At 40.1% G+C, this 288,358-nt stretch overlaps 10 protein-coding genes and 1 long non-coding RNA gene across 13 annotated transcripts in view; 6 read left to right on the top strand and 5 right to left on the bottom strand.

Moving 5' to 3' along the window:
* The window catches only part of LOC135479042 (1-deoxyxylulose-5-phosphate synthase YajO-like), a 14,079-nt gene extending 2,954 nt beyond the window's left edge, over window positions 1-11,125 (top strand). The window contains exons 3-8 of the mRNA XM_064758753.1: window positions 181-334; window positions 945-1,118; window positions 2,102-2,199; window positions 2,874-3,037; window positions 6,841-6,980; window positions 10,947-11,125. Of these exons, the coding sequence (XP_064614823.1) occupies window positions 181-334; window positions 945-1,118; window positions 2,102-2,199; window positions 2,874-3,037; window positions 6,841-6,980; window positions 10,947-11,045 (829 nt within the window). The 3' untranslated portion in view covers window positions 11,046-11,125. The remainder of the gene's footprint in view (window positions 1-180; window positions 335-944; window positions 1,119-2,101; window positions 2,200-2,873; window positions 3,038-6,840; window positions 6,981-10,946) is intronic.
* A 13,175-nt stretch (window positions 11,126-24,300) lies between these two features.
* On the top strand, window positions 24,301-35,813 carry LOC135479044 (COP9 signalosome complex subunit 6-like). Its single transcript, XM_064758756.1, has 10 exons — window positions 24,301-24,517; window positions 27,430-27,561; window positions 27,846-27,934; window positions 28,382-28,447; window positions 30,736-30,783; window positions 31,624-31,738; window positions 32,181-32,273; window positions 33,188-33,288; window positions 34,265-34,334; window positions 34,891-35,813. The coding sequence occupies exons 1-9, from the start codon at window positions 24,361-24,363 to the stop codon at window positions 34,319-34,321; spliced, it is 858 nt and encodes a 285-aa protein (XP_064614826.1). The 5' UTR covers window positions 24,301-24,360; the 3' UTR covers window positions 34,322-34,334; window positions 34,891-35,813.
* Window positions 35,814-37,144: 1,331 nt separating this feature from the next.
* LOC135479043 (calponin homology domain-containing protein DDB_G0272472-like) lies at window positions 37,145-46,577 on the bottom strand. The gene is made up of 6 exons (XM_064758755.1): window positions 46,411-46,577; window positions 43,442-43,623; window positions 42,493-42,738; window positions 40,813-40,940; window positions 39,392-39,461; window positions 37,145-38,731 (listed from the first exon to the last, which is right to left on the bottom strand). Exons 1-6 carry the CDS (start codon window positions 46,517-46,519, stop codon window positions 38,549-38,551), a joined length of 918 nt encoding a protein of 305 aa, XP_064614825.1. The 5' UTR covers window positions 46,520-46,577; the 3' UTR covers window positions 37,145-38,548.
* A 13,639-nt stretch (window positions 46,578-60,216) lies between these two features.
* Window positions 60,217-63,505, top strand: LOC135479045 (uncharacterized). Its single transcript, XR_010445814.1, has 3 exons — window positions 60,217-60,325; window positions 61,096-61,239; window positions 63,199-63,505. It is a non-coding gene; the product is annotated as an uncharacterized LOC135479045 (long non-coding RNA).
* An 11,066-nt stretch (window positions 63,506-74,571) lies between these two features.
* LOC135479857 (N-acetylated-alpha-linked acidic dipeptidase 2-like) lies at window positions 74,572-111,130 on the top strand. The gene is made up of 9 exons (XM_064759762.1): window positions 74,572-74,951; window positions 93,620-93,941; window positions 96,342-96,464; window positions 104,374-104,488; window positions 107,142-107,291; window positions 107,990-108,085; window positions 109,723-109,934; window positions 110,453-110,584; window positions 110,927-111,130. Exons 1-9 carry the CDS (start codon window positions 74,572-74,574, stop codon window positions 111,128-111,130), a joined length of 1,734 nt encoding a protein of 577 aa, XP_064615832.1.
* A 3,081-nt stretch (window positions 111,131-114,211) lies between these two features.
* Window positions 114,212-120,152, top strand: LOC135479442 (uncharacterized). The gene is made up of 3 exons (XM_064759269.1): window positions 114,212-114,440; window positions 116,089-116,254; window positions 116,953-120,152. Exons 1-3 carry the CDS (start codon window positions 114,305-114,307, stop codon window positions 117,119-117,121), a joined length of 471 nt encoding a protein of 156 aa, XP_064615339.1. The 5' UTR covers window positions 114,212-114,304; the 3' UTR covers window positions 117,122-120,152.
* Window positions 120,153-129,436: 9,284 nt separating this feature from the next.
* LOC135479607 (ATP-binding cassette sub-family C member 4-like) lies at window positions 129,437-148,037 on the bottom strand. The gene is given in 14 exon segments (XM_064759495.1): window positions 129,437-130,464; window positions 131,812-131,917; window positions 133,718-133,890; window positions 135,634-135,723; window positions 136,758-136,913; window positions 138,414-138,611; window positions 139,091-139,191; window positions 139,772-139,988; window positions 139,990-140,003; window positions 140,929-141,079; window positions 141,408-141,487; window positions 141,781-142,055; window positions 142,741-142,916; window positions 147,790-148,037. Coding segments are annotated over 14 exon segments (2,427 nt in total). The 5' UTR covers window positions 147,997-148,037; the 3' UTR covers window positions 129,437-129,981.
* Window positions 148,038-149,402: 1,365 nt separating this feature from the next.
* On the bottom strand, window positions 149,403-152,591 carry LOC135479608 (ATP-binding cassette sub-family C member 4-like). The gene is made up of 4 exons (XM_064759496.1): window positions 152,523-152,591; window positions 151,212-151,403; window positions 150,765-150,946; window positions 149,403-149,534 (listed from the first exon to the last, which is right to left on the bottom strand). Exons 2-4 carry the CDS (start codon window positions 151,389-151,391, stop codon window positions 149,423-149,425), a joined length of 474 nt encoding a protein of 157 aa, XP_064615566.1. The 5' UTR covers window positions 151,392-151,403; window positions 152,523-152,591; the 3' UTR covers window positions 149,403-149,422.
* An 8-nt stretch (window positions 152,592-152,599) lies between these two features.
* LOC135479856 (ATP-binding cassette sub-family C member 4-like) lies at window positions 152,600-223,238 on the bottom strand (the record flags this gene model as incomplete). Its single annotated transcript, XM_064759760.1, has 11 exons — window positions 223,129-223,238; window positions 220,782-220,881; window positions 217,280-217,390; window positions 214,539-214,656; window positions 211,932-212,147; window positions 208,927-209,016; window positions 208,016-208,179; window positions 206,260-206,385; window positions 194,797-195,049; window positions 158,385-158,501; window positions 152,600-152,626 (listed from the first exon to the last, which is right to left on the bottom strand). Coding segments are annotated over exons 2-11 (1,296 nt in total), but the record flags the coding sequence as incomplete, so codon positions are not given.
* Window positions 223,239-239,450: 16,212 nt separating this feature from the next.
* Window positions 239,451-244,851, top strand: LOC135479538 (TM2 domain-containing protein 3-like). Its single transcript, XM_064759415.1, has 5 exons — window positions 239,451-239,617; window positions 240,223-240,467; window positions 241,213-241,375; window positions 243,251-243,326; window positions 244,486-244,851. Exons 1-5 carry the CDS (start codon window positions 239,518-239,520, stop codon window positions 244,658-244,660), a joined length of 759 nt encoding a protein of 252 aa, XP_064615485.1. The 5' UTR covers window positions 239,451-239,517; the 3' UTR covers window positions 244,661-244,851.
* Window positions 244,852-250,678: 5,827 nt separating this feature from the next.
* On the bottom strand, window positions 250,679-284,199 carry LOC135479448 (uncharacterized). 3 transcript variants are annotated; one of them, XR_010445853.1, is made up of 6 exons: window positions 284,025-284,199; window positions 263,952-264,167; window positions 260,591-260,696; window positions 258,152-258,304; window positions 253,478-255,272; window positions 250,679-253,410 (listed from the first exon to the last, which is right to left on the bottom strand). XR_010445853.1 is itself a non-coding variant. In XM_064759275.1 (5 exons), exons 1-5 carry the CDS (start codon window positions 284,098-284,100, stop codon window positions 255,023-255,025), a joined length of 801 nt encoding a protein of 266 aa, XP_064615345.1. In that variant the 5' UTR covers window positions 284,101-284,199; the 3' UTR covers window positions 250,679-255,022. The 3 variants fall into 3 exon arrangements, 2 of the variants coding, with proteins under 2 accessions (XP_064615345.1, XP_064615346.1); XM_064759275.1 differs by having other exon boundaries at window positions 250,679-255,272; XM_064759276.1 differs by lacking the exon at window positions 263,952-264,167 and having other exon boundaries at window positions 250,679-255,272.
* Window positions 284,200-288,358: the final 4,159 nt, after the last annotated feature.

Raw genomic sequence — 288,358 nt, 5'->3', positions numbered from 1 at the left:
AGTTTTTCTAGTTTGAATTTCATGACATTCATGACGAAACAAATCCTTGTAAAATCTAACGTACACGTAAGCCTCTGTGTATACAAAAACATCTTATGTTGGTACTGTTTGTTTGGTTTTGTGTGTGTTTAGTTGTTTTGATATATATAGTTTTTGAATGTTCTATTTTATTTTCTTCAGGAACGAAAGGGAGCGTTTTATCGTCGCTACAAAGGTGCGTTTTGGCTGGAACCGGACAGAACCGAACGGTACCGGACTGAGCCGAAAACGAATCATGAGCTGTATAGACAACAGCTTGAGGAGGTTAAAGACGGACTACGTGGATTTATATCAGGTATACATTGATGTTTACCAGTGTAATCGATTTCATTCTTCCTGAACCATGGAGCCACAAACGACGAGTCTTGGTGGCCGCAACCATGGCTTAGGTCCGTGAAATCTTATACTTTGCTGAAGACCACTTGCATGTTTTCCGCCATTATGGCTTCTGCGTCGCCATCTAAAATCTTGACTACAAGAAGACGTACAGCATGGAGAGTAACCCAGAGCAGCGACGACAGCAAGATAGTTGCCAAATAGTCACACCGCACCACTAAAGTACAGCCCCTCGTCAATTTACCTCCGTTAGGTTTTTATTCTGTAGGTGTTCATTTAAATGGTTAGTGACAAATACCCGCCCTTCCTCCACCATGGCTTATGCAGAATCGGGTTAAAATATACAGTCGTGTCAATTGTAATATGTTCGATCTTACTTGTGTAGAATTAGTAACTTTGCTAATAGATGGGCATTTGGTTTGTCTGTAACACGCCGTTTACGTTTATTCATAAAACTGTCCACTTTACTATATTAAGTGGAATGAAATAAATAAATACGTTGAAGGGAATATTTGTTTTCTACGCATAGCTGTGTTTTGTTTGTGTGTGTATATTACATATTTTCACAGATACATTGCTGGGACGAAGCCGTGCCTATTAAAGAAACCCTCGGGGCCCTCAACGATCTCGTGCGATGCGGGAAAGTGCGGTATGTCGGAGGGAGTAACTTGACTGGCTGGCAGCTTCAAAAGATTACAGATTTGTGTGAAAAAATGGGATTTTCTCAGTTTATTAGTCTGCAGGTACACATTAGTGTTACAACTTTGGAGTATTTAAAGTGCAAACAAAAGAAAAAAATTTACATTTAGAAACGAGAGCCAAATAAAACAAATTGCCATTTTTAAGTGTGGTGAACGTTATCGTTCCAAAGTGATATGTATTCATCAATACTATATAAAGTTGCGAAATAAATTTTCTAAAGCTTTAACGAGACGCTTAATATTTATACCAAGACGAGAAACACACGCACACGCCAAGTTCAGAGAGTTACGTGACATGTGGTCTTGTAAGTTTTACCCAATCTTGGGATAACTTAATGTACAACGCTCAATGCCAGATGACCTGTACATTGACGAACCTTTCTTGCCTCGAGTAGTAAGGACTCAAGTTCTGGAGATTCATAAATGTTCATTTGGACAATGTGGACATAAAGTACTACTCTCATATCACAAGAGACCGGTGATCAGTCTGGCTTGGACACGACTCGTCATTGTGTAGGAAAAGGTCCTTCATTCTGAAGGAACAGAAAACAGGGTCTATTCTTTTTTCCGTATTAGGGGCCTCCATGGCCGAGTTGGTTAGCACACCATAGCAGCGTAATATCCCAGGAGCCTCTCACCAATGCGGTCGCTGTGAGTTCAAATCCAACTCACGTTGACTTCCTCTCCGGCCTGACGTGGAAAGGCCTGCCAGTAAAGCTGGGGATGGTCGTAGATTTACCCCGGGCTCTGCCCGGTTTCCTCTCATTACAAATTTATCCGTATTACTTTTGTTGGGGTTGGGTGTCGGGGGGTGGGGTGTTGCTACATTAGTGTGGCCATGTCTGCGGTAGCCCTCTCCTTCCACACAAATTTTACTGTTTCTTCATTTGAAGGACGTAAATTGGACACGACAAATAATATAATGACATCATTGAAATACTCTCACTGAAACTTAAAACTTTGCGTAATAAAATTTATTTGAGAAATATAATAGCATGAGGTTTATACAATTGTACTGTTAACAGCAACAGTACAACTTGCTCACCCGGGAGAACGAGTTTGAAGTTGTGGACGTCTGTAAGAACGAAGGAATTGGGATCATACCTTGGAGTCCACTCAAAGGGTAAGGTTTTAGAGTTTTCTGTTACCTCCTACAGTCCCACTTGGCTAACTTTCTACTTTCTAAACTTATCATGGGTCCAAATCTTTTATTCATTTATTTTTGTGATTGGTGTTTTACGCAGTACTCAAGAATATTTCATTTATACGATGGCGGCCAGCATTATGGTGGGAGGAAACCGGGCAGAGCCGGGGGGAAACCCACGACCATCCGCAGGTTGCTGGAAGACTGTGTATTGTATCTCTGTCAGAACACCAGAGTATTGTTGTATCTCTTATGGCCTTTACTCTAAAAGTATCTTTGTCACTGTTATTTTCATAACAACTGTATTTGGATTTGGATTAAAAAAGATATCGATTAACGCAAATCCAATCGAGCTTTTGTTGTTATTTTAGAATAAACTAAGTAGTTAGCTTTCGCAAAATATTATCCTCGTATATGTGCTCCTTTCAAAACTGTTAATAAAGTTCATACAATGTATAAAGCCGGTCGCATTGCAGATTTTGCAAATATTAAAATTATTTTACCCTATAAATAGTACAGTTACAGTAATAATCTGAGCTATTCTTGGTAATATGTACAGAAAGCTTTATTTGATTAATCCATATGGATAAAGTCGCCAAAGGTTTCCAGCGTATATAGTCTCTTTAACCTTGGGTTTTTTCACCATTTCACAGAGGACTACTTACCGGCAAATACAAACGCCACGCTAAGGTGCCCGAAAAAACTCGCATGGGGTACAATCAACAGGTGAAAATTGCACCAGAGTACCAGAAAGTCATGGAATCTGACCGTTACTGGAACCTGGTTAAAGTGTTAGATGATATCTCCAAAGAAACAGGTGACTGAAACACGCCAGTCCTCCCCTATTTCTTGTGTAATAAAAATTGATACGGGATAATGTACTTTACATGCGAGTAATGTGAGAGAGCAGACATGAACGAGTATTATGTAATACGGCAGGGTGTATGTATATGTATGCCAGTAATGTGGGAGAGCAGACATGAACGAGTATTATGTAATACGGCATGGTGTATGTATATGTGTGCCAGTAATGTGGGAGAGCAGACATGAACGAGTATTATGTAATGCCGCATGGTGTTTGTATGCGTATGCCAGTAATGTGGGAGAGCAGGCATGAACGAGTATTATGTAATACCGGATGGTGTATGTATATGTATGCCAGTAATGTGGGAGAGCAGGCATGAACGAGTATTATGTAATACCGGATGGTGTATGTATATGTATGCCAGTAATGTGGGAGAGCAGGCATGAACGAGTATTATGTAATACCGGATGGTGTATGTATATGTATGCCAGTAATGTGGGAGAGCAGGCATGAACGAGTATTATGTAATGCCACATGGTGTATGTATATGTGTGCCAGTAAGGTGGGAGACCAGACATGAACGAGTATTATGTAATACGGTATGGTGTATGTATATGTATGCCAGTAATGTGGGAGAGCAGACATGAACGAGTATTATGTAATGCCGCATGATGTATGTATGTGTATGCCAGTACTGTAGGAGAGCAGACATAAACGAGTATTATGTAATGCCGGATGATGTATGTATATGTATGCCAGTAATGTGGGAGAGCAGACATGAACGAGTATTATGTAATGCCGCATGATGTATGTATGTGTATGCCAGTAATATGGGAGAGCAGACATGAACGAGTATTATGTAATGCTGCATGGTGTATGTATATGTATGTCAGTAATGTGAGAGAGCAGACATGAACGAGTATTATGTAATACCGCATGGTGTATGTATATGTATGCCAGTAATGTGGGAGAGCAGACATGAACGAGTATTATGTAATGCCGGATGATGTATGTATATGTATGCCAGTAATGTGGGAGAGCAGACATGAACGAGTATTATGTAATGCCGCATGATGTATGTATGTGTATGCCAGTAATATGGGAGAGCAGACATGAACGAGTATTATGTAATGCTGCATGGTGTATGTATATGTATGTCAGTAATGTGGGAGAGCAGGCATGAACGAGTATTATGTAATACCGCATGGTGTATGTATATGTATGTCAGTAATGTGAGAGAGCAGACATAAACGAGTATTATGTAATGCCGCATGGTGTGTGTATATGTATGCAAGTAATGTGGGAGAGCAGACATGAACAAGTATTATGTAATTCCGCATGGTGTATGTATATGTATGCCAGTAATGTGGGAGAGCAGACATGAACGAGTATTATGTAATGCCACATGGTGTATGTATATGTATGCCAGTACTGTGGGAGAGCAGACATGAACGAGTATTATGTAATACGGCATGGTGTATGTATATGTATGCCAGTAATGTGGGAGAGCAGACATGAACGAGTATTATGTAATGCCGGATGATGTGTGTATATGTATGCCAGTAATGTGGGAGAGCAGACATGAACGAGTATTATGTAATGCCGCATGATGTATGTATATGTATGCCAGTAATGTGGGAGAGCAGACATGAACGAGTATTATGTAATGCCGGATGACATATGTATATGTATGCCAGTAATGAGGGAGAGCAGACATGAACGAGTATTATGTAATGCCGGATGACATATGTATATGTATGCCAGTAATGTGGGAGAGCACACATGAACGAGTATTATGTAATGCCGCGTGACATATGTATATGTATGCCAGTACTGTGGGAGAGCAGACATGAACGAATATTATGTAATGCCGGATGGTGTATGTATATGTATGCCAGTAATGAGGGAGAGCAGACATGAACGAGTATTATGTAATGCCGCATGACATATGTATATGTATGCCAGTAATGTGGGAGAGCAGACATGAACGAGTATTATGTAATGCCGCGTGACATATGTATATGTATGCCAGTACTGTGGGAGAGCAGACATGAACGAGTATTATGTAATGCCGGATGGTGTGTGTATATGTATGCCAGTAATGTGGGAGACCAGACATGAACGAGTATTATGTAATACGGCATGGTATATGTATATGTATGCCAGTAATGAGGGAGAGCAGACATGAACGAGTATTATGTAATGCCGCATGACATATGTATATGTATGCCAGTACTGTGGGAGAGCAGACATGAACGAGTATTATGTAATGCCGGATTGTGTATGTATATGTATGCCAGTAATATGGGAGAGCAGACATGAACGAGTATTATGTAATACCGGATGATGTATGTATATGTATGCCAGTAATGTGGGAGAGCAGACATGAACGAGTATTATGTAATACCGGATGGTGTATGTATATGTATGCCAGTAATGTGGGAGAGCAGACATGAGCGAGTATTATATAATGCCGGATGATGTATGTATATGTATGCCAGTACTGTGGGAGAGCAGACATGAACGAGTATTATGTAATGCCGGATGATGTGTGTATATGTATGCCAGTAATGTTGGAGACCAGACATGAACGAGTATTATGTAATGCCGGATGGTGTATGTATATGTATGCCAGTAATGTTGGAGACCAGACATGAACGAGTATTATGTAATGCCGGATGGTGTATGTATATGTATGCCAGTAATGTGGGAGAGCAGACATGAACGAGTACGTAACTAAGTAATGTGGGATGGTGGACATGAACTAGTATTCTGCAATGCCACTTACATGTATATACACATGTAAGTGAGTATAATGTGGAATATCATACATTTACAAGTAATTTGTCACGCGGAATGACATACTTGTACGAGTGATTTGTAATATGGGATGGTGATCCAGGAGCCTCCCACCAATGGTCGCGTTGAGTTCAAGTCCAGCTTCATGATGGCTTCCTTTCTGGCCGTACGTGGGAATGTCTGCCAACAATCTGCGGATGGTCGCGGGTTTTCCCTTGGGCTCTGCCCGGTTTCCTTTCTCCATAATGCCAGTCGCCGTCGTGTGAGTGAAATATTCTTGAATACGGCGTAAAACACCAATCAAATAAATAATACTGGATGGCGTGCGAGAACAAGGAGTCACTGGGTACGTGTACATATACTGTTTCTTCTTGTGGTAGGGCGAGTCCATGCGACCAAAGTGCTGCCGCCACTGAAACATCACGCCAAAGACACCAGGCATGACACCCCACCCAGTCACATTATGTTGACATCAGACCAACAAGTCGTGTTTTCTTGCTCTAATCTCTCAGTGCTGAGCGGCAAACGAGGCAGAGCAAGTGCCATTTTTAAAGCGGACGCTCTAACCCTTTCTGCTCCGAAACGGTCCGTGTATTAGCATTGAGTAGTATAGGAGAACACGCATGTACTATTAGTGCGTAATTTGTGAGTAACGTAGCGATGCCTGTGAGCCGTGGGTGGAATGAGTAATCTGAGATAAACTGTGAGTATTGAGTATTAGGAGAGTTGTGGATATTATAAACAGCGAGTATTAATCATTGACTTTTGAGTACAGCCTAACGTGGGATAAATTGTGAGTATCGAGCATTATGGTATTACAGGTGAGTTGAATAACCCCAGAACAGTGGATATTGTGCTCTGACTTGAGTACAGAGCAATGTGGGATAAACTGTGAGTATCGAGTATTATAATATCATATACATGTGAGTTGTGAGTATCATGAAATTCACCCAAAACTGAGTATTGTGCACTGACTTTTGACTACATACTTTGATCTTCGCCGCTCTTCATCCCAGGTAAAACTGTAGCCCAGGTCTCATTACGCTGGCTGCTTCAAAAGGAATGTGTCCCGTCTGTCATCATCGGGGCGACCAAGATCTCCCAGGTGGAGGATAACATTGGGGCTTCCACAGGCTGGAGCCTCACCGCCGATCAGGTAAGTCCTACATCTGCCAAATGGCATCCTTAACATTTACGATTTACTACAGTATCTCAGTATCTGAAAAGAGATAACTATAGAAGCCCATCGCATAAATTCGCCATCGCTGTGTCTGCATTTCATAAAAATCCTATTTACACGCAACAGTTTCACAAGAATACTACGTGATCGAAAGAAAACACATACGTGTGCACCCTGAGGCATGCACGTCCGTCTGGTACGGCAGGTGCGCGACGCCATGAGGTAATATCACGTGTACATACTGAGGCATGCACGTCCATCTGGTACGACAGGTGCGCGAAGCCAAGCGGGAATATCACGTGTACACCCTGAGGGAGTGCGCCAGACTTACGCATTATGTGAACAAAGGATGAGGAAGTTATCTGGCATGGTAAGGCGCGGAAACGGCCCCAGTGCAAGAAACTGTGCACATCAACAAGCGAAACTGACTATAGCTGTGAGTGACAGTTGCTGACACACTCGTAAGACTACTTCTTTTATTAGTTCTGTTGTACCCTTCTTTTCCAGTTAAATGGCAAGCATGTGACTTATAAAGCTCCAGCAGCGTAATGACCCAGGAGTCTCTCACCAATGCGGTCGCTGTGAGTTCAAGTCCAGCTCATGCTCTCTTCCTCTCCGGCCGTACGTGGGAAGGTCTGCCAGCGGATGGTCGTGGGTTTCCCCCGGGCTGTGCCCGGTTTCCACCCACCATAATTCTGACCGCCGTCGTATAAGTGAAATATTCTTGAGTACGGCGTAAAACACCAATCAAATAAATAAATAAATATAAAGCCCCAAACATACACTTAAGCGATGTATATGTCATAAAATCGAAAAATTGTAGCCCGCTTCAATCACATTGAAATATCTTCTTTTTTTGGCATTATTCACTGTAGAGTTGTGAAAGTCACTGCACCAACGAATTAAATAAATATATAATATACGTAGCCTTCAGCCTTATACTTCCGCTACGCATAACTTGTTGATGTTAATGATACCCAGTGGACCACATGTGCTCTCAACCGGGATTCTTGTACAATTTCTCTATAGTTGCCAAATGTAACGCAGTACCATAGTTTAGCCATTCTACTCCCTGATAACAATCGTTTAATGCAAGGCGGCCTGTATCTTTACTCGCACAAAATTATGTTTCCAAATAAAAATAAAGAGGCACAAATATTCAAACACTTCCCCGAGGTGTAACATGTTCTCAACAGCCACTTCGTCAGTCCACTGTACAATGGAGGATGCATGTAAGACTACTGCAGAAATACGGATTTTAAACTTGCCAAAATATGGCAAACTGATCACTTTATAAAGTTTATTCGTTAACCAAAACGAAACTTTGACAGCTGGTAGAAATACACATATGAAAGTTTCAGTAAAGATATTTATCTGGTTAACGTTGATCTTCACACTTTAAAAACACAGAACCTCGTTTGAACGCAAACTTGGAGGTTTTGATAGAAGGTATGTGTTTGGCGGGTTATTACTAAGCAACCTTCTCTTTCATGACCATATAGCTTTTGTGGGAGCTTCGACCAAGATTTATACTTCTGATTTGGAAATTTACAGAATTGTGCCGGGATTTTGAAATTTGCACTTCCTTATCGTGCCTTCCTGGAGCCAATTCTCCGCCTTACCGTACCAGGTCCTTTGACATGTACGCCACGAAGCAATTAAGCGCAACAAACGGATACGGTACAGGCACACAGAGGACCAGGCAGACACCGTAGACACTATATCACGTGTACGCGCTGAGGATAGAACGCCAGGCACACAGCGTATACACTATATCACGTGTACGCGCTGAGGCTATCACGCCAGACAGACACCGTGGACACTATATCACGTGTACACGCTGAGGCTAACACGCCAGGCGGACACCGTAGACTTTATATCACGTATACGCGCTGAGGCCGGCACGCCAGGCAGACACCGCAGACACTATATCACGTGTACGCGCTGAGGATAGTTCGCCAGGCAGGCACCGTAGACACTATATCACCGGAACTAACATATAGCCGGACTAAGACCGTATAGGTTCACAAACCAAGAGGGCATATCACTTCTATAGGTCCTGAAACAAACACACCAGACTGGCACAACATAGTTGTACAAACGATGAGGAGATATTACATGCACGCACAAAGACAAGCAGGCCAGCCTGACATTATAGACGCACAAACGAGTAGGAGATATCACGCGCACGCGCTGAGGCAAGTACGAATGAATAACATAGTAGGGCAATATTTACAGCAGGGTCGACAACAGGGTCGATTAAACGAAATGTAATTTCTGATTGTAAGTTACAACTATCGTAACTTATAGCCCCTTTTGTCGATTGTAAGCTTAGGCTACAATCGAGACTGTAGTGATTTACAGTCAACTTCTCTTTACGATCCCTTTATGCGAGCGGCCCCTGGGATCAGTCCCGGGTCGGGGCATATCAAGGAGTTAAAAAGAAAATAACTTGTTTCCGCATGCCCCTACTGGCGCTCTTCGCAGAAACACGACTGGTTGGCCCGGTGTCAGTATAGTGTGACTGGGTGGTTTGTCAATTTCTGGTGTCTTCGGCATGATACATGTACATCAGTGGCCGCAACACTTTGACGTCATGAATTCACCTTGACACATGAATACATATTATCTGTGCACACACACCGGATGATCCCACGTCCTCAAACAACTGGAGACTCATTAAGTACGACACCAAAAAAAAAAAAAAAAATAACGCGTAGCTCCGTGGTAAAGTTTGCCTCTCCAAACTGCAGGTACTTGCCGGTTCAATCATAGGAATTTCCACAATCGCCCACTTTCGTTGTACATGTTGGTTTGGGTGACAAAAAACGGTTGATTGTGGTTTGGGCAATAGTAAATGGTAGACTGTACGTGGTGGTTTGGGTGACAGTAAACGGTTGACTGCCCATGGTGGTGAGGGCGACAATAACTGGTTGACTGTGCAAGGTGTATTTTGTGACAATAAACGGTTGGGTGACAGTAAACGGTTGATTAAGGTTTGGGTAATAGTAAATGGTTGACTGTATATGGTGGTTTGGGTGACAGTAAACGGTTGACTGCCCATGGTGGTGCGGGCGACAATAACTGGTTGACTCTGCAAGGTGTTTTTTGTGAAAATAAACGGTTGGGTGACAGTAAACGGTTGATTAAGGTTTGGGTAATAGTAAATGGTTGACTGTATATGGTGGATTGAGTGACAGTAAACGCTTGACTGCCCATGGTGGTGGGGGCGACAATAACTGGTTGACTGTGCAAGGTGTTTTTTGTGACAATAAACGGTTGGGTGACAGTAAACGGTTGATTAAGGTTTGGGTAATAGTAAATGGTTGACTGTATATGGTGGTTTGGGTGACAGTAAACGGTTGACTGCCCATGGTGGTGTGGGCGACAATAACTGGCTGACTGTGCAAGGTGTTTTTTGTGAAAATAAATGGTTGATTGCGCATAGTGGTTTGGGTGACAGTAAACGGTTGATTGTGGTTTGGGTAACAGTAAATGGTTGACTGTATATGGTGGTTTGAGTGACTGGAAATGATTGACTGCGCATGGTGGTGTGTCCGACAATAACCGTATGACTGTGCAAGGTGGTTTTTGTGACAATAAACGGTTGACTGCGCATAGTGGTTTGGGTGACAGTAAATGATCGACTGCGCATGGTGGTTTGAGTGACAATAAATGTTTGACTGTATATGGTGGATGGGGTGACAATAAATGCTTGACAGTGCATGGAACCGTTTACTTAAACCTGGCTTCTTCCACTCATAAAATTTACTGACCGCCATCTTGAAAAGTTTTAGTGAGGCGTACAAATAACAATGAAATAGATAAATAAATAATAAATAAAATTCCTTTCTGTTTGAAATTTCTTACTGTAATAAAATTCATTTGCTGAGTTACATGTACATATACAAATTTGATCAAATTTACTTACTTGATTTGCAGATGAAGCAGCTTGACGAAGCCTCCAAACCAGACCTGCCTTATCCTTACAACTTTTTGAAGAACATGAATGCAGACCGTTGCAACAAATCTAAAATTTAAACCAAATTGTAATAATTTTCCTCTCCATTTCTTCAGAATCTTGTTCAGTTTATCATTGAAGTACGGTAGGCCCCTGACAGATCTGGATGTATATGTGTTCACCTTTGTATATGTAAGTTTTGTTAGTGGCATTTAATACTAAATTCTAAAACTAACCTTTGTGATTAAAAAAAAAATCAATAAACATATTGTCTTCTCTTTTATTTTAAACATACCAATTATAGGGCGCTTAGGTACTTTACGCATGTGTTTGCCTGCATGCAGCTATGCGTCGGGCGGTACAGATGCCAAGCAAGGTGTGATCGTTTCCTTTAGGGTCGGTTTCCTCCACGTGGTTTATCCAGTACATTAACCCCAGGATCGTCATAGACGTGAAACATACTTGAATTTGATGTAAAACGGCAATGTTAGAGGCAAATAAACGTCATTCGTGTGTAATATCATAATTTATTTAATTATTAATTTGAATGGAGTTTTACGCAAAATTAAAGAATGTTTCATTTATACGACATCAATATGATTTAAGAAAACCGACCATCCGCAGGTAGCTATAGCTGGCAGTCCCTCCCACATGCGACCGGGGAGTAAACCAACAGGAGTTGAACTTGCATTTACATCGATGGCATCGGTGGGAGACTCCTAACTACAAAACGTAACGGCAAAGGCAGACATGAAATAAACAACAAACTATACAAACTGGGCCTGAATACACCGGATTCAAGTTACTTCAATACGACAACAGAGTGACGTCCCAACGCAAAGCGATGTTTTCACTTTTTGGCACAACAGGGCTACTTGCCTATTAATCTGGTCCCCTAGCATGTTCTATGTACCTTGATTGTGAAGTGATCAGCACCATCTGACGCCATGGACAGGGAACTAGCCAACTTGCCTATCCTTTAACAGTGCAGTGATCGTGTTCAGATCAAAGTACCTGCAGAGCAGTAGTATTTTTTGCAATATTGGGAGCCAAATCCCATCGAAGAATATATTTCATGACATAATGTTTTCAAACTTTCACTTGGAATACTGACTAACCTGTGCACGTAGCTCAGCTATGTGGGTACAGCATATCAAAATATGATTATAGGTTGACCACCATGGGATTGAGGTCATGGTGTCTAGTCAACAAGGTTTTGGGTTAGGGGGTTGGGTTTGTCAGTGATCAGAATCTCTACCACTTTTTTTTTACTCCATCAAAATTCATGCGTGTTTCAAATGAGTCCAAGAACTGGTTAAATTGCGCATGTATGCTAATGGCCCAGCGAGGAAATTACAACTTCAAATTTTAAGGTCTTAGATGTTATCCGACCCAGGATTGACCCTGGATTACTGCCCCCGAAGAAAACGCTCTACCAGCTTAGGTATTCCGGTTATAACGGCTTCAATAAACAGTAGCTGACTGAACAAAATGCTCGTGACTTGGGGGGAAGAGAAGCCATTTTTGCTCTCGTTCCTTGGTCCATATTCCCTGATATAATAAGATCTCCAAGCGAAATTTTTCCATCCAAAATCCGAAGGAGAGATCACGCGATTCGTTACTCCCACACATATCCTCTATGCATAAAGGACCTGGTAAGGTAAGCCCTGAACCGGCCCCAGAGAGTTACAATAAGAAAGTAAGAATTTCAAAATCCCAGCACAACACCGGAAATTTCAAAACCAAATGTAATAACCCGCCAAAAATGCACATTCGGTCAAAAACGCCAATTTTTCGTTCAATCGAGACACTGTGTTTTTAATTTACAGTAAGAAGATTAACGTTAAGCAGAAAAATATCTTCACTGAAACTTTCATGTGTGCATTTCTACGTGCTGTCAAAGTGTCGTATTGGTTAACCTTTGCCTTCATATGTAAAACATAAAATTTAGACGGTTAATAGTTTTGTCATGTTTTGGTATGTTTAAAATCTGGTTTTCTTCCATAGGTAAGCAGGCATTCCTCCTAGCGCAGTGAACTGACGATGTCACTGTGGAGAACAGGTCGTACCTCGAGGAAGAGTTCGAAGCTTTGTATTTTTTCTCTGAAACCATATTTTTGTGTGAGTAAAGATATAGGCCCTCTTGCGGTGAATAAGTGTTATCATGAATTAGAATGGATAATTGTTAAGCTATGGTAATGTGTGGAACTACAGCGAAATCATACGGAATCCTGGTTGAGAGCGCATGTGGTCCGCTAGCTGCCATTACCATTAACATGTTATGTGTACTGGAAGTATAAGGTTAAAAGTTACATTTGTTATATATTTATTTAACTGATTGGTGCATAATTGCGTGCTCAAGAGTTTTGCAGAAAGTTACATTTGTGGTGCAGTGATTTCCCCCACTCTGCAGTGTCTAATGCACAAAAAAAAAATAGTATTGTTTTTTGATTGTTTTTTTTTTTACCGCGTACTCAAGAATATTTCACTTATACGACGGCAGCATTATGGTGGGAGGAAAACGGGCGCAGAGCAAAAGGGAAACCCACGGCCATCCGGGGGTTGCTGGCAGAACTTCCAATGTATACGGACGGAGAGGAAGTCAGCATAAGCTTGAACTTACCGCATTGGTGAGTGTCTCCTGGATCATTTTGTCGCGCTGGCAGCCTAACAACCTCGGCCAGGGAGGACCACTGGAAACCTTTTAAATACATGGATACTACAGTCCTGGAAAAAAGTTTGGAATATTGGTGAATTTCACACCATCTCCACGAAGAGCGTGGTTCGTTGCGTTCAGGTCAATAATCTGTCGATTGGTTTTACTTGGACTAGTCTCTATGATGCATTATCAATAGTTTCCTCAAACCAAAACATTTCTAAATGTTATAGGAGACGAGTTTTTCACGATATTCTGAAAGCGCCCCAAACAAGTGCAGAAATTCAGTGAAACCTATGTATTTTATTACGAGCTGTAACTTTTATTCGATTGGAAATATGTCTACAATACTTGGTAAGTTAAATATGTAAAACACTAACAATACAGAAAATTAATTTAGTACTTGGTGTGCCCACCCCTCGCATTGTACAATGCGCGCACACGTCTTGGCATACTGGCAACTAAGGAAGTCAAAGTTTCTTCCGGTATATCTCTCCAGCAAGTGAGCACAGCACGAGTTAGTTCAGCCACGTTCGTTGGGGCTTCATCCAGGTTATTCAACCCACGGGAAACTTCCGCCCACAAGTTCTCAATTGGGTTCATATCCGGTGAAATGGCTGGCCACTGCATGTGCTCAACACCCTGCTGTTCCAGAAAATTCCGTATCAGTTCGGTCCGGTGCGGCGTGGCGTTGTCGTCCTGATACACAAAGTTTGCCCTGAATTGTTGCCGAGCAAATGGGAGCATTATCGTTTCCAGAATCCGTTGATATTGGTGCTGGTTCATGTGTCCATCCAAGACGTGCAGGTCGCATTTACCAGTGCTATGAAAAGCACCCCAGACGGTGACCCCACCGCCCCGGCCTTGGACTCTGGGCATGATGCAATCTTCGTTCAGAGCCTCGTGAGCCTGACGACGCACCATCACACGGCCATCTTCCCGGTAGACGACAAAACGAGACTCATCACTGAATATCACGTGTCGCCAGTGTCCCACCTGCCAGTTCAGGTGTTCCCGCGCCCAGGATAAGCGTGCCTGGTGGTGTCGACGCTGTAGCAAAGGCTTCCTCTTAGGCCTACTTACCAAATACCCAGCAGTCAACAGTCTGGATCGCACTAAGCGGCTTGACACAGGAGTATTGGTAAATCTCATCCAGTCAGCGCGTATCTGGTTGGAACTCTTCGTACGGCCATTGCGGCAAAATCTCACCAGATACCGGTCCTCTCTCTCGGTGGTCTTTCGTGGCCGACCAGACCTCGGTCTAGGCGTCGGCACACCCGTCTGTCGGTGTCGCTTAAAGATTTTGGAGACGGCTCCCTGAGTGACACCAAGAGCTGCTGCAATGTCCTTCTGTTTTGCTCCAGCCAGGCTCATACCAACGATATGGTTGCAGACTGCAGCACTCAGTTTACGTCTCATGATCACAGCAGTATTGTTGGAAACACTCTGGAGCACTGGCATGCCTTAACCGAGCTTTTATAAGAGTTACAAGGTTAAATTATAATCATGTCTGCGTACATGACTTTTTCACTGAGAAATGGATGGTCATGCTTTGTCCCAACTGTAATTTTGCTCAGGTGACACAAGCAATAATGGTGTGTATGAGCTGAAAGGGGACATAATCCACTACATTTTCCACCCAAACAAGAATGTGTGCATTCAATGTAAGGCGCACAAAAGTATGTTTCTGGTAAATGCTATCATCAGTGAAAACAATATTCCAAACTTTTTTCCAGGATTGTATAATATGCCCATATAGGAGGAAGTAATGTTGCGGGGAACATAGCTTAAGTTTCGACGTAGCCGTGTTCTCATGGCATCAGAACACAAAAATGAGGTTCATTTGTATTTACTCCTGCAAAATTAATCCCTGTAAATATAAACAATAAGAATAATAGTGAGTCTTTGAGTATTATTTCAGCACGATATAATGCGTAAAGTAGATTAAAAATGATTGTCCATTATTAGAAGTACATATATGTGTGAAGCATTTAGCACATAAAGTGATCTACCGTACTTGTATTTGCACATCGGGGGATCGCATTGGTAAGAGTGTACTGGGTCAATGCGCCGCGATGGCACGCACGGCAACGGAGGCACAGCGCCCCACTCCACCCCATCCCACCTCCATAACAAATTTAAACGTTTATGCCTAAACCGTACAGTATCAGACAAACATATACATGTTGCTGCATCCAGCGTCTGGGACACACGTTTCTGTGTCGTGATACTGTCACGTGGTGTGGATTGGGTGGTCTTACAATCGTGCAGGGCAGCTAGTCTCCCTCCGATGTGGCATAAAGGTCTGCATGTCACATACAGTTTGGCACACATAGGCCCACATGTAGTGAACGCGGGGAATTTCTTCAGCAATTGCTGGAGGTCTGTGACCAATACGTTAGGTGTTCGAATCCAATTCTCGCTGTTTCGACTGATATGGCTTTAAGTGAAGAGGCTATAGTTCAAGATTACTCGAACATTAGATTTGGCCAAATCTTGTTTGGTTTGGACCATTCGTGGCTGAACAAAATTTTGGCCAACCTAATGTCAGTGCAATCTCGAACTTGTACTAACGAATGTCGGCGGTTTACTCTGGGCACAACTGATTTCCCCTATCCATAAATCTGACAGTCGTCACATTAAAGTGAAAAATCTCACAGCGCCATGTCAATGAAATAAATGATACATAAAATGCTTTCACATAAGAATAAGTCGAGTTTCTAGCCTATTAGAGCTCTTCAGATTTTGCTTCTGAACACGGAAATTTGAGCATAATAAGAAAGATTTTTACTCAATATTTTACCATTTTACTTATGTAAACTGGCGGCCGAAAGAAATTTTACAAAGAGTTCAAATCAATTTATTTTGCCAAAGCAAAAAACAGGATGACTGAAGATTAATATATTGAAAAGATCAATGACTTTAGATATTGAAAGTCTTGAGTAAGAACGCACAAAGCAGCCATCTAATCATTTTGCAAGTGGACAAACAGAGCAGGAGTAGAAAAATAGCCATTCCATCTTGGTTAACAATGGGAAGAGTATACAAAAAGTTGATTATTTTTAAAATCAGTCAATACCAAAACCAATCCATATCGCCTGTGGCCAACCCGTACTTCAATGCATGCAAAAACTCTCCGACTCATAAAGAAAGTCTGTCGTTTGATGAGATGACGTGGGATTCGTTGCCATTCATCTTGGAAAGCGAACGTCAGTTCTTGTCGGTTGGCTGCAAGGTATGGCCGTTGTCTTATTCGATGACCCATGATATTCCAAAGGTGTTCCATGGGGGACATATCTGGGGTACATGCAGGCCACGGCAAGACGCTGACGTCGTTGACGTCCAGGAAGTTCTGCACAACTCGAGCTGTATGAGGTCTGGCGTTGTCATGCTGGTACAGGACACCACGTGGCTGCTGTTGAAGGAATGACAGGGCAACAGGACGTTGAATTTCATCCACGTAACACTGAGTTGTTAGGTTCCCGTAGATGACCAGTGGTGTCCGTTCCTCTCCACAAATCCCACCCCATACCATCACGCTGCCGCCAACAAACGGTACCACCTCCTGGACGCATGATGCAGCCGTTCGTTCGCCTCTTCGACGGTAAGCTCACTGTCTGCCATCGGCTCGGAACAGGCAGAAGCGGCTTTCATCCGTGAAAACAACACGATGCCAGTCACGTCGCTGCCCATTAACGGCGCACAATTCGAGCTCATCGCAACCTCTTGGGACGATGTTCGGCTATCAACAACTGCCCTCAGAATGGTCAATAGGCCCTAATTCCGTGAGCTATGAGTCTCCTGGACACGGTCCGCCGACTCAACCGGTGACATAAGACATTGATTGACGATGACGTCACTGTCAGGAAGCTGTTCCTCAGGTGTAAGGTGCCCAGGTACCGGACTTCTCTGGGCGTAGTTACCCTAGCCCTGCCTGTTCTTGGCCCTGTCTGTCTGTAACGTTGCATCAAGTTTGCCACAGTGACACGAGAACAGCCGAAGGTCCTTTCAATGCGGGCATGGGTTGCTCCCATGGATACCATACCCAGGGCACTCTAGGTTGTTCTGGGGGTCAATCGAGGCATGACTTTGGTGGTTTTTTTAGTCAGTGTGCAAGTCCAGCACACTGTGTGTAACGTTTTTATACACTTATTACAGTTGCGGCCATCCAAGGGTCACGTGATTTTTCAACTTTCTGCGTTGTCTCAAAAGAAATTCGTGTGGGCGTATATGACGCTTGTCGCATATGGGAATATGCTTGGTACAATGCTTTCCTATAACCGTATGACTGTGCAAGGTGGTTTTTGTGACAATAAACGGTTGACTGCGCATAGTGGTTTGGGTGACAGTAAATGATCGACTGCGCATGGTGGTTTGAGTGACAATAAATGTTTGACTGTATATGGTGGATGGGGTGACAATAAATGCTTGACAGTGCATGGAACCGTTTACTTAAACCTGGCTTCTTCCACTCATAAAATTTACTGACCGCCATCTTGAAAAGTTTTAGTGAGGCGTACAAATAACAATGAAATAGATAAATAAATAATAAATAAAATTCCTTTCTGTTTGAAATTTCTTACTGTAATAAAATTCATTTGCTGAGTTACATGTACATATACAAATTTGATCAAATTTACTTACTTGATTTGCAGATGAAGCAGCTTGACGAAGCCTCCAAACCAGACCTGCCTTATCCTTACAACTTTTTGAAGAACATGAATGCAGACCGTTGCAACAAATCTAAAATTTAAACCAAATTGTAATAATTTTCCTCTCCATTTCTTCAGAATCTTGTTCAGTTTATCATTGAAGTACGGTAGGCCCCTGACAGATCTGGATGTATATGTGTTCACCTTTGTATATGTAAGTTTTGTTAGTGGCATTTAATACTAAATTCTAAAACTAACCTTTGTGATTAAAAAAAAAAATCAATAAACATATTGTCTTCTCTTTTATTTTAAACATACCAATTATAGGGCGCTTAGGTACTTTACGCATGTGTTTGCCTGCATGCAGCTATGCGTCGGGCGGTACAGATGCCAAGCAAGGTGTGATCGTTTCCTTTAGGGTCGGTTTCCTCCACGTGGTTTATCCAGTACATTAACCCCAGGATCGTCATAGACGTGAAACATACTTGAATTTGATGTAAAACGGCAATGTTAGAGGCAAATAAACGTCATTCGTGTGTAATATCATAATTTATTTAATTATTAATTTGAATGGAGTTTTACGCAAAATTAAAGAATGTTTCATTTATACGACATCAATATGATTTAAGAAAACCGACCATCCACAGGTAGCTATAGCTGGCAGTCCCTCCCACGTGCGACCGGGGAGTAAACCAACAGGAGTTGAACTTGCATTTACATCGATGGCATCGGTGGGAGACTCCTGACTACAAAACGTAACGGCAAAGGCAGACATGAAATAAACAACAAACTATACAAACTGGGCCTGAATACACCGGATTCAAGTTACTTCAATACGACAACAGAGTGACGTCCCAACGCAAAGCGATGTTTTCACTTTTTGGCACAACAGGGCTACTTGCCTATTAATCTGGTCCCCTAGCATGTTCTATGTACCTTGATTGTGAAGTGATCAGCACCATCTGACGCCATGGACAGGGAACTAGCCAACTTGCCTATCCTTTAACAGTGCAGTGATCGTGTTCAGATCAAAGTACCTGTAGAGCAGTAGTATTTTTTGCAATATTGGGAGCCAAATCCCATCGAAGAATATATTTCATGACATAATGTTTTCAAACTTTCACTTGGAATACTGACTAACCTGTGCACATAACTCAGCTATGTGGGTACAGCATATCAAAATATGATTATAGGTTGACCACCATTTTTTTTTTTGAATTACGGCTGATGGGATTGAGGTCATGGTGTCTAGTCAACAAGGTTTTGGGTTAGGGGGTTGGGTTTGTCAGTGATCAGAATCTCTACCACTTTTTTTTTACTCCATCAAAATTCATGCGTGTTTCAAATGAGTCCAAGAACTGGTTAAATTGCGCATGTATGCTAATGGCCCAGCGAGGAAATTACAACTTCAAATTTTAAGGTCTTAGATGTTATCCGACCCAGGATTGACCCTGGATTACTGCCCCCGTAGAAAACGCTCTACCAGCTTAGGTATTCCGGTTATAACGGCTTCAATAAACAGTAGCTGACTGAACAAAATGCTCGTGACTTGGGGGGAAGAGAAGCCATTTTTGCTCTCGTTCCTTGGTCCATATTCCCTGATATAATAAGATCTCCAAGCGAAATTTTTCCATCCAAAATCCGAAGGAGAGATCACGCGATTCGTTACTCCCACACATATCCTCTATGCATAAAGGACCTGGTAAGGTAAGCCGGGAACGGGCCCCAGAGAGTTACAATAAGAAAGTGAGAATTTCAAAATCCCGGCACAACTCTGGAAATTTCAAAATCAGATGTAATAACCCGCCGAAAATGCACACTCGGTCAAAAACGCCAATTTTTCGTTCAATCGAGACACTGTGTTTTTAATTTATAGTAAGAAGATTAACGTTAAGCAGAAAAATATCTTCACTGAAACTTTCATGTGTGCATTTCTACGTGCTGTCAAAGTGTCGTATTGGTTAACCTTTGCCTTCATATGTAAAACATAAAATTTAGATGGTTAATAGGTTTGTCATGTTTTGGTATGTTTAAAATCCGTATGTCTTCCATAAGTAAGCAGGCATTCCTCCTAGCGCAGTGAACTGACGATGTCACTGTGGAGAACAGGTTGTACCTCGAGGAAGAGTTCGAAGCTTTGTATTTTTTCTCTGAAACCATATTTTTGTGTGAGTAAAGATATAGGCCCTCTTGCGGTGAATAAGTGTTATCATAAATTAGAATGGATAATTGTTAAGCTATGGTAATGTGTGGAACTACAGCGAAATCATACGGAATCCTGGTTGAGAGCGCATGTGGTCCGCTAGCTGCCATTACCATTAACATGTTATGTGTACTGGAAGTATAAGGTTAAAAGTTACATTTGTTATATATTTATTTAACTGATTGGTGCATAATTGCGTGCTCAAGAGTTTTGCAGAGAGTTACATTTGTGGTGCAGTGATTTCCCCCACTCTGCAGTGTCTAATGCACACAAAAAAAATGGTATTGTTTTTTGATTGTTTTTTTTTTACCGCGTACTCAAGAATATTTCACTTATACGACGGCAGCAAAGGGGAAACCCACGGCCATCCGGGGGTTGCTGGCAGAACTTCCAATGTATACGGATGGAGAGGAAGCCAGCATAAGCTTGAACTTACCGCATTGGTGAGTGTCTCCTGGATCATTTTGTCGCTCTGGCAGCCTAACAACCTCGGTCAGGGAGGACCACTGCAAAAATTTTAAATGCATGGATACTATAATATGCCCATATAGGAGGAAGTAATGTTGCGGGGAACATAGCTTAAGTTTCGACGTAGCCGTGTTCTCATGGCGTCAAAACACAAAAATGAGGTTCATTTGTATTTACTCCTGCAAAATTAATCCCTGTAAATATAAACAATAAGAATAATAGTGAGTCTTTGAATATTATTTCAGCACGATATAATGCGTAAAGTAGATTAAAAATGATTGTCCATTATTAGAAGTACATATATGTGTGAAGCATTTAGCACATAAAGTGATCTACCGTACTTGTACTTGCACATCGGGCGATCGCATTGGTAAGAGTGTACTGGGTCAATGCGCCGCGATGGCACGCACGGCAACGGATGCACAGCGCCCCACCCCACCCCATCCCGCCTCCATAACAAATTTAAACGTTCATGGCGAAACCGTACAGTATCAGACAAACATACACATGTAGCTGCATCCAGCGTCTGGGATGTTTCTGTGTCGTGATACTGTCACGTGGTGTGGATTGGGTGGTCTTACAATCGTGCAGGGCAGCTAGTCTCCCTCCGATGTGGCATAAAGGTCTGCATGTCACATACAGTTTGGCACACATAGACCCACATGTAGTGAACGAGGGGAATTTCTTCAGTAATTGCTGAAGGTCTGTGACCAATACCTTAGGTGTTCGAATCCAATTCTCGCTGTTTCGACTGATATGGCTTTAAGTGAAGAGGCTATAGTTCAAGATTACTCGAACATTAGATTTGGCCAAATCTTGTTTGGTTTGGACCATTCGTGGCTGAACAAAATTTTGCCCAACCTAATGTCAGTGCAATCTCGGACTTGTACTAACGAATGTCGGCGGTTTACTCTGGACACAACTGGTTTCCCCTATCCATAAATCTGACAGTTGTCACATTAAAGTGAAAAATCTCACAGCACCATGTCAATGAAATAAATGATACATGAAATGCTTTCACATAAGAATACGTCGAGTTTCAAGGCTATTCAGATTTTGCTTCTGAACACGGAAATTTGAGCATAATAAGAAAGAGATTTTTACTCAATATTTTACCATTTTACTTATGTAAACTGACCGCCGAAAGAAACTTTACAAAGAGTCCAAATCAATTCATTTTGCCAAAACAAAAAACAGGATGACTGAAGATTAATATATTGAAAAGACCAATGACTTTAGATATTGAAAGTCTTGAGTAAGAAGAGACAAAGTAGCCCTCAAATCATTTTGCAAGTGGACAAACAGAGCAGGGGTAGAAAATAGCCATTCCATCTTGGTTAACAATGGGCAGAGTATACAAAAAGTTGATTATTTTTAAAATCAATCAATGCCAAAACCAATCAATATCGCGTGTGGCCAACCCGTGCTTTAATGCATGCAAAAACTCTCCGACGCATAAAGTCTGTCGTCTGATGAGATGACGTGGGATTCGTTGCCATTCATCTTGGAAAGCGAACGTCAGTTCTTGTCGGTTGGCTGCTCGATGACCCATGATATTACATAGGTTTTCCATGGGGGACATATCTGGGGTTCGTGCAGGCCACGGCAAGACGCTGACGTCGTTGACGTCCAGGAAGCTCTGCACAACTCGAGCTGTATGAGGTCTGGCGTTGTCATGCTGGTACAGGACACCACGTGGCTGCTGTTGAATGGCAGGGCAACAGGACGTAGAATTTCATCCACGTAACACAGAATTGTTAGGTTCCCGTAAATTACCAGTGGTGTCCGTTCCTCTCCACAAATCCCACCCAATACCATCACGCTGCCGCCAACAAACGGTACCACCTCCTGGACGCATGATGCAGCCGTTCGTTCGCCTCTTCGACGGTAAACTCACTGTCTGCCATCGGCTCGGAACAGGCAGAAGCGGCTTTCATCCGTGAAAACAACACGATGCCAGTCACGTCGCTGCCAATTAACGGCGCACAATTCGAGCCCATCGCAACCTCTTGGGACGATGTTCGGCTATCAACAACAGCCCTCTGAATGGTCAATAGGCCCTAATTCCGTGAGCTATGAGTCTCCTGAACACGGTCCGCCGACTCAACCGGTGACAAAAGGCATTGATTGACGATGACGTCACTGTCAGGAAGCTGTTCCTCAGGTGTAAGGTGCCCAGGTACCGGACTTCTCTGGGCGTAGTTACCCTAGGCCTGCCTGTTCTTGGCCATGTCTGTCTGTAACGTTGCATCAAGTTTGTCACAGTGACACGAGAACAGCCGAAGGTCCTTTCAGTGCGGGCATGGGTTGCTCCCATGGATACCATACCCAGGGCACTCTAGGTTGTTCTGGAGTCAATCGAGGCATAACTTTGGTGGTTTTTTTAGTCAGTGTGCAAGTCCAGCACACTGTGTGTAACGTTTTTATACACTTATTACATGTGCAGTGTGGCCATCCATGGGTCACGTGATTTTTCAACTTTCTGCGTTGTCTCAAAAGAAATTCGTGTGGGCGTATACGACGCTTGTCGCATATGGGAATATGCTTGGTACAATGCTTTCCTACAATAATTTGGTATTAATTTGATGAAAAGGCTGGTTAAATTTAACTCACGTTTTTAAGTTTCTTTTGGCCGTCAGTTTACATGTGCGCCTATTACGTAAAATTTATCATTGGATCTACTGGATTCTAACCTACCGAGCACTACAGATATAACTCAGCTAAACTGAGTTCCCTTTAACAAAAGCGATTAAATCTAATTACAGCCCAAAACGTAGATGTACACTTGGCTATCTGGAGGCCGGATGGTGCGGATACCAACACTCCATCCATGTCTGTGAATATTACATGCGATACCTGACTTTTAGATGGGAGAGATGTCTAAAAATATAGGTAGCCTATCGTAATGACGGGCCTATGTGGGTAATGGCTATTTGTAAAAATGTACATATCTAATGTAATCTAATGCATACATGTATGTACCAATATTTAAATTCTAGTTTACTGGTTACACGCCTAATTAAATACCAGATGGGACCAATATAACAGAGTATTATAATCTGTTATATTAGTCACAGATACCGGTGGGAAGGCCTTCATGTAGGCCTAAAAATTTTCAATATTTTGTATTCTCATCTCTAGAAGACAAAAAAATTATTTTCGTACTTCTCACCAGAGTCAGCTATTACAGGGCCACGCAAGAAAGCGTTTCATCGATAACGTTATTGATTTGGTCGCTGACAGGCGACACATTATTGATATTAGTTCCGGGAAAATTTTACAAATCCCACCCCTTGTGAGCCTCATCGACCAAAAAGCTGCATCACATAGTACTCTTTACGCCTCCCACACGAGAGAGCGGTTAGGGTCAACATTGTCAAAATTGTTAGGAAGATTTAGTTTATCAAGAAAACAAAATGACCTCGAATATGGAGGTTGATGGCACCTCTTCGGCGGTGATGGCCTCTACAGGAACTTCGGGAAGTGTGGCGGTGTCCCTCCACCCCCTGGTTATCATGAACATATCAGAGCATTCCACGAGGGTTCGAGCGCAAGAAGGGAAACCCATGCAAGGTAACAACAACAACATTGGTTCAAAATCAGGTTGAACTGTTGTATACTGGTAACGGAAAGATACATTTAGGTCTTTTAAGTGGCGGCTGTTATCCGGAATTTTTAAGCTGATGTTGCTCACGTGGTAGAACGACGTCAGTTCATTGAAGAACAAGCTTTTCACAATGAACATCTTAGGAGGGGCTAGCCCGAAAGACTCCATACTCCTTTTCTGATACTGGCCTGGCGTTGTTGGAGTCTCAACGCTTACAGTGTTAAGTTCATAATCAACGAAGGTCCAGGTCGATTTCTTTTGTTATCGAACAAGTGTCGCACGAATAAAAGACACCAGCCTAGAGACCTGCTTTTCACATGTTATAGCCATGAAGGCGCCATGTTGAGCAGCTATGTGCATGTCCTGCTTCATAGTGGAGCAGAGGAGTGTACACTGTGGAAGCCTTCATGGCTATAATACGTCTATTCTAAATCTAGTAGGGACATATGATGGCGGTGCAGTGGGTGCGGAAAGCAGGTCTTTAGGTTGGTTTCTTTTATTTGTGCGAGACTTATTCGATAACAAATCGGCATGGACCTTCGTTGAGTATGAAATTAACACTGAAAGCGTCGAGACTCCAATGATGCTAGACCAGTATAAGAAAAGGAGTGGGAGTCTTTCACGGCTACGAAGGGGCGGGAGTGGTAAACACTAGAGTCATATTTATGTGTTGATTTCTATGTGCATTCTAACATCATTTTTTCAAACCCTCACATGATTTTACTGATTTTTCGTTTGTTAAAATGGAATTTTCAGTTTGCATACAAAGAAAACATCATAAATAAGATGTTTTATCATTCTAGTTTCTGTGAACTGTCTGCCCTGGATTATTCATGGTTCATACATTTTTGAAAGGATTGACTTTGCTTGTTGAGAAATGCTCTGGATTCCAACATCCATTAGACAGCATGTCGGGTCCGTAGCAGGTTGCTTATATCACAACACAACTTGAGTTGATGTGCTAGAATGTGGTTTTTAAACGTCTTTAAGACAGATGAACATGGTAAGGGTTGAGTACACATGTGGGTGTGTCACATGCTTTTGTCACGTGGATTACATCTGAAAAGGGTCTCCTCCATATTCGGCGGACCTAGAAAGTTACACATAAACATGACCCTAGTCTTCATCTGCCGAAGGGGCTCATTGACTAACAAAAGTATAATGCCAGTCTTTACAACTGCTCACTCATTTAAGCCTAAATGAATTTATTTATTTATTTGATTGGTGTTTTACGCCGTACTCAAGAATATTTCACTTATACGACGGCGGCCAGCATTATGGTGGGTGGAAACCGGGCACAGCCCGGGGGAAACCCACGACCATCCGCAGGTTGCTGGCAGACCTTCCCACATACGGCCAGAGAGGAAGCCAGCATGAGCTGGACTTGAACTCACAGTGACCGCATTGGTGAGAGACTGAGCCACGGAAGCCCCGCCTAAATGAACATAAACATGATTGTTACAGACACATACAATCTTTCTGTGTGTTTATCACCTCAGAGACTTACAAATACATGTTGTAGTTCGGGATAGTTGAGGTCTATTTCCCGCAAATTCTGATAGTCACCTGTCTCAATGTTTAATCATTGAACTGAAAAATCTAGTCGGTATATGCCGCAAAGCACTCTGCGAAACAAAGTGAGCCTTTAGATCAACTCTGAAATGGCTGCACAGGTTGATTTCTTGTATGGATTGAGGAGAAAAGGATCTTTTTCATCACTCATACATGTTTAAATCCATTTCATACTAGTTATATGCAGAAAATCTGGTCAAGTGTAGATTTTTCTTCTCTTCAAAATTGTGGTGTGGAGTCACTACACATCGGATGTGTCTAAAATCTGAATTGTATCTGAGGCCACGGACAGAAAAAAGGCAAAACAACATCTGTGCAGATGACCGCCGCAAACCTTGACTGAAACTTCTGGAGTTGATTTTTCTCGCTTAACTGATAGGGCAAATTATTCTTTTTATTTTACTTCCATGACGATTGATAAATTTTCATTTAAGACTGGTTGCATTGTCTCATCTTGCTAGGTTGATTTCCTTATCTTTTTGGATGTGGTTCCATAATTTTAGTACAACTGACTAACCATGAGTGCACGGTGTTGTTTTGATGAGGGAGACGGAAATATTTCTGTGGATTTCAGTATTTCGACTAGAGAATGTATTTGTACTTGCATGAGTGGAAATAAAGGTCCAATTCTCTTCAATCCATACCAGTCATTGGCATGTCCTGCTGTTTTAAACTGGATTTAAAGGCCCACTTCGTTCCGCAAAGCAATCTGCAGAATGGACCGACTGGATGTTTTCAGTTTAATGGTTTAGTGTTGAGGCCGGTAAATATATGAGAAATTTGTGAAAATAGACTTCAACTTTTAATTTGATTTAATTGAAGTCCGGGGTTGCTCTGACATTAGATGTGACAATTTCTTTTCAACCAAGGATGGCCAACATCAGAGGGCGCTCTGTAAAAATCTGATGCAGTTACCGTGGCACTCTCTTCTCTGAGACAAAAATTACCCATCAAATACATCTCCACAGCCGTAAGTGGTTAGACACTCATGTTCCTTACCTTTTTGACGGTCGATTTATCATAAGTACAACATTGAGGGGTTATTTCTTAGGCCGTGTGGGCCGGAGATTCTTTAGTATTGCTCAAACCGTCCCACTGTACTTGCAGCCTCAACTTGTTTGACAAGGGCAGGTAACTGCATCAGGAATGCACTGTGATGTTTGTTTGTGGCTATCCCCAGGCAAAATAATTTTTACTTAACCTATTAAATGCCAGAGCAGTCCTGGACTGCTTTGTTTACTGTGACCCACAAACATTTGATCAGAGGCTGAATGGCTTGGGTTTCCTAACTCATCTTTTGTTTCAGTGATAGGAGCCTTGATAGGAAAACAAAAAGGCAGAAACATTGAGGTGATGAATTCCTTTGAGCTGCTGTTTGACAAAGTGGAGGAAGACATTATCATCAATATGGAATTTTATCAGAGCAAAGAAGAGCAGTGTAAGTTTAAGAGATAGAAGGCACTGTCCCTTCTGGCCAACACAGGTCAAGGTACATTGGTCTGTATGCTAGCCATTATTTAAGGGCTGTTAAATTTTATTTTATTATTCTTGCAATGGTGTGGATCATTTTACATATTGTTCGTGTGGGGTTAAGTTGTTCATAATTGTTCATCATTTATTACATTGCTATATTGCTAGGACCCACAAGATGGCAGTAATAAAATGAATAAATAAGATTTAGGTCATTTTCTTGTGTGCATGTTTTTGTAAATTTTATTGCAGTTAAACAGGTGTTTAGTGAAATGGATTTCCTGGGCTGGTACACAACAGGTGATGCTCCGTCAGAATCTGACATCAAAGTTCACAAACAGGTAATGTAAAGACTTGCCCTAATTCTTCAACGGTTTCAACCACCTGTGCGATTAATATTTTGAAACAAGCTGAGACAACTATGAGGTGTGGAGAAATAATTTTAATGACACAAACAAAGTATTTTTAGCATCATTTTCATGCTAATTATATGCGAAAATTTCAGTGAAAAAGTGGTTTAGTAGTTGAACGAGTTGAAGATTTACTGTTAGTTTGCTTCCTTGACTAGAGTTATCCCCCTTTTTTAAATATATGTTGGTTATCATGTTATTCCTTATTATTGCTTTTAGCACCTACAGTTGCCTGAGAATGCTGTCAAACATATCCTAGTATTCTTACAGAGGTATTTTTGAAGTTTCAAAATCTTTTTCCAACATGTGTTCACCAAAAGCACAGAAACAGATCAGATTTGATACTTGAACATTACCTTTTACATGTTTTGTTTTCAGATTTGCCAAATCAATGAAAGCCCAATAGTTCTAAAACTGAACTCTCAAGCAAAACATGCAGAAACGGTAAGATGTTGGGGATTCACATTGTCATAATGGTTTAGTACTGAGCTATTTCTGCTGCAGAAACACATAATGTAATCTGTTTACCCGTAATTAATTTGTGGACAAAAAAAAAAATAATAAAGAATGTGTTTAAGCTGTTCATGTTTCGTATGAAGTCTATTTATATCAAAGTGTTCTTTAAATGAAAGACCTTAGATCAGAGAAATAACCACTTAGCTTTTCAAAATTTTAAGCGTACTTTCAGAACCTTCATGTATAAATTAACAAAGTTCAGTATCAAACATACTGAATTTATTCAGAGATGATTTCATATATATTACCTTGTTGAAAATGTGTTTTTAGTGAAGAATGCCACTTTCTGTGGAAAATTTTGTGTGATTGCATATTAGTATTAGTAAGCGATTAAATTAAGGTTCAAATTTTTTAATGAATAATATGAGGTATGTTCTGTTTTTGTATCCATGTTGTCATATTACATTTATACGAGATTAGGATCACCTACAGGGCAATTTCCATACCCGTTTGGGTGAACAAATTAAAATTTGCCAGAAAAAAAAACACCAAAATAACTAGCCAAACAACAAAAGCCCAAATTAAGATGGCCAAACAAATATTGTAATGCTTAGAATCAAAGAAATTTGATTCTGCTGATTTTGTTGTTGCGAGTGTGATTATGAAAATTTTCTATATTGTGTTACCTTATTTTTTGGTCACATTTCATTCCAAAGTGTGCTCAAATTAAAATCTTGTACGTAGTAACGGTATGATGTAACCTGGTTATCTCTTTTGTCACCAGCTTCCCGTATCCTTGTATGTAGTAATTGTGTGATGTAACCTGGTTATCTCTTTTGTCACCAGCTTCCCATATCCTTGTATGTAGTAACCGTATGATGTAACCTGGTTATCTCTTTTGTCACCAGCTTCCCGTATCCTTGTATGTAGTAACCATATGATGTAATGTGGTTATCTCTTTTGTCACCAGCTTCCCGTATCCTTGTATGTAGTAACCATATGATGTAACCTGGTTATCTCTTTTGTCACCAGCTTCCCGTATCCTTGTATGTAGTAACCATATGATGTAACCTGGTTATCTCTTTTGTCACCAGCTTCCCGTATCCTTGTGTGTAGTAACCTGTATGATGTAATGTGGTTATCTCTTTTGTCACCAGCTTCCCGTATCCTTGTATGTAGTAACCATATGATGTAACCTGGTTATCTCTTTTGTCACCAGCTTCCCATATCCTTGTATGTAGTAACCGTATGATGTAATGTGGTTATCTCTTTTGTCACCAGCTTCCCGTATCCTTGTGTGTAGTAACCTGTATGATGTAACCTGGTTATCCCTTTTGTCACCAGCTTCCCATACCCTTGTATGTAGTAACCGTATGATGTAATGTGGTTATCTCTTTTGTCACCAGCTTCCCGTATCCTTGTATGTAGTAACCATATGATGTAATGTGGTTATCTCTTTTGTCACCAGCTTCCCGTATCCTTGTATGTAGTAACCATATGATGTAACCTGGTTATCTCTTTTGTCACCAGCTTCCCGTATCCTTGTATGTAGTAACCATATGATGTAATGTGGTTATCTCTTTTGTCACCAGCTTCCCGTATCCTTGTGTGTAGTAACCGTATGATGTAACCTGGTTATCTCTTTTGTCACCAGCTTCCCGTATCCTTGTATGTTGTAACCATATGATGTAACCTGGTTATCTCTTTTGTCACCAGCTTCCCATGTCCTTGTATGTAGTAACCGTATGATGTAACCTGGTTATCTCTTTTGTCACCAGCTTCCCATATCCTTGTGTGTAGTAACCGTATGATGTAACCTGGTTATCTCTTTTGTCACCAGCTTCCCATATCCTTGTATGTAGTAACCATATGATGTAACCTGGTTATCTCTTTTGTCACCAGCTTCCCGTATCCTTGTGTGTAGTAACCGTATGATGTAACCTGGTTATCTCTTTTGTCACCAGCTTCCCGTATCCTTGTGTGTAGTAACCTGTATGATGTAATGTGGTTATCTCTTTTGTCACCAGCTTCCCGTATCCTTGTATGTAGTAACCATATGATGTAACCTGGTTATCTCTTTTGTCACCAGCTTCCCATATCCTTGTATGTAGTAACCATATGATGTAATGTGGTTATCTCTTTTGTCACCAGCTTCCCGTATCCTTGTATGTAGTAACCGTATGATGTAACCTGGTTATCTCTTTTGTCACCAGCTTCTCGTATCCTTGTATGTAGTAACCTGTATGATGTAACCTGGTTATCTCTTTTGTTACCAGCTTCCCGTATCCTTGTATGAAACTGTGATAGACCTGGTGAATGGTGAGGTAAGTTGCAGATGTTAATCATACTGTATTTGTACTCATTTTGTATTTGATTGAAAATTTTGCTGTTTTTGACGAAAATTCAATTTTACAAGTTTACATGTACGTAAATTTATGACTAGTGGAGAAAAATCAGCCAAATCAAGCATTTAGCACAGCCTCTAAATTTCATGACTGTTCACTAGCTTATACATCTAATTGTAATTTACCTCAGTATAAAACTTTTGTGATTTCTGCTTTGGCACTGATATATAAACTTTATGTTTTTACTGTGTTTTCCTTTATTGACATAGTTTGTTTGTCTTACATTTGTATACAGATTATTGAGATTATATCTTTGATTGTGGTACTTGGTTATCTCTGTGTTTAAGGTCACCATGTGTTATTTTCCTTCATCAACAAGTTTACTGTATGTACTCAGTCTCATTCTCTCACCTCTGTTTTACAAGCCACCATGTTGTTTACCTCATCTTCTTTTTGTACATCATCTCACCAATGCAGTCACTGTGAGTTCAAGTCCAGCTCAGGCTGGCTTCCTCTCCGGCCCTCCGTGGGAAGGTCTGCCGGTAACTTACGGATGGTTGTGGGTTTTCACCAAGCTCTGCCCGGTTTCCTCTCACCATAATGCTGGTTGCCGTAGTATAAGTGAAATATTCATGAGCACGGCGTACAACTCTAATCAAATAAATAAATAAGTAAATAAATTTTGCACATCATATATTTATGTATTCAGTCTCATTCTCTCACCTCTGTTTTACAGGCCACCATGTTGTTTACCTTATCTCCTTTGTGTACATCATATATTGACGTACTCAGTCTCATTCTCTCACCTCTGTTTTACAGGCCACCATGTTGTTTGTAGAATTGCAGTACACACTGGCCACAGAAGAGGTAGAGAGGATAGGGATAGATCATGTAGCACGAGTGTCCACGTCAGACACTGGGGAAAGTTCGGCTGGTATGTTGATGCTTCTTAATTTAAGAATCAGTGTCTGATCCACTCAGCTGTTGAACTACTTGTATAATAGTGCTAAATGCATTCTTAATCATATAACAGTTAGCAAAGTCTGAAACATTTTCTGCACCTCACAATCAATTTATTGTCTTAAGTTTTAGTTGTTCCAGCAATAAAGAATACATGCATGTACAACCCATATACAAGACATGTTATTGTACACTGGGTCGGATTTGTCTTTAAAATAGCTCTTAGGATAATCCAAAAGAGCATATTAAATTATCATTAGCTGAAAATTCTAGTTGGAAATACGAACACGACTGTAAGTTATATACTGTTGAAGTTTAACAGGCTTGTATGTAGCTCACTGTGTCCATGTTGTCCATGTTCTAATTTGATAATTTCATTGAAGATAACAAAAACTGGTCTGTTTGAATTGCTGCAGTGGCCCAGCACCTACAGGCTCAGCATAGCTCAGTGAAGATGTTACACAGTCGTGTGAAGTTAATCCTGGAGTACATCAAAGCTGTGGAAGCAGGTATGCTCTCTCTCACACCTCAGGTGTTCAATATGCTATCTCTCACACCTCAAGTGTTCAATATTTGTTCTCTCACACCTCAAGTGTTCAGTATACGAGTCAAGTGTTCAGTACATGCTCTCTCACACCTCAAGTGTTCAATTTACACTCTCACATCTCAGGTGTTCAATATACGCTGTCTCACACCTCAAGTGTTCAAGATATGCTCTCTCACACCTCAAGTGTTCAGTATTCGCTCTCTCACGCCTCATTTGTTCAGTACACGCTCTCTCATACCTCAAGTGTTCAATATTTGTTCCCTCACACCTCAAGTGTTCAATATTTGTTCTCTCACACCTCAAGTGTTCAGTACACACTGTCTCACACCTCAAGTGTTCAAGATATGCTCTCTCACACCTCAAGTGTTCAGTACATGCTCTCTCACACCTCAGGTGTTCAGTACACGCTCTCTCACACCTCAAGTGTTCAATATACGCTCTCTCACACCTCAAGTGTTCAGTATTCGCTCTCTCACACCTCAAGTGTTCAGTACACGCTCTCTCACACCTCAAGTGTTCAATATACGCTCTCTCACACCTCAAGTGTTCAGTACACGCTCTCTCACACCTCAAGTGTTCAGTACACGCTCTCTCACACCTCAGGTGTTCAGTACACGCTCTCTCACACCTCAAGTGTTCAATATACACTCTCTCACACCTCAAGTGTTCAATATACGCTTTGTCACACCTCTAGTGTTCAGTACACGATCTCTCACACCTCAAGTGTTCAATATACACTCTCTCACACCTCAAGTGTTCAATATACGCTTTGTCACACCTCGCTTTTAGCCCAAATAATTACCGTTTACATGATATCAGCTTTGTATTTGCACGTAGTACTGTAATGGTAATATTTTCCTCTTCGACCTTATATAGGAGAGTTGCCAAAAAATCCTGACATTTTACGAGAAGCTTACAGTTTGTGCTACAGACTACCTGTCCTCAACACAAATAAGTTTAAAGAGGACTTTTACAATGTAAGTATGCTACATTATAAATCAGCTAAAAGCAAAAGTTTATGAATTCCTGCTGACAGATTTGAATGACAAAATATTTATTGATTTATGTTTTTTTATTTGGTTTTTGCTTAATAACGTCATACTCACGTGGCAAAATTGGATTGTGATGAAGACTGAAATCTACTTGGTGGAAGGTGTTTCCAAAGTAAAACTGTTTTACTGTACACCTTAAAGAGGAACAATCATTCTGTTGACAAATACTCTGTATTCTGTGTATGCTCCTGAAACTTTTACCAAACATTTTTTATATGCACATGTATGACACATGTGCTGTCAGTGTAGTCACAATCAACTGTACATGTAACCTTTCAGTTTGGAATGGATTTGAGGTCAGAGCAATGGTTTAGTTATGAATATGTTGCAATATTGAGTTTGTTAACATTTGAGGACTCATGAGGGCTCAGAATTACTGTGTTTCACGTTAAGCTTGGTGTGTAAAAATGCACTTTCAGAAACACATAAAGGCCTTACAGTGATACTTTCAATGACACCACTTCATTTTCCTAATAAGAAATTAATCAAACTTCACAAGAAGAAATGTTATGTGGCCTTGTGATGTAGATGAATCAATCAAAATCAGGGAAGTTGTGTCACTTTCAAAATGCTAAACTTCAGGGAAAATAAAGTCTATTCGAAAAAAGAAAAAAAAAGTATAAATTTGAATCCTGTGAATCTTGTTTACATTATACCCTTTGGCCAACACTGCTTTCTATGTATGTATGTATGTATGTACGTTTGGATTTAATGTCATACTTTGTCATAACTCAACCCGGATTTGAACCCAGGTCTCCGACGTCTTGATGGACAATCTAACCATTGGGCCGCCAAAGCGGTCAATACTGCTTGGAGTGCTTTTTAAAATCTTAAATGATTATCAAGACTGTATATTTCTCTGGCACATTCCCATGATGACTTGTATTTTTTATCTTCACAGCAATGTAACGATGTCTGTCTCATGGCTTACTTGGGTACCCCTAACAAAGGGATGTAATTCAATCAACCAGGTATCTGCAATGCATTTTTATGTATATACGAATGACGGATGTCATCATAAGGAATTTGAACTTGGGGGACTAAGGACAAGTTTTTCTTCAAATATATGTATATATATTTGATAAGATATTTTCTTATCTACTCTCCAGTTTAGTCCAGCATTCTGCAGTCCTCCATAAACTTGGGTTATTAATATATCAATTTGTGGAAATGCACGATTTTCTGGTCTTCTCTCACCTGAAATGGCAACAAGGACAGTGGTAAGCTGCTCGCCAGCTATATTCTCAATGTCAGGCCTGGTTTGGTAGAGTTGTTTGGCGACAGATTGACTCTTATTCATTGACAGTTTCAGTCATCCTTTTGAAACAAGCTTTGTACCTTGAAAGGTTTGCCAGCAACCTTCGCAAGGTTGTGGATTTCCACCGGGCTCTGTGCGGTTTCCTCCCATTATAATGCTGGGCGCCCTCCTATAAGTGAAATACTCTTGAGTACAGCATAAAATACCAATCACATAAATAAATAAATTTTAAAGCAATCTAAAATATGCTTTTTTATTTTACATTGCAGTTTGTAAACAAATTCAACGTTTTGTACGGGCGGGAAGGAATGGGCCGGCGAATGCGAGGCCTATTCTTCTGAAAAATAAACAATATGATTGGCTGGATTCTATCCCTTCTCTAAGACAGGCTGTATAATTGGCTGGCTTCTCTGACATGTCTGAGGAAGAGATTGACAGGAGCGGTTTGTACTGTTACAATCAGTAAAGCTGAAGAAATATCTGTAATAGATATTAACGCAAACCACCCGGATTATTTGCTGTCTGAAGAAGGTTATCACACGGAATTATTATTTTCAGAATGCCACTTATTTCTTGGTGTTCTCGTTTTGGGATATACCAGCTGTCTTGGCAAGGACATTGATGTGTTATTGAAGGTGTATATAGTATATTTAGCTTAAACTTTAAACAACATGACCAGAACCCAGGGATGTCGGCGAGAAACAATTCATAATCTATTTTATATAAAAAAAAAAAGGATACAACGCCCCAATCAGCCAGTGTCACAGTAATAGCGCAATCTTGTGGTGCTGTCTTGTGTGGTCCTGCGCGAAGTTCGCTGAAGTCCGCTTGCACTTGATGGTTTCTAGAAATACACGAGATCACGGATTCGCATTTGGAACGCAACTAAATCCATGTGGTGCTTAACCGTTCACTAAGCGGGCCATGGCTGCGTGAACACGGGCTCAGCCAATTCCAACTCTTTTCGGCATGCTGAGCTACTTGAAACTATAAAACGACACATTAAACTCGCAGGAATTTTAAAGTTAAGGTTGCTATAATACTGGTAAACACGTGCTAGAGTGACGTCAATGCATAGAAGAACCAGCTTTTCACAGTGGACATCTAAACCGTGGCTAAATGACTAACAAAAGGATCATCCTAGTCTTTATAACTGCCCCTATTTTAATCACTCAGACTATGATTACTCCGGAGAAATCTTTGCAAAATTCTTTTACTATGCTGGTAATTCCATGAAAACCGTTTGTTGTTGTTGTCAAAGAAACATGAAAAGTGCTTGAACATGAAATTATTTGCTTGACTTCACTTAATTGCAGATTTATGAACATACACCTTGTTAAGATATGCGAAGTTTCAGTTCACTGAAATAGTCAACCATGAACTTTAGAATGTCTTTGGTTAGATGGTTTGACTATACAATGCTGGATGGGTTTAATGCCTCGTCCTCGAGTTACGACAGCAAAGTGACGCCCTTTTGTGGCGTAACATCGCTACTGTACGGAAATTTAACATGCGTTGGGTCTGTCAGCAACTTGCGGATGGTCGTGAGTTTCCCCCGGGCTGTGCCCGGTTCCCTCCTTCCATAAGGCTGGCCGCCGTCGTATAAGTGAAATACTCTTGAGTACGGCGTATAACACCAATCAAATAAATAAATAAATAAATAAATAAGCATGCGTTGGTATATACAACAATGGTGATTATCTTAAAACAATTATATTAGTCATCTAAAAGTCAGTGCTGCTGGGTGTGGCAAAGTGTAAACGTGTCAAAATTCTTGCGGCAGGTTTACTTAGTCATAAACTGACTCGTTCTAAGATAGAGAGGCAACCCTATTGTGCCGTTAAACGCTAGGGTTATGGCACAACGGACCTTACTATACATGTATTATCCAAATGTCTCGGAAGCCGTGTCGTTTATCAAGTTTTATCAAGTCATTTGCTCCTGTGTTGCTTTTCAATAGACGTAAAGGCCCCAAAGGAAAGAACAAGCTCTGTTTTGGAAGTGCGTGACTTCCTCAGTAAATGCTCAAGTTAGTAGGGCACGGGTGGTTGTCGATTGATTAGGGTGCTAGCCAAGTGCAATGACTCAGAAGTCTCTCACCGGTGCTTCTATGTGAGTTCAAGTCCCGCTCACGTTGACTTCCTCAATCTCCGTTGGTACGTGAGACGGTCGGCCCCCGGTTTCCTCCCACCATAATGCTAATCGCCATCATATGGGTGAAATATTCTTGAGTACCACTTGAAACACAAATGAAATAAATGTGGTCTGAAGTTTGATGCAGACAACTTGTTTCTCTACCAAAATGGCGTAAGTCAAATATGGGACAGTTCGCCAGTAACCGCTGAAAAGTCGGTGGTTTATCCTAAAGGGCTCACCGGTTTCCTCCGCCTGTTATAAACTAGCTGCCACCGTACATAACGAGTTTTTCTTCAACAGTAATCAAATACAGGTAAATAAATAAATCACTGGTATAGTACCGTAAAACTCGTTCGATAGGCTCGACAAGCGGAAACATTTCGGCAAGTTTCTAATAAGGATTTTTTTTATCGTACATAATGGCATGAGATGTTTGTGTTTCGAGTAGTGGAAACCTATTCCGGAATTCCAAAAGAAAAGAGATCATAACTACATTATAAAATGTGTTGTAAAATCATCTATTTTATTACACTACTCCGGAAGTTCCGGGCGCGGGCCTACATATATATCCCTTTGCCAAGCTCTGCTATCGTCTAGTGGAATGTTCAGTTGTCCTTTAGTCGCGAAACGGAATTACTACCTCCTTGAATTATAGGATATTAATATGTTCATGCATAGCACCACTGATTTTGTTGACTATTTAAACCACCAAGAATGAAGAACATTTACAGTCGTTTACACTGAGACCCGTTCATCCGATTGGTAAACCACAACAGCGGTGGCCAGGACTGTGGAGCGTCTGTTTTGTCTGGTTGTAGCCGAAAATCCGGTCAGACTTTTACCCTATCATATACAATGCCTGAGGGTATGTGGGATATTGCAGGTACTGATTGACCTGGACTTAGTATACGGTGACTGGAAACGACGTCATGTCAGGTGTCTTCAGCGTGGCATTTCAGTGAGACAGCATCGTATATGTGTCAACAATAGGACTGGCCAGTTTCTCTGGGACATCGACATGATTTGACGGAAGTAGCGCTGAAAGTGCTGAAACAAGCCAATCAATGGCGAACGCAGTTATGAGTAGTCAAAAATTTACGGGTGTTTATGAGGAACCCTGTTGGGGCCTCCGTGGCTCAGTTGATGACCTAGGTGTCTCTCACCGATGCGGTCGCTCTGAGTTCAAGTCCAGCTCATGCTGGCTTTCTCTCCGGTCGTACGTGGGAAGCCCTCCAGCAACCTGCGGATGGTCGTGGGTTTCATCCGGGCTCTGCCCGGTTTCCACCCACCATAATGCTGGCCGTCGTCGTATAAGTGAAATATTCTTTAGTACGACTTAAAACACCAATCAAATAAATAAATAAAGAACCCTCTCTTGCGCAATTGCAACTCGGGTCCAAGCTCACATGAACATGTATGAGTTGGCCTAATAGATAACCAGTTTGCCCACAAACTGTCATTGCAAAGGAAAAAACAAACCATATAGTCAGATTTGACCGCAACCATATTATACCACAATGTGTGGTCTATTTGCAGCCTACCTTTGAATGAGATAGATGTCACATTTTACCGTTTGAGATGTGATACCGAAGACACCTATAATGACGTAAGTGTCCATTCCAATCTGACCGGTGTTATTCTGTTCTGAGACAAGCATGCTATCAGTCGTGTAATGGCTGCAGTACACCCCGCTAACAACAGTAACTGTACAGCTGTTGGTGGTACTAGCTTTGTACCGGAAGCACCATTCATTTAGGCCTATGGCCAACTACAGTCTGTGTAAAAACTGAGTCAATCAGCACTATCACTGAACACGTCCGTGTCGAGTAACTTAGCAATGTCCTCATCGGGAATGTAGCGAAGTATCTCCTTGTTCGCCAGCTGAAGCCCACGACGACGCAAATTCATCAGGTAGTCCGAGTGAAACTTTCCGTCCGTGTAGTCCATGAACCGCTTATAATCGTCTTGTAGTTCCTGTAGCAGAAACGTGTATTATAATGACGTTGGGTTTGGTTTGGTTTGGCCAATCGTAACAATGAATTGGCCCATACGCGACCACGTGACAAGAGACACAATCATCTCTGATACGAATATTGTACAGAGTCGTGAAAGGCATATGTAATTAATGCCAGGCTGGTTTAAAGGCACAGCCGACTCGGTGAGAGCTGGATTCGAACACGCGACTTTACTGACCCATGCGCATGAAAGTGGCAACCAGTGATGACCCTACGCGGTGGAACTTGCACTAGATGATTAATGTACACTAAAAATACAATCTGTTAAATTTAACAGAAAGTCTTTTGTCTGAGTGACGCATTCTGCTATTGCAGCAGACTATTCTGTTAATTTTAACACATATATTTTATTAATTCACCATAAAGATTATATTAGACTAACATCATATTATGTTGAATATGACAAGATATTGTGTTATCTAGCATCGTAAGTATCTAGCATCACTTTCTGTTAAAATTAACAGATTAATTTTTTTGAGTATGTATATAAGGCTGTGCAATTGTGTGTTCATCTAGTAACAAAATCCCACATATCATGAACATTATATAGGACGTCAAATGTAAGGTATGCGGTGCAGTCAACATCACAATGGAGCAGTAGATGGACATTTTGACAAACCTTAAAGTCTCGTTCAATTCGTCTGCAGTGGTTGAAGGCATCCATGTATCTTTCTTGGAGTATTTTGTACCTGGAAGCAGATACAAGACATATGAATTTATGACCAGTCTATTCCATGATCCCGTCAGCAAAATGGTTGAACATACAGTTATAGTCCCAACATGTGGCATATTATGGCGCGTATTCACAATCACAGTGCTCTGCCCTTGATTACTCCAACAATGCAGTCAGCCACAATTTTAGAAACAAAAAACAGACGAGCTTCTTTACGGATCCGTAAAGTCATGCCTAAAACTTCAAAACTAACGTATAAATTTGTTTAAAGGTTTTTTTTTCTCAAAACGACCTTTCGGCTTCCGTTTTGTAGAAGGTGGACTTACCCAAGCTTAGAAAGACAATGCATCCAAAATGGTAACCTGTAAATTTATGCTTACAACGCCTGGATGTGTTTATACCAGCTCGACTTTTGTTTATCTTGGAAAAGAATTTGACGAACAACATCTAAAATCACCCTACTATATACTGTTTATACATCTATGAACCCTTTAAACAGGTGCTGATGCTGGTATTTCAACTCAAATAGTGAACTATATACTTCGTCATAATGTCAAGTGATGAAGTGGTGATAGGCCGGAAACCGACCGTACAGGTATCCATTTTGTCTTCGGTATCTCTGTGCGACATGACGCCAGTTTCCACTGCGTGATCTCTGTGCGACATGACGCCAGTTTCCACTGCGTGATCTTTGTTCGACATGACCCCAGTTTCCACTGCGTGATCTTTGTTCGACATGACGCCAGTTTCCACTGCGTGATCTCTGTGCGACATGACGCCAGTTTCCACTGCGTGATCTCTGTGCGACATGACGCCAGTTTCCACTGCGTGATCTTTGTTCGACATGACCCCAGTTTCCACTGCGTGATCTTTGTTCGACATGACGCCAGTTTCCACTGCGTGATCTCTGTGCGACATGACGCCAGTTTCCACTGCGTGATCTCTGTGCGACATGACGCCAGTTTCCACTGCGTGATCTCTGTGCGACATGACCCCAGTTTCCACTGCGTGATCTCTGTGCGACATGACCCCAGTTTCCACTGTGTGATCACTGTGCGACATGACCCCAGTTTCCACTGCGTGATCTCTGTTCGACATGACGCCAGTTTCCACTGCGTGATCTCTGTACGACATGACGCCAGTTTCCACTGCGTGATCTCTGTGCGACATGCCGCCAGTTTCCACTGCGTGATCTCTGTGTGACATGACGCCAGTTTCCACTGCGTGATCTCTGTTCGACATGACGCCAGTTTCTACTGCGTGATCTCTGTGCAACAGCACTCCAGTCGCCACTGCGTGATTTCTGCGTGACAAGACGCCAGTTTCCACTGCGTGCCTGTTGTCAAATGAACATGAAGACCACTCACGTGTCGTTTAGACGGTTGACTTCTTTTTGGTGCCTAGAATTAATGATTTCCAGCTCTTTAAACTTCGCCTGTTCACACATCCACTTCATCCTGTCCACAGCGTCTTTTTCACGCTGGAGAGCCCTTTCCTTTAACAAACAGAAAAGGAGTATGACGACATAGTATTTATTATGTATACATCAGTGAAATTCAAGTATTTCCTTCACTGATAAAAATGATATCTTCACTAATTTGATATCACTTTTGTTATTACATTGTGCTATTACTGCAAAAAGGTTTTGTGAGCGCGGACGTCAACGGAATTGTTGCGCGTATGAAGAGAATCAGAAATGCGACGAAGATAGCACATTGCTTATTTTTTTCACGGATGCAACAGATAAACTAATACGCGTTTATATAAATGTAGAGAAAATGTCAGGATATAAATAATAAACAGAACATTGTACAGTGAAGGTTATACCAAAAATATTGTTCTCGTGAAAGGTAGAAATGATAACCCATCGCATCTCGTGGGTTATCATTTCCACCTGTCACTCAAACAATATCTATGGTATGCAACCTTCACTGTGCAATATCTTCTATTCATTCAACGACCTTCGAGCAATTTTATTGACGTCAAACGTTCCTTTCACAGCTCATCATGATGACGTCACACATCAAAGACAGTAGCTCGAAATTCGAGATCCTGCTTCGCACTAGCGCCAACTCACGGAATTAATATATATGTCGTCTTCCACTAAACAGCATTACACCACAGAATTTAATCATACTTAACGCCATCGAATGAGTGAAATATTATTTAATGAGTTCAGCGAAAAACTACTAAAAATTTTGAAAGAGAGAAAAAAAGAGTCAGGGCGTCTACTGTTTTCACCATGTCACCTTTACGGCTCTGCAGAAAACCAATCGACAACAGGCGACACGATATCGGTGCATTATTTTATATTATGAACGGAAACATCTCTTTATCTCTACAGGGAACGATGATAGTCACATTCATAACATAAAAACGTTAGCATGCTTAGCGAATCTGCTGTGTTCCATTATCTTCTATATGTACCGCACGTGTAGCGCGCCAATCAATGTATCGAAAAATGGCGCAGACTGGTTACTTTGATTCCGCCCATGATATCTTAACGTGAAGACTTTTTCTATACCAGTGCATATACTTTGTAAGTGAAGCCTGTGATTGGCTGAAAAACTCCATCTGTCGTCAAATAAACAATGAATATTAACTAGAATTCTTGGGTTTAAACGGGGTCTGGTTAGTGTGCAGTCCAGTTGCAGGATTGGATTATAAGGTACAGCCGCACAAAAGTGGCTCAACTGATCTAACGACGCATTGACATGCCGAGCAATATTGAGGCTTTAACACGAGTGGTATTAAAGGGTACGTTCAACAAATCTGTGACTATCGATTGCAAAACATTAAGTTTTAAACGATGCCAATGTTACATTTTATGACCTTCATTTTTTATTGTAAAAAAAAAAACAAGACATGATTTGACCAGTATTTTATGAACTAAGTATTGTGCTTCACAATAAAGATGCTCTAGACGGGTATACATACCCAAATATAAGAAAATCGGTGACAATTTTCACCACCCCAGAAATGCTCCAATAGGGCTCTGTCCGCTTCGCGTCCAGACCCCCAAAAATGAACCAATCAGAACCGCTTACCTTCTCCTCTGCGACCGCAGCAGCCACAGCCAATCGCTGGTCCTCTGCGAACTCCTCGAACATCTGGTCCTTTAGAGCTTTAGTCGCAGCCATGACAGCCAACCGCTTGGCCTCCTCGCATTCTTGAAACTGTCTTTTTAACGCCAAATCCTTCTCCAGCGCGTATTTCTTCGTTAATTCTCTCACTCTTTCTTCTTCAGCCCGATCTCTCTGTTCCGCCACTCGCTTATTCCGCTTTTCGTAATACTGCATCATTAGTACATAACATTACAGTTCAGTTTTTAATTACTAGTATTAAATTTACATAGAACGTTAGACCAACATAATTCCGCACAGGAATAGTCTTAGGAACTGATATTCATTCAAATATATTCATACTTTGAAGTCCAATCCGTTATTCTTTAGTCGATATTCAACGATCTGTACGCCAATTCAGTGTATGAATAATTTACTTTCAAGCTGAAATTACCAAGTACGTCACAACATACTCAAAAAATTAATCTGTTAGATTTAACACAAAGTCTGATGTCTGAGTGATGATAGAATGTATTCTGTCAATATTCTGTCATTCTATGTATTCTGTAATCACGTTAGCCTAATAGAATGGTTATGTTGAAGTAATGGAATATGTGTTATATTTAACAGAATAATCTGCCGCAATAACAGAATACATTCTAGCCTCACTCAGATAACAGGCTTTCTGTTAAATTTAACAAATTAATATTTTGAATATATAGCTCTGATCATGTTCGGTCGGTCATGTTTCCAGCTTAGTTTTCACATTAACTTTATTTCTGAAAGCCAAGCAGGGAAGAATGAATCAGTTCTCAGATCTGGTCACAAGAAAATGTCTGTGGCTCTTCACGTCTGTTTCTATTCAGGCTCCGAAATAGCTACAGTTAAATTATCTGTTGTTTCTTGTCATCGACATCGTATCTGCAGAGCTTACCTCTTTCTGCGTCTGTAAGGCCAGCTTCTTATCTAGTTCTAAGTCCTCTCGCAGTTTCCGCAAAGCTACTTGCAGTTCCTTGGCCGCTTTTTTCTTGGCAGTTTCCACAGCTAGATCGATCTCTTTCTGGTTGTCATAGGTCACGTGACTTGTCTGACTCCTCAGAACGCCTTCGCCAATGTCTGGGTTAAACAAAAATGATTACATGTATTTTTCACACCTTAAAATGAAAGACAGCACATGACTAATGTTTATGTCCACTGAAGGACTACCATTCAAAGTATCTTAAACCGGCGTTAAATGTTTTTTTTTTTTTAGATTTTTTTAACCGAGTAAAAGTTTAGTGAAGCTTTCTAACGTCGAAAGTATTTCCTGTATAACAGTCTAAGGAGTAGCCCATGGCAGGTTGAAGTTGTAGAGCTCGGCGATGAAGGGTCAAGTGACAAATAGCTTTGTCGGAGAATAGACATACTGAAAGGATATTTGTTCCACTGCTTCAACTGCCCACATAGTTGGCCTGCTATGTCATTTATACTGTGTACGAGCAGCTTGCAGATGCACGGCCGAGGTATTCCTGGTTTAGGTCTTAGCCTCTGGAGGGGTCGTGAAGATACTTGTAATTCTGACCCCTATAAAATGTTCACAAAATTACAATAGGATTGTTGTACAACTGGATTTATGCTCAATTTTGACACAAATGTAAATGTATCTAAGCACCACTGAGGCTGTTCTAGGCGTCCGCCTGTCGCTGGATTTTATGCTTCAGTTTTGTAGTGGTGGCTTCTAAGATGAGAGACCGGCCCGGATAGCACAGTTGGTAGAGCGTTCGCTTCAGGACCGGTAGATCCAGGATCAATCCTTGATCGAGCCATACCTAAGACTTTAAAAGAGGAAGTTTTAACTTCCTTGGCGTGCAGCATGAAGGGGTTAGTGCAACGACTATCAGTATAATGGCTCGGACGGGGCGCCTTACTTGCCTTCGGTAAGTCGTCACAGTGAAGCAGCACTAAATAAAAGAGCGGTGGAAATCCGTCCTGCAACAAGGAGGCACATTACACGTACATGCACCCTAAGGATTCCTTCGTCGTCATATGACTGAAAAATTGTTCAGTACGACGTTAAACTCCAAGCACTCACTCACTCTAAGATGAGAGCAGTGCTGACCTTAAAATACAGAAAGCACCTCGGCTTAAACACGGCGTTTCAATAATTTTACTGTATTTAAAAAATAATAACAATAAAAAACCAACGACAAGGAAAAGGACAAAATTTAAATTCAATTCAGCTCTAATAAATTCAGAGAAAAAAAAATATCCCAAGGTTTAATAATTTTAAGCATTTTCTGGTGAGATACCATCTTCTAATTCCCATGAACCTTCGGCATCCCTAATGAATTTTTCACTGACTCTATTTGTTATTTAGCAATTGCATGCTGACTAAACGCTAACATGAATGACAAAAAATGTATTTGTATAATTTGAACAGCGTGACTAAGTAGGCCTAACCTCTAATGCGGAGATGAATTCTGTTTGGGCCAAGGCGGTATGCTTTTGTCTGAGATAATTTGTGATACCGTCGTTCAACGCTACAAAGCTTGTAAATCAACTGATTTTACGTCTGCGGTGGTCCCTAAATGATATAGACCTGTCATAAAACACTGTGTGAAATGGCTCTTCGGCTACATGTAACTAAATCGTTGTAAACGATCTCAAAATGATGTCTGATACAATAGTTCTGTGTTACCATATGCTACTTCATAGAGTGAATGGGCAAATGCTACATAGCAGCTTAATCCGCGCAATCTGATAGCAACGTGTTTGATTGGATAAAATTCTCAAGATGGCTACTTCGATTCACACCAGCCACTGGCGCAGTAATATGATTTTGTTCTACATGTTATTCATTAAAATAATAAAGTATGATACTCTTTAGAAAACTTGACCATCCTGCTTTCGCTTCTCATATGTTTTAGCCAGGTGCTGTCTCGTCCTTTTATGCGGAAATTATACAGGCCTACATCCATCTGGTAACCTCTAGCCAATATATCTTTTGCGTGTGCTACACGTGTCCGAAGGATTGAGCTGAAAAGTGTAGCATCCAGATATCCGTCTATCCATCCACACATTGCCTGCATCTTTTTTTACATCATTCTGCCTAAGGGATGTTGCTTTATGAGGTGTGTGTTTTGATACTATTTTAGCGCTTACATGTACTGCTAGAATAAACGCTAATTTGGGTAAATTGACAAAAGGCCCGATCTAACCAGTTATGTACGTGTGGCAATTCGCCAACTACCACTCTGTCGTAGCTGCTCTGGTTTTACTCTCCATGAAGTAGGCCTACACTGTATACAAGGGCTATATTACACAAATAAATATTTATAGCACTACGGTACATATATATAATGTACGTAGAAAAATGCACATGAAAAGCGACCCTTGTAATTTACTACACCTGGAGTGACGTAATGGTGTGTGTATTTATTCACTTGACTTCCGGTAGAAGAACTTTAGGCCTGTCTTCGTAGGCCTAATATATATTTCAAGTGTAATAGGCCTATTTTTTGGTGGGTGGGTGGGTGGGGGGGGGGGTGTTTTTTGCTTTTCTTTTTCTTTTCTTTTCCGTTAAAGGCTTTCCACTTTGACATCACTTCCTGCCTCGTCATCGTGACCAATTAAAGAGAACCAGACGTTGTTCAAGATTTCTGTGCAAAAATTGCGAGTGGTTGTAGTGATGTAAAGTGAAAGTAGAGAGCGACGCATACGCTGTAAGGAGTATATGAGTACATCATGAACGCTTTCCAAAGGAAAAGCAGCTAGGCTAACTTCAGCAAAAAACACATCTCAGTTTCCGCTAAAAATCGACACATCGCCTGTCGCGCTATAAAGGTCCGTAACCCGTGAGAGCAAACTACATTTCCACTGCAACTAGCCGGTCACTGCCAGTGCCAGTCACGCTCGATTACTTACCAATGATGTGGCCGTGCGTCACACGCTGAGTTGTTAGGGTAGTTTTGTCCAACAAACGTTCGATGATGTCGAGTGATGAGTATTGTTTCCGTTCAGTGTGTCGATCCATTGTTCTGCTGATTTACCGCACAAATTTAAGGCACAGCTCTTCAATAGACTTACTTCCATGGACGACGAACATTTGCCGGAAGTTTATTGGTTGCTTGGCTACATGCGCGCCGCTACTTGCGGAGCGCCACAAACTGCACTATAAATAATCTCTGCCACACATCAAGCTTTAAATTTTAATATATCGACTGTGCGACTCTAGTATTTATAAGACCGGCTTATAACTGTAAAGATGGAATGCGCGTAATACAATAATAATTATTTATGTAGTCTTTATTGTTCATTTAAGCAAAGTAAATGTGTAAAATTTGAAATTTTAGAATGAGGCGTTCAGCCTTTATTTAAATGTAGGCCTAGTAGGAAAAAAAAAAAAAAAAACAGCTGTATATCAAGGAGCAGAGTTCATTTGAATGGAAAATCACAGTTTTAGCAATCTTTCTGTTTTCTGTCTAAAATTCCACCACAGGTATCGTTTTGGCAATACAATGCCTGTCATTATACCCTGTCATCATAGTAGAGTAGGCTTACAAAATATAGTACTATATAGGGCCTACTTTTTGTACCTGTAGTTAGGACCCATAACATGTACTTACGATTGACTTCTTGCGACTTGGTATTATCCATGCCTGTTGTCATCAGGTTCGAAGTTGCTGTCAGAGCATACATGTGTTGTTGCGTGTGTATATAGTTTTGGACCCTGCAGTTCAATAAACCTACACGTACATTGTCCTCACAAGGAAGCAGAATACTTTGTATTTGAATCTCATTTCATTCTGGAGATTTCCACATCTGCGTCGTTGGCATGGCCATGTATAGCTATAAGCAATCAAATAAATTATCATTTATTAATGATGTCGCCTGGATACCACTCTAAAATCCCAGCTGTGAAGCACAATGAGTGTTTGTAGGCTCGGAACGTACAGACCTTAAAGCCCGAATGGTATATTCTAGGTGACTTGTCTATTTGCATGACTTGTGATTTCCACACGTTTGTATTATGTCGTACCCAACCCCCAGAATAATTGTTATTGTAGGAAATTGTCTAATAAATCTAAAAACATATGATCTAAAAACATAGGAAGAACTGACATTAGAGTTTAAAGGAGTAGAATACTTCAATATCAAACAAATACCATTGAAAAGAGTATGCATTTCCTCGCAAGTCCATGCCATAAAAAATATTCTAATATGTACCTCAAGCTGATAAATTATAAATAAAGTCAGCGCCAAAATCCACTGTGGGCGACTCCATTTTGTCTAAGAACTAGTCCTGAAGTCTTCTGTGTTCAGAAGAGAATTCCCAGAAGGTACCGAACAGTACAGTTCGTTTTCCGACTGACGATCGGGAAACCGGAATGTTGGACGTAGGTTCCGAGTAGGTACACGAACAAGCCGGCAGTTTTAAGGACTCTCACTGGCTGAGAGGCAACCTTCCTCCAGCATAAATTACAGGGTGTTAAAGATGGAGGACGCGATGGACCCAGCGATTTATGCCAGCTTTGCCGTTTTCAGGCTTTACGTGTATGGCGAGGAAAAATCGCAAAATTATACAGCAGGCACCACTAGGTAGAAAAAAAAATGTGCTCCTTTCAGCCCATAGTATCATTTTTGAAAGTTTTCTTCTCCTTTAAGGTACTCCAATAACCTATAGGGTACCTGGATGCTATCATAAATATAAGACAGTACAATGATCTAAAGAAATAACAGACTCATAGAAAACAGTGATTAGGGATACATTTATAGATGAACATTTTATTACAATAAAATTAACAAACAATAGTTCACACGAGTAGAATAAACGGATCGCCAAAAGTTAAATTATCCTTGAGTGCTTCCATCATCTTCCAGGTACCAGATAATCACGGTAAGCTTCTATAGTCTTCCAACTCCTAATATAGTGAAAAGGAAGCAATGCATAATAAACTAGATATGAAACTAATATCACCATAGTCGCATCTATATAACTGATTTCCAAGGCCATAAATAGGCATCTGTCAGTACATGAGCTTGAGGCATTTACTACTAGAACAGAGACGAAATGCACCGAAATTGGTGGAATGTTCAGTCCATGTTACATAAACAACACATCTCTTCATTATCATCTCGTCATCAACTGTTGAGTTCTCTGCGAACACTGACATGAAGCCAGGTGTTACTTTAATAAGTCGTCAACAGCCAGATTCTCTTCCAAACAGCAAATTTGGTGTTTGAACAAATCTGAAAGTGATCTGACTGATGCCTGTATGAGCATATGGGCAGGTTATCACTGGCTTTCAATCTATCAATAAGAAACATAAAAATAAAGATTGCTAGAAGGCTGTACTGTCCACTACAACAAGTGAGCCCATAAAGTATTAACTATAAAAGATGTTTAAAAGTTAATATGTAATTTATTTCTAAATTTAAATGTGACACACACTTTTACATGCAACTAACCTGCTTTGTCTGTTTCTTTTGGCTTGTGGCACAATGACATTCCATGATTTTTTACCAACAATCCATGAAAGAAAAGCCATCAAAGTCAACACAGCTACCCGTCACATCTCGTCCATCTTGCCAACATAAATACTGCTTTTTGAGATCTGTTGAGAAATTAAATCATTTGTTTATTTATTTATATATCTGTTTATTCATTTATTTATCTGTTGTTTGTGTTTCATGGCCATACCAAGAACTGTTTACTTGCATGATGTACAGAGTGCCAGTGGCGCGGGTGCAGTATCAGGACTACCCACATCTGACATTTTTTTCCAAGTTGAAGAGTAGGCCTACTAACACAATGTCTGAGAGGTCAAGACTATTGCAAAATTCCTGACTTCCCAAGGCATCCTTTCAAACTGAGTGGATGTTCCTACATTAATAGAGCTAATTTACTACTCTCTCTAGATCAGTGAGATGGACTCCAAACATTAAGATAAGAAGATCAAAGTGCTATGGCCTGTTAATTACGTAACTGTGTACTGATACCAAGTCTGTGCCAGGTCTTGACCAGCAGTCTTTTTAATGTCCTGTACACAGATGGTTAAGACTGGTGTTAAGTATAAGAAACCTAAGATGGTTCTCTAATCCACCAAATGGGTCTTCCTGCAAACTCCCTCACACATACATGCATGTACATCCACCTTCTAGGTACACTTTACATTACACTGCAGAGTGCAAAATAATAAACAAAAGAAATCACTTGTTTTATTAATAAAATATACAGTGACCTAAAATGCACATCCTAATGCTGAATGCTATGCAGTACCGTATATCGAAAGAAACTCAAGATTGGGTGAGGCCATGGGGTAATAAATGGTGCCATCCACTCTAGCTGTATTAAATACTCCAGGATTCCGCAGATAATGCATATGTGCAAATACAGTCCTTAAAATCATTATGCAAAATAAATAAGGTGTATTTATTTTAAGGCTAAACAATGATGGTGGTTCACGTCTTTGTTCTCCATCATTAAATGTAGCCTGATCATTGCTTCACATGCATTAAGTTTTTTAAATTAAGTCTTAAATTAAGTTAATTAAAACACTATATTTAACCCAGGTCATGTGAAGATTGCAATTGCAAGGTCATGTTATTCGTTATAAAAACTTAATAACCTGTTAATAAATCATTACATCTGACAAAAACATCTAACAATTAGCAAAATATTATTCCCTCATACAAAAGTCTACGAGTAACTGTATAATAGCTGTATAAACAAAACAACTGAATTAAATGATAAAATGCATGTTTTATTATACATAGAAGCGACTTAATCAACAGCGAATTTACCTTGTCATCAGGGCTCCACTGGCCTACATGTGGAACAACAAAATAAATTGCCCTTTTTATTACTAAGTAAGTATAAACCGCACTGAATGTAAGTTAGCTTAAAAAACAAAAATAACTACAACTTACCTCCGTTTCCGAAATATGTGTCCACTTTATACAGGATTAACTTCAGTGTGATAGATTGCTCGTGGTCTGACATGGCATTATCAACCCGTCAGTGTGCTGACGATAGGCATGATAACTGTCACAGTCCAAATCTGATCACTGACGTTGCTGTCAGTGGCTGAGATACTTTGCTCCATCTGTCTAAATTCTTCTTTTCCCGCCATGAACAAAACCAGTGACGTTGCTTGTACGGCGTACTCGTTAATATTCATAACTATTGCTTAAGCCGCGCCTACCTGGAGAAAGGGTTGAAATCTTACCGCTCACTGCCGTTACAGTTGGGGTGAAAAAGTGGGACGTGTACGTTGTACAAAATGTGTGCTTAGTCATGGCTCTAAACATTGACTCAGAACTGGGTGCCCGTATACGTACAATGTCAATAATGCACACCGTACTCGTTGGCTTGCGCACATGTCTATGACACACTTCTCGTACAACCCCATGCACTAGGGCATGGATACATTAGAAACTATATGACCTACTTTCGACCGCCTCTTTAGAAATAGCCCGATGTTAACACACATGTATACCGCTACAAACTCTCTTCTTACGAACGATTCACTTATTAGTCGGTTATACATGTATTTTATTTATTTATGTATGTATTTTATTTGATTAGTATTTTACGCCGTTCACAAGATATTTCATCTGTACAGCGGCGGCCATTCAGCGTTATGGTGGCAGGAAACCGGACAGCGTCCCTATTTGTTACAGAAATAACGGAATCTTGCAATTCCATGCCGTGGAAAAAATTAAATAACTGAAAGAATAAGTATATATATATGTATGTCTGTAGGTTTATTGTTTATTGTCAACTACTATTTGATTTGTTGTTTGTTTTTAAGCGCCAATAGCCACAAAAAATATCAAATATGAACTTGGTATGATACCCAGTTCAAACTCATTTAAAACCTTCCAAAGGCCTAAATGCGTAAATGAAAATATGGAAGTAAAGAGCGCATGTGAATCAGTTTGGGTCAGCCAGCTATGGATTTGCTGGAGTGTTCGTTGCATCTTAAAGTTGGACGGGACATTCAATTTTTCATATTATACGCTAAGCTTATTAAGATCCTGAAGACTTGAGCTTATCCAAGTATATATATATATAATCAGTCGTTACCTTCCAGGGCACCGTCAGATGACAGAATTCCCATACCAGCAAACATGGTGCCAAAGTCACAGGACGTCGATCGGGGCTGGGCATGCCTTGTGACCGCAGGTAGGCTGATTCGTGGTGTACATTCTCTTCTGTAGCCAGTGTGACTCTGTATCCTTAGTGGGAAGCGGGTTGTACATATACCTCATTGAACAAGGTTCGCGAATACGAACCACGAGGCATGTGCTGGGTGCGGGTTCGGTCCCGGATTTGGCCGACAGGGAATTTGTAGATTCCTCGCCCTTATCGTAAAGACTTGGTAACTGCCACTGTATACAGGGAAAATTCTTTAAAGTTGTGTTAGTTTATTTATTCATTTATTTGATTGGTTCTTGGGCCATATTCGAGAATATTTCACTTATACGCACGGCTTCCAGCATTATGGAAACCCTCGACCATCAGCAGGTTGTAGCCATACCTTCCCAATCATATTGGTGAGAGGCTCATGAATCATTCTGCTATGTCAGAAGGCTAACCCGTCGGCTAAGGAGGCCAAATTGCGGTCTTAAGCAACACTCAAATGTACAATTGAATCAAATCAAATCGCCATGGGCATAATGCATAGCACATGAGTGATAACAATTTCATATATAACAGCAGGCGTAAAGTTCTCACACATTACGGTAGAGATATTGTATGGGATTCAATCAGGACGTTTACAAATACGCTGTGTCTTCAATCTGCGGAATGATAAAGCTGTCGTGTTTTTAGTGTCACCGCGGGGAGAAGACACAAATCACACACTATATATATATATATATATATATATATATATATATATATATATATATATATATATATATATATATATATATATATATATAATGTAAAAAATATGTAAAATAACATTGAGGTAAGTAAACATAGCATTTGCCTCAAATCGATATTCAATCAAGGATGTCGCCTTACGGGTATTTCTACCAGCGATTTTAGATTTGAAACCTTTGAATGTTTTTGAAGTCATTTGCCAAGGGATGGATTATAAGCGTAAATGAGAGATTCGTATTCCTTTAGTGACACTATTAAAGCGCAATAACATTTTATAATTCTATGCATGTCGTCAAAGGTCATAGTCTTACAAGTCTTGACTTCTGGTATATAAAATTGTTTAACAGTTATCTTCTTTGACTGGCTTACTTCTGTAAATTATACTCTGCAGGGATTATACTCACAGGCCTATATTTACATAGGGCCGCTAAGTATCGCTGGAGGCAGTTTGATAAATACTGTCTGAATGACGCTCATAACGTATGCGCGCTTCACGGTCAACCGCATGTCTTTGTTGTTATTGTGCAGTTCTACTGCTTCGATCTGCTTTTCACCATGGCTGTGTGTCACTCCATAATTTTGCTTGCAGGTAGGAATATGTCAGATTTCTGTTTAGTTTTCTCAAAAAGCAGTTTGCATAATCTGAATCATATAGGCTTAAAACTACATGGTCTAGGCTTACTACAGTGTCAGACCATTTGGCTGAATTCAGATACGTGTATACATAGGGGGCCTTTGTAAGGTCTACTGTGCATGTATCTAGGGCATGAGCGAAAGAGCAAGTCATATGTTAGCTGAAAGACAAAGCTATAGATCCCTCCAAACATGTTCTGTATTTCTGCAAACCATTTCGCATGTTTGCAACGTGTTTATTCAATCATATTCTGAGGCTATTATTCCGTGTAGGCCAATAAAATTATACTTTTTGTGAAGCCCTGACTTTGGCCAGCCCAACCAATGTAATTTTTTCTCCCAAATCAACTTAAATGTGTGTTTACATTCCGATGAAAGTTGCTCTTTCATATGCGTTGAGGAATTATGGTGCGTCGGCCTGTATTACATATGGAGGTACAGCTCTGTATAAGCGAGTTTTGTCGTGCACATTCGTAATGATAGGGTTCGACATCATTGGACGAGAATCGATTTAGCCTGTCTAAATCATACCTTGTATACGTATCGCCGTGGAGTGTGTATCGCGTTATAGAAAGCTTTCAGCTTAACGCCTTTTAATGTCCTACAACGCAGATGCCAAGGTGAAATAATGTTCACCTATTATATAAATGTACAGAATTCAGGTCTATTTGCACTATTACATGGTCGTGGGATTCCCCAGGGCTCTGCCTGGTTTCTTCTCATCGTAATGCTGGCCGTTGTCGTATAAGTGAAATATTCTTGAGTACGGCATATCACTGTAGCATGACGAGCATGTAGAATCTCATCGTATACGTGAAATATTCTTGAGTAGGCCTGCAACGTGAAACACCAATCAAATAAATAAATAAATAAATGTGGAGTTCTGTATAATACATGAATATCTTTGATAAAAGAATGAAATCAATATTAATTCCTCTTTAGGCCTAATTAAGCTTTATAACCCTTCCACAGCGGAATTCTTTTGAATATTTTATATGAAATATATTAGCGTTAATTTACTGTATCGAATACGTTGAAATAGATCATCTTACGACAGTATCTAGCAGTCCCAGCGTTGGACAGGAAATTTGTACCTTCTCTGACTTTGCTGTCCGTAGACGACACCTCGTTTGCGAGGACTACTTGTCTTTTGCCAGTATGGTGCGTATATAACTGTACATCACACGCATAGCAGAAATGATGCCGAAGCAACTTGCCGAAGGTCAGTGGTTCCCGCAGAGCACCCCATTTTCCTCCACCCATAAAACTTACCGCCATCGCTTATTCAAAAATTCTTTAGTATGCCATTAAACAAAAATAAAAAATTAAACTACATTATCTGTGAGTTGGACATCCCCACCGCAGTATGTCATCAAACACAAAGCCAGCATATCTGTCAACCCGTTTCTGTTAAGTTCAGTTTTGACAGGAGTAATAAGGTCAGCCAAGGCATTATGACAGCAACTTGAGACAAGAAGCGCCCTGACCGTACTCATTTTGTGACCTCTAGGTCAGATCGAGCAAGGTATCGCTATTTACTCGTGCAGTTTTGGTGGCCATATCTTCATTCCGTAAAGCCGTGCGTTTTGGGTTGATTAAAACCTCCAATACATTGAACCTACACGCCTGCACCTAGATAAAAATAACTTGTAGGCAACAAATTCATCAGTTCTTTATTTTAGCATGATGTACCCTCAAAAAGTAAATGTGTACCGTTTTGTACCCATATATGACTGTAGATAGCGATTTATACAAAATGTGTATCACCACAACACAATTTGTTATACATTAAAGGTGTACATGTACAAAGATGAAGAATGCAAGATACACATTAATGTTCCAGTGCAAAATTGCTACAGTTACTGTGTCTTTGGAACACATTTTGTGAATTTGTGTACACAATTGCTTGTGCAGAGTAGAACGGGAGAAATGTACGATATTAATTGACAAAATATAGAGCGTCAATTCCATGAGATGTATATACGCGATGCGAAACTGGCCAATCATCATGGTAACTAGATTACCATCATCTACCCTGTGTCCACTGTGCAGATATAAATATATTTGTCCACTATATTGGGTTCACATAAAGTCTTGCTTCGTTTTTATACTTTTTTATTCCGACGTTTTCGGGGTTAAGACTTTAGATGTAGCCTAAGTATTTGACACTGACTGGTGTCAGAGTGACGCAGACACGCTGTGTGCCTTAGGCTGTGCGAAGTCCACTAACAGTGAAAGCAAAAAGCTAACCGAAATCTGAGAACATGACATTCGTATTATTTACTTTACCTGCATATACATGTAAGTGAACTTCAGCTGACTCTTACGTGATTTATGGACGGAAGCTTAGTAGAACGGATTCGTAAATTGCTAGTATGTCAAATCTGCATAGCATAAATTAAGCTGTACTTCATAGTAATGTACTTTATTAGACATGAAAAGACATCTGTCATAGTGCATAGGAGGGGACCTACCTGTTCACTCGCCATATCGCTGTGCAAAGGTGATCAAAGTCTACACGCCTATTCCACCTATACTTACCCATTCCCGATAAGAGACACGAGGGCCCGTGGCCAATTGTCTGTCGAGTGTTTCATGTAAGATCGATATCTTGCCCAATGAAAGCATTTAACCTAAAAGCAAAAAATTCGTAGGTAATTCGTATTCTTAACCATACCCATCTGGTTTGACGATTTAAATCCCCATATACTGATAAGGGATTGGCATAATTTTGTGAAAGCCATTACATAACCGATATGTAAAACTACAGCATGTAGGTCTACACAAATATTCTAAAGTAATAAAGTATGGTGTTCCGTATAGAAGGGAAAAGACTTGCCGTGCTTAAAAATTAAAATTTAAACTGTGTCCTTTCGCACCAGTTGGTTTTGCAGACAAACGGTGTGAAGTAACAGAGAGGGTATACATGTTATATTATTTGAGTTTCATACTCTTATGTAGCAAACATCAGGAACACATTCAACAAAGAGATTTTTTACAATTACTAAAGACGCCGTGAAACCTCTGTATGAGATACAAAGCTTAAAACCTCCATATATTAGTTGACCTTCAAATTTTGATATATCTGCCTCAGCATCATGCTTGTTGAGGGTTTCCAATTTTGACTCACGTCGTCTAAAAATAAGCCTTTAAATCGCAATTCAAATTTTGACTCATGTCATCCAAAAAATAAGCCTTTAAATAGCAATTCAGATTTTGACTATAGACCAAACTGCATGCTATGTGAAAGCGATTTTTGACCTAAATAAAAGTTGTAAAATCTAGTAGAGTGACGAATTTACGGTTTAGTGAGATCAGATTGTGACTATTCCCCATTTCAAAATATTTGGGTTCCCAATTTTACATCCAAGGATCCAAAAACAAGCGTTAATGTGAAGTGTAGAATTTTCGCCGAAGTAAAAACTGGTGTTGTGAAATCGACTGGAGGTAGTGTCAGAATCGCGATCTACGTGCGTTTTGTTGTTGTTGTTGTATAGACACACGCTATCTCTTTTCTTGCTGGTTTTGTTTTCATACAATTTTGTATATTCAAACCATTAGTGTTTCTGAATAATTATGACGTCACCCAAGGTATTTGTTCTTGGTGTTGAAGCCAGGCTTATGGGGTTTAACATTATGGATTAGAAAAAGTATTTTAACTGCATTTTCCTTGCGATAATATAGACGTACAACAAAAATATCAGTGTGTAGAGCTTGTGTTTTAACGTGTCACTAAATAAGCGCATTTTTGTAGGGAGTATGACGGATTTTACAGACATCTGAATATAGGCGACTGGCTAGAAATAGACTGTAACAGTTCATATCATAACACATAGGCCTAATAGCTGATGCAAGTCATGATTAAACAACCTAGTCACGTTTTGCAAATGCCGTTAAATTTTAGCCGTAAGTAAAAGCCGTTACGACATGCAATTTTGCGATGATGTTCACAAACACCACACATTAGCGACTGAACAATAATATTGCCAAACAAAGTATCCGGTTAAAATGTATTTTTGATAAGAATACAGCAGCAGGCGTGTGATGCATGGGCAACCTTAACCCCTGTAGGCCTACACAAGCCACCTTTTGAAGGATGTCTACATGCTATACGAGTGAAGCCGGAAGCAGCGTTTGGCTGTTCTGTATGAACTGCTGTATTACTCCCAGCTGTAGGCGTGAACGATTGATGTCCATTTATTATAAGTCCTAACATAGAGTTTGTTCAATGTCTTCAGATGAATTCACCTGTGTTTTTATCACACGCTTTACTCATTGCCATGCGTTGGTTCGTAGAGTTTTAGCGGAAACGTATAGCACTAGAAACCGCTCTGTCTATTGGCTTCTGTGTGGCTCGATCAAAATTTGGCATCCATTGTTGGACCATATACACGATCCATTCGGATTATAATCCTTTCCTTATTTTATGTGTTATTTATATCATTGTTGTTTATCCATATTTTAATATTGACTGTAGTATACCCATCAATAATAGTGTCAATACGACGATCCAGATTATGGGTGGATGGAGGAAACTAGAATACGCCGATTAAACCACCGTAATTAGCCAGCTGCCTTACAAACCTGCTGAACTTTAGCCGGATAGACCTGGATTCGAACTCACACTTAAACCACCTGAGCCAGCGCCGAGTGCACTAGGACAAATTAAATGAACGATTGAGGTTCCATGTACAAGCTTTCGTCATATTTCTGATCGCCATTAAAGGGCTGCAACAAAGACTCTTCGTTCTCATCAGTTAGACATGTGCCAGTGTATTGCCCGTCTGTGATGTCATCATTATTTGCGTATGAAATGACCCTGGCTTTAAAGTCGAAAGTACACATTTGTAAACCGGATATGTGACACTTCCTCTGATCTGGGGCTGTTTCCACGTTGTGTAACAGTATCTCTGATGTTTGACATCTCCCATACTGTTTCACACTCCCAGTGATCTGTGGCTGTTTCCACGTTGTGTAACAGTTTCTCTGATGTATGACATCTCGCATGCTGTTTCACACTCCCACTCATCTGTGGCTGTTTCCATTTTGTGTAACAGTATCTCTGATGTATGACATCTCCCATACTGTTTCACACTCCCTCTGATCTGTGGCAGTTTCCATGTTGTGTAACAGTTTCTCTGATGTTTGACATCTCCCATACTGTTTCACACTCCCAGTGATCTGTGGCTGTTTCCATTTTGTGTAACAGTATCTCTGATGTTTGACATCTCCCATACTGTTTCACACTCCCAGTGATCTGTGGCTGTTTCCGTGTTATGTAACAGTTTCTCTGGTGTTTGACATTTCCCATGCTGTTTCACACTCCCAGTGATCTGTGGCTGTTTCCATTTTGTGTAACAGTATCTCTGATGTTTGACATCTCCCATACTGTTTCACACTCCCAGTGATCTGTGGCTGTTTCCGTGTTATGTAACAGTTTCTCTTGATGTTTGACATCTCCCATACTGTTTCACACTCCCAGTGATCTGGGGCTGTTTCCACGTTGTGTAACAGTATTTCTGATGTTTGACATCTCCCATACTGTTTCACACTCCCAGTGATCTGTGGCTGTTTCCGTGTTATGTAACAGTTTCTCTGGTGTTTGACATTTCCCATACTGTTTCACACTCCCAGTGATCTGTGGCTGTTTCCGTGTTATGTAACAGTTTCTCTGATGTATGACATCTCCCATACTGTTTCACACTCCCTCTCATCTGTGACTGTTTGCACGTTGTGTAACAGTATCTCTGATGTTTAACATCTCACATACTGTTTCACACTCCCAGTGATCTGTGGCTGTTTCCGTGTTATGTAACAGTTTCTCTGATGTTTGACATCTCCCATACTGTTTCACACTCCCAGTGATCTGTGGCTGTTTCCGTGTTATGTAACAGTTTCTCTGGTGTTTGACATTTCCCATGCTGTTTCACACTCCCAGTGATCTGTGGCTGTTTCCACGTTGTGTAACAGTTTCTCTGGTGTTTGACATCTCCCATACTGTTTCACACTCCCAGTGATCTGTGGCTGTTTCCGTGTTATGTAACAGTTTCTCTGGTGTTTGACATTTCCCATACTGTTTCACATTTTCTCTGATCTGTGACAGTTTCTCTACTGTGTAACAGTTTCTCTTATATGTGAGAGTTATATGGAATAACAGGAGATATTGTTCAGTGGAATAACGGCAGAATATTTTCATTAAATAACTACAGATTTTGTCCCATGGAATAACGGCAGATATTGTTCTGTGGAATTACGGCAAATGGTGTTCGTTGAATAACTACAGATTTTGTCCCATGGAATAACAGCAGATATTGTTCCGTGGATTAACGACAGATGGTGTTCGATAAATAACCACAGATTTTGTCCCGTGGAATAACGGCAGATGGTGTTCGTTGAATATCCATAGATTTGGTCTAATGGAATAACGGCAGATATTGTTCTGTGGATTAACAGCAAATGGTGTTCAATAAATAACCACAGATTTTTTCCCGTGGAATAACAGCAGATATTGTTCTGTGGAATAGGCGAAAATAGTGTTCCTTTGGAAAACCACAGAGGTTGGTCCGTTGAAAAACCGCAGATATTGTTCTGTTGAATAGCCGAAGATAGTGTAACCGCAGAGGTTGGTCCGTGGAATAACCACAGAGGTTGCTGCGTGGAATAAGCAAAGATTGCACATGTCTTATATTTATAAAGAGATTCAGTGTACATGTAGACCCGGTGTTGAACACATAAAAGTGTACATGTAGACCCGGTATTGAACACATAAAAGTGTACATGTAAATCTGGTATTTACCCCCATAGGTGTACCTGTAGATCCGGTATTTACCCAAAAGGTGTACATATAGATCCGGTATATACCCAAAGGGCATACATGTAGATCCAGTAATTACTACCACAGGTGTACATGTAGATCTGGTATTTACCCCACAGGTGTACATCTAGATTTAGTATTTAACCTACAATTGTAAATCTGTCGTCATGGGAAGGTCGTCATGGGAAGGTCTTCCAGCAACCTGCGGATGGTCGTGGTTTTCTCCCGAGCTCTACCCGGTTTCCACCCGCCATAATGCTTGCCGCCGTCGTATAAGTGAAATATTCTTTAGTACGGCGTAAACATCAACCAAATAAATAAATAAATAAATAACATGCTTCTGTCTTGTTTTTCAGCCACCACCTTCTCTTTCTTCATTTTGGGCGGTTACCTGAAGGGCTTCGGGATATTCTTCTCTGCCTTCCTGCAGGAGTTCGAAGCTTCCGCCTCGATCATATCCCTGGTGCTGGGTGTGCGATCAGTTGTCTATGCTTTCGTGGGTACGTTTTTAGGTATCATTAACTCGCCCAGGTGTCTTATGTTTTGCCGGCGCTTATTTGTCTGTTTCACTGATTCTTTTTGTCTGTCAGATATGTGAAAAGTTCTATTTTTATGCACAGGTTGGGCTTGGGCTAAGGGCCAATCAGTAAAATTGATCTGATCTGAAAACTTTAAGTGATTTTTCAGAATTGACGCAGAGAACAGACATTCAGACTGTAGTCAATTGGTGAGGGAGTTTGTACTTTTAGCTGTGAGGAGGTTTGCGCACACGGATTGCCTTTAAGTCTTTCTGTTATAATTTTACGATGTGTGCAAAAAATTTTGATTGATGTGACGGTGGACAGGATTTAAAGAATGAAGAAACCAGAAAGAGCCCGATGGAAACTGTGAAAAGGGATGTCCGCCAAAACTCCATTATGTTATTATGTATTATTATTCATAGAAAAATGCTTTGTGTCAAACTTCTTGATCCTTTCTTCTATATGCTTTATCCATTGTGCGGAAACGTATGTGATCTTGTGCTATCAGCATTGTCCATTATGCCTTGTGACTCGTGTTTGCCGGTAAATTCAGAATTGCTTCCGTCTTCGTGCTTGTGTGACCGACTGGCAGAGATGGACTGGCGTCATTTGTAAAGAATCCATTGCGTAATATCTATTATTCCTTGTTTAAGCCCCTCTTGCCATCAGCCTGTGTGACCGACTGACAGAAATGGAATGGCGCCATTGTAAAGAGGCCATTGCGTAATGTCTATTATTTCTTGTTTAAGCCCCTCTTGCCACCAGCCTGTGTGACCGACTGACAGAGAGGGTTGTCATTATCTTCGGAGGAATAATGCACTTTATTTCTGGAGTGTTGTCTTCTCAAGCCAGGAGTACAGAGGTTCTCATTTTTGTTAACGGTGCAATAGGGGGTAAGTTCTGGTAAGTAGAGGGTAAGTTTGGGGTATTAAAGGGTAAGTTCTGATCAGTAGAACATTAGAGGATAAGTTCTGGTCGGTAGAAGGTAAGTTCTGGCCAGCACAGGATAAGTTCTGGTCTGTAGAACATTAGAGGGATAAGTTCTGGTCTGTAGAGGGTAAGTTCTGGCCAGTACAGGATAAGTTCTGGTCTGTAGAACATTAGAGGATAAGTTCTGGTCTGTAGAGGGTAAGTTCTGGCCAGTACAGGATAAGTTCTGATCAGTAGAACATTAGAGGATAAGTTCTGGTCGGTAGAAGGTAAATTCTGGCCAGTACAGGATAAGTTCTGGTCTGTAGAAGGTAAGTTCTGGCCAGTACAGGATAAGTTCTGGTCTGTAGAACATTAGAGGATAAGTTCTGGTCTGTAGAAGGTAAGTTCTGGCCAGTACAGGATAAGTTCTGGTCTGTAGAACATTAGAGGATAAGTTCTGGTCTGTAGAGGGTAAGTTCTGGCCAGTACAGGATAAGTTCTGGTCAGTAGAACATTAGAGGATAAGTTCTGGTCTGTAGAAGGTAAGTTCTGGCCAGTACAGGATAAGTTCTGGTCTGTAGAACATTAGAGGATAAGTTCTGGTCTGTAGACGGTAAGTTCTGGCCAGTACAGGATAAGTTGTGTCTGTAGAACATTAGAGGATAAGTTCTGGTCTGTAGAGGGTAAGTTCTGGCCAGTACAGGATAAGTTCTGGTCAGTAGAACATTAGAGGATAATTTCTGGTCGGTAGAAGGTAAGTTCTGACCAGTACAGGATAAGTTCTGGTCTGTAGAACATTAGAGGATAAGTTCTGGTCTGTAGAACATTTGAGGATAAGTTCTGGTCTGTAGAGGGTAAGTTCTGGCCAGTACAGGATAAGTTCTGGGCAGTAGAGGGTACGTTCTGGACATTAGGGCGTACGGTGTGGAAATTAGGGTGTACGTTCTGGACAGCCGGGGGTACTTTTTTGGTCATTACGGGATAACTTCTTTACATCACGGAGTAAGTTCTGGACATTAGGAGGTATGTTCTGGGCATTAGGATGCAAGTTATGGACATTACGGGGCAACTCCTGTGTGCTTGGGAGTACTCTTGGACACTTGGCCGTACATTCTGGGCAATGAGGGCACAGTACAGTTAGACCCTAACCTTAAATCCATGTCCCAAATCTGGCTGAACTGATCGGCGTATGATCGGCGTATTGTCCGACCATCATCAGTGGCAACTTTCTAAATGCATACAAACAAAAGATATCACTTGCTCTGTTGATAACCTTGAGGGATTTGCTTCAGTGAACAATGTTGAGGAAACTGGTACAGACAAGAGAGGAACACATCTGTTGTGTGGGGATGTCAGAACCAATGAAAAAAATGAATTGTACTGAGATAACAAATAACACTTATATTCTGCGTCTCGATGCCAGAACTAGTGAAAAAATGTATATACTTGTACTGAAGAGATAACACATTGAGGGTGGGGGGGGGGGGGGGGATTGGGGGGTGGGGGTGGGGGGTGGGGGGGTTGGGGGGGCGTGGTCTAATCAAACATTAGAGCCGACTTTTTCAAACCATGGATAAATCGACATGTTAAATAGTGTTGTGTGGTTGTTGTTTGCAGTAGCAAACAGTTTAACTATGAAGGCCTATATTTCATGTATTTGAGGACAATCCTTTAGTTCAATATTTAGAAGATATTTTAAACAGGTCAAAATATTGAGTACACATTTCGAATTTGAAATGATTAGTGTTTATTTTACCTGATTTTAAAAGCGTCTGTCCCTATTGGCTAAGAGTTTAAGTGTTATTCTCACATCCAAAGACAACTGCTGCAGGTTCTAGCATATCCTTGACACAATATGGCTGAAATACGACCGATGTTGTATAAACGCCTGATGTTTCATTGATTCTACTGATTGCGTCATTTCATGCTATTTCTTACAGGACTGGCAGTAGCTTGTACGTTTGGCCCCCATTCAAGTGACCATTGGTAAATATTTTAACAAGAGAAAGTCCTTGGCAATGTCCATCGTTTTCTGCGGGGCAACGCTCGGACAGATTGTGATGTCTCCCGTTATTGTACTGATGTTAGACGCGTTTGGTTTACGAGGGACGTTGATGTTGTATGCAGCCCTTCTCTTGCACCTCTGCGTGACGGGAGCGCTGGCGAGACCAGTCAAAATGTCGACGTTGTCATCGAACCACGCCGTGCCAAACGACCTTGCTACTGATCCAGAGGACAAATCGAAAGCGGTGGAATATATCTCAAAGTCCGTAGAGATGCAGGACATGCTTAAAAAGGACATAGAATCTGAAAAGACAACAACAAATTCACAAGAAATCCACAGCTAAAACACTTATGAACGAAGACGTGGACAAGACTCGCGAACTACAAAAAACGGAAGTAGCAACTTCCGATCAGAAACGAACTGTCCGAGATTACTGTCGGACAATTTTTGCCACATTTCTAGACATCTCTTTGTGCAAGTCGCCAGGGTTTGTGGTTTACGTTGTGTCGGCCATTTTGACGTTTGTGCCGTTTATCAACGTTATGATATATCTTTTCCCGCACGCACGACAGAGGGGCTTATCTCCTGAATCGGCCGCCTTGCTGTTGACCATAATTGGCGCCTGTGAAATCGTCGGCCGATTCTCCATGGGAGTCCTGGCGGATATCAAGAAACTGGGGCCCAAGAAACTCTACGTCATATTAACCCTGCTTACAGGCATTCTGAGCATAGGCTTCAGTTTTTGTAGGACGTTTACCTCCATGGCAATCATGTGTGGGTTTCTGGGACTGCTCGGGAGTGCTCCAATTGTCCTAACTATGTCTATTACAGTGGAAATAGTTACCGTGTCTAGGATTGCCAAAGGTCTGGGATTCATCGCATTCTTCCAAGGAATATTCAACACAATATCACCTCCTGTTTTAGGTATGTATTCATAGTTTGAGAAGCTGGTCAGTCACTTGCCAAATGCCGGTGGTTTGTGCCAGCTACTACTTTTTCCTCGGCATTTTAAACCGGTCGGCAACTTATGGAGTATGGCGTGGAAACGATTAATCAATCAAACATTTAATGAATCATACACAGGCAAAAGATTTATTCATTTATCTATTTATTTGATTGATGTTTTACGCGGCACTGAAGAATATTTCACTTATACGACGGCGGCCAGCATTATGCTGGGAGGACACGGGGTAGGGCCCAGGGGAAACCCACGACCATCCGCAGGTTGTTGGCACACCTTCCCACCTATGGCCGGAGAGGAAAGTCAGCATGAGCCAGACTTGAACTCACAGCGATCGCATTAGTGAGAGACTCCTGAGTCATTACGCTGCGCTATCGCGCTAAAGGGTTGGGTACAGACGAAAGAGAGGGAGAGAGAGAGTCTGCTAACACCAAAATGGAATACATATGTCAGATGAAAAATAACGAAAACGTTGGATTCTGCGGTGGGCTTTTCTGACCATACTGTGGCCAGTGAAGCTAGGTTTCTGACCTTAATGTCAACTCAGCACCAGTCTTCTGTATTTAAAACACATGTGTACGAATTCACCTATCAATGCATTCGCGGAATGGACCATAATTCGAACTATGTAGCGGGTTGGCATAACAAAATGATCCGTACTTTGAAGCTGCATTGCTCCATTATCCTGTGTTCAAACCCTTTCAAACTTTAGGCATTCAAATGGCATGATTTTGTTAATATATCAACCATTTTCCAAGCTCATAGCTTGAGTAGTCTGTACACATAGTTAAAATGAAAACATAGCCTCAAAAACGCACGTTCCGGTGACCCACATTTCATCACCTGTCATGTGTCATGAGTATGACACGCGTAAAATCAAGTGTCGTCTGGAAAACTTGTCTGGCTCTAGTGTCAGAGAAACCCTTCTGCCACATAGGCACAAGTTTTGCTCAATCAAGATGGTTTTCTCTGCGGCGGACAAGGAATTGATATCCTTTTCAAGTAAAACAAGGTAGAACATCATTTTGAAATGTCCGGAACATGCGTTTTGACTCTATTTTGATGAAAAGGATGAAATTGAAACTTGGTCTGTATACTAAGGACATAATGGCTTTTGAGTGTGTAAATTTTCAGAAGCGTAAGAGGGTTTCGGAGATATTGAGTGTCAAAGTACGGCCCATTTTTTATGCACCCCCCCCACCCCCCTCCTGACGTCGCGTTTCGCACAAGGCGATGTGCATTGCCGGATAATAATAGCGCGGTATATCAAAATTAATATTATAACATAAATAAACAAGCACTGTGCACATGTATAACGCGGTCAGTTATAGCTGTCTCCCTCCGCGGTTTGCTAATTAGCGTGCTAGCGAGGCGCACTGACTCAGGAGCCTCTCACCAATGCAATGGCTGTGAGTTCAAGTCCAGCTTCATGCTGGCTTCCTCTCCGGTCGTGTGTGAAAAGGTACGGCAGCATTGTATTTCCATAGGGCTCTGCCAGGTTTCCACCCAACATAATAATCTTGAGTGCGACGTCAAACTCCGATCAAATAAATAAATAAATCGTTTATAGCTTATGCCCAAAGTACTAACTTTTTAAACCTTTCTCCACTGTTTCCAGGCTTGTTAAAGGACGTAACGGGGACCTACGACTCTGTTTTTTACATCAACGGCAGTCTGATGATTGTGGGATCTTTGGTGATGGCGTTATATCCACTGTTACGCAAATGTTGTAGAAAGGATGTAGAAGAATCTAAAGCGATAGAAGCGGAGATGAAGTGACAGTTCAGCCCTGAATAACCTAGTTTATCTATAGGCCGATATGGAAGCAATTTACACCCAGTCACACCACCTTAACAAACATAATCGGCCAGAATTGAAGGAAATGCAACAGGATGTGGATGTGAGGGTTTAAACGTGACGTTTAGATATATAGGTGTGTAGGTGCAAGTGTCCAACGCTGTCGCTCTATTAAACTTTCCTGACTATACATGATTACGGACATAAATCTGAGACAAAATGTGGATGTGACGGCTTAAGCGTGACGTGCGGATTTGGGTGTATAGGTGCAAGTATCCAGTGCTGTCGCGGTGGAAATGTCCTCACTGCATGTTTATGGCAAGAATCTAAGACAAAACATAAGACGGTTGATGTCACGGTTTAAATGTGACTGCATGGATTTAAATGTACAGATGTAACCACCCAGTGATATCGCGCGGTTAAACTGACCTCACTGCATAATTCATAAATGATGTGGATGTCACGGTATAAGTGTGACTGGATTTTGAAATGACGTTATATATAGATTAAGGTTTAAATATGTAAATGAATGTGTTAGCGTGCGACAATGTTGTGAAGATAAATTATTATGCTTTGAAACATGTGCGAGAGGCTGATGCAGTCACGCAGTCAGGATTGATACCGTGTATAAACATGTGCAAATCCTGGCGTTGTGACAGTGAGCAAAAATGTGACATTCTGTACAAAGTCGTGGCAGTTATGGCACGGGAAATACGATATTCTGTAACGATGCAGAAAATAGTAGTGTTTTCACAGTGTAAAGATTACATTTTTTAAAGATACCTAAGAAACTATAGTGTTTTCACAGTGTAAATTTTGTGTTCTGTGAAGACGCACAAGGTAGCTGTATTGTCATTATATAAACATGCCATTTTGTGCAAGCTGCGCAAGTCACTTGTATTGGTACTCTGTAAACGTGGCGTGTTCTAAAGATGTTCATGTGCAAGTTACTCTGGTGATGATGTCGTGAACATGAAGGTCTCTGAGGATGCGGAAGATTTTTCTAGTTTTGTATTGGCGTAAACTTTGATATGGAACAAACACCCTCCGTTAAAATGTGGAAAGTACTAATTTTGTCATGCAGTGAGTAAACACTCCCCCGTAACAATCCATGCGGGAGATAAGTCACACCATTAGAGACACAGACATTAGAAAACACTAAAATTAAGTACATATGTATATTTGATGAAAAAACATTCAACGCTGTCTCGGAAAATAGTTCGGTTTATTTTATTATTATTTTTTTAGAATTGTTCCAGCAGAGGGTATCAGTGACGTCACAGCCATATTTTTTTCCTTAAAATAGTTCAATTCAAGGTCCATTTGGGAAATGCATTCATAAGTCTCTATGTATAGGCGTTTTGAATTCTGAAATCAGTCAGTGTGTGTTAAGTGGTGAAAAGCCTGACGTGAAATCGCATTTTACTTGGTTCAAAAAATTTAAAAAAAAATCAATCGAACTATATTTATGTACAGTGTTTAATGGTCTCTCATTTGACATATGCTCCACGCTAGTGTTTTCTTCACCTTCAATGTTGCGCTCCGTAAACATCTGTCTTGTCATGTGGTATTCTGTAGAGATATGCTTTATGTTAAATTTGCCTCATAGTACAACTCGGCATTTGTAAAGATATGGTAAGTGACTAGTAACGACACGGCGTCAACACGCAATTCAGTTACAACGTGTAGGCACTAGTGAAATCGAACCATGATGTTTGGTAAAGATGTACCCAAGATTTTTATCACACAATTAATGTAAATTTTGCAAATTTCAAACATTTATCTGTCTATACCGACAACATATGCAAAGATACATAATAATAATAGTAATGATCGATAATTTGTATCGATTTACAAGCACACGTGTTCAGCAAATCAGGAAAACCTTCCACGCCGTTGCTAAAAAGTATATTTAAATATGTACTCAGGTAAATACATATTCAAATGAAAAGAGGTTTATGTTTAGAAATTGGTACAACATTCAGTTCTAGTAATAGGTAAACATAGATAATAATGTTATATTGACCATCAATGATTTATTTTTTATAGCCTACCGTTTATTTTTTTCAATCTTTTAAATATTTTTATCCATTATCCAGATTTTTATCCAGACCAAAGGTAAAATGGTGTGGTAATGTACCAGCCATTATATTTTGTAAAGAGTTACAACATACCAGTGTTGTCAACTCGCTAAGCACAATATTTTGTAAAGATTCACAAGATAGGAGTGTCGTTATGCCCAGAATAAGGTGGTGTTTAAAAATGCACGAGAGAAAAGTGATGTAATATAATAAACAAGATGGCGCGTATAGATGTACATGAGGATACATCGTCAAAATTGGAGTGTTGGTGGGACACAGCGAACGTCAGACGTGTTCTTTAAATGGATGTATATAATAGCGTTAGTGTGTTTAAATTGAAATGTTGTACCGTTATATAAACTTATTAATGTTATATCAGTCCAACATTTCGGCAATGGTATAATATGGAAAGCAAAAATTAACACTTTACAAAATGCATAGAAAATGTTGTAATCTATCAATTTATCTTACTCGTCAAATTAACATTGTTCCGCGTTATAAATGTAAAACAAATTGTAATGTAACATAATGTAAACAATCATTACGGTACATAAAATGTTAAAAACTTTTTAATCACATTTACAGTATTTAACATACTATAGATATATGTTGACAGTTTAACATCTGCGTTTAAATTAAGAGAGTACTCATAAAATATGGATAATTTTATATTAAAAAGAAAAAAAAATGTTGGCATTATTGTTCACGTTTTTGTATGGTTGTACAAGAGGTGTATTTTTGTTAGGAGTATACTAACAGGATATTATGCTGAATATTACAGAGTATTATGTTATAACAATAGAATGCATTCTACTGTCAATCAGGCAGCACACTTTTTTAAATTTAATAGATTCATTTTTCTAGTGTACCTCTATTTTTGTTGGACGTGACAGTCGGTGTTGTTATATAGAAAGCGTGTAATGTTCACAAATACGAAAGACAGAAGTGGTTTTAATCAATACGAAGTCAGCACTGCCTCATTACATGGCATTCTGTAAATTTATATTTATACTGAAAACGTCAGTTTGTACAAAGATGCACGAGAAAATAGCTTTGTGTGGTAGGACTAGTAAAAAAAGTGCGTTTTGTACAGGTGCTAGTGTTACTATGGTGCTGGTGTTATCACATGGCTGTAAGCATAAGACAAAGATGCAGCAGATGAAGTCTACTACGGTACTGTCACATGTAAAAACCACGCTGTGTTAAATAATATGCATTCGATTTTGAATATATTGCTCAGTAAACATTGCTCTCTGTACAGGTGTGGACGATTTTAGCATTGTCACGCCATATAAACATGGTGTTCTATGAAAAAATATATATATTAAAGGTTCTGGTGTCGTCGGAGAGTAAACATGACGTTTTGTAGACATGCGAAAATATCTGTGGTTCTGTTATAATTTATTTTTTCATTTGATTAGTGGTTTAGGCTAAATATTTCCCTTGTTCGACTGCAGACAGCATTATGATGGGAGGAAACCAGGCAGAGCTCGGGGAAACCCCATGAACGTTCGCAAGTTGCTGGAAGTTGCCTATATATGACGGAAGAGGAAACCAGCACAAACTTTCATTGGTGAGAGGCCCCTGGGTCAATTGGTGCACCGGGGCAGTTGTATTAGACCTATGCGTCAAACTTTATATGTTTTGTACGTATGGTGTAACATGGTAAGCTTGACGTTATGTAAAGATCGCCATGTTATGGTGTTACATGGTAAGCATGACGTTATGTAAAGATCGCCATGTTATGGTGTTACATGGTAAGCATGACGTTATGTAAAGATCGCCATGTTATGGTGTCACATGGTAACCATGACGTTATGTAAAGATCGCCATGTTATGGTGTTACATGGTGTCATATGACGTTATGTAATGATCCCCGTGCTTTGGTGTCACATGGTAAGCATGACGTTATGTAAAGATCCCCATGTTGTGGTGTCACATGACGTTATGTAATGATCCCCGTGGTTTGGTGTCACATGGTAAGCATGACGTTATGTAAAGATCCCCATGTTATGGTGTCACATGACGTTATGTAATGATCCCCGTGCGTTGGTGTCACATGGTTAGCATGACGTTATGTAAAGATCCTCATGTTGTGGTGCCACATGGTGTCACATGACGTTATGTAAAGATTCCCTTGTTGTGGTGTCACATAGTAAGCATGGCGTTATGTAAAGATCCCCATGTTGTTGTGCCACGTCAGGTATAGTCAGTAGCATTCTGTACATGCCGAGATGCGAACGATGGTTTTGTCCTGCCAGATGGTGTTTCCAAACATTTGAAATCTTGGTAAACGGCCATTATAACACAACTTCTGCGAATTTGTGAAAGAGCACGGCGTGACACGTTGAGGTGTTTTCACGAGATAATCCGGCGTCGTTTAACTGCTCTATACGCATGACCGGTAGTTTAGGGTTGCTTTGAGGGTAACTTCAGGCCTATCTGTATTTCTCATAACCCTCACATTACGAACGTGATGACCTTGGGCCTGTTGTACATTTGTCTCCACAATTCAGGGTATTATTCTAACTGTTCGAGTAAATGCTTAAATAAAAATAAATTTTAAATAATGCCTTACCATACAGATCCGCAAGAATACAAAGGCACTATAAAAACGAATGAAAAATAGCCTTACATCAAAATCACGACAGCGGTGATAAAAGGATATCAAATAAGGCCACTTGAAACTTATCGAATTGTCTTGTCCCGTCAATGGGAAGTCACTCTGAATGCAAACACTGTGCTTACACACGCTCGAGTTGCGTCCCTTGTATATTACTGACGATTACCACAACACCGGTAATTACTGGTACCGGTGATTGTTTTCTTTGTTTCTATACACTAATCACAATTCGTGCAATACATGATATCCCTAAATATTAAATAAAGACAACCTCATAGGGAAAAAAGAATGTGCAACCAATGGAAAATACGATGGAAACATTACATCCAGTCGTCAAATACTGAGATCTAAGCTGTTATTAATTTATATCAGTGTATCGACACATTCCAATGCGACGATCCGACATGCTTAAAGAGTTATTGGCTTTGTTTTTAAAATCATGGCTGAGACTGCGCACAACACATTTTTCGTCTTGGTCAACTGTTGAACGATAGCGTGGTGGTTGTAAAACACTTGTTAAAAACTCAAAAAGTGCAGTATAGCCATTAAATGAAAAAATAAAATGCCGAATACGGGTTACCGTACATACAATATTTCTATATATACACATGTACATGTATGTTCTGTATATTGGAAGCTACGGGAAATCATGGTAATTATTCAAAAGCAAGCGGCATGCTGTGACGGAGAGCGACACTAGTTACACGTGCCTATATACAATGTGATCGACTTCAGTCCAAACCATGCTCTTCACATGGCCACATTTGGAGTAGTTTTCAAGTTGTAGTATAACTTCCATAAATGACATGTTATTTTATCTCTTGTAGCCAAGGCAGTATGGCTTAAGCGTTAGCAATTATAGGAAATTCTAAAATACAGTGTAGAATATTCGCGGCGCAGCAATTGTAAAAAAAAAAACACTTATTTAAACGCCCAATGTCCAGCACGCCACTTGCTTTCGAATCAGTATGACGTCACCTGAGGCAATGAGTTCTTGGTGTCGAAAAAATACCATTGAAGATTAGCACTAAGAAGTAGAATTCAACTGCATTTTGGGGGCAATAATATGCTTTTGAAATATGAATGTTTTATAGGTAATCTTTGGATAAGTGGGCGTATGGTTTTTTGGTAGTAGCAATGATTACAAGGCCATGACCATGATCATATCTTGTCGGGTTCGGAAGAGGACGAATTGTTAAGCTTGTTCTACACGTGCATGTACTTCGCTCCAGAAAACAACCAATCTTCCATCAGACTTCTGTGTGATACGTGAATAAACCCCCTAGTGGCGCATGGTTTGGGATTATCGTGAACGGATTACAGCTACGTGACATCGCACTTTAAACACTGCTCGCCAGATTAATCCCATCTGTATCACACCGCATTTCCACCTACCCAGACCCCCCTCCCCCCTCCTCCCCCGACACACACACCAACCAGCTCAATTCATAGACTCCCCCTTGTTCTTTGATCAGTTGATACATGCCCCGCATGGGCTTTTATAGAAGTTAGGGACCACCACCTTAACACCATCCTATACAGACGGATTACGTTGTGGCGTTAATATCGCGTTAAACTGACAGCTGTGTAATAGACATGGTTTTATCATTCCACTCTTAGGTTTATGTATTTGTTTCCTTACATCACGATGATAGAGTCTTATTTATTCTCTACTTTATTTATTGATTGTTATACGCCGTAATCGGCTGTTAAAAGAATATTTCACTTGTATGACAGCGGGCAACATTATGATGCGAAGAAATCGGGCAGAGTCGGGGTTAAACTTACGATCATCCGAAAGTTTCCTGTAGACCTTACCAGTTATAGTGTCGGAAAGGAAGTCAGCACGAGCTGGACTTGAACTCACATATAGCAACCGCTTTGGGACTTTGCGCTGCAGTTGCACGCAGAGGCCTATAGATGTAGTCTGCATACAGTATGTTTCTTCACCTATGTACGGTAACCAGTGTTATAATGTATATAACACAAACAAAGGAGTTTGATCTGTATTTAAAAGATAATGACGTTTAATTTCCTGTCTAGGACATATTAACACCCTCAAACACCGTGTACTGTAGACCTACTTGTATGTACATACACTGGTTTATCACACATCTACGCTGTTTAATTTGTTTGCAAGACAAGTGTTGATTTCGTCTATAGCTTGTATGTCTGACAACTGATATGTGTACATTTGCTTACACATTATACATGTTAATCAAGTCATGGCTGTTTTTGTGTAAGTCTATGTTTTTTTGGGGGGGGGGGGGTGTTTTGTTATGTTGTTGTTGTTTGTTTGTTTGTTTGGGTTTTTTTAAGGAAATTTACATCTACACCACCACCACGGCGTCACTGAAGTATGCCACAGCTGTGAAAAAGACATTTCTTGTCGACAATGGAGAACCTGTGTTTAATTTCACCCTGAATGACCAGGCGTTACGTAACCTGTCCGTATAACCCTCTTACAGCCATACCAGGCGTGTATATTTCCTGCATCAGGAGTACACAGTTAACCATATAGCTGAGAACAATCTTTTATTCGCGTTGTACATGCAGGTTCAAGTCCAAAGTCCATGAAGGATTCTCAAAGAAGTTTTACATACCTGTATGTGGATACAATCACAAGTGTTTCACTATGCACTGTACGGTGTACAATTGTACCAGAAAATTGCTCTCTTCCGTCTGAAAAGGAGATTGTTTTTTTTTAATGACATCATAGGGAATACAGAACAGCAAGAAATACTCAAAAATGTAAAAAATGTAAAAAATAAAAAAATAAAAAAACTTTAAAAATCCGAAATTTCCTTAACCCCAGTATATATGATAGGGCCTACAGCTATTTACGACACAAAAATGCCATATGGTCATGAGTCGATGTCTAGGCCTACCTGGCGAAAGGTTGTGGACGCACTCTGGTTCGAGTCCTTGGAGATCAAATATGAAAATCACACAATGCATGCCATCCTTCCCTTTTTATTTTCTTGTTTCTTTTTAATGCATGAAATATGTGAAATGGTTGATATTAACATGTACAAATACCGTAGATTTACATATGTACACGGATTGTACTGGCTGGCTACTCTATATGCATGCGCTCATTCGGCACATTGCATTTCAATGTTGTCATTGTATCAAAAGCAGGCCAAACAGTGTAAGACTATATAGGTTCCTACACGCATTCACATGTATACGTGTAGTTAAAACACAAATATATTTGGGAGGAAAGTTTGGAGATATGTATGTATAAAAAAAAGCATTAAATTTTACTGACGGTCTGATTTATTGCAGGCCTTGTCTATGAAGAATGAAAGGACGTTGTTAGTCTACACATATGCATGTTTATCAGTTGTCAGAGTTCCGTCGTTGTTAATTTGAAGCTTAATTATATAATATTTATAGTATGGCGTTAAAACTGATCAAATAAATAAAGTCTTATAGTTGGGCCTATAAAATAGCAATATATCGCACCATACGCAAATAGGTCTGCCCATATTGTTTAAGCCGTTCTGGTGTTCTAGTCATACGGGTGGTAGCCACAAATGCATGCAACACTTAAATCATTGAAATTAAGTTGAAATTGATCTGACACTGAAGTTGCCGCCGCCGAGGGCTTTACTGAGAAAACAGGTTGGGTGGGGCGGACTGGTGGTCGACCCCTTTTAGCGCCCATGAAGCTTTTTTGTGTGTTGGTTAATCAAGGTTCGACCCCATGCAGACAAAGAGACGTTCCGCGGGTCGCAGACAGACAGTCAGGGGAAAGCGGTGAATTACTATAGCTTGCCCTATATAGGCCCATAGCAGGCCGAGTCGCGGGCCCGCGTGGAGTGTAGTAGGACAGTTGACAACATGGCTTCCGCACGACGACATCGTGTGGGCTTTCACAACTTGAAACCACTGAGTTTAACAGAGAATTCAGACAGTAGCAGCGGAACTTACTATATCCAACCCACCCCGGAGAAAAAGTCGAAACGATGTCCAAATCTGTGCACGATGTTTTGGATATTTCTTGTGTTTTGCGTGATCTTTGTGTTGGGTGGTTTCGTGGGGTATTACCTTCGGGAAGCCACCAGCGAGGAGCACGGTGACTCGGCGTCGGACGGTCCCCGGCAAACGGACCACTTCGCCGGGCGGAAAAATCCGCTGTGGTTAGACCGTGAGACGACGTTGACGGTACACGAAAACACCATGTACGGCATCACTGGAGAAAGTATAGCAAAGAATTTAAGGTGGGTATTAAAATCCGTAAATTGTGTTAAGTTGTTTTCTTTCTAATTATAATGAGTGTTTTTTTATTTTGTTTTTTTTTTTTTTTTTTTTGTAAATGTAATACATGTACCGTAGGTCAACATGTATTTCACATGAGCCTTCCTGATTTCTAGATGTAATGTTACCTGTGTACTTCAACTCTCCGACAGGACTCTAGGTCCACTGTGTTGTCACAACGTGAGTAAATTAAATTCCGTGGCATGGCAAAAGTGAGTTCAGTTGGCAATGTCATACATATACTAGCAATACACAAACTTTGTTTTGTTCACACGACCCTGTTTTTCTCTGCTTAACCAGTTCACTTCATGTAAAAGACTAAAGCATAGAGAGTTAAACCTAGGACAGATATATCTCTTATATTATTAGTGCCAGGTAAAATCAAAGCGGACAGTGTGATGGTTGGCAAATATTCAAGGTGAAACCTTGCCTCCTATCAGTTCACCTCTGTTATGGTGTTATTCTAACTGCTGAATATGTAAATGTTTAAATAGTCGCAAGCACCTTAAATTGCTGCTAGCACCATGCCTTAGTCGAGTAGAATTAAGTTTAAAAAAAAATAATATTGTAGTGATGTTAATTGCAACATATGTAACATGTGAGTGGTCTGGAATTACATGCCCTCAAAACCCTGTGTTGCACGTCATCACATTTAATATGCAAACACATTACAACAATACAAACCCTCAAGAGCTATAATTACTTGTACACATGCACGTGTATCAACAAGTGTATAGTAGGCCTGGGTAACAGGTCCTCTCTGCACATTTTGCTTCGTTTCTGTTTTGCTATCCAAATTTAGCCGGTCAGATATAGATGTACATGTATATACCCGCTACATGCACACCAGTGAGAGTTTAGACGTGTTCGGTCTGACGTAACTATGTAGGTCATAACCTCCTGGAATATGCATCCTATGAAAACCTGAACACTTCAGTTTTGGAACAGTGAAGGATTAATTTTGATCGAGGTCTCGAGCATCTAGCTGTTCTTTAGGTTTTAGTCATTTGCAGAATTTGTGAGGTTTCCATGAATCATTAATAATATTGATTTGAGATCAGAGAAAAGAATGATACATCACACATTGTAACAGAAATAAGAGTTTGTTTTCGCACTTTAATAAACTTTGGCTGTTGGGTGGAGTGAGGAATGGCCGTGTGGTTACGACGCTTGTCTTTGAATGGCTGGGATGCACATGAGGTGTGAGTTCAAATCTGGCGTTGGACGGGATATTTGTGGATCCCCTCGTTCTTACAGTTCTTGTTCGACAACACTCATGCAGCTGTTTAGTTGTCTTCTATCAATATGCTAATAATTTAATTCATGTCTGTAGGTATAAAAGATAACTATAACTTGCCAAAGGTCAGTGGTTTATTCCAGGAACTCGGGTTTCCTATACCAATAAGCTGGCACGGCGCCGTTGTACTGCAGCATAGGTGAAAAAGTCTTCAGTATATCGTTAAACAACAATTGGATAAATAAATAACTACCTCTTCTGGTTGCATTACAGTTAATCAATCTTTTTGATCTCAAATCTTTAGTATTATTCAGTTTCAAAAACTGTTACCACAAATAAGGAATAGACTGGTTATTCCACAGAGTGGATGTGCCGACATGTAGTGAAAGAGTACACCGGAAATAAAGGTTATGAAAATCCATGCATGACAGGTGAGAAAGTTCATCAGTCACTTGCCTAAGATTGGTGTTTTTTTCCAGGCACTAGTCCAGATTCCCCCCACCTATAAAACAGACCAGCAGCGTATAATGGAAACTTTCTTTGACTTTATGTATATTGTATAGGCTCCATGCATGTATGTTATTTGTGTAAATAATACATTCATTTAAGCTTTTGTCTAACTTATGATATGCGTAACCCATCTGAGATGTTGAAGTCATGAATTATATTGCGCTAAGTGTGATAGTTAGGCGTGTCAGATCTGCATTATGATACACCTGATGTTATGATCTCAGAGGCATGCAAATCAGCCTGTATTTTCATGGATTGTAAATCAGCACACATCACGTGTATATATTGCAAACAGTTATTTACGTGCAGGGCAGTACAGAAATCAAAGTAAAGCTATCGCTTCAGCCTGTTAAGTCATTATCACTTAGAATATTGGGAGTGGGCCCTGGCCATGTGGGTTAAGACACTAGCACCCTCAGTCAGTAAATTTACTAGGACACACGAGGTACTGGTTCAACTCCAGCCTTCGACAGAGAATTTGTAGATTCCCCTGCAGTCACTCTTTGCGGGGCATTGCATGGTAACTATATTATCTTACACTGATATGGTTTGTTTTTCTGTTTTTCTCGCCACCCCCCACCATAAAAACTGCCTGCAATTGTATAAGTGACAACTTCTTTGAATATCACGTTAAACGAACAAGTATATAAATGAAGTTATCTTAAATCATATTCTGTAGCATTGGTATCAGTATGTTTATTTCTTAATTTGAGGTATAGAATCTAGTATATGTAAATGTATATGGACATTTCACATACAGTACCGCTGCATATTATAATGTTAACAGTAAGACATTTGGGGTGGGATGCAGGAAATTCTTTTTATGTGACACGAGTATCAGCAAACTTTACATCACAAAAAAGGTTGCTTCTAAAAAACTTGAAAAAAAAAAAAGTAGCCCAGAAACAGAAATTAACACTGCGGTAGAAATGCACCCTGTTGAGCCTTACTGAAGGATATAAAAAAAATCTAGGTGTGTATATCACCTTCTCCGCAATCACTTGATAGTTAAAGTATCCGTCATGTCTGGGGGCACCTTGTGGAAAACAACTTGACCCCAGCACCTTTTGTTAGCGGGTTTATTCCTGAAGAAGGTCTAAGGCTGTTACTGTCGTTTGCTTGCTGGCGGACGTTTACTGTTACCGTGACAACTCGTTTGACACGCCTTTGGGCTAAGATGTTTTGTATGATAAGACTGTATACCTGTTTAGTACAGACAGCTTGTTCAGTGCCTCTGAGGCTGTGCGAGGTAAATATCGGAATGTCTGGAACTCTTCACTGTCAAAACTGGCCGTAAATCTTTTCCTCCTCGTCTCCCTTTGCAGCTGTGGTTTGCAAAGTTACACACAATGCCTTGTTCGACATGACAGCTCGAATTACTGGTGTTTCACTCGCATACCTGAACTACCGGTTACCTTTTTTTCTTATCCACCTCCAGTGATAATGACGCTCGATGGTGAAAACGCAAGTTAAAGTTTGGACAAGATAAGAGTTAAATGGCTTCACTGGAATAGTCAGCAGCTTACTAAATTACACGCATATAGATGAGGCAAGATCTACATAGGATAGGCCTATCTTACATGCATTTATGTTCAAATCCGTCATGAGAGATATATCTCCAGTGATTTAAAAAAGTCTTCATGCAGACCCAAGCATTTTTTCCTAGGCCCATACATTTAGCATTTTATACGTTTCTATAAAAGCTCTTGTTGCAAATGTACAGATGTCATTTTTCACCAATGTAGTGCCATATTTTCCCAAGGGAGTGCCATATTTTCCCAAGGTTAATGCCATATTCTTCAATCAGGTGTCATATTATTTTTAGTGTCCTGTTTTTGCAATTTTTTTTTTTTTTTTTTTTTTTTACATTTTTGCACTGCAGTGTCATAATATGGTTTTGGAATGGTGTAGATGTCATATTCTCGTAATGCAGTGTATATAATATTGGCGAAATGCAGTATCAATTTCTTGCATTGTAGTCATGGTAGCGTTTGCAATAGTTAGACATGCCTGACCTGGGACATTTTGCGCAAAGCAAGTAGCGTAATAAAGTGGACGGTTTCCATGGCAGCATATGTTTTTACTAAGTGTTGCCATGTTATATACAATCAACTACATGAGGCTTGGCTTTGTGCTAGCCTCAGACCCGGAGTAAAGGGGATAAAGTGAAGTGGCGATCAGATAGGCGTCAAATCTGGTGTCTTCTGAATGGCATTCCAGTGAGGCAGCATTATATATTAGCACCGGGACTGGCCTGTAAGACAAGGAGACTTCTTGTATTACAACTAAAGTAATGTTGAATGCACTCATTAACTTGCAATGAGCAAACAAGCAAAAAAACCATGATTTAATGAAGTTTGGCCTGCTATATAGCGGCAGTAATTAATGACATAAATCATTATGTGTAAAACTTGTTTTAAACACGTAGGCACGACAGGCTGAAAGTGACTAAACACCTTTGGTGTTTTAATTTTAGAAAGGAAATGAAAACTGTCATCATCTTAGTAAAAAGCTTGTCTCATAAAATTGTTATTCTTTTATACTGGGTGGCAATTTTAATGTGCTGACTGGAAATTAAAAATGGAATTAAAAACATTAAAAATGGCTCATTATCTGCACTTTCATTTTGGCTGTATTGTGTCAGCATGCATGCAGCTAACATTTGCCTGAGAGTGCACATAATACAAAGCCACATGTGCATGTACATTGTAAGTAAATATTTGAATACAGGGACTAAATGCTCGTAAAAAGTAAAATAAAATCACAAAACCTTTATCATATAGATGTAGATGTAGGAGTTCACAAGAATTAAATATACTGTACAAATTCACCAGAAATTTTTTGTTTGACAGCTTATTTACACATTTTGCCACAGTTGGAAAAAGTTCCATTGATCTTTATATAGATAGCCATGGGTGTTTTGATCATCAAGGTTTGCTTGGAAGGTAGGATGGTGTTCTACGGAAAGTGGGAGTTTCAGTACCAAAACCTATAGTCTATGGCCTTAAGTTATTTGTTGTTGTTTTTTTAATGCAAGTTTTTAAAAAAAAAAAAAAAAACGAATCAGTAGATATATTTATTTTCCAAGAACAGAAGCAATAGATACTGTACATGTCCATAAATCTTTTTAAAGTTTTTAATTCTGAAAGTTTCAACAGGTTAATGTGTTAATATGTTCTGGCCAAAAAAAAAAACAATGATGAAATGTGTACAAGATTATTACCATGTGCACCTGCATGTTAATTACTACAGAATGAGCTTTGCATTTTAATTAGATCATACATGAGGATGACTAAACGCAGGACAACCCCAAATCTGAAAATAGTTCAGCCCAGACAAGCTGCTGCATGCTTTAACACATGTGCCAAAGGTCAAAGGTTTTCCCATTTTACTTCAAATAGGGTGGAGGGAAGACAAACTATGTATTGCATCAAGTTGCTTCATACACAGTCTAATTACCACTCAGTCTATAGTTCAGATCTGTTTTCCTCTGGGGCATGATTTAAATTTTTTCTTCAACGTACTGATGATATAATATTCGTGGTTTGTAAGGGAATTAAAATGTCTAAGAATATAAAACTATGGTTGTTTTTGTTATCTGATTAAAGCATTCAACCCTTCAGACACGCACGAACTCTAAATTGTTGGTCAACATGCTACATGTACATATGTGTATACGCATTATTAAATTCCTTAGGTCTACAATCATCCTAATAAACATGACAAGCAGGTAAATTGCTGATTGGGTATTGCTATACAGCACTATGTACGACTTAGATTGAGAGAAAAAGACATCAAGATGACAGGTTTATTAAGTGCCAAAACTTAACATGTACACATGCTTTAAGACAAGGTATATGCTGTGTTTGTTTGTTTCCTAAGTTGTTTAAATTCCCAGCAATTATTATTTTTAAAGTGAGAAATTATTGCCAACATATCTGATGGACAAGAAAAGGCAATAATTTGAGCTACGTGGTCTTGGCCAATACAGAAAATTTAATTTCATTAGTAAATATAATTTTCTTTGTCAAGAATCTGTGGTAAAGCCTGTTTTATAAGAAATAAATTGAAGGTGAGGTTAAGACACTGATATTTCTACCTGTAGACGTGGGCGTACCTGTACATGCAGGCATACCTGTACATGTAGGCTTACCTGCTCGTGTAGGTGGACCTGTACATTCAGGCATACCTGTACATGCAGGCATACCTGTACATGTGGGCTTACATGTGCGTGTGGGCTCAGCTGTGGGTGTAGGCTCACCTGTGGGTGTAGGCTCACCTGTACGTGTGGGCTCACCTGTCCGTGTGGGCTTACCGGTACATGTAGGCTTACCTGTACGTGTGGGCTCACCTGTACATGTGGGCTCACCTGTGTGTGTGTGCTCACCTGTGTGTGTGTGCTCGCCTGTGCGTTCGGGCTTACCTGTACGTGCGGGCTTACCTATGCGTGTGGGCTTACCTGTACGTGTGGGGCTCACCTGTGCGTGTGGGCTTACCTGTACGTGTGGGCTCACCTGTGCGTGTGGGCTCACCTGTACGTGTGGGCTCACCTCTACGTGTGGGCTCACCTCTCCGTGTGGGCTCACCTGTGCGTGTGGGCTCACCTGTGCGTGCGGGCTCACCTGTGCGTGCGGGCTCACCTGTACGTGCGGGCTCACCTCTGCGTGTGGGCTCACCTCTGCGTGTGGGCTCACCTGTACGTGTGGGCTCACCTCTACGTGTGGGCTCACCTGTGCGTGTGGGCTTACCTGCACGTGCGGGCTTACCTGCACGTGCGGGCTTACCTGTACGTTTAGGCTTACCTGTACATAAGCCTAAACAGGCTTACCTGTACGTGTGGGCAAACCTACATGCTTTCTTAGAGTGTAGTATGAAAATTAAAACATCATATTTTTGTTCAGTTTAAATACAGCTTTATTAGTTTGGATGCCCAAAAGTTTAGGAGCCCAAACATTTTCGGGGACCACCTTGGATCTATGGACCTGTACATGTATAGGCCTGAAGCTCTGAGCTCTGAGCTCTTTAAAATGTAGCGGGTGCACACATGCAGAGAATCAGTAGGCCTGAAGCTCTGAACTCTTTAAAATGTAGCATGTGCACACATGCTGAGAATCAGTTGACCTGAAGCTCTGAACTCTTTAAAATGTAGCGGGTGCACACATGCAGAGAATCGGTAGGCCTGAAGCTCTGAACTCTTTAAAATGTAGCGGGTGCACACATGCAGAGAATCAGTAGGCCTGAAGCTCTGAACTCTTTAAAATGTAGCGTGTGCACACATGCTGAGAATCAGTTGACCTGAAGCTCTGAACTCTTTAAAATGTAGCGTATGCACACATGCAGAGAATCGGTAGACGTGAAGCTCTGAACTCTTTAAAATGTAGCGTGTGCACACATGCTGAGAATCAGTAGGCCTGAAGCTCTGAACTCTTTAAAATGTAGCGTATGCACACATGCAGAGAATCGGTAGGCCTGAAGCTCTGAACTCTTTAAAATGTAGCGTGTACACACATGCAGAAAATCAGTAGGCCTGAAGCTCTGAACTCTTTAAAATGTAGCGTATGCACACATGCTGAGAATCAGTAGGCCTGAAGCTCTGAACTCTTTAAAATATAGCGTGTGCACACATGCAGAGAATCAGTAGTGCTGATTTACAGTTGTCTCTCTAAATGATTCATGTACAATCTCCTGGTAAAAATGAAGGGTGTGTGTTTGTGAACGTGGCTAATGGGCACCACCAGATAGGAGATATTTACTTAGCCAGATCTGGTTGTAAATTTGTGAAAGTATGACATTTTTATGACATTCTCAGGCAGTAACATGGTGTTTTATTGAGTGTCATACTGTACAGGTGTGTTTTTGCCTTTCTTGAAATATACTGATAAAGTTAAATTGGTCAGAAAGGATCCAGTCCACAATTTTCTTTGACGTCATATAGCTAGTGTGCATTTGTGTGAAATGGACCACAACTGTAATTTAATGCAGTCAGGAGAGCAACTTGTAGTTGTAAATTATGTGTAAAAGCTTTATAAATGAAACTGTTTTTATAGCAGACAAGGTGTGGGTTCTATCCCAGCCCCTGATGGGGAATTTGTAAATTCTTGCTTTCACTGTTTGTGATGATAATTTATCATCGGCTTATTAAAGGGCTAATTAATCTTATATTCTTTGAACTTTGCTTGTAATAAACTTACCACATAGGTCATTTGTTCACCTTTCCTGGACTCTGGTGGGTTCCCACCAACCATGGCCACCATTTCATAAGTGAAAAAAATTTTACACAATTTTCATAAACAATAATTAAACAAAATTTCATGTAGATCTAAACAGATTATGTAACAGAGAGCTGAATGAAAACTTACTTATTATTATGTATTATATACGTGTTGATGCACGCTTGTATTTGTTTACACAATAATTTTGCACAAATATATGGTGTGATGTATAAATTTACTTATATTTCTCTCTTTCAACCTTTTTTTTTTGTTGTCAAAATATAAAAAATCAAAAAATATTTTTTTTTCAAAGAATCTCCACTAGTATACCTTTTAGTGATACTGTATATTTAGAAAAAAAAACTTTATTTTGAAGTATGAAAGGTTTTTTTGTCCTTATTGTCTGTCAAGCTGCCTGTTTCCTTCAGAAAGCTCAACTCCAAAATCTGTAAGCTTGGAGTGGAAGATAAAGCTGAGTAATCAGAGGTTTAACTCCAATTGTTACAAGAACATTCCAGCAAGATTTCCCAGCATGCTTGGGAGGTTTCTTAGCATGTATTGTGTCATCTAGAATTAGTTGGCATTTGCAGCCTACGGCACAGGAATTTAGAGGCAAATCACTGTAGGACGAGCTGGTACCAGTGAAGTCCCTCCGGGGCAAAGCTTTCGGATGTCCTGCTAATTCAGGTTGCGTCTCTCTGTGAAATCTCGCAGCTCAAAAACGGCTACATTGGGTGTCTTAAGAAAATGTCACATGATGTTGAGGGGTTGAAAAGATGCTTAAGAACACGGTAGACATGATGTAGGTGTGTGTAGAGTAGTTTGATATTAAACTGTAAAAGCCTGTCAATGCCATTGGTGTATTTTGATTTGATCGTATGAATGAGATAAAATGTATTTCAGTATTGCTATGAGCTTTGTCCAACACATGGCAGACATAATCTCAAAAAATGCTGATGAGTAAAGGTCACTGTTTTACTCCAGGGTGCTCTGGTTATACCTCCATCCACAAAACCAGACAGCTGCCATCATTTGTTAAAATGAAAAGCTCTTGTATGACTATGATGTTATTAAAATACAATCAGATTTATACATTTATAACAGATTGTGCTGATTGTGCATCGGCTGGTCTGTTCACACCCATTTCACTGGGTGATGATATTTGGTCGTAGCTTGTTGAATTAAAAACCTATTGCAGGCCTGTAATATGAGTTTGTGCAGTTTGCGTGCTGTTTTGGGCTCTCCTTGCCCGCATAATGCATCTTTGGCCCCAACTGTTGCAAGCACAGGCAAACGGAGCATGCCTGACCTTCATGCTCCAGAGCGGGTACAAACAGTTCTAATTGACACAGCAAAGAAGCTGACTGTCCAGGGATTGACAGTGCTTCCCAGAATCTTCCAGCCAATGTTTGTTTTCTCCTTGTTCAACAAGAGATCACACAAGAATTGTTCTCCTGTGAAAAAATACCTCGTACATTCTTCTACAGAAACTGAAGTTAGTGCAGCTTAATTCAGACGTGCACCACAATAAATGTACAACAGCTTGTACAATTTTCAGAATTTTAAACTACAGCGGTACAAATGAATAACACATGTAAGACATTTGACTTAGATAATCTCCATTCATTTACAAAATTAACAAATAAACCCTAGTTATCTGGGCCCAGTTTTACAAAGTGGCGCGTGACATTTTGGATGAATGCCAGGAATCTTAATTCAGTGACTGCATGTGGATGAAGGCCAGGAATCTTAATTCAGTGAGTGTGTGTGGATGAATGCCAGGAATCGTGATTCAGTGAGTGTGTGTGGATGAAGGCCAGGAATCGTAATTCAGTGACTGCATGTGGATGAATCCCAGGAATCTTAATTCAGTGACTGTGTGTGGATGAATGCCAGGAATCTTAATTCAGTGACTGTGTGTGGATGAAGGCCAGGAATCTTAATTCAGTGCCTGCGTGTGGATGAAGGCCAGGAATCTTAATTCAGTGTCTGTGTAGATGAAAGCCAGGAATCTTAATTGAGTGTCTGCATGTGGATGAAGGCCAGGAATCTTAATTCAGTGACTGTGTGTAGATGAAAGCCAGGAATCTTAATTCAGTGCCTGCGTGTGGATGAAGGCCAGGAATCTTAGTTCAGTGACTGCATGTGGATGAATGCCAGGAATCTTAATTCAGTGACTGTGTGTTGATGAAGGCCAGGAATCATAATTCAGGGACTGTGTGTGGATGAATGCCAGGAATAATAATTCAGTGACTGCATGTGGATGAATGCCAGGAATCTTAATTCAGTGACTGTGTGTGGATGAATGCCAGGAATCTTAATTCATTGACTGTGTGTGGATGAATGCCAGGAATCTTAATTCAGTGACTGTGTGTGGATGAATGCCAGGAATCATAATTCAGTGTCTGCATGTGGATGAAGGCCAGGAATCTTAATTCAGTGACTGCATGTGGATGAATGCCAGGAATCTTAATTCAGTGACTGTGTGTAGATGAATGCCAGGAATCATAATTCAGTGACTGTGTGTGGATGAATGCCAGGAATCATAATTCAGTGACTGTGTGTGGATGAAGGCCAGGAATCATAATTCAGTGACTGTGTGTAGATGAAAGCCAGGAATCTTAATTCAGTGTCTGCATGTGGATGAATGCCAGGAATCGTAATTCATTGACTGTGTGTGGATGAATGCCAGGAATCTTAATTCAGTGTCTGCGTGTGGATGAAAGCCAGGAATCTTAATTCAGTGACTGTGTGTGGATGAAGGCCAGGAATCTTAATTCAGTGACTGTGTGTGGATGAAGGCCAGGAATCGTAATTCAGTGCCTGCATGTGGATGAATGCCAGGAATCTTAATTCAGTGACTGTGTGTGGATGAAGGCCAGCAATCTTAATTCAGTGACTGCATGTGGATGAATGTCAGCAATCTTAATTCAGTGACTGGGTGTGGATGAAGGCCAGGAATCGTAATTCAGTGACTGTGTGTGGATGAATGCAAGGAATCGTAATTCAGTGACTGCGTGTGGATGAATGCCAGGAATCTTAATTCAGTGTCTGCGTGTGGATGAAAGCCAGGAATCTTAATTCAGTGACTGTGTGTGGATGAAGGCCAGGAATCTTAATTCAGTGACTGTGTGTGGATGAAGGCCAGGAATCTTAATTCAGTGACTGTGTGTGGATGAATGCCAGGAATCATAATTCAGTGACTGCATGTGGATGAATGCCAGGAATCTTAATTCAGTGACTGTGTGTGGATGAAGGCCAGGAATCTTAATTCAGTGTCTGTGTGTGGATGAATCGCAGGAATCGTAATTCAGCGACTGTATGTGGATGAAGGCCAGGAATCATAATTCAGTGACTGCGTGTGGATGATGGCCAGGAATCGTGATTCAGTGAAGGTGTGTGGATGAGGGCCAGGAATCGTAATTCATTGACTATGTGTGGATGAAGGCCAGCAATCTTAATTCAGTGACTGTGTGTGGATGAATGCCAGGAATCCTAATTCAGTGACTGCATGTGGATGAAGGCCAGGAATCTTAATTCAGTGACTGTGTGTGGATGAAGGCCAGGAATCTTAATTCATGGACTTCATGTGGATGAATGCCAGGAATCTTAATTCAGTGACTGCGTGTGGATGAAGGCCAGGAATCGTAATTCAGTGCCTGTGTGTGGATGAATGCCAGGAATCTTAATTCAGTGACTGCGTGTGGATGAAGGCCAGGAATCGTAATTCAGTGACTGTGTGTGGATGAATGCCAGGAATCTTAATTCAGTGAGTGTGTGTGGATGAAGGCCAGGAATTATACTGTATGTGGATGAAGGCCAGGAATCTTAATTTAGTGACTGTGTGTGGATGAAGGCCAGGAATCTTAATTCAGTGACTGCATGTGGATGAATGCCAGTAATTGTAATTCAGTGACTGTGTGTGGATGAAGGCCAGGAATCATAATTCAGTGACTGTGTGTGGATGAAAGCCAGGAATCATAATTCAGTGACTGTGTGTGGATGAATGCCAGGAATCTTAATTCATTGACTGCATGTGGATGAATACCAGGAATCGTAATTCAGCGACTGTATGTGGATGAAGGCCAGGAATCATAATTCAGCGACTGTATGTGGATGAAGGCCAGGAATCATAATTCAGTGACTGCATGTGGATGAAGATCAGTAATTGTAATTCAGCGACTGTGTGTGGATGAAGGCCAGGAATCGTAATTCAGTGACTGTGTGTGGATGAATGCCAGGAATCGTAATTCAGTGACTGTGTGTGGATGAATGCCAGGAATCTTAATTCAGTGACTGTATGTGGATGAAGGCCAGGAATCATAATTCAGTGACTGTGTGTGGATGAATGCCAGGAATCTTAATTCATTGACTGCATGTGGATGAATACCAGGAATCGTAATTCAGTGACTGTGTGTGGATGAATGCCAGGAATCGTAATTCAGTGACTGTGTGTGGATGAAGGCCAAGAATCTTAATTCAGTGACTGTATGTGGGTGAAGGCCAGGAATCTTAATTCAGTGACTGCATGTGGATGAAGGCCAGGAATCTTAATTCAGTGACTGTGTGTGGATGAATGCCAAGAATCTTAATCCAGTGACTGCATGTGGATCAATCCCAGGAATCGTAATTCAGTGACTGTGTGTGGATGAATGCCAGGAATCATAATTCAGTGACTGTGTGTGGATGAAGGCCAGGAATCTTAATTTAGTGACTGTGTGTAGATGAATGCCAGGAATCATAATTCAGTGACTGTGTGTGGATGAATGCCAGGAATCTTAATTCAGTGACTGTGTGTGGATGAATGCCAGGAATCTTAATTCAGTGACTGCATGTGGATGAATGCCAGGAATCATAATTCAGTGACTGTGTGTGGATGAATGCCAGGAATCTTAATTCAGTGACTGTATGTGGGTGAAGGCCAGGAATCGTAATTCAGTGACTGCATGTGGATGAATCCCAGGAATCTTAATTCAGTGACTGTGTGTGGATGAAGGCCAGGAATCTTAATTCAGTGACTGTGTGTGGATGAAGGCCAGGAATCTTAATCCAGTGACTGCATGTGGATGAATGCCAGGAATCTTAATTCAGTGACTGTGTGTGGATGAAGGCCGGGAATCTTAATTCAGTGTCTGTGTGTGGATGAATGCCAGGAATCGTAATTCAGCGACTGTATGTGGATGAAGGCCAGGAATCATAATTCAGTGACTGCATGTGGATGAAGATCAGTAATTGTAATTCAGCGACTGTGTGTGGATGAAGGCCAGGAATCATAATTCAGTGACTGTGTGTGGATGAATGCCAGGAATCGTAATTCAGTGACTGTGTGTGGATGAATGCCAGGAATCGTAATTCAGTGACTGTGTGTGGATGAAGGCCAGGAATCTTAATTCAGTGACTGTATGTGGATGAAGGCCAGGAATCATAATTCAGTGACTGTGTGTGGATGAATGCCAGGAATCTTAATTCATTGACTGCATGTGGATGAATGCCAGGAATCGTAATTCAGTGACTGTGTGTGGATGAATGCCAGGAATCGTAATTCAGTGACTGTGTGTGGATGAAGGCCAAGAATCTTAATTCAGTGACTGTATGTGGGTGAAGGCCAGGAATCTTAATTCAGTGACTGCATGTGGATGAAGGCCAGGAATCTTAATTCAGTGACTGTGTGTGGATGAATGCCAAGAATCTTAATCCAGTGACTGCATGTGGATGAATGCCAGGAATCGTAATTCAGTGACTGTGTGTGGATAAATGCCAGGAATCATAATTCAGTGACTGTGTGTGGATGAAGGCCAGGAATCTTAATTTAGTGACTGTGTGTAGATGAATGCCAGGAATCATAATTCAGTGACTGTGTGTGGATGAATGCCAGGAATCGTAATTCAGTGACTGTATGTGGATGAATGCCAGGAATCTTAATTCAGTGACTGCATGTGGATGAATGCCAGGAATCATAATTCAGTGACTGTGTGTGGATGAATGCCAGGAATCGTAATTCAGTGACTGTATGTGGGTGAAGGCCAGGAATCGTAATTCAGTGACTGCATGTGGATGAATCCCAGGAATCTTAATTCAGTGACTGTGTGTGGATGAAGGCCAGGAATCTTAATTCAGTGACTGTGTGTGGATGAAGGCCAGGAATCTTAATCCAGTGACTGCATGTGGATGAATGCCAGGAATCTTAATTCAGTGACTGTGTGTGGATGAAGGCCGGGAATCTTAATTCAGTGTCTGTGTGTGGATGAATGCCAGGAATCGTAATTCAGCGACTGTATGTGGATGAAGGCCAGGAATCATAATTCAGTGACTGCGTGTGGATGATGGCCAGGAATCGTGATTCAGTGACTGTGTGTGGATGAGGGCCAGGAATCGTAATTCATTGACTGTGTGTGGATGAAGGCCAGCGATCTTAATTCAGTGACTGTGTGTGGATGAATGCCAGGAATCCTAATTCAGTGACTGCATGTGGATGAAGGCCAGGAATCTTAATTCAGTGACTGTGTGTGGATGAAGGCCAGGAATCTTAATTCATGGACTTCATGTGGATGAATGCCAGGAATCTTAATTCAGTGACTGCGTGTGGATGAAGGCCAGGAATCGTAATTCAGTGCCTGTGTGTGGATGAATGCCAGGAATCTTAATTCAGTGACTGCGTGTGGATGAAGGCCAGGAATCGTAATTCAGTGACTGTGTGTGGATGAATGCCAGGAATCTTAATTCAGTGAGTGTGTGTGGATGAAGGCCAGGAATTATACTGTATGTGGATGAAGGCCAGGAATCTTAATTTAGTGACTGTGTGTGGATGAAGGCCAGGAATCTTAATTCAGTGACTGCATGTGGATGAATGCCAGTAATTGTAATTCAGTGACTGTGTGTGGATGAAGGCCAGGAATCATAATTCAGTGACTGTGTGTGGATGAAAGCCAGGAATCATAATTCAGTGACTGTGTGTGGATGAATGCCAGGAATCTTAATTCATTGACTGCATGTGGATGAATACCAGGAATCGTAATTCAGCGACTGTATGTGGATGAAGGCCAGGAATCATAATTCAGCGACTGTATGTGGATGAAGGCCAGGAATCATAATTCAGTGACTGCATGTGGATGAAGATCAGTAATTGTAATTCAGCGACTGTGTGTGGATGAAGGCCAGGAATCGTAATTCAGTGACTGTGTGTGGATGAATGCCAGGAATCGTAATTCAGTGACTGTGTGTGGATGAATGCCAGGAATCTTAATTCAGTGACTGTATGTGGATGAAGGCCAGGAATCATAATTCAGTGACTGTGTGTGGATGAATGCCAGGAATCTTAATTCATTGACTGCATGTGGATGAATACCAGGAATCGTAATTCAGTGACTGTGTGTGGATGAATGCCAGGAATCGTAATTCAGTGACTGTGTGTGGATGAAGGCCAAGAATCTTAATTCAGTGACTGTATGTGGGTGAAGGCCAGGAATCTTAATTCAGTGACTGCATGTGGATGAAGGCCAGGAATCTTAATTCAGTGACTGTGTGTGGATGAATGCCAAGAATCTTAATCCAGTGACTGCATGTGGATCAATCCCAGGAATCGTAATTCAGTGACTGTGTGTGGATGAATGCCAGGAATCATAATTCAGTGACTGTGTGTGGATGAAGGCCAGGAATCTTAATTTAGTGACTGTGTGTAGATGAATGCCAGGAATCATAATTCAGTGACTGTGTGTGGATGAATGCCAGGAATCTTAATTCAGTGACTGTGTGTGGATGAATGCCAGGAATCTTAATTCAGTGACTGCATGTGGATGAATGCCAGGAATCATAATTCAGTGACTGTGTGTGGATGAATGCCAGGAATCTTAATTCAGTGACTGTATGTGGGTGAAGGCCAGGAATCGTAATTCAGTGACTGCATGTGGATGAATCCCAGGAATCTTAATTCAGTGACTGTGTGTGGATGAAGGCCAGGAATCTTAATTCAGTGACTGTGTGTGGATGAAGGCCAGGAATCTTAATCCAGTGACTGCATGTGGATGAATGCCAGGAATCTTAATTCAGTGACTGTGTGTGGATGAAGGCCGGGAATCTTAATTCAGTGTCTGTGTGTGGATGAATGCCAGGAATCGTAATTCAGCGACTGTATGTGGATGAAGGCCAGGAATCATAATTCAGTGACTGCATGTGGATGAAGATCAGTAATTGTAATTCAGCGACTGTGTGTGGATGAAGGCCAGGAATCATAATTCAGTGACTGTGTGTGGATGAATGCCAGGAATCGTAATTCAGTGACTGTGTGTGGATGAATGCCAGGAATCGTAATTCAGTGACTGTGTGTGGATGAAGGCCAGGAATCTTAATTCAGTGACTGTATGTGGATGAAGGCCAGGAATCATAATTCAGTGACTGTGTGTGGATGAATGCCAGGAATCTTAATTCATTGACTGCATGTGGATGAATGCCAGGAATCGTAATTCAGTGACTGTGTGTGGATGAATGCCAGGAATCGTAATTCAGTGACTGTGTGTGGATGAAGGCCAAGAATCTTAATTCAGTGACTGTATGTGGGTGAAGGCCAGGAATCTTAATTCAGTGACTGCATGTGGATGAAGGCCAGGAATCTTAATTCAGTGACTGTGTGTGGATGAATGCCAAGAATCTTAATCCAGTGACTGCATGTGGATGAATGCCAGGAATCGTAATTCAGTGACTGTGTGTGGATGAATGCCAGGAATCATAATTCAGTGACTGTGTGTGGATGAAGGCCAGGAATCTTAATTTAGTGACTGTGTGTAGATGAATGCCAGGAATCATAATTCAGTGACTGTGTGTGGATGAATGCCAGGAATCTTAATTCAGTGACTGTATGTGGATGAATGCCAGGAATCTTAATTCAGTGACTGCATGTGGATGAATGCCAGGAATCATAATTCAGTGACTGTGTGTGGATGAATGCCAGGAATCGTAATTCAGTGACTGTATGTGGGTGAAGGCCAGGAATCGTAATTCAGTGACTGCATGTGGATGAATCCCAGGAATCTTAATTCAGTGACTGTGTGTGGATGAAGGCCAGGAATCTTAATTCAGTGACTGTGTGTGGATGAAGGCCAGGAATCTTAATCCAGTGACTGCATGTGGATGAATGCCAGGAATCTTAATTCAGTGACTGTGTGTGGATGAAGGCCGGGAATCTTAATTCAGTGTCTGTGTGTGGATGAATGCCAGGAATCGTAATTCAGCGACTGTATGTGGATGAAGGCCAGGAATCATAATTCAGTGACTGCGTGTGGATGATGGCCAGGAATCGTGATTCAGTGACTGTGTGTGGATGAGGGCCAGGAATCGTAATTCATTGACTGTGTGTGGATGAAGGCCAGCAATCTTAATTCAGTGACTGTGTGTGGATGAATGCCAGGAATCATAATTCAGTGACTGCATGTGGATGAAGGCCAGCAATCTTAATTCAGTGACTGTGTGTGGATGAATGCCAGGAATCATAATTCAGTGACTGTGTGTGGATGAAGGCCAGGAATCTTAATTCAGTGACTGCGTGTGGATGATTGCCAGGAATCTTAATTCAGTGCCTGTGTGTGGATGAATGCCAGGAATCTTAATTCAGTGACTGCGTGTGGATGAAGGCCAGGAATCGTAATTCAGTGACTGTGTGTGGATGAATGCCAGGAATCTTAATTCAGTGACTGTGTGTGGATGAAGGCCAGGAATTATACTGTATGTGGATGAAGGCCAGGAATCTTAATTTAGTGACTGTGTGTGGATGAAGGCCAGGAATCTTAATTCAGTGACTGTGTGTGGATGAAGGCCAGGAATCTTAATTCAGTGACTGTGTGTGGATGAAAGCCAGGAATCTTAATTCAGTGACAGTGTGTGGATGAAAGCCAGGAATCATAATTCAGTGACTGTGTGTAGATGAAAGCCAGGAATCTTAATTCAGTGAATGAATGCCAGGAATCGTAATTCAGTGACTGTGTGTGGATGAAGGCCAGGAATCGTAATTCAGTGACTGTGTGCGGATGAAGGCCAGCAATCTTAATTCAGTGACTGTATGTGGGTGAAGGCCAGCAATCTTAATTCAGTGACTGTGTGTGGGTGAAGGCCAGCAATCTTAATTCAGTGACTGTATGTGGGTGAAGGCCAGCAATCTTAATTCAGTGACTGTATGTGGGTGAAGGCCAGCAATCTTAATTCAGTGACTGTATGTGGGTGAAGGCCAGCAATCTTAATTCAGTGACTGTATGTGGGTGAAGGCCAGCAATCTTAATTCAGTGACTGTGTGTGGATGAAGGCCAGCAATCTTAATTCAGTGACTGTGTGTGGATGAAGGCCAGGAATCATAATTCAGTGACTGTGACTGAAACTACATGTACAGTAAACCATGTTAAGGAACAACAGTTAGCTTGTGTAGGCTTCAGTAACTGCAATTTTTTATTTTACAATAGATTGACAACAATTTACCTCGCACAATCTTCAGGGACTGAAGCTAGTGAGCACAGGTCAGAACACTCTAACTCCTTGCCAATTTGTGCAAATCCAGGGTATTAGAATGGCTGTCTGGTGTCAGACCCAGTAAAATTAAATACGTCTTAACCTGACACCTCATCATAATTCAGATGTTCATGTATTTTCCAGTCAATTCAGATTTCTCATTTCTCTTGTTTCTATGTTTCAGACATTTGCCAGGTTATGCGAATACAATGTCAGGAGGTGAATGGGATAAACTCTCGGCTTTAAAGGTGAAGGTCATGTTAGAGAAGTTGCGCTTCGACCATGTCGAGCTTCACCAACACCAGGTGGCACTGTCGTTTCCGGACCCCAAAAACCCGAACAAGATCCAGAGGTTGAATTCGCAAGGAGAAATCATGGAGGAGATTTCCCTGGTTCAGAAGAGAGCCACTCCTCAGAGTGGAGGGGAAAATGTCACTGATAAAATATGGGAACATGATCTTTACCCTGATCCTTATGTGGCATTTTCTGGAACAGGCTCTGTCAAAGTGAGTTCTTACAGAATTAATTGATTAATTAATAGTTTTATTAAATTTATTTGTTTGAATATTATTTAATGCAATATTGAAGAATTTTTCAGTAGTTAATCGTCTGGTTTTCTTAGAGCGGTGGTCCCCCACCATGACAGCACAGCCATCGGCAGTGTTTTATCATCAGTGTATAGAAAGGGAGCGTGTGAGAACCAGGCATCTGATATCTCGTGATCAGTTTTATGGGTGGGGGAAACTGGGTGTGCCGGGGGAAAACTACCACACAATCTTGATAAGTTACTGACAAACATCTGAGCTCAAGATGAGTGCTGTGAACTGTTTATTGTCACCTGCGATGCTCAGCAAACAAGAAAAGCCAAGGAATCTGCCCGAGGCCATGATTAAAACTGCAGTGCATCAGTCTTGAGGACCCTTACCAATGATCCATGTCCCTCTCTCCATTACGCAAAAAATGTAAATTACTTGTGACTGTTAATGGTGCAATCTGGCTCCTTTTGGTTCGGTTGAGGAAATGACAATATTTGTGAGGTACTGGGTGAACATAATTGTGATGTCCCCAGGATTTGCCAGCTAGGTTTTCTCCTTCTGAAACACATTCATAGACTAATCTATTCATCGAAACAGACATATAGTATACCAGCCGTCAACCAGTAAGGACGTAACAGGTCAATACTCGTAAGGTCAATTCCCAAAAACAAAATATAACACAAACCTCCAAAGAACTAAGAAAGTATTTAAGGCACGAAAATAGGACGAAATCATGCTAAGTGAAGCAGTCAGTAGTTTTCAGTGATGTTGGAAAGATGCAAGGTATGTCCGAGGCGTCTAAGTGAAATCAGTATTCAAACCATGTACATGTAAATATCAGTTGTCAGTGACAAAATATGTATCTCAGTTGTGCTTTGACTGCAACTGTTCATGTATCTAACATGACTATCTAATTCAACACGATGAGTAAATGGCTCCTAGCCCCGGGTGAAGAGGAATTAGACAGTTATGAAGCAGAGAGCCAGAGATTCTGGACACTCTCTCCATATTTACTTACTTTTTCTATTTTCTTCTAATTTATTAAAACAACTCTCAGTAAAGTGCACATGTAAATTAAGCAGTAAAGTACACTTACATATGCAAGTTTAACTTTATCATATGCTGCTATATTCTGATTGCATGTGCATATAGTAATTTAGTTTACTTTATTAATTGTTTATGTATAATATTTTGGCATCATCCCTGGGTGCTATATACCTTAAATTCGATGAAGTACAACTTTTGATGCCATTTGACAACAAAATGTACTAGAGTTTTGTAGAGTGTTATGTCATGTTGAGGTAGGGCCATGTGTGAACCACAGAAATTATGCAATAACCTGTCAGATCCCGTAATATGCAAAAACATGCACCATGACTGGGGTCAAATTTATTGAAGATTTAGGGTAACATTAGCCTATCCAGGACGTACCTGTGCATCTGTGTGTTTAAAACTCAAAATTCAGGTAGCGAATTTAATGCTTGACTGCATCTGCTTCCAAGTTTTCCTTTTTGTGATAATTTAGCACTGTATCACTGGAGTCAAACAAGGTGTGCTGTTACCTCATGCATTAAAACAGAGGAAGTGTGCATATTTTCACGCTGTGTTGTTTCGCTAATTGCCTTGTTAACCCGAGCCCTAGCGCCCATTAATGGTGCTGTATTTCAGTACAATGGCGTGTTGTGATGTTGATTGTTCTGCCGGCTTCTTTATCCACTCTAACCTTTAACTCACATTGGCATAGATCAAAGCTGAGGTAGAGGACTTCAAAGTTATAGCTTTCATCACTGGGGATTCCCACATTTACTCTTCCCACCTAGCACTAGGTTACGTGTAGAGTATATTTTTCACTGTATTAACATTACGATATCAAAACGTAGATTAGAGTGGCAAAACATTATTTATTTCTATAGTCTAGACAAGAAAATAAATATTTTACATTAATACCTGAGAGTTTTATATGTAATAATGCATTTACATTGGTACATATGATGTGACCGACAGACCGGAATCGCTTATTTTAAGTGTATTAAGATTTATTATCTGTGGCACTAAATTATTGTTCAAAAGTGTTAATTAAGTTTACTCAAGGAGGAATTTAATGCTCATTTTTAAAGTACAAGGATATAACTACCGTAAATGTAAGTATAGTTGAGTGGTTTTGCTTCTTCATTTATTCTGATAGGCAGAACCAGTACAAGTTATAACCCATTTTATTCATCAGGCGGGCAAACTTTTTTTCAGTATGGTTAACAAAATTTTGAGCATATAGCCAAAAAGTGTTACAGTCATAAAGTTTATCTAAAACATGTGAAAGTTTAAAGAGAAGTCTGATTATAAAAATGGACGTGTGTGTGGGTTGTGTTACAGGGACCTCTGGTGTATGGCCATTATGGCAGGGTTCAGGATATTGCCATGTTACACAGACGTAAGATCAACACCACAAATGCTGTATTCCTCGTTCGGTTGGGAGAAATCCCTGTAGAAGACAAGGTAAGTTGGCTGTGCAGATTAAAATATGTATGTTCTACCTTCATTTCACTGGTAATAATATACATCTTAGAGTCATTATGATGACCAGGATATTGCAAGTTGAATTTTTTTTCTATAAAATATGTGTATTTATTTGTCCGTGGGGGTTTACGCATATTTTGTTAACTTCTGCCCTTCTTATAAATAAGAAGTGGGGCCTGAAGGGGTTAGCACGCCAGCGCAGTGCAATGACCCAGGAACCTCCCACCAATTTGGTCGCTGTAAGTACAAATCCAACTCATGCTGGCTTTCTCTCCATCCGTACATGGGAAAGTCTGGTAGCAACTTGCAGGAGGGTTAAGGGTTTCTTTGGGCTCTGTTCGGTTTCCTTCCACCATAATGCTGACCAGCGTCGTATAAGTGAAACATCCTTACCTATGGCGTAAAACACCAATCAAATAAATAATAAAAATTAATGACATATTCAGTATTAAGGGTACACATTATTCAGCATCAAGGAAACACCATTGATATATTCAGTGTTACATGTATATAAGGACACATTCATCATAAAGGAAATATTCAGCACCATGGATATATTCAATGTTACATGTATATAAGGACACATTCAGCATCAAGGAAATATTCAACACCATGGATATATTCAATGTTACATGTATATAAGGACACATTCATCATCAAGGAAATATTCAGCACCATGGATATATCCAATGTTACATGTATATAAGGACACATTCAGCATCAAGGAAATATTCAGCACCATGGATATATCCAATGTTACATGTATATAAGGACACATTCAGCATTAAGGAAATATTCAACGCCATGGATATATTTAATGTTACATGTATATAAGGACACATTCATCATAAAGGAAGTATTCAATACCATGGATATATCCAATATTACATGTATATAAGGACACATTCATCATCAAGGAAATATTCAGCACCATGGATATATTTAATGTTACATGTATATAAGGACACATCATCAAGGAAATATTCAACACCATGGATATATCCAATGTTACATGTATATAAGGACACATTCAGCATTAAGAAGATGTTAGGCTCTAAGGAAAAACATGCTTTTAACATGTTTAACATCAGAGAAAAAAAATACATTATTTATTTATGTGATTGGTGTTTTATGCCAATTACTGAAGAATATTTCACTTATATGATGGGGAGCAGCACTATATGGTGTGAGGAAACCGGGTCAGAGCACATTAAGGACATATTTTAAAGAAGTTAAGGACATGTAGACATCATCTCTCCACACAAATATCCATGTAAAGCTTGCATGTATGCGTGTTTTCATGATAAGTTACTTACAACAACAACATCTTCCCATACATCAACAGTTTTTAGTATCGAGCCATATATCACTGACCGCCCTATCTCGACAGAAGAATAAATAACGTTGAAAAAGGAAGTAATTGCCTTATTTGCTCTCCGTTATTTTTGCATGTTTGACTAAATTACCACACTTGCCAGTAGGAGCACCCTATACCCTATTTCTTCAACCTTTTCACATATGAAAGAGCAACTTTCACTTCAATTTATGCACATTCTTAATTTGATTTTGGAGACAAAATTACATCGGTTGGGTTGGCTAATTTCAGGGCTTCACTAAGAGTACAATTTTGTCAGCATACACAGAATAATGCCCTCAGAAAATTCTTGAATAAACGTCTTGCAAACTTGTGAAAAGGTGGAAGAATTACAGAAGTTATTATGGCACGTATGATGCAAACCTGAAACGGTGGAGAACTGACTGTGTTGATTTGGCACAGCTAATACATAATGCAATCCTCAGGTCATTAATGCGCAAGTGCAGGCTTTCTGCACCTCACATCTATTTCTCATGAGTATATTGTTATTGCCTGAATGAATATGAGCCAGAAGTGATAATGGATGAAGAAAGACGTTAGAGTGGAAAATCTTAATTGTCTCTTTGTTGCAGGCCATTACTTATAGGTACCAAGTATTTAATGAGCTGCTGAGATTCGAAAGTAAGAGAGTTGATTAAACGTGTCATCATAAAACAGTAGGCTTTTTCATCAAACAAAAAACATTAATTATTTATGTAAGACATTCTGCTGCACAATTCACGCATTCAAGAAAGGGCAGATTTTACTCATAAGAAAAGGCAGGTTCATTTCAGTGTGTTTACCAATCCACACTGTGAACTGTGAAATCAGATTTGATGGCCTGTGAAATTCACATGCGGGGGCCATGACAGGGTTTATGGGTAGTGAAAGGCCGTGTTACATTGATACAAATACCGCCCCCCCCCCAATCCCCTTCCCCCAGCTCTTCCTTTTTTACACCTCCCCCACTCCTCACCTTTAGGCCATCATAGGGCTGGATGGCCTTCAGATTTGTTCTGGTCTACTCTGGTATTTGTCAGTGACAGAACTGCAGGGTGACACGCTACCCCCAGTTTTATTCGTTTCAAAATTCCTAATTCTTTTTTTTTTTGTCTCATAAATTGCATATTCTAATTTTGTTCTGTTTTGTGTATAACAATGAAAAGACAAGGTTACAATTAATCACATTTATATTAAAATAGCTATGGAAACGGTTTGTATTGTTTCACTTTTTACAGGTATATGAGTGCCTTAATAAAATGTGACGATTATTGTGATAAAAATGAAAGACAAAAGAAATACAAAAGATTTTATTACTGGTATTAATTACAACATGTGTATGTGTTGCAGTGTAATTACCTGTACACATGGTGTGCAAGACATCAACATTTTTGGAAGGAGTATTTTTAACCTGTAGTTGTTAAGACTACAAAATTTTTTCTATCATCTTACCCTAAAGCAGGCCTATATAGGCATGTATGTTTTAGGTTTGTCAGTATATGTCAGTTTCATTCTCAAACAAAAACAATGACAGGTGCAAATTCCAATCCTGTAGTTTTCTGTAGAAAAGAAACCCAACAAAATTTTTCCAGCAACACCTGTTCCTAATATAAATGACACAAGTAGCCTAGATGTCATCCGATCTTTGGCATCTTTAATGTCCCATGTGAAATAAACATCGTCAGATCTGGCTCAAAAAGGATCACCTTTTAGCCAGAACAGTAATTGTATACATCAGATCAGCACGTTCTGAAGCCATCAACATGTATATGAGGAGGCTTGTCGCCTAATTGTGGCGAATCCGACCATCCCACCTTTATAATAAGCTAATTAGAATTAAACTGGCTTTGTATACAGAGTAATTTGTTGTTAGCTGTCACAGCACTGGCAAAACCTGACCTTTCATTACAGGAAAACCAGATCTTGATTTGTCTGGGTCGTCAGTATGGTTATCAAGCCCTCCAGCTGATAAGCCTCCTGTTATATATACATATAACACATGTAGAAGGTGACTGTGAACTGTGGGTAATTCGTCAAAGCTGTTTCCTGTCTGGCCCACTGCTTTGTTCTGCAGTCAGATGATATCAGCATGTTTTATATTATGTTACAAGGAAGATTTGGAATCGTATTGCTTTGGTGTATTTTTTATGCTAAAAAAAAACAAAAAAACTCAGACTCGTGCTAATTGCCCACAGGATGTTGTAAACCATACATTTTTATTATCAAATATGTTATTTATACCTGTTATACCAGAGCTCAGTATTTAATGCATTGTGTCTCAATCCGCTACAACATGTGAAACTGTGAGGTGGCGTGATATAATTGAGTTAACCCTTTTATCTCTGACTTGGTACAAGGAAGGAGTTTGGTTAGATATCAGACCAAGGGCAGTGGTTTCCTATTAACACTCCAGTTTCCTCTGCATGGCCAAAAAGCTGTACACTGCAAAGAAACTGAAAAATTACCTCAGCTCTCAGAAAATCAAGAAGACAGTAACTTAGAAAATCTGTTGAAATGTCTTTCGATGTATAAAAGCACAAAATTGTTTTAAAGTCCATATTTATAGCAGAAATAGCCTTGCACTTTCGTCGGTTTACAAGTAAAACATTGGGATTTTTGTTTGTTTTTTCTCTGTGCCAATATGTGAGTGCCAGTACCCAGGTATTTTTGAAATCTAAATGTGTTTACCACTGAACGTAATTCTCTCCTATATGTATATATGTAGGTGCTAAGACAATTGTAAGCATGTACATTAACCGTTAACCCAGATGCTGGGATTACATTGGTCTGATTCTAAAGTTCATAAATACTTCTTCTTTAGCTGATGTCTATCTCTCATTTTTATGAGCTAAGCTCTGCATTGTATAGATATTTTTAATGTATACTGTAGTTGTACACCTGAAATTAATGTTAATAAAGAATTAACAAGGATAAGGGTGACATGTCTAGGGGAAAAATAAGGACATTCATTTGGTAACAACAGTGTGTTAAACATATAAAATAGACAGGTCTGCTAGATGTACTCGTGAAGTATTTAACACTGTTTAACATGAGCAAAATGACACTTAAAAAAAAACTGTGGTAGGTAAGTAAAATGTGCATAACATCTGCAGGACGACCCATTTTTAAGCCCCGAGGGGTATTAAATGACCTGTGTGAAACTACTAGTTGGTGTTTGCCATCTGTCACACGCCTCAGTGATTATCAAATATTTTATCTGGGATCAATGATTAAGCTGGAAGCTCCAGTTTTATATGTGCCCACAAGAATCGAATACATATAGACGCATCAAACTGTAAGAGGATAGGCCAGTCTTACTGCATGGTCAGCTTATGGTGTACTGGAACTTGGGTGCGATGAGGAGGGGGTAAACAGAGGTGGTGTCTGTTGTATGTTGTGTTAGTGAGGGGCATGGGTAGGGTGAGGTAGGGGTAATCAAGTCTAGTGTCTGTTGTATGTTGTGTTAGTGAGGGACAAGGGTGGGGTGAGGTTGGGGTAATCAGATCTAGTGTCTGTTGTATGTTGTGTTAGTGAGGGACTTGGGTAGGGTGAGGTGAGGGTAATCAAATCTGGTGTCTTATACTTGATGTTTTAGTGAGGGACATTTGGTAATCAAATCTAGTATCTGTTGTATGTTATTTTAGTGAGAGACGTGGGTGAGGTGAGGTGGGACAATCAGATCTGGTGTCTGTTGCATGTACTTAAGTTTTAGTTAGGGTCTTGGGTAGGGCGAGGTGGTGGCAGTCAGGTCTGGTGTCTTTTGTATGTTATTTTAGTGAGGGACATGGGTGAGGTGAGGTGGACAATCAGATCTGGTTGTCTGTTACATGTACCTAAGTTTTTAGTGAGGGTCTTGGGTAGGGCGAGGTGGTGGCAGTCAGGTCTGGTGTCTTTTATTTAATGTTTTATTGAGATGGCATTTCAGATATATCAGCATTGAGGCAGTCCTGGAAGTCTCCTTCCTAAGGTCACACCAACTTAATTTCTAAGGCGACACCAACTTTATAATATCTTTTAATGTTGTGCGTGTGTGAGCGCTTGGGGTTTAATGTGGTACTCAACAATTTTTCAATCATATAAGGACGATTTAATGATATGGAAGGGTATGAAAATAAAACTTGGAAATCATCTGAATATGTGGGTTATCTCAGCAATTTTCCATGTTGAAATACAAAAACATGATCGGATAGCCTGGAAAAACCAGAAAATCATAAAATTGAAAGTCATAAATCAGAATCGAACAAAATAAAAGGATGGATTTTCAGTTAGTGTTCGATAGTGTTGGCTTGCCCGTAATACACAAAATAGAATTGGTGTAGTAAAAATAAAAATTAAAAATAAACCCACAAATGGAAAAAGACCAGTTTTTAGTTTGGGGGACACATATGTCTACAACTACATGTATGCATGTATTAGCCAAGCTGTTCTATGACTAATTGTTATCATCTTTGATCACTAGCTTGTTCATGCCACAATTTTCTAATTAACCAGGTACATATAGTGTACCTGTATATATATATATATATATGTGTGTGTGTGTTTAATTTGGCTTTTACTTGCCGATAAATAAGATACCTTGCACATAGACATAGATCTATAGTTTCAGAATGATGTACCGGTAGCAATATTTTAAGAAGTTAAAATTCGAAGCAATCTTGAAAATATTAAAACATGTAAAAAATAATACCTAATTTGTATGTAATTAGAAACGATCAGTGTGTCTCCCATCTCACAGACCCTCATTTCCAATGGAAATTATACTCCCTGCCGCCCCAGCCAACACTGTGTATACCTACAGAAACACCTGTGACCTAATACCTATACATTTCTAAGCTTCAAATCTGGGTTAAGCACGGATAACTTGGCATATTTTTTTCTCTTGGACGATAGATATTGTTATTATATGAACTGAGTGTGTTATAAACATCAGACTAGAGGTGCCTTATCAGCAGCTTGTTAAACTGACGGGGTGAGCGGGTCGTGGCTGTAACTAGATATAATGAGGCTTGACTTTCAGTACACTGGGATCGACACATGGAGTGTGGGCTCAACTCTGTTCTTAGTCAGGAAATTTTTTGATTCAGCGCAGTCAGTTTGTCAGGGTGGGGCCATGGTGAAAAGCAGTAAGTGGAGGGCAGTTCTGCATCTGTGTGCGCAGTCCATTTTTTTGTCCTGAATCACTTAAGATTTTTCACGTAATTTTAAATAAGTTTCTTTGTGCAGATGGAGACAGTGTTGGTGTAGGATACAACATGTTTTGCTGCGAAAATAGAAATTTTATAGACTGAAAAGACTTATGTGTATATATATATATATATATTGATTTATTTGTCAGCATAACACAGCTCTGTAGTTAGTACAAAATGAGTTTCAGACTTGTCATTGTCCTCTTTATGTACACACTGTATACCATGATACTGTTTTTGTCACTAGAATGGAGTTGATCGGCTGTGTAAGGATTTTTTCGTGTGTCGGGAATATATTGAAATATATCAAAAGGAAGTGTCATTTACATTATAAGGTGAGATGAAAGGTATTTGCATCATTAATGACTGTAGACACTCATGTATACATGCATTTTAGTGTCCAGGCTGAGTTATAGGTTCTTGGCATGCATGACACCCTAGACTGTAGAGCTGTGAACCATGCATATACATGTACCGTAAACAACCTATAATTTAACCCATGAATAAGTTGAACATTTTGCCTGATCCTGATAGTTCTGTTGATCTTAAAAAAGTGTTCTGAGGTTTATTTTGGAGGCAGTATGATTGCCTTTGTAAATGGACATTTTGGGGCAGAATTTTGGGGGTATTTTATGGAGAATACATGTATTGAAATGTGACAGCAATGAATTGTTACATGACAACGCAAACCTGTGTGTTACATGACAACACACACCTGTGTGTTACATGACATCACACACCTGTGTGTTACATGACCACACACACCTGTGTGTTACATGACAACACACATCTGTGACAGGTTAGCTGTTATGTGTAGGCCCACTCTGCATGGTACACCTAAGAATTTTTTTTTTAAGACTTGGCGTAGACAGTAAATTAATATGCTCATAGCGACTCCCATGAAGTGTGTCGTTTATTAAGGCCACTTGACTGAGTTTGTTTGTTTCACAACTCTCTGGTTGATTCTGTGTATATGTACACCTGAGGTGTGTTAGAAGAAATGTAAAACCTCATGAGTGTTTGTTTTTAGGGTTTTTTTGTACTGAATTACACATGTATACACAATCATATATTTCCACTCTGAGGTGGGATTTATGCACTATTTTTTGTAGTGTTGGCGGATAGTGATGTGAAACCAAAGTTTATTGACCTATTTTCCATGCATACCTACAAAACTTCATACCTGCAATCAGAACACATATTTCTAAACAGAATTGGTGTAAATTATTTAAATTTAATTTTTAAAAAAAAAAATTAATTTTTTTCATCAGATTTTCTGGATGTAATCAAATCATAATGCTTAAGACAAACAACAAAGAAATTCATGTGTATATTTGATATTTTTCAGATTTCCTATATAAAGGAAGCTGGAGCCAAAGCAGTCCTATTTTACTGGGATCCAGTGGATACTTTTGCCAACTCTACCAAAAGCGGATATTCCCATATTCCTTATGCTTCTATTGGTATGTAGTTATACAGTGTAATTTCAGTAAGATCATAATGGTTGCATCTGAGCATATTTCAGTAAGATCATGATGGTTGTATCTGAGCATATTTCAGTAAGATCATAATGGTTGTATCTGAGTATATTTCAGTAAGATCATGATAGTTGTATCTGAGCATATTTCAGTAAGATCATAATGGTTGTATCTGAGCATATTTCAGTAAGATCATATTAGTTGTATCTGAGCATATTGCAGTAAGATCGTAATGGTTGTATCTGAGCATATTTCAGTAAGATCATAATGGTTGTATCTGAGCATATTTCAGTAAGATCCTAATGGTTGTATCTGAGCATATTTCAGTAAGATCGTAATGATTGTATCTGAGCATATTTCAGTAAGATCCTAATGGTTGTATCTGAGCATATTTCAGTAAGATCGTAATGATTGTATCTGAGCATATTTCAGTAAGATCATAAGGGTTGTATCTGAGCATATTTCAGTAAGATCATAATGGTTGTATCTGAGCATATTTCAGTAAGATCATGATGGTTGTATCTGAGCATATTTCAGTAAGATCGTAATGGTTGTATCTGAGCATATTTCAGTAAGATCATATTAGTTGTATCTGAGCATATTGCAGTAAGATCGTAATGGTTGTATCTGAGCATATTTCAGTAAGATCATAATGGTTGTATCTGAGCATATTTCAGTAAGATCATATTAGTTGTATCTGAGCATATTTCAGTAAGATCATAATGGTTGTATCTGAGCATATTTCAGTAAGATCGTAATGGTTGTATCTGAGCATATTTCAGTAAGATCTTAATGGTTGTATCTGAGCATATTTCAGTAAGATCGTAATGGTTGTATCTGAGCATATTTCAGTAAGATCATGATTGTTGTATCTGAGCATATCTCAGTAAGATCATAATGGTTGTATCTGAGCATGTCTCAATAAGATCATAATGGTTGTATCTGAGCATATTTCAGTAAGATCATGATGGTTGTATCTGAGCATATTTCAGTAAGATCGTAATGGTTGTATCTGAGCATATTTCAGTAAGATCGTAATGGTTGTATCTGAGCATATTTCAGTAAGATCATGATAGTTGTATCTGAGCATATTTCAGTAAGATCGTAATGGTTGTATCTGAGCATATTTCAGTAAGATCGTAATGGTTGTATCTGAGCATATTTCAGTAAGATCATGATAGTTGTATCTGAGCATATTTCAGTAAGATCGTAATGGTTGTATCTGAGCATATTTCAGTAAGATCATGATGGTTGTATCTGAGCATATTTCAGTAAGATCATGATGGTTGTATCTGAGCATATTTCAGTAAGATCGTAATGGTTGTATCTGAGCATATTTCAGTAAGATCCTAATGGTTGTATCTGAGCATATCTCAGTAAGATCATAATGGTTGTATCTGAGCATATTTCAGTAAGATCATGATAGTTGTATCTGAGCATATTTCAGTAAGATCATAATGGTTGTATCTGAGTATATTTCAGTAAGATCGTAATGGTTGTATCTGAGCATATTTCAGTAAGATCATAATGGTTGTATCTGAGCATATTTCAGTAAGATCATAATGGTTGTATGTGAGCATATTTCAGTAAGATCATGATGGTTGTATCTGAGCATATTTCAGTAAGATCATGATTGTTGTATCTGAGCATATTTCAGTAAGATCATAATGGTTGTATCTGAGCATATTTCAGTAAGATCGTAATGGTTGTATCTGAGCATATTTCAGTAAGATCATAATGGTTGTATCTGAGCATATTTCAGTAAGATCGTAATGGTTGTATCTGAGCATATTTCAGTAAGATCATGATTGTTGTATCTGAGCATATCTCAGTAAGATCATAATGGTTGTATCTGAGCATGTCTCAGTAAGATCATAATGGTTGTATCTGAGCATATTTCAGTAAGATCATGATAGTTGTATCTGAGCATATTTCAGTAAGATCGTAATGGTTGTATCTGAGCATATTTCAGTAAGATCGTAATGGTTGTATGTGATCATATTACATGTACGTCCATGTCAGGAGAATTGTAAAGCTGTAAGTCCCTGTCAACACTCGCACTTCAGAATGAATGATGTAAATTCATTTTGATCGGTTTATTGCCTGGTTTCCACCATTGAGTTTGTTTTCATTGGCCACTTGAGAACAATATCTGAGCATATATAACTTGTTCCTTTGACAGTCAGTAGTAAGAGCTCTCTGATGACTCATGTGTGATGTATTCATAAATTTTGGATTATTCCTTTACAAGGCTGTCTTGTGGCTAGACACTAACTGTAAACGCCTCAGCTAGGATTATCCCTTTACAAGGCTGTCTGGTGGCTAGACACTAATTATAAACATGCCTCAGCATGAAGTTACTTGTACAAGTTTGCTGCACAAATGGCTTTATTAAGGAAGTGCTCATGTAACATTTTGTGTGAGAAAACATTATGAATTTAAAAAATGCTACTTTTTCATTTTTAATGTGAGATGGTTTTTTGTGCCTGACATCTAGCATGTTGGTATCATCCCTTTCTTTAAATGTTCTCAACTTGTCCATGAAAATCGCATATTTGTGTGTTTCCATGATTTAAATTCATCATCCCCAAACTCTGATCTATTGTCATGAAATTCATTTTAAATTTAATTCTAACAGACTCACAAATCTTTAATGAAGAAGAACATATACTAGCACAGACAGTTTCCATGGAAACAGCAGAAGTGTTGCTAAGGGACCAAGTTGGGAGTCAGGTGCCATCTTCTTGGAGTGGAGGGCTGAATGTCACTTATCGTCTTGGCAACAAAGGTGAACTAAATTTTCATATAAATCCTCAATTTCAGCCTTATTCTTAACTATGAGTTTTAAAAAAGTTTTTTCAGAATTGTTTAATGAGAAAAATTAAAGAAGCAAACCTGAGTTTCCTCCAGATCTGATGTGAGCTGTAAAACATATTTATGAAAAGTTTCTTTCAACATGATGTCCTGTGACAGGTATTCGTCATGTCCTATGTTCAGTTTTCTCATCATTTCCCTTACAAGTGTTCTCTCAATGTCTCCCTGGGTTTTCTAGGTGTACACTTCAGTTTGTCCATGACCAGTCTGGTTTTCCTTCAAGTTCAGCCTATTTTCGTTTAGTTTTAGTCTAATTTATTTAGTTAAAAGCTAACATTTTGAACGAACAGACTGTTTTTTTTTTCTCAGTTTCAGTGAGCTTTCCTCTATGTTTCATATGGTTTTGCTTCTCAACTTTTACTGTTTAGCCTGGTTTATTGCAGTTCCATTGTGATTTTCATAAAGCTACCAGTCCAGTGACTTGGATAGTTTCATCCTCGCTTTGCCTTGCCAAATCTGGTTTCCTTCTCATTCCTGCAATTCCATTTTCTCCCTTTTCAGTTCGCTTTCTTTTAGATGAAGTTGTTTTTTTTTATTGTGGAAATTTAGAAGCATGTTTAATTCAACATTTCTTCATCCATCCATAACATTTTATTGTCCTTCTGGTTTCAGTGGGCAAACCGTTTGTGCAACTGACAGTCACTAATAAGATTGAGAAGAAGTTTATATACAATGTGGTGGCAACAATACATGGCTCTATTGAACCAGGTTAGTGTAAATCCGCACTTCTGTACACAAGATGCTGGCAACATATTCATGGTTGTACTGAACCAGGTTAGTGTAAAACCACGATTCTGTACGCAAGATGGTGGCAACAGTACATGGCTCTACTGAATCAGGTCAGTGTAAATCCGCACTTCTGTACACAAGATGGTGGCAACATTTCATGGCTCTATTGAACCAGGTTAGTGTAAAACCACATTTCTGTACACAAGATGGTGGCAACAATTCATGGCTCTATTGAACCAGGTTAAAGTAAAACCACACTTCTGTACACAAGATGGTGGTAACAATTCATGGCTCTACTGAACCAGGTCAGTGTAAAACCACACTTCTGTACACAAGATGGTGGCAACAGTACATGGCTGTGCTGAACCAGGTCAGTGTAAAACCACAGTTCTGTACACAATATGGTGGTAACAATTCATGGCTCTATTGAACCAGGTTAATGTAAAACCACACTTCTGTACACAAGATGGTGGTAACAATTCATGGCTCTACTGAACCAGGTCAGTGTAAAACCACACTTCTGTACACAAGATGGTGGCAACAATTCATGGCTCTATTGAACCAGGTTAAAGTAAAACCACATTTCTGTACACAAGATGGTGGCAACAATTCATGGCTCTACTGAACCAGGTCAGTGTAAAACCACACTTCTGTACACAAGATGGTGGCAACAATTCATGGCTCTATTGAACCAGGTTAAAGTAAAACCACATTTCTGTACACAAGATGGTGGCAACAATTCATGGCTCTATTGAACCAGGTTAGTGTAAAACCACATTTCTGTACACAAGATGGTGGCAACAATTCATGGCTCTACTGAACCAGGTTAAAGTACCACGCTTCTGTACACAAGATGGTGGTAACAATTCATGGCTCTACTGAACCAGGTCAGTGTAAAATTACACTTCTGTACACAAGATGGTGGCAACAGTACATGGCTCTATTGAACCAAGTCAGTGTAAAACCACATTCCTATACACAATATGGTGGCAATAGTTCATGGCTTTACTGAATCAGGTTAGTATAAAACCACACTTCTGTACACAAGATGGTGGCAAGATGGTGGCAACAGCAACAATTCATGGCTCTACTGAACCAGTCTAGTGTAAAAGCACACTTCTAGACGCAATATGGTGGCAACAGCACATGGCTCCAGTGAACCATGTTAGTGTAAAACCACACTTCTGTACACAAAATGCAACAATACATGGCTCTACTGCACAAAGTAAAACTGCATGCATGCCTGGTATAATTTGTCATATTGACTTGGTAGTTCAATTCATTATAAAAAATCTAAATGTATAAATAGATTTTTGTCAAAGGGTTTGAAGTAGAGGTTGTCCTATAATTATTTGATTACTTGATGATTTTAAAAGTTGTTATGCCAAATAACATCGTGATTTATTGATGTATGCTTTAGTGTATCATAAATCATGGTATCTGACATTCAAATATTTATGCCTCTCTGGTCATACATGGGAGGTTGTGGGTTTTTCCCCAGCCTCTGTCCCACTACTTCTCACCATAATACTTGCCATTTTGTATAAGTGAAATATTCTTCACTAAGGTGTAAAAGAGAAAATAAAACAGAAATAATTCAGTATTTCTACTCTCAGATCGATATGTCTACATCGGAGCGCCGAGGACATCTTTTCCTGACGTTGCCATGGAAACCAAACTGAGCACGGCCATGTTAATCTCGACAGGCCAAGCACTTCACGATAGCCTGTCTCTCACATCTGTACACTGGGTGCCCAGACGAACAATAAAACTCTGTTCATGGGGAGGCGCAGAATTTTCAGACCTGGGCATGAAGCTGTATTTACAGGTAAACAAATTTGTACAAATGGACAACAACAAATGAAATTCAGAGTTATCAGGTGATGAAACAAATCTTCCAGGTCCCCTTGGCTACATGCATTGCTTGGTACATATAACTACATAAGCTTTGGGCTGTGAGTTTGCTTTCTGTGTTAGAAGTAGTTACCAGGAATTTGCATAAAGCAACTTTTCATTTATAAATGTGGCATATTTAGTCATATCAGCTCTGTGACCGATGTGTGCCAATGTTACTCCAGACCTACTCAAGGCAGGTATGTGCATGTAAGGGGGAGTAACTCTCACTTGTTTTCATGAAAAGCAATCTCCCCTTGTTTTGTACCAAAGTTTATCCATTCGTCAGTGCTTTCCTAACAACGTGATCACGGGGTCCTTCAATAAAAGAAAAGTATTACTCTAACAAGACCAGTCAGATTTCCTGGTACAAGGGGATCAATTCAGTAAAATGTTTGCAAAAGTCAACTACAGTTGACAGGACATGTTTTTGTTTTTTTTTTCTGTCAACAGAAACGAAAGAATGTGTTGTTATCCAAAGCTGTGGTGTATCTAGACTTGGGTCAGCCGGTCCGTGGAAACCAGACCCTCAACGTCACGGCAGCTCCCTCTCAGCAGGCGCTGATTTACGCAGCAGCAACAAGGGTGAGGTGGAAATATGCCGTATACTTACAAATATGCTCAGTTTTTCATCTGTTATGGTTAATCTTGAAAGCAAAGTTATCCTGAATGTGCAAAAATTATATCTTTAAATTATGTTAAATTGAAGTAATTATTTAATACTTAATTAGCTACTGAATATTTAGTGAAATTAATTATGTAATAAAATTTATACTTATTTATTTTGATGAATCTTATGTTCAGCCATTTGGTTGAAATTGGAATGACAACCTTCTGTCACAATCATCCAAAACTCGAGGAAATAAACCAGTGATATAATAGTTTTTTTAATCATACGTGTATGGTTTTTTTGTCTTTCCCACCCAGGTACCAGATGCTGTTAAGAACCAGCTGACCCTATATAGGGTGTGGTCTGAGTGGGAGAAGCTATCAACAGGCATGCCCACCCCATCTCTGTCCTACTACCCCACAGAGGACAGAACCTACCCAATGTTTGATACCCTGGGGGTGTCCAGCATTAGCTACCAGTATGCCCCTACCCACAACTTCCATTTTGTAAGTAAGAGTTGAACAGGTCCGGAGATAATTATTAGTGGGATGGAAAATCAGAAAAATGCTCACTGCCCTCTAGTAATATATATATTTGAGAATTTGAACCAGTTTGCACCATTATGACAAATTCTAACACATCTGCCAAATGCGTACTTCACATCGGGCCATTTATGCAGTGAATTTTTGAACGCGACCCAACACTGTTGTCGAAGAGTAACGTCCTAGCGTTCAGCAGGGTTGGCCCAACCACAGGGAGGAGAGGTTAGTACTGCATACTGTTTATGAGTAGGAAAACAAACTGTATGACGTCATCAATATGAAACCAGTCAAGCTGTATGTAGGTCAACATGTTCAACTGGAGGGTGTATTACTTATCTTCTCTGACAGATCTATGTACACTAAGCATCTACGGAGTATAAACAATGAAAAGCAACAGCAAAATTCTACGTAAACATGTTAAATTATTTATTTTAATATTCCAACAAAATTTTGACTAGTCAAAAACATCCAGTCTAACATGTTATGTGGCAGATAAGTCTTTTCCAGCGCCCACCTGAAAACCCTACATCTTTTTCTGATGTTTGTATGGCACAATGTCGCGCGAATATCTGGTGACAGGGGCAAGTAAGTGTCAGAAAAAACTAAGAGTGCATAGCTGGTAACATCCTGTGTAAGGTACCAGCCTATGTGTAGACAGTTTACCCAGTGCATTCACTACTGCTGACTGCCGTAACTTCTTGCGTAGCGCTTGTCACCTTGCTAGCCAAATGTCACGTTTATGATTGCCATCTGCCAATCTCTTCTTAGTTTTATTTTCGCATTTCAACACTCCCGACTGCAATCTTCGTGCCCAAACTTACTTTAGGAATGTCTGATACACACCCAACAACCAGCGTGCGGTTTTTTCATTGGTTGTCGACATATAGAGTCCCTGCAGTTCTGTAAAGTGAACTCTTCCATGGAGAGAAGAGTAATCAAAATAAAGGGGTTAATAGGTATCAGTTTGAAAATCAAGAGAGTAAAAACTGAAAATTGGTGTAAAATACTTGTGAACGGGTGATGTGTTAGAATAGAAATAATTGAACTACAGTATAAAAATATGTGTCCATTGTTTTAGGATTCAGCCTGCAGTCTTGTCCTAAAACACTGGACACTTCTTTTTTTTACTGCAGTTATCACAGTGTGTACACAGTGAATGAAGCCATTATTTCTTAAACAGTATGACGTTTATCTGTACAGTACGTCATCTACATGTACATATGGTATATCTTCTGTGAGAGAGTCTTGCTCAAGCTCTGTGGTTCTTGTTTCATCCACCCACATAGTTGTCATCATACATGTCATCGTACGTCATCATACATGCCATCCTACATGCCATCCAACATGCCATCCTGTATGCCATCATGCATGCCATCGTACATGCCATCGTACATGTCATCGCACATGTCATCGCACATGCCATCCTACATGCCATCATACATGTCATCGTACATGCCATCATACATTCCATCATACATGCCATCGTACCTGCCATCATACATGCCATCGTACATGCCATCCTACATGCCATCATACATGTCATCGTACATGCCATCATACATTCCATCATACATGCCATCGTACCTGCCATCATACATGCCATCGTACATGTCATCGTACATGCCATCATACATGCCATCGTACATGCCATCGTACATGTCATCATACATGCCATCGTACATGCCATCATACATGCCATCATACATGCCATCGTACATGTCATCGTACATGCCATCATACATGTCATCATACATGCCATCATACATGTCATCATACATGCCATCATACATGTCATCATACATGCCATCGTACATGCCATCATGCATGTCATCATGCATGTCATACATGCCATCGTACATGCCATCATACATGCCATCGTACATGTCATCGTACATGCCATCATACATGCCATCGTACATGTCATCATACATGCCATCGTACATGTATATAGAAGTGTGTGCACGTGAAAACTTATTGAGCATGACTTTCAGCAATAGACATGTCCTTGCCGTAGCTAATAATGAAAGTGTCCGATTAACAGTTAGGCCTCCAACCGATGAAACAATATCAAAAAGGGAAATAATTATTCCAAAAGACCAGTTTTGTTGATAAAATTAGCATCGCAATCTCTTAAAATTATGTATATATTTGTAACATCCATGTACTGATGATGTGGGAAGGACATACCTGTGTAATACCTGATGCACCTAATCCAGTGCGTAATCCACAGTGCATTAGGGTAAAATATACTGAATAGGTCAGTGTTGACTGGTACTACACAAAATATCATGCAGGAGAAAAGTATATCTGCGGTATTTTAGTTACACTTTTACTGTAGCAAGAAGCCAGAGAGGAAGCCAGCATAAGCTGGACTTGAACTCACAGCGACCGCGTTGGTGAGATGTTCATGGGTCATTACGCTGCGATTGCGCGCTAACCCACTGAGCCACAGAGGCCGTCTTGGTTGTAAGGCCCCTAGCCTCGATGATTGGCTGATGTAGATTTAGATACATAGTTACAAAGCGTATCACTATAGACCTTGCTATACTATGATTATAATTTGTACTACATAACTTTTAACATAACTAAATGTGCCAGTGGCTACAGTGGTTGCAGATTCGAACACTGATCACAAAAAGGCTGAACTGCTGCCTGGGTGGCGTAAAGATATGATCAGTCCAGGGGTCAATTCCACGAAATCATGTCTGATCAAAATTTGAAATTCAATCTTACGGCTTATTTTGGGGCATTGGACATTGAAATGTTGTCCCCCCTCATCTATGTTATCTAAAGACTATGGTATCAAAAACTGTGCATCATTTTTAAGATTTTAATTGAAGTTGAAAACCGCTTTGTGGAATCAGGTATGACAGATGCATCTACGGTTAAGTCAGAATGTATGGTCAGATTGACCTAGTAAAGGCTGATTGCATACTCCAACTGCTTTTGTTTGGGCCACAATAAAGGGCAAGCCTGCATCTTTGTGTACATTGTAGCGTGCAATTTTATTTCATATTTTCACATAATTTGAGAAATTATGGCAACGCATTTCAGACACATCTGGGAGGTGAAGAGGTCACGACATTGGAATCACAAGACACACAGCACCATTACAGATTTCATGTGAGCATCGCCAGGGTTTCCGTGGTAACCATGCTGACATTGGCTGACTCCAATTTCTTCTCGCAGTTCAACATGTCCGATTACGGAACATACATCTTTAACAGGGTAAAATCGTTGGTGGATGTTCACTTGGAAAATAAAGATGTTGAAATCTCAAAACTTATAGGTAAGTATCCCGATGTCTTGTTTTAAGAAAATTTATTTAAACAAATTACAGAGAGTAAGTTTTGAACTCTCAATATTTCGTTGCCGGTTAATTCCCCATGGTGAGTTAATCTTGACAAAGTGAAGGCCATGCGGCTTTAAGATTGACCAGCATACAGATAACGACAAGCAGAACTTCATTTGGGTTCCATAAACCCAACAGTAGAGGTCCGTAGTTCTGTCCCATACACAAGGGCTTAGGACCCGACCCAACAGTAGAGTTCTGTAGTTCTGTCCCATACACAAGGGCTTAGGACCCGACCCAACAGTAGAGTTCTGTAGTTCTGTCCCATACACAAGGGCTTAGGACCCGTCCCAACAGTAGAGTTCTGTAGTTCTTTCCCATACACAAGGGCTTAGGACCCGCCCAACAGTAGAGTTCTGTAGTTCTTTCCCATACACAAGGGCTTAGGACCCGCCCAACAGTAGAGTTCGGTAGTTCTTTCCCATACACAAGGGCTTAGGACCCGCCCAACAGTAGAGTTCTGTAGTTCTTTCCCATACACAAGGACTTAGGACCCGCCCAACAGTAGAGTTCTGTAGTTATTTCCCATACACAAGGGCCTAGGACCCGCCCAACAGTAGAGTTCTGTAGTTCTTTCCCATACACAAGGGCTTAGGATCTGTCCCAACAGTAGAGTTCTGTAGTTATTTCCCATACACAAGGGCTTAGGACCCGCCCAACAGTAGAGTTCTGTAGTTCTGTCCCATACACAAGGGCTTAGGACCCGACCCAACAGTAGAGTTCTGTAGTTCTGTCCCATACACAAGGGCTTAGGACCCGTCCCAACAGTAGAGTTCTGTAGTTCTTTCCCATACACAAGGGCTTAGGACCCGCCCAACAGTAGAGTTCTGTAGTTCTTTCCCATACACAAGGGCTTAGGACCCGCCCAACAGTAGAGTTCGGTAGTTCTTTCCCATACACAAGGGCTTAGGACCCGCCCAACAGTAGAGTTCTGTAGTTCTTTCCCATACACAAGGGCTTAGGACCCGCCCAACAGTAGAGTTATGTAGTTCTTTCCCATACACAAGGGCTTAGGATCTGTCCCAACAGTAGAGTTCTGTAGTTATTTCCCATACACAAGGGCTTAGGACCCGCCCAACAGTAGAGTTCTGTAGTTCTGTCCCATACACAAGGGCTTAGGACCCACCCAACAGTAGAGTTCTGTAGTTCTTTCCCATACACAAGGGCTTAGGACCTGTCCCAACAGTAGAGTTCTGTAGTTATTTCCCATACACAAGGGCTTAGGACCCGACCCAACAGTAGAGTTCCGTAGTTATTTCCCATACACAAGGGCTTAGGACCCACCCAACAGTAGAGTTCTGTTGTTCTTTCCCATACACAGGGGCTTAGGACCTGTCCCAACAGTAGAGTTCTGTAGTTATTTCCCATACACAAGGGCTTAGGATCTGACCCAACAGTAGAATTGAGACGAGTGTTAAGCTGCTGTGTATGAGAAATAACTACAGAACTCTGCTTTTTACCGGCAAAGTCTGAAAATTTAAGATTAAGATACGATTTCAGCTGTTCTGTCCACAGAATGTGTAGGAAGAAGTTAAATATCAATTTAAGTAAGTAAGTAAGATTTTGTCCATCTGTCTTCTTTCAGACTCCTTACAGCAAGTAGCGCTTCGCTTTTTGATGTCCTCCCAAACTTACGAGATGTTTACACCGGCAAACATACTGAACGAAGATGACCTCATGGTTCGGAGATTGAACGACCACTTCCTGTTGTTAGACAGAAGTTTACTGATATCACTAACACAGAACAACAGGTAACTCCCTTATCTGAAGCAGATGTTTAAATAGTACCATTAAATAAAGTAGTGTGGACTGTTTGCATGACCGCACTTCAAAAGTATCTCATACTTGCTTTGTAATTGTTCTCAGGGATGCATAGTGTGCTTTACTGGTCTACAGGGATTTGAATTCAGATTTCCGAATGGGAAATCTAGCACTTTACATCTGAGCTAATGGGAAATTTCATTGCATGACCACTTGAAAACTGCTTATGTTACATCACTCCCTGCTTACATGTACCTATATCGTCCTCTCTCCCAAAATACACCTGTGGGCACAGGCCCTACTAAACAGTCCTAAAATTTACATTGCTGGTCTCATTGAGATTTGAACTCGCAACTCCACATCTCCACATCTGAGTCCAGCACTGTATGATCTCAGATAATTGAAGGGGACCTTCCCATGTCTATACTACTCGCAGATCTTTATTGGGGACAATTTCCCAGTGCTTATGCTAAAACTAGCTATAATACCAGCTAGAACTTCCCTTTGGTTCAGTTGGTAGACTTCTTGTAGGATATTGGCTGTGGAGATCAGAGCTGAAATCACAGTGTGACCCAAAGACTACAAGTTCAATTCAATCATTAAACATTTATAATCACTCAGAATCTATTAGATTTGCTATTAGAATTGTTTACAAAAATTGAAAATAAATATTTTTTCTTGTTTCCAGAAAGAGGCATATTTTAAGTGGTTCCAGTACACAGGATGCATTCTCTACTATTGGGCAGCACATTGAAATATCCAGAATAACAGGAGAGTGGAATCAAACAATCTCAGCTGTGGAAAATTTAACACAAATGTTGACTGAGGCAACCTTGACCTTGAGAGTAGGAGAATGAAGAAGGTCAAAGTGACCAAAGGTTCTAGTTAAAGGTCCGCGCCAGTGCTGGCCAATCCATAGGCAGAATTTGTGCCATGTGACTTTTGCCAATGTAAATCTGATGTCTGACCAGGGCTTGTATCCTGGTAACTACGCACAAGGTTTCAGAGGTCTCCATGGCAACATGTCTGCGAAGCTGCTAACAGGAAGTGCTTCTCTGTGTTTGGTTCAAGTGCAATATGGAAAGTGTGATTCTGGTGATGAATTTGAAGGCAAATTCTGATTTTGATATTGTTGTATCAAAAAACAGTTAGCTATCACAAGATGCTAGAGAGTAGTTTGCCGTAGAAAAGGAACTACTTGTGTGTATTCAGATGAAAGGGAAAACATTAAACAAAAATAAATGAACATAAATTTTGTCCCCAATGTTGTGGGAAGATGTTCTTCTATCAGTTAAGTGATATCAGTGTTTTTCTGAAACTCTTTTCTGAGTACCCTTCTAATCTTAAATCTGAAGTAGCAATTAGTTTCAGTTGGACATTTTGTGAAATCATTGATAGCAGCAAACTATTTTGGAGGAAGAACAATTTTATGCCCAAAACACAGAAATTGATGGATTGGGTTTCTGAGGATGAGATTGTCAACCAATGACCTAGCGGATTGTAGATCCCACTAGACAAGGGGAGTTTAATTTCCATCTGAAGGCCAATTTATTCCTGCCTGCTGTACTTGTTGTACTGAAGATCTGTCACGCTGTGGTATAGTGTCTCAACTTGATGTACTTCACATTTACCAGGACATACAGCTGCGGACTCCACTTCTTGCTCTGCACATCTCCCAGACTGTGGTTCACCCACTCAGTGGAACCACAGAAACTGACTTGTGAAAGGCAGGAAAGAATGTTTTCAGTTAGATTGTGTTTATAATAAGATGTCTTGCTAAAATTACATTTAATTTACTTACTGGTACCTACTTTTCAATTTTGGCCTTACCCAGTTTTACTGAAAACCTTTGACATACTTGGATTTACATTTACTAATGGTTCTGGAATAATGTCCTTGCTGTAAAAGGCTGCCATGTTTGTCCTAGTGGAAACCATTCACATGGGAAACCAGGACCTAATTAAAGGTATGCAGAGAATATTTATATTTTTTGTACTTTTTCTTGTAATTAATTAATTAAATGATATTATCTAGATCCATCCAGGCTGTCATATCCAAAATATGAAATATATCCATAAATTTGATTATTATTTGTCATTCCTGGATATTAGAAATGTAAAAAATTGAAGGATTTTTCCCACTGGTATGCAATAAGCCATGTTAAAATTTTAGAATACAATTTACATGTGATTAGCAATATGGAGTTCAATCAAGAAAGTGCTTACTAAGTATTAGTCAGGCCAAATTCTTGTCACTCCTGAATGAAAATCTGTGCAAAAATAGTTTTTTTTTTTTGTTCTTTTTTTTAAATGTATGATGCAATAATGAAAACATACATTTTCAAGAAGTGCCTTAAAATCTACTTGTTAATATTGCTAATTACAAATAAAGGTGTATATTTTGCAATATATCGGTGTCAGTCATGTTGGTAATAAACTTGGAAATATTTGATAGAAATGCCATTTAGATGATCAGCAGTGTATTGTGCTGAAGAGAGTGGATGGGTGTTTGATGATTGAACTGTTTCATGTGGTGATGCACGAAGTACATGTATTTGCTGTCTTGATATGTTTGATGTGGTTATACATGAAGTATATGCTGTTGATATAGCATTTTTGACTATTCTAGGCTTTTTATAGTCACATTCCTGAAGTGCTGTGGTGTGTTGTGGATATATTTTTTCATTTTGTACCGACATACATGTACATGATTTTTGTCTGAATGCCAGTAAATTGAGCTGGAAAAATGACATTTCTTTGCAGACCATTTTGAACATGTCTTAAAACTGATTTGTACTTGTTGTTCATATTTTCCTGACATAAGTATGTGAATCGATTCTCGGTGTGTATGTAGTCCATATAGACTGAACTTTGTGTAGATCTGAAGGTTGCAAAGGAAACTGAGCATGGACATGGTGGATGGAGATTAAACTGCATAATTTTCCTTAAAAATTCAAGTAAATACAATAATGTAGAAAAGACAAAGAATATTTGGATTTTAACAGAAAAAATGTTTATTTCAAAATGCAAAAATGCTTTTTCAGCTCTCGTACATACTTTTATTTGACTGGATTCTGGAAGTCATATTGATCTTTGAAAGGTATTTTCAGGTTTGTTTGAAAGACTGGATTATATCCTACTAGAAATATATCAGTTTCTGTGCCATAAGATTACTTCATTCCTTGTTTGTGAGTGTTTTTATGTTTTAGTCCTGTAAGATGAAATCTCTATAGTTTATTTTGAGCCACAATGAACGTCATATAGATTAAACCTTTATTCTGATTTTATTTTGGCCGAAAACATGCAGTTTAACCTTTCGGAATGTTGTCTGCTCAGTCCAGAGCTAGTAAAGTGTAAAGTAAAGAATTCCATGTAAATAAGCACGAGTTTCCTTTTGTAGATATTGGTGTGTACATCGTTAATGTTTCCTTCATCGATGTTCTCTGTAAATGTTTCCTTCAGGTACATCTATGTACATTGTAGATGTTTCCTTCAGGTACATGTATGTACGTTGTAAATGTTTCCTTCACCTGTGAACATTGTAAATGTTTCCTTCGGGTACATGTACGTTCATTGTAAATGTTTCCTTCAATTTTGTTCATTGTAAATGTTTCCTTCACCTGTGTACATTGTAAATGTTTCCTTCGGGTACATGTACGTTCATTGTAAATGTTTCCTTCAACTTTGTTCATTGTAAATGTTTCCTTCACCTGTGTTCATTGTAAATGTTGTCTTCAGGTACATGTATGTACATTGTAAATGTTTCCTTCAGGTACGTGTACATTGTAAATGCGTCCCACAAAATGTGTGTACATGTTGATAATATGTATAAAATATTACTGTACTGTATATTGTCAACGAGAGACAAATCGTTAGATTAGAAATTAAGAGGGAGGGGTTGGGTGAGGTTAAGTGGGAGAGGTCGTGTGGGTTTAAATGGGGGTGTGTGTGTGAGGGGGGGGGAGTAATGGAGGGGATGACAATCTCTAACAGTGAGCCTGAGGTCTGTCAGGCAATGTAATTATGGTGGTATTTAAGTGCCACTGTCATGACTAAGAAATCTTATTTCTGCATACATCTTTGTGAATGTATAATACAGAGTGCCTTATTTTATCAGTGAGAGCTAGGCTGGAAAATCGTATCAGGGCTTCTGTGTTCATGTGTCCCTTCGTGTACCTGGATACATATATAGTTTCAAATTACACGTAAACATGTGTGAAGAGTTCAGACACAAAAACAAATAAAATCCATTCATGCCAAGGCATAAGAAAAATAAAAAAGATTCACAGAACTTTTGGGATAAATTTGCATTTGCTTTCCTAACTTTGTGATAGTTAACTTTTTTACACCTGCCTTTGTAGGCCTGCAGTCATAAAAAGAGGATGTAAATACAAAATTTAATTTCATTCAAAATGAAAACTTGATATGTGGATTTGTCCATTCTCTGTGCCTGAACTCATGTATAATATTTGAAAAAAAAATGTATTTCTGTAGATCAACCAATATTGATGAACATAAGTTCTCTATATACCAACAGCTTTATCACCTGCTTTATTACATGTGAATTGACTATGTTAGCTTTCAATATCCTCTCTAATTACCAGAAAACTAGTCGTTATAATGCCAATTCACAACAGACTTTAAGCTGCAATGTGCTTCATCTTCAGTTATATTTGCTCAAAATGCCATTTTCTACAAAAGCAGCAAATTTGATTGCCCAGTTGTCATTATCTGTATGTGTTTCAGTCTGTTCAAACAATGGAATTTGTGAACAGTATAATCTTTTGGTATAAAATCTTCAGCAATGAAGTAAATTTTAAATTCACCATTGACATGTATGTATATGTTGGTGTTCTTTCTTACCAAAAAAAATTGGGGTCCTTGTGGCCTCCCTGGCTAGCATGCCGTTGCGGCTTAATGACCCAGGAGCCTTCTCGTCAATGCAATGCTGGTTTCCTCTCTGGCTATACATGGGAAGGTCTGCCAGCTACCAGCAGATGGTCGTGGGTTTCCAACCATAATGCTGGCCAGTGTCATAGAAGTGAAATATTCTTCAGTACCGCACACATAGCAGCAATCAAATAAATAAATAAATCAGAAAAAATTGAATGTGAAAGCTGTTATGGCCCTGCAGGATGGAAATGATGGTGGTAGAGATTAGATGTAACTTGCAGGAGCTTTCAATTTCTGACAATAATCAGATGCCGACACACGTGGGATCTTTCATACAATTTCACATTCTTTGCTGACAGCTGGCGTACAAATGTCTGTATCAATGCAGAATTCTGAATGCAGGTGAATGTTTTGGCTTTGAAGCCAGGAATTCTGAATAGAGAAAACTGGACAGTATGCACTGGAACCAGGAATTCTAAATACAGAAAGCTGGATGCTATGAACTGAAGCTATGCACTGAAGCCAAGAATTCTGAATACAGAAAACTGGACGTTGTGCACTGAAGCCAGGAATTCTGAAAACAGAAAACTGGGCGTTATGCACTGAAGCTAGGAATTCTGAATAAAGAAAACTGGATGTTATGGACTAAGGCCCAGAATTCTGAATACAGAAAACTGGACGTTATGCACTGAAGCCCGGAATTCTGAATACAGAAAACTGGATGCTATGCACTGAAGCCAGAAATTCTGAATACAGAAAACTGGACGCTATGCACTGAAGCCAGGAATTCTAAATACAGAAAGCTGGACGCTATGCACTGAAGCTATGCACTGAAGCCAGGAATTCTGAATACAGAAAACTTGATGCTATGCACTGAAGCCAGGAATTCTGAATACAGAAAACTGCACGCTATGCACTGAAGCCAGGAATTCTAAATACAGAAAACTGGACAATATGCACTGAAGCCAGGAATTCTGAATACAGAAAACTGGACGCTATGTACTGAAGTTATGAATTCTAAATACAGAAAACTAGACGCTACGCACTGTAGCCAGGAATTCTAAATACAGAAAGCTGGACGCTATGCACTAAAGCTATGAATTCTAAATACAGAAAACTGGATGCTATGCACTGAAGCCAGGAATTCTGAATACAGAAAACTGGATGCTATGTACTGGAGCCAGGAATTCTGAATACAGAATGCTGGGGGCTATGCACTGAAGCTATCCACTGAAGCCAGGAATTCCGAATCCACAATAGTGGACGTTATGCACTGAAGCCAGGAATTCTGAATACAGAAAGCTGGATGCTATGCACTGAAGCTATGAATTCTAAATACAGAAAACTGGACGCTATGCACTGTAGCCAGGAATTCTGAATACAGAAAGCTGAACGCTATGCACTGAAGCTATGCACTGAAGAGAGGAATTCTGAATACAGAAAGCTGGACTCTATGCACTGAAGAGAGGAATTCTGAATACAGAAAGCTGGACGCTATGCACTGAAGCCAGGAATTCTGAATACAGAAAGCTGGACGCTATGCACTGTAACCAGGAATTCTGAATACAGAAAGCTGAACGCCATGCACTGAAGCCAGGAATTCTGAATACAGAAAACTGGACACTATGGACGGAAGCTGTGCACTGATGCCGTGCACTGAAGCCAGAAAACTGGATGTTATGCAGTGAAGCTGTGCACTGAAGCCAGAAAACTGGATGTTATGCACTGAAGCCAGGAATTCTGACTTTTTTCTTTTTACTAAATATCTTTTAGTATGATATCTACAGGTGCACAAGTGGAAAGGATCAACGATCATTTTTTGCTGGCTTAGTTGGTTAGCTCTCGTTGCAGGCCATATTCTTCTGACAAATCGTACCATAGGTTCAAACCCTGCCAATGAAATGAACAAATCCGAATGCAGCAAATTACATATATTCTTGTGGTACTTTATTACTAGAAAAATCAGGTGGACTTGAACCTGTACATCCACATCGTAAACATAACTATCATGTCACCTGTATTAGATACAAGTACAAAAACCTATTTGACACTGCGTAAATACGTACAGGAAGTATGGGACAATCTTCAAACTGCCCGGCCACTACTGCCTTGTGTCAGGGTACTGAAGTTCAATTCTGCCAAGTTCTGGTGATGAACAATGTAAACCTTATATGTATACACGAGCATTAAAATAGGCTTACACCTAGAGACCCACGATTTAATGACTAGTAACAGTCCTTACAGAAACCGCCCGTAAAAATACAATGAAACTGGGACATCAATTCTTAAAACTGTATTGCATTCTGGGATTTGAAGCCAGGTATTCACAGTGGTATTAAAACAGGCGTCTGTACTACAATGGCAGGACAACGTTCTTTACCTGTAGCAACATGTTCGTGTTGAGAGTCAGATTTTGGGATGGAAATGCCATTCAAGACTATAAATACTGGTTTTTTCCACTGAATTATTAAACTCTTTTTTTTTTTCTATATGCTTTTTTTATCGTTTATTGTTTTCTAAATATTTTTGAGAAAGTTAGGGCTGTTATAAGACAAGATTACTGACAACTCAAAACTGACGTGTACATGTATGCCAGACTACTGAGTAAGGATTTGGATTCACTTAAAAATATGAAAAAATAAACGAAACAAAAAGCTGTGGCATTTAAATCCTCCAAAATCAGCTCGACTTGCAACACATTTAATAATATATTTTGTTGGATAAAGAAGTATGACCGTGATGCACGTACAATGTGTGCTCCTGGTATGGCAAGATATTGATAAATCTCGTGTCTGCTGCACCCATACCAGTGTAGAGCTACATGCCATTATCCCATATTAATACTCTCAACCGACTTCAAACTCCATAATCCTTAGCACACAAAAAAACATGGAGTCTTATAAACTCATTGGTCTATATGATATTGGTACTGCATTTTCGAAGAATATTTGAACATAAAAAAATGTTCAACAGTTTACCTGTGAGTCCTATAATTCATCTCTGTTTATTCTATGTTTAGTGTCACATTTACATATATATCTCAGAGACTACTCACAAATAAAACCTCACACCTGGTCCCATGTCTTGGTAAATAGGACTTGTAAATTGTTGATACATGCATGAACATCGACAAAGGCAACTACTGGCACAAGACCATCTAAAGCAAAAAACAAGAGAGAATAAAGGGAGAAAAACTGTCCCCCCCCCCCCCCCCCAAAAGCAACCTGAACATGTGGCAGTCACACCAGATTTGGGAGGATGGGGGGTATATCCTCGGCACAATAACTAGAATCTCCACATTTCTACAAAAGTCATGCTCTTGAACATGTACCTTGAAATAATCGAAGCCTAAATAAATTTAATCACCATGACCATAGGTGAAACCGTTGCAGACTTACAATGATTTTCAGAGGCTATATTTGATACTTTCTGCAAAAAATCAATTAGCGCAGATCCAATTAAATTTGATGTTTATTTTAGCATGGTACAAAAACTTCAGCCTCATCTGTGCACATTACAATGGCGTGAATGATGGCGTTGGATTTGTCCAGACAGGCCCACGTTGGCGTTTGATTAGTCCAAACAGGCCCATGTTGGCGTTTGATTAGTTCAAACAGGCTCACGTTGGCGCTGGATTATTTGACACACTCCTGGCTATACATCCATATACCGTTACCAGTAAAACTTGAAACTGAGAATAAAACTTAATGCCATGTAAATGAGCTATTTTCCAAACCAAAAAAAGAAAGAAAGAAAATATATAGGGAAACCAAAACCCAAAATGAGAAGACATCACCAGTATGTAGCTATGTTTGAACAGGAATAAAATAAGAGGTGAAAAGTGACCGATACACCTGAATGACAAGAACATGATTCTTTATCATAATGATTAATACTTTTTATTTAATTAAAACTTTGGGTCTTGACTTGAGTGGTCTTTCATTATGACAGACTTTATTTTTTAATAAAATAAAAAATATAGTACCATAACAAAAAACTCAGTTTTGCCAAGAATTTCCTTCAGTGAATCAATTTTCCTAATATCTGCCGTTGTCAAAACCAATATACTAGTAATCATCTATATTTTGAAAATGGAACATTCCAAATAACCTTGTATCACCAAGGTCAACAGTACAAATCACTGATGCGTGGAGAGTGTGATCACCATATCAAAACTGAAGACAAAACAGAAAAAAACTATTACTAAATAAACAATCAATACGGAACATAAAACAACACTTAAAGTAAACAACAGGAACTTGCAGAAAATGCTACAAAAACATGAGAAAACAAAACAAATATAAAGGGAAATTCTCTTCTCTATATATATGATACTGCCAAACAAATAAAAAACAACAACGTTATACAGACACATTGGATATAACAACATGTAAGTTTGTAAGTATAAGAGCGCCCTAAACATTCCATTATAATAGAGTGGAAAAAAAAACAAAACCAAAAACAAATTCATCAACAATGTCTTCAAAAAAGGGCACCTGAGAGCAACAGTAAGAAAAAAAAAAACCCAAATTGCAAAATCTGGATTTCAAAATTCAAAACACACATTCCACATAAGTACACATACTTCACAGTGTTTATAAACGTAGTGAGGAAGAGAACATTTCATCTGAACATAATTCACTAATACGGAAGAGAACATTTCATCTGAACATAATCCACTGATACGGAAGAGAACATTTCATCTGAACATAATCCACAACCTAGAGACACTCTAATAAAGCAGATGCAGATTTCCATCATGGGCATGGACATGCAGCCATACCAAAAGATCCAAATGTACACGATTCTCTGTATACATGTCAACAAGATGTCTGTGTATAAAGGATGATCAAGTTAAACATGTATCAAGCAACAACAGATGGTACAAATACTGTGGTACAGAGCACAGTACACATACGGTGAAAACAGTGTATGGTACAGGTTCTCATGTAGCGGACTGATGAACATGGTAGCATTTTGTACACACATGTACAATTCAATTTAACACATACACATATGTATGTACACAAACAGTGTATGGTACAGGTTCTAGTTTAGAAAGCATGATGCAGATTTGGAACCTTGGTACTAGTTCAGCAAGCATGACGTAGACTTGGCACCTTGGCTCTAGTTCATCAAGCATGACGCAGATTTGGAATCTTGGTACTAGTTTAGCAAGCATGATGCAGATTTGGTGCCTTGGTACTAGTTTAGCAAGCATGATGCAGATTTGGAACCTTGGTACTAGTTTAGCAAGCATGATGCAGATTTGGCACCTTGGCACTAGTTCAACAAGCATGATGCGGATTTGGCACCTTGGTACTAGTTCAGCAAGCATGGCACAGATTTGGCACCTTGATCCTAGTTCAGCAAGCATGACAAAGATTTGACACCTTGGCTCTAGTTCATCAAGCATGACGCAGATCTGGAATCTTGGTACTAGTTTAGCAAGCATGATGCAGATTTGGCCCCTTGGCACTAGTTCAGAAAACATCATGCAGATTTGGCACCCTGGTACTAGTTTAGCAAGCATGATGCAGGTTTGGCACCTTGGCATTAGTTCAGCAAGCACGATGCAGATTTGGCACCTTGGCACTAGTTTAGCAAGCATGATGCAGGTTTGGCACCTTTGCACTAGTTCAGAAAACATCATGCAGATTTGGCACCCTGGTACTAGTTTAGCAAGCATGATGCAGATTTGGCACCTTGGCATTAGTTCAGCAAGCACGATGCAGATTTGGCACCTTTGCACTAGTTCAGAAAACATCATGCAGATTTGGCACCCTGGTACTAGTTTAGCAAGCATGATGCAGGTTTGGCACCTTTGCACTAGTTCAGAAAACATCATGCAGATTTGGCACCCTGGTACTAGTTTAGCAAGCATGATGCAGGTTTGGCACCTTTGCACTAGTTCAGCAAGCACGATGCAGATTTGGGGCCTTGGTACTAGTTCAGCAAGCATGATGCAGATTTGGCACCTTGGTACTAGTTCAGCAAACATGATGCAGATTTGGAGCCTTGGCAATAGTTTAGCAAGCATGATGCAGATTTGGCGCCTTGGCAATAGTTCAGCAAGTATGATACAGATTTGGCACCCTGGTACTAGTTTAGCAAGCATGATGCAGATTTGGTGCCTTGGCACCAGTTCCGCAAGAATGATGCAGATTTGGCGCCTTGGCACTAGTTCAGCAAGCATGGTGCAGATTTGGCGCCTTGGCACTAGTTTAGCAAGCATGATGCAGATTTGGCGCCTTGGCTCTAGTTTAGTTTAGCAAGCACGATGCAGATTTGGCGCCTTGGCACTAGTTTAGCAAGCATGATACAGATTTGGCGCCTTAGTACTAGTTTAGTTTAGTAAGCATGATGCAGATTTGGAACCTTGGCACTAGTTCAGCAAGCATGATGCAGATTTGGCACCTTGGTTCAGCAAGCATGATTCAGATTTGGCCCCTTGGCACTAATTCAGCAAGCATAATGCAGATTTGGCACCTTGGCACTAGTTCAGCAAGCATGATGCAGATTTGGCACCTTGGTACTAGTTCAGCCAGCATGATGCAGATTTGGCACTTTGGTCCTAGTTCAGCCAGCATGATGCAGATTTGGCACCTTGGTACTAGTTCAGCCAGCATGATGCAGATTTGGCACCTTGGTCCTAGTTCAGCAAGCATGATGCAGATTTGGCACCTTGGCACTAGTTTAGCAAGCATGATGCAGATTTGGCACCTTGGTACTAATTCAGCAAAGCATGATGCAGATTTGGCACCTTCGCACTAGTTCAGCAAGCATGATGCAGATTTGGCACCTTGGTACGACATGTTTAGCAGAACGGTGCACATTGGGCGGCTCAGTGTAAATGTGTCTGACATGGAGTACATACGAGGGTATGGTGAATACATCCACGTGGCAATCACTACTGTGTTCAAAACTGGTAAATAACCCGGAAACACCTACCCACAGGGTGTAATTACGAAAATGTAAACAATGTTGATTTTTCAACATGAAACCATTGGCAACTATCCCAACTAAACTTTCCTAAACATGTCTGTGTTGGTCCAATTAACATGCTGGTGAAACACTATCATAGTACCGTCTAAATTTTATCATTTCTTTGGCAATTCAACATATTTACAGGTTGAAGGTTTTTCCCTTGGGAAGTGCTTGCATGCACCTACAATGTACATTCACACCTGCACCTGCACCTACATGTATTCTCCTCTAAGGTGAAATGAAGAAAAAAAATGAACACAACGGTGGGAACTGAAATGAGTCTTGTAACAAAATTACCATGGAAAACTGTTCTACAGCCTTTCCACGTTCCTACTTTTACAATTATACATGCAAGTCTAAGTGAAAGAAGGGAAATTTAGAGGGTTGCTCGTGGGGTAAATTTACTGAGACTCCACACGAAACAGGGATCTGCCATGTCTACCTTGAAACCCCATATTTTCTCGAAATATTAAAACATACATTATACTATTCCCACAGCTTTTTAAACACATGTTATATAAGTACAAAAAAACTTAAAATGAAAAAATTAAAATTGATCTTGATTTCAGACTTACATGTACCATATTAAATCATGTATAAAATATTTGACATATAATTTAGTTGAAGACTATTTTATTCATTTCACCTCTCTCTGAGAATTCGACTGATCTTACAAAAAGGCTTTAAAAATATGAGGGCATTATACTTGCAAATTGTAAGTTTCAGCATAAAAGTAAGATTTTATGACATTAATTTTCCTGTAAAAATGCACTTTTCTGGGTGGATTTTAAATTAAAGAAAACACAGCAGTTTCAGATGATTTTTCCACCACTGCTGCATTAGTCTACCATGTACAAAAGCATGGGGTATCACTCCAAATACATCATCACATGGACACAGCAGAAGGTCAATCATTTATTTAATTAGCAGTTTCTCCTGAATCAGTTCAAATCCACTGACTGGCAGTGATCTAAACCTGAAACTGTATGATTAAGATCGTTATAAAATACATCCTACCACATTAAAACCAGATCAATCGGACACCAGAACATTATAAAATTAGCACCAGTTTAACACTTATAGAGGACTACAATTCAAGCTTCTTGTACACGATGTATCAAGCTTTTAAGAGTCCCAACAGCTTATTAATTCAACTAGGAAAGGCTTACTGGACTAAAATGTAAGACGTCACAACACAGATTTTAATACTCCAGCAATTAACATGTACATGTATGAACTACATGTACACTGAAATTTGGAGATGGACAGAGGCACAGAAATGTACAGATACATGTACAGACTGGAGTGTTAACAAAGCTCAGGAGAAAATGGACAGACAAAAGTGAAAGCCAAAGTACACAAAAATGTACTTCTGAGTGGTATGAAATGACAATTGACATGCTACTTAATAAAAAACATTCACACACACAAATGTATATAAATCTAGTCAATATTGACTTCATGTATTTCAACGTTAGACTGTAAAAACAATAGCCATAGGAGAGCCTCGAGTATGAACTCTTTTGTCAGTGAAGGTAAAAACAGCCCTCCTGTATCATGCGACCTCTGAAAAGTGTTATGCAAACTCTACTAACATTAATTTACCAATCGCCTCACCCTGTTCCAGAGGCACATATGACATCTCTTTCCTTCAGACACTCCTCAATTCTCTCCACCATCTGTCTACTCTAAATAACATTTTGTGAAACTTCTTTCTGATGCCTGTCATGGTAAATGTGATCCCGAAATAGTTGCCTAACATTTTTGACAGGTCACATTTTTACCTTTACCTATAAAAGAGTTGGAAGTGGAGACTACTCTATTCCTGGGAATCAGCATTAAATGGTAGCTGTTCCTGTTTCTAACAATTTATCTCTCTCCGAATGATCACCATGTTCCACTTCTTCATCTTTGTCTACTTCAGGTGAGCTGCGGTTGTCATTGGCAACAACTGCTGTGTCTGGAATGGTAAAGCTGTTTTGACTGGTCGAGTCTGGTGTTTCTGCAAGAGCCGATACAGGATAGGCCGGTTTTCTTGGCCTTCTTCCAAGAGTAGTAGATTCTGGACTAGCCATTGGTGCCAAATCTTGGTCATTTAATTTCAATATAACAGGCACTTTTATCCCGTTTTCAGCATTTTTGCTCACTGTTTCCCCTTGTTGTTTTTTAGCTTTCAACTTCTGAGCAGCTAGAGCCATTGCTGTCAGATTATCTGTCTCGGCTCTACCAGTCTGCTCCACCATCTTGTAAAAATGCCCGATCTTGTCTTGTAGTAAAGTATAGGGTTCGTCAAACGCTAAAATACAGCCATCATCCAGCACCTAAATAAAATAAAAGGTAAATGTTTTTATTATGTTACTTTCCTTTAAAAAATCTTACAATCAAGCATGTATTTGATTTGTGTTAAATGATATACTCTAAAAACTTTTCACTCATTGTTGTACTTTAACTTTTTTAAACACATTCTGAAGCCATTATTCTGTTTTAAAGACTTGATAAAGTTATACTTTGCGCCAAGCCCCAAAATTGGTCAAACCAACCAATTTAATTTTGTCTGCAAAATCCAATTAAAAAGCTGCAAAAAAATCACAATGAAAGTTGCTCTTTTATCTGCAAAAAGGTTGACAAAATGCTATATAGAATGACAGTGAGTTTTATGTCTAGTGCAGAATGTCTCCAATAAACCACCGGACTGTGGCATAAAGCTGAGTCACATTCCGAAGTGCTGTTGACTGGCTATTGACTCCAAGGACCCCATTAACAGCGGCCATGCTGAAATACTGGGGACTCACTGTCCAAGGCTGGGATTCTTGAATATGGCTTAAAACACCAATCAAATAAATCAAATAGATCCAAGGCTGGTATGGAACCAGCACCTTCTGTGTGTGTCCCAGCTATTCAAAGACATGCATCTTAACCTGTGGGTCAGGACACTTCTTCCAAGATACAGCTCATTACCTTCATCCCAGGAAACAATATGGCACCCACATAGCAGTATTATATGAGTTACATATACACGACTGCCCTGAACCTCGGATCACTTGGACACAGTGAGCTTAATCTAATTGTCAAGGGCTTGAAAATCTCAGCAGGCCAGGCACCAATTTCACAGACATTTCTGACCGATTCTGATTTCTTCAAAGTTTGAAACACAATCTTACAGATTATATTTTGGTTTTATTAAGTAAAGTTTTGTCCGCCTCATCGTGTTATCTTAAGCCTAAAGTATCCAAATTTCAACATTTATAACCCAAAACTAAGCGTTTTTTAAAGATTTTAAATTTTGACCAGTCAGAAATGGCTCTGTGGAATGAGCCCCAGTCAGGGCCATTGATACTTGAACATATCTGCTTCCCATCAGCTTTGAAGTTTTATGCTGATGGTCATGGGTTTCCCTCTGCCCGGCTCTGCCTAGTTTCCTCACACCGTAATCATGGTTGCCGTCACACAAGTGAAATATTCTTGAATAAGGCGTAAAACACAAATCAAATAAATAAACAAATAAATCATGTTCTAGATTTGCTGTGTTTTTTTTTGTTTTTTTTTGTTTATTTATTTGATTGGTGTTGAATGACATCATCAATAAGTCTTCGCATAGGTCTATGCATGGGGGGTGGGCGGGATGGGGGGAAGCACTTTTAAGTGTTGAGCAGAAAACGGTCAATTACCAGAACTCTGTCTGAATCCATGATGGTGTGGAGGCGGTGAGCAATCGTCAGCACCGTGCATTCGGCAAACTTCTCACGTATCGTCTCCTGGATAAGATCATCCGTTCTGTGGGGGAAAAAGAAAATTCAGAAAAGCGGTCTCATTTATGATTGTACATATGAGACAAAAAGAAATGTAAATGTATAAATATGATACGCTCTATGGTACTGATTAGTAATATTTCACATGCATTGCACAGCGACATCCAAAATAAGACAGGTTTGGCTGATGCCTGTCAGTAAATAGCACATGGTCTGAGTGGCTAAACTTTTTAGTCAGGGCTGATCAGAACTGGACAAAGTACCAGACGCTGTTGAGTGCTTATATGAAAGCGAATCAAGATGTGAAAAAACAGAAGTGCTATGACCATTTTAAGAAGCTTTGGAATGAAGTAAAAACGGGGACAATCAATTCCTTTAAACAGAGACGGAGATAAATAAGAGAAGTAGCTATCACCTCAAACTTCTGGTAGTGCATTTGTATTAAGACAATATAGCTTTTGTCTGGTATTAACAAGCTTAAACATAAGTTCTCCATAAATCTGCCACACATGGGTCTAAACTATGGTTTACTGTTTTAGGCATTGAAATATCCTGTTGTTAGCTCGTTGCCAGGATGTGACAGGTGCCAGTTGGGCTAAAGATAATCTGTCCAACAAAAAAAAAAAAAACAACACACACATACACAATGAACTGTAAATTCTGCCCTGATCAGAATATGGGGACTTTTCGGGGACTTTTCAGGGACTTTACGGCCAACTTAACTGACCATTTAAAGACTGATCATAGTCTTCATGGTCTCTCAACACATTTCTCAACACATTTCTCAACACAAACAGCTGGGCAGCCAGACTTCTCTAAGACAAGGCAGCACTTTGATAATGCTTTAATATTTCTACTGGATACCAAGCCTGGAAAATAATTTTCCATTTTCATCAGGACATACTTGCAAATATTCCAGCTGTTCACATTATTAAACAAGGCATTCAGAGAATACCTGTAGCTGGCCTGAGTGAACAATTTGTAAACTGCATAATGTTCAAGCCATGTGATACATTCAAATATTGACCTCTGAACAAAAAAAACAAAACAAGTAGAATGATTGACACTGTCATACACAGATATTATCCTTAAATTGTATAGTGCTAAGATCTTGCCATCAAATCAACAAGAAAGACCAAAATTATTATACTGTCACAACTGTGACTGTCACAACTGTGACTGTTCATTGTATGCATCAGATTGCTGAGCAGTGACTTCATATGTTTTGGGGTTGTAAATCATTGTGGTGGTAAAGGCACCACGCAGAGTTGGTGCACAACTTTACAACAGACTGAGGTCTTTGATATGCAAATCACAAACAAAATTTGGCAATCCATGTACTATAGGAGGCAAATGCAACCCTGTGAATAGCTGCTCAAAATGTTGAGCTATCAGATGAAGGATTTCCTTGGTCTTTGATTTGCAAATTGCTTCTGATGTACGGCTGTCTGTGTACTATTGGTGGTCACTGCAACCCTATGACTGGCTATCTGTGTACTTTGGGTGGTCACTGCAACCCTATGACTGGCTATCTGTGCACTATGGATGGCCACTCCAACCCTATGACTGGCTATCTGTGTACTTTGGGTGGTCACTGCAACCCTATGACTGGCCAAAAACTTTAACCAAACTGGACACCAACACCACCACTGGCAGCATCTGACCCCCTCTCACAACACAATGTACCTTCTCACAGCTTCCAGGCATGTTGTCATGATTCTTTCATGATGTTGCTGGAATTTTTAATTTCAAGGGGTTTTAAAGGCCCCACATGAGTTCTGCTACTAGCCTCTGTAGCTCCGACCAGCACCTTTCTCGCTCCTACCTTGGGTCAACATTGGCCGTGGCTTCGTCTATCACCAGTATCTTATTCTTCCTCAGAATGGCCCGGGCTAAACAGATCAGCTGTCTCTGTCCCACGCTGAAGTTTATCCCTCCCTCAGACACATTCCACTCCAAACCCCCAGGCAGGTCATCTATCACAGGCTTCAGCTGGACCTGCAGACAAATAGTGTGAGTGAGCAAGATTAAACTTAGTAAGGATTTATATCTTTACTTGCTGCTTATCACCAAACTTCAGACATATACGATGGTAGCCAGTTATCGGTGGAGGAAATTGGAGTGCCTGAAGTAGACCAGCTACTGGCAAACTCTCCCATATGTAACACATGGTATGTTACATTGGCAAAATGATAAATGGTGTGCTGTAAACTTCATCCAAAACCACACAGATTACTGGTGAAAGGTCCCAAGTAAAGAAATAGAGTAACAAGTTCTGACGAGTACCCAGCTCATCAGGGAAACAGACACACAGGCAGACAGACAGGCAGACAGACAGACATGTAGACAGGCAGGCAGACAGACATGTAGACAGGCAGGCAGACAGACATGTAGACAGGCAGGCTGGCAGACAGACATGTAGGCAGACAGGCTGGCAGACAGACATGTAGACAGAACACAGGAAGGCAGATGTAGACAGGGAGGCAGACACACATGTAGACAGACAGTCATGTAGATGGACATGTAGATAGACAGGTAGACAGACAGACATGTAGACAGGAAAGCAGACAGACATGTAGACAGACAAGCATGTAGACGAACATGTAGACAGACAGGCATGTAGGCGGACATATAGACAGACAGACATGTAGACAAGCAGGCAGACAGACGGACATGTAGACAGGCAGGCAGACAGACATGTAGACATGTAGGCAGACAGGCAGAAAGAAAGACATGCAGACAGGCAGGCAGACAGACAGACAGGCAGACACACATGTAGACAAGCAGGCAGACAGACATGTACACAGGCAGGCAAGCAAACATGTAGACCAGGAGGCAGGCAGACATGTAGACAGGCAGGCAGACAGACAGACAGACATGTAGACAGACAGGCAGACAGACATGTAGACAGACAGGCAGACAGGCAGACAGACATGTAGACAGATATAACAGACAGACTGTAATATGTACATATGCTTGTGGATTTATATTGTACTTAACAATTTTTCAGTTATATGCTGACAAGACCAATACATGTACATTTAGATCAAACCATGTATATACAACCCTGTATGTATATGGAGTATTCACATATTGTCTGTTTACTTTTTGGATGTTTGCAAGATGTGTATTCAAGTATATTTATTTACATATACATGATTGGTGTGAGAGGAAACTGGGCAGAGCCTTGGAAAAACCCACAACCATCCACAGGTTGCCAGAAAACCTTCCCATGTACAACTGAAGACGGAGCCAGCATGAGCTGGATTTGAACTCATGGTGAGAGGCTTCTGGGTAACTGTGCTGTGCTGGTTAACCGTCTCGCCCTACCCAAGTATAGTTTGTCATACATCATGGAGAAAGTAGGCATGTCAGCCAGAGGACAATGTTAGTTACTGTCACATGGCTACTCACTCACAAGATACAGAAATGTACAATGTCAGCTGACGCCTCGCCTACGTAGATGTATTAGGGTTACTGACACCATATATATCCACCTCCTGTAACTGAGTAACAGATTTACCATGCAGAAAACCCTGTGAAGCACAGAAGACTGCTGTATAGGTGAATCACTTCAGTGATGTCACAATTCCACAACCTAGAAAAGGGAGATAACCTAGTCAACAGGCACATGACATTGGCTGCAGGATATGGTAATATGCATGTCCCCCATGCGACTCCTGATGCTGTCCTGTCAATAGTGTAGTATTTTGTAGGGCAAGTGTCGGGCAAAGATCTTACCTCTTCCAGTGCACTCCACAGTACCTCGTCACTATGCTGTTCAAACGGATCCAGGTTAACTCGAACAGATCCCGTAAACAAAGTTGGATCCTGTTCATCAATACCACAATGGGTTATATACAGTGATACAGTTTAAGTATTTGAATTTTATTCACTTGTTTATTAATAAGAAGGCTACACCAATTTACGTTTTTATTTTATAGGCTAAATGAACCTTTCTTCAATGTCAGCAGAGTGTATAAAAATAAAAAATCAAACCAACAAACCATCTATTTTATGACAAATGTAGACTATCCCAGTAAATTTTTCTCTAGTAGTCATGTTTACATGATTAGAAAATCTTGAAAAACAGGCAAAAAACAAATCATAAAAATCATACTTTCATTCCAGTTTTAAACAGTATTTACTAGCCTGTAAAACACAGAATAAAACAGGTGTTGCCTAATGCTGTACCCAAGAATTTATGACATATAATGTGCATGAAAAAAATTCATACAAGAAATGTACTCCTTTATGATTACACTGACAAGGCAGCCAGCATATTAAAGGCCATCAAAATTCCAATACACCTATTACATGGTTATTACAACGGTTATAAAACCTGAGCAGAATATTGTCAAAATTCCATTACACCTATTACATTGTTATTACAACGGTTATAAAACCTGAACAGAATATTGTCAAAATTCCATTACGCCTATTACATGGTTATTACAATGGTTATAAAACCTGAACAGAATATTGTCAAAATTCAACACTATTTGGTATGAAGATTTGTGGCAGTGTGTTTGGTTTATCGTCTGCACAGCAAAACCCTGCTATTGTGGCAGTGTGTTTGGTTTATCGTCTGCACAGCAAAACCCTGCTATTGTGGCCGTGTGTTCGGTTTATAGTCTGCACAGCAAAACCCTGCTATTGTGGCAGTGTGTTTGGTTTATCGTCTGCACAGCAAAACTCTGCTATTGTGGCAGTGTGTTTGGTTTATCATCTGCACAGCAAAACCCTGGTATTGTGGCAGTGTGTTTGGTTTATCGTCTGCACTGCAAAACCCTGTTATTGTGGCAGTGTGTTTGGTTTATCGTCTGCACTGCAAAACCCTGTTATTGTGGCAGGAAATAGTTTACCTGTGGAATGATGGAAATCTTGTTGCGTAGATCATGCAGACCTATTTTACTGATGTTAATCCCGTCAATTGTCACCTTTCCTTCGGGCTCTACGAGACGAAACAGTACCGTTAGCAGAGAGCTCTTCCCAGCTCCCGTCCTGCCTACAATCCCCACCTGCAGGTGACAAAAGCAACATAATTGTTTCCTTCATTGCAGCTTAATGATATACTAAAAAATATTTCTTGTGATAGCGACCATGATTTTGGCTGGAGGAATGCACGCAATGCTTAAAGAAAAACAACTGGTTGCAGAAGCTGGATTCAAGCTTACAAACCCGTTGACTTCGCTCCTTGGAGAAGAACCGCATCAACTAAAAGATGGCACTGATGGTGAATGGCATACAATTTTGACCTCAAAACAAAAGAAAACAGGATTCTTAGAAGCACTTAAATGTCATAAAATACTGTTGTAGTGCTCAACCATACAAGTTTTGAGTAGGATATTACATATTCCACACAAACTTTGTTGTATACAGGTGAATAGAACCCACACAATCCAAGAAAATGATTAACTTAGTCATGGACGAAATGTCATTCATCGTACATGTACAGGTAAGTACTATACAAATACTGCAATTCTTCAACCCTCTCACATGTTTGCAACGTGTTTATTCCAGCATATTCTGAAGACATTATTCTTTGTAAACTGATAAAATTATACTTTTTGTAAAACCCTGAAACTGGCCAATCCAACCAATGAAGTTTTTTCTCCAAACCAAAATAAAAACATGCATAAATTGCACTGAAAAGGTTGAGGTTAAATGCAAAAAGGTTGAGGGATTAGGGTACTGCAATTCTTCAACCTTCTCACATGCAAGGTGTTTATTCAAGCATCTTCTGAAGGCATTACTGTGTTGACTGATAAAATTATACTTTTTGAGCCTAAAAAGCCCTAAAATTGGCCAATCCACCCTATGTACTTTTTTCTCTAAAATCAAAGATGTGCACTGATGTGTTTTATATTGTACTCAAGAATATTTCACTTATACAACGCCGGCTAGCATTATTGTGGGAGGAAATTAGGCAAAACCCAGGAGAAACCCACGACCATCTGCTGGTTGCTGGCAGACTTTCTCAGATGTGGTAGAGGGATTAAGGTACATGTATTTCCAACCTCGCTGAGTTCACCGAATCACCTTTGCTCTGGCTAGACTGCCGTTTACATAAGGAAATCTATATGGCACGTGGTTGAGTGTCATAGTCATGTAGGGGCCGGAGCCAGTTACCCAGATGTGTAAACCTGACTACCGTCATAAGAGTGGAGTATTCTTCAATATAACATTAAAAAACCCACAATCAGCACAAAAATCAACTGATAACATTTACAGCATCACACTGCAAATAACTATGGCTATAAAGACTACAAATGTGTTAAAATTATTTCTTTATTTATTTGACTGGTGTTTTACCCCATCCTCATTGATATTTCACTTATACCAGGGCCCAGGGGAAACACATGACCATCCGTAGGTTGCTGCTGACCAAAGGCGGTAGAGCTTAAATCAAGCAAACAGAAGATATTCTAGAAAAAGACAGAACAAATCAACTTGGCCCCCAGTTTTTTTCTTACCAGTTTCAGCTGAACATCAAAGTAGGTAGTTCTTTTATGTCTCACCTTTTCTTTAGCCTGGATGACAAAGTTGATGTTCTTGAGAACAAGCGGGGCATCTGGGCCGTACCTGAGGCCCACCTGCTCTCCCCTGATGACCCCCTCATGGGGCCAGCTGGGGGGTGGTTTATTGTCAGGCGAGGAGTCTAGTGATGCCTCCTGGGGTAGGTTAGAGTATTCCAGAACACGCTCCACGGACACCATCTGAGAGAGGCAGAAAGAGTAATCATTACACAAGTGCTCTGGAAGTACTTCAATTTCTTTGATTGGTGTTTTGCTACGTACTCAAGAATATTTCACTAATAAGATGGCGGCCAACATTATGGTGGGAGGAAACCGGTCAGTGCCCGGGCAAAACCCAGGTTTCATCAAACCATCATGTTATAGTATACATGTATGTACACAGAAAATCAGTCATGTGGTACAGTACGACTTTTTTTTTTACAAAGGAGTTCAAACTCAATGCGCCTCCATAAAACTGTACATATACCTCGGGACATCACTAGTCCAGGAAGTGAAACTGCTCTAGTACTCAGGATGATTCAGGTGGCATATTCCCATCCAGTCTCAACTGGTTTAGCATTAACCTCACAGCAGGAGCATTATCATGTTCATTAGGTACCTGAGAAGCGCTGAGGTGCTTCTCTCATTTAACTGTAATTAAAAAGTAACCACAGTCGTACCTGGTTCTCCACCTCTGCACTCTGCCTGACGGCCCACTGGAACATGCCCATCAGGGTCATGGCATAGGTGACGGACAGCCCCACCAGTCCCGCATCCAGACCTAAGAAGGGGGGAAGAGATTGAGTGAGTGAGTGCTTGGGGTTTAACGTCGTACTTAGCAATTTTTCAGTCATATGACGATGAAGGAACCTTTAGAGTGTATGTAACGTGCCTCCTTGTTGCAGGACGGATTTCCACTGCTGTTTTATCTAGTGCTGCTTCACTGAGATGCCTTACCAGAAGGAAGTAAGTCGCCTCACCCGAGCCATTATACTGATACGGGTCAACCAGTCATTGCATTTTCTCCTTCATGCTGAACGCCAAGCAAGGAAGTTACAATGTACTTTTTAAAAAGTCTTAGGTGTGACTCAACCCTGGATCTACTGCTCCCGATATGGACGCTCTACCAAGTGTGCTAATGGGGCCGGTAGGGGCAGGAGAAGCCAGAACATCAGTAAAGCGATTAGCCACTAAGGAGTTTCATGCCTTGCATGCTATCGTATCAAATTCCTATAAATTCATCTTTTATTTATCTGACTGCAGTTTAAAACAGTACTCAAGAATATTTCGGTTTATTGGGTGGATGTTTTGACATCCCACATCCACACATGTAGTCAGGTGAACTCTGTCAAGTAACTTACTGTCCGCAGCCAGCACGCTGCAGAAGGCCACCGCAGATACAAACGACGCACACAGCCAGTCCAGCCTCACAGCCAGCCAGCGACTACTCGTAATGAAGAGGAACCAAGCCTCCGTGTGCAGATCCTGGTGATCGTCAAACTCCTGGGAGAACTTCTCCTGCACATCAAACGCCCGTATTGTACCCAGACCCAAGAGAGAGGCACTCAGGTGAGAAAAAAACAGGGCTGCGCGCTGTGGAAATGGAAGGAAGGAGAGTACATGTACAGATATGTGAAATTGCAGTTTGTCTGACTGATGATTGTCTGACTGATGACTGTCTGATTGATGAGTGTCTGATTGATGATTGATGATGGTGTGATTGATGACTGTCTGATTGATTGACTGATTGATGATTGTTATTGATGACTGTGATTGACGATTGTCTGATTGATGATTGTGATTGATGATTGTCTGATTGATTGATTGATTAATGACTAATACATGTTAAATGCACTCAGGCTTACAGGCCAACAAAATCTATGTACAAGTAACAGACAAATATAAGACCTAATTTTTTCTTTTTTTTTGGCTCATTATTTATAGATTTTTCACCTGAATGAAAGGAAACGTGAGGACAATGGACCTTTACCCTAGTCGTGCAGAGGTCCGTGAATTACCATCTACAATGTCCTCTGAAAGAGCACACAAATCTGAAGTGCTTCCTTCTCTTCTTGGAAATGTGAGATTCGGCAGTCAAATGTAGATTATATGAACATTAATAAAGACATACCTCCACATCCACCAACTATGATAAACTGTATGAAATTGCCAACGTATTTTGCATAAAAGAAATGTTCATTGACTAACACGGCTTATGTTACTTTTCACTCGTGTCAGAAAATCGGTTGTTTTTCCACAGGGGTGGAATTGACAGACCATTCGCAGACTCCTAAAACTTTATACTCAGACAGGTAGGTCCATAAAGCCAGCTCCGTGTGGACACCCCATAAATGACCATAGATTTCGCCCACAAAAGTGCATTTTTAGAGGCAAGTACATGTCATAAAACATTATTTTTGGTACTGAAACTTACAATTTTCCATTAGCATATCATCCCATGTTTCAAAATTTCATTTCTGGTTGTAGATTCTGATTCACATGATGCTCTTTTACTTACTTGTTCCTTCCAGTCTTTTAATATTTCTCGATGTTTTGATGTAGTAATGTCTGATGGCAACGAAGGCGATGGAGAGCGGGATGATGGGAATGAAGACCCAGGGGTTTACGACACCAGCAACAATAACGATACCCAGAATCAGCAGGAAACACTGTAACAAACAGCAAACACTGTAACAAACAGGAAGCACTGTAACAAACAGGAAACACTGTAACAAACAATGAGATGTCCACCCAGATATTTATTTACTGCTAGTTTTTTGATGGGTTTTTTACACCGTACTCAAGAATATTTCACTTATATGACGGTGGCCAGCATTATGGTGGGAGGAAACCGGACAGAGCCCGGGGGAAATCCACGACCATCCGCAGATTGCTGGAAGACTTCTGAATTTATAGGAAGAAGTGTTAACAAAGACATTTTTACAGGTTTTCTTGAAGTGATAAAAGGGCGCCAGATTTTGAAGAAATCACACAAACCTGGAGAAAGTCAAAAAATGTGATTGGTAGATTGTCATCCATGTGACCTACGTCCTTGGAGAAACGATTCAAGATGCGTCCTGTGAAAAAAAAAACAAGTACAGGAAACATCAGGAACAGCACCGGTTTATTAAATTTACAGAGAAAACAACAGTTGTTGTAAAGATAAAAACAAGTAAACCAAAATTTACTGAAGAATTCAATGTGATGTGTTATAAAGTGGGAGAAATGCCATTTACTTAATTGTAAAAGCCGAATTTAATGACTGACTATTCCTTAAAGTTACACCTGAGTAACCTGTTCAGTTTTCAGGACTGATTTAAAACCTTGAATGAATACAAAAGTCCTCTGAAAAAATCAGGCAAAAACTCACCCACTGGATTGGTGTCAAAAAAGGAAATCTTGGTACGAAGAATGGAGTCAAACATTCTGTTATGGAGAGTCTTGGAGGCAGTAATGGCTATCCTGAAGAAGAGGAGGGCTCGCAGGATGCCGAAGAGGAAAACACTGAAAGTGATGCCCGTGAAGATGTAGACGTTTCGCGGCATGTCCACTAATGGTATCGTAACGTTTGTCACATTGTACCCTTCGTTGACTAATCGCTCGTGCTCCTGTGTAGCAGCATGCCTGGCTTCCTCTTGGTTTGCCCTGCAAAGTAAAAGTGTTATCAGAAATTACAGCAGTTTGATGAAAGCATAAGTCTGACCTTGAACCCAACAAACTACAGTCCACGAGGCAGTACCAACACCCCTTTGTCAAAACCACACCTTAACAACCAAAAAAACCTCATCAGTAGGCCGTAGTCTCGTGGTTTAATGACGTACCAGTTTTTCAATTGCTAGGGCACAAGTGTATTAAGTGTACATGTTCAAACCTTGCCTTGGAATGAAGTTGTATCATAGCAATCCACAGCGGACAGTAGCATTAAGACAAAATGCCATTCTCAGGAATGTAAATGCACCAGTAAACTTCACACTTTTTCCCTCTGGAATCAAACTTTTGATCAAAGGTGCGCATTATACAGTAGACTAGAAGTCGGGTAATTTATTTCCATGATGATTTCCATGATGATTTCCATGATGATGACATACACCAAGCGCATGACTCGTATACACAGGTACAGATGTTCTTCCAGAATATTTATGGTCAAATTGACCCTACAAACTGTCCACGAATGCCAAGTATACTGGTACATGCTTACATGACTTAAGAAGGATGGTGTTATGGCCAGGAAATTCAACATGGCAGAATGTTCTGCAAATTAAATGATCAGGAGAAGACAGAATATTGATTGTCCCAAACCCGCCCTCACTGATGAACATCTGGTACTCACCAGTAGGACAGGAACCAGTCGCTCATGACGAATGCTGTCTGCGCGATGATGTTTATAAGGGCCAGGATGATGAGCATGATGATGTTTGCACCCGCCATGAAGTAATGTTTGTACACCCCCATGCCGATAGTGCCTTCCCGCCTCTCCTCTTCTTCTTGCAGCTGTACTGGATCCGGCTGCAAATTAGTATACATTTATTTATTTATTTACTTAATTAGTGTTTTAAGGTGTACTCTAGAATATTTCACTAACACGATGGCGGCCAGCATTATGGTGGGAGGAAACCCGGCGGAGCCCGGGGGAAAGTCACAACCACACAAAATGCATAGGCTGGCATTACACAGAGGAGAGGCTCCTAGGTATTTGTGGTATGAATGCACACTAACCGATAGGTCACCTATCTATTCACATGTATCCAATATTGATTTTATTTATACATACAATACTGATTGTTGTTTAATGCCACACTTGAAAATTTTACAGTTTCATACGCGTATACAATGGCTGTCAACTTTATCGGATTGGCCGGAGTAAACTGCTGACTTTCGCTCCGTTACCTAACAACAACGCTGACCAGCTAGTCTAACAATCCAGCAGTTCCATTGACAGATGTCATTTTCATGAAAACACAGGTAGCGGTATTCAGTAAAACTGAAATGCCAGAAACACCCAGCAATGCCAGGAACACCTAAAAACGCCAGGGACACCCAACAACGCCAGGAACACCCAATGACACCACGAACACCCAATGACACCACAAACATCCAAACAACGACAGGAACACCTAGAGACGCCATGAACACCAAACGATGCCAGGAACACCCAACAACATCTGGAACACCCAACGACCTCAGGAACACTCAACAACGCCAGGAACCCCAAATTACGCCAGGAACAACCCGATGACGCCAGGAACACCCGATGACGCCAGGAACACCCAATGACACCAGGAACACCCAGCAACGCCAGGAACACCCAATGATGCCAGGAACACCCAATGATGCCAGGAAAACCCAATGACGCCAGGAACACCCAATGACACCAGGAACATCCAAAAACGCCATGAACACCCAGCAACGCCAGGAACACCCAACAATGCCAGAAACACCCAATGATACCAGGAACACCCTATGACAACAGGAACACCCAATGACACCACAAACATCCAACAACGCCAGGAACACCCAGCGACGCCAGGAACACCCAACAATGCCAGAAACACCCAATGATGCCAGGAACACCCAATGACGCCAGGAACGCCCAAAGACACCCGGAACATCCAACAACGCCAGGAACACCCAGCAACACCAGGAACACCCAACAACGCCAGGAACACCCAATGACGCCAGGAACACACAACAACGCCAAGAACACCCAATGACGCCCGAAACACCCAAGGACGTCAGGAGCACTCAATGACACCAGAAACATCCAACAACGCCAGGAACACCCAATGACGCCAGGAACACCCAATGAGGAAAGCAACACCCAACACCAGGAACACCCAACAATGCCAGGAACACCCAATGACGCCAGGAACACCCAATGAGGCCAGGACATCCAATGACACCAGGAACACCCAACGACACCAGGAACACCCAACGACACAAGGAGCACCCAACAACGCAAGGAGCACCCAATGACGCAAGGAACACCCAATGACACCACGAACATCCAATGACACCAGGAACACCAAACCACGCCAGGAGCACCCAATGATGCAAGGAACACCCAATGACACCACGAACATCCAATGACACCAGGAACACCAAACAACGCCAGGAACACCCAATGACGCAAGAACACCCAATGATACCACGAACATCCAATGACACCAGGAACACCAAACAATGCCAGGAACACCCAATGACGCAAGGAACACCCAATGACACCACGAACATCCAATGACACCAGGAACACCAAACAACGCCAGGAACACCCAATGACGCAAGGAACACCCAAATGACACCAGGAACACCCAATGACGCAAGGAACACCAAACAACGCCAGGAACACCCAATGACGCAAGGAACACCCAATGATACCACGAACATCCAATGACACCAGGAACACCAAACAACGCCAGGAACACCCAATGACGCAAGGAACACCCAATGACACCACGAACATCCAATGACACCAGGAACACCAAACAACGCCAGGAACACCCAATGACGCAAGGAACACCCAATGACACCAGGAACACCCAATGACGCAAGGAACACCAAACAACGCCAGGAACACCCAACAACGCCAGGAACACCCAACAACGCCAGGAAAACCCAATGACACCACGAACATCCAATGACACCAGGAACACCCCAATGATGCCAGGAACACCCAATGACGCCAGGAACACCCAGCGACGCCAAGAACACACAATGACGCCAGGAACACCCAATGACGCCAGGAACACCCAACAACACAGACTCCATAAATGTAAGTAGTCCGCATCAGCCAAACTCTGGAAGTGTGTATTTTCAATTTTTCTGATCTTTTAGTGTTGGGTTTCTCTGAGCACATTTTTCTCATAAAACACAAAATAAACTTTGCATCGCCTAATGACACATATGGAAATATATGGTGCAACCCCCATGCTTTTGTACAGTTCAAGGAAATTCCAAGACCATTCACGAGTTGCTCGCAGACTTTCCCAAGTGCAACCATGTGTGAACTAATACTATAATCAGCCATTGTGTACACATACCTCTGGCAGACTTTCCCATGTACAACATGTATGAACTAATACGAGTTCAGCTGTTGTGTACACACACTTCCGGCAGACTTTCCCACGTACAACCATGTACGCGGTAATATTATGTTCAACTGTTGTGTACACATACCTCTGGCAGACTTACCCATGTACGACCATGTATGAACTAATACGATGTTCAGCCACTGTGTACACATACCTCTGGCAGACTTTCCACGTACAACTTTGTATGAGCTAATACTATGTTCAGCCATTGTGTACACATACCTCTAGCAGACTTTCCAACGTACAACTTTGTATGAGCTAATACTATGTTCAGGCGTTGTGTACACATACCTCTGGCATACTTACCCACGTACAACTATGTATGAACTAATATTATGTTCAGCCGTTGTGTACACATACCTCTGGCAGATTTTCCCACGTACAACCATGTATGAACTAATATTATGTTCAGCTGTTGTGTACACATACCTCTGGCAGACTTTCCCACGTACAACCATGTACGAACTAATACTATGTTCAGCCGTTATGTACACATACCTCTGGCAAACTTTCCCACGTACAACCATGTACGAACTAATACTATGTTCAGCCGTTGTGAGCATATACCTCTGGCAGACTTTCTTTTATTTGATTGCAGAAATGTAGACAGACAGGCAGGCAGACAGAGATGTAGACAGGCAGGCAGACAGACAGAGAGACATGTAGACAGACATGTAGACAGGCAGGAAGACAGACATGTAGACAGGCAGGGAGACAGACACGTAGACAGGCGGGAGACAGACATATAGACGGGCAGACAGACAGACAGACATGTAGACAGGCAGGCAGAAAAACAGACATGTAGACAAGAAGGCAGAAAAACAGACATGTAGACAAGAAGGCAGACAGACATTTAGACAGACAGCAGAAAAACAGACATGTAGACAGGCAGGCAGACATGTAGACAAGCAGACATGTAGACAGGCAGGCAGGCACACATGTAGACAGAGAGGCAGACAGACAGACATGTAGACAGGCAGGCAGACAGTCATGTAGACATGCAGGCAGAAAACAGACAGGTAGACAAGCAGGCAGACAGACATGTAGACAGGCAGGCAGGCACACATGTACAACAGACAGGCAGACAGACAGACATGTAGACAGGCAGGCAGACAGTCATGTAGACGGCAGGCAGAAAAACAGACAGGTAGACAAGCAGGCAGACAGACATGTAGACAGGCAGGCAGGCAGACATGTACACAGACACGCAGACAGACAGACATGTAGACAGGCAGGCAGACAGTCATGTAGACAGGCAGGCAGGCAGACATGTAGACGGACAGGCAGAAAAACAGACATGTAGACAGGCAGGCAGACAGACATGCAGACAGACATGCAGGCAGGCAGACATGTAGACCGAGAGGCAGACACACAGACAGACATGTAGACAGTCAGGCAGACAGACATGTAGACAGTCAGGCAGACAGACATGTACACAGGCAGGCAGAAAAACAGACATGTAGACAGTCAGGCAGACAGACATGTAGACAGGCAGGCAGGCAGACATGTAGACAGTCAGGCAGAAATGTAGAGAGGCAGTCAGGCAGACAGACATGTAGACAGGCAGGAAGACAGACATTTAGACAGGCAGGCAGATAGACAGACATGTAGACAGGCAGGAAGACAGACATGTAGACATACAGGCAGACAGACAGACATGTAGACAGGCAGGAAGACAGACATTTAGACAGGCAGGCAGATAGACAGACATGTACACAGGCAGGAAGACAGACTATGTATGAACTAATATTATGTTCAGGCGTTGTGTACACATACCTCTGGCATACTTACCCACGTACAACTATGTATGAACTAATATTATGTTCAGCCGTTATGTACACATACCTCTGGCAGATTTTCCCACGTACAACCATGTATGAACTAATATTATGTTCAGCTGTTGTGTACACATACCCCTGGCAGACTTTCCCACGTACAACCATGTACGAACTAATACTATGTTCAGCCGTTATGTACACATACCTCTGGCAAACTTTCCCACGTACAACCATGTACGAACTAATACTATGTTCAACCGTTGTGAGCATATACCTCTGGCAGACTTTCCCCTGTGTACACATACCTCTGGCAGACTTTCCCACGTACAACCATGTACGACGGTAATATTATGTTCAGCCGTTGTGTACACATACCTCTGGCAGATTTTCCCACGTACAACCATGTATGAACTATTACTATGTTCAGCCGTTATGTAAACATACCTCTGGCAGACTTTCCCACGTACAACCATGTATGAACTAATACTATGTTAAGCCACTGTGTACACATACCTCGTAGTCAAGGTTGACTGACTCCAGCGACACAGTGGAACCCAGCTCGTTCACATGTCGGGAGCTGCGAGATAGAGACCGCATCAGCTCAACCTTCGATGCTGACGTCTTAAGCTCCTCTTCTTCATCCTTTTCCTCGCGTTTGAGGAGGGCCGAGAAATCCACGCCCGAGTCGTACAGTTCATCAAATGTCCCCTTTCCCATCATCTGGCCCTACACAAGTGACATTTGCAAAAACATATCGTTAGTTTTTAATTATTGGTTCACATCAAGCTGGAAGAATGATTTTGAGAGCACAAACCTCGGCCACAGCCAAATGTACACAATCCACACAGCCAGTCTGAACCAAGGGACAATACTCTGTTAGGCAATGTCAAAATTTATTTATATGATTGGTCTTTCACGTAATACTCAAGAATATTTCAATTATGTGACAGTGACCAGCATTACATGGGGGGAAAAGATCATGGGGCAAACCCACGACCATCCGCAGATTGCAGAAAGACCTTCCCACATACAGCCGGGGAAGAAGCCAGCATGAGCTGGATTTAAGCTATCAGCGGGCACTGTTGCAAGGCAAAAGTAATATTCATTTGTGTCTAATGAAGAATCTCTAAAAAAATTCCATATCTCATTAACTGTAAATAAACTAAAGTTTCGATCAAAAAGGTGCATTTTTACCGACCATTAAACGTAACAAATGTTATTTTTGGTGCTGAAACTTACATTTCCCGCAGGATATCATTTTACCTTCCAAACAGACCTGAAAATACCTGTCTACGATTACCAGAACTTTCTGAATTGGCAAAAATACAGAATATTCACTGGCGAAATTTTAGGTCATTTACTATACATGTATCAGTACCACAAACATGTCACGGGATGGTCATTTACTGCAAATGTATCAATACCACCAAAATGTCATGGAATGGTCATTTAATGCTCATGTATCAATATCACCAAAATGTCATGGAATGGTCATTTAATGCTCGTGTATCAATACCACCAAAATGTCATAGAATGGTCATTTACTGTACATGTATCAGTACCACAAAAATGTCATGGAATAGTCATTTACTGTACCACCAAAATGTCACGGAATGTTCATTTACTTTGCATGTATCAATACCACCCAAATGTCACGGAATGGTCATTTACTGTACGTGTATCAATACCACCCAAATGTCATGGAATGGTCATTTACTGTGCATGTATCAGTACCACCAAAATGCCATGGAATGGTCATTTAATGCTCGTGTATCAATACCACCAAAATGTCATGGAATGGTCATTTAATGCTCTTGTATCAATACCACCAAAATGTCATAGAATGGTCATTTACTGTACATGCATCAGTACCACAAACATGTCATGGAATAGTCATTTACTGTACCACCAAAATGTCACAGAATGGTCATTTACTGCGAATGTATCAATACCACTAAAATGTCACGGAATGGTCATTTACTGTGCATGTATCAGTACCACCAAAATGTCACAGAATGGTCATCAGCAACAGTCAGATACTGGAGCTGATGGGTCACCAGAATGCAGGGTTTGTCCCTCACGTAACCCAGTGGTACGCATTTGGCAGATGTATTGTAATTTAATTTCCCCATACAGGTTAACACAACTAAAGACAACCTACCTGTTTGAGGATGAGGATTTCATCAGCGACAGTCAGATACTGGAGCTGATGGGTCACCAGGATGCGGGGTTTGTCCCTCAGGTAACCCATGATAACTCTGTGGCACAGATAAACACATCAATTACTTACAGCACTATTTAGCTGGGTTCAGCAGATCTTAGTACAGCGAATGACATTTTTGTTGGGGATCTTGTTCTCCTTGTCTTTGATCATGGGATGCATTTTTGAGATGTTCATGCCAGCCTGGCAGTGACTGACTGGTCATTCAAGTGATACTGGTCATTTGTTTTTGTTCAAAATTAAACACAATAATCAGACATAAAAGAGTTTAATGGTCCACATGGTTCTGGGATAGCCCTGAGTTCTCATAGTGACAGGATGCCCAAGGAAGTCAGAAATACTAACAAAGTAAAAACAACACCAAGAAATTTCCAGGTAAATGCTGCTGCACTACAGTCAAATCACATTTCACAGGAACAGGCAGCAAAAAGGTTGAATTTTAGGGAAAAGGCCACATACGCAATGTCCACCCAAATGTAAGTGCTTAGAAATTTCTGAGAAATAAATATATGTCCACAGTTATTACCACCCACAATCATGTAATAAAAAGGTTTCAATGCACTGAGATATAACAACAATGAACTACTATATGTAATAAAAAGGTTTCATTGTACTGAGATATAACAACAATGAACTACTATATGGAATAAAAGGTTTCAATGTACTGAGATAACAACAATGAACTACTATATGTAATAAAAAGGTTTCAAGGTACTGAGATATAACAACAATGAACTACTAAATGTAATAAAAAGGTTTCATTGTACTGAGATATAACAACAATGAACTACTATATGTAATAAAAAGGTTTCATTGTACTTGAGATATAACAACAATGAACTAGTGTAAACCATCATCAGGAATCAGGTTTGTAAAAGGTAATTTTAAAAGTGTTAGAAAAATATGTCTGACATACATATAATTGTACATGCCTTCATGTAAATTCAAATCAATGTGTGCACTCCTATTTGAGCTCTACAGGGCAATATGTACATACAAACTACTGATATACATCATAATTTCCATTTGGTATGTTATAATGGGGAACACCTTCCAGACAGTAACAATACCGCACTGAGATATGAACCCTTTATTCTTTCCTTTATTATAATTATGTCACAACTATTGATGTGTATGTGCTCATAACATACCCAGGTAGTACACAAGCACTGCAACGTCACATAAGAAAGGTGATGTGTTTTTAAGTTCAATGTGGACCTGCAATGTAGCTGTCGCAAAGTCTCCTCATTCAAGCTGCTTGACTTACTTTTCAAAAATGTGTCTTCCCACTTCGGCGTCCACAGCGCTCAGCGGGTCATCCAGGAGATAGACGTCAGCATCCATGTAAAGCGCTCGCGCCAAACTGACTCTTGCCCTCTGACCTCCACTAAGACTGATACCCCGATCACCTATAAGCGTCCCATCCCCGTGGGGCATCACCTCCAGGTCCTGTCAGGGTTAGAGGACAGAGGAGTTATGGCATCTATAGGACTGATTACATCATCAGTGAATATTTGATTAAATTAGGCATAATGCGAGTGGCGGAAAACTTAAGTTCCCTGTCCAAAGCAGGGTTTGAACTCACACCTTCAATATGTAGTTCATAGTGATGATTTTTGCAACATACACTACACAGTTATGACAGGGGCTTTTTCTAATTATGGGTTACTCGAAATTTTGAAAGGCCTCGACTTACGCCCATTAACACACTCACCTTTTTCAGGGCACACAGCCTGATGATTCTGTTGTACTTGATAGCATCATACTTTTGCCCGAAGATGACATTTTGTCTAAGACTGGCGGAGAAGACCCAGGGTTGCTGGGCTGCATAAGAGATCTTCCCCCTGACCAGAATTTCTCCCTGTGCTGCGGGCAACTCTCCAAGGATGGACATCAACAATGACGACTAAAAAAGCAATGGTTATCAGTCTGATTTTGACATCAAATTTAAGAATAATAATACAGCTCATGAGTTTGTTTTGTTTTTGCTTTGTTTTTTTTTTTGCTTGTTTTTTTTTTATACTTATTTTTAACATATTATTTTTATTTAAATATAATGATTATCTTATCCAGAAAAGATGGTGGGCTAAAGTATTATTTCACAATCTTTCAAGGAAAACCTGCAGATGGTTGTGGGTTTCCCCTCAGACTGCCCGGTTTCCTCTCATCATAATGCTGGCTGCTGTGAGTGAAATATTCTTCAGTACATCATAAAAACACCAATGAAAAAAAAAAAATAAAAGTAGCAATTATGAGAGGACACAAGTACCGGCTAAATCTACAGACGAACAAATGGCAAACAAATTTCAAATAAAACTGACTCTCTATTTGACTTATGGGTATGAAAATTTGCCTACTTGTGGCCCTGCCAGTATCTCTTACAGGCACACGTACATGAACTTGTAGTTCAGATTTAAAGGCGAAGAAAACATACAAATGACGCCAAAATCAGATGAAAGAGCATCAAAACTTATTTGTGAATATGATCATTAATATTTTTGGGGATTTTTTTTCATAAGAAAAGAGTATTTGAAAAAATTTTTGTATGGTGGGTACTTGGGACAAACTTTTGGTATTTATCGTTGTTGCATAATAATGTTCTACAGAAGGATGTGATGCTTGTCTAATAAATTTATTTGAATGTAGATTTGTTGTTTATATCGAAACGTATGCATTTAACCTAAATTATAATATTTATGAACATATTAAAAATATAAATATGATCCAAATTGAGATTTAATACATTTGTTTGCTGAAAAAAACAAATTCTAGTGCGAATATATTTATTAAACCTGTGTTACATCCTCATTTATGACATTATTAAACACAGAATATAAATATCAAAAGGTTGTCCCAAAATACACACCATATAAAAATGATTTCCATGAGTCTTTTTAACCTTAAGGAAAAATCAGGAAAAATATTAAAGACCACATTTAGGAATAACTTTTCGAACTCTTTCATCTGAACTTTGTCATTTTTATGTTTTCTCCACCTTTAAGAGCCAGATAATAAAAAGCCAAACCTTTCCTGCTCCCACTGGTCCAATAACAGCCAGGAGATTTCCTGGTTTCACATCCACAGACAAGTCCTCCAATGTAAGTCCTCCAATGTGTTCTGCTCAACATTCTGTACAAACAGAAGACAAAAAAGCCTGTGTGAGAACGTGTTTGTTGAGAAACACCACAATTACAGATATCTCAACACTCTGTACAAACAGAAGACAAAACAGCCTGTGTGAGAACGTGCTTGTTGTGAAACACCACAATTACAGATATCCTCAACATTCTGTACAAACAGAAGACAAAACAGCCTGTGTGAGAACGTGTTTGTTGTGAAACACCACAATTACAGATATCTCAATATTTAGAAGACAAAACAGCCTGTGTGAGAACGTGCTTGTTGAGAAACACCACAATTACAGATATCTCAACATTCTGTACAAACAGAAGACACAAACAGCCTGTGTGAGAACGTGTTTGTTGTGAAACACCACAATTACAGATATCTCAACATTCTGTACAAACAGAAGACAAAACAGCCTGTGTGAGAACGTGTTTGTTGAGAAACATCACAATTACAGATATCTCAACATTCTGTACAAACAGAAGACAAAAACAGCCTGTGTGAGAACGTGTTTGTTGAGAAACATCACAATTACAGATATCTCAACATTCTGTACAAACAGAAGACAAAACAGTCTGTGTGAGAACGTGTTTGTTGAGAAACACCACAATTACAGATATCTCAACATTCTGTACAAACAGAGACAAAACAGCCTGTGTGAGAACGTGTTTGTTGAGAAACATCACAATTACAGATATCTCAACATTCTGTACAAACAGAAGACAAAACAGCCTGTGTGAGAACGTGTTTGTTGAGAAACATCACAATTACAGATATCTCAACATTCTGTACAAACAGAAGACAAAACAGTCTGTGTGAGAACGTGTTTGTTGAGAAACACCACAATTACAGATATCTCAACATTCTGTACAAACAGAAGACAAAACAGCCTGTGTGAGAACGTGTTTGTTGAGAAACATCACAATTACAGATATCTCAAACATTCTGTACAAACAGAAGACAAAACAGCCTGTGTGAGAACGTGTTTATTGAGAAACACCACAATTACAGATATCTCAACATTCTGTACAAACAGAAGACAAAACAGCCTGTGTGAGAACGTGTTTGTTGTGAAACACCACAATTACAGATATCTCAACATTCTGTACAAACAGAAGACAAAACAGCCTGTGTGAGAACGTATTCATTGAGAAACACCACAATTACAGATATCTCAACATTCTGTACAAACAGAAGACAAAACAGCCTGTGTGAGAACGTGTTTGTTGTGAAACACCACAATTACAGATATCTCAACATTCTGTACAAACAGAAGACAAAACAGCCTGTGTGAGAACGTGTTTGTTGTGGAAACACCACAATTTACAGATATCTCAACATTCTGTACAAACAGAAGACAATACAGCCTGTGTGAGAACGTGTTTGTTGAGAAACATCACAATTACAGATATCTCAACATTCTGTACAAACAGAAGACAAAACAGCCTGTGTGAGAACGTGTTTGTTGAGAAACATCACAATTACAGATATCTCAACATTCTGTACAAACAGAAGACAAAACAGCCTGTGTGAGAACGTGTTTGTTGAGAAACAATCACAATTACAGATATCTCAACATTCTGTACAAACAGAAGACAAAACAGTCTGTGTGAGAACGTGTTTGTTGAGAAACACCACAATTACAGATATCTCAACATTCTGTACAAACAGAAGACAAAACAGCCTGTGTGAGAACGTGTTTGTTGTGAAACACCACAATTACAGATATCTCAACATTCTGTACAAACAGAAGACAAAACAGCCTGGATGAGAACGTGTTTGTTGTGAAACACCACAATTACAGATATCTCAACATTCTGTACAAACAGAAGACAAAACAGCCTGGATGAGAATGTGTTTGTTGTGAAACACCACAATTACAGATATCTCAACATTCTGTACAAACAGAAGACAAAACAGCCTGTGTGAGAACGTGTTTGTTGTGAAACACCACAATTACAGATATCTCAACATTCTGTACAAACAGAAGACAAAACAGCCTGTGTGAGAACGTGTTTGTTGTGAAACACCACAATTACAGATATCTCAACATTCTGTACAAACAGAAGACAAAACAGCCTGTGTGAGAACGTGTTTGTTGAGAAACACCACAATTACAGATATCTCAACATTCTGTACAAACAGAAGACAAAACAGTCTGTGTGAGAACGTGTTTGTTGAGAAACATCACAATTACAGATATCTCAATATTCTGTACAAACAGAAGACAAAACAGCCTGTGTGAGAACGTGTTTGTTGTGAAACACCACAATTACAGATATCTCAACATTCTGTACAAACAGAAGACAAAACAGCCTGTGTGAGAACGTGTTTGTTGAGAACCACCACAATTACAGATATCTCAACATTCTGTACAAACAGAAGACAAAACAGCCTGGATGAGAATGTGTTTGTTGAGAACCACCACAATTACAGATATCTCAACATTCTGTACAAACAGAAGACAAAACAGCCTGTGTGAGAACGTGTTTGTTGAGAAACATCACAATTACAGATATCTCAACATTCTGTACAAACAGAAGACAAAACAGCCTGGATGAGAATGTGTTTGTTGAGAACCACCACAATTACAGATATCTCAACATTCTGTACAAACAGAAGACAAAACAGCCTGTGTGAGAACGTGTTTGTTGAGAAACATCACAATTACAGATATCTCAACATTCTGTACAAACAGAAGACAAAACAGCCTGTGTGAGAACGTGTTTGTTGTGAAACACCACAATTACAGATATCTCAACATTCTGTACAAACAGAAGACAAAACAGTCTGTGTGAGAACGTGTTTGTTGTGAAACACCACAATTACAGATATCTCAACATTCTGTACAAACAGAAGACAAAACAGCCTGTGTGAGAACGTGTTCATTGAGAAACACCACAATTACAGATATCTCAACATTCTGTACAAACAGAAGACAAAACAGCCTGTGTGAGAACGTGTTTGTTGAGAAACACCACAATTACAGATATCTCAACATTCTGTACAAACAGAAGACAAAACAGTCTGTGTGAGAACGTGTTTGTTGAGAAACATCACAATTACAGATATCTCAATATTCTGTACAAACAGAAGACAAAACAGCCTGTGTGAGAACGTGTTTGTTGTGAAACACCACAATTACAGATATCTCAACATTCTGTACAAACAGAAGACAAAACAGCCTGTGTGAGAACGTGTTTGTTGAGAACCACCACAATTACAGATATCTCAACATTCTGTACAAACAGAAGACAAAACAGCCTGGATGAGAATGTGTTTGTTGAGAACCACCACAATTACAGATATCTCAACATTCTGTACAAACAGAAGACAAAACAGCCTGTGTGAGAACGTGTTTGTTGAGAAACATCACAATTACAGATATCTCAACATTCTGTACAAACAGAAGACAAAACAGCCTGGATGAGAATGTGTTTGTTGAGAACCACCACAATTACAGATATCTCAACATTCTGTACAAACAGAAGACAAAACAGCCTGTGTGAGAACGTGTTTGTTGAGAAACATCACAATTACAGATATCTCAACATTCTGTACAAACAGAAGACAAAACAGCCTGTGTGAGAACGTGTTTGTTGTGAAACACCACAATTACAGATATCTCAACATTCTGTACAAACAGAAGACAAAACAGTCTGTGTGAGAACGTGTTTGTTGTGAAACACCACAATTACAGATATCTCAACATTCTGTACAAACAGAAGACAAAACAGCCTGTGTGAGAACGTGTTCATTGAGAAACACCACAATTACAGATATCTCAACATTCTGTACAAACAGAAGACAAAACAGCCTGTGTGAGAACGTGTTTGTTGAGAAACACCACAATTACAGATATCTCAATATTCTGTACAAACAGAAGACAAAACAGCCTGTGTGAGAACGTGTTTGTTGTGAAACACCACAATTACAGATATCTCAACATTCTGTACAAACAGAAGACAAAACAGCCTGGATGAGAATGTGTTTGTTGTGAAACACCACAATTACAGATATCTCAACATTCTGTACAAACAGAAGACAAAACAGCCTGTGTGAGAACGTGTTTGTTGAGAAACACCACAATTACAGATATCTCAACATTCTGTACAAACAGAAGACAAAACAGCCTGTGTGAGAACGTGTTTGTTGAGAAACACCACAATTACAGATATCTCAACATTCTGTACAAACAGAAGACAAAACAGTCTGTGTGAGAACGTGTTTGTTGAGAAACATCACAATTACAGATATCTCAATATTCTGTACAAACAGAAGACAAAACAGCCTGTGTGAGAACGTGTTTGTTGTGAAACACCACAATTACAGATATCTCAATATTCTGTACAAACAGAAGACAAAACAGCCCGTGTGAGAACGTGTTTGTTGTGAAACACCACAATTACAGATATCTCAACATTCTGTACAATCAGAAGACAAAACAGCCTGTGTGAGAACGTGTTTGTTGAGAACCACCACAATTACAGATATCTCAACATTCTGTACAAACAGAAGACAAAACAGCCTGGATGAGAATGTGTTTGTTGAGAACCACCACAATTACAGATATCTCAACATTCTGTACAAACAGAAGACAAAACAGCCTGTGTGAGAACGTGTTTGTTGAGAAACATCACAATTACAGATATCTCAACATTCTGTACAAACAGAAGACAAAACAGCCTGTGTGAGAACGTGTTTGATGTGAAACACCACAATTACATATATCTCAACATTCTGTACAAACAGAAGACAAAACAGCCTGGATGAGAATGTGTTTGTTGAGAACCACCACAATTACAGATATCTCAACATTCTGTACAAACAGAAGACAAAACAGCCTGTGTGAGAACGTGTTCATTGAGAAACACCACAATTACAGATATCTCAACATTCTGTACAAACAGAAGACAAAACAGCCTGGATGAGAACATGTTTGTTGTGAAACACCACAATTACAGATATCTCAACATTCTGTACAAACAGAAGACAAAACAGCCTGTGTGAGAACGTGCTCATTGAGAAACACCACAATTACAGATATCTCAACATTCTGTACAAACAGAAGACAAAACAGTCTGTGTGAGAACGTGTTTGTTGAGAAACACCACAATTACAGATATCTCAACATTCTGTACAAACAGAAGACAATACAGCCCGTGTGAGAACGTGCCTGTTGTGAAACACCACAATTACAGATATCTCAACATTCTGTACAAACAGAAGACAAAACAGCCTGTGTGAGAACGTGTTTGTTGAGAAACATCACAATTACAGATATCTCAACATTCTGTACAAACAGAAGACAAAACAGTCTGTGTGAGAACGTGTTTGTTGTGAAACACCACAATTACAGATATCTCAATATTCTATATAAACAGAAGACAAAACAGCCTGGATGAGAATGTGCTTGTTCAGAACCACCACAATTACAGAACTAAAAAAAAACAAAGTACTACTTAACTTTCCTAAAAAATGTGTCATGTGACCTGTCAATAAAAACATGTCAAAATGACCAACATTTCTTATCCACTCAGATTATTTTACTGTATTTGTGTCTCTTTGGCCTTCATTTCTCTATTTATAATTAAGGGTTATTCACCTGATCTAGCTATACTCCATAACCATGGAAACCTAACCTACACCAACTCTGTATGGATATGACATGTAGCTTTGTACAGATGTAACTTCACACAAATTTTGTTTCCCATTTGCTGACAATAATGTTGGTTTACAAATGACTAATGGTTACTCGTACCTTGTCCCATTTGGCAGTGAAATTGCTAATGGTGACACCGCACTCGCTAGGTGGGGGGCGATTGGATGATTTCTTCAGCGATGCACTCTCTTCCAGTTCTTCTAGTGACAGGAAGGTCTGCTCCAACATATACAACAAACAATACTACACCTCATCAAATACTACTGTGAAAGTTTTTACGTTACATCATGGAATACAGAAACACTTCAGAACATTGGAAAACTTAAAACAACAGCATGGTAATTTGGAAGAATTTATCACAGAAATACTGGAGATACATGGAGCATTAATTTTAAAATATTTATTATCAGTATCGTACTCAAGAAAGAAATGATGAAATTTCACGATAGCAAAAATATAAATATTTAAATCAATGATAACTTCAATCATTTGCAAATAATATGTTGTGACAAGCCCGATAATAACCAATAATTTGCTCATTTCAGAATGGCAAACACCACTTGTACATGTACAGCCAGTAGTGTGCTATTATTTATAATGCCACACATTATGCAATATAAACAAAGGGTAACTTAAACTTAAAAGAAAAGAAAACATGAAGCGTTACAGTGTGGAAAGACCACTGCATAAGCACCTCCCAAACTATATTTACTTGATTCATTACATGTATTTTTTTATGGTGCCTTTATGGACCACGAGTTGTCAATAACAAAGAAACTAAAAGGCATTTTGAAACACTGGTTTCTATGGCTATCTCCCTGACCATTATTGGGACCAGTGACGTCACATCAAATTGTCGGCAGTTAAATATTAAACACATGCAGAGACATACTGCTCATTTCTAGCCCTTTGCATTCGAAGTACACACGTATGACAAAGAGGTATGAATGAATTATTTCAAGCAACCCACATGGATGTGACCTCAGTGATACCCTATGAGTCCCAACAAAGTGAGTGGATTACCAACACATCAAATCTCATGCTTTAAAAAACATGTCACCCTGTAGAAAAACGTCTAACAACAATATAGTACAAAAAAATCAGTAAAGATACATCTGACACCATTTTTTGATTTTATAAAGAGGAAATTTTGTTTATCATTATTGTAAGTTAATATTAGACAAGTAAACTCGTTAATGTAAACTTGTTAAATTATCAATACAAAAAGCCTGGTTTCACATCCCTGGAATCCAGCATATTCAATGCAGTCAACCCAACTCGAAAAATAAATAAATAAAATTACATGTAGTTTTGGATAAAGATTTATATATTCTTTCTGCTTAAGCTAGTTTTTCAAAAATTTTTTATTTTCATCTTCACTCCATTTAGGACAGGTAAGGAAAGACATGCAGCCAATAAAGTCAGAAAAAGATTGCAAACCTCACAACAAAGTAGATTTACCAACTATTTAACTGTATTACAATGGTTTTTAACTATCTGTGGAAAAGATCAAAATACAATTGTACCTCCCAAATAAAGAAACCTAAAACATTTCCAGTTGTACCCCCTAAAGAAACCTAAACCATGTCCAAGCTATCCTCAACTCAGGAATACATATACCTGCTGTTCTGTAATTCATCAAAAATAAAACCTACCTTGTCATATTAATTCCTTGATGGAGAAGACTTTATTCTCCATAAACTCACAATCCCTTCACTCAAAAGTCTAAATATTTCGTAGCTCACAATCCCTCAAATCAGAAGTCTAAATATTCCATAACTCACTATCCCTCAAATCAGAAGTCTAAACATTCCATAACTCACAATCCCTCAAATCAGAAGTCTAAATATTCCATAACTCACAATCCCTCAAATCAGAAGTCTAAATATTCCATAGCTCACAATCCCTCAACTCAGAAGTCTAAATATTCCATAGCTCACAATCCCTCAACTCAGAAGTCTAAATATTCCATAACTCACAATCCCTCAAATCAGAAGTCTAAATATTCCATAGCTCACAATCCCTCAAATCAGAAGTCTAAATATTCCATAACTCACAATCCCTCAAATCAGAAGTCTAAATATTCCATAACTCACAATCCCTCAAATCAGAAGTCTAAATATTCCATAGCTCACAATCCCTCAAATCAGAAGTCTAAATATTCCATAACTCACAATCCCTCAACTCAGAAGTCTAAATATTCCATAACTCACAATCCCTCAACTCAGAAGTCTATATATTCCGTAGCTCACAATCCCTCAAATCAGAAGTCTAAATATTCCATAGCTCACAATCCCGTAACTCAGAAGTCTAAATATTCCATAACTCACAATTCCTCAAATTAGAAGTCTAAATATTTCATAGCTCACAATCCCTTAACTGAGAAGTTTAAATATTCTGTAACTCATAATCACTCAACTGACAAGTCTAAAGGTTCCATAGCTCAAAAGTCCTTCATTTATTGATTCTGATCCAAATAAAATACATGTAGGACCACATTACAGATACTTTCGACCTACAGTTTTGATTGTGACCTGCAGTCACATGCAGCACTTCCGAACTTGAAAAATGTTGCACACATTTGACCAAATACTTCCCTTGGACATATGCATGCACTGCATGATATGCAAAAATTAACCCTTCTGCACCTAATTAACGCTTGGCATCGCATTAGCTATACAGTGTCTCCTAATTAATACAAAGAATGGATACGTCATTGCCCAGCATGCAGTCAAAGAGCCAAACATGAACTTACAACCTGAGACAGTTCAAGTGTGGGCCACATATATATGCAGAAAGAGCCCTAAGAGATGAATCTGTGGTAATTTCAAGTCAGCTTAGGTCAAACTGGACATTTCATGAGCCTTTAACATCTTTAGACGACTACCTGTACAGCTTAATTGGTTGACAACAACGTGCCACTGAACACAGCAACGAAACAGTTACACTGAGACTAAAATCCAGACACCACCTTAAAATGCAAGTCAAAATTCATCTGCTTTGACTCCAATCTGATCAGGCATGGGGATTGCAACCGTAAATACAAATTTCAAGTTGCGTTGTAACTTAGGCAATGAATCCTGGCCTCAAAAAAAAAAACAAGCAAGTCAAAGGTCGATCGCTACAATACCTTCCAATAATGTTCACGGTATGCCTTAATTCGCAGAGATAAACAAGCTGACCAAATAAGAACATGCATTGAATCTCAAGACATTTCGCTAATTAACAGGCGTATGAACAGCTGAAAAAAATTCTGGAAATACACTGCTAGAACAGATTCAAACACCCATCAAAGGGTCAAGGTGTACTACATCTAAATAGCGGACTGGTGCTTAACATCTTCCCAGCAGAACATACATGTACAGATAGCTTTAATACATGTAGGTGATCCACCATATTGGAGTACAAACCACAACTGGACTTTAACTGTTAAGAGAAAAAAAACGTGATCTGGATGAGGGTTGGAAACTGTTATTTCTTTCTGAAAGGCTTAGAAACTCCATAAATCTATTTCTGGTCTGGAATTTTTACCGTACACCTTATTAAATAAAAGCAGAAAACATGGCATCATGTCACTCCCACTCTACTCTCAGAGAGTCTATACCACGAAGGCAAAACAGTTTTCAGAACAGGCACGGCTTCGGGATATAGAAAAAACCATCTGGCCATACGTGGGAAGGTCCTCTAGCAACCTTGCGGGTGGTCTTGAGTACGGCATAAAACACCAATCAAATAGATAAATAAATAAATAAACTCTGGGTGGGATACTATGTCAGTACGTATATACATTGGGTCAAGTGTTGGGTGCTCTTTTAAGACGAATCCTCCAATAATGGCTGCTAAATACAGAGGTTATATGCCAAAATTTTCAATCTCCACTTGAAAGAGGAGACCATTCAGTCTTAATAATCATACATCATTACAATAAATGAACATTAATGAGAAATCTACATACACTTAAAGTTACTTTTAAAGCTTGCTTTCAAAAAGTATAAATGATGATGGGTTCAGATTATGGCTTAATTTGTGCAACATCAGCAGTATTGTATGTTTCCCAGTATCCTGGCATATCAACATGTACCTGTATGTCACTCATATATTCTTGAAAACATAATGACATTCCACAGAAAAATTAGATGAGTATAATACCAAAATCACACCAATCACACCAAAATGAACCTTTATGAACACCGAAATGGACCTTCATGGAACACCAAAATGGACCATCATGTACACCAAAATGGACCATCTTGTACACCAAAATGGACCATCTTGTACACCAAAATGGAACATCATGTACACCAAAATTTATGAACACCAAAATGGACCATTATGTACACCATAATGAACCTTCATGGACACCAAAATGGACCACCAACCATGTACACTAAATGGACCATCATAAACTTGAAAATGGACGGGCCATCATGTACACCAAAAAGGGACCAGCCATCATGTACACCAAAAAGGGACCAGCCATCATGTACAACAAAATGGACCATCATGTACACCAAAATGGGCCACCAACCATGTACACTAAATGGACCATTATAAACTTGAAAATAGACAGACCATCATGTACACCAAAAATGGACCAGCCATCATGTACACCAAAAAGGGACCAGCCATCATGTACAACAAAAAGGGACCGGCCAGCATGTACAACAAAATGGACCAACCACGTACACTAAATGGACCATCATAAACTTGAAAATGGACAGACCATCATGTACACCAAAAAGGGACCAGTCATCGTGTACAACAAAATGGACCACCATGTACACTAAATGGACCATTATAAACTTGAAAATGGACAGACCATCATGTACACCAAAAAGGGACCAGCCATCATGTACATCACAAAGGGACCAGCCATCATGTACAACAAAATGGACCATCATGTACACTAAATGGACCATCAAACTTGAAAATGAACGGGCCATCATGTACACCAAAAAGGGACCAGCCATCATGTACAACAAAATGGACCACCATGTACACTGAATGGACCATCATGTACACCCAAATGGACCACCAACCATGTACACTAAATGGACCATCATAAACTTGAAAATGGACGGGCCATCATGTACACCAAAACAGACCAAGCACTGACAAAATTTGGGAATATGCCATATATGCATGTATGCCTGAATGAAAGAGACTTGCTCAGTTTTAACAGAGCTGGGTTGCCCATTTTTTGGCCACAATTAGCGGCCCACCGTTTGTTTTGGTTCCCTTGGATGTGCTATCTCACAGGGATGATACAGTTATACGTAGAATATATACGTCCAGGTATGTCTGGGCAGGTACCTGTAAGAGCAAATACAAGGACAGAGACCGTAGTCAGTACTGTGTCTTAATTTGGGCACTCCTTGGAAAGAAATGTACTGATAAAAACTGACTTACACTATACTTAAAAGTGCACTCAACAACATGGTATACATGGTAAGCTAGCAGTTACATCAAAATGCCACCTGTCAGTTTTCCAGCACCATTTAATTTGGGCATTCATAAAGGTCACAAAATTTGCCCTCGTGACGATGAGTGCAGATAATTCTCAGCTGGTCTTGAGGATTTAGCCTATGTAATGATGCTTACTTTTGACGGCTTGGATCTATTAAAGTATACATTGTAGGTCAGACAAGGTTTAACAAGGATTACATGACTTATTTACTACCAGGCTGTCTATAAACATACGGTGTCTCGAACACAATCCAAATTAATCATAATGTTTTAATTAATTCTCTCCAACAGTGCACTGTGAGCACCATTCTGAGGCTGGCACACCTGTTTTTCCACACAGATCCGTGCAAAGTGAGCTCCATTTCGAGGAAGACTGCAATGTGGGTTCCATTTTCAGGCTGACAAACCTATTTTACACACAGATCAGTGCACTGTGAGCTCCATTCTGAGGCTGACACACCTGTTTTTCCACACAGATCAGTGCAAAGTGAGCTCCATTTTCAGGCTGACAAACCTGTTTTTCCACACAAATCAATGCAATGTGAGCTCCATTTTCAGGTTGACACCACTGTTTTTCCACACAGATCAGTGCAATGTGAGCTCCATTTTGAGGCAGACACACCTGTTTTTCCACACAGATCCATATATCATCACATTATAATATGTAATGCTTAGCAAACAACTGACAATTATATTAAGATTCCTTTTAACATTTCTGACACAGGTCTGCATGTACATATTCTATACAATATACATTAGAACATCTGATGTACATCGGCTCTATAAAAGCCATCCTGGCAGTTTCAATGGCTACTATACAATGCCAACAGAACTGGAGAAATGTCTATGGGCTAATTTACAGTTACAATAAGTGAGTAAGTGCCAACAGGTCAGTATGAAATCTTGCTTCCTTATTAAAAAAGTTCCGTTCAAGCTTTAATAAAAGCAACCCCACAACCATACTACTGTAGTAAACATACAGGTAAGTAGCTGCAATCAGACAGCTTAATCTACAATCTCTAGAGTTTATAGATTTTAGTACAAAACAAAATTCGTTTTGTGTACCTGTGCTAGCTGACAAACTATTAGCAGTATACATGAAAGTGCACAAAAATTCTCCTAAAAAATAAACAAACACTAATAAACAGTAAAAATGTACATAATTCAATAGAAACACAAACACGCCACAAACGGAACAGGTGTAAAAATCTAAATCATTCTAAAAAATTATTTAAAACGTCAAATAACCCGGAATCCTCCCACCACCATAATGCTGGACACTGTTGTACAGGTGAAATGTTCTTGAGTGCATCACTTAAATAAATAGATAAAAAAAATAAATACACATTAAGTTAGTCCACAGCCTGATATGCATCCGTTCAGCCAGTACTTTAATAAAGGAGCTCATTAATATTTTACACTTAGTGCAGACGTACCAGAAAGCGGTTTATGCCAGCTTTACCCTCCGCTGCCAAATGAATAGCAAAGTACACATTGCCAAGTGACACTTGCCCCACAAGAGCTAAGAGGGGTAGGGCAGTGAAGAGCTTACTAAGGGTGAGAACCACCCCTGACAAGGCCGCAGGCACCAGACATACTATATACATCAACTTGGGACCGAGGGTCCACACTGTCATGGGGTACGTCATCAGGCGTTTGTTTACGCGGATTTTCTTTATCTCCAACCTACAACACACACAACAGCAACAGTGTTTTTTACCATTCTGGGTGAACTGTGTACCACATTAATAAACTGTACCATAACCTTTGGTGTTTTCTAAATGACCATCCTAGAACGGAAGTTCTTCCTGATTCCTGAGTGATTTTGTAAACAGCATGTTCTAAATGATTAATTGTGCCATTCATGATGTAAGTTTTTAATATGTACACTGTAATTTTGCTGACCTTCACCATTCTGACCGAACTATGTCCTATTTCTCCTTTTTTTTTACATCTTGTGACATTCTGTAATTCTTCAACATTTTCGCATGTTTGCAAGGTGATGTTTCAAGCATATTTTGAAGGCATTATTTTGTACAAACAGATAAAATTGTACATTTTGTGAAGCCCTGAAACTGGCCAATCCAACCAATGTAGTTCTGTCACCGAAACAGTTCATAAATATGCATAAATTGCACTGAAAATGGCAAAAAGGTGGAGGAATTAGGGCAGTGAGTATATATGTGTCATCATTTCCTTGCTCAATGTTTGGGAGAGTTTGCAAACTGGATGTTTTCAACAAAAAGGTGGAGGAATTAGGGTAGTGAGTATATACTGTACGTGTCATCATTTCCTTGCTCAATGTCTGGGAGAGTTTGCAAATTGGATGTTTTCAACAAAAAGGTGGAGGAATTAGGGTAGTGAGTATATATTGTATGTGTCATCATTTCCTTGCTCAATGTCTGGGAGAGTTTGCAAACTGGATGTTTTCAACAAAAAGGTGGAGGAATTAGGGTAGTGAGTATATACTGTATGTGTCATCATTTCCTTGCTCAATGTCTGGGAGAGTTTGCAAACTGGATGTTTTCAACAAAAAGGTGGAGGAATTAGGGTAGTGAGTATATACTGTATGTGTCATCATTTCCTTGCTCAATGTCTGGGAGAGTTTGCAAACTGGATGTTTTCAACAAAAAGGTGGAGGAATTAGGGTAGTGAGTATATACTGTATGTGTCATCATTTCCTTGCTCAATGTCTGGGAGAGTTTGCAAACTGGATGTTTTCAACAAAAAGGTGGAGGAATTAGGGTAGTGAGTATATACTGTACGTGTCATCATTTCCTTGCTCAATGTCTGGGAGAGTTTGCAAACTGGATGTTTTCAACAAAAAGGTGGAGGAATTAGGGTAGTGAGTATATACTGTATGTGTCATCATTTCCTTGCTCAATGTCTGGGAGAGTTTGCAAACTGGATGTTTTCAACAAAAAGGTGGAGGAATTAGGGTAGTGAGTATATACTGTATGTGTCATCATTTCCTTGCTCAATGTCTGGGAGAGTTTGCAAACTGGATGTTTTCAACAAAAAGGTGGAGGAATTAGGGCAGTGAGTATATACTGTATGTGTCATCATTTCCTTGCTCAATGTTTGGGAGAGTTTGCAAACTGGATGTTTTCAACAAAAAGGTGGAGGAATTAGGGTGGTGAGTATATACTGTACGTGTCATCATTTCCTTGCTCAATGTCTGGGAGAGTTTGCAAACTGGATGTTTTCAACAAAAAGGTGGAGGAATTAGGGTGGTGAGTATATACTGTATGTGTCATCATTTCCTTGCTCAATGTCTGGGAGAGTTTGCAAACTGGATGTTTTCAACAAAAAGGTGGAGGAATTAGGGTAGTGAGTATATACTGTATGTGTCATCATTTCCTTGCTCAATGTCTGGGAGAGTTTGCAAACTGGATGTTTTCAACAAAAAGGTGGAGGAATTAGGGCAGTGAGTATATACTGTATGTGTCATCATTTCCTTGCTCAATGTTTGGGAGAGTTTGCAAACTGGATGTTTTCAACAAAAAGGTGGAGGAATTAGGGTGGTGAGTATATACTGTATGTGTCATCATTTCCTTGCTCAATGTCTGGGAGAGTTTGCAAACTGGATGTTTTCAACAAAAAGTGGAGGAATTAGGGTGGTGAGTATATATTGTATGTGTCATCATTTCCTTGCTCAATGTCTGGGAGAGTTTGCAAACTGGATGTTTTCAACAAAAAGGTGGAGGAATTAGGGTAGTGAGTATATACTGTATGTGTCATCATTTCCTTGCTCAATGTTTGGGAGAGTTTGCAAACTGGATGTTTTCAACAAAAAGGTGGAGGAATTAGGGTAGTGAGTATATACTGTATGTGTCATCATTTCCTTGCTCAATGTCTGGGAGAGTTTGCAAACTGGATGTTTTCAACAAAAAGGTGGAGGAATTAGGGTAGTGAGTATATACTGTATGTGTCATCATTTCCTTGCTCAATGTCTGGGAGAGTTTGCAAACTGGATGTTTTCAACAAAAAGGTGGAGGAATTAGGGTAGTGAGTATATACTGTATGTGTCATCATTTCCTTGCTCAATGTCTGGGAGAGTTTGCAAACTGCATGTTTATGCCCATCATTTAGAATGTTAAGACTAATTTACCGCTTTTACCGTCCTGACTGAACCGCTGTACCACTAATTTTCAGTGGTCTGTACCATGATGTTATGCATTGTTTTTGAGAATTGGTCATGTGATCATTGACCTGAAACATCCTCATTGGCTGACAGACGGTGTACGAACGTCAGTTTTTCGACGCAGAGATTCAGAATAAGGTTATAAGCTATAGGCAGCGAATTTCCACAAACGCCTTACAGGCTTTATTCAGTGATTGAGAGTAAGTGAGGCTGCTTTCTAATCACACAACCATATACATGTAGCAGTTCTACCAAAAATGCCTTGGCACGTATAGTATAAACATTTGTGGTGATGTAGTTTTTCGGCTAATGGCCCACGTGTTAGGTGAGAAAACTTTCATGTCTAATAAGCTGGGAACTGAGACATAAGTAAACTACTGATATGAACTTTACATATGATGCACATTTCTCCTCGTTCTTCTGATCACAAAAATATGCTACGAGGTTAGTTTGTAAAATAGACTGATGTCATACTGGGAATACAGGCATCCAAGATTCATCACCAAAAGTCATATTTTATCATATATATTTGCATCTGAAGTGTAACTCTTTTGGGTAATTTCCTAGACAACAGCGTACTTTACAAATAATAACGTCTAATAACGTATGAGAATTCATCCCAGCTAATATTCATGCATGCTTGGAATAAAGCCTGTCAAAAAGCGTCACATGTTAGTATCGCATTTATAGGAGCTTTAAATCTTTCTGGTATAATGCCTGCCTAGACTTGTGTGAATGTGTGTAATGCCCAACTTTGGTAAGCCTACCTAGACTTTTGTGAGTGTGTGTAGCGCCCAACTCTGAACACAAAAAGCGACTTTCAGCAATTTTTATAATGCTCCACAAGCTGATAGGGGTATAATTTACCATCAAAATTAACACTGGAATTTTAGTGAAAGAAAGCAGTATAAAAGCCCTTGCAGCGAAAAGCACAAGCATGCAGATAAAATGTAAGCCCCATGACAACACTTAATAAGCATTTATTTAATTATTTGACTGTTGTTTGACCCCAAAAATTTTTTTCACTTGTACTATTTTGTTTAAGATCACTATCGTCTTCCACTAAAACAGTCGCCAGAACGTGATATGAAGGAAAGTTTGTTCAGAATTTGCCAAAGACTGGTGGTTTTCCCCACCCATAAAACTGAATGCCACTGTGCAAGTGTAGAATTTCTATGTACATTTTTACATGTAACATCAAGCCCAATACTGAAAAATACTGTTAAACCCAGCTAATTAGCAATAAAGCACACATGAAACACATGGAACAAAGGCACTGGGAACAATAATGCATATCTCATGTAGAAATAATGCTCTGGCAGTATTACCAGTTTACATATTACATCTACTTCAAGTATTTAGCATACTCATAATAATCTGATAGCAGCAAATTTGATTTCATTCTTAAATTTCTCGTATATTCAATACATTAAGTATTATGCTTAATTTTCCTAAATTAACTAAACACATGAGTTGTTAGAATTAAGTTTCAGGAGAGAACCCATATATGACCCAATGATATATATGACCCAATGACATATATGACTCAATGACATATATGACCCAATGACATATATGACCCAATGACATATATGACCCAATGACATAATAGTTTGAATTTGTTGTTTATTGCCAAACTCAACATTAAAGCCTACGTTAATGTCATGACATACCTCAACCATTGGCTATAGTTTAAAACTTTTAATTCTGACAGCTTTTTTGAAAGTTAATATTAATTAATTCACCCTTTTAATGGCCTACAGATTTGTACACTATCCTAGGCCTGGTGGGAGACAATTTTAATGATTCAAACTTATTCTTACCTGAACTAACTCGAACCTGCGTCTCATGGGCAAGTTAAGTTAGAATCACATACATACACCTTAACTATTGACACTTTAAGATATTACATGCTAACAATATTGACGTCACAAGTATAGTGCTGCCGAATGCTTCCTAGCATACAGGCAAATTTATTCAACACAAGCGACACAACCACACATAAAAAAAAAGACAAAATGTTACAAAACATCTTAAAAAGCTATAGATATCTTTACTAATCCCAGAAGTTGATTTCACGCCACATTTTATACAGTCATCTGACCCTTTGTGTACTTAACCACTGGGCCTTGACATTACCCAGCTTGACCCAATATCTCCATCAGATCTCATAATTGTAATTATTATGGCTACTGACAGAGTTCTTGACAAATACCACATTGTTGGGAAACATACTGCATGCTGGTTTTTGATTTTAATGACTCTGTGTAGTATGTTTTATAATACAAACAATTGCCTTGACTTGATCAACATTACTGTATTCAAATTGCCCCAAAAGGTTAGATGAAATAATGCATATTCACAGGTGAAAAAAGGTCATGGTGAAAAAACGTCATGGTGACCAAAGGTTACAATGAACGTACAAGTTTTATTGCCAAAACACACATTTTCCCACAAGGACATCATCCCACCATTCAAACAAACCTAAAACCATCTTTCTATAAAGATGAAAAGAAGATTATTTTCATGACATTATATTGCTATGGCAATTATATAAATAATAATATCAACATAAAGGATCAAACATTTTCACTTTGGAGGTATGTTTTATATTTCTTCATAACTCCTCTATTTTGAACATATTTTCTGTCAATGGTCAGGAATATTTGCTTGTAAATGGACACTGGAAGGATAGGGGTCAGGCCAGTTTACAAAGTTGTTTTGACAGCTATCACCGTTGATGTCACCAGAGCAGGCTTAAGGTACATCTGACACTAATTTCCTAGACTGACCGCTGAGACCTTAGGAAAAACTTCTTTTTTACACCCCGATAAGAAAGCTGAGGAGATTTTTTACCCTGTAATATGTTAGATTAAAACCCAAGCACTTCATCTAGCCTTTAAAGCCATACGTACACCCCATGAAGAAATCTACCGTAGAACCATTTTCGGTAAGCTTCATATATTATCTTAAAAAACTGATTTTTTACACTAATTACCTGAATTCGTTTGAGAGAAACAGTGGCCATAGCAAGGCTCTCACAGGCGTCAGCAAACAATCCTAGATAACTGAACTGGAGAAGTTGTGAAATAACAACTACTAGGTACAGCTCGTACGCTCTGAGTCCTGAGTTTACCAAGGCCATGGGGACGAGGAACGACATATTAAGCAGTTTGTTACCGTAGTACCAGTTGGTCTCTCGAACTACACAGATTTGTAACTCTTGAACTCTTTTCTTCAGCCCAATTCTGTTAACAGTGAAAACCAAAAAGAGCTCCCTAAGTTTACAACAACAGGGCTGTTGACAAACATAGGCTTGTTTACAGACAAACATAGGCTTGTTTACAGACAATGTAGGTTTGTTTACAGACAAACATAAGGTTGTTTACAGACAATGTAGAGTTGTCTACAGACAATGTAGAGTTGTTTATAGACTAACATAGGGTTGTTTACAGACAAGCACAGGGTTGTTTACAGACAAGCACAGGGTTGTTTACAGACAAACATAGGGTTGTTTACAGACAAACATAAAGTTGTTTACAGTCAATGTAGGGTTGTTTACAGACAAACATAATGTTGTTTACGGAAAATGTAGGGTTGTTTACAGACAAACATAGGGTTGTTTACGGACAAAGTAGGGTTGTTTACAGACAAACATAGGCTTGTTTACAGACAATGTAGGGTTGTTTACAGACTAACATAGGGTTGTTTACAGACAAACATAGGGTTGTTTACCGTCTATGTAGAGTTGTTTACAGATAATATCTGGTTGTTTACAGACAAGGTTGGGTTGTTTACAGACAATGTAGGGTTGTTACAGATAAACATAGGCTTGTTTACAGACAAACATAGGCTTGTTTACAGACAATGTAGGGTTGTTTACAGACTAACATAGGCTTGTTTACAGACAAACATAGGCTTGTTTACTGTCTATGTAGAGTTGTTTACAGATAATATATGGTTGTTTACAGACAATGTTGGGTTGTTTACAGACAAACATAAAGTTGTTTACAGACACATGTAGGGTTGTTTACAGACAATGTAGGGTTGTTACAGACAAACATAGGCTTATTTACAGACAAACATAGGCTTGTTTACAGACAATGTAGGGTTGTTTACAGACTAACATAGGCTTGTTTACAGACAAACATAGGGTTGTTTACTGTCTATGTAGAGTTGTTTACAGATAATATATGGTTGTTTACAGACAATGTTGGGTTGTTTACAGACAAACATAAAGTTGTTTACAGACACATGTAGGGTTGTTTACAGACAATGTAGGGTTGTTACAGACAAACATAGGGTTGTTTACAGACAAACATAGGGTTGTTTACAGACAAACATAGGGTTGTTTACAGTCAAATGCAGGGCTGTTTAGACAAACGTGGGGTTGTTCACAGACAATGTAGGGTTGTTTACAGTCAAATGAAGGGTTGTTTACAGACAAATGTAGGGTTATTTTGCAGACAAATGTAGGGCTGTTTAGGACAACAGTAGGGCTGTTTTATAGACAGATGTAAAGTTGTTTACAGACAAATGCAGGTTGTTTACAGACAAATGTAGTGTTTTTTTTTACAGAAGAAGGTCAGGTAACTACAGATAACTAGGGTTGTTTATAGACAAATACAGCTTGATCTCCAGCAAAAACGAACAAATTACTCTTAATTTTGGATAGTTTTCTATGAAAAATAAATAGCATAAGTTGAATCAAGCAATTCCCATATAGGAGGTATTAACAAATATATGCCAAGTTACTTTGCATATTGACAGCATTTTCCTGATACGGTCTGTGTGTATTTTTGAATTCCCATTTTCCTGATATAGTCTGTGTGTATTTGTGAATTCCCATTTTCCTGATACGGTCTGTGTGTATTTTTGAATTCCCATTTTCCTGATACAGTCTGTGTGTACTTTTGAATTCCCATTTTCATGATACGGTCTGTGTGTATTTTTGAATTCCCATTTTCCTGATACGGTCTGTGTGTATTTGTGAATCCCCATTTTCCTGATACGGTCTGTGTGTATTTCTGAATTCCCATGCCGTATGTGAGTGTGCCCACAGGCATGTCATGCATGTGGCAGTGTACAATGATGGATGTCTTTGCATCCAATGTTTCCATGTTACTGTGTGTTACCTGCTAAATGTGAGGACAGCTCAACATTCTGAGTATACATTCTGTGCCAGTGAAATTAATTGCACACAGTCAAAATAATACTAGTCTCAAATGAGAGGCAATAGAGAACTGTGCCCAGAAATGATTTTTTTTTTTTTTCACCCAGGAATTCCACAAGAACAAATTTTTCACGAGAACAAATTTACTGGACTTTACTGGTTACGCATGACCATTTTTAAATTATGAGACTGGTGTTACTACATATATTATGTTGTATCAGTTAAGTGGGCTATAATTTGCGTGTATGCATAAATGCATGTGAATGTGAGTTTTTGCCATGAAAGGAGTTTTTATCCCAATGAAAAACATCAGCCCAGGGCTTGTTAAAAGGCTTTGTGAATCTCAGCGATAAATATGACATTTATATGCCACTCGTAGGCCATGAAGGTCAGTATTCCAGGTCAGTAATGCCAAGACCCATTTCCAAAATACATAAAAGCACCATTTCCAAAAGGAAGATGAAAGAAACAGTACAGAACTATTAAGTAACAGCTGGTAACATTGAAGAGAAAAGCAGATGGAGAGTTTCAACTTTGGCATTGCTATCTTTACTTGGATATAGCAATATCTACAGGGTTGTGAACAATGATATGTCAATACATTGTTTCATCATTGACTCTCTAGTGACGTCTTAAAACTAAGTCCTACTTATCATTGTAACCCCTGTATTATCAAGAGATTTTTCTCATGTTGTTTACAGAGTTGGTTATGCATATCCACTGGCCTGTGAAAAATGAAACACCAGATCCGCTGGACTTGTGTGTTGTTTTAATGATGCTAACCACACCTTACAGGAATCCTGGCATTGCAATACCCTGGTGTAAACCTTGTTATATGTGTAGCTGTGCCATTCTGTCCTGCAAAATGCAAACACTGCATTCAAAGATACAGATAATGCAAATATGCAGTGTGTGGGGCAAGTTTTTACATTTTCAGGTATATTGATGTACGCTGTTTTTCACATTATAACTTCAAAATAATTTCGCTAACTTTCTCAGTACATTAACAACACATCACATGTTTATGGATGAGTTAACATCTATGTACATGAATCCCCCGAGTATTACACACACATTCTAGTCTTCTATAACATTTCCACATAATAAAATGTTTTCTATTACCTTCAAAACAGTACTTTAAGAATTCCTTTGTCTACATTTAGCATTGACGTGCATTTAGGATTTGATTTTCATACAGTATTGCCAAAAAAAAAAAATTCACAGAAGAAGCATAAAGCATTAATTTTTTTTTTTACTTGTTTGATATTTATTTGATTGGTGTTTTACACCCTATCAAAAATATTTCACTTGTACAACTGCAGCCAGCATTAAGCTGGGAGGAAACCAGGCACATCCCAGTGGGAAACCCACGACCATTCATTGGCTGCTGGCAGGCATGAAGTACAGGTATTAAAGACTGCTACTGTACATGCATCAATATGCGTTCATTTTGCTTCTTGGTTCAGACAGTAGAACTATGTTGCCATGGTGCTAAATGTCACAACAGAGCATACAGAGATATTTTTCCAAAACCATGCACCCATTTCATAAATGGTAGATGTTCAAAATCAAAGACCACAAATTATGTAACTTGACTGATTACATAAGAGAGCGTAAGCAGACCTGACCAGAGACATATTTTTCTGACTTTGTAACTCTATAAATCAACTTTCAATGGCACTTTCATTTGTCTCAAGGTGTGTGACTTCGCTTACACTTTGAACTGCAATGTCTCGTTTGGGCTAGATCACAAAAACAAAACTTATTGTTATACACTTCATAGAGTTTCTTTATCAGTACATAATGATTATCACAATTCAATACAATACAGTATTTAACACTGAAAGATCAGGTAATGTTGAGATCTTATCCAAATATGAGCCCTTTGTTAAGGAGTTTCAAGGTCATGCGAACTAAACCTTCCAACATAATTCAAATACTTTCACTGAATTCAAAGCCCAATTTGGAACCCATTATACATGTATACTGTCATGACTGTTGACAAGGTTGGATGAACCTGTGACTTTTCATGACCTACAGATACAAAAAGTACATATATCCTAGTTGGTCTCTGTCACTGACTTCCTGACCTTCTGTCTGCATGCCCTTGTTAACACAACACAGAGTCTGCATGCCCTTGTCAGCACAACACAGAGTCTACATGCCCTTGTCAGCACAACACAGAGTCTGCATGCCCTTGTCAGCACAACACAGAGTCTACATGCCCTTGTCAACACAACACAGAGTCTACATGCCCTTGTCAGCACAACACAGAGTCTACATGCCCTTGTCGACTCAACACAGAGTCCGCATGCCCTTGTCAGCACAACACAGAGTCTACATGCCCTTGTTAACACAACACAGAGTCTGCATGCCCTTGTCAGCACAACACAGTCTACATGCCCTTGTCAACACAACACAGAGTCTGCATGCCCTTGTCAGCACAACACAGAGTCTACATGCCCTTGTCAACACAACACAGAGTCTACATGCCCTTGTCAGCACAACACAGAGTCTACATGCCCTTGTCGACACAACACAGAGTCTGCATGCCCTTGTCAGCACAACAAAGAGTCTACATGCCCTTGTCAACACAACACAGTCTACATGCCCTTGTCAGAACAACACAGAGTCTCTTCAAAGCAAAGAAAGGTGAACTAAACCTTACTACCCAAATTCCCCAACCTATTCGTGTATGAAAGAGCAGATTTCACAGCAATGGGAGACTAGGGCTTCACAAAAAGCAAAAATTTTATAAGTCTTCAAAAAATAATGTCTTCAGAATATGCATGAATACACATGCTTTATGCGAAAAGGTTGAAGAATTAGTTACCCTGACCAAAATTCACAAATTATGACAGGTGGGAGCTAGGTCCGAACTTTTGGCACCACAACCTGCTCATTCATATGCCTAATGACCTTATTTTGGGTTGTAATGATAATCCCGGAAGTATTGCCATTTGAATAATAGCCACATGTATGTCAAAGTTCAAAAGAGGACAACAATCACAATATTTTGTTGGAAATGGATGAAACAGCCCAAAAATTTAAATAGATCTGTACATAAACTTGTCTTGATGAAGACACGTGCCAGGTTTCAGCTACCAGGAATGATGAACCACTTTAGAAAATGTTCGCAAAACTGTACCAAAACAGTCCAATCAGAACAAAAAAACTCACTTAGAAATGGAGGAAGTTTAAATTGAATATAATGAGCTGTTTTAAAAAACATGTCTGAAAAATGATTTGTGTTCCCAATTAAATAAGGGAAGTGAAACTTAATGTGCCAAAGATACTCTGAAAACATCTACAACTACACATCTTTTAACTACCTGTACTCTAAGCTAAAACATGCAAAACTAATGGTGATTAAGTGACTTTCTCAGAGTCTGAGCCACTGACCTTTGCAACTGCACATTTACAGTTAAATATTAGCAGCATGTGAGCCAATATATTGATGATATGACGGCAATTTATCAAAGGAATGTGATCTGTCTTTGGGCAGGATTGTATCAAAGGTAAACAATGAGTATATAGCAGTCTTTATTTTGATTATTGAACAAGAGTAGCTAATGATTAACGAATGCATCAACCTGACTGCCCATTTTATACCTGCAGCCTTGAGACAGTGACCTCTAACTCGGCGATGTAAGTGACAAACATAGGGAGGTGCACGGCTACAGAGACGCGCAGAATGTTGGAGAAAATCATCAGCATGAAGACGCCCTCTATTGGAAAGGGACCACTCAGGCTGGAGGCAATCATTGAGAGAAGAACCATGATTTTAATCGCCAATCGGCTCGACATGTTGAATCCTGACTTGATCTGCCATAACTTCCAAATTAACTGAGTTTCCGGCCTGAAAGTATACACCCGTATACACATGTATCTGCATGTATACAACTAACAAAAACGTACAATTTGTTCTATTCTTTTCTTCCTGTAAAATGTCACTCAGTTTATGTATAGATATATTTCTTCTTGTTAAGCAAAGAGGTATAGCTCACGAGTAGACTACTGCAGCGTGTAGAGAATGATGTGTTTAAATTTACACAGCTGTAGACCGTAAATGGCTTAAAATTCACCTGTGCCCTCACCCTCAAAGTACAACTATAGGGGCAAATAAACATCATGAAATATATTTTTGGTATTAAAACTTACATTTATTACAGTAGGATAAACCTCTTTATCAGAACTTTTAACATCAGGAAAAATTTGAAACATTGTCTTGTGTGACATTTCATGTCATGTACCGTACCTGTAATTGGAAACTGGATTGTGTGGGAGGGAAATTTTGAGCACTAACACACCTACTGCATACTTGTTTTCAGTCTGAACTGGTACCAAGATTAACGTAGTCTTGATACACCACATTAAGCTATCTCACGACAATCAGCAGGTAGCCAGATTTGTGGTGGAACTCTTGCATTTCAGACAGTGGTACACCATCAACAATTAATGGTTTCAAACGATAATATAAGTTAATTCTGACTAGCTTATATTCGTGTCTGCAAATCGGTCTGGTGTGCGTTTATGTATCTCTGATATGGTTTCTCCGCTTAAGCATCTCATAAAACATTTAAGAGTTGAGACGAATCCTCAACACCACTATCTCTTAAATTTAAGTTTTAAAGAATGAATATGGTAAATAAAGCTGTTTCTCTGCAAAAAGCGTCGGGGAAAGCTGTTGTATTCCCGTGTAAAAATCTGCAGGTTGGGGTATGCATATTTTTGCTGGATGGGGTGGAATGGCTAGGGGAAGAAGAGCTAGGGCCAGTTCTTGTTGAGGACAAAGGCCTCTCAGGGTGGTTTAACTATGAAGGCACTTTATGGTAAAAAAAAAAAAAAATATATATATATATATATATATATACATATATATGTATTATATATATACATATATATATATATATATATATATATATATATATATATATATATATATATATATATATATATATATACATATATATGTATATATATATATAAACTAAGGCACAAAAGCTATGAAATGGGTCTAATGCTCTTCTTCTATTTTTATCTTTCTTGTAACTAATGACCAGTTGTCTTCTAGTACAATTGATTAGTCTTCTCCACCCACAAAGGGCCTATCAGTTATTATGCCTGTAATGGAGGACCCGGCCCCACCTCATTATGACATGACTTTAAATAGAATGCATTACACCAGAACGACATATCATGATATACTGTCAGATTGAACGTCATTTTCCCGAATTTTTTTTTGCAACTAAGTCATTCCCACTTCTATCTGTTTGGTTACACGCAATTCTAAAGATCAACTATTGGGCAGTAACCCACGGGGTCAAGCAGTGCTACAGATAATTTTCAGAGGGAGTGCGGTGCTCCCTACTTTTCCAAGGACACATAAAATACATGTACATTCTGTCAAACCTTTTGTCTGACCTTTTCAGGATTATATCCAATGTTCACCACACACAGCAAAGGTAATTACCAGCTCATTCCATAATTTAACAGACATCGTCTTCATAAGACCATGAAAAACTTTGAACACAACATGAAAAACAACACAATTAACAACGACAAGTATGAGTCTATCAATGCCTTTGTCATCACTTGGAATATTAAGGGCATTAATTATGATGGGAGAAAACACGACAGAGCCTGGGGAAAACCCACAACCATCCACAGGTTGCTGACAGACATTCCTAGTTGACGATGCCAGCATCACGTGGACTTGAACTCACAGCGACTGCACTAGTGAAAAGCTCCTCCACTATAACCACGGCGACATCATATTAATATATGGTAGTTATAATAAAAGGTTCTCCCAAAATCATCCCAATGAATTATTACCGTTATATTCTTTCATGATTCTTTCAAAAGTTCTCTTAAACCTTCACATCACAAATGTTAAAGACTGGGGTTGAGTTTCTATACTGAACACTGTAGAACACTCAGAAATGATATCTATATATACCAGATAAGATAATATGTTAGATGGTAGTTCGTCCCTATCAGAACAGCCCTGATATTTATTACAGGGATTATAGTGTATCCAATATTGTATTCAAGAGTGCCATCATTATATAAAACCTATCACCACACATTTATTTGTGAAGATAATATTTCACATGTTGTGATTAAACAACCAACTTTTGGCAAGATACTTATGAACTTTTCTATGTATGAAGTGCTGGCATGCCAACTATACTGGTGACAAATGGTCTAAATGGTTGTTAGAGTCTGCAAACGGCTACACAACTGAGTGTCCTCAACTGATTGTCACTATCATAGGCTCCATGAAATACGTTCAGCTAGCAGGTATTTAAGGAACAATTCTGTTCTTTAGAAGTAGTGTGGTTGGTTAGCGCGCTAGCGCAGCGTAATGACCCAGGAGTCTCTCACCAATGCGGTCGCTGTGAGTTCAAGTCCAGGTCATACTGGCTTCCTCTCCAGCCGTATGTTGGAAGGTCTGTCAGCAACCTGCGGATGGTCGTGGGTTTGCCCCGGGCTCTGCCCGGTTTCCTCCCACCATAATGCTGGCCGCCGTCGTATAAGTGAAATATTCTTGAGTACGGCGTAAAGCACCAATCAAATAAATAAATAAATAGAAGTACTGTGTAATATTACATACACATGAGTTCAGAATTACATGACTAAGATGAATGGCCTGCCCTAAAATCTCTCCTACAAGGACATGCAATAGCACCTGTGTTTTAAGATGAACACCATACAAACCGAGGGACAAGTATCACACAAATGTAAGAAGTACACTGTACATGCATCTATATATGCGTCAACCTTGTACATGTACAAAAAATACTTATAATTAAAGAACCAGGTAGTTTTAGTTGTACACAGACTTAAATTTCATGCCTGACTTTCATATTTTATTCATGATAACTCTTGCTGTGGAATATAAATTGTTTCTCAAGACATTGGTAAATTGCAAAAAAAAAAAAACAGCAGATTTTAAAAACACAGGTCTGTCCTTTAAGGCATGGGACACTCTAGAACATCACTCTTGTTTTATATAAGAACTGGAAATATACAATTTGACCTCCCACCTTGGTTGCATAAACCTTGCTCAGAGAGATATATAGATATACCTGTATTCTTGATAGAACCACGTGAAGTTCCCCAACAATGCCCAATGCCCACGGAAACAACATGCCAAGGGAAGAACGCAAAATGTTGAAGAGAATCATCAGCGTGAAGACATCCTCTATGGGAAATGGACCAGCCAAGCCGCACCCAATCAGTGACAGGAGAACCATAATTTTAAGGGTCAACTGGCTTCCCATGGTAAAAACAGACATAATTTGTCTCCTTTTCCAAAAACATTGAGACTCTGGGCTGAAAAGTGTAATGTACATGCATGTAGAACACTTTAAAGCCGACCATACCTAAAGTGTTGATTTGTGAGTGAGCATGAGTGCTTGGGGTTTAATGTCATACTTAGCAATTTTTCAGTCATATGACAACGAAGGAATCCTTAACGTGTATGTAATGTGCCTTCTTACTGCAGAACGGATTTCCACCCCTCTTTTATCTAGTGCGGCTTCACTGAGATGGCTTATCGAAGGCAAGTAAGAAATGAGAATAAATGTCAAACATGTATCAGTATTTTCAAAGTCTAAAACCCACTTCTGAATTCGTGAAGCACATATAACGTGACTATTTGCACATGGGGCCCTCGTAGGGTGTGACTGGGGACAGACATAGAAGGTCAGATAAGCACAGAGGATGAGTTTCAATGACTTTGACACCCAATGGATTTACTGCATGGCAAACTTTGCTTTACAATAATTCATATATCACTAATTATCGTGATCATATGTTCTCCTGCTTTACTTAGATGCATTTCCTTCAAGTCCTACTGCAGGTCAAAGAGAAACTGGGTAAAAATATTAAAAATGATATGATGAAAATCCTACAGAACATGGTTCTAAAGGATTAGGGATGAACAAAACCATTTAGCCAGGTCAATAACTTTAGGGTTCTGAAAAACAAAAAGCGTTGAAAGTTTCCATGAAAATTTTCTGCTGTGATGTGATAATATTTTGGGTCAGATATGACCTTGACTGGGTCAGATATGACCTTGACTGGGTCAGATAGGACATTGACTGGGTCAGATATGACCTTGACTGGGTCAGATATGACCTTGACTGGGTCAGATATGACCTTGACTGGGTCAGATATGACCTTGACTGGGTCAGATAGGACATTGACTGGGTCAGATATGACCTTGAATGGGTCAGATAGGACATTGACTGGGTCAGATATGACATTGACTGGGTCAGATAGGACATTGACTGGGTAAGATATGACCTTGACTGGGTCAGATAGGACGTTGACTGGGTCAGATATGACCTTGACTGGGTCAGATAGGACATTGACTGGGTCAGATAGGATGTTGACTGGGTCAGATAGGACATTGACGGTAAGATATGACCTTGACTGGGTCAGATAGGACGTTGACTGGGTCAGATATGACGTTGACTGGGTCAGATATGACCTTGAATGGGTCAGATAGGACATTGACTGGGTCAGATATGACCTTGACTGGGTCAGATATGACCTTGACTGGGTAAGATATGACCTTGACTGGGTAAGATATGACATTGACTGGGTAAGATATGACCTTGACTGGGTCAGATATGACCTTGACTGGGTCAGATAGGACATTGACTGGGTCAGATAGGACGTTGACTGGGTCAGATATGACCTTGACTGGGTCAGATAGGACGTTGACTCGGTCAGATAGGACATTGACTGGGTCAGATAGGACATTGACTGGGTCAGATAGGACCTTGACTGGGTCAGATATGACCTTGACTGGGTCAGATAGGACATTGACTGGGTCAGATAGGACATTGACTGGGTCAGATAGGACGTTGACTGGGTCAGATAGGACGTTGACTGGGTCAGATAGGACCTTGACTGGGTCAGATATGACCTTGAATGGGTCAGATAGGACACTGACTGGGTCAGATATGGCCTTGAATGGGTCAGATATGACCTTGACTGGGTCAGATATGACCTTGACTGGGTCAGATAGGATGTCAAGCATGGCAATTACGCTACAATGACATCAACACTTTAGCCTTATTTGTAGGTACACATCAGCAATGGCTGACACCATCTGTTCGCATGTCACATCATACAAAATTGGAATGGACATAAAATGCCTGTTTACATATTTCCTAGAAATGTACAATATCGATTTTGAAAGACTCCAATTTTTCAAACAATTCTCAATCTTTATCATTTTATCTTGCTTCTAAGGCACAGAGGTTTTCGCACTGATTAGTTCTTTAATTACAAGTACATATAAAAAAAAAGTATAAAGAAAAAAGAGAACGTCTCATACATATAAGGTAACAGACCTTTAGTCCAATCACTGACACTGGTCCACTTAAAACACAAAAAAACCCAATCTTGCAAGTAATCATCAACTTTGTCAAAATAATTGGATATCACCCATCAAAACTTATCTAACAATCAAGAAGCAAATTTAACTCTAACCAGTTTTAATATCTTGTAAGAGATACTACAGTTTGTGGCACGAACACGTTGGATAGTATACGTGTAATTATAATCTGACAGTCCCGGCAGATTTTTTTTACATCCTACAATGTCAAAATGCAATTTACATGTAGTTACTGCAAAGCAAACTTGTTCCAATCATGACAGACCATTTGCCTCATTAAACATACACCACAATGTACAGTATGTGTACAAACTATACCTATATCGCAACCATAGACTGACTCTGCATTAAAACACCTCTAAATGCAGGACTCATTAAACATGCACCACAATGTACAGTATGTGTACAGTCTATACCTATATCACAACCATAGACTGACTCTGCATTAAAACACCTCTAAATGCAGGACTCATTAAACATGCACCACAATGTACAGTATGTGTACAAACTATACCTATATCACAACCATAGACTGACTCTGTATTAAAACATCTCTAAATGCAGGACTCATTAAACATGCACCACAATGTACAGTATGTGTACAAACTATACCTATATCACAACCATAGACTGACTCTGCATTAAAACACCTCTAAATGCAGGACTCATTAAACATGCACCACAATGTACAGTATGTGTACAAACTATACCTATATCACAACCACAGATTGACTCTGCATCAAAACACCTCTAAATGCAGGACTCATTAAACATGCACCACAATGTACAGTATGTGTACAAACTATACCTATATCACAACCACAGACTGACTCTGCATCAAAACACCTCTAAATGCAGGACTCATTAAACATGCACCACAATGTACAGTATGTGTACAGTCTATACCTATATCACAACCATAGACTGACTCTGCATTAAAACACCTCTAAATGCAGGACTCATTAAACATGCACCACAATGTACAGTATGTGTACAGTCTATACCTATATCACAACCATAGACTGACTCTGCATCAAAACACCTCTAAATGCAGGACTCATTAAACATGCACCACAATGTACAGTATGTGTACAGTCTATACCTATATCACAACCATAGACTGGCTCTGCATCAAAACACCTCTAAATGCAGGACTCATTAAACATGCACCACAATGTACAGTATGTGTACAGTCTACACCTATATCACAACCATAGACTGACTCTGCATTAAAACACCTCTAAATGCAGGACTCATTAAACATACACCACAATGTACAGTATGTGTACAGTCTATACCTATATCACAACCATAGACTGACTCTGCATTAAAACACCTCTAAATGCAGGACTCATTAAACATGCACCACAATGTACAGTATGTGTACAGTCTACACCTATATCACAACCATAGACTGACTCTGCATCAAAACACCTCTAAATGCAGGACTCATTAAACATGCACCACAATGTACAGTATGTGTACAGTCTATACCTATATCACAACCATAGACTGACTCTGCATTAAAACACCTCTAAATGCAGGACTCATTAAACATGCACCCCAATGTACAGTATGTGTACAGTCTATACCTATATCACAACCATAGACTGACTCTGCATTAAAACACCTCTAAATGCAGGACTCATTAAACATGCACCCCAATGTACAGTATGTGTACAAACTATACCTATATCACAACCACAGACTGACTCTGCATTAAAACACCTCTAAATGCAGGACTCATTAAACATGCACCACAATGTACAGTATGTGTACAAACTATACCTATATCACAACCATAGACTGACTCTGCATCAAAACACCTCTAAATGCAGGACTCATTAAACATGCACCACAATGTACAGTATGTGTACAGTCTATACCTATATCACAACCATAGACTGACTCTGCATCAAAACACCTCTAAATGCAGGACTCATTAAACATACACCACAATGTACAGTATGTGTACAGTCTATACCTATATCACAACCATAGACTGACTCTGCATCAAAACACCTCTAAATGCAGGACTCATTAAACATACACCACAATGTACAGTATGTGTACAGTCTATACCTATATCACAACCATAGACTGGCTCTGCATCAAAACACCTCTAAATGCAGGACTCATTAAACATGCACCACAATGTACAGTATGTGTACAGTCTACACCTATATCACAACCATAGACTGACTCTGCATTAAAACACCTCTAAATGCAGGACTCATTAAACATACACCACAATGTACAGTATGTGTACAGTCTATACCTATATCACAACCATAGACTGACTCTGCATCAAAACACCTCTAAATGCAGGACTCATTAAACATACACCACAATGTACAGTATGTGTACAGTCTATACCTATATCACAACCATAGACTGACTCTGCATTAAAACACCTCTAAATGCAGGACTCATTAAACATGCACCACAATGTACAGTATGTGTACAGTCTATACTTATATCACAACCATAGACTGACTCTGCATTAAAACACCTCTAAATGCAGGACTCATTAAACATGCACCCCAATGTACAGTATGTGTACAGTCTATACCTATATCACAACCATAGACTGACTCTGCATTAAAACACCTCTAAATGCAGGACTCATTAAACATGCACCCCAATGTACAGTATGTGTACAGTCTATACCTATATCACAACCATAGACTGGCTCTGCATCAAAACACCTCTAAATGCAGGACTCATTAAACATGCACCACAATGTACAGTATGTGTACAGTCTATACCTATATCACAACCATAGACTGACTCTGCATTAAAACACCTCTAAATGCAGGACTCATTAAACATGCACCACAATGTACAGTATGTGTACAGTCTATACCTATATCGCAACCATAGATTGACTCTGCATCAAAACATCTCTAAATGCAGGACTCATTAAACATGCACCCCAATGTACAGTATGTGTACAGTCTATACCTATATCACAACCATAGACTGACTCTGCATGAAAACACCTCTAAATGCAGGACTCATTAAACATGCACCACAATGTACAGTATGTGTACAGTCTATACTTATATCACAACCATAGATTGACTCTGCATCAAAACACCTCTAAATGCAGGACTCATTAAACATACACCACAATGTACAGTATGTGTACAAACTACACCTATATCACAACCATAGACTGACTCTGCATTAAAACACCTCTAAATGCAGGACTCATTAAACATGCACCACAATGTACAGTATGTGTACAGTCTATACCTATATCACAACCATAGACTGACTCTGCATGAAAACACCTCTAAATGCAGGACTCATTAAACATGCACCAAAATGTACAGAAGGTGTACAGTCTATACCTATATCACAACCATAGACTGACTCTGCATTAAAACACCTCTAAATGCAGGACTCATTAAAAATACTTCCATTAATTTATTTATTTAATTAATTAGTATTTTACGCCATACTCGAGAACATTTCACTTATACGACGGCAGACATTATTATAATTGGTGAGAGGACACTGTGCAACACTTTGACGCATCAAAATCACAACGTCAGGATTACAAATTTCTTAAAATTAATTGTGAACAGCATGATTCACATAAGGAAAGATCTGTGTGCCAAAGAGACCAAAAGATATCCCTATTATGTGTGATGTGTGCATTTCATACCCGGACATGATTCTATTACCCAGGATAATATCAGCACATGCAGGCACATCAATATCTACGACAGTGGTTAATTAAAGGCAAAAACCACTATACAAGGAAGTATATATCAGATGAAAGACCATTAAAAACTGTCCAGGAAAATAGTTGGATTCATTTTTCTAGAATGTTTCTCACTGAGTAAAATTGTGTTCAAAGATCGGATTCCATAGTTATCAGTTGTGACCAAGAAGGTAACAATTACGTCACATCTATACTTTTTGCCTGAAATAATTTGTTTCAAATCTGCGAATGCACTCATAGATTTATATGTATGTGCATTCTGAATGATAAAATGTAGCGGTTTAAGGTGTGATAATCAGCAGAAACCTTATGTGACATCACTTGTTCCATTAAATACTGTTCAATTAAGTGGCACTTCAAATCAACATCGGATTCCTCAAATCTAAAAATTAAAATACAAACCTTTATCCTGTGACTGGTCACGTTTATTTCCCCCAAATGTGACACAAGAAGTGGCATCAAGAAAGCAACAGAATAATGAAGAGGACGCAAAAAGGCGTAGGTGATAAAAATGGTCTTTGCATACAGGGGTTGATTCAATCCGCTTGTATAACAGATGATAATGCTAGCCAGTATAATCTTGATGCCTGAGGACAGTCCTATTTCCAAGAAAATGCCAATAATGGTTCGTAGGATCAGGACGACCTTCAGCTCACATCTGCAATATTTGATTTAATAGTCAAAGAATTTCGTTTTAGGGACTCAGAGATCTTGCCATTCAATTAAAAGTTCCTTACCAAACCTTGACTCAGGAACCAGTACATGAAAGGTTTCTCTGATTTACTTCACCTGGGTCTCTGGGGCTAGCACGCCAGCACGGCACCATGACCCAGGAGCCTCCTACTAATGCGGGCACTGTTCAACTTCAAGTCCAGTTTATCCTGGCTTCAGCCGTACGTGGGAAGGTCTACTACCAACCTGCAGATGGTTGAGGTGCTGGCCGCCATTGTGTAGATGAAATATTCTTGAGTATGGCATAAAACACATAAATAATTAAAATATAGGAATTCCACATACATGTACTACAGGAATAACTGTAGTGAAATATTCATAAGTAACAGACTAGGACGGACTTAAGGGAGACTTCTGTGAAAATGCAAACATCATGATGAGAGCATATAGGAGGGAGGGAGGGAGTGAGTGAGTGAGTGCTTAGGGTTTAACGTCGTACTTAACAGTTGCATATAGTCGTGAGATAAACGGTTGAAGACAGAGATGAAAGATTAAAATGTGAAAAAAACATGTTTCAAACAAGTTACAACTAGTAGATGAAAAAGGTACATGAAACTCCAATCAAGTGAAGAGTGAAACTCCAATCAAGTGAAGAGTGAAATTCCAATCAAGTGAAGAGTGAAACTCCAATCAAGTGAAGGGTGAACTCCAATCAAGTGAAGAGTGAAATTCCAATCAAGTGAAGAGTGAAACTCCAATCAAGTGAAGAGTGAAACTCCAATCAAGTGAAGAGTGAAATTCCAATCAAGTGAAGAGTGAAACTCCACTGGTTGTATACATGAGTCTTCATGTAAAACACAAAACTTATGTTTTGTAAACTACAAATACAAATTAAGTGTCAGACAAAATTCTAATTGTCAAATAAGAGTTTTCCTTCGTCAGTAAAACTTTCAGAGCAACAAAGAAAACTTTCAGTGCAAGATGGAACTTCAATCTGAAGTGTTGGATGAGACAATAAAAAAAAGTATTAAGTTGGTTCCAAACTTTAAAAGCAACTGCAAAAGCGATTCTGTTGAAAAGCTCCATAGAATAGTTTTGGTAGAAATTCTTCGTTTAACATTGATAATGTCTGGATGTACATGCATGTAGCTTAAACTGCAACAGCAACATTTGAAATGCAGTATTTGTGCATGTATATATCTCACTGTTCACATACACGTACACTACAGAAGGAGAGAAGCAAGAGCTGTATCTGATACATGAAGCCATTAATCCACAACAAGGCATTAATTGTGTTCAGCCAGGCATAAGTCAACTTGCGACTATAAGCATCTCGACCCAACTAAACAAAGTCGATCTACACATAACGCTTGTGTGGAAGGGTTTGGGGAAGCCCTTGTGAACACGAGTTTCTGGTAGCTATGATACCTGATCTGGTTTGGGGAAGCCCTTGTGAACACCAGTTTCTGGTAGCTATGTTACCTGATCTGGTTTGGGGAAGCCCTTGTGAACACCAGTTTCTGGTAGCTATCATACCTGATCTGGTTTGGGGAAGCCCTTGTGAACACCAGTTTCTGGTAGCTATGATACCTGATCTGGTTTGGGGAAGCCCTTGTGAACACAAGTTTCTGGTAGCTATGATACCTGATCTGGTTTGGGGAAGCCCTTGTGAACACCAGTTTCTGGTAGCTATCATACCTGATCTGGTTTGGGGAAGCCCTCGTGAACACCAGTTTCTGGTAGCTATGTTACCTGATCTGGTTTGGGGAAGCCCTTGTGAACACCAGTTTCTGGTAGCTATGATACCTGATCTGGTTTGGGGAAGCCCTTGTAAACAAGGGTTTCTGGTAGCTATGTTACCTGATCTGGTTTGGGGAAGCCCTTGTGAACACAAGTTTCTGGTAGCTATAATACCTGATCTGGTTTGGGGAAGCCCTCGTGAACACCAGTTTCTGGTAGCTATGATACCTGATCTGGTTTGGGGAAGCCCTCGTGAACACGAGTTTCTGGTAGCTATGATACCTGATCTGGTTTGGGGAAGCCCTCGTGAACACGAGTTTCTGGTAGCTATAATACCTGATCTGGTTTGGGGAAGCCCTTGTGAACACGAGTTTCTGGTAGCTATGTTACCTGATCTGGTTTGGGGAAGCCCTTGTGAACATGAGTTTCTGGTAGCTATAATACCTGATCTGGTTTGGGGAAGCCCTTGTGAACAAGGAGTTTCTGGTAGCTATGTTACCTGATCTGGTTTGGGGAAGCCCTTGTGAACACGAGTTTCTGGTAGCTATAATACCTGATCTGGTTTGGGGAAGCCCTCGTGAACACCAGTTTCTGGTAGCTATGTTACCTGATCTGGTTTGGGGAAGCCCTTGTGAACACCAGTTTCTGGTAGCTATAATACCTGATCTGGTTTGGGGAAGCCCTTGTGAACACCAGTTTCTGGTAGCTATGTTACCTGATCTGGTTTGGGGAAGCCCTTGTGAACACGAGTTTCTGGTAACTATGATACCTGATCTGGTTTGGGGAAGCCCTTGTGAACAAGGGTTTCTGGTAGCTACAATACCTGATCTGGTTTGGGGAAGCCCTTGTGAACACGAGTTTCTGGTAGCTATGATACCTGATCTGGTTTGGGGAAGCCCTTGTGAACACCAGTTTCTGGTTGCTATCATACCTGATCTGGTTTGGGGAAGCCCTTGTGAACACGAGTTTCTGGTAGTTATAATACCTGATCTGGTTTGGGGTAGCCCTTGTGAACACCAGTTTCTGGTAGCTATCATACCTGATCTGGTTTGGGGAAGCTCTTGTGAACACGAGTTTCTGGTAGCTATCATACCTGATCTGGTTTGGGGAAGCCCTTGTGAACACCAGTTTCTGGTAGCTATCATACCTGATCTGGTTTGGGGAAGCCCTTGTGAACACCAGTTTCTGGTAGCTATGATACCTGATCTGGTTTGGGGAAGCCCTCGTGAACACGAGTTTCTGGTAGCTATAATACCTGATCTGGTTTGGGGAAGCCCTCGTGAACACGAGTTTCTGGTAGCTATGATACCTGATCTGGTTTGGGGAAGCCCTCGTGAACACGAGTTTCTGGTAGCTATAATACCTGATCTGGTTTGGGGAAGCCCTTGTGAACACCAGTTTCTGGTAGCTATGTTACCTGATCTGGTTTGGGGAAGCCCTTGTGAACACCAGTTTCTGGTAGCTATGATACCTGATCTGGTTTGGGGAAGCCCTCGTGAACACCAGTTTCTGGTAGCTATAATACCTGATCTGGTTTGGGGAAGCCCTTGTGAACACGAGTTTCTGGTAGCTATGATACCTGATCTGGTTTGGGGAAGCCCTTGTGAACACGAGTTTCTGGTAGCTATGATACCTGATCTGGTTTGGGGAAGCCCTTGTGAACACGAGTTTCTGGTTGCTATCATACCTGATCTGGTTTGGGGAAGCCCTTGTGAACACGAGTTTCTGGTAGCTATAATACCTGATCTGGTTTGGGGAAGCCCTTGTGAACAACGAGTTTCTGGTAGCTATGTTACCTGATCTGGTTTGGGGAAGCCCTTGTGAACACCAGTTTCTGGTAGCTATAATACCTGATCTGGTTTGGGGAAGTCCTCGTGAACACGAGTTTCTGGTAGCTATGTTACCTGATCTGGTTTGGGGAAGCCCTTGTGAACACAAGTTTCTGGTAGCTATATTACCTGATCTGGTTTGGGGAAGCCCTTGTGAACACGAGTTTCTGGTAGCTATGTTACCTGATCTGGTTTGGGGAAGCCCTTGTGAACACGAGTTTCTGGTAGCTATGTTACCTGATCTGGTTTGGGGAAGCCCTTGTGAACAAGGGTCTCTGGTAGCTATGATACCTGATCTGGTTTGGGGAAGCCCTTGTGAACACGAGTTTCTGGTAGCTATAATACCTGATCAGATTCAGTTTTGTTGCACATACATAATTTGATGACTTGCGGCTCGTGTGAGCGTTTGTGTCCAACTGGCGGGCTCAACTGGGCAAATGCAAGCAAGTGTAGATCAACTGAGTGTCTAGATACAGCTGGATGATTTGGGCCCGCAGCTGTCAATTATCGTAAGTCAGACTAAAATGAACAACTGAGTGACCTCCCCTGACCTGTGCCGCCCGAACTCCAGCTGATATGAGTTGTAAGGTCGATCTATGCCTGGCCTTAAACAAGTAAATGTGGCAAGCAGGAAATGGAAGACAGCTGTATAAATATTGCCAGGGCCGAGGGTGAATATTGGTTTTACAACAGGTTCCTTCAAACCTACTTATCTAGTTTTTTATGAAATCAACATCTGAGGTCTTTTGGAACAAAGGTTTGGCAACATTCAACAGGAGAACAATGAATACAAACACAAAGGGGAAATATTTATAGGACAGAAATAAAGTATATACTAGAACTAGCAAAAATGGGCCACAAGCCTAAACCAGGTAAGGCTCGAGTATGAAATGTATAATTGCATGCCCGCTAGCCTAAACTATGTAAAACTTTGGACCTCAATTTACCACTGATATTATTAAAGCTTGAACCATATTCCTCAGTACTAGGTCAAACACCAGTCAAATAAATAAAAAAAATAAATAAATAAAGCCTGAACAACTGAATCTCAATTCATAGGATATCAAGCCTAAACCATTTAATGCTTTACACTGATCTCAAAAACTGACTTCAAGCTTTGAAGCTTTGGTGCACAGGTGCATGTCTGGTATCAAAGTGCTGGAAACTGTCTAAACTTTGAGGAGGTATGAGCTTTATTGATGAAAGTTTGAAGTTCTGGGTACGAGGACACAAGGTGTGAGGTAGTAATGAGGCTGCGAGTGACGTCCCCTTGGTGTTGCTAGGCACGCCTCCAGGCTGCCGGCATGGAAAGGTACAGATTTTGAGGGTCAACCTAGGTCAAGATTTTTGTGGCTTCTTTCCCACAGGCTGGGCCAGGTATCCACCAAAGCTTATTGGCCACGGAATGTTTGGCACTGAGCTACAGCTCTAAATGTTAACATTGTCGCTTATGGAAAATTAATGGGGCTCTGTGGCCATATAACCGTCTATTCAGTAGCCTACGGCAGATTGAAGTTGTGATGTTCGACAATGATAACCAAATGAAAAACAGCTTTCCTCTGGAAATCAACACACTGGAAGGATATTTCTTCTACTGCTTGAACTGTTCATACAGTAGGCCTACTAAAATATATCATTTAAACAGTTTACGAGTGGCCTGCGGACGCACGGCCAGGGTATTCCTGGTTCAGGTTGCAGCCTTTGGAACCCCCAGCACTCAGTCGCTCACTTGTACCCTTCAGAGGGGTTGTACTGGGGTAATGGCAATTCTGACCCCCTATAGAATGTGTTTACAAAATTACAATAGGATTGTTGTACAACTGGATTCATGCTCAATTCTGACACAAATGGAAATAAATCTAGGCACCATTGAGGCTGATCTATGCGTCAGACTGTCTCAGGATTTTATGCTTCAGTTTTGTAGTGCTGGCTGTTAAAATGAAAGCAGTGCTGACCTAGTTATTGCGGACGTGAGAGAAAGCACTTTGGCTTAAACACGGCGTTTCAATACTTTCACTGCATTTTATAAAAAAAAAAAAAAACAGAAAAAACTTACATCATAATATTTAATTAATTTTAAGGACTGTCCGATGAGATGCTGCCTTGTCATTCCCATAAACCATAATGAATTTTTCACTGATTGACACTCGTTATTTAGCATCTGCAGGCTGCAGGTATATCAACTGATTTTACACTTGTGGGGGTCCGTAAATGATACAGAGCTGTCCCACAATACTGTGAAATGCCCCTTCAGCTACATGTAACTAAATCGTTGTAAACAATCTCAAAATGATGTCTGATACAATAGTTCTGCGTTACCATATGTCACTTCATGGAGTGAATGGGTAATGGCTACGTCACAGCGTAGTTGGATAAAATTCTCAAGATGGCATCCTCGACTCATATCACCCATTAGAACAGTATTGCCATTGTTCCATATGTTATTCGGTGAAATCTCATCAACATAATAATGTATGATACTTTTTAAGTAGCTTGAGAATCCTGCTTTCTATTGAAATATGTTTTGGCCAGGTGCCATTATTATTAGCAATAAATGACCTTGAGTGAAACCAGGAAATTATACATACAGAACTTAAATGCTACAAAGTTTGTTCCATTCTTAAGTGGCTTAAAAGTTATATTATAAATATGAACTCAAATTTAACCCTGGAAGCCAGGATGTCTGGTAGAGCAAAGTTTTACTAAATTTAGTCGTTTATATAAACATGCAGATACAGACTAAGAACATTTTCCAAAAATATACATCACATTTTTTTGATAATTAAATGTGTCTGTGACATGTGACATGGTTGATCAGTGATACCGGTCAACTTTTCCACTTGTGGCATTGACATGTGACATGGTGGATCAGTTACACCGGTCAACTTATCCACTTGTGGCTGTGACATGGTTGATCAGTTATAGTGGTCGATTTTTCCACTTGTGGCAGTCACATGTGACATGGTTGATCAGTCATACTGGTCAACTTTTGTGCTTCTGGAAGTGACATGTGACATGGTTGACCAGTCATACTGGTCAACTTTTCCACTTGTTGCACTGACATGTGACATGGTTGATCAGTTATACTGGTCAACTTTTGTGCTTCTGGAAGTGACATGTGACATGGTGGATCAGTTATACTGGTCAACTTTTCCACTTGTTGCACTGACATGTGACATGGTTGATCAGTTATACTGGTCAACTTTTCCACTTCTGTAAGTGAGATGTGACATGGTTGATCAGTTATACTGGTCGACTTTTCTGCTTGTGGATGAGTGACATATGACATGGTTGATCAGTTATACTGGTCAACTTTTCCACTTCTGTAAGTGACATGACATGGTTGATCAGTTATACTGGTCAACATTTCCACTTGTGGCACTGACATGTGACACGTGACATGATTTATCAGTTATTCTGGTCAACTTTTTCACTTCTGGCAGTGACATGTAACACGGTTGATCAGTCATACTGGTTGATGAGTTATACTGGTCAACTTTTCCACTTGTGCAGGACTTTTTCCTTCATTTTTACAAACCTTAATCACAGGATAATTAATCTATCTGCTGCAGATGAACACTTGTAGCATGTTACACTCCTGTACACAAGAAATGGTGATGAAGACTATAATCATGACAATACAGTTCTATCTGTCATGCTATATTTGTACACGTGACCTTGCCAAACACCTTCAATGTCATATGCAGGCAAATCACTATAGCAGGCTAGTGGACTGACATTGCCTCCATGTTAAGTGAAGGTTGAATTGCACAGTGCTTGTGGATGCAATCAATTTATTTATTTATTTATTAATTTGATTGGTGTTTTATGCCGTACTCAAGAATATTTCACTTATACGACGGCGGCCAGCATTATGGTGGGTGGAAACCGGGCCCAGCCCGGGGGAAACCCACGACCATCCGCAGGTTGTTGGCAGACCTTCCCACTTACGGCCGGAGAGGAAGTCAGCATGAGATGGACTTGAATTCACAGCGACCACATTGGTGAAAGGCTCCTGGGTCATTACGCTGCCCTAGCGCGCTAACCGACTGAGCCATGGAGGCCCCGGCGCAATCAAGATATTACATAAATATACATACACTTTGGTAAGGGAAACTGCAGAAAACAGTATATCCACTTATAACAATCTGCATGTTAATGCTAGTGTCGCACTAGTTCCAGTTCCAGTAAGCTTTCCTATGAAAGGAATACCACAAGAAATATGAATAAAAAATATATAAAATAAACTTAAACAGGAAATGAAAACAGGTATCAGAAAACAGATCAGTGTGTCATGAGAACAAAAAACTGTGTGACACATAAAAGTGGTGTGACTTACTAAAAGTCTCTGCACGCTTATCTTTGTCTCAGCCAGCCAGTAGATGGCGCTCATAATATATTTCCCGAACGTGAGCTGGAGAAGTTCGAAGAACCTGATGCAGACGAATGCCCACTCAGCGAGCACTGGTCGTCCCAGTCCAAAAACAACAACGAGACAAGCTGCCAGGAAGTAGGACTTGCCACCAAACGTCATGGCAACGGAGAGGCCGCTGCCACACCTCAGTTTAGTGTGAATGTACTTCATCTCTAGCCTGCAAGGAAGCCCTCAAAGATGATTGGTTGATTGACTTGACTGATTGATAGGTAGGTAGGTTGGTTGATTAATTCATGTATACTGAAATTCAGTCAAATTAAACGTTTTTACCATGTAAATGCCGTGTGCATCTGTCAGCTGTTTTTACCGTGTAAATGCCGTGTGCATCTGTCAGCAGTTTTTACCGTGTAAATGCTGTGTGCATCTGTTAACTGTTTTTACCATGTAAATGCAGTGTGCATCTATTAACTGTTTTTACCACGTAAATGCCGTGTGCCTCTGTCAGCTGTTCTTACCACATAAATGCTGTGTGTATCTGTTAACTGTTTTTACCATGTAAATGCCGTGTGCATCTGTTAACTGTTTTTACCAGGTAAATGCAGTGTGCATCTGAAATACACGGCTTGACAAACTATTGGTATATCTGGCAGGCAGTGCATACCATATACCATATACATTGTCTATGTACAATGGAGTGGAAACAAATTAAGGCTTGCACAGCCTTTGGAAAGAAGCGCTTGATTACAAACAAATGATGTCACAAGTTTTACCTGACACCTCTCGTTTATTTAAACGTTTATATGTATTAATGTATTTGATAGGGATTGAGCTACTTCTCAATGGGGTTTGCCTGCCCTTTATAAAAGAAAGCAAATCTGGTATGAAATTCATGAATATATACACAATAGTGCCCTCTACAGTCTCTTTAAAAAGCACTACAATTAATCATGACATATCTGCACTGCTATTGTTAATCAGGAAGGTTGAGGGCATTGTTGTTTCAGGAGTTACACGAGTTGCCTCCCTTTGTAGAGGGCCTTTTTAAAATATCAAACTCGTTTCACGAAATTTCAGAAGGGTTACCATGTGAGTTGGAATACCGAAATGTTATTGTCCTGGAAGGTTAACTACAGCAGAAAGACAATTAATTCTGAATCAGTCGTTAGTGGTATCAATTATACACAGTTCACAAAATAAGCAGACAGGTGTGCATGTACAAGTGGAAAAGTACAGACAGATGCACAGCCACAAATCATATGCATGTTTTTTGTTCGAAGATAACAATAAATTGATTGTCCTTCAATCATAAAGTGTGTATGTCCCTCATACAGAGAGACACCTGCAATTCACCCACAGTATTCAGGAAAAAAAAACACAATGTATATACCATGTAAAGCATTTAAGAATAAAAAAACTCCATGTCCATACAGTCAAAGAAAAATGCCCATGCTTTGAAAGAAAGCCAAACCAAATTTCAATGCTTCCTGCTTCCTTTCCATTTCTGATACACATATTTACATGCACATACTGTACACATGTTTTTGTACATTATGCAATTTTTGTTTTGTTTTTTCATATTTTATTGGGTTTTGAGGATATGTATCATATCGAAAAATATTTCATGTATATGAACCCTGTGGTTGAACAGTGGTAGAGGGTCCAGTATTTTTTAAAGCACATAATGGCTAGCTCAAGCATTGATGCAAAACGAAACCACAACTGAGTCAGCCAAAGATTTCTTGCACCATTTGCTATTTTGTAAAGCAGGCTGCCAGGTGTGTTTCGGTGGTGCAGGTGTGTATCAGGTAAAACTTTGGCAGCTGCATTCATGCGCCTCACTGTTGTCAAGCAGACACGTCCAGGCCATTGTGTCTGAGAGGCTGGGGCTTCTCAAATTTCACCCATCATGGTCCCTCCAGATTTCTACCAGAATAAATGTCTCAACACCAGACAAACAGTATTTGGGGTTGTCAGATTCAGGGACTGCTCAGAGCACTGATTGTTAACTTGTAAAATAAATCTAAATGACAATTACATGTACTACTGTACACCTACAAGGCTGTGCAAGATTATTGTATCAGGCACAAAAACATTTAGTAACTAATGACAAAATTCAGAAAAGTCCACATACTCATGCATACAAATGCACCTGAACATGCTCATTCAAACAATTCAAAAAAAAAAAAAAACTGCTGGGCAAATCATAATTAATAAATTGCATTTGCCACAGGTAAATATGCACAGTCAAGGTTCTGTGACATACTATACAGTTACGACAAAAGTTCTGAAACCTTAAGATGTTCCCATCATGGCAGAGTGATAATAAAAGTGCCAAAAATAACAATGCCATCAAGCCTGATCTCCATGACGTATACGTATCTTGCTACTGCAATCTTCACATTGCTCTTAGAGGAGCCTACCAATGATTTCTTTTTAAGATTATATAAGAAAAGGTCTCAAGAAACCCTAACTGAAGACAACTCTTGTCAAAATTAACATTTTCTCGCAATACCTGGCATGTTCGGATGACATAAGTTTTACGGTTTACAAGTTATATCACAGAAAGTCCTTTGTCCATTACAACTCTAAAAGTAACCTTTCAACGACAGCCAATAATAACCGATTTCATACACCTCAATCTACCTGTAGGACAATACAGCTGTGGACGCCCTAATTTCAGCCATTTTAACTGCTGTAAGACATGATAATAAGAATTGTTGTTATGGCCACCATTACATGCTGTAAGGTACAGTACTGCTCGATCCTAACGATTTATCTGGCACAAATGTGGGTCGGGGCATTCGCATAGGAAGGACGTAATTTCAAAGAAAGATGCTCACATCATACGCAAATCATACAGCCAAGATGGGTGTACCATACAGCCAAGATGGGTGTACCATACAGCCAAGATGGGTGTACCATACAGCCAAAATGGGTGTACCATACAGCCAAGATGGGTGTACCATACAGCCAAGATGGGTGTACCATACAGCCAAAATGGGTGTACCATACAGCCAAGATGGGTGTACCATACAGCCAAAATGGGTGTACCATACAGCCAAGATGGGTGTATCATACAGCCAAGATGGGTGTACCATCTGCGTATGATGGGTGTAGGACCTGGGTATAAATGGGTGTAGAACCTGCGTATGATGGATGTAGGACCTGCGTATGAAGGGGGTAGGACCTGCATATGAAGGGGGTAGGACCTGCATATGAAGGGGGTAGGACCTGCATATGATGGGGGTAGGACCTGCATATGATGGGAGTAGGACCTGCGTATGATGGGGGCAAGACCTGCGTATGATGGGTGTAGGACCTGCGTATGATGGGTGTAGGACCTGCGTACAATGGGGGTTGGACCTGCGTACAATGGGGGTTGGACCTGCGTATTAAGGGGGTAGGATCTGCGTATGAAGGGGGTAGGACCTGCGTACGATGGGAGTAGGACCTGCGTAGGAAGGGGGTAGGACCTGCGTACGATGGGGGTAGGATCTGCGTATGAAGGGGGTAGGACCTGCGTACGATGGGGGTAGGACCTGCGTACGATGGGGGTAGGACCTGCGTATGGTGGGTGTAGGACCTGCGTATGGTGGGTGTTGGACCTGCGTATGGTGGGTGTTGGACCTGCGTATGATGGGGGTAGGACCTGCGTATGGTGGGGGTAGGACCTGCGTATGATGGGTGTAGGACCTGCGTATGATGGGGGCAAGGCCTGCGTATGATGGGTGTAGGACCTGCGTATGATGGGTGTAGGACCTGCGTATGATGGGGGCAAGACCTGCGTATGATGGGTGTAGGACCTGCGTATGATGGGGGTAAGACCTGCGTATGATGGGGGCAAGACCTGCGTATGATGGGTGTTGGACCTGCGTATGATGGGTGTAGGACCTGCGTATGATGGGGGTAGGACCTGCGTATGGTGGGGGTAGGACCTGCGTATGGTGGGGGTAGGACCTGCGTATGGTGGGTGTAGGACCTGCGTATGGTGGGTGTAGGACCTGCGTATGATGGGTGTAAGAACTGTGTATGGTGGGTGTAGGACCTGTGTACGATGAGGGTAGGACCTGCGTATGAAGGGGTAGGACCTGCGTATGGTGGGTGTAGGACCTGCGTATGATGGGGGTAGGACCTGCGTATGGTGGGGGTAGGACCTGCGTATGGTGGGGGTAGGACCTGCGTATGATGGGGGTAGGACCTGCGTATGGTGGGTGTAGGACCTGCGTATGATGGGTGTAGGAACTGTGTATGAAGGGGGTAGGACCTGCGTATGGTCGGTGTAGGCCCTGCGTATGATGGGGGTAGGACCTGTGTACGATGGGGGTAGGACCTGCGTACAATACGGGTAGCATCCAATCATCATCCACGTAGATTACATGTACCGGCCGATGAAAATCCGCGAAAGATGCGACCAGGAAGGTGCCAAAATCTGTGCCATTGGATGGCCATTGGATCCGCGTAGGATCTGCCCCACATCAAGATGCGCATAGGATGGGCATCTGAAGAGTATATCATTAGGATCGGGCAGTACTGTAAATGAGTCAAGTCCAGGTGATGCCCACCACCCAAATTTACTTGTTATTCCTTTGCACAGCTTCTAGCTATCTCCCAGAATTCCAACCCCATGTTACTTCCTGAGCAAACAAAAGAGGACACCTATTAGCTATGCTCTTGACAACACACAGTAATTATAATCAGAAAATTGGGTTGTCCCACCCCATGTCTAAGAATTTCCTGAGAACCTCAAGGGAATTTAACATTGCCTCCTCTTCAATCCTTCCCTGTTATCCTCAACAAAACAATACTTGGAAGAAAAAAAAACAAAACCTAGACTTCATGATATGCAAGTAACTTCATGTAACAGACAAAATGCCATCAGTCTGGTCTTGATGACAGAAATACAAAGGATCATTCAATTTTAAAGCTTTAAGTAAAGCAGTTCATCAAATAAAGTGGTGACTTGAAAAGCATCTCAAAATGGGCATAACTTCAAAAGTTCAAAGTGACGTGACATCACTCTGAGACCTCAGTTCTGGTAGTGGAGAAAAACGGGTAACAAAAACAGAAGTGTACTCAATGAAGGCAAATAAAAATGGTATCCTCTCTAGCGTGAATCTCTGGAACCATCTCCTCTTTTCACTTTTCCAGCCTGGGATACTTACTGAACAACTGGAACCTCCAACAAAGCTAAACGTATAAGTTCCCTCGATGCAAAGAAAGGGGCAATACTCCGCTTGGGAGTACTTTCTCTCAACGATGAATCAAAAAAATTACACACCAGCAAAACAAGGTAACACACCCAACAAAAAGTTTTCTTTTTTTTTTTCAGTACCAACCTGACATCTTCGAATGGTGACTTTTCCTTCCCCAATATTTTGGACGGCGAATGTGAAGAAGAGGGTCATAACAAGACGGACTGCGTTATACAGGGTGATGGTGATAAAGACTTCCGGGGACCCCAGGCTATTGCCGGCTAGCACGTACACCACCAAAGTGGCGAAAACGATCATTTTGCTAGCCGTGAAAAATACTGATAGGTTAAGGGATCTTGCGTTGTTTGTCTGTGAAATGTACAAGGTCTCCATTCTGCAATTAAAATTAACAGACGGGGTCTCCCTTGAAAGAGGAGTAACAAAGTGAAAAGTTTCTTTAACTGGTTCCACCTTTTCTCAAAATCCTTGTCTACCTGTGGTTCGCATTAACAGATATAATTTAGTAGAACATCTCCAACTTGTTTACAGGAATTAGTGAACACGCTGTTACTGTCTACGATAATAAATGTAGAATGCATCTATATAAGTGTCAAATCTGAAGTTCTTTTCTTCTTTTTCTTTGATTGCACTCAAATTTGTTATGCTATGATGTTAAATCAAACCTCAAGGTATACCCACTACAAACTACAAAAGTGCATATGTCATTTCTTTAGTTCAACCATGTGATTTCATTTAATTCCTTGATTACAGACACAAGAATTTTTAAATTTTACATTGGTGGTCATGCAGGTACATTTATGTAGGTGGAAGATATTGAAGCACCTGGAATAAACCAATGCCTTTCACAAGATACCTGACAAATGCCCTGTACTCACTCCCTTGCCACAGCGAAATAGCTGTAGACCACAATGATTTCACCTGACCAGCTCAGTCAGGTGCCTAACTACAGAAAATGGCTGTGGTATTCTAAAGCCATGCAAAAACCAGACAATTGTATGTTAAAAGGCAACTATTCTTGAATAAATTTTATACCAAAATGCACAATTCATGCTTTGCAATTTGAACATTTCCAATGCCAGTGTCACTACAAAAGATGCACACTTCTGTCTAGCATATTGGCGAATTGAATATATCTGTGACTTCTTCTGAGTTAGTTATTTACTTACTTATTTGATTGGTGTTTTACACAAGAATATTTCACTTATGCGACGACGGCCAGCATTATGGTGGGAAGAAACCAGACAGAGCCCGGGGGAAACCCACGACCATCCGCACGTTGCTGCCAGACCTTTCCACGTATGGCCGGAGAGGAAGCCAGCATGAGCTGGACTTGAACTCACAGCAACCACATTAGTGAGAGGCTCCTGGGTCATTACACTGCGCTCGGGCGCTAACCAAATGAACCATGGAGGCCCCTCTGAGTTAGTTAAAACCACCACCACCACCAAGTGTTACACTGTTAGTACAAAGCAAATTTTATTAAATCTAAAAAAAAAGTCATTAAGAAAACAATAGCTGATTTAAATTTGCTAAATAGCACAAAGTCATTCAAACATTCAACATTCAAAGCTAATCAGTTTGTAAGGAAATGCACACCTTTGTTTACATAATGGATACCAATCAGGCACAGGTATGATGTGGATGCAGACTCCTATAGACTGGTATGCAGCAACCAGACATCTACATTTTCATGTAGCCATTTCAAACATTGTCCAGCAAATGAAATCTTCTGGAACGTATTCACGCGAACAAATATGCAGTACAAATAAACAACCAAAATCATGCAATTCATACACTTGTATTATACACATGTATGGTATATTAACAACACCTCTGATTTCGTCCGTGTAAGTTGCTCGTTACGACTGCAATTAGAATTCTGATGATTCTTAATCAGGTGCATGAAAGTTTATATGGAAAGTAGAATGCGATCCTACTGGAAACATGGTCAATGACGCTGTGCTGGCACACCGAATACATTGCCCAAATATTCCTCCTAAATACAAGTTTTATTGATTTTCTAAAACAACACTTCAGCAAGACATTAATAGTATGTTACAAAAATTAATTACAAGTGAAATTTATCTCCAAAATGATACATCCACGGCTATGTTTATCCATACAATCTACACACATGTACATATTACGGTTAATATGCAGCACTTACATGCTAATGGCAGGTGCCATGTATACACATTTAACACACAATGAACACCAAATAAACTCAACAAAAAGCGACTAGATATTACCGGAAGAAAAATACATAACACAGCTATGTTTAATCATGCATTCTAACTACATGTACGTGTACGTCAAACTAAACAGAATCGGTACAGCCAAAATACATATGTACTGTCGGCAGAAATAAAGTTGCCGTGTACATATTATCCTGTTGTTATACACCATAAGCCATAAGGCTCTCTCATGAAGCCAATCAATTTAAACATTGTGCATTCCCTCATCTGATTGGCTACGGCTGTCTGGAAAATGTTACCTGGTGTGTACATGTGGACACAACTGGTCAATCTTGTCTGACCGACTCGATTTATTTGGTATAAACGTACAACAACGCATTTGACAGCATCAAGACTACACTTTTATTTAGTACTGGTTTGCATGTACTAAAATATAATTACAGAGTGAATTAAACAATTTAATTTCAAGGGTTATCCTCTTATTACTTTACTGTAATTTTTCAACCTTTTCGCATGTTTGCAAGGTGATTATTCAAGCATATTCTGAAGGCATTATTCTCCATAGACTGACAAAATTATACTTTTGTGAAGCCCTGAAACTGGACAATCTAACCACTATTTGTTTCCAAAATGAAACCAAAAATGTGCATAAACTGCACTGAAAGTGGCTCTTTCATGTGCTAAAAGGTTGAAGAATTACAGTAGTATCCAAAATGAAACATACATATACCAAGACCCCAGAGTTTTAAATGTAAAGATCACCAATCTTGGTTCAATTTTTTCAATACATCTTTTCATACTTTTACAAAATTTGTTAAAATACCAGAGTAAACCACAAAAACACTTTCCTGTAGTCCTATGGTCTGTTTGATTCTCGCATGCTTCAGTATTTATATTAAACAAATGTTGCAACAAAGAGCACAAAAATATTGTTGATGCTAAATGTGGCAATAATGAAAGCGAAACGGTGCATTCACATTCAACATGTCCAGAGCATTTGCATGAAAAACAATCCATACCCATTCGCATGCGGTTATAATCACAATGACAGAAACACATGAAGGCAAAACCCAGCCCCCTTGTAACAGCTCAGCCCCGGGGGGATTCTCCATGTCTACACCTTTGATGGCATGACCTTTCCAGAACACATATTACAATAAAAGACTACAGCACAGGGAGTAAAACCAGAGCCCGGACGACAGTGTGATAGTTGGCAAATGATCACACGTAACTGGCGAAATGCCGCCTCTCGTCAGTTTACCTCAGTTTACAGTTTTCTTCTAACTGTTTAAATATATGCAAATTTGTACGCATATGTTTAAATAGTAGCAAATTACAGGTCCCCTAGCACCATGGCTTAAACAGAATTTTAAAAAACAATGCAGTGATGTTTTCTTCAGTTTTTCTTAAATGTCACTGGTCTGCGATTACCGTTTAGCCGAAAATTTCTGGCCGTAAAGTTTAGAAGATTTGGTTGCTGGAGGAGATGACAGGGGATAGTGGTCAGCTTCCAGCTGTACAGTAATCCCCAGTGATGGTCTGGCTGCTGGCCCTTGCCACATGGGGTAAACTGCGCAGGTATGGACCGAGAGAAGGGTTATTATACCCCATGATATGGTTTAGCACCAAAGTCCATAGTGGTCTCACAAAAATTACTGTACGTACATTTCACTGGACATGTGGCTGTATGTAAATTAATGGACACCCGTCTCCTAGTCTACGTTCAGTGGGAGACTATTCCAAGGGGCAGGTCAATGAAAACTGATGAAGACTGACGGGTGTCCTAAACTACATGTATGTTGAAACTTCAAAGACTATACCAAGAGCTGTGCAAAAGGTTAGGATTACCCATGATATCCATACAACTCCACTGTCTATATCTCAATACTCAATAGGTTATAGTTTGGCACCTCCTGACCCAAAACTTCCATATAATGAATGCTATTGTTAGATCATAAAGGCCTACAATGGTAAGGTGTGATCACATCATAAGAGCAAAGTTGTGGAACACCTGCGCATTAATTAACGCAGGCCTATTTATAACGTCAAACTTCGATCCTTGTGTTTTGTCACGAGTCACTCGGCACACCATACGTGAGCTTTGCATTATCGCAGAAGCTGTGGAGCGATTCTACCAGAGCTAACAGTTGCATGTTCAATGAAGCGTGAACAAGTTTACTGGTCTTGTCACAGGTACTTATAATCTTGTGAACATACTCCTCAGACCCCCACTGACCCCCAGCCGTGTCCAGTTACCAAAAATCACAACTGGACACGAGGAATCAGGGGTGGCACTTTTTAAAATCATGGGCTAAAGTCTATGTGATTTACAGTGCTCCCATTGGTGCGATGGCATCACATGACATATATGTAGTAGTCCTATTCTTCACATGACAGTGTATACTATATGTGTGTGCCTACTACTACCGCCAGAATTGTTACTTTTGTACCTTCTAACATTCAAACAAAAAATTACTGGAAAATATACATGTTTGTTCAAGACAAAAGTAAAATATTTTATTGAAGATTAATAGAATCCTTATTACATCTCTAAATTTTGCATTTCACTATTCTTGGGGGGCGGGGGGCGGGGGAGGAGTTTTCTCAGTTGCAGTTACAAGCAGGCTGGACTTTACAAGGACAAACAATCATGGCAAAAGTAAATAACGAAAGTGCACAAGAGCAGGCACCACCTAAAAGCTTGGGAACGGGATGCAAAAAGCTGTAGGTCAAGTGCAGGTTTGGCTGTTAAACATGGGGAAGGCGGGTAATGTGCGTAAAAATTGTATACTAATCGCACAAATGTGTAGGATAACTGCTGGTTGTTTTTTGTAATACTTTTAAAAACTACATGCGGCTATAAAAATGTAGAAGGTTTGAGAACCAGATTTTGGAGTAAAACAAAAGGGACCCCTTTGCAAATAAATTGGGGCCTATCATAAAAAGCTGTGGCAAGGTGTATCACTATGCATTCTGCACCACTTGCATTACTGTGGCACCTCTGCACCGGTTGAGTTGCACCACAGTGGCACCTCTACGCCAGTTATGTATGAATGTGTATATATACATATATATATATATATATATATATATATATATATATATATATATATATATATATATATATATGAGAGAGGGTCTGTTACATGCTCTTGGTGTTCTAAAATCTTTTATACATTTATCTACCTGGATTGACTTATATATGACAAAGTTTTACCATAAATGTGTGAACAACTCTTGCATGTGTACATCAATATTACAAATGTTGTATCACAATGTGCAACAAGGGATGTGCATCTTGACATTTTACTAGTGACTAAACAGTTGTATGTGTGCAAGTTTTATTTCAAAATTTATGAAGTTTTACTAGAAATACCTGAAAGTTAATATAGGTTAATAGCATATAGTACAGTGGAAATGTATATGTGTGACAAACAAGTGGTTGTAGTGCAGTGTTTTCCTGAAAACAGTTCTCTTAATAAACATGATAAAACAGCGAAATCAAATTATCTGATTGCATACTAAATATTGGCTTTCAAGTTTGACTAAGCCTGGGCCAGACAACTCACTGACCTTTCAGGCTTAGTGAATTATCTCAGATTTTTAAAACGTCTGCACCTCTTTCAAATGCATGGCACACAGGAACATAAGAATACTGAGAATTGTTTGTTGCCAAACACAGATTTTAATTTAGCAAGTCTATTCAAGTTTTCAGAAATAGCCATGGAAGTTATGGCCAGAATATGGGTTCATATCCTAGCACATAGGTGTATCTCCAAAATTTAGCTGTTCAGAGAGCAAAAACACTGATAAACAAGAATACTGACTGATAAGATTTGTTAACTCCATAAACACTTTAATAGGCAGGACCGGATTATGTCAGATTTTTTTATTCAGATTTATTCATGACCATCAAACAAAGTGAAAGCCATACTCTACTTATACAGGTATACATGTTAAACCTGAGCTATTTTTAGGTGACATAATACAGCACAATCTAAAAGGAAAAATGGTCCTACCTTCGAACTTTCTGCACAAGTTTTCCGAAGGGTTTTTCCCAGCAGTACATCTTAATAACTCTCATACCTGTGATAATTTCATTCATCAGGCGAACGCGCTCATCCGTGAACTTGGCTGTCTTTTGTCTGAAATTTCAAATGATTTAAAATATATATTTTCTCACTGCCATAAATGTTGGTGCACAATTACTGAGTAACCTAATCATACTGTCAAACTGTCAGCCCAGACAGGGCCAAAGAAGTGAGTGAGTGATTGAGTGCTTGGGGTTTAACATCGTACTCAACAATTTTCACTGTTCCTTTATTTAGTGTTGCTTCACTGAGACGACTTACTGAAGGCAAATAAGATGCCCAGCCCGAGCCATTATACTGATATGGGTCAACCAGTCGCTGCACTATCCCCTTCATGCTGAAGGCCAAGCGAGGAAGTTACAACTGCCTCTTTTAAAGTCTTAGCTATGACTTGACCCAGGATTGATACTGGATCTATCGCTCCCGAAGCGGACGCTCTACCAACTGTGCTATCCGGGCTAGTACAAAGAAGGGAGTAAGACAAACAGCCTGGGTTCAGGGCAAATTCCTGATGGGGGGTCTACGGGGTAAAGCTCCCAGGAAAAAAGTTTTTGTGTATTTTTAACTTATTTTGTAAGCTTTTATTGGCAAGTATATGTGTACATCATTATTACATCATAATGCAAGATGAAAACATCATACAACATTATGAAATGCTTTTTCTTTACAAAAAAAAAAGGCGTTTAATACAATGACTATGAGAATGTTATTTTTATTTAAAAAATCTCATGTCAAAATGTTAACATATATTTAATTAATTGAGCGCTCATATAGTTAAGGGCAACAGGTACATGTAATCTGTCTCAAAATAAAGTCTTGAAGACATGATGTTTTCCATAAACCATATATGCCTATATATGTACAATACATTATTTACACATTTATTAGATTGTTGTGTAAAGAGCGTCACTTGTACACTAATGAGGGGTTTTATGAGTGGAGGAAACCAAACTGCCCACGCTACACCAAAGACATGGTGAAAGAGAAGTGGTACGTGTATTCAACTGTCTTCCTCACAACCTTTGTTGACTGCTTAATGTGACCAAGGTCTAACAACAGCATTTTCACTTAAATCTTCATTGCTTCGAGACCACAGAAATCCACAAATTGGCTTCGTTATCCAGAGACCACTGAAATCCACAAACTTGCTTCGTTATCCAGAGACCACTGAAAATCCACAAATTTGCCTTGTTATCCAGAGACCACTGAAATCCAGAGACCCCTGAAATCCACAAATTTGCTTCGTTATCCAGAGACCACTGAAAATCCACAAATTTGCTTCGTTATCCAGAGACCACTGAAAATCCACAAATTTGCTTCATTATCCAGAGACCACTGAAATCCACAAATTTGCTTCGTTATCCAGAGACCACTGAAAATCCACAAACCTGCTTTCTTATCTGGAGACCAATGAAATCCACAAATTTGCTTCGTTATCCACAGGCCACTGAAATCCACAAATTTGCTGTCCCAGACTGGGTTTGAACTCACAACTAGTAGATCTTAGCAACTACATGTACACATAAAACTAGTGAGTCACACAAACTACTCCCTGTAACACTTTGCATGACTAAGTCACACAAATCAATCCCTGTAAAACTTTGCATGAGTCACACAAACCACTGCCTGTAACACTTTGCATGACTGAGTCACACAAAAGAACTAGATTGTACAGTGTACCCACCTTAACTTGGAGAACATTCGTCCCATCCATCCCTGTACCGGGATCAGCAACAACAACACGCCAAAACCAGCCAGACAGGCAGGTCCTAGCTCATGCCAGAGAATGATGAGGACCGCTATGGCCTGAAGAGGCCCCACCCACAGGAAGTGTAGGAAAAGACATGCCTGGGAATATCAGGTCAGCATTCAGTTAACTATTTGATGTCGATGCATGTATACCATGTATCTGTCCATATGTAAAACCTCTACCCTAATATCGTTTTTAAGGGGACAGAGAATCAAATCTGATTGGTTGGTGTGAGAGTCTGCCATGTCCAAGCTATGCTAGACTAAACTGAATTTCAGGTATGGTAGATTTCTTTAAGCCTGACGAAGGCTACAGAGCTTAACCCAGGAATCCTATCTCCACTGTCAGCCAATCAGTATTGATTCTGTACCCCTTCAAGCTGTAATAATACAATAGATCAGTTATACTACATTTTCTACATTTATTCTACTATAGAAAATTATGCATTTCTGTATGCCTGGGGTTTTACTTTGTACCTAAACAGTACATGAAAAAGGTACTATATAACGAAGAGTATGGTTTTAAGAGAAAGGCAGAAAGATATGTCAAAACAAAGACCAGTTTAACATCCCAATCCTGGCTCTCACGACAATAAAGTTGTTTTAACGGCTATCACTCCTGACATCACCACAGCAGGCTACTTAATTTTCGGACTGACCGTTGAGGCCTTTATAGAAAAACTTCAAGCCATTGCTACATCCCAAGAAGAAAGCTGAAAAGCTTTGTACTTTATTATGTTAGGCCACATCCTAAATTACATGTCAGGAGTTAAAAACAAACAAGTGTTTAGATTACATGACGACAAACTACAGAACAGCTGCCTCGCACAGAAGCACAAGCCTCACCTGGTCAAACCTGTTAACATCATTAGACATCAGGTTAACAATCTGCCCCGTCGTTGTTTCCCCAAGAGCCTTGTTACTGAGACGCAAAGCCTGAAAAATAAAACACAAAAAACAGTAGAACCATCATATCTAACGCCATTTCTTTTTTTATACCTTTAGCTCCGACAGCCTGCTCTATAAGTTGGTTGATATGTCTGTAGGCCTGTTGATTGGTCAGTCAAATTTTGGAGATCCTGTCCATTTGACAGGCTATACACAGGACTCAGGGCGGACAACATGGATATCACAGCTACTGCGATTTTAATCACAATGCTTATCTACCTGTTTAATTGACGTTTTACATCAAACTCAAGAGCATTTCACATCCACGACATGGGTCAAATTTAACAACACCCAGACCACAATCCAAAGGAATCAACTGCAGCCAAGAGGAAGCTGTTAACTATTTTCACTTTCCTCTACATTCAGATGAAATTCTTTTCCCCCTTAAACATGTTGAGCAAGTCACAGAAAACCAGATCCAAGATGAAGTTTGGTTCGCAGACGGTTCAGGTCGTTCCCTCAACTTAACTTCCTCTTGTGGCAATAAAACTTCTTCAAACTTCCCCTTTTGTTTTTCTAGAAGACCTGACATCCCGCTGTGTCATTCTGTCAGCAGAGTTGCATTCCCTACTTCACAATTCATTACTGATGACGCTACACCTTTATCATGTCACCTTTCCCCGGCGTTTCAATACAAGTACTTCAGACTTCAATTCATTACTGATGACGCTACACCTTTATCATGTCACCTTTCCCCGGCATTTCAATACAAGTAGTTCAGACTTCAATTCATTACTGATGACGCTACACCTTTATCATGTCACCTTTCCCCGGCATTTCAATACAAGTACTTCAGACTTCAATTCATTAGTGATGACGCTACACCTTTATCATGTCACCTTTCCCCGGCATTTCAATACAAGTAGTTCAGACTTCAATTCATTACTGATGACGCTACACCTTTATCATGTCACCTTTCCCCGGCGTTTCAATACAAGTAGTTCAGACTTCAATTCATTAGTGATGATGCTACACCTTTATCATGTCACCTTTCCCCGGCATTTCAATACAAGTAGTTCAGACTTAAATTCAATAGTGATGATGCTACACCTTTATCATGTCACCTTTCCCCGGCATTTCAATACAAGTAGTTCGGACTTCAATTCATTAGTGATGACGCTACACCTTTATCATGTCACCTTTCCTCAGCATTTCAATGAACGCAGTTCAGACTTCAATTCATTAGTGATGACGCTACACCTTTATCATGTCACCTTTCCCCAGCATTTCAATACAAGTAGTTCAGACTTCAATTCATTAGTGATGACGCTACACCTTTATCATGTCACCTTTATCATGGAATGGGTCAACCACTTCTTGTCATGCGAACCTCAACAGCGAGGGAAATCTACAAATTCTTCAAACAAGGCCTTGGATTTACGCTTTGCCTCATGATTAGGGGACATTCATCTCTAATACACGCCTCGTGATTAGGGGACATTCATCTCTAATTCACGCCTCGTGATTAGGGGACATTCATCTCTAATACACGACTCGTGATTAGGGGACATTCATCTCTAATACACGCCTCATGATTAGGGGACATTCATCTCTAATACACGTCCCATGATTAGGGGACATTCATCTCTAATACACGCCTCGTGATTAGGGGACATTCATCTCTAATTCACGCCTCATGATTAGGGGACATTCATCTCTAATACACGCCTCATGATTAGGGGACATTCATCTCTAATACACGCCTCATGATTAGGGGACATTCATCTCTAATACACGCCTCATGATTAGGGGACATTCATCTCTGATACACACCTCATGATTAGGGGACATTTATCTCTAATACACGTCCCATATTTAGGGAACAGTCATCTCTAATACACGCCTCATGATTAGGGGACATTCATCTCTAATACACATCCCATGATTAGGGGACATTCATCTCTAATCCACGCCTCATGATTAAGGGACATTTATCTCTAATACACGCCTCATGATTAGGGGACATTTATCTCTAATACACGCCTCATAATTAGGGGACATTCATCTCTAATACACGCCTCATGATTAGGGGACATTCATCTCTAATACACGCATCATGATTAGGGGACATTCATCTCTGATACACGCCTCATGATTAGGGGACATTCATCTCTAATACACGCCTCGTGATTAGGGGACATTCATCTCTAATACACGCCTCATGATTAGGGGACATTCATCTCTAATCCACGCCTCATGATTAGGGGACATTCATCTCTAATACACGCCCCATGATTAGGGGACATTCATCTCTAATCCACGCCTCATGATTAGGGGACATTCATCTCTAATACACGCCTCGTGATTAGGGGACATTCATCTCTAATACACGCCTCATGATTAGGGGACATTCATCTCTAATACACGCCTCATGATTAGGGGACATTCATCTCTAATACACGCCTCATGATTAGGGGACATTCATCTCTAATACACGCATCATGATTAGGGGACATTCATCTCTGATACACCCCTCATGATTAGGGGACATTCATCTCTAATACACGCCTCATGATTAGGGGACATTCATCTCTAATACACGCATCATGATTAGGGGACATTCATCTCTGATACACCCCTCATGATTAGGGGACATTCATCTCTGATACACCCCTCATGATTAGGGGACATTCATCTCTAATACACGCCTCATGATTAGGGGACATTCATCTCTAATACACGCATCATGATTAGGGGACATTCATCTCTGATACACCCCTCATGATTAGGGGACATTCATCTCTAATACATGCTGAACCAAGGCAAAGTTTGAACCCAACAAGTTTAAAGGTTGTGCACATTTAACCACCCGACCACTACCCACTATCTAATGTGTAACATTAACACTGCTCATAAACAACCTTAAGCGCAGTTTTGTATAATACCTTCTGCATAAGCCTTACCTTCTTGTAAAGTAGAGAGCAGCATGCCACCCTAATCTGCATGCCAATTCTCTGCACACCGAAGAAATAGGGATGGTGAAGAATGGCGAGGGTTATAGAGCAGAGACTGAGACCCATTGCGTAGAGGTACGCATCACGCTGAGAGACAGTGGAGGATGGTGTAAAATACCGAATTAGCCCTCCCAGTAACAGTGGCTGAACAACTTTGGTGGATTCCTAAGAAACAAAAAATCAAACAGAAAAATAGTGAAATGTACAAGTATTAAATGGAAATTGAAGACATTTTTTTTGTTTTAATCGCAAAATGGCCATGGAAATACTCAAGAATATTACACCTGATTGTAGTTCCTCCTTGTGTATACGACTTACCTGCAGGCCCGAGGCCACATTTTGCTAACTAAATGAAATGGTACTATGGATCAGGCCTGACAGTTTAATGTGACTGTCTAACACTGCACTTGTACTTAACACTGATAAAATAGAAAATTAACAAAAATTTACACATGACTCACTGACAACCTTAATAGAAGTTTATTAATATGAAATTTATTGTTGGGTTTTGGGGAATTTCACTGATTCAATGAATAAATACGCAAATGACAAAAAAATCTGCCACCATAAACTGTTACAAGTCATACATAAGAATAGTGTCTGTTTACATGTACCATAACATAATTACAAGTATAACCTGTTACAAAAAAATGCATGTTTCCTGTGATGAATATATTTTTACAACACCTAAAACTTTTAATGCTGTTAATGGCAGAAAAGGAAAATGTCTTAAAGGGACATAGAATGATCTCTGATCAGAAAATGTGAGAGATGAGCCAGTTCAGTCGTTGCACCATCCCCTTCATGTTGGCCATGTTTTATGTTTAGCATATTGACTTTAGTGTGACTAAACCTGTAGGCTATAACCCAGTAAATCTCCTAAATGTACGTCAGCCAATCAGTTTTGAATCGATTAGTATCCCTTTAAAATTTGGAAAGAATTGTTTATAATAAAACTATTCTTTGTTTTTGTTTCTGAGCAGGTGTGTGATTATCACAAGCATGCCCTTTACAAAGCCAAGAGTGTGATATGCACACCCAAATTCATTTTACCCAGAGTCTTGATTACATCAGAAGCGTGTTATTAGCACACCTAGATTTTATTTCAGGAGAGTAAAGGTGTGGGAGTGGAGAATGCCTCAAATCACAGGGTTAATACAGAAATGAGAAAGGCCTGTTTTTCCCTCCCTATCAGGGTGTAGAGGGATGGGGGAATCAGTGTGTCCTGCTACATGTGTAAAGTACACCTGCATGAAAATCTGAACACAAAAATACATATACATGTGGTGCCTTCTCTCTCATTTTTTTTTTATGTTAAACACACTTGCAGCTGTTATTTTCATTTTTTCAGGTTGCAATTTTTTTTTTGAAAAAAAAAAAACAATTTTGGGGCATGATGTCTGATATATACATACATAAAATATTACTTTTGGTGTTAAATTTTACATTTTTCTTTATTACTTTCATAATCCGGCGAAAGGTGCAGAATAGTCATGGAAAAAATTTTAGATCATTTGTTGTAGTAATCGTATAAATGTTAATGTTAATAAATTTATTTATTCATTTGATTGGTGTTTTATGCCGTACTCAAGAATATTTCACTTATATGACGGCGGCCAGCATTATGGTGGGTGGAAACCGGGCAGAGCTCAGGGGGAAACCCACGACCATCCGCAGGTTGCTGGAATACCTTCCCACTTATGGCCGGAGAGGAAGCCAGCATGAGTTGGACTTGAACCACACTGGTGAGCGGCTTCTGGGTCATTACGCTGCGCTAGCATGCCATACATGTATGAGACATGATAAGCTACAAGACCAGTCAGTTTTACCAGATGCAGAAACTGGAGTGTCTATCTGGTAACCCACTAATCTCTGGCAAGTACAAAAAAATGGTAAGTACATTTTGTCTTATACAGGTGGGCCACCACCAAAACTCCAAAAAAGAAGTAAAAGTAAGATCAAAAATCCATGCATATTTTTATTTTGCTCGATTTTATGTACATCTATGTTATTATTGTATGTAAAGGTACATGTACATGTACACGTATGCTTGGGGCTTAACATCGTACCTAACAATCTGCCTGTGATATGACGATGAGGACTCCTTAGGTGTGTGTACATATACTGCGTCTTCTTGTTGAAGGGAGAGTTCATCAAAGCTCCAACAAAGTCCTTTCGCCACTGAAGTATCATGCCAAAGACACCAGATATGACACCCCACCCAGTCAAATTATACTGACACCGAGCCAACCCCTCCTGTTTCCTTGCCCTAACCTCTCAGTGCCAAGCCTCATGCCAGGCAGCAAGAAGTACCATTTTAAAAGTTTTGGTATGACCAGACCCAGGATTTGATTCCATATCTTGCTCTACCCAGTGGTGCCGTATTGGTAGAAGGCATTAAAACCAAAATCAGTACTGGAATTCAGGTCACAGTTTTTCCTATCGCACACAACACTGAATAACCAATTGTTCCGCACCTCATCAGAATGCAGTGGGCTGATGCACAGTGTGCACGGTATACATGTAACACCCAGTTCTGGTGAAAACAATACTTACCTCGCATAAAACAATCAACCCCAGTAAAAAATACTTCTTGCCAAATGTTCGAACCAGAGCCCAGACAAGACTAGGCTTCCCTCCATTTCTTAACTTGACGATCTCTTTTTCCCATTCACTGCAAGAAATCAAGAAAATCAAAATTCTGTTAGATTTATGGTAAATCTACTTTCACGACAAAACCAGTAACACGTTTATTCCCGCTTTAAATCTACAGGGGGTTATGGCTGCCATTCCAGTTAAGCCACTATTGTTTATGACATGCACTTGAGTATGAAATTGGCGTTCAGATATTAAGTCTAATTCAACATTCATAGAACACTTTAGAACAATTACATTGGTCCTACAGAGAATAAAAGAAAAAAAATTTCACTTACATGAATGTATTTATTTATTTATTTCATTGGTGTTTTACGCCATACTCAAGAATATTTCACTTATACGACGGTGGCCAGCATTATGGTGGGAGGAAACCAGGCAGAGCCCGGGGGGAAACACACGACCATCTGCAGGCTGTTGATGGACCTTCCCACTTATGGCCAGAGAGGAAGTCAGCATGAGCTGGACTTGAACTTGAACGCGGGTAATTATGCTGTGCTAGCGTGCTAACCATCTGAGCCATGGAGGTCCCCCCCCCCCCAACATGTATGTAATATTTCTTAATAAAAATTGGGAATTCCGCATATAGTCTGTTAAAGAGGTCATCATACAACCAATAATCAAATCATTTTGAAATTTAACAACTTAAAAATTACACTCCCAGATGGCCAAGTAGTTATATACAATGGTACCTCAGATTTACATGGATTGATTAAGCGCAAAATCTGAATTAACACGATGGTGTGGTGTCCCTCTTTTTTTTGGATTTTTTTGTACTGATATCAAAACATTACTGGTAAAGGGGGCAAGATTGTTGTCACAAGTAAATGTACACCTCTAGGCATCACTTTGGTCAGATTTGAGAGTATATCAAGTTTTTATCAATGTAAATTATCAACATGATGGATCAAAACTGTGCTCATAAGCTTACCGTATATGGGTAAACAAGGAGACATGCTCAAGCCAAGTTCTCCACATGTGATGCTTTGTCGTTGACTCCAAGCTGTTTATTTTTATTTCTTAAGCGTAAAGTGCAATTGATGAAATTCAATAGTTGCATCCATGGTTAGGTAATCTGGTGGTGCAACAATTCTGCGTATAATGATGAATTCTCCTTGTGCTCAGCACTTTCCATATGGTGTATTAAGTGTACAGTTCATTTATGGAAAAAGCCAAATGGTGGAGAATTTATAATCAGCTCAGAACAAAACTGCGAATTTCTTTGTTTTCTTACACATTGTCATGGCATTATCGATTGAGGTTTGTGCTCTAATAAAAACATTCCATAAAAAAATTCTTGATATACTCTTGTTATGCAGGTCTAACGGAAGCATTTCTTGAAGATAAGAGACTCTCAATTCACGGACAAAGCTATTCACTGAGTAACGCTTGGTGTGGTAAATCCCTTTACACGTGATAATACTCCATTATTTCAATACTTTATTGCGAGACATACAAGAATTTTGGGTTTATAATTGATACTGTTTTATTAAACCGCGTAACTCAATCAACACAAGTAGTCTACCTGAAATTCTAGTGTACACTCTGCGTCATACAAATGTTGTCATTCGCGTTCAAATTTCTACTTACTCCTATCATCACAAATTATCTCCCTTGTCTAGATTTGATTTTCTGCGGATTTGATTATAACATGAATCTTCTGGGGTCAGATAAGCGCATTATTCCAAGGGAGCAGTGTACTTGCCTTGTGTACTAGATTCAGATTCAGTAGGAATCCACAAGAATCTAGTACAAATCCAGCATCACTGAGCCATTGTTCCAATTGAATGAATGATTAGGGCTTAAAGCCACATCAGCAATATCTCTGCCATAATGTGGCCATGTTCCAAATGAATGTTCTAACGCATAATCAGTGAACAAATTTGGGGATAATACATGTATGTTCATCAATTTAATGATCTGAAACAATGTGCATTGTATTATAAGAAAACTGTGCACATAAATGACTATCCTATTCTCTCAACCTTTGTGCATATCTATTAAAGAGCAACTTTCAGTGCAATTTATGCACATTTAAAGTTGATTTTAAATAGGAAGACTACATAGGTTACATTGGTTAATGCACAAAAAGTGTAATTTTATCAGTCTGCACAGTATAATGCCTTCAGAATATGCATGAATAAACAAGATTAAAAAATCTAAAAGTGGAATAAAAATAAAATTGAAAAGTCACTTTTACATATAGTCCAATTTTAATGTTCTACATGATTTCCCTGTTTTTCAAGACTTTCCAATCACATAAATATGTCTTTAACCAAAACAATTGCTGGGGTAGTCCACATTTCCAATAATTTTGATGATTCCTTCAATTTTATTTTCAAATTTTATACCCTCCTCCATGATCGAAAAAACAAAAAATCATTCTGCCCAAAAACAATAATTTAAACTGATGTGGCACACCTGATCTGAGAGTTTTCTTTTCTACATCAAACTGAAGGGCGACAGAATCCATTCAGATTGGCTGATGTGAGAGACCCGCAAGCCAGGCTATGCCTAGTCTAAGCTGAATTTTAGGTATGATACATTTACTCAAGCGTGACCAAGGGCGCCACATTTAACCCAGGAAATCCTATCTCCACTGTCAGCCAATGAGCATCGATTCTGAATCACTTTAACAGTACCTCTCCAGTCTCTGACAGAGCTGCTGGGAAGAATCCTCTGGGACAACATTGTACATGTCGTCTGTGCTTAGGTTTCTCTTGTAGCCTTTGGCGAAAAATGGGTTCAGCCACCTAGATGTAGAGAAAACATAGGAGTCAGAAATAACCAGACTGTCAGGACTATAGTATTGCAGAAGTTACAGGCATCAAGCCATTCCTTAACAAATTGCTTGTTGGGTTTAACACTATAACAAAAAATAGAAAAGAACATTAAATACTTTTTTTAAAATTTCATTAGTTTTTTAAGAGATTTTAATAAACATTAACAGAAAAGCAAAAAAAAAGAAAATTGTTGTCAACATCCAAATATATGCTTCATACCTAGTTTTTTCAGAGGATCACATGAGTTATGCTCAATTATTATGATTTCAGTGGCAGTGATGATGTGTGTTGTCTGAAAAGACGCAGCTCATTTTTCCTGCTCCTAACACCGGAACATGTATTCAAAGTCAGATTTGCTTTCCAATGCACAAGTGCAAATTAAAGTGAAGCTTGCCAAAATTTAATTCACAAATAAACAAAAAAGGTGTGGAAAAGGTCGTGCGATTTCACTGACAATATCCACACACTCAAAACAGCCCACCTTACAATCAAAATTTCAATGATACTTGTACTTTCTACTGATGCTTTGTCGGCACCAATGTTATCTTGCATTTTATGGGTGAGCCAACAAAAAAAAATCTAAAACTGGAATCCAAATAAAACTTTTTTATTTTCTCCCATATTGATATTTTTATGGTTTTCCTATTTTTTAAGGCTTTCTGATTACGTTGATATTTTCAACAGGAAAACTTCCTCAGATAGTCTCATATTTTCAAAAAATTAGTTGATTTTCCACTTCAATTATCACACCCTCCTTCGACATTGAAAAAAAGATTTATTCTGCCCGTAAAATAACAATTTAAACGAGTCAGGGCTTTCATCATTTTTTCCACTTTCCATGAATACTTGAACATGCCTAAGTAAAACCTTCTAATAATACCCCGGCTTCATTTGCATGCACAGCTGGAGTCACATATCAGCAGAGTCAGGGCCATATCTAGAGTCACTTTGGTTCTGGAAAATGTTTGGTCTCCCAAGCTGTTGTCCATCCAAACTAAACAAGCTGTATTGAAACTAACAAATAAATTAAACAAAAATACGAAGGTTTACCAATAAAAAGTTAAGTTTTCATATAAATTTCTTTCATTCACTGACTCTTAGAAAGCATCATCTTTAGTTGCATTTTATGTTTTTAATGTTTTTCTAGATACGGCCCAGAGAGGACAGATGTACTCTTGTTAAAATGTAAACATACATGGGCAGTATTTATCCTAAAAATCCGCCCGACAAAGTGCACCACATAAAGGTCACAAAAATATTACTTTTGGTGCTCAAACTCGAATCCTCCATGTTGTCAATCAGCAGAACATCATCCTGCTTTCCAAACGAACCTCAAAACATGGACGTCAGATTAACCGAATTCTACATGTAAAAATAATGCAAGTACTAGGCATTAACTCAGTCATAGACGAAACATTAGATCAAATACAGTAATTTAATCAGCAAACTTTTCAGTTCATACACCTATCTCTTATTCACAACCATGCACATGTATATGAATGAGAGGAAGTCATTAAACTAGGTTCAGTGTTGAGTTGAAGAGTCCCCATCCCCCCACCCCCAGCACTACAAAGTACATGTAGGTCATTGTATTATATATAACATGTACATGTATATGTAAATCAAGGTCAGACTGTTATTTGAAAACCCTGTTTTCAGCACTTCAACATGGAAGAGGGAAATGAAATCTGGACACCCTGCCCTAACAAAATGGCCTCAAAAAGGGTGTTTGAACACCCTCTTTCACCTTTCCGGCTCACTCTAAGATATGTACATGAACTAAAACCCACAAAATTCCGGTTACTTCTCTGCAGGAGAAAAAAATGTGCCTTACTTAGGATCGGCGTAGAGGTGATTAAGATATGACTCCTAATAGGTTGTACAGTTGTCAACGGCCACACGACGCAATTCATCAGGGGTCAACCCAAAAGGTTGTATGGTTGTCAATAGCCACATGGCTCAATTCAACAGGACTCAACCCAAAAGGTTGTATGGTTGTCAATGGCCACATGACTCAATTCAACAGGACTCAACCCAAAAGGTTGTATGGTTGTCAATGGCCACATGACTCAACCCAATAGGTTTGTTAGTTGTCAATGGCCACACGACTCAACCCAATAGGTTGTATGGATGTCAATGTACACACATCTCAACTCAACAGGTTGTACGGTTGCCAATGGCCACACGACTCAACTCAATAGGACTCAACTTAATAGGTTGTATAGTTAACAATGGTCACACCACTCAACCCAATAGGTTGTACGGTTGTCAATGGCCACATGACTCAACTCAACAGGTTGTACAGTTACCAATGGACACACGACTCAACTCGATATGTTGTATAGTTGCCAACGGCCACGCGACTCAACTCAATAGGTTGTACGCTTGCCAACTGACACACCACTCAACTCAATAGGTTGTATTGTTGCCAACGGACAAATGACTTTAGGATGAACTGCATCACAAAACGGACATACACGTAGTTGTATAAATGTTAGTAGTTTACACTGTACTGAACAATTTGTTGTCAGATGACAACAAGGAGTCACATGGTGTGTGTACATACATGTATACTGTGTGTTCTTGTAGCAGGGCGAGTCTATGCCACCAAATTGCTGACGCCACTGAAGTATCATGCTGAAAACACCAGACATGACACCTCTCCCAGTCACATTATACTGACACTGGGTTAACCATTCCTCCTCCATCCTTGCTCTAGCTAACATCTGTGCTGAGAGCCAAGTAAGGCAGCAGAAATTATCATTTTCATGTTCATAAAATTTATTCACAAAATCACTATGAAAATGATGCTAAAAATGATTTGTTTGCATTACGTTAGATACAAGCTACATTAAACTGTGGAAATTAGTTCTCTACATCTCAGAGTGTTTCAAAATATTGGCTGGAGAGGCGCTTGAAAGGTTGAAGAATTAGAGCAGTTATTTTTTCAGTGAACGTTAAGGTCTATTTTAACAATTTTTATGGAAGGAAAATAACAGATATTGATGAATGTACACTTAAAGGTTAAACTTAACTGAACTATCAGAGTTGTGGACTGAATACATAAAATGTGCGTTAATTGTGAACAGAGTAACAAGTTATTTAGTTCATACAACCAGGCATAAGAATCAATGTACCCGTTTATGACATTGTAGTATGCAAAGTATATGTATCGATTAGAAATGTAGATGCTGCAAAAACCTCCCCTGGTTTTGGCGTCTTCGGTGAAGACAGTAAAGAGTGTCTTCGGTGAAGACAGTAAAGACGTGGTTAAAATCTACAGCTGTCGAAATGACAGGCGATGGGGCATACGGTGACCAAATTTCGTATAGGTACTAAATATCAAAACTGCAGGACTTACCAGAAAAAAAGCTTTGAAACCCAATTCGCTTTTAGCAACGGGTTAGGGTTGTGGTGTCTTATTGTCTCATCCATCGTGGTTCTCTGTAGCTGTCACGTTTCTAGAATGAAGAAATAAATATGAAGAAATCGGGGGCGCTTTGCAACGACTTCGCAACGTGCGCTGCTTGTTTTCATCAGCTGGTGCAATAAAGTGTCACTCGTACTTTTACCTGCTTGTACAAGAATACAGACAATGTACGAGTGCAATTTGGATACATGGATAAAAAAATGTAAACGGTTACCAGCTGCAAATAGTTGGAAAAAAAATCAGAATTCAACCTTCCAAATGCAAATTTAATAGAAACAGTTAGGTCTCTACATTTTTTAAACCTATCTAATCTGTCTGACGTGATTAGGCCTACCGGTAGCATATCGCTGATTGATAGCAGCAGACGCAGGTCAACGCGTACATGTAGGCCTACAACGTTGGCCCTGCGTACATGTGGATCTATATATCCTGCGCGCACATCGGACATACCCGCTATAACGTTGAATTAACGTTGTTCATGATGTGCAACCAAGGTTGATAAAACTTGAATGAGCTTTGTAATCTGTTAACTACAAATTGTCAACAATGATTTTATCATTGTTTTTCTATCAGAGTTATCCATGCAGGCTCTAGCCTATAGACTACATATGTAGACTACAGATGTAGTCTACACGTGCTTATTTATGTATTTAGTGGGACATTTGTTTATTTATTTGATTGGTATTTGACGCCGTGTTCAAGGTTTTTGTTTTCACTGACATGGGGACTATGACTGCGAACAATGTGGGATTTACATAACAGAAAGCAAGTGTGTTAAACATTAGCTATTCCGTGTTCAGGAATAAAAATTATAAGCTAATCTGTGTACATATAGGCCTACGTGGGTGGAGGAAACACTAATTCTACTCATCTTACCATGCAGGTAAAGACATATATTGTGAACAAACAAACATTTTCACATAAAACGGCAGACGAAACAGCCATAGCTGGATTCGAACACGCGACCAGCTCCATGATAGACCTGCAATTACAAGATGCCTCACTAAATTGATTGTACAAGACAAAGAATTTAACAATAACATGCATGCCCTTTTCATGATTACGACATGGAACTATTATAGTATAATTGTTCCGACAATGTCAGTCGACAATCCCCACTCATCGAGACTTTTATTACGGACAATATATACGTGCAAACAAACAGTTCCATATTATTTTCGTATTTAAAAAATCTGGCATTAATTATAGCCTTTTATGTAAGGATATCTTCATATAAGGATTATGTAGGCCTAGGTACTCAACAGGTAGCCTATGCTATATATATATATATATATACCATCTGATGAATGATATTCGACTTCCGGGGAAATATCGCGAGAGCTCATGGGATTGTGCGACTAGTTATAACAGACTGCGGGAGAGTACGTGGCTTTATACTGTGTTTACATGGACAACATGCAGTTTTTTTGTTTTGTCTTTTTTTTCATCTGTTTTTTTTTTTTTGAGATTTATCTACCAACTGATTCCAATGTAAAAATGAAAATCAGTGGACACATAGGCCTATATGCGTCATCAGGAAAACGGGTGAGGTATCTTCCGATATCAGTTCATATCTATATGTAGCGAAAACACAGTTGGTAAGTCGTAATGCAAGTCACCTTATATTTGTCGCATCAGTCATGTATAAAGCAAAATCACGCTTTAGAGCGAGATTTGTAGGTTATCGGGTAAACTCACTTGTCAGTTCTAGCATTTTGAATTACATTTACGCTGAGCAGCGGGATTTCGCATCACATGAACTATATCCCTTAGATTTCGTCAAACGGTACATCGAAAAACATGACAGATAGACCTTCCACAATCGCAAAATCAAGTGAGTTTTCTCACGAGATTTATCTCATGTGGTGCTCGTGCATGGTCTTGATTCGTAATCTGAAAATGTCTCAGCTTTCCCCATAAACACACTTTTCCTTTCGTTTTCAATTAATAGAGTAACATGTATATACATCTATAATCTCCCCATCTCCCCAAACCCATCCTTAATGGAGACTGTCTGGGCAACGATCCGACTGCATACATGCTCATAAAAGCCATGTGTGTGTGTGTGTATGTGTGTGTGTGTGTGTGTGTGTGTGTGTGTATATATATATATATATATATATATATATATATATATATATATATATATATATATATATATATATATTACGGCTTTACGTAAATTAAAAACAGTTAATGTATACGATCATAAACAAAGAAACATATATGTTTACACGATATTGCAGTCAATATAATCGCAACTGCATGGGTTACTCACCTATACCAGAAAGAACGACGCACACATCTCCATATACATTTGTAACTGAACTCAGAACAAATGAAGACAACATGTGCCTTAAAATCACGTGATCGATTTAGTCTGCTTAACTCCCTTGTACAAGTGCAGGGCGACTCTTGTGATTTAAAAAATATGTTCGGTTAATACAGATCCGGGTGCCTTAATACTCAGAAGCCTGGCCGACTTTTATTAAATGGTAAACTGTACAAAAGCATGCTCTTTTCAGTTTCACCTAAAATTAGCGAAGTACTTATTTGGCGGCATCACGATAAAGATCCGTCAGCTGTCAAGAGTGCATCTGTTTTCACTTACACAGGATTTTGTTCGTTTGTGTAAGTTGATTACCGGTGTAGAGATGTACATACACACACTTCAAAGAGCTGCCGAAACAATGGACACTGGTAACACTGAGATTACCAATTAAGGCAATGATGAAATCCGTCCGGAATACGAATCAAGTAATACTGTTATTCGGGCTGAGTATGTAGACATCGTATAGAAAATAATTTTATACAGGCGTATATATATACAGAAGCCAGGGCTGTAATTTCAACAGTGAACAACAGGGCTGTAATTTCTTTTTTTTTTTTTTTTTTTTTTTTGATTTGTGTTTTACGCCGATCTCAAGAATATTTCACTTATACGACGGCGGCCAGCATTATCCGCGCAAATGCACCATAGAGTGGTGAGGCTAAGTGTAAACAATCCTACGTGCGTCGCAAAGGCTCCAAAGTCCAGGCTTGTCTAGTGGTGGCAGTGATATAAAGCGAGCGTAAGCTGCAGATGAGCTGTGAGGAGTATACGTGTTTGGTTGAGATATGTTCAAAAGTGTATTAGCAATTAAGTATGGAGTAAAGTATTATTATAACTTTGTATCAGGTCAAGATAAGTATTAAGATTTAATCCTGGCTTAATTTTCTATACACTATAGAACAACTGGCCCTACAGGTGACAACAATGGATTGACGGCGATTGTTGGCCGTTTTCATCGTCTCACGGTATCGCTGAAGCCAACTCAATTCGCCTCTCGCCATGATGGCGTGGATACATGTATGTATCTGCATACGTCATACATGGGGAAAATTCCTCAGAAACTAGAAATGCCAAAATTCATGAATGGCTGAGTAGCTGGGTTCCATTCACTTATAAAACTAACGACCATAGTGTAGGCAACAATGAAATAAAGATACAAATCAAATGTACAGTACTCTGTACACACCGTTATTATATCAATGGATTCATTGCCTATCGCATATACCGGTAGCTATATATTGCATGATTATAATCTTGAATTATGGCTAAGTGCGCCTTTATCGTGTTAGACACAGCTGAATAAAAGAAGACATGGAGTGATAAAAACAGTATGTACAGATTTCAGAACTAGTTAACGAATCGCTTGTATAAATGATAAATTGTCTGACTAGACGAGCTTTAAGTATTTTGCATGGAAGTCTTGTAATCCTTTACTCAAGTTGGAATGACAATTCCTTTGAACAGAACATGCAGTTTATAAATGAATATGTTAGTTCTGCTTAGCTTTCTATCTACGATATTAAATTTACGTCTAATGTCTTCGCAAAATTTACTTGCTTTATGCATATGTACTTGTATACAGTTTCAAAATATACAACTGAGCCGATCGCAGTATAAACAAGGCTTAGTGACAAAAGAGCAAAGGGAATTAAAAAACGTTGATGGCAGAAAGAAAAGCAACAAAAGAATTGAAAGTTTCATATAGAGCTAAACAAAGAAAAACAGAAGAGCGGGACTGTTTTGGCTTAATTTACATGTATATATATGATCCAGGTGTTTATATTTTGATAGCTGCATTGTATATGTATATCCAGGTGAAAGTGTCAGTCAGCATACATCAGGATGACAGTTTTATTAAGGTCTAGGCGTGTTGAGCATTCTAAAAGGGGAGAGGCCGGGGCCCATAAAACTATCAGCTTTATTCTACCTGGTCTTTGTAATCTCCAGGAACGATGTGTAAATCGTAAATCGATGTTTTTTTGCGTACTAAATAAAACACATGTTAATTTTTGGCCAATGCGATCGTTGTGAGTTCAACCCTAGCTCTTGCTGGCTTCCTCTAGCAACCTGCCGATGGTCGTGGGTTTCCAACATTTCGTGCAGCCAACACTTATATAATTTCACAGAGCAAACCGTAAGTTAGTTAGATTGACATGTTTTTAATAAAGTGGAATAATGTACCCTCAAAAAGTAATCTGTTAAATTTAACAGAAAGTTTCTTGTATGAAAGATGCTAGGAAGTATTTTGTTATTCCAGCAGTTTATTCTGTTAAACATAGCACACCTGTCATATCACAACTCAAAATAAAACATTCAACATTCGAAGCGGTAGATCCATGCAGTGTCAATCCTGGGTTGGGTCACACCTATAAGACCTAAAAAAAGAGGAAGAATTTTCCTCGCTTGGCGTTCAGCATTAAGGGAAAAGTGCAACGACTGGTTGACTCATATCAGTATAATGGCTCCGGCGGGGCTGCTTGCTTGCCTTCGGTCAGGCGTCTCAGTGAAGCAGCACTAGAGAAAAGAGCAATGGAAATCTGTCCTGCAGCAAGGCACATTACATGCACTTTAAGGACTCTTCGTTGACATATGACTGAAAAATTGTTCAGTACGACGTTAAACCCGAGGCACTCACTCACTCATCATAAATATTATATTAGGCTAGCAGGATATATATATATTTATTGCGACACATTGTTATGTTATAATAACATAATATAGAATTCTATATTCCATCACTCGGACAACACATTTTCGGTTAAAATTAACAGATTACTTTTTCAGTGTGTGTTTTGGGCAGATTAATATATTATTATTTGCAACAAGTCACAATTTAAATGCCCTTTATTTGTTTCTGCATTATCAACAAGAATTAAGGATGCAAACTAATTCTCAGAAAGAAAGTGGTCTGAGACTCATAATATCCGGTTCTCTCCTAATGCGACGTGTGTCTCGGTTTTAAAAGACGTTGAGCGAATTTAAAGTATTCGTTTTATTTCCTTTCTACGCGGTTTTACGCCGTATACTCGAGGTCTCCTTGCACGACGGTGACCAGGTTTATTGGTAAAGGAAACCAATATAAATTTTAAAAGATACCAGAAGTTTTACTGAACTGTGCCGTTATTGTCATTCTGATCCGTCCTGACAAATGGAACAAACCAGAAATTTTCACTCATTATGCAGCTTCCAAATTTTCTGCAACGTTAAAATGAACGTCACGTTGTCACGTTGTAACGTTGTAACGTTGTAACGTTGTAACGTTGTCACGTTGTTACGTTGTTACGTTGTTACATTGGATTGGATGTAAACCAATGGACATCATAATGATAGCCACTATATGGAACATCTATAATTTCGAAAGGAGTATGTAATTGTGCATGCACAGCGTTTTCTGACCTGGGGGTGGAATTAGCGGGGGAAAGGATTAGTGGGTAGCAGTGGGATTGTGTATGGGGGTGGATGCAGTGGTTAGGATCTGGCATAGAATGTGATACGTTCTTGAACAGGAGCAGCTTTATGTCAACTCCATCGCTTCTCAAACTCTGTACGAAACAATGTCTGCACTGTGTAATAGATAAGGGTAATTATCCCCACGGCCGTTACTGGGAATGGATCGGTGGTTAGTACTTGTACGGCATGTGTGGTGAAGGTGCATGGGAAGGGGATTCGTAAAGGAAGGATGTTGCTGATACATGTAAGCCCATTCCCTTGTCGGGGGGGGGGGGGGGGAGAGGAAGGGTGTCTGATTATAACCCGAACGCTTTGAATAAAAAAAGAAACTTTCAGCCTCTTGTAGACCTGTTGCGGCAAATGGCACCATTAGATTTTCAAAATCAGTTATTTAATATGCATCTATATATATATCAACCCCCCCCCCCCAAAATATCAGGAAAAGAAGACAGGGATTACACCAGATATCATATAGGTTTTAATGAAACACAGTCCAGCTCACTCACAGTCGTGAATCTGTTGAGTAAGTAGCTGATACAGTAGCTGTAGTTTGCCAATTCACTCATGCAATCAAAAACACTTCACTATGATGTTTTACAAAAACAAATGTTGTTTTGTCTGTAACATTAGCTTCTGATTCCTTTGATAAAATCGGACATTTACTTAAACTCCAGTTGTGCCCTATGTGAGTATTGATTAATGATACTAAAATCTGTCTTGGCCACGTTCAGCATTTTGTTATGAGTAATCCAAACTATAATTGATAGAATGTACATATATGTATACCTGTTCTGAAAGTAAACAGAGTGCTGATTTCAGTACTTTCAAAATTTATCTTATTTCTATATTAGTGAAAATAAAGAAAAAGCTCCTAAAAAAATTCAGAGCTGCCGGAGGAGTTTCATGCCTGACATTATTCGCCATTTTTAATTCGATTGAAAATTAATTTTTATCGAGAATTGTTCCGCCTGTCATTAAGGTAGTCACTCTAAGCTAGGAATTTAAGATAATAAAGTAACTCCCCTGCCGCCCAGGTTTGTCAAACTCGCGCCGACTGACATATAGGACTATAGGGGTATTTTGTGAAGGCTGTTATTTATTTAAACATCGAACTTAAGGGACAAAGGTAACCGTGTCATAGAGGGGAAAATGTTTGTCGTGATCAACTAAATAAATAGGTTATATACCGGTGACGAGCTGTAGGCCATACATAGGGCTATGTTATGTACTTGTTACATGCAAGTACTTCCCAGCGAAGTGTCTAAATTCCACCTGGAAAAACAGGCATACTGTATATGCGATGTATTAGAGGATTTCTAATATTTATAACTTTACATCAGAAACATCAAACCTGTAGAGCTAAAATTTTAGTTTGAAGTGAGGAAAAGCAAAATATTTCAAGAAAATAAATCTCATAATAAGATAATCTACAAACGCCGGTTGAAGGCAAACTATTTATTCATTTATTTACTGAAAGGAAATGCTTGTGGTAATTTAGATAACAAAAGTTGTGTAAAGGATGTAATGGCGCGCGAATTTTCACACCCTGGTGAGTGTTACATGTGCTATCCCCCCACCCCCCGCCCCCCAACTACATGTCCCTCTCCCCACACGCGTCATATACGCTATATGCCAAAGACATGTAATATTGTATGTACAGAGGTATGTGTAAACTGTGCTCATAATTGTTAATTACCATTAGCAATTTCAGAGTTTCCCTATAGTGCATATAGCCGATGGGTCGGAACTTGGTGTTTATGTACAAGCTGCTCGGTATAACGCTACCAGCAGAAATAGTACCAAAACTAGCTCCTGGCATCGCATGTATATGTGTATGCTGGCCCAGAAAGACTGTCGCTCCACTGCACCGTTTTTACTAACTCGACCAAGCACAAAGCAAACGTTATTTGCAATAATAAACTATGCCGTCTGTATGCGTGTGTCAACTGCAACTGACTATAATCCACAAAGGGGCTGTAGGCCTACAGGTAAAACTTTTGCAGAGTCTCAAAAAAGCCGAGAAAGCTTCTAAAGTTCTCTTCCATAATTAATGTGACTTTGAATGTCACAATAATTATTTTTAAAGTATTCTAGTTACTTCAAATATTTTATTTTTGGTTAACGTCGTACTCGATTTTCCCCTTAGCCATGTACATATGCATACATCGATGGCTATAAACTTTGCCTGATGCTTTCTGTGGAGTCTTTCTAATGCTTTCCTATCTAAAGCCAAGTAACTTTAAGGGTTTTAAATATTAAATAAATTCTCAAGTTGTAATTAAGAAAGAACCCCGAAGTATGAACCTAATTACTAAATGTTCTTGAGCGTCCAAACGACTCCTTATGTCATGTCATCTTTTGTTATACATGTACGTTACATAACGACGTAAAGCTATACTTTGATCTGAAATAATGGACCGAAGTAAGCATACATTCAGAAACTTCAGCCAGGGAGGATCAGCGATACTGATCGGAAGGAGTAAGTGTGAGAGGACGGGGAGGTGTGGGAGTGTTAGGAGGGTTATTGGGGGGGGGGGGGGGCGTATACAGTGAGCCCCAAATGGTTGTTCTTGAACAGAAGCCGTATTGTATATAAGACATTGTCAGCACTGTATAGGGCCAATTACCTTGTCGTCTTTATACAGACACGTGATAAACCTGTAAGAAGTAAATGGTGAAGATTTGGGGTGGGGCTATCCTGAGGTGAAGATTCCTGACGACCCAAGGGAAAGGTGTTGGGGTTAAGTCGATAACTCGAACGCTGTAAATGAGGAAAGGAACCTTCAGTCTCTTAATACATATGCTTGTGTGCCCGGTGTGCAAAAAATCAATCAATATATGCAAACACATTAATCAGTATACATGCAGATATGTAAGTAAATAAATATACATTTTTATCAGTATTCTATGGGTTTAGCAAGGGATACAAAAGATTTGATATTTATTGTAAAGAGACAGAATGTTACAGGAAACATGTCCTTTGACTTCTCGCTCAATATAAGCGTCACTGACACCATGTATTTCCGTATCCCATCACTGAATAACTTTGTAATTAATATATTCATGTCAGTGAATAAGTCAAGTCAGCACCTTACACCAATTCATTCTCTCTGAAATGGCTTTCGGAATTAATTACAAACACGTGCCTTTCTAGCATTTATTTATGATTCATAATTGTATTTGGAATTCTGTCATGTCCATTAACGTGCGATCCATGCCGAGTTTGCGCGTAAGGAAACGTTAACAGGACAGTGCGCTGGCGAACGATTGGGTTATATGTATATACATGTATGTCAGTGCAGATTTAAATGGGTTCCAACTGTGCCGATTGATATGTATACAGGTAATTATGAAGACTTATTTACTTAATGTTAAACTTCCGATTGAGAGTTGATGCTGTTTATTTAGTACGCATTAGCTTGCCATACAAACTTTAGACAAAGATTCAGCTCATGTTTATTACAGATATCCTGTATTTTGTCCTTCCAGCCCGGTTTCGGCTGAATCCTCTGCAGCTTCTAGTTAGGGGATTTTTTCTGGTACTTGGCGCAGGGCGGTGGCTTCGTCCGGGCCCTGTCCGGTTTCCTACACCAATAAACCTGGCCGGGCAAATAAAATAGTCCTGAACATCAAGATTTTGATTTAGTTATTTGATTGGTATTTAACTCCGCACTCAAGAGCATTTCGTTTATATACGACGGGGGCTAGCGTGGTGGGAGGAAACCGGCCAGAGGCCGGGCACAACCATCCGCAGTCTGCTGGCAGGCCTTCCCGCATACAGCCGGAGAGGAATTCAGCATGAACATTGGTGAGAGCCTTAATTAGTCATTGCGCCGCGTCGGCACGCTAATAACATCGGCCCCAACGGTCCCAAAGATTCATTTGTTAACTCCCACATATAAATGTACCGATGAAAAGTTACGACTAATGCTTGATACATATGTTCTTTCCAGTGCTTTTGAGTATGGCGTTAAATAAATAAATAAACAAATAAAAACATGCATAAACAACTAAGGACATGTATATATATATACTTGATGTATATAACTGACCCTGTCGATGTTTAGGAGGATTTCCAATATACCGCTATGTAAAAAGATACATCAAAAACAAAAACCTTCAAATCTAAACTTTTCTACTAAAAGTGGCAAAAAAGTCCAAAGAAAACGGATTTCATAAGATTGAAAAATGGAATTCCGATGATCCACGAACGCCGAGGGAAAGCAAATGTATTAGCGGCATGCAGATTAGATAATATAAGGTTATATGTAGGACAAATGCTAAATTTTCGAGTGTTCACCTATATGTAATCCTCCGGCTTAATTGGTAACTGGCATTAGCACTTTTTGAGACTTACCCCTGCACACAGCCGTTGGGTACTACTGAGTTTTTATATAAGTGTAAATGATACCGAAAAAATGTTACATTTGACGGACGTTAGTGTATACGCTTCATACAGACACTGTTGTGCCTATATGAAGTGTACGGCGATCGCTCCATGGATCACCCGTTTTCACCTGACGCCAGGAGGCCATGGAGCAGTGACCATTCTCTACAATCATATAAGATAGTCCTACATCTTAGTGTAATCCGAGGGACTTTGTGGCCTAGTGGTTTACCATCTCATTAGCTTCCCACCAATACAGTTGCTGTGAGTTGTGCGTGGGAAGGTCTGGTAGAAGTTTCATGTGTACACGCGGACCTCTGTCCGGTTTCCTCCCACCATTATACTGAATAATGGACGCCGTCGTATAAGTGAAATATTCTTGAATTCGGCATAAAACTAAAAACAAAGTTAATACATAGTACAATCTGGTTTATTTGCGTTTCTCCATGAAACTTTTTTACGCTACTGTCTCTCCTTCAAGAGTGACCGTCACACAACGCTCTAACGGCGTAAACATCAGTCAAATACATAAATGACATAAATCAGCATGAATATATATATATATATATTGATCGTTCAACACGGGTCAAATATATACATTTATATAATGATTACTATTTTTTAAAATTAACTCTCAGTACTTATATTCTATGTGTAAAAGAACAATGTCCCTGCATATTAGGGATTTCTGACATCGTCAGGGTTACACATGTTTTTTCTCCAAACGACAGGATTGATACCGGAACACTAGACTATCTAACAGCCTGCAATCTCGTTCTAGAGCGTGATGTTGATTTACACGAGTTTCACTTCAACAAAATTAAATTACACACTCATAGTTATGGCTCTGTAACCAATCACATAAAAGTTAGAGTTTTAATTGAAATATTCAATACAACTGTCTTTAAACAAGCTCGAAGATTGCCTTGGCATCCCGCAGAAAGTGCCTATAGTCTATAGCATCAAAGCCTCTTGATAAGTCATTGGCCAGTGCTATTATATAAGGAGTCGAGCATTTGACCAACCACAAGCGACAGATAAACACAGAGAGCTACATGTAATTTCAGCGCTATTGTCAAACATACGTATATCCTTTCCGGTTAATAATAGTTTCTTGCTGTAGTGATCATTATAATTATACATGGCCACAGTGGTCACCACATTGTATATAAGCACTTATACCAGAATGTATATTTGCATTAGAAACAAGTATCCTTTGCTAAAGTAGTTGCCCGAGTTCGGATGAAGATAATCCTAATTGTTTATTAGAGATAATCCTCCCAAATACACAAACAGGCTACTCGCAGTAAAGCTTGTTTTGGCCAAAGATTGAAGAATTAAAATCTAATATTAAGTGCTCCAATTTCTTACACCCATCTTGAATACAATGGAAACATTCTTGAGAACTAATCAAAGGATCGCATGAATGAATTAAAAAAGAGTTTGTTTTATTACAAGATATATTAGGTGTGATTCAAACTTCCCCGAATGAATCGTAATAAACGAACCCATCGTATAAGTATATACGGCACAAAACACTGTAGCTAAATTAACTTATATGTAATGATACATACCCGTGTAATATCAGTTTGGATTTCCTTGATGCCCAAATGAGAGCTGGCCGTTCATATCTGAACAAATGCTACATTTTTTCTAAATGCTTTCTTATGCAAGTTGTAGAAAACTTGCGTATTAATCCATGCTGTAGATAAATCTGATGCTTTACGTATCTGTGACAAATAGCACTGAAGCTGATTATACGGGATGACAACCTGAAGATGAAATCTTGAGAAAAAGCCAACATGTTAAATTTGTTCAGGCTTAAAACAAAGATGACGATTCCTTAAAAAAATGTTACTGTAAATAGCTGAATCTTTACCGATGCAAACAAATTTTTAAACAGGGATACAAAATACAAAACAGGTTGCAAAATACAAAACAGGGATACAAAATACAAAACAGGGATACAAAATAACCACACTCGTCTGCCATGTATTCGTGTATATGGGTTATATACATGGGTTTGTAACTCATGTCCCATAGAACACTTCTGGTTTCCGATGTTTTGTTATTTCTTTCGCTTATAGGATAAGTATGACGGTTAATGTGTGCAGTCACCTCTCAGGTATTATTAACTTACCTGACGATGTATATAAGCTGTATATGAAGACGACATTTAAATCTCCTGGAAAAATCTCCTGTGGGTGACTTAATTAAAGTCGAAATATTTAAATCATCAAAATAAATTTCTTCGGAGCTTATTGAGATTAAGCCTGCGAATCCAAATAAAAATTAATAACCGTCTTGTCTTTACTTATATAGTTTTTTTTTTGTATTTTACATTAAGTCAACAGCCCCACCCTCACTAATCAATAACCCACAATAAAATGTTAACATTTCTCCCTCTCCCCAGCAAAGGATCCCCCCACCCATTTCATCCTTCTTTCTCCGGAAACTATAACAATGGCGTCCTCAGGCGACATTTTAATGACCGCTGCTGAAACAAGGGACACCGTGTTCTGTTGTACATCACCCGCCAAAGAGGAATTAGTCAAAAACCGTGTCGAATTACTGCCACTTCATCAGGTATATATACCCCAGAAAACAGTCCAGTGGAAATCAATGTACATGTACGTACAACAGTTGACAGAGTGCAGCGTGGATTACTACAGTGTTTGGCTGTACCAAAAATCTGAATTGTCAAACGGCAATTGCGTGTATAATACGTCTTCCTCGTTAACTGAAGTTGAAATTTCAGGCTGTGTTTTCAAGGATCGTTTGCTTTTTATTTAGAATTATTAATCCGAGAACTGCTGTACTCTGACATTTGTGCATCGTGTCCCGGAACTAGATAAAGACGTATCGCCATCACTTACCGAAATGGAGGATAAGAGTGAAAATACGCCTCAACAGGCCATGAAAGAAAGTTCAAACAAGTCATCGGACTTATTTTCTGACAAAAGCGAAGACTCTGTCTCCAGAAGAAATGTTAAAAAATATAATCAGAGGAATTTGAACGGAAAGCGGACGGCAGAGAACGGGGATTCCGGAGACGAAACTGGCGCGCGGTTTCACATTGTTGATGAACCAATCGGACCAGACGACACAAACGATGAAGAGGAAACCCCCGAAGAAGAAGAAAAACGCCTGAGATCAAATTATCAGGAGCGACTGAGAATGAATCGCTTTAACGCCGCCTTGAATAGTCTGAGACGTTGCATACCGGACCAGTTTCGTCTGGGATCTCGTCGTCTTTCTAAGATTAGGACGCTGAGGCTGGCCATCAGCTACATTGCTGCGCTAACAGACCTTTTGGAAAAAGATCCACCGGTGGGATCCAAGACAAGGCAGGAATACGTTTCAGCAAGACCAGCGCCATATAATTATGGACAAGGCGCGTATGGTGGGATTTTCCCTACCAGCGATCAGTCGGCGTTCGACAACTTTGCTGAAACTCCTTCTCGCTTGAGTCTACGAGACATGGCGGAAAGGGGTTTATCTTTGCCCACCAATATGTACAGCACGATGGCTGCTGCGACCCCATATCGACCCTCAGCATGGACCGGTCCATCATCTGTGGGGACCCCGAGCGGTGAATCCAGTGAAGATTCCTTCTGTTCCGACAACCGTCTTCTAGGGGATTCCCCGGACGCTTTTGCTGCGTCAGCATATCTTAGGGGCAATTCACAACATCAGTCTGTACCCACGGCTGCTTACTTTGGTGGGGAATCCCCCGATATCTTTTCGGCCGCATCAACATTCCTGAGAAGTCACTTTGCCTCCGGCTATTCGTCACCTTACGGGAATTCTGCCACTGACAGCGACTACAACTTCTCAGCTTATTCCATTCACGGTGAGAACCAACAATCCAAATTCCGACCTGCGACGAACTTTGATTACTCTGGCAATGATGGCCAGTCTAAAAGTTTCAAACAGTGTGACAATGGCGGCCTCTCGATGCATTCTCTTGACTGAACCAAAATTAGTTCAATGCAGGAGCTGGATTCGAACCTTGCCGATTAAAGAATGACTTCCAGACAATGCCTCTAACAAGATCATCTCTTAGAGGGCATTTTGAGTACTATAGAATAGGTTGTGTCTGTGTAAGTACATTTACGTTAGTTTATTGGAAGTGAGAGCTACGTACCTTATATGAAAGGATCGATATGCTTAGCCAGTTACAGATGTAACTCGCAGGAGCTTCTAAAAATTGTTGGTTGCCAGGAGTCCATGATTTTTTATTGATAATCTTTTCAAAACAAACTTGCTTATACTATGCGCCCTATTTTTCTAAAAGAAATGCAGAAAGAAATGGATTTCTTATTATCGAAATACCCACAAACATACTCAAAAAATGTCATCTGAACTTCTAAAGTTAAGGGATGGGGTAGCAATTGACTGTAGGGGTTGGGGCGCCTGGATTAATTCTGGAATAACCCATTATCAGCCTGATGTTTGTTTAAATATATCACTGAGTTATTTCAATACTCTCCAACAGTTTAATTACACGAAACCAAGAAATAATATTGTTGTCTTTACCCCACTGTTTACGAGTATAAATACTTACATTCCATTCTATATAATTGTTTTTAACGTTTAACACGACTTGGTAATGAATAGAATATTTATACATCTGTATTTCCATCATTTTTTTTTATCTTTTCTGGATTTGTATATCAGTGAATGTAAATAATGTAAATAAACATCTTGTCAATGAACTCTATGATTGGCTTTTTGATTTTTGCATGATTTGTCGTTATTGATAAATGCTTTAGCCAGTTCCTTTATGATAATATGGATTTTAACTCACAGAACCCTAACACTTATTAAGTGGTGGTAGAACAAATCTCTGATTAATGAGGTGGTGCCTTCGAAACCGGCTCTCGCTGGTTTAGACTTTTTAGACACTGAGCTGGCGAGGCTCGATGGCTCCCTGATTATCCACCTATGAAAGCTTCCGGGCGCTGGCAAGTTTGTGCCCTACGGGTTTCAGTTCAACGTTAATTTATTAATTGATTGATCTATTGATTCGATTGAATGAAGTAACAGTTTGATTGATCCATTTCTTGCTACATTTAGTAAAATTTGATTGTCGAAGAACAGATTTTTCGAAAGTTCATCGAACTTACTTCTGTTCGGAAACATCAGCCATTTCAAGCCTGAGGCTGAATCTGCGCCAAATGTGTTTCATGGACTGATTGATTGATTGGTGTGAACATTGATTGATTGACTGATCAATTATTTCAGCATATGTTTTAAATTTTGTTGCTCTATATATGCATTGGGTTATTAATTGTTTGTTTAACATCATACACACGAACTTTCCCTAATATGCGATGGTAGTAAGTTTTATGCATAGGTGGAGAAAGCCGCAGTCCCGGTGTGAACCACCGACCTTTGGCAAATAACTGACAGGTTTTTATACCATATTGGTGGACGAAAAGTGATCTTCAACGCACGTAAGATTTGAGCATGCAGTACGAGAGCCTTCACCTCTTGTATTAACTGTCACCACGGCCCCACATGAGCATAGTGAATGCGGGGGAATGCACAGATTCATTGTCCTAGCCTGGAATTGAGCCCACGCTTCGTGTGCTTCGTGATTCAGCAATCTGCTGATGGTCTTGTGTTTCTCCTGGGCTTGGCCACAAAAATGCTGGCCACTGTATTAGGCCAATAAGTGAAAAATTCTTGAGTACGGTGTAAAACAGCAATTAAATGAATACATCAATTGAGGTATGCATGCTTTCAAAATCGTTTAAAACTTCCATCGTAGAAATGTTATACTATAGTTTTGCTAATCCCTTTGTATCCTCAAGCGCATGTACAGATTCACATACATGTACTTCAAATGACAGTCTATTCTTGTATTACTCGCAGCCGCGAATTCTCCACCGGCAATAGCTCTTTGCTTCTATTAGTAACGGTTGATTACGAACAAGACTGTCTAAAGACTACAGCCCGTTCCGTTACATAACAGATTTAGCTAAAACGTGTCTCTGTTGGTGAAATTATGGTTTAAAGAGGCGTGTTAAATGCTACTTAGCTTGAAATGGGTGGCTCTAGTATTAGACACTGCCTCTTATACGTTTAATAAGGAGCGAGACAACTTGCACCAAGGTAATTACAAGCAAGGTATACTCTTCCGATAATTATCCGTGAGGAATTGTGATCCGTTACAGACAACCGATTCTGTACGTGTGAGACATCTGGATCTGAAACTGTATCGATATTTAATTGGTAGGCAAAGCTTTGATCATGTCAGTCCTATACACAGTGCTTTACATAAAGATCTGGGGGAAGCGAGCAGGAATTTCTACCAAATCTCATGTTCCTTCTCCACGCCGAGATCGCCTGCTGAAATGGAATTAATGATTAAATAAATAAATAAATAAACCCCAGAAATGAATAAATAATGCACTAGGTTGGACAATAATGCTTATTACGATCTACAAAAATTCAAGCATCTTTAAACAATGCATTTCTTTGAGTTTATTCTAATTTATTTATTTATTTGTCACGTGTATCACGAGTCGCCCACTTTCCAAGCATTATGCCACTTCTTTCCACCTCCCTCGGGACCGGTAGATCCAGGATCAATCCTGGGTCGAATCACACCTAAGACTTTAAAAGAGAAAGTTGTAACTTCCTCGCTTGGCGTTCAGCATGAAGGTGATAGTGCAACGACTGGTTGACCCGTATCAGTATAATGGCTCAGGCGGGGCGGCTTACTTGCTTTCGGTAAGTCGCTTAAGCGAAGCAGCACTAGATAAAAGAGCGGTGGAAATCCGTCCTGCAACAAGGAGGCACATTACACGCACATGCACCCTAAGGATTCCTTCGTCGTCATATGACTGAAAAATTGTTGAGTACGACGTTAAACCCCAAGCACTCACTCACTCTTTCCACCTCCCAACTCAACACGTTTCATTTCGTCAATACGTAACAAATTTCGGCTTCTTATAGAACAAAGAAAATATAAATTGTGAGTATAAATGAGTATGCGTTGAGTATATGTATGGGTATATATGTATGAGCATGTATGAGCATACATGTAGGTATGAGTATGTGTGTATGAGTTTGAGTATGTGTGTATGAGTATACATCACTTCCTCAAGTTCTCATCATCATATATAGGCCTATATCGTTTATATACAGCCTGGGCTACACTCCAAAAATTCATCTGTTAAAATTAAAATTCATTCGGGGCTTCATTTCTGACTTAAGTTAAAATTTGAAATACAATCTTAAAACTTACTGGTACTTTAGAAATTAAAAATTGTGTCCACCTCACCAATGTGTCCACTTCATCAATGTTATCTTATGTCCAATATGTCCAAATTTCAGCTTCTAATATCAGAAACAAAGCATTGTGAAGAGGTTCTAAATTTTGACTTAAATCAGAAATTACTTTGTGCAATCGACCCCTGGTGGTTAGCGTTCCAGCGGAGGGCAATGTTATCATTGGGAGTTCAGGTTTAGCTCATGGTGGCTTCCTTTCCTCTCGTACGTGGGAATGGCTTCCAGCAAACTTGCAGATTGTAGTGGGGTTTCCCGGGCTCTGTCCGGTTTCTTCCCACCATAGGCCTAAAACTGGCCGCCATCGTATAAGTGACATATTCTGGAGTACGGCGTAAAGCTCCAATTAAATAAATAAGTAAACAAAAAAAACAAGCCTCGACTTACTCTGGAATGGGTAGGCTCACATGCAATTTTCATGAACGCTTTAGTGAATCGTCGTTATAAGGAAAAGAGGGACTTTTGCGCCACAGCTTATGCATGTTATGATAGAATCTGCGTTATAGTCTCTATGGTGCGTGTTATAGCTGGTGAGAAACTAGCATTCACACTTACTAGGAGTATTGCTGGACACCCAAGAAAACGCAGTGTTGAGTACTTTGGCCTAATTGAGAGAGAGAAAAAAACAACAAAAAAAAACAAACAAAACAACTTGTAGGTTCCTAGGCCTATATGGCGGCAGCCGGTACTTCCTCTCTTTTAAAATATGGAGCACCTTACCACCTCCGGGGGAAAAAACACAATTATCTGCAGCATTTCATACCTGTATCACTTCTTATTTTAATTTTTTCATGTTTTATTTTTCTATTTTTATTTTAAAATATGTGTAGGCTACGTTTGGCATGTGAAATGAAAAAGAACAAAAAAGAATGGGAGCGGGGCTCCGCAGGGTGGTGAATTTTGAAATCATGCATTTTAGGAAAAGTGATCAGGAGTACGGCTTCAAGTACCAATCAAATAAATAAATCATCTACATGTAAGTTGGAAAGTCAAGAGTTAACTGCCATGATAGTCACGTGTAAATTTGCTGCAGAGGATCGAGGGCAGAACGTGCGCTGTGGGGAGTATGCACGGAAGTTCACTACTGTTACGGTAGCGCCGTCTGGCGAGAGCGGCGAGAACAGCGAGAGCAAGTACCTGGCGAGCATCGCTGCCTCGAAAAGAAATTGACAGGATGTCATTACTGAGTGTATAGCAGGATGGGGATGGTCTCTAAAGCAAGTGTCATACTTTATGTCCTCATAAATGTTCTTATTCAATGGCACAATGCCACATCACCGACAACAGACCTGACCGAAGGTAAGTTACGATTAATCAATGTTGTTCTGTATTATTCAGGGTTCACTTTTCGACACGTAAACAAAGAGACGACAAATATGCGGTACACTAGTATTAGCTTGATCAAAATCACCGACTGATGTATATCACACCTCCAGAAACAGTGTATTAATTAACGTGGGAAACAGTGGGTGAGTTTTTAAGTCGAGGTTGTTGTCATGTGGTTTATAGTGAGAGTCACTAGAGGAAGTTATTAAGACAAAGTTGGGGCCTTTCATCGTCGCTCACAACCTTTTCTGGTGTTTGTTGCAAAAAGCAGATTCTTCAATGAATAATAAGCCAAATCAGCATTTCTGAAGTCTCACGAGATCACGCAGCTTTTGGTGACATAATTCGGGGCTTTGACTAACAATCGACTGATTTTTTAAGCCAACCCTGTATTAAATCATAATTCTGTACCGGTAACAATTTCTTCAAATTTACACGTTCTCATTGTAAACTGATAATTAATGATCGCGTGTGGCACGTCTGTTGTATGCGCTAGTTCATGAGGAACTGACGATTCATGTACTGGCCTAATCAACATCTTGATAATATCTTATTGGCTACATGTTTTGTTTCAATAGAACCAAGTGTTCTCCCGACGCAAGACCTGGGGTCAGATAATGCAGATAATTCATCTGCTATGACAACAGACAGTTTCACGACCAGCACACAGGTGACAGTTGACAATCCGTCCGAATACTGTCCCGACGGTGCAGTGTGTTCAGACCTCAGCCAGGAATGTTTGACGTGTGGATTCAATACCAGCTGTGTGTATGGCAAGCTGGACGCCATCAGCTGTACTGTCAAGGATCCAGTACCGTGTGTTGTAAGTCTTGATTAAAGTTTGAAATTTTCACCATAACTGGCTCAGTTTATATCTCCGATTCTGTCAACAGGTAATCCTGGCAAAGAATTCAATTTCAGTATAGTGCGTTGTAAGTCTTGGTTAGAGATTGAATATGTCAGTGTTATTGACCCTGTGTAAATCTGCAGTTTTGTCTAAAGGTATATGTGGCCACTCATAAAACTGACAGCCAGTCTGACCAGCAGTGAATTTTTGTCCAGTATGGGGTAAAACATGAAATAAATAATGGAGACTGTCATGTTTTCAAGTTGCAGCAAATGACGTTTTCAAATGCAGAATGGAAAATGACACATTCCGATGGTTCTCGCACAGTCTGGTTTGACACCTTTCCATATTTTACACTGAGTTTCCCAGTGAGTTTCCCATAAGATTATCTGCTGGTTCTATTAGCTGTGGTGCGTGCATGTATGTTTTTGTCTCTCGAACGAAATGCACATTTACCTATGAGTTTACTTGCAGCTTCTGTTTACATGATAGAACCCTGGATCTGGTGTGTATGTGTGTGTTTTTGTCTCAGGGAACTGCACTTTTACTTGTGAGCTTACCTGTCGGTTCTGTTACCTGATAGAACCCGGTCTCTGGTGTGTACATGTGTGTTTTTCACTCTCTTAGGGAAACTGCACCTTTACTTGTGAGTTTACCCTCCGGTTCTATTACCTGGTAGAAACCTGGCTCTGGTGTGTACATGTGTGTTTTTCTCTCTCAGGGAAACCGCACCTTTACCCGTGAGTTTACCTGCCGGTTCTGTTACCAGATGGAACCCTGGCTGTACACCTGTAGCTCTAACACCAGCTGTACAGTCATTTCCTCACCCCCCAGATCCACCTACATGGCCTCCTGTACCGTCAAGAGTGGAGTCACCTGCATGGGTAAGTCAATAGACCTTTTTGACCTGTCAATCAAGAACACGCATTTGACCAATCACACTGTAATTCATCAACCTTTTTGCATGTTTGCAAGATGTTTCTTCAAGCATATTCTGAATCCAGTATCCTGTATTAACTGATATAATTATACCTTTTGTGAAGCCCTGAAATTGGCCAATCCAACCAATGTAGCTGTGTCTCCAAAATGAAATTAAAAAGCTGCTTAAATTGCAGCGTACATGTAAGTTGTTCTTTCACATGCAAAAAGGCTGAGGAATTAGGGTAATTATTATTGTTGCAAGTAGGTCACCTGGATGTCCCACACTTTGGTTACAGATGGTCAAGGCACCACATTTGCTTTCACCAGGAATGAAATGAAAAATAACGTCTCATGATGGGGTGGTGGGACAAGGGGTGTAGAGGACCAATCCATTGCTGTTTTAGAGGCAAATAAAAGCCAGAAAATATTAATTTTGGTGTTAAATTTTACATTTTTCTTTATAACTTTCATAATCCGGGGAAAGGTGGAGAATAGTCATGGACGAAATTTTAGATCATTTGTTGTAGTAATCATATAAATGTTAGAGTTAATAAATTTATTTATTCATTTGACTGGTGTTTTACGCTGTACTCAAGAATATTTCACTTATAGCAGGGCGGCCAGCATTATGGTGGGTGGAAACCGGGCAGAGCTCGGGGGAAACCCACGACCATCCACAGGTTGCACTGACAAGACAATTCTCTCTGAGTAGCCATGTTGTAGAATCCTTTATGAAATTGGTCAATGCATAGCATTGAAAGAGTCCCGTGATAATTGGCTGTCACGTAGAAAAACTATTAGCTCTCCATTGTCAGTGTGGTTTCTTATAGTGGATAGACAGATATCAATGCAATAAATTGTATTTTGAGATAAGTTTAAGTCTTAAATGGGCATGTATGACCACACATTTATGAGCAGAGAACTGAGAACAGCTGCCTGTGTCACAATGTGTGCATGTTGGGCAGGATACTGCAGTAACATGCCAGGGTGAGCTGGCAAGAAAATCGTGTTGGGAGAGTCAGTGCTTGAAGAAAAAATATTTTCCTTAGAAAAATCCAGATTTATTACGAAAATATCTTCCGAAAATCTGAATGAAAGAGTTATAAATCAGAAGGTCCTGCTTTATTTGGTAAATTCCCTGATGTGGGTATAGCCAGCTAGGCCTAATGCTTACACCCATGCAGGACAAGGATGAGCAGGGCCGCTAAAACACGATGCTTGTATCCACGAACTTCTCCCTGACCGAATGCAAACTAAAAGAAGCATCTGCCCTTCGAACATGCAACAGAGCTGATACTCTTTGGTTGGGTACCAGGTGTTTTTGTTTGTAATTTCTCATTGTCAAATTGTTTGATACAAATGGTATGGGAGAGCTCCTAGGTTTTGTGATGTCACTCTAGATAGCTATGGCAAAATTTTGTTACCAAATCAGTGGCTAGGTACTGATGATTGTTTGCTATTTATTTCATTGATAAGGCGTGCAGAATTTTTAAAATATTTTGAGAACATTTCTGGAAGAATACTTTATTAATTAATTCAGATTTATAGGCTGACTTTACGTTCACTTTAAGTACGACATAAAACACTAATCAGTCAAATAAATAAATAAAAATGCAGAACAGCTGAAGTATTTCAGTGTCAGTTGATTACAACCATGAGCACATACCACAGTGGTGGGACGTACACACTATCACCTATTGTTGTAATCTACAGTCTGTATCAGTGGTTCAGCATTGATCTGAACGTATCCACTAAAATCCATAATTTAGCAGAAACGCAAAGCTTGACTCGTTTTTAACAATTGTTAACAAAATGTTAACATCGCCTTCACTTTTCAGGGAATAGAAAATTTTACAAAAAGTTGCCGTGCAACTGGACTAGTGGATATCGTTGGTCTACAGCACTGGCTCTGAGGTACATGTACAGGATTTTTAAAAAAATTCTTTTTTTTTAATTTGTTTTTATTGTGTTAAAATTATATGGTGGGCTTTATACAGTGATGATGTGGGAGTGATTTATTGATGTTTAAATGAATAAATGAATGCTTGAGGTTTAACATCGTACTTAACAATTTTTCAGTTATATGATGACGAGGAGCGATTAGGTGTGTTTACATATACCGTGTCTTCTTGTGGCAGGGTGAGTCCATCCCATGAAGTTGCTGCCGCCACTGAAGTATCATGCTGAAGACACCAGACATGACACCCCACCCAATCACACTATACTGGCACAGGGAAAAGCTGTAATGTTTCCTTGCCCTAACCTCTCAGTGCTGAGCGTCGAGGCAGCAGCAAGTCTTTGATATGACCCCTCCTAGGTTTGTTCCTGGGTCTCCCGATTTCGAGGTGAACGCTCTAACCTTTAAGCAACCAAAGTGGGCCATAATGGTGGAAGACAAGGCATCTTCATCAAACACTAGACTGTGCCAGTGGCTACATGAGCTTTGTAGATGACATGTATTTAACGTAATCATGTCCCCATCATTAATAGTGGGAGCTGAGGACTGTCCAGAGCTGGGATTGAATCCACACCTTGTGTGTCCTTGTAATTAAAAGACAAGCATCTTAACAAAACGTCCACAACCCACCCTCTGGGGTCCTGAATGATTCCACAGAGCCATTTTGGCTGCTTTGTTGGCTTAGAGGAATAGAGTGCCCTCCTTAAGGTTGGGTCACATCCTCGTTAAAGTTGGGTCACCTGGGATCAAGTGATATCAGATACTTTAATAATGGTATTTGTGACTTTGCTTTCATCACTGCTTCAGTGGTGACAGAACTTCGGCGGCATGGACTCACCCTGCCACAAGATAACACAGTATATGTACACACACCTAATGACTCTTTGTCGTCATATGACTGTAAAATTGTTAAGTATGACATAAAAATCCAAACATACATACATACATATGTACAAAGCTATTTCTGACTATGAAGCTGAAATTTTCATGAAAGTTGTCCAGTATCTTTTAATTTTGTAGGTTAAATATCAAATCATATGCTGCAATAATTTAAGAGTGTTCTTGTTTTTTTTTTCTGACTGTTTTTTGCTCCATCCTGCGCTCTCTTGTCACCAGCATAACCCTAGGTGGACTGGGAGCAGACCGTTTCTACCTCGGACTCTGGAGAGAGGGCCTGGGGAAACTTTTCAGCTTTGGAGGCTTGGGAGTGTGGACACTTGTTGATGTCATCTTGATAGCCATTGGCTACATTGGACCATCTGATGGCACATTGTACATGCAGCAAGAGTGAATTTGATTGGACGAGACAGAGGAAAGCTGTGAAGTGTATTGCTGTGATGAAAGAGATGATTGGTTAGAAAAGACCATAATGTTTGACCAGTGTTTGGTGTAACAAGAGATTTCATTGGTTGCATCAGAATGCCAGAGTAATGATCAGTTGATCATGAATAATAGTTCAGTTGACGTTGACTGAAGTGATAATGAGACTTAAGTATAGTTTTTTGATGTTTTTTTTTTTTTTTTTTTTTTGGTTTTTAAAGAGAGTTTGAAAAGGCAAGAAAAATGTTTGTCTGTTGATCAGATTGATGCCAATTTGCTGAATACAATTAAGGATTGATAGTGCTGTTACATATAAGTGAAGATTATCCAAACATTTTTGCCAGCATATATCAGAATCAAAGCCCAACTGTGAGGACCAATTTGCATTGGATGACCACAAGGAAAACAGACCTTATTGGGAGGAGGCAAAAATAGTGAAACGTATGTGACCTTCAAAAGTTCATAATTAGAGAGTTATCTCCCCTCTCATGTGATCTCACTGTTGGATCCTTGAACAGCATCCCAAATGCAAAGATGCCATGTACGAAAGCAGTGTGCTAAATGTACATGTACATTCAAGCATATTCTGGGGGGGGGGGGGTATTTTTATTATGATATGTAGACTGATAAAATTATACTTTTTGCGAAGCCCTGAGTTTGGCCATTCCAAGCAGTGGAGTTTTGTCTCCAAAATGAAATAAAAAATGTGCATAAATTGCACTACAAGTTACTCTTTCATATGCGAAATGGTTGAGGAATTAGGTAGCAGATGACAATGGCACTCATGGATGGACCAGTTGAGTAAGCAAATGTGACATCATAATCCTGTATAATATGTTTTAGCCAGCACTAGGTTTGCTTTGCTTGACTGCATGATACAGACTGAATGGGATGATGTATACAATGTTCACAGAATGCCTTTATCTCGGTCAGTAACATGATAGATGTAATAAAACTTAATATGTTCCATGTAGTAAGCCTAGAATGATAATGTTTATTGAAATATGCAAATGTTTTTAATGTTAGGCGCTGTATTATGACTTCCCGTAAATTAGTTGTTTCATCCTGAGTTTATAACCAGTGTTGCTAATCAGTGCAGTGAGGGGTATAACTTGTACCATGCTATAAAATCCATTTTAATGTTAGGCACTGTAGTATCACTTCCCGTAGATTAGTTGTTTCATCTTGCCTTTATAACCAGTGTTGCTAATCAGTGCAGTGAGGGGTATAACTTGTACCATGCTATAAAATCCATTTTAATGTTAGGCACTGTAGTATCACTTCCCGTAAATTAGTTGTTTCATCTTGCCTTTATAACCAGTGTTGCTAATCAGTGCAGTGAGGGGTATGACTTGTACCATGCTATAAAATCCATAGCTCATTAACATTTGGAGATATAGAATAATGTTTTGTGCTCTTGTAGAATAAATTCGTCTAGATTTACATGTTACATATTTTGTTGAAATGCACTTGTATAATGAGGGACAGTGACATTGAAAAATGTAAAATAAGAGCACAACCATAACTGTAGTTTAACATGTATGTATAAAATGGTGATGTATCTAGCATTTTGAGATAAGGTTTAGCCTATATGTGTGACTGAATCTTCAAAGAAATTATCATTCCTTCATGTAGCAGTATTAAACTTGCTGACCTCGACATTGTGCAAGATTTCTGTACAGAATTTGCTGTTGGTGGGAGTAATGTAAAGTGAAAGGCAGAGAGCTACGCATGCGCTCTAAGGAGTATGGTTTTTGGTGGGTAAACCGGTAACGCGTTTCTCATGTGTCGCAAGAGAGCAGTGGTCAGCCGAGCTTGGATCATGGCGCCATTACGTGGGAAAATTCAGAGTTGTGAAGATGTGATACAGTAAAGGACGTTTTCTTCGAAAAAGAGCCTTTTTAGAGGTAATTAATGGCCGTGAAATATTACTTCTGGTGCTGAAACTCCTAGTAGGATATCATTGTACCTTTCAAACAAACCCGAGAACATCTTTTTACGGTCAATCTTAGTAACAGGCGAAATTTTAGGTCATTTGCCGAAATACTAACTGTCCAACCACAACTTTCGACAACAATCAATCAGCTACAAGGCACACCACGAACAAACAAACAGCAAACCACACATCACCGGATGTGTAACAAACCAATAGCAAACCACATGCAAGCCAGTGGCATGCCGCACGCAGGGATATCCACAAAGACCTTTCAATTTGGGGTTTTATGCAGGTTTGATGACTCCTGTGCTGCTAGAGCCTTTATAAAAACTACATATGCATGTATAAAGTTGTGGAAAATATAAATATACGCAATTTTCATATATTTATCACATGCTGTAATGGTATTAAACGAATAAGAATTCAGTAACTGGGCCCAGTATGATGACACAGCTTGACATGTGCAGCATATTCCTGGGCGCTGTATGATGAAACAGCTTGACCTGTGTAGTATATACCTGGGCCCAGTACGAAGAAACAGCTTGACATGTGTAGTATATACCTGGGCGCTGTATGATGAAACAGCTTGACCTGTGTAGTATATACCTGGGTCCAGTACGAAGAAACAGCTTGACGTGTAGTATATACCTGGGCCCAGTATGATGAAACAGCCTGACGTGTAGTATATACCTGGGCCCAGTATGATGAAACAGCTTGACATGTGCAGTATATACCTGGGCGCTGTATGATGAAACAGCTTAACGTGTAGTATATACCTGGGCCCAGTATGATGAAGCAGCTTGACGTGTACAGTATATACCTGGGCTCAGTATGATGAAACATCTTGACGTGTAGTATATACCTGGGCCCAGTATGATGAAACATCTTGACGTGTAGTATATACCTGGGCCCAGTATGATGAAACAGCCTGACACGTGCAGTATATACCTGGGTCCAGTATCATGAAACAGCTTGACACGTGCAGTATATACCTGGGCCCAGTATGATAAAACAGCTTGACAGGGCAGTATATACCTGGGCCCAGTATGTTAAAACAGCTTGACTTGTAGTATGTACCTGGGCCCAGTATGATGAAGCAGCTTGACGTGTACAGTATATACCTGGGCTCAGTATGATGGAATAGCCTGACATGTGTAGTATATGCCTGGGCCCAGTATGATGAAACAGCTTAACATGTGTAGTATATACCTGGGCGCTGTATGATGAAACAGCTTAACGTGTAGTATATACCTGGGCCCAGTATGATCAAGCAGCTTGACGTGTGCAGTATATACCTGGTCCCAGTATGATGAAACAGCCTGACGTGCGGTATATACCTGGGCCCAGTATGATTAAACAGCTTGAGACGTGTAGTATATACCTGGGCCCAGTATGATGAAACCGCTTGACATGTGCAGTATATACCTGGGCGCTGTATGATGAAACAGCTTGACCTGTGTAGTATATACCTTGGCCCAGTATGATGAAACAGCCTGACGAGTCACAATTTCAGTCTTTAAATTTGGTATGTTCCTTGCCGCTATTTTAGCTGAAATTTATTGTGCAATAATTTACCCAAAATTTACATTGTTAAGCAACAATTTGACCTTGTTAGGTAAGAAATAACAATTTTAAAGTGATTTAAATTATTGACTGAAATCTAAGATCGCTTTGTGATCCTGGGATCTGGATTCCAAGTTAGTCAAGTCAGTATTCAGCTGCTTCAGTCACTAGATCATGTAGCTGGCGTAAATATGTAACTACAAAGCTTCATGGTGAGGGAACCCTGCTGTTTTTTATACACACGTGAGAATTTTGATTGGGAAACAACTAATTGCAGTGTGCTTTGCTGCTGGCCTTTGCTGACATCCCTGGCTGGTGGAGAGGTCCACATTTTCCTTTTAAACCGTCCAACATAGGTGGGCTCAGTTGTTGGAGTACAACTTTCAGGTAATTCAACTTTTGCAGCTTATGTATAAAATAAATAGTTAGTTTTACCTGTCTGTCTATTCAGTTATGTTGACATACATATAGGGGACTTTTGACATTGTTGAAGTAAGTACTCATCATAGTAGTTACCCGTGTTTTTATTAAACACACCCATTGTATACTCGTAATATCTAGAAGATATTTTCCCAGAATTGTATCTTAGAACAAAGACATTTTTGTGTCAGTTTTTATTAAGCACACACCTCATATACTCGTAATATCTAGAAGAGGTTTTCTCAGAAATGTATCTAGGAGCAAAAACATTTTTGTGTCGGTTTTTTGTATTTTACAAATTGCACTATGATTTTCATGCATCTTCTTGACAAAATTAAGCCTATTGAAAAATAAATGCATTTCATTTTCATTGTTTAGCATCTCTTGTATAACCCGGAGGGGTGGTCTGGGGGGCTCCTTGGCCTAGTGGTGTTAGCGATGGCTGTGAGTTCAAGTCCATCGCTTGAGCATGGCTTGATTCAAAATCTTGAGTTATTCCAGGTAGTTTTCTGATGTTGGTAGAAAGAGTCATCCCAAATAGCGATATGTATAAACTTTAAGTAAAACTGTTTTCTGAGTGACGTCCATAAAGTAGCTTCTGTCAGCAACCTTCAGATGGTCGTGGGTTTCCCCGGCTTTCCTCCCACCATAATGCTGGTCACCGTCGTATAAATGCAATATTCTTCAGTACGGCGTAAAACACCAATCAAAGAAATAAATAAATTAAAAAAGTACCAAAACACACAATCTTACTTAAAGATATAATTAGCCAGTCCAATCTTCAACATCCTCTGGGGTCACACGTGTGCTGACCTACCAGTAACCTGTGGACGGTCTTTGGATTTCCCCGGGCTCTCGGCTCAGTTTCCTCCCATCATAATGACCACATCGATGAGTATGGCGTAAAACACCAAAAAAACAGTAAGTACTCAGTCAAATGTATGGAATCTAACGATTTGAATGCAAATTTAGAAATACACTCGAACGAAATCAACGTGCATGTGATGCAAAACGTATATAAATATGGGCGTGTTTTGACGATTATCATCACCCGACATGTCCAGTTTAATTGTTTGTTTTTTTTTTTTGTTTTTTTTTTTTTTGATTGGTGTTTTACGCCGTACTCAAGAATATTTCACTTATACGACGGCGGCCAGCATTATGGTGGGCGGAAACCGGGCAGATATAGTTTATAACTAAAGTGTCCAAAGTATACACACTTTAGACACTCTGGAGCTAACAGTGGCCACCTGGTTAAGGTCACCAAAGGCGTGGGTTCAATCCTAGACTCGGGTTATTTTTTAAAATTCTCTACTGTACTTCCATTATCGGGGTGTGGGAAGAAATGGTTGATATCACCCTCTGACACCGTGTAACATGAGTACGGGTTTTCTTCCACCCAAAAGATATCCGCCATACCACGGTAACTAAGACGGAAACAAGAGTCTCCGCTTTCTTCCGTCTCCTTTTTTGTTCATGGTATACTGGTTTAAACAATTCACAATCAAGTATGCCTTTCCTCTGTAGCAATCTGAAAGGCCGATCATTTTTAAGGTGTTACTGCTATCACTGTGCACAGCGGACTTGGTAGCAGTGATAGTGGTCGGTGGAAGTCTTTTCGAGTGGTCTTGCATGAAGGTTCACTTACCTTCCACCAATACAGTATTTACTCAACAAAAATATAAACGCTGGAAAGCAGTTTTTATATTGTTTTGTCTCAGTACTAAATAACGAGTTAACCTAACAATTTGTGGCTTTAATTTCCACCAGATTTTCTCTTAATCCAGGAGCTATGGCAGCCTGAAAACAGAGTGGTCGGTAATCATAGTTCACAGCACTGAGTGCCAAGTGTGTTCACCGTTAGCAGCACGAAGAGCGTGAACTGTGGGATTACCGACCACACGCTGCTGAGGTGCCTGGGTTATTACCCAAAAGTGTGAAAATCTGGTGGAAATTGAAACCACAACTGATAATGAATACTTACTTTAATTATTGAGTTTACATGTTATTTAATATTGAGAGAAAGCAATATAAAATTGCTTCGTGTGTTTATATTTTTATTGAGAACACATATCAGCACCAGTAGACTATAGGCCTGACCTACCAAAAAGAATACTGTTTCGTTCACAAATGAAAATGGGTGTTGCGTACACCGTCAAAGAAAACAAACCAAAGCGTTGAAATACAAGACTACCCACAGTATTTATTGATAATTAAACGTGATATTAATTCCTCTATCACAACTTAAGTGATCGTTTGAAAACACTGATCGTAAATATACACCGTATTATTCTACCCTTTCATACTTTCGTTTTGGAATTCAAATCACGGCACATGAAAAATAATGTTTAAAATAAAGGTGTTCTATAGTAACTATACAGTCAAATGCATTGGATTTATCCTCGGGTGAATAGTCTAGGAACAAAACAATTGTCTTTTAAATTTGATAATGACAGAGAATAATTAAGTCCTATGACTCTAACTCAGCTAATGCACTGGTTGTTAATTTTTGAAAGAACTGAAGACATTATTATTTGCCAAGGATTATTACAAAAACCCTTCTCCCAGAGATAAAATGATGTCAAAATACTATGACGTCACTTCCAGACAATACAAGTATAGCAGTACTTTGAAATATATAAATTGACTATATACATGTAAGTGGCAAGGAAAAGCAGTGCCATCGTGTATACAGGCTTGCTATAGGCGGATAGGCCACATGTACATCTAGGCCTTCATATGCATTCCAATTGTAAATGCAAACAGTAGGATCATCATTTAAAAGACGGTCGTGCGCTTGCGGGCAAAGGAATATTTCTGCCATATAGTCAGATTTTCTTGTATTAAACATTTCAATAACTGCAGCAAACATGAGTATCTCGACATATCAAAACCAATCAAGATAAACCAAGTTAAGAATTAATGAAATCCTTTTACAGTATTTCTAGCATATGTACAGACAAGCCAACTGTGTTCACGCAGGCTGTTCGGAATCATATTTTAAGAATGTATACATTTGTGTATATGGTTGTGTGAAGAGAATATTCTTTTTATTTTCCTGTTATTGCAATAGGAACAATGGAAAGATGTACAGCTCAGTCCTGTTGTACACACAGCTAGGGTTGAGTACAGCTCAATCATATAATGTTGACTGCGGTTTAGTAGTGAGTGCATTGTTGACTACAGTTCAGTAGCACGGAGTAGGGCATGTGCAGCTCAAAAGAACACTGTTGTATGCAACTCAAGAGTACTGAGTAAGAAAACAGTTGAATAGCACAGTGCTGGATACAACTCAGTAGCAAAACGTGGACTACACTTCAATAGCACGGGGTAGTGTTTATCAAATAGCACGGGATAGCGTTTATTAAATAGCATGGGGTAGTGTTTATCAAATAGCACGGGGTAGTGTTTATGAAAATAGCACAGGGTAGTGTTTATCAAATGGCACGGGGTAGTGTTTATCAAATGGCACGGGGTAGTGTTTATCAAATAGCACGGGGTAGTGTTTATCAAAATAGCACGGGGTAGTGTTTATCAAATAGCACGGGGTAATGTTTATCAAATGGAACGGGGTAGTGTTTATCAAATGGCACGAGGTAGTGTTTATCAAATAGCACGGAGTGTTTATCAAATAGCACGGGGTAGTGTTTATCAAATAGCACGGGGTAGTGTTTATTAAAATAGCACGGTGTTTGGCAGAACTCAATGGCAGCGCTGAAAACAGCTTAATGGCACAATTTCGGGAACGCGGCAAAACAGGAAAATAACCGGTCAAATCTACGTGAAACATCCCGTCATACATGTTACATTAGAGCTTCGTTAATTATAAAACAATGGCCACTTAACTGTATTTTCATTTAATCATCTTATATAAAACACAAGGGTTCGATCCTTATTTATCATGTTTTGACACAGAGCCTACCTGCAATCACGTGTTCATGCCCCCAAATAAATATCGTTCTTTCTATAGGTAGAGACAGTATACACTAAACCTGGACAACGGCCTACATATAATCTGCGACTAACATAGCAGACGTATTATATTAATCCCAGATATAGTATATCCATCCAATTCAAGTTGCCATATATTTATATACATGACGTACATATCTATCCAACAACCTGTATAACGAGGGTATTACTGTGTTACAGGTAACATGGCGTACATGTGAACAGGCGTATCCAACAACCTGTATAACGAGGGTATTACTCTGTAATAGCTAACATGGCGTACATGTGTACAGGCGTATCCGACAACCTGTATCACGAAGGTATTACTCTGTAATAGCTAACATGGCGTACATGTGTACAGGCGTATCCGACAACCTGTATCACGAGGGTATTACTCTGTAACAGCTAACATGGCGTACATGTGTACAGGCGTATCCGACAACCTGTATCACGAAGGTATTACTCTGTAATAGCTAACATGGCGTACATGTGTACAGGCGTAACCGACAACCTGTATAACGAGGGTATTACTCTGTAATAGCTAACATGGCGTACATGTGTACAGGCGTATCCGACAACCTGTATCACGAGGGTATTACTCTGTAATAGCTAACATGGCGTACAGGTGTACAGGCGTAACCGACAACCTGTATCACGAGGGTATTACTCTGTAACAGCTAACATGGCGTACATGTGTACAGGCGTATCCGACAACCTGTATCACGAAGGTATTACTCTGTAATAGCTAACATGGTGTACATATGTCCAGGCGTAAACGACAACCTGTATCACGAAGGTATTACTCTGTAATAGCTAACATGGCGTACATGTGTACAGGCGTATCCGACAACCTGTATCACGAGGGTATTACTCTGTAATAGCTAACATGGCGTCGTGTGTACAGGCGTAACCGACAACCTGTATCACGAAGGTATTACTCTGTAATAGCTAACATGGCGTACATGTGTACAGGCGTAACCGACAACCTGTGTAACGAGGGTATTACTCTGTAATAGCTAACATGGCGTACATGTGTACAGGCGTATCCGACAACCTGTATCACGAGGGTATTACTCTGTAATAGGTAACATGGCGTACAGGTGTACAGGCGTAACCGACAACCTGTATCACGAAGGTATTACTCTGTAATAGCTAACATGGCGTACATGTGTACAGGCGTATCCGACAACCTGTATCACGAAGGTATTACTCTGTAATAGCTAACATGGTGTACATTTGTCCAGGCGTAACCGACAACGTGTATCACGAGGGTATTACTCTGTAATAGGTAACATGGCGTACAGGTGTACAGGCGTAACCGACAACCTGTATCACGAGGGTATTTCTCTGTAATAGCTAACATGGCGTACATGTGTACAGGCGTATCCGACAACCTGTATCACGAGGGTATTACTCTGTAATAGGTAACATGGGGCGTACAGGTGTACAGGTGTATCCGACAATCTGTATCACGAGGGTATTACTCTGTAATACGTAACATGGCGTACGATTAATAAAGGACATATGCGGGTACACTGAACTAACTGAATGAGCAGTAAAGTTCTGTTACTTAATACAATAATGTATATAATAATGTATATAATAATGCATATAATAAAACATACGGTAATGCATACTGTAACGGATAGAACAATGCATACAATAATGCATACAGTAAAAGATACAGTACTGCATACAATAAAGCATGCGGTTATGTCTGCTACAGGTTTCAGTGGGTTACGACATTGTATTAAATATCTCCACATGAACATATGTATACCCTATTTATCACATATACTGCTTGAGCGATTTATATGCCTATATTTTTGATATAATGAAAGTACATATAAATGATCTCATCATTGTCAACATGTATAAAATACATTGTTACGGCGACACCCACGTAAATTATATAGTTAGGCTTGGAATGAATCATGGCGATGTTTGAATGGCAGGTGTATTATGCGGTACATGCTTAATAACTTCTTGGAATTTGTATGGATCATGAAGAAAATTGTTCATTTATTTCTTTAAATGGTGTTTTAAGAAGTACACAAGAATATTTCACTTATACGACGGCGGACAGCATTCTGGTGGGATGAAACCGTGCAGAGCCCGGAAACAGCCCGCGTTTATCCGCACGTGTCGTACTAGGTTTTGAAACGGATTTTTGTAACCTAACACCACCCTTTTATCGGAGAAAGAATCAGTTCCATTTGTAATTATTTGAGCATAAATGATTTTTCTTTTACTGCAAAAGTGAACCCTTTATTTAAAACTGCATATAATCGCTTTGTGACCATCATGCCAATTTGAAAAACAGTAACAACCAACTACACGGATCAACAAATATGAGATCCGGATACTCGATGTCCGCTTAATAAACACTTGTTGGAAGACAGCATATATTCACTTTGTGACCTTGGCATGTGGACCTCGCACGTCATTTTGGAAACTGAAAAATTAACTGAACGGATCGTCATCAAAAATCAGATCGGGCCATTCGTCGTCCGGTTTGGGGGAGGACAACTCTTTAATGGCGGCACTCGTCTTTTCGTCTGTGAAGTCGGATTTACCGAAGATTTCGTCGTAGAAGTAGTCGTCATCTCCTCCGTCCCGAGCTAAGGTTGTCTCCACGTCCGACGACGCCGCATCCTCCTGATCTTGTCGTTTGTTCTTCAGTACGCGTCCGTTAGACACGGTTTTCAGTCGTCTAAAATAAGAACGAAAATAAGAAAAAACAAAATGGCGGTTACATAATCCATTCAGCACAATCAGTAAACTTAAGTCGAAGGATACAACTTGTTCTCGATTATGTGTCGAGGCACAAATCGCACCTTTTAAAGGTTCAAAGAAAATATTTCATGGAGGTATATATTCCAGATGAAATTATTGATTTATTTATTGGATTCATGTTTTATGGTAGGAGGAAAACCTGTTGGAGCCCGAAGGAAACCCATGACCATCTGCTGGCAAGCCTTCCCATTTACGGCTGGAGAGGAATACTTCAGATGAAAGACGATTAAACACTGGTCAGAAAAATAATTCGATTTACTGCTTTTGGAAGTTTTCCAACCAAGTAAAATGGTTTTACAACATCAGATTATGCGGTATATTGTATACTGTAGTCATGGTAGTGATCAAAAGGGTATCCGGGACGTCACATCCGTATTTTTGTGCAAGAACTAATTCATGTCAAGATCTATTGTCCGAATGTATTCATAGATCTAAATGATTATATATGCGTTCTGAATGATGACGTCTAGCAGTATGTGTGTTTTAAGAGGCAAAAATGTGACGTCACTAGTCTCAATATGGTCAGAAAGGGCCACCTTAGAATCCAAAGTTTCGAATGCATTTTAATCGGTTAAAAAAGTTCTAAAAAAATAAATCCAACTATATTTTGGACAATGTTTATTGGTCTTTCATCTTACAAATACTTCAAGTTAGTGTTTTCTTGGCCTCTGTCCCCGATATAACTATCATTGTTCGTTTCAATTCCTCCTTGTCCTATGTGCTAAATATTTTTTGAGTGAACTGGAACGGAAGGGGTTGAGACCAAATAGCCTTCAATACGCATTAACTACATGCTACAGGTACAGTACAGCCGGATCCTGGCCGAATATCCAGAATATTTTAGTGGTAATCAACTGTGATGCAGAAATAAAATCCATCAGTCTGTATGCTTGTGGACTTTGTCACTAAAAAGACATCCAATTTCGGCCTCTGTCTATGTACCCTGTACAAATGTAACTTAGTTTCCAGAAAATGAAATCTAAAAATCCGTCGTAACGGAAACCAGTACATGTTACAGTTTCCAATACGTTTCCATCACATTTCTAATACACGTACACGCTATACAGTTTCCATTAAATTTCCGAAACATTTCCGAAACAGCTTTTCTTATTATGTATTTGTCAATTTTTGGTAACAATTTGTAAAATATTGTGCATTCTGACTGCTGTTATTTGCTGTTACGTGTTTTGAAGTTATATTTACACCAGCTCCCCGTTTTGTAACTGCAATAAACAAACAGGAGGGTTAAGGTTATTTGCTTCACTACATGTACATGTATGTAGCACGCTGGTTTTAGCTATTTTAATATCATTGATAGCCTTATTCTTCACAATTAACGTCCCATTTCTTACCAGGGAGAACATGATTCTACTACGTGGAAGCCAGGCTGGTGTGGATTGCATCTTAAGGCCACACAAGGCTGAGTTTCTGGTATTCTCGGAAACCTATCCGAAAGGCGTAATACTTCCCACTAAGTATCTCCGTTGGTTCCACCAGTCCGAAAACCTGATCCTTCACACAGTGAGTAGACGTCCGCAGATTATCTACAGTGGCTAATAATGGCGTTACACCATCATTCGCCTACGTCCATAATCTGTACAAGCGTTCTAGTTTAAAATCTGTACATTCTATCATATTTCCTCTGCTTATGTGTGCTTTTACCAAGTAGTACGATACTAAAAAAGGTGCTGTGTATAGTCTCGAATTTTGCGAGAAAATACGGTTAGTTTGCCGTAAATAAGTTCGTAACAAACTCTTCTCTGGTCTGATGGTTAGCGTACTAGCCCTGGAGACTCTCTCCATTGCGGTCGTGCGAGGGGAGGTCTGCTAGCTACCTGTGGACGATTCTACAGGGGTATGTCCAATTTCCTACCACTATAATGCTAGTCGCCGTCGTATAAGTGAAATGTCTTTGAGTAGCTCGCCCCATTGTGCAATTTGTAAACCGCATAATGTTCAAGCCATGTGATACAACAAGAAAGGCCCAAATCATTATATTGTCACAACTATGACTGTTTATCGTATGCGTAAGGATTGCTGAGCAGTTACTTCATACGTTATGGAGTTCGTTGATATGCAAATCGCGAACTGCATTTGGCAACCCATGTACTATGGGAGACCATTGCAACTCTGTGAATAACTGAGCAAAATGTTGAGCTATAAGGTAAAAGAATTCCTTGATCTTTGATATGCCAATCGCGAACTGCATTTGGCAACCAATGTACTATGGGAGACGATTGCAACTCTGTGAATAACTGAGCAAAATGTTGAGCTGTAAGGTAAAAGAATTCCTTGGCCTTTGATATGCAAATCGCGAACTACATTTAGCAACCCATGTACTATGGGAGACGATTACAACTCTGTGAATAACTGAGCAAAATGTTGAGCTATAAGCTAAAAGAATTCCTTGGTCTTTGATATGCAAATCGCGAACTACATCTGGCAACCCATGTACTATGGGAGATGATTGCAACTCTGTGAGCAAATAACTGAGCAAAATGTTGAGCTATAAGGTAAAAGAATTCCTTGGCCTTTGATATGCAAATCACTACCGATGACTGGCTATCTGTGTACTATAGGTGGCCACTACAAATCTACGATTGGCCAAAAACTTTAACTAAGCTGGACACCGACGCCGCCACCGACAGCGTCTGAATCACCTACCCCACGTCCTCTCACAACACCTCTCTTTACTTCGTGTCGAAATAAGTAAATGTACAGCATAAAAATAGTAGTGAAGAGACAATTAGGCCTAGATCTCTAGCAAATGGATAAAACCATGTGCGAATACGTTACCTGTTAGAATCATTCTCGATGAAGAACTGATCCTCCAGCGTGGCTGGAGGTGGAGATGGGTCCTTATCCCGCGTGGTTAACGGTGCCCTGTCCGTCCTCAAGTTAGACCCCTTTCTATACGTGACTGGGGCGGAGACCGCTTGTTTATAACCACTGACAAATGATATAAAATGTAAACGTACATGTCCCAGTGTTCATACATTTAAATACAATGTGTTAATTGTAACAGAAAAACTATTATCTGAGTGATGATAGAATTTTCTGTTAGTATAACATTCTTCTACAGCAAATTCAGTTTAATACCTTGTTTGTCTTATACCATCTTTGCGTTGATTTAACAGAATATGTGTGTTATACTGTAACAGAACATGTGTCTTATACTATAACAGAATAATCTGCGACGATAACAGAATACATTCCAGCATCACTCAGAGAACAGACTATCTGTTAAATTTAAGAGATAATTTGCTTGCACTAACTCTGGTGCGATTTTCTGTCAATATTGCAGGCAGTAGGCCTATCGTAGATTAAGGTTTTCGATGGTCAGGACAATCAACTTCGCGGTGCATATTAGTACATTAATGCGATATAAAAGACTAACGTAATCAACTTTTGAATCGTCTCGAAATGTCCGGGATGGCCTAGATATGACACACCTGTATGTAAATACTGCTTGTTGTACACTAAGATAAATCTGATTGTAATAGATGATCTTAATTATAAGCCCATTACATGTTGTTGACTTTGACTGACAAATTGATTGATATCGCCGCCTTCAGCGGATACCGCGAAGCGAAGATAAACGTGCTGACTGAAGGAGGAAAATAGTGTTGTTTGTAACTGAGATAAATGGCAGAGCAGATATTACTGTTCTTGTAGATACTGCTGACCGTAGCAGACATGGCTATGTATACCAGCAATGTTAATCGCACCAGATTGTGCTAATTATACAAATATTTAAATCTGTACCAGGTATTGCTGAGGTTAACCTTAAACGATATTGCTAACTATCTCATATATTGCTAGGTATGGTCCATGGCCAAGATGGGCACAGCGCCACCTAGATGTTGTCAAAGGGAAGATAACTCACTGATATAGCTCATTAACATACTGGCGCGATATCTGTCCTGGTCATGAGCCATAAGTGAGTATTGTTTCTCATAGATATTGTTAACTTACCCGATATTGCTGCTTATAGTATTGTTTCTCATTGACATTGCTAACTTACCAGATATTGCTGCTTAGAGCATTGTTTCTCATAGATATTGCTAACTTACCCGATATTGCTGCTTATAGTATTGTTTCTCATAGATATTGCTAATTTACCAGATATTGCTGCTTATAGTATTGTTTCCCATAGATATTGCCAACTTACCCGATATTGCTGCTTATAGTAATGTTTCTCATACATATTGCTAACTTACCAGATATTGCTGCTTATAATATTGTTTCTCATAGATATTGCTAACTTACCAGATATTGCTGCTTATAGTATTGTTTCTCATAGATATTGCTAACTTACCAGATATTGCTGCTTATAGTATTGTTTCTCATACATATTGCTAACTTACCAAATATTGCTGCTTATAGTATTGTTTCTCATAGATATTGCTAACTTACCAGATGGGCCTCCGTGGCTCAGTCGGTTAGCGCGCTAGCGCAGCGTAATGACCCAGAAGCCTCTCACCAATGCGGTCGCTGTGAGTTCAAGTCCAGCTCATGCTGGCTTACTCTCCGGCCGTAAGTGGGAAGGTCTTCCAGCAACCTGCGGGTAGTCGTGGGTTTCCCCCGGGCAGTGCCCGGTTTCCACCCACCATAATGCTGGCCGCCGTCGTATAAGTGAAATATTCTTGAGTACGGCGTAAAACACCAATAAAAAAAAACAAAAAAAAACTTACCAGATATTGCTGCTTATAGTATTGTTTCTCATAGATATTGCTAACTTACCAGATATTGCTGCTTATAGTATTGTTTCTCATAGATATTGCTAATTTACCAGATACTGCTGCTTAGAGATTTCCCTACGGCACTAGATATACCCATCAGATCTTTATAACCATACTGGACAGTGCTGATCCCACATGACAGATATTAGGCCTACTATAACCGTAACAGATGTTACTGCGGCATTTTCCTACTAGGCATTGCTTTAATATGTACAGTTGCTGGCTTCCTGTCGTGGGAAGGTCCCCAGCAATCTGCGGATGGCTGTGGCTTTCCTTCGGGCTCTGCCCGGTTTCTTCTCACCATCATGCTGGCCGCCGTCGTCTAAGTGAAATATTCTTGAGTACGGCGTAAAATACCGATCAAATAAATAAATACATATCAGATACATGTAGCTCTGGCTTTACTGCATGCGACAGGCTAAATATGGATGACTGCAAACAGAATGTGACGGAAAAGTTTTGAAAGAAGCTGGTTAAAAATCCAAAATCTCACCTTTTCTTACGAAGACACAGAACGGCAATTCCAATGGCAGAAGCTACAACGAGGACACCTATAGCTATACCGATTATCTCACCTGCCGTCAACGGATTGGCAGCCACTGGAGAAAAAGAAACATTTTCACCATCATTACCACATCTTTAAAACATTCATGGGTAAGACATATTAAAACACAATGTTCCATCATGGAAGATTGCTTAGAATACATTAAAAACATCTTGCCGACGCTGTGAAACTACCCCAAAGGCTCCTTTCGAGCGGACTTCCAGCGTTCCAACATAATTCACCAAACCTTTATCTGTTCAAAGCTATAATCATGTTTCTGTGATATATGTACTATCATCAGCTAACTGAAACATTTGCCTTGTGTCCGAGTGTCATTCTACAGGCGCACCAGAAATGGACCATTGGCAGACTATAGACATTTACCAATGCATGGCATGGAGAGAAGTCTTTCAATTTGGGGTGTACACTATTGCTGTAGCAAAAACGAAGGGTTCTTGAACTGGGAAACTTGAACTTTCTAAACTGGCGATTGCAGGAGGACTCGTTTTCTTGGCGGATGACGTCTCTGCACCGGCACTGACATCAATCATTATTGCTTATTGGCACACTGGTAGCAAAATGCATTTTCTACCAGCCTGGAAACGATCAGCACTTTCACTTATTTATTTGTTTACGTATTAGGCTTAACCTTGATTAAATTCGGCTAAACTAATAACTAATAACTAAACCAATAAACTAATAATAAAAAAAAACTTAAGTTCAACCAATACGGATTTTCTATGGAACTTGTTAGAAAGCGAAATGAAGTACTGTCAATAGCCATTTTAATTATGAGTTTTGAATTAATGGTGGACGCAATACCCCATTTGTAACATTTCCCAAACGTATTTGGGTTAAATTCCGACAGGGTTAAGCATTGTCCAAAGGCTGTTTTTCGCCCTCATCCATCATATCTGGTGGACAGTCATGGATGAACAGTTAGAATAAAACCCTGACTAAGGTAAACGGACAAGAGACCTTATTCACCGGTTATGTGTGACCACTGGCCAAATATCACACTGTAATCACTGCCCTGGTTTTACTTTCTATGCTGTATGTCTATCACGCTGTCGTCGCTGCTCTGGTTTTACTTTTTATGCTGTGTGTCTATCACACTGTCGTCCCTTCTTCGGTTTTATCACACTGTCGTTGCTGCTCTGGTTTTACTCTCTGTGCTGTACGTCTACCACACTGTCGTAACTGCTCTGGTTTTACTCTCTATGCCGTATGTCTGTCACACTGTCGTCGCTGCTCTGATTTTACTCTCTGTGCTGTACGTCTATCACGCTGTGATCGCTGCTCTGGTTTTATTCTCTATGCTTTATGTCTATCACGCTGTGATTGCTGCTCTGGTTTTACTCTCTATGCTGTACGTCTATCACACTGTGATCGCTGCTCAGGTTTTACTCTGTATGCTGTACGTCTATCACACTGTCGTCGCTGCTCTGGTTTTACTCTCTATGCTGTACGTATATCACACTGTGATTGTTGCTCTGGTTTTTCTCTCTGTGCTGTACGTCTATCACGCTGTGATTGCTGCTCTGGTTTTATTCTCTATGCTTTACGTCTATTAAGCTGTGATCGCTGCTCTGCTTTTTACTCTGTATGCTGTACGTCTATCACACTGTGATCGCTGCTCAGGTTTTACTCTCTATGTTGTATGTCTATCACACTGTGATTGATGGTCTGGTTTTACTCTCTATGCTGTACGTCTATCATACTGTCGTCGCTGCTCTGGATTTACTCTCTATGCCGTACGTCTATCACACTGTCGTCGCTGCTATGATTTTGCTCTCTGTGCTGTACGTCTATCACGCTGTGATCGCTGCTCTTGTTTCACTCTCTATGCTTTACGTCTATCACACTGTGATGGCTGCTCTGGTTTTACTCTGTATGCTGTACGTCTATCACACTGTGATGGCTGCTCTGGTTTTACTCTTTATGCTGTACGTCTATCACCCTGTGATCGCTGCTCAGGTTTTACTCTCTGTGCTGTACGTCTTTACTTATATTTAATAATTCACAGAAAATATATATACATAAATGGTTATGAAAAAACCTTTTCCATGAATATGTAACTGTGTTATAAGAATGGATAAAGGTCTATGAATTATATGTCTTAAAGAGGAAGGTAATTGAAAAGATAATGGAAATGTTAGTACTTAGAATAGAGCATAGATGACCAAGAGAGTAATGCAGGATAACAGGTAATCGGGCTGAAAATGCTGTTAAAATGCCCGCTGCCCCTTGGAGCTAAAGTCATGAGATTTGTCAAGTACTAAAATATACTCCTTACAGCTTGTGTCCCTCTCTACACTCGCTGCCGCCACAAGCACCGAAATCACTGGCGTCACGGCGATGCGACATGAAGTCATGTCAGAAAACAAAACTCTGCCTCAACCTGTGATTCTAATAATACTATATACACACGCATTCTAATTATCTAAGGAATGCGCAATATGATTCTAACCAACACCTGAAACAATTTTATTGCTGAATGCTTCTTAAATAGTTCACGGAGAACACCAGTACAAGGCTAAACACGGCTATACGAGTGTTACACAGGCTCCAAAGGGCAAGTTTGTCTAGTGGAGGCAGTGATGTAAAGCTAAAGTAGAGAGCGGCACATGCGCTGTAAGGAGTTTCGTATCTGCATGGCAAAAGGCTGTGGTTATTCCAGGTAGCCCAATATTCACCAACAGTAAACCCGACTGCCTTCATTGTAAGAGAAAAAATACATGTGATCGGCGTTAAACGCGATTAAACTAAATCTCAATGACCTTGAAATAAAAAACTCAACTTCCAAAAGAGCGCTAAAAACCGGTAAGCAGTAAAATCCTTGCCTTATTTACATAAGGTATTTAAGTGATAAAAAACGATTTCAAAATCTGATGCCTAAACATGGAATAATTTTCTTATTTCTTAATTTCTCTGTCCTACATTCCAGACAGTAACATGTACATGTTATATACAGTTTTATTCGTGAGTTTTATTTATGAATTAAAACGTTTTAAACATTAAAGAACAAAAAAAAATACCGTATATACTCGTTATATCTGGGACAACTTTGCAGCCCTGTTTTATCTCTATCTTTGAATAACGCTGTTTCTTGTGTCCGTGAGGATAAATTAAATCTAGCCTAAGTTAAGTATCGGTACAGAACGAAATGTAATCAGTAGAGATGAGTGGGCTGACAAATAAGAAGAGTCAAATAACACACCTTTGTTAATGTCAGAGAAAGATGTTAATAATGAAGGAAAGTCTAGGTTGTTAGAGACAGAAACAGACGGTCTGTAGTTACGATATTCACCGCTTGGTGCCACTGTGGCGTTGAGGAGATGAATAGTGGACACACTTCCCGGAAAGTCGGTGCCATTTGCACCAGCACGTGTTGTCGCTGCGGATGTCATTGTGGACGGTGTTGTGGAAGCTGAAGACTCCGTGGAACGGTTATCTTTGGAGGTTGATATGGTACTCGTCGAGGCGGGAGATGTGTGTGTGCCGTCTGCTAAGGCGAAGGAAACTTCTGTGGGTAAACGAAATAAAAGTTATAGATGTGTGAGCAATGTGAAATAAGCAAAAGCAAAAGGAAACCAATGAGATACTGTTTTAGACTCATGGCCATACCTGGGCTCAGTGGTCATAATGCTGAAGTAAAGGTGTCTCTATGTAAATTTGAAATATTTACGCTAGCTTTTGATCCTCATGCCGAAAAGTGAGTAACAGTTTTTAATTCCCAAGAATATCACATGCAGTGGAATAGGTCTATACAAGTAACTCATTGGCTGTATCAGATGTATAGGTTATACTGTTAAGTTTATTTCATATAAGAGCTATTCATGAGCTGATAAAGACTCCTGAATGAGGATCAAAAGCTAGTCTAAACCGTTGAAATTTACATGGAGATGCCTTCACGTTTTCTTCACACTTTATTGAAACAGCCAAGAGCCTCAGAAGATGTGGTTATTACATAACGGGTCAGTATTCTGACAGAGTTTTTGCGGTCATCGCTTCTGGGACAAAATACGTTAATTATTACTCTCAGGTTGTTAGAAGTGAAATGCGACAACAGTAAACGGATCACGTAGCCTGTAGGAGACTTAAAATACGACGACAGTAAACGGATGACATAGCCTATATGCCCTGAGTTGGGCCCCGGGTGTGAAGTTTATTACCTGTCATCAGCCTAAATTGTGTTTAAATTACAATCGCACAGGGGGTAAGCTTGTGGCTACAAAGACCTACATACAGCATCCCGCGAACAACATTTCTGCTGCATACCTTTTTATGTTAGCCTAAGGGATACATAGTTTGTTTACGTTTTGTTTCTTAATGTGGAGTCAGGGATGAGTACTATAGTGCACAAGTACAAAAATTCTTCTCAGCTTTCTTCTTACGGGGGGGCGGGGTTAAACATGACTTTAAACGGTCAGTCCAGAAATTAAGTAGACTGCAGTGATGATGTCAACAGTGATAGCTGACAAAAGCAAGTCTGTGAAGGGAAGAGTCTGAATAGGTGGAAGGGCGTTGGGGTTGGGATGGGGTTGGGGTGGGGTGGGGTGGGGTGGGGTGGGGTGGGGTTGGGGTGGGATGGCTCGTGGGGTATGGTGGGACCTACACAGATCCCGTGGTAACGTAGGGGTTGGGGTGGGGTGGGGCGTGGGGTGTGGTGGGACCTACACAGATCCCGTGGTAATGTAGGGGTTGGGGTGGGGTGGGGCGTGGGGTGTGGTGGGACCTACACAGATCCCGTGGTAACGTAGGGGTTGGGGGTGGGGTGGGGCGTGGGGTGTGGTGGGACCTACACAGATCCAGTGGTAACGTAGGGGTTGGGGTGGGGTGGGGCGTGGGGTGTGGTGGGACCTACACAGATCCCGTGGTAACGTAGGGGTTGGGGTGTGGTGGGCCGTGGGGTGTGGTGGGACCTACACAGATCCCGTGGTAACGTAGGGGTTGGGGTGGGGTGGGGCGTGGGGTGTGGTGGGACCTACACAGATCCCGTGGTAACGTAGGGGTTGGGGTGGGGTGGGGCGTGGGGTGTGGTGGGACCTACACAGATCCCGTGGTAACGTAGGGGTTGGGGTGGGGTGGGGCGTGACGTGTGGTGGGACCTACACAGATCCCGTGGTAACGTAGGGGTTGGGGTGGGGTGGGGCGTGGGGTGTGGTGGGACCTACACAGATCCCGTGGTAACGTAGGGGTTGGGGTGGGGTGGGGCGTGGGGTGTGGTGGGACCTACACAGATCCCGTGGTAACGTAGGGGTTGGGGTGGGGTGGGGCGTGGGGTGTGGTGGGACCTACACAGATCCCGTGGTAACGTATGGGTTGGGGTGGGGTGGGGCGTAGGGTGTGGTGGGACCTACACAGATCCCGTGGTAACGTAGGGGTTGGGGTGGGGTGGGGCGTGGCGTGTGGTGGGACCTACACAGATCCAGTGGTAACGTAGGGGTTGGGGTGGGGTGGGGCGTGGGGTGTGGTGGGACCTACACAGATCCCGTGGTAACGTAGGGGTTGGGGTGTGGTGGGCCGTGGGGTGTGGTGGGACCTACACAGATCCCGTGGTAACGTAGGGGTTGGGGTGGGGAGGGGCGTGGGGTGTGGTGGGACCTACACAGATCCCGTGGTAACGTAGGGGTTGGGGTGGGGTGGGGCGTGGGGTGTGGTGGGACCTACACAGATCCCGTGGTAACGTATGGGTTGGGGTGGGGTGGGGCGTAGGGTGTGGTGGGACCTACACAGATCCCGTGGTAACGTAGGGGTTGGGGTGGGGTGGGGCGTGGCGTGTGGTGGGACCTACACAGATCCAGTGGTAACGTAGGGGTTGGGGTGGGGTGGGGCGTGGGGTGTGGTGGGACCTACACAGATCCCGTGGTAACGTAGGGGTTGGGGTGTGGTGGGCCGTGGGGTGTGGTGGGACCTACACAGATCCCGTGGTAACGTAGGGGTTGGGGTGGGGTGGGGCGTGGGGTGTGGTGGGACCTACACAGATCCCGTGGTAACGTAGGGGTTGGGGTGGGGTGGGGCGTGGGGTGTGGTGGGACCTACACAGATCCCGTGGTAACGTAGGGGTTGGGATGGGGTGGGGCGTGGGGTGTGGTGGGACCTACACAGATCCCGTGGTAACGTAGGGGTTGGGGTGGGGTGGGGCGTGGGGTGTGGTGGGACCTACACAGATCCCGTGGTAACGTAGGGGTTGGGGTGGGGCGTGGGGTGTGGTGGGACCTACACAGATCCCGTGGTAACGTAGGGGTTGGGGTGGGGTGGGGCGTGGGGTGTGGTGGGACCTACACAGATCCCGTGGTAACGTAGGGGTTGGGGTGGGGTGGGGCGTGGCGTGTGGTGGGACCTACACAGATCCCGTGGTAACGTAGGGGTTGGGGTGGGGTGGGGCGTGGGGTGTGGTGGGACCTACACAGATCCCGTGGTAACGTAGGGGTTGGGGTGGGGTGGGTCGTGGCGTGTGGTGGGACCTACACAGATCCCGTGGTAACGTAGGGGTTGGGGTGGGGTGGGGCGTGGGGTGTGGTGGGACCTACACAGATCCAGTGGTAACGTAGGGGTTGGGGTGGGGTGGGGCGTGGGGTGTGCTGGGACCTACACAGATCCCGTGGTAACGTAGGGGTTGGGGTGGGGCGTGGCGTGTGGTGGGACCTACAAAGATCCCGTGGTAACGTAGGGGTTGGGGTGGGGTGGGGCGTGGGGTGTGGTGGGACCTACACAGATCCCGTGGTAACGTAGGGGTTGGGGTGGGGTGGGGCGTGGGGTGTGGTGGGACCTACACAGATCCCGTGGTAACGTAGGGGTTGGGGTGGGGTGGGGCGTGGGGTGTGGTGGGACTTACACAGATCCCGTGGTAACGTAGGGGTTGGGGTGGGGTGGGGCGTGGCGTGTGGTGGGACCTACACAGATCCCGTGGTAACGTAGGGGTTGGGGTGGGGTGGGGCGTGGCGTGTGGTGGGACCTACACAGATCCCGTGGTAACGTAGGGGTTGGGGTGGGGTGGGGCGTGGGGTGTGGTGGGACTTACACAGATCCCGTGGTAACGTAGGGGTTGGGGTGGGGTGGGGCGTGGGGTGTGGTGGGACCTACACAGATCCCGTGGTAACGTAGGGGTTGGGGTGGGGTGGGGCGTGGGGTGTGGTGGGACCTACACAGATCCCGTGGTAACGTAGGGGTTGGGGTGGGGTGGGGCGTGGGGTGTGGTGGGATCTACACAGATCCGGTGGTAACGTAGGGGTTGGGGTGGGGTGGGGCGTGGGGTGTGGTGGGACCTACACAGATCCAGTGGTAACGTAGGGGTTGGGGTGGGGTGGGGCGTGGGGTGTGGTGGGACCTACACAGATCCGGTGGTAACGTAGGGGTTGGGGTGGGGTGGGGCGTGGGGTGTGGTGGGACCTACACAGATCCCGTGGTAACGTAGGGGTTGGGGTGGGGTGGGGCGTGGGGTGTGGTGGGACCTACACAGATCCGGTGGTAACGTAGGGGTTGGGGTGTGGTGGGGCGTGGGGTGTGGTGGGACCTACACAGATCCTGTGGTAACGTAGGGGTTGGGGTGGGGTGGGGCGTGGGGTGTGGTGGGACCTACACAGATCCCGTGGTAACGTAGGGGTTGGGGGTGGGGGTGGGGCGTGGGGTGTGGTGGGATCTACACAGATCCCGTGGTAACGTAGGGGTTGGGGTGGGGTGGGGTGTGGGGTGTGGTGGGACCTACACAGATCCCGTGGTAACGTAGGGGTTGGGGTGGGGTGGGGTGGGGCGTGGGGTGTGGTGGGACCTACACAGATCCCGTGGTAACGTAGGGGTTGGGGTGGGGTGGGGCGTGGGGTGTGGTGGGACCTACACAGATCCAGTGGTAACGTAGGGGTTGGGGTGGGGTGGGGCGTGGGGTGTGCTGGGACTTACACAGATCCCGTGGTAACGTAGGGGTTGGGGTGGGGTGGGGCGTGGCGTGTGGTGGGACCTACACAGATCCCGTGGTAACGTAGGGGTTGGGGTGGGGTGGGGCGTGGCGTGTGGTGGGACCTACACAGATCCCGTGGTAACGTAGGGGTTGGGGTGGGGTGGGGCGTGGGGTGTGGTGGGACTTACACAGATCCCGTGGTAACGTAGGGGTTGGGGTGGGGTGGGGCGTGGGGTGTGGTGGGACCTACACAGATCCCGTGGTAACGTAGGGGTTGGGGTGGGGTGGGGCGTGGGGTGTGGTGGGACCTACACAGATCCCGTGGTAACGTAGGGGTTGGGGTGGGGTGGGGCGTGGGGTGTGGTGGGATCTACACAGATCCGGTGGTAACGTAGGGGTTGGGGTGGGGTGGGGCGTGGGGTGTGGTGGGACCTACACAGATCCAGTGGTAACGTAGGGGTTGGGGTGGGGTGGGGCGTGGGGTGTGGTGGGACCTACACAGATCCGGTGGTAACGTAGGGGTTGGGGTGGGGTGGGGCGTGGGGTGTGGTGGGACCTACACAGATCCCGTGGTAACGTAGGGGTTGGGGTGGGGTGGGGCGTGGGGTGTGGTGGGACCTACACAGATCCGGTGGTAACGTAGGGGTTGGGGTGTGGTGGGGCGTGGGGTGTGGTGGGACCTACACAGATCCTGTGGTAACGTAGGGGTTGGGGTGGGGTGGGGCGTGGGGTGTGGTGGGACCTACACAGATCCCGTGGTAACGTAGGGGTTGGGGTGGGGTGGGGCGTGGGGTGTGGTGGGACCTACACAGATCCCGTGGTAACGTAGGGGTTGGGGTGGGGTGGGGCGTGGGGTGTGGTGGGACCTACACAGATCCCGTGGTAACGTAGGGGTTGGGGTGGGGTGGGGCGTGGGGTGTGGTGGGATCTACACAGATCCCGTGGTAACGTAGGGGTTGGGGTGGGGTGGGGTGTGGGGTGTGGTGGGACCTACACAGATCCCGTGGTAACGTAGGGGTTGGGGTGGGGTGGGGTGGGGCGTGGGGTGTGGTGGGACCTACACAGATCCCGTGGTAACGTAGGGGTTGGGGTGGGGTGGGGCGTGGGGTGTGGTGGGACCTACACAGATCCCGTGGTAACGTAGGGGTTGGGGTGGGGTGGGGCGTGGGGTGTGGTGGGACCTACACAGATCCCGTGGTAACGTAGGGGTTGGGGTGGGGGTGGGGTGGGGTGGGGCGTGGGGTGGGGCGTGGGGTGTGGTGGGACCTACACAGATCCCGTGGTAACGTAGGGTTTGGGGTGGGGTGGCTCGTGGGGTATGGTGGTGTGGGGTTGGGGTGGGGTGGGGCGTGGGGTGTGGTGGGACCTACACAGATCCCGTGGTAACGTAGGGGTTGGGGTGGGGTGGGGCGTGGGGTGTGGTGGGACCTACACAGATCCCGTGGTAACGTAGGGGTTGGGATGGGGTGGGGCGTGGGGTGTGGTGGGACCTACACAGATCCCGTGGTAACGTAGGGGTTGGGGTGGGGTGGGGTGGGGCGTGGGGTGTGGTGGGACCTACACAGATCCCGTGGTAACGTAGGGGTTGGGGTGGGGTGGGGTGGGGCGTGGGGTGTGGTGGGACCTACACAGATCCCGTGGTAACGTAGGGGTTGGGGTGGGGTGGGGCGTGGGGTGTGGTGGGACCTACACAGATCCCGTGGTAACGTAGGGGTTGGGGTGGGGTGGGGCGTGGGGTGTGGTGGGAACTACACAGATCCCGTGGTAACGTAGGGATCATGTATAATCAGAGGAAAACATGATGAATCTCGTTGGACCTGAGTCGCAATTGCATTTTTCGTTTTGCATTTTATAAAGCCGGATTTTTCACAATATCTGTCTTTGGTTGAAGAGACGAAAGATTAGGGTAACCATACTTTTATGAGGTTTTCACCGCATGATAAAAGCCGGAGACAAATTGTCGGTAAAATTAAGCTGTATGTAAATGTATAAATTCATAATCGGGATTCTAGCCATCCGAATTACAATAATGAGTGGTTTTCGTATTCCGATCGTGCTACCATACAAGTACATTCGTTACACACATGCACGGATATTCACGTTTGTTAAACACACACAAAAAAAAAATGTAAGAAAAATCCTTGGGGCGGGTTTCGTGAGTTTGTGCAGGATAAAATTGGGTTACGTCGATCAACCCATGACCGCGCATGCGTACAGTGTGAGGCTAACTGACCTCATCGCAACAAGGTGCCCGACATAATTGTATGGAAGACGATAACAACCATTCACCTCGGCCAATGTGGGAGAGACAAAAAACACCGACGATGTATAAGAGGGGTCCGCCAAGGAAGATTAAGACTATAAGAAATATCGTATCAAAACTTCGATGCACGTTTCTACCTACGCTCTAAAACATTAACAAAAAATGAGAGAACATTATGTTTTAAGAGTGATGACATGTACAATAGATAATGTTTTATATATCATATTTATTCTGTTATTTCCACAGAGCATGCGTCTGTTGGTACAACAGAGTACATAACGTGTTGTCCATAACATCATGTTATCTTGCAATACCATAATCTATATTCTATAATCACCATTTAGAAAATAAAATATGATGTTAAACTTAACAAATTTTGGAGTATAACTCCTGGGGCAAATTCGAACAGTCGATATGCGTTGGTGACCGCCTTGATCACGTCTTCAAACGATTTTTTCTTGAGGTAGACATTTACACGCGCTTAAGCATTGACAAGAAAATCTGTTTTGATTCATACAGTTCACAAATTCACAAAAAGGACTTGTTTAAGAGAAATTTACGATGAAAGAAGTAAAAAGAACATAAGTCTCAAACGATAAGATTGACATCTAAACTGTAACTGAATGCCACATTTAAAAATCAAATGCTTGATCGTTCGATTTAAATGTAAAATTATTGACCATGTGACTTAACTGGAACTACATATTTGAGAAAAGATGATGGACATGAAAAATATTAAGGTATGGCCGTCTCATCGTGGAAAGAGTCGTATTTTAAGTTCGCACAGCCTACGACAGTGTTTAACAGTTTGACTTTCGACTTGGCGTCAAAGGCTACACTGGCCTGACCTGAGTGGTGATTCAAGGTCAGCTATCATTGATATTGGCGTTTCACCCCCTACTTAAAAATACATTTGTGTTTTCCTAAATTCTTTAAACGGTTGTGACACTAGACTATAATGTCTGTACTTGCCCCGTGGACAACTGACAAGTCTTCTGACATAATTCCGCGGTCGAACCGGCGAGAGCGGGATTCAAACTCGCAGCTACTAGGTCAACCAGAGCCCGTGAGACAGCTTTGTCATTCCTCAAAGAATTCATTGTATTGTACTCTGATGAATGAACGATTGGCTGCTGTGCTCATTTCTCTTCTCAGTTCAATTCTTTTAATTTTTTTTTCTTTCAGCTTACACGACTTCATGTATTAAGCGTGCAGATAAAGCAGTGTTTGCTACAATTTCATCGCAGGTGTTAAAAGATGGGGACATGCCGAATTTGACTTTGTATTCACATAACTTGAAGGCCACTGAATGCCTCTCTACACGGAAGTAACCCGTGCATAATAACCCTCACCTACATTCTTTCAGACAATCTGATGTAAAACTGACTTGAGACCACATGACAAGCCCGAGGGGTCTAGCTCAGATTTAAACAGGACTTCCTGTACGTGGGATATGAATATAAGACGCGGCACGTTGCGTAAAAAATACAGAACGTGTAAAAATATAGGTATAGTCCCGTTGCAACATAGTACTTGCGGTGTGCAAACAACGATACGCGAGGCTATTTATGCGAAGCGGTGCGTAAAAAATATCAACATGTTGGGGCTAGCATGAGACCCCCGCCATGGTAGTTACATATGAGCATACCGTCAGCGCCGGTTTGCCAAGGTAGTTATACATTCACTTAATGACATAAGGCGATTTGGGTTTAGTCTGCTGCCTTGCCTGAAATGAACTCTTGTCGCGATACCGAGACTCTGCAATAGCAAAAGAAGAAAGATTGTGATATATTTCAGAAATGGAGATTACGGAAAAATGAGATCTTATCGGTGAGATAGCTCACTGCGATACGTGTTCCAATAAAATTCAGAACTACCGGTGACAGTTGTGGATGCGGGCGTAATTTTTATTTGAAGAAATCGCGAGACACATCAGAAAGCGTTTCCAATCAGTTAGGTATTTGCAACTAGCACTGAAACCGCTTGCAACTTTCAGGACTATTGTGAAATTTGACCTTGGGATGTAATATGACGTCATACTAATATGAATACGGTATCTGCAGTACGACTTGTCCAGGCTTTGATTGACTTGTGCCTCCGACATGCTTGATAGCCCAGCGCCTTTGGTAGGGAGATTATTTATATGACGCTGTACTTTAGAAATGTTCACTTATACGATGTCGGTTTGTTTTTTTCTACGGATGGAGGAAAGCTGAATGTACTCCACAGTCTGTACCTCTGCCCACTTCGTCAGGGAACTAAACCAGTTTTCCCTACACATGACTTCAGATGAAGCACTATGCCATTGAATTAGACGTTAATGTACTGTAAATTATAAAAAATTTAATTCTTCAGGATACCACAAAGTGTCATCATAATGATAGTCTTCAAGGAATCAAAACTTTATCAGTTTTCAAACCGGCCTCGAACAGGAAATTTCTACATTACGCCGTTCTCGTTACCCTATGTTTGTGGGGCCGGGTGGCAATAAGCAGTCGGTGGTACTCATCTAACCCTTAGCGCTGTTTGATGTTCGTTATAAACCATATAGTCTTCTACCAATATATGGTGTGTATATCTGAACGTCGCACGTAGGTTCGTAAGTAACTTGCCACATAGCCGAGGGACAGCCCTCGAACAACTACAAACACGGCCGAAGAGAAAACCAACAGAAGCTGAACTCGAACTATCAGCGATCACACTGGTGAGAAGCTTCCGAACAGTTGTGCTGGGCTAGCAAGTCACGGATGTTCCTCGGCATTCGTATACCATTCTTAGACCATGAAGGACATTCATGTCGATAATCGCATATCCATCTCCAAAACAAGATAAAACAACTTAAAACAACTTAAAACAACTTAAAACACCAGTTTCCAAAGGAAAATATAAGAAATAATATACAAATAGTAAACACGGCTGGTAATGTGCAAGAGAGAGGCAGTTAACAGTTTTCTGTGATTGAGGGAAGACATTCGATATTCTAGGCATGACACCCACGTTGTTCAAATTTTACATGCGTACAAATCCATAATAATTCTTGTAATAAATTTTGTAATAATTTTTGTAATAATTTTTAGGTCGAATACAAACTCGGGTAGCCTATCTCATCACGCTTGACCTTCAACTGTTCATAAAAAGCATTGTGTTGATGTAACAGAAACGCGAATGCTTATACCATGCTTATCTTCGGGTTGAGCACAATTAGACACCATTATGACACAACATATTGGTGGCATACAAGGGCCTTTAACAAACATAAAACATTTAATTTAACTGGTTTGTCATAAATTCCAAGTGCTTAAAACAGCCAAACTCAGAACAGGAAAGAACTAAAATTGTGGTTGGTATACATTTTTCTTCAATATAGAATAAGTGTACAAATTTTAAGCTTCCGCAAGGAAATATTTTAATTGTGGCTTTTCTTCACTATGATTTGACTTAAGTCTTAAGACGTTTGATAAACATGGGCCCAGAGCTATAAAGGATATTGTGTAAATACAAATATATACTGTAGGTATACAGTATACACCTACAGTCGAAATCTTAAGAACGTTACACAAAACGTCATATAGAGCAGACAAACGATGGAGAAAATTGATAAACTGAACATACTTGAAGCACAAACTGGCGGAAAAGTTTATTGTAAAAATACATAATTTGTTGATACAGTTTACTTTTTTGTAAAAGTAGTATGTGTGCTCATTTCGTCATATTGTAAAAAGCAGGAAGGCGTCACTAGTGTCTTTTAAGTAAACCCGATGGTAACACAGTTATGGCCATTGGTGAGTTTTTATATACACTTCTTCCTTGTTACTAGGTTTTGTTAGAATAAAATCTTGTCTGTGGTGAATTAGGTGGTATAATAAGCCTGAGACCTGCATTATCATCATATATAAATAGTGTTAATTTGTTTTTTTTGACAACAACTTGAGGACATACTAGGCTTATACTTGCTATTATCATATATACACGTATGTATAATCGCCCCACCTCCACCCCACTTGAACGTTCCGGGTTCAGGCATGGGACTAACCAGCTTGGCAATTCAGCTAGAAACCACTCGCCCCCAGAAACAACACACGCTCGTGAGACGGACATAGAGAAAACGCCGGTTATAGTGATCTCTAGTTCTAACATTAGGATTTCATAGCTGATTTTAATGAAATTACCCCAGCTATATCAAAGGAAATGAAACTTAGCATTACCTATATTCGTATATATAAGCTTGGTTAAAATATCTAGAGAAGACTCGGGGATCTCGTGGCCAAGGAATTAACACGCCAGCGCAGCACAATAACCCGATAGCCTCTAAAGGACTGTTTTTCATTGGGTTTTTTCTTCTACGGCATCTGCAAAACATATAAAGCTTTAGTGACTGCTCGCACAAGATACATAACTTGTGTCACAATTTTTTTTTGCTGGGAACTACATGTATCTACCACCATAAATTTGTTTTATTTATTTACTTTATTTATTTATTTCATTTCATAGTTATTTAACACCAAATACTTAAGAATATTTCACTAATATATACACATATGCGTGCGTGTGTGCGTGCGTTCGTGCGTGTGTATGTATGTATGCTTGTGGTTTTACGTGCGACCAAAAGTTCATTAGGGGCCTCCGTGGCTCAGTTGGTTAGCGCGCTAGCGCAGCGTAATGACCCAGGGGTCTCTCACCAATGCGATCGCTGTGAGTTCAAGTCCAGCTCATGCTGGCTTCCTCTCCGGTCGTACGTGGAAAAGTCTGCCAGCAACCTACGGATGGTCCTGGATTTCCCCAGGGCTCTGCCCTGTTTCCACCCACCATAATCCTGGCCGCCGTCGTATAAGTGAAATATTCTTGAGTACGGCGTAAAACACCGTAAATAAATAAATCAAGAAGGTCCATTATTCAGAAGTATGCAACTTCTCTGTAGCTTGATTCGGCGGCATATTGCACATGTTACGTTATCAGTAGAAGTTCGAGCCACCTGGTGGAGAAATATGCCAACCTCTTGGGTGGAAATTCTGAACTGAATCATGGGAAATCTAATATAAACGGCTCCTACAAGAACTGGCCACACGTTGATACCGAACTCCGTAAAAACTATACGATTTTGCTAATCATTGTTGCTATGCAGTTAAGAACCCATTGACTATTTTTAACATTTCCAAGCAACTCTAAAACAGTTATTATCAAAGACATTGTAGCCCTTTTACAAAACTCTCCGTTGTCGTAATTTTTTTTCAACACAACAACGCTTGAAAAAAAATTTTTTTTTCCCACCATGCATGAGCCATTTCTCATACATTTTCTGCCCAATAGAGCGCAAAAAAATACATGGCTGCGCAGATAGGTTACATAACGTGTTAGAGATGGAAGAAAAGTGTAAGGTGGCGTGTAGACTAGGGATATAGGGAAATTGTATACTTATAGACAATGGACTTCTGGTCGCACTTGGCAATTTTCAGTCATATGAAGATTAGGAGTCAGTAGGTGTGCATAAATATGCTGTGTCTTCCTTCTTGTCTTCTTGCTGCCGTCACTGACGAATCAGTACTGTGCGCCAAGAAAGGCAGCAACAAGTAGCAATATTAAACTCTTTGATGTGACGCGATCCGCGGGTTTGATCCCGGATCTCCAGACCTCGTGGAGGACGCTCTAATCTCTAGGCCACCGAGGCGGTCTATATGGCGCTGACACAAATGGATATAAACATTCTGACATATCCATGATCAAACTTATAGAGCGCTGTGGAGTAAAATAACATGAGGAAAACAAGGACAGACTGCTCAGAAAATCAGGAGAATCCAGACTGGTCACAATAACGGGAAGGGCGATCTACAGGCATACTAACTGCGTATGTACATGTACAGGGTCTAACGTGTGTGTCATATCGTATCTAACACGATATATATATATATATATATATATATATATATATATATATATATATATATATATATATATATATATATATATACAGAGAGAGAGGAACTCTTGTCTCACCGACATAAACAAATATACATGACCCAGATAGTGTTATTGTCTATATATCACAGATACAAGCTGTCATAAAAAACATGCGACTTTTGAAGCGAGATAACCTATGTGTTCACCTGCCCATCCAAAACAGAAACGATAAAATGTGGATAATCAATGTCTTCTGATAAAACACGCGGCTTGGGGAAGTATGTGTCCTTGAGAGGTATAGTTCACATCCTTACCTATTTCAGTTGTGAAGGATAGTATGAATTTTCCGGTTGTAAAGAAAAAAGTCTACGTATTTATACGTAGCGTTTTATACAGGAGATCAGAAAGAATCGTTTGTTAAATGGTTTTGCTAACAGGTACAATAAATGCCAGTACCAATATGTCTGTTGGTAATGCTTCCAGACATAGGCTGAAATATTCTAGTCATAGTGCTAAGTAAATATAGTTGCATCATATCAAAAATAATTGATAACAGTTGGCACCTTGATAAAAACTGATCTGCTAAGATTCGCGTTATTGTTTATACAACCTATAAGGGAAGTATATGTAATAACAGGTGTTGCTGCTTCCACTAGCAAAGATAAATTAATTTATACTTCTGCAAACAGGTATATTTATTTTCATTAAAACCGTGTTTTTATAAGTTGACAAACACTGTTCAAAGTGTTTCTAGAAATAACTACAATACCTAGTATTACAATCCTTTTTTCTACAAGTCAGAGAACAACAGCTCGTGTTTCTAGGAATAACTACCTGTATTTAGTGTTGTAACAATGTTTCTTTTAGTCAGCATACATTATATATTGGTGTTTCTACAAATAACGAGGCCTACATGAATCTAGTATTACAGAAGTGTGGTTCTAAATCTAAATGTTTGTACATCTGTTGGTTATTCTACAAATAACGAGGCCTACATGAATCTAGTATTACAGAAGTGTGGTTCTAAATCTAAGTGTTTGCACATCTGTTGGTTATTCTACAAATAACGAGGCCTACATGAATCTAGTGTTAGAGACGTGTGGTTCTAAATCTAAATGTTTGTACATCTGTTGGTTAATCTACAAATAACGAGGCCTACATGTATCTAGTATTACAGAAGTGTGGTTCTAAATCTAAATGTCTGTACATCTGTTGGTTAATCTACAAATAACGAGGCCTACATGCATCTAGTATTACAGAAGTGTGGTTCTAAATCTAAATGTTTGTACATCTGTTGGTTATTCTATAAATAACGAGGCCTACATGCATCTAGTGTTACAGAAGTGTGGTTCTAGATCTAAATGTTTGTACATCTGTTGGTTATTCTACAAATAACGAGGCCTACATGAATCTAGTGTTACAGACGTTTGGTTCTAAATCTAAATGTTTGTATATCTGTTGGTTATTCTACAAATAACGAGGCCTACATGAATCTAGTATTACAGAAGTGTGGTTGTAAATCTAAATGTTTGTACATCTGTTGGTTATTCTGCAAATAATGAGGCCTACATGTATCTAGTGTTACAGAAGTGTGGTTCTAAATCTAAATGTTTGTACATCTGTTGGTTATTCTGCAAATAATGAGGCCTACATGTATCTAGTATTACAGAAGTGTGGTTCTAATCTAAATGTTTGTACATCTGTTGGTTAATCTACAAATAACGAGGCCTACATGTATCTAGTATTACAGAAGTGTGGTTGTAAATCTAAATGTTTGTACATCTGTTGGTTATTCTACAAATAACGAGGCCTACATGAATCTAGTATTACAGAAGTGTGGTTCTAAATCTAAGTGTTTGTACATCTGTTGGTTATTCTGCAAAAAACGAGGCCTACATGAATCTAGTGTTACAGGCGTTTGGTTTTAAATCTAAATGTTTGTATATCTGTTGGTTATTCTATAAATAACGAGGCCTACATGTATCTAGTGTTACAGAAGTGTGGTTGTAAATCTAAATGTTTGTACATCTGTTGGTTATTCTGCAAATAACGAGGCCTACATGTATCGAGTATTACAGAAGTGTGGTTCTAATCTAAATGTTTGTACATCTGTTGGTTAATCTACAAATAACGAGGCCTACATGTATCTAGTATTACAGAAGTGTGGTTGTAAATCTAAATGTTTGTACATCTGTTGGTTAATCTACAAATAACGAGGCCTACATGTATCTAGTATTACAGAAGTGTGGTTCTAAATCTAAATGTTTGTACATCTGTTGGTTATTCTACAAATAACGAGGCCTACATGTATCTAGTATTACAGAAGTGTGGTTCTAAATCTAAATGTTTGTACATCTGTTGGTTATTCTGCAAATAACGAGGCCTACATGTATCTAGTGTTACTGAAGTGTGGTTCTAAATCTAAATGTTTGTACATCTGTTGGTTATTCTACAAATAACGAGGCCTACATGTATCTAGTGTTACTGAAGTGTGGTTCTAAATCTAAATGTTTGTACATCTGTACAAATAACGAGGCCTACATGAATCTAGTATTACAGAAGTGTGGTTCTGAATCTAAATGTTTGTACATCTGTTGGTTATTCTACAAATAACGAGGCCTACATGTATCTAGTGTTACAGAAGTGTGGTTGTAAATCTAAATGTCTGTACATCTGTTGGTTATTCTACAAATAACGAGGCCTACATGTATCTAGTGTTACAGAAGTGTGGTTCTAAATGTAAATGTTTGTATATCTGTTGGTTATTCTATAAATAACGAGGCCTACATGAATCTAGTATTACAGAAGTGTGGTTGTAAATCTAAATGTTTGTACATCTTTTGGTTATTCTACAAATAACGAGGCCTACATGTATCTAGTATTACAGAAGTGTGGTTGTAAATCTAAATGTTTGTACATCTGTTGGTTATTCTACAAATAACGAGGCCTACATGAATCTAGTGTTACAGAAGTGTGGTTGTAAATCTAAATGTCTGTACATCTGTTGGTTATTCTACAAATAACGAGGCCTACATGTATCTAGTATTATACACTTATCTCAATAATTCGAGTACATTAGCTGATGTTTCTAGTTATAAATACACGTGTCTGTTATTATAACATCCGACCATCCGACTATAACCGTGTTTTTACATGTTTGAATACATCTGTGGTGTTTTTAAAAATAGCACACATAGCTATCTGTTATATTATAGCCATTTTTGTAAGTCTACATTGGGGCCTGCATGTAGAGGCGCTAACGACCCAGGAGCCTTTTACCAGTGCGGTGGCTGTGAGTTCTAGTCCAGCTCATAATGAATTCATCTCCGGCTTCATCTTCCAGCAACCTACGGATGGTCGTTGGATTCCTCCTGGGTCTGCCTGGTTCAATCCCACCATAATGCTGACCACCGTCATGTAAGTGAGGCATAGTGTAAAACACCAATCAAAGAAATAAATAAAAAAAAATAAATAAGCCTACATGTTCATGACTGTAAAAAATAAATAAATTCGAAAACGTTAATATATATAGCTTCTTTTCAGTGTATGTCTATGTGTAGGCCTACATGTTTCTAGACGGAGCTCTTAACGTCTATCTTGTGACAATTGTAAGTCCGTATAACTCAATACACAAAACTTGGAGATTCTGGAATAACTGGGTTTATCTGTTTCTCAATTTACACGAAACACAAATAAATTCACAAACGTTAATATATATATATATATATATATATATATATATATATATATATATATATATATATATATATATATATAGTTTCTTTTCAGTGTATATAGGACTGTGAATCCAACAGTGAATGATTTAATACCAGGTAATATATAGCCCACAACTACTAACAAACGCTACAAACACGTACAGGTTTGTCTTGATACTGCAACCGACTGTTTAGAGTTGTTGTATCTACCTGAAAAGCTTGTGGCAGATTTACATATGCTAATAATAACCCTTACGGGTGGACACTATAAACGTAGCCTAAATAACGGCTCCCGATCCCCATATTCCGTGCAGTTCAACACCACAGCGGTATTTAGAGCACCAGGGGCCACATACCGCACTTATAACGTGCTGTTTCCGTACCAGACAAATCAACATCAAAAAGAACTATGCCATCAACAAACACATCACTGAAAACTGCATGGACCTTTAAAATACTTTCGCTAACTTTTTAAAAAACTGTCTTGAACAAAAATGAATGGGTTAAATATTATATGAATGGTGATCACAGGTCATTTATAAACCACTTGTCTTCCACTAAAATGGTCTACATATACATGTATGTGCATGTACACCACATCTATAGGAATGTACGTCAGAAACTTGCCAAAGGTGGGTGTTTTCCCGCCGTACACAAAGGTGTCCTCTATCCATATACAGCTGACCACTATCGTATAAGTAGAAAAGGTATTGTGTATGGCTGTAAGCAACAAATAAATAAATAAACGCGTCGTAAATAGATAAGTCATAACTGAATCAATGAATCCATCGGGTTTTCGTGTTCATTTATTTATTTAACGCAAGACTAAAGAACATTTCATTTATACGACGATAGGAGGAAACCCGACAGACAGAGGAAAACCCACGGCCGTCGGCAGGTTACTGGCAGGCCTTCTCACGTATGAAACGGAAATTAACATCACTTCTTAAAAATGGAAGATACTTATTCCAGAATTTAAGTTAAAAATGAACATTTATAGCAACAGGAAGCACAAGTTTGTGGAAATTCGTAGGCGTATAAAGGCACACTTCCTTCTCTCAGATTTTTTTGTCAACACAAGGTGTTAAAACATATAATATAGGCTATTATAGAAACTAATAAACTAAACCTTGTCATTAATTATGCAAATTAAACTCTCAAAAGGGCAAAAAAATCGATATCCGCACTTTAACTGTCCTTCTAGAGCTCTGTAAATTTTGTGTGATATTGTATAATTCAATAAATAGTAAGGCGTATATTACACATAACATAAGCCTTTAGAAATATTAAAATATTGCTTATGTGAAGCTTGGAGAGAAATTAGGAAAACTGCTGATCGGGTGCGTAGAGAGATATACAGAAAGGTACATGTCTGTTGTTAGTTTAGGTTCCATGTACCCATGTGCTGCTTTACAGGTTGTGAAATGAAGATCCGAAGGCTTCTGAGGGTTATGTTATATGTAGGTAGGCTCTGATACATTTGCTAGTAGTCACGTGTCATTTGTACATAAATGTTGTAGTCTAATCAACAGACTCTTCTCAACGACTCTGTCAGTCATGACTTTAGTCAGACATGCGACTAATATTGTTACATGTATACCGAGTCGCAGATTATTAACACATTTATCAGCCTGCCTGTCTGTCTGTCTGTCTGTCTGTCTGTCTGTCTGTCTGTCTGTCTGCGTGCTTGGGATTTTCCTTCATACATAACATTTTTTTCAGTCATATGATGACGAGGAGACATTAGCTGTGCGTAAATATTCTGCGCTTCTTGTGGCAAGGCGAGTTCATGCCGCCAAAGTGCTGCCGCCACAGGAGCATCATACCGATGACACCAGACATGACACCCCAGGCAGTCCCATTATACTGACACCGGTTGAACCAGTCCTGTTTTCTTGCTGATCATGAGCGCCAGGCGAGACAGCAACAAGTCTAACTTTTAAAGTCTTTGGTGTGACCGACCGGAGTTTGATCCCTGGCCTCCCGACTTCGCGGCAGACGCTCTAACCATCAGGACACCGAAGCGGTCATCTGTGTGTAAGACGGACTGTTTTGTCAGTTGTATTATCTGACATAGACTATGACATATACCACGGTCAACGTTCTATAGGTGAAGTGTTTGATAAATCATGAAATTTATCTGCTTGCCGCTGTTAGTGTTACATTTAAGGGGAGGCGTACAAAGTTCACTCGCAATAAATGAATATAACTTAAGATTTGCATTAATGTATCAATGTATTGTTTTAGGCATAAATTTACATGAAGTGACCAAATCCGGCGGTATGGTAAATTTATGGGTTGATGAAACTGTTGACAGATATATGGATGTATGCACGGATGAATTGATTGATTGATTGGTTGAATAGTTTATGGTTGGATGGTCGGATGTGTGATTAAACGGGGGACAGACGGACGAATGGACGGATGAGTTGTTGACTGATTGATTGATTGATGGTTAGATGGTCGGATGTTTGATTGGACGGGTGGACAGACAGACGAATTGATGGATGAGTTGTTGACTGGTTGATGGTCGGATGTTTGACTGGACGGATGGACAGACGGACGAATGGATGGGTGAGTGGTTGACTGACTGATGGTTGGATGGTCGGATGTTTGATTGGACGGGTGGACAGACGGACGAATGGATGGATGAGTGGTTGGTTAATTGATTGATTGGTAGTTGGATGGTCGGCTGTTGATTGGATGGGTGGACAGACGGACGAATAGATGGATGAGTGGTTGATTGATTGATGGTTGGATGGGTGGATGTTTGATTGGACGAGTGGACAGAGGGACGAAAGGATGGGTCAGAGGTTGACTGGCTGATGGTTCGATGGTCCGATGTTTGATTGGACGGGTGGACAGACGGACGAATGGATGGATGAGTGGTTGACTGACTGATGGTTCGATGGTCGGATGTTTAACTGGAAGGGTGGACAGACGGACGAATGGATGGATGAGTGGTTGATTGATTGATTGATTGATTGATTAATAAACTGATTGATTGCCTGACTGAAGGACGGTTGAATGAATATTGTAGAAATATTTCACTGGGTACAGAGGAAAACACTAAGAGAGAGTTTTTTGTTAATAAGCAATCATTCATGTATCCGTACTTTACACATTAAAATAACAAAAGCAAAACTACAGCGGTAACACACAGCCTGTATCCCTGCTGTGGTCACGTGACATCAGGGATAATACTTTAAATCTTACATCAATAAACTACCAGTATTATATCGTGCTTTTTGTTATATTTTACTTCAGACTGAGAAAGGTTACTTCATTTGTGGTTTATTTCACTTTCATGTAGGAATACAGGTGTAAAGCGCCTTGGAATCACAAATCAGCTTGGCACAGTTCCAGTTCTTAACTTGCAACTAATTAATCAGTTAACTGAATAATCCACTGGTTAAGTTTCATATCAACACACACAAATTTGACTGTACAATTGTCAATTGTGGGATTCCACAAAATCCCTTAAAATTATTGTCACGTTTTTATTATTGTAATTTGTCGTGTCTCGAATTCAGTTTATTTCACAATTTTCCGCCATTTTAATAGCGGAGCTAAGGAGGCCTAGATATAAACAGAGTAATATTTACTTACCTGAGACAAGAAATTGACACAGGAGCACAGCTGTCAGTATCCCAGGTAAACCACAACATATCTCTGTCCTTATCATGGTGGCTGTAAATTAGGCCAGGTGTGGCTGGCGATCACAACAACTCCATCGTCGTAATCAGCTATAACATAGGTATCACAAGTGGGTCTGTAACGCCCTACAGGTGCTACAGTGATACGCACTGTTGGTGGACTCGACGTGGTACACGTATCCGATGTCAGTCACAGTCCACCTGACAACCTTGAAACCCCTCAGCGGTTGTGCTGTGACACTGATTCTTTCGGCACCGGAGTGATATGTCTCATAATAGTGCCTTCAAACAGCGTTTCTCAGACACACACATAACGACAACAATCCGAAGTTCAACGTGTAGCTTTTATACACGCACCTTACCGTAACCAGCTAAAAGGCGGCAATTCCGGGTAGTGTCTGTACTACGATACCGACAGGCCTACGGCATGTAAAACGTTCCTCCAACTGTATATCGTACACTTCACTTTATGACTGCAGCTGCCGGTGGAGCTGAATAAGGAAATAAAGAAAAGAAGAAAACGGGAACAGAGAAAAACCGTGGCTTATTTAACTTCAACACATGACACGGATCTACCGGCCCCTGTCATAGACACACTGTCACGTGACTACATGCTTTATCATAGTTTTAACCTCTATAAGTGCCATTCGTAAACACATGTCCAAGCTGGTACTGAAGGTATTTTAGCTTTGAGAGACTCGGGGGGCGGGGCCGACCCGTGCATAACCATACAGCACAGGTATAGTGTATAGGTTAAGCGAAGTTCGAAGTGCGAGATGACGGCATGCCTTGTTTTAGTCGGATAGGCTACAGTATATACGGGCCGAGTGGTACAGCTATGTTTAGACATGACTCCTACATTTGTTACAATCATAGCTACTATGGCTTTGTGTCATCCTTGAACGACTGTAAAACTTTAAAATTTGTTAAATTTAAAAAAAAAATTTCTTTGACTAAATAAATGTTATACACAATAATTACCAAGTCCAAAATAATAATTTTCGGCTCCCAGGTTCATCCGCATGAATGATTTTCAGTTTATGCTTTGATACAGAGCAGTCTTTGACATGGAAATGTTAAAAGCAGTCATTCAGCAACACTGCGGTGCCGGTGGAAGTACATTAAGACACCCAGTCCACTTTGGGAAACTATGGAGTATTAAAGGCTAATGGCAGACTAAAATGATGTATCCATCAGATGAAAGACTATTAAAAACTGTTCAGAAAAGTAGTTTAATTTTTTTTACAATTTGTTAAACTCATTAAAATTCACTTGAATATTTTATTCTACAGTGGCCTTTTCTGACCACAATGGGACCAGTGACGTCACACAAGGTTTATGCTACTTAACACACATTAGACTGCTACAGTTCATCATAAAAAAATGCATATATATATATATATATATATATATATATATATATATATATATATATGCATTTTTGAGGTCTAGTCAGAGCATATATATATATATATATGCATTTTTGAGGTTTAGTCAGAGCATAAATATATATATATATATATATATATATATATATATATATATATATATATATATATATATATATATATATATATATATATATATATATATATATATATATGCTCTGGCTAATTTGACCTACAAACGAATTACTTCAGGTAAAAGTATAGATGTGACTTAATGGATACCTTCTTGGTCACAACAAACCACCGGAGAATCTGACCCTTGAAACACAATTTTACTCGATTAGAAACATTGTAAAAAAATACAACTATTTACCTAGACAGTTTTTAATGGTTTCCCATCTGATATATACTTCATTTTAGAGTTATGTTACCTTTATCGAGGCAATTCAGGGACGTTCAGCTGTCTGGTTAATGTCTAAGGAGTACGGCGTAAAACACCAATCAAATAAATAAATAAATAAATAAATAAAATTGAAGTCTAGGTGGTGTATGGGATTAATATAAATTACTATTTCTGAAATTGATTGGTATCATTTAAACACTTATAGCCAGACAACTGCTAATCGTAGCTTAAATATGTCCACATACAACGGGAGGAACTTACACTGGACTGCAATTTTATGCAAATTATAGACTTCAAGCGCTCATAGTTTTCAATTTTTACAAGCCATTGAAATGAAGTAACTTTAACATCCTAAAATTAAGTTGTTTATTATATCTCGAAAAGCTCCAAACATAGACAAAAAGAAAAAACAGAATAGGAATCACCGGCCAGAAATACACCGGAATACATCAAAGTGCTGCCCTCACTGATGCATTATGTCGAAGACATCAGACATGACACCACACCCAGTACCATTATACCGATCTACCAGTCCTATTTCCAGTCTTTGGTAAGGCCAGACCCGGGTTTAATCCCAGACTTCCCGACTTACAAGCGGGCGCTCAAACCAGTAGGCCACCAAAGTAGTTGGTGTTCTGACAATAACGTTTTTCACACAAGTTATCTTTCGATTTTAAAGCACATTCCTATATACTGCAGCTGCATTTAATGCGATGACAGATAATTCACACTGAGTCTGATGATTGTACCGAGGAGCGTTCAATAGGTCTGTGATCTAGGCGAGTAACTCCCGATCACGTCGCACTGGGGTGAGGGGGTCCGAAGGCCGGGATTTTTTGTCTTCTAGCTCCAATTACTCTGTAAAAATAAACAGTTGACGGCGCTGACAGGACCATCTTCGGGGCCGTAAAGTATTCTCTGTTTGTTCTCGTCTTTCAGAATGTCTTTGTCCATTCGATTCAGCTTCCAAGAGCTCTTCCAATCCTTTGGAAACAAAGAACCCTGGTTTCTACCACACATAAAATTGAACACCATAATACAGGGCAAAATAAATGAAATATTTATTATTTCACACTAGATTAGCTGAAGTGCACACTAGATTAGCTGAAGTGCCACTAAATTAGCAGAAGTGCACACCAGATTAGCTGAAGTGCACACTAGATTAGTAGAAGTGCACACTAGATTAGTAGAAGTGCACACTTGATTAGCTGGAGTGCACACTAGATTAGTAAAAGTGTACACTAGATTAGTAGAAGTGCACACTAGATTGACAGAAGTACACACTAGATTAACTGAAGTGCACACTAGATTAGTAGAAGTGCACACTAGATTAGCACAAGTGCACACTAGATTAGTAAAAGTGCACACTAGATTAGTAGAAGTGCACACTAGATTAGCATAGTCAAGAAGAGTTTTATACAAAGCTCATTATACAGAAATATATCCCAAACGATTTCAAGTCTTACTGATAAAGTCTAATGTAGAATTCACACATCTGGCTGCATATAACTCATTTAAAAAAACACACGTTCGAAAAAGAACTTCGACGTTAAACTCCAAGCACTCACTTACTCACTCTAAAAAGAACCTTCGGGTAATTTTTGATAAATTCTTCGGGTGGTTATAACGACTGCTCTGCTTTTAAGTGGTACATACATGCATTTCTTCTTAATTAGACTTGCTTTTCGTTTTAATTGATTGATTTGATTGTTGTTTTAATGCCATACTCAAGAATAAGTAACTTATAGGCCTACAGTATGGGTACATTGTAAAGTCTTGCAGCAATCAGCTGATAGTTGTGGGTTTTTCCTGGCTCTATTCTTTTTCATCGTAACATAATGCTGGCCGCCATCGTATAAGTGAAATATTCTGGAGTACGGCGTAAAATACCAATCGAATAAATAAATAAATAAATAAATAAATAAATATCAGGTATGCTGATAATTTTCATGGGTGGATTGTAATGATTAGCGTGGGTTGGCAAGTACACGAAACACTTTTCGCACAGGTTTAACACAGGTGACGCACAGACTGTCACTCGAAACCCATACTCAGTGTTGCTCGTGTACGTATGTCCCATACTGATAGAAGGCAAGTGGTCCCAAGGAAACTTCATGGAAAACTACCCAAGCGACCCTATACAAGCTCCACCCGTCCCTAAATGGCCCTATACTAGCTCCACCCGTCCCTAAATGGCCCTATACAAGCTCCACCCGTCCCTAAATGGCCCTATACAAGCTCCACCCGTCCCTAAATGGCCCTATACAAGCTCCACCCGTCCCTAAATGGCCCTATACTAGCTCCACTCGTCCCTAAACGACCCTATAAGAGCTCTACCCGTCCCCGAGCGACCCTATACAAACTCTACCCGTCCCTAAACTGCTCTATACGAGCTCCACCCTATACGAGCGTTACATAGTAGAGAAACACCAAGCAAATGACGATTCTTGAACAATGATGGGCGAGGCGAGAAGCTTACTTAAACGTCATAGTCCA

Source organism: Liolophura sinensis, chromosome 12 (assembly GCF_032854445.1).
Source record: "Liolophura sinensis isolate JHLJ2023 chromosome 12, CUHK_Ljap_v2, whole genome shotgun sequence".
Lineage (NCBI taxonomy): Eukaryota > Metazoa > Mollusca > Polyplacophora > Chitonida > Chitonidae > Liolophura > Liolophura sinensis.
The sequence above is the reverse complement of the archived record's forward strand: the minus strand, read 5'-3'. Positions and strand labels throughout refer to the sequence as shown.

Excerpts from the sequence above, each read along its gene's own strand:
- LOC135479044 (XM_064758756.1), top strand. The coding sequence starts at position 24,361 with ATGACCTCGAATATGGAGGTTGATGGCACCTCTTCGGCGGTGATGGCC. Across the intron at positions 32,274-33,187 it reads CATCAAAGCTGTGGAAGCAG|GAGAGTTGCCAAAAAATCCT; the intron begins GTATGCTCTCTC and ends GACCTTATATAG. Across the intron at positions 33,289-34,264 it reads TTAAAGAGGACTTTTACAAT|CAATGTAACGATGTCTGTCT; the intron begins GTAAGTATGCTA and ends TTATCTTCACAG.
- LOC135479043 (XM_064758755.1), bottom strand. The coding sequence starts at position 46,519 with ATGGATCGACACACTGAACGGAAACAATACTCATCACTCGACATCATC. Across the intron at positions 39,462-40,812 it reads GTCAACCGTCTAAACGACAC|GTACAAAATACTCCAAGAAA; the intron begins GTGAGTGGTCTT and ends ATCTGCTTCCAG. Across the intron at positions 38,732-39,391 it reads GAATTGAACGAGACTTTAAG|GAACTACAAGACGATTATAA; the intron begins GTTTGTCAAAAT and ends TTTCTGCTACAG.
- LOC135479857 (XM_064759762.1), top strand. The coding sequence starts at position 74,572 with ATGGCTTCCGCACGACGACATCGTGTGGGCTTTCACAACTTGAAACCA. Across the intron at positions 96,465-104,373 it reads AAATCCCTGTAGAAGACAAG|ATTTCCTATATAAAGGAAGC; the intron begins GTAAGTTGGCTG and ends GATATTTTTCAG. Across the intron at positions 104,489-107,141 it reads TATTCCTTATGCTTCTATTG|ACTCACAAATCTTTAATGAA; the intron begins GTATGTAGTTAT and ends TAATTCTAACAG.
- LOC135479442 (XM_064759269.1), top strand. The coding sequence starts at position 114,305 with ATGCTGACATTGGCTGACTCCAATTTCTTCTCGCAGTTCAACATGTCC. Across the intron at positions 114,441-116,088 it reads TGAAATCTCAAAACTTATAG|ACTCCTTACAGCAAGTAGCG; the intron begins GTAAGTATCCCG and ends GTCTTCTTTCAG. Across the intron at positions 116,255-116,952 it reads TCACTAACACAGAACAACAG|AAAGAGGCATATTTTAAGTG; the intron begins GTAACTCCCTTA and ends TCTTGTTTCCAG.
- LOC135479608 (XM_064759496.1), bottom strand. The coding sequence starts at position 151,391 with ATGTCCATCCTTGGAGAGTTGCCCGCAGCACAGGGAGAAATTCTGGTC. Across the intron at positions 150,947-151,211 it reads GGCTGTGTGCCCTGAAAAAG|GACCTGGAGGTGATGCCCCA; the intron begins GTGAGTGTGTTA and ends TAACCCTGACAG. Across the intron at positions 149,535-150,764 it reads GGAAGACACATTTTTGAAAA|AGTTATCATGGGTTACCTGA; the intron begins GTAAGTCAAGCA and ends TCTGTGCCACAG.
- LOC135479538 (XM_064759415.1), top strand. The coding sequence starts at position 239,518 with ATGGGGATGGTCTCTAAAGCAAGTGTCATACTTTATGTCCTCATAAAT. Across the intron at positions 239,618-240,222 it reads GACAACAGACCTGACCGAAG|AACCAAGTGTTCTCCCGACG; the intron begins GTAAGTTACGAT and ends TTGTTTCAATAG. Across the intron at positions 241,376-243,250 it reads GAGTGGAGTCACCTGCATGG|GGAATAGAAAATTTTACAAA; the intron begins GTAAGTCAATAG and ends TTCACTTTTCAG.
- LOC135479448 (XM_064759275.1), bottom strand. The coding sequence starts at position 284,100 with ATGATAAGGACAGAGATATGTTGTGGTTTACCTGGGATACTGACAGCT. Across the intron at positions 264,168-284,024 it reads GTGTCAATTTCTTGTCTCAG|AAGTTTCCTTCGCCTTAGCA; the intron begins GTAAGTAAATAT and ends GTTTACCCACAG. Across the intron at positions 260,697-263,951 it reads CGCCACAGTGGCACCAAGCG|TGGCTGCCAATCCGTTGACG; the intron begins GTGAATATCGTA and ends CTTTTTCTCCAG.